A 262,220-nucleotide genomic window follows, 5' to 3' on the forward strand; every position below is an offset into this window, starting at 1 on the left:
CACCACATCCACTGGTTCTCCCTTATCTATTTTACCAGTTACATCCTCAAAAAATTCCAGTAGATTAGTCAAGCACGATTTACCTTTTGTAAAGCCATGTTGGCTTTGTCCGACCCGGTCACTTTTTTCCAAGTGCTCTGCTATTACATCTATATGTATAAAGCGGCTCTTCTGTCTGTCTGTCTGTCTGTCTGTCCGCCTGGTCTCTATGCGTTTGGAAGTTACAGAGCGTACCGACGCGCGTGTCGCCTCAAAAGAAAGCTTGCGATTCCGGACTGGTCATCGGCGGATTTACGTTTCGGCCGGACAAAAATCCCGCCCGCGGTATCCCAAAAACGTTCAGCGTTCCGCTCATTAGCATCTCATTAGCGACCGTGTGACGTCGAGGTCTTCCTACAGTTGAGTGTCGAGTGACTCGACGATTGACCAATCCTACGCTTCGGTGACCTGACCGGTGGGCCTTATCCTTCTGAACCGAGGTGAGTGGCCGCCATCTTGATTTTCCACAATTTTTTCCCCCACACTTTCTGTGTGTTAGGAACTAAGGTAAATATTTGAATTATGTGTTAGGGAATTAATAACAATTTATTTCAGTTTTATATTGTGTTTAGCAAACCCCACCCTCCTCCTCACCCTCGCGCAGGGGGGACTCGGGTGCTGGTCTCCAGGCCCGCTGCAGGCAGGCCTGAAGCTCCAAAAATTTCTCTATCTCTCTCTCTTCCCTCTCTCTCTCTCCTTCTCCTCTTCCCTCTCTCTCCTTCTCTTCCCTCTCTCTCATTCTCCTCTTCCCTTCTCTGTCTCTCTCTACTTCCCCCTCTCAGGTTTGACGGTGTCGGGGCCCGAAGTGAGCCGCTCTAACGGCTGCCAGCCCGCGGGGTTTCCCTGCCTACTCCCCGCGGGCCGCCTCGCGGTGCTGGCACTGACCGCGCATGCGCCGCCCGCCCGCGAGAGCCCGCTCTGGCTTTTTTTTTTTAAACGGCAACCACGCATGCGCACGGCCGTTGCGCAGCCGCCTTGACGCCGGCACGCATGCGCACGGCCCCCGTGACGCCAGCACACAGCCTCGGGAAATCGCGCGGGGGGAGAGACTCGGGAAATCGCGGGGGAGAGAGAGAGAGGGTGGGGGAGAAGAGGGAGGGGGAGGGGAGAGAGGGTGGGGGAGCGAGCGAGAGGGGGGAGGGCAGGGAGAGGGAGGGTGAGAGAGTAAAGCAGGGAGAGACGGGGAGGGAGAGAGAGGGTGAGGGAGGGAGAGCGTGAGGAGAGGGGGAGGGAGAGTAAAGCAGGGAGAGACGGGGGAGGGAGAGAGAGGGTGAGGGAGGGAAAGAGTGAAGGGGCGGGACAGGGAGGGAAAGAGTGAAGGGGTGGGAGAGCTTACCTTCTTCCTTCGCAGGCGTCCATCGGGCCACCTTCCCCCCCCCCCCGTCGCGCTCTCTTCCCCCGTCGCGCTCTCTTCCCCCCGTCGCGCTCTCTTCCCCCGTCGCGCTCTCTCTTCCCCCCCCGTCGCGCTCTCTCCTCTTCCCCCCCGTCGCGCTCTCTCTCTTCCCCCCCGTCGCGCTCTCTCTCTTCCCCCCGTCGCGCTCTCTCTCTTCCCCCCGTCGCGCTCTCTCTCTTCCCCCGTCGCGCTCTCTCTCTTCCCCCCGTCGCGCTCTCTCTCTTCCCCCCGTCGCGCTCTCTCTCTTCCCCCCGTCGCGCTCTCTCTCTTCCCCCCGTCGGCGCTCTCTCTCTTCCCCCCGTCGCGCTCTCTCTCTTCCCCCGTCGCGCTCTCTCTCTTCCCCCCGTCGCGCTCTCTCTCTTCCCCCGTCGCGCTCTCTCTCTTCCCCCCGTCGCGCTCTCTCTCTTCCCCCCGTCGCGCTCTCTCTCTTCCCCCCGTCGCGCTCTCTCTCTTCCCCCCGTCGCGCTCTCTTCCCCCGTCGCGCTCTCTCTCTTCCCCCCGTCGCGCTCTCTTCTCTTCCCCCCGTCGCGCTCTCTCTCTTCCCCCCCGTCGCGCTCTCTCTCTTCCCCCCGTTCGCGCTCTCTCTCTTCCCCCCGTCGCGCTCATCTCTCTTCCCCCCGTCGCGCTCTCTCTCCTCTTCCCCCCGTCGCGCTCTTCTCTCTTCCCCCCCCGTCGCGCTCTCTCTCTTCCCCCCGTCGCGCTCTCTCTCTTCCCCCCGTCGCGCTCTCTCTCTTCCCCCCGTCGCGCTCTCTCTCTTCCCCCCGTCGCGCTCTCTCTCTCAGCTCTCCCCCCCGTCGCGCTCTCTCTCTTCCCCCCGTCGCGCTCTCTCTCTTCCCCCCCGTCGCGCTCTCTCTCTTCCCCCCGTTCGCGCTCTCTCTCTTCCCCCCGGCCGCGCTCTCTCTCTTCCCCCGTCGCGCTCTCTCTCTTCCCCCCCGTCGCGCTCTCTCTCTTCCCCCCGTCGCGCTCTCTTCTCTTCCCCCCGTCGCGCTCTCTCTCTTCCCCCCGTCGCGCTCTCTCTCTTCCCCCCGTCGCGCTCTCTCTCTTCCCCCCGTCGCGCTCTCTCTCTTCCCCCCGTCCGCGCTCTCTCTCTTCCCCCCGTCGCGCTCTCTCTCTCTTCCCCCCCGTCGCGCTCTCATCTCTTCCCCCCGTCGCGCTCTTCCCCCCGTCGCCTCTTCCCCCCGTCGCGCTCTCTCTCTTCCCCGCCCGTCGCGCTCTCTCTCTTCCCCCCGTCGCGCTCTCTCTCTTCCCCCCGTCGCGCTCTCTCTCTTCCCCCCGTCGCGCTCTCTCTCTTCCCCCCGTCGCGCTCTCTCTCTCCCCCGTCGCGCTCTCTCTCTTCCCCCCGTCGCGCTCTCTCTCTTCCCCCCGTCGCGCTCTCTCTCTTCCCCCCGTCGCGCGCTCTCTCTTCCCCCGTCGCGCGCTCTCTCTTCCCCCCGTCGCGCTCTCTCTCTTCCCCACCGTCGCGCGCTCTCTCTTCCCCCCGTCGCGCGCTCTCTCTTCCCCCCCGTCGCGCTCTCTCTCTTCCCCCCGTCGCGCTCTCTCTCGTCCCCCCGTCGCGCTCTCTCTCTTCCCCCCGTCGCGCTCTCTCTCTTCCCCCCGTCGCGCTCTCTCTCTTCCCCCCGTCGCGCTTTCTCTCTTCCCCCCGTCGCGCTTCTCTCTTCCCCCCGTCGCGCTTTCTCTCTTACCCCCCGTCGCGCTTTCTCTCTTCCCCCCGTCGCGCTCTCTCTCTTCCCCCCGTCGCGCTCTCTCTTCCCCCCGTCGCGCTCTCTCTCTTCCCCCCGTCGCGCTCTCTCTCTTCCCCCCGTCGCGCTCTCTCTCTTCCCCCCGTCGCGCTCTCTCTCTTCCCCCCGTCGCGCTTCTCTCTCTTCCCCCCGTCGCGCTCTCTCTCTTCCCCCCGTCGCGCTCTCTCTCTTCCCCCCGTCGCGCTCTCTCTCTTCCCCCCGTCGCGCTCTCTCTCTTCCCCCCGTCGCGCTCTCTCTCTTCCCCCCGTCGCGCTCTCTCTCTTCCCCCCGTCGCGCTCTCTCTCTTCCCCCCGTCGCGCTCTCTCTCTTCCCCCCGTCGCGCTCTTCTCTCTTCCCCCGTCGCGCTCTTCTCTCTTCCCCCCCGTCGCGCTCTCTCTCTTCCCCCCGTCGCGCTCTCTCTCTTCCCCCCCGTCGCGCTCTCTCTCTTCCCCCCCGTCGCGCTCTCTCTCTTCCCCCCGTCGCGCCTCTCTCTCTTCCCCCCGTCGCGTTCTCTCTCTTCCCCCCGTCGCGTTCTCTCTCTTCCCCCCGTCGCGTTCTCTCTCTTCCCCCCGTCGCGCTCTCTTCTTCCCCCCGTCGCGCGCTCTCTCTTCCCCCGTCGCGCTCTCTCTCTTCCCCCCGTCGCGCTCTCTCTCTTCCCCCGTCGCGCTCTCTCTCTTCCCCCCCGTCGCGCTCTCTCTCTTCCCCCCCGTCGCGCTCTCTCTCTTCCCCCCCGTCGCGCTCTCCCTTCCCCCCCGTCGCGCTCTCCTCCCTTCCCCCCCGTCCGCTCTCCCTTCCCCCCGTCCGCTCTCCCTTCCCCCCCGTCGCGCTCTCCCTTCCCCCCGTCGCGCTCTCTCTTCCCCCGTCGCGCTCTCTCTTTCCCCCCGTCGCGCTCTCTCTTCCCCCGTCGCGCTCTCTCTTTCCCCCCCGTCGCTCTCTCTCTCTTCCCCCCCCGTCGCTCTCTCTCTCTTCCCCCCCGTCGCTCTCTCTCTCTTCCCCCCCCGTCGCTCTTTCTCTCTTCCCCCCCCGTCGCTCTTTCTCTCTTCCCCCCCCGTCGCTCTTTCTCTCTTCCCCCCCGTCGCTCTTTCTCTCTTCCCCCCCCGTCGCTCTCTCTCTCTTCCCCCCCGTCGCTCTCTCTCTCTTCCCCCCCCCGTCGCTCTCTCTCTTCCCCCCCCGTCGCTCTCCTCGTCTTCCCCCCCGTCGCTCTCTCTCTTCCCCCCGTCGCTCTCTTCTCTCTTCCCCCCCGTCGCTCTCTCTCTTCCCCCCCGTCGCTCTCTTCTCTTCCCCCCCGTCGCGCTCTCTCTTCCCCCCTCGTCGCGCTCTCTCTCCCCCCCCGTCGCGCTCTCTCTTCCCCCCCCGTCGCGCTCCTCTCTTCCCCCCCCGTCGCTCTCTCTCTTCCTTCCCCCCATTCGTCGCTCTCTCTCTTCCCCCCCCCGTCGCTCACTCTCCTTCCCCCCCCCGTCGCTCTCTCTCTTCCCCCCCCCCGTCGCTCTCTCTCTCCCCCCCCTCGCTCTTCCCCCCCCGTCGCGCTCTCTCTTCCCCCTGTCGCTCTCTATCTTCCCCCCCCGGTCGCTCTCTCTCTTCCCCCCCGTCGCTCTCTCTCTTCCCCCCGTCGCTCTCTCTCTTCCCCCCCGTCGCTCTCTTCTCTTCCCCCCCGTCGCTCTCTCTCTTCCCCCCGTCGCTCTCTCTCTTCCCCCCCCGTCGCTCTCTCTCTTCCCCCCCGTCGCTCTCTCTCTTCCCCCCCGTCGCTCTCTTCCCCCCCGTCGCTCTCTCTCTTCCCCCCCGTCGCTCTCTCTCTTCCCCCCCGTCGCTCTCTCTCTTTCCCCCCCCCCGTCGCTCTCTCTCTTCCCCCCAGTCGCTCTCTCTCTTCCCCCCCAGTCGCTCTCTCTCTTCCCCCCCAGTCGCTCTCTCTCTTCCCCCCAGTCGCTCTCTCTCTTCCCCCCCCAGTCGCCTCTCTCTCTTCCCCCCAGTCGCTCTCTCTCTCCCCCCAGTCGCTCTCTCGCATCCCCCCCAGTCGTTCTTTCGCTTCCCCCCCCCCCAGTCGTTCTCTCTCTTCCCCCCCCCAGTCGCTCCCTCTCTCTCTTCCAACAACATGCCCTCAAAAAAGCCTCTGCACCGCCCCCCCCACTTGCTCTCTCTCTCTCTCTTCCCCCCCCCCCACTTCGCTCTCTCTCTTCCAACAACATGCCTCGAAAAAGTCTCTCTCCCCCGTCTCTCTCTCTTTCTCTCCCCCATCTCTCTCTCTCTCCCCCAGTCTCCCTCTCTCTCTCTCCTTCGCTCAGTCTCTCTCACCCCCTCTCAGTCTCTCTCTCTCTCCCCCCTCAGTCTCTCTCTCTATCTCCCCAGTCTCTCCCTCTCTCTCCACATCTCTCTCGCTCTCTCCCCCTCAGTCGCTCTCTCTCTCTATCTCCCCATTCTCTCTCCCAGTCTACTCTATCTCACACTCCCAATCTCTCTCTCTCACACCCCAGTCCCTCTCTCTCACACTCCCAATCTCTCTCTCTCACACTCCCAATCTCTCTCTCAACACTCCAATCTCTCCCTCCTCACTCCAATCTCTCTCTCTCTATCTCCCCATTCTCTCTCTCCCCAGTCTCTCTCTCTCACACTCCCAATCTCTCTCTCACTCTCTACCTCCCCAGTCCCTCTCTCATCACACTCCCAATCTCTCTCTCTCTCACACTCCCAATCTCTCTCTCTCTCACTCCCAATCTCTCTCTCTCTCACACACCCAATCTCTCTCTCAACACTCCCCAATCTCTCTCTCTGACACTCCCAATCTCTCTCTCACATTCCCATCTCTCTCTCTCCTCACTCCAGTCTCTCTCTCTCTCACTCCCAATCTCTCTCTCTCACACCTCCCAGTCTCTCTCCTCTCACACTCCCAATCTCTCTCTCTCACACTCCCAATCTCTCTCTCTCACACTCCCAATCTCTCTCTCTCTCTCACACTCCCAATCTCTCTCTCTCTCACACTCCCAATCTCTCTCTCTCTCTCACTCCCAATCTCTCTCTCTCTCACACTCCCAATCTCTCTCTCTCTCTCTCACACTCCCAATCTCTCTCACACTCCCAATCTCTCTCTCTCACACTCCCAATCTCTCTCTCTCTCACACTCCCAATCTCTCTCTCTCACACTACCAATCTCTCTCTCTCTCACACTCCCAATCTCTCTCTCTCACACATTCCAATCTCTCTCTCTCACACTCCCAATCTCTCTCTCTCACACTCCCAATCTCTCTCTCTCTCACACTCCCAATCTCTCTCTCTCTCACTCCCAATATCTCTCTCTCACACTCCCAATCTCTCTCTCTCTCACACTCCCAATCTCTCTCTCACACTCCCAATCTCTCTCTCACTCCCAATCTCTCTCTCTCTCACTCCAATCTCTCTCACACTCCCAATCTCTCTCTCTCTCACTCCCAATCTCTCTCACACTCCCAATCTCTCTCTCTCACACTCCCAATCTCTCTCTCCTTCCCTCTCTCTCTCTCTCTCTCTCTCTCCTTCCCTCTCTCTCTCTCTGTCTCTCTCTTTCTCCTTCCCTCTCTTTCTCCTTCCCTCTCTCTCCTTCCGTCTCTCTCTCCTTCCATCTCTCTCTCTCTTTCCTTCCATCTCTCTCTCTCTCCTTCCCCTCTCTCTCTCTCTCTCCTTCCCCCTCTCTCTCTCTCTCTCTCCTTCCCTCCTCTCTCTCTCTCTCTCTCCTTCCCTCTCTCTCCTTCCCTCTCTCTCTCCTTCCCTCTCTCTCATTCCCCCTCTCTCTCTCTCCTTCCCTCTCTCTCTTCCCCCCAGTCGCTCCCTCTCTCTCTTCCAACAACAACATGCCCCTCGAGAAAGCCTCGGCACCGCCGGGCTCCCCCAGCTAGTCCTTTATAATGGACTCTAGCATTTTCCCCACTACCGATGTCAGGCTTACTGGTCTGTAATTCCCCATTTTCTCTCTACCACCCTTTTTGAACAGTGGGGTAACATTAGCTACCCTCCAATCCATGGGTACTGTTCCAGAGTCTATCGAATTTTGGAAGATGATCAGCAATACATCTATTATTTCTAGGGCCACTTCCTTAAGTACCCTAGGATGTAGATTATCAGGCCCTGGGGATTTATCGGCCCTCAATCCCATCAATTTCCCAAATACCATTTCCCTACAAATACTGATTTCTATCAGTTTCTCCCTGTCATTAGACCCTATGGCCTAGAAATTCAGTTTGGGGCGCCCAGCTCGCCTGGGCGCCAGAATTACCGCTGCGCGCGGAGCCACTTGCGCCAGCGGGATATTCAGTTTCAGCGCCCCAAGTGGAAGCCGGCCGCTAAACAAGGGTTTCGGCGTCCCGCTTGGGGCGCTGAAACTGAATATCGGCGTGCAATGTGCCGCAGTGCCACCCGCTGCGGCACGGCACGCTGCGGTACTGCAGGCCTTCCTCTCTCTCTTAAGGGGGAGGTGCCTGCAACAGCATGATCCCCGCTCGCGAGTGCCGGCAAATGAGCCCGGCACCAAGGAGAAGTGCCGGGCTCTCTGGAAACAGCCGGCAATGCCGCGGGGGGGGGGGGGGGCGGTGTGTAGGAGGCCGGGGACGGAGGTGCGGGCAGGCGGCCGCCGAAAAAGCGGCCGGCCGCACCTCCACCTTAACTCGCCCCACTACCGGCACAGGTAGGCCCCTGTGTACCGGTCGCTGTTTGCGGCCGGCGCGGGGGAGGCGGCAGCGACCAAATATGGCCAGCGGGGCACTGCGCACACCGATGACGTCATCGGTGGCGGCGCAGCGCTACTGGCTAACGCCGCCATTAGCGCCCCGCTAAATATCGCGGTAGGTTTGCACAGTGGCGCAAAAGCCCTCTTTGGGCGCAAACTGGTGGCGCAGGCCACTGAATTTCTAGGCCTATGTTCCCCGACATCTTTGGGAGGTTATTTGTGTCCTCCTTTGTGAAGACAGAACCAAAATATCTATTTAATTGGTCTGCCATTTCTTTGTTTCCCATTATAAATTCCCCTGATTCTGACTGCAAGGGACCTACGCTTGACTTCACCAACCTTTTTCTCTTCACATATCTATAAAAGCTATTACAGTCAGTTTTTATGTTCCCTGAAAGCTTACTCTCATATTCTATTTTCCCCCTCTTAATTAATCCCGTTGTCCTCTGTTGAATCCAAAACTGCTCCCAATCCTCAGGTTTACTGCTTTTTCTGGTCAATTTATATGTCCTCTCCTTGGATCTTATGCTATCCCTAATTCCCCTTGTTAGCCACGTTGAGTCACCTTTTTTGTTTTATTTTTATGCCAAATTGGGATGAACAAATTCTGTAGTTCATCCATGCGATCTTTGAATGTTTGCCATTGCCCATCCACCGTCAACCCTTTGAGTGTCATTCCCCAATCAATCCTACCCAACTCGCACCTCATACCATCGTAGTCCCCTTTATTTAAATTCAGGACCCTAGTCTCTGAATCAACTATTTCACTCTCCGTCTTAATGAAGAATTCTATCATATTATGATCGCTCTGACCTAAGGGGCCTCGCACAACAAGATTGCTAATTAATCCTTTCTCATTACCTAATACCCAGTCTAAGATGGCCTGCTCTCCAGTTGGTTCCTCGACATATTGGTCCAGGAAACGATCCCGTATACACTCCAGGAATTCCTCCTCCACAGTATTGTTACTAATTTGGTTAGCCCAATCTATATGTAGATTAAGATCACCCATGATGACTGCTGTGCCCTTATTGCACGCTTCTCTAATTTCCTGTTTAATGCCATCCCCAACCTCCGCATTACTGTTTGGAGGTCTATATACCACTCCCACTAACATTTTCTGCCTCTTGGTATTTTTCAGTTCTACCCATACAGATTCCACATCATCAGAGCTAATATCCTTCCTTTCAATTGTGTTAATCCCTTCTTTAACCAGCAATGCTACCCCACCTCCTTTTCCTTTTTGCCTATCTTTCCTGAATATTGAATACCCCTGGATATTGAGTTCCCAGCCTTGGCCACCCTGGAGCCATGTTTCCGTAATCCCAATCATATCATATTCGTTTACCTCTATTTGCGCAGCTAATTCATCCACCTTATTATGAATGCTCCTTGCATTAATACACAAAGCCTTCAGGCTTGTTTTTTTAACGCTCTTAGATCTTTCGGAGAGGCACTGTCGGAGAGGCAGTACTGAGGGAGTGCCGCACTGTCGGAGGGACAGTACTGAGGGAGCGCTGCACTGTTGGAGGGGCAGTACTGAGGGAGCGCCGCACAGTTGGAGGGGCAGTACTGAGGGAGCGCTGCACTGTCGGAGGGGCAGTACTGAGGGAGTGCTGCACTGTCGGAGGGGCAGTACTGAGGGAGCGCTGCACTGTCGGAGGGGCAGTACTGAGGGAGCGCTGCACTGTCGGAGGGGCAGCACTGAGAGAGTGCCGCACTGTCGAAGGGACAGTACTGAGAGAGTGCTGCACTGTCGGAGGGTCAGTACTGAGGGTGCTCCCTCAGTACTGACCCTTTGACAGTGCAGCGCTCCCTCTGTACCGCCCCTCCAACAGTGCAGTGCTCCCTCAGTATTCCACTGGGAGTGTCAGCCTGGATTTTTTGTGATCAAGTCTGTCGAGTGGGACTTGAACCCACAACCGTCTGACTCAGAGGCGAGGGCGAGAGAGAGAGAGAGAGTGCTGCCCACTGAGCCACGGCCGACACAAGAGACTCATTAAACTTAGACCGAAATGGATCGTTGTACCTGAATCCACAATTGTGCAAGCTCAGTACTCGCTGCACGAGGATACACACTAATGTTTAATTGTACAAATACAAGTTTCATGGTAGTTGGATTGTAAGAAACCTGATGTTTGCAGAGGGTTTTTCTGCCAGTCAAGGTATTAATCATTTATTTATGGGTGAGAGTTGCTGTCCAATCAGAAATGGGGGTGGCTGCGGGTGGGAGTGGGAGACCCACCCACCATTTTAAAGGAGCTGGAGCACTCTGCTCACGCTCTGCTCGCACTCTGCCACGACCTGGGTTACCCGCCTGCCTTGTCTCCGAGTCTCGCTGCCTGCAGGGATGAGCAGCCTGACTGAGCTGTGTTCCGGCCTCCCGCTGCACCCCCTGCCCCCCAACAGAGGGAGAGACAGCGGGGTGCCTCACGCTCCTGTCCGCACGCCTCATCTCACCCCGGAGGACGAGAAGGTATTTAACGGGGACATTCATCACGAAAGCGTTTGACGTGCTGCGGCTCGCCGGGAACGACTGCCTTGTGTCTGTATTTGGACTGTAACCGGTTAACTTTCATGGTTGAAAGAAAAAAGTTTGACTTTTTTTGGGGGACTGGAGTGGGAGGAAAACAGAGCCGAGGAGCTGTGTGTCCTCATGGTGTCAGTTTGTAAATTGCCCCGTCTGTTAAACCGAGGCCCCGTCTGCTCTCTCAGGTGGACATAAAAGATCCCACGGCTAGTATTTCGGAGAAGAGCAGGGGAGTTCTCCCCGGTGTCCTGGGCCAATTATTTATCCCTCAACCAACGTCACTGATGATCTGGTCATTTATGCCATTGCTGTTTGTGGGAGCTTGCTGTGCGCAAATTGGCTGCCGCGTTTCCTACATTACAACAGTGACTACACTTCAAAAAGTGCTTCATTGGCTGTGAAGTGCTTTGGGATGTCCTGAGGTGGTGAGAGGCGCTATAGAAATGCAAGACTTTCTTCCTTTCTGTACTCTACAGATTAGAACACTTGCAGGTGAAACTATTCCCTCTGGTGGGGGGAGTCAAGAACAAGGGGGCAGAACCTTAAAATTAGAGCCAGGCCGTTCAGGGGTGATGTCAGGAAGCACTTCTTCACACAAAGGGTGCTGGGAATCTGGAACTCTCTCCCCCAAAAAAGATGTCGAGGCTGGGGGTCAATTGGAGCTTTCAAGGCTGAGTTGGATAGATTTTTGTTTGGAACGGGTATTGAAGGATACGGAGGAAAGGCAGGTAAATGTTGAGATGCAGATCAGCCGTGGTCTAATTGAATGGTGGAATAGGCTCGAGGGGCTGAATGGCCTCCTCTTGTTCCTATCTTCCATCCTTGCTCTATGACGAGTTAACTGGTCGCAGGGGGGGTAGGTAGGTGGTCAGTAGGAGGTGCTACAATTTGCCTTCATGTCTCTGGGCTAGGGAAGGAGGTCAACCAGCCAGAGATCTTGTTGCTGGTCGCTAGCGAGTGACCGCTGCTAGATACCGTGTTGGGTGAGGACAGGAGTGGCCTTGGTCGCGATGCTCCCATGGTCAAATAGCCTGCCTATGTTGGGCGTCCACATGGAGCGTTGCCACTTGGGTGGAACATCCAAGCGCTGCGGCAATGACCGATCTGTATCCCACCGTGAGTTGGCACATTCAGCGGAGGAGAGTGTGGGGGCAGGGAGATTAGCTGGAAGCACAGAGCTCTAACGCTGTCCGATGTTGGAAGGCTTGTCTGTGTTGGGAAGAGCTTGCATAGTTTCACAATTTCTACTCTTTATCTTTCTCGATGTCTGAGAGTGTCTGCGAGTTTACAATTCTCTGTTACTATGACAACACATCAAATTTGACTAAACATTCACATGGAGATGTCTAACTGGTGTCTCCTGGTTGAAGGAATAAATCCCCTGTTAGCTATTCCGTCTGCAATCTCTATAGGCCCCCTTTCTAAAGGGGTAGCGTTAGAACTTTCTCGACCACACTTGGTAAATGCCCAGGCTGTGGTAATGAGCTGGTAAAGCTGAGGAAGGCTTCAGGTTCCACCCTGTTGTGTGCTGACTCAGGTGATCTCAACCCAGCACAGACGCGATGGGCCGAATGGCCTCCTTTGTGCCGTAAATTTCTATGAGTCTAACCCAACTGCCCCTCGTGCTCTACTCTGATGATCCTCCTCCCATGAAGTTTAGCCGTGGCTCAGTGGGTAGCAGGCTCTCGCCCCTAGGTCAGAAGGTTCAAGCCCCACTCCAGAGACTCGAGCCCCATAATCCAGGCCGACACTCCCAGTGCAGTACTGAGGGAGCGCCGCACTGTTGGAGGGGCAGTATTGAGGGAGCGCTGCACTGTCGGAGGGGCAGTACTGAGGGAGCGCTGCACTGTCGGAGGGGCAGTACTGAGGGAGTGCCGCACTGTCGGAGGGGCAGTACTGAGGGAGTGCTGCACTGTCGGAGGGGCAATACTGAGGGAGTGTCGCACTGTCGGAGGGGCAATACTGAGGGAGCACCGCACTGTCGGAGGGGCAGTACTGAGGGAGTGCTGCACTGTCGGAGGGGCAATACTGAGGGCGTGTCGCACTGTCGGAGGGGCAGTACTGAGGGAGCGCTGCACTGTCGGAGGGGCAGTACTGAGGGAGCACCGCACTGTTGGAGGGGCAGTACTGAGGGAGCGCTGCACTGTCGGAGGGGCAGTACTGAGGGAGCGCCGCACTGTCGGAGGGGCAGTACTGAGGGCGTGCCGTACTGTCGGAGGGGCAGTACTGAGGGAGCACCACACTGTCGGAGGGGCAGTACTGAGGGAGCACCGCACTGTCAGAGGGGCAGTACTGAGGGAGCGCCGCACTGTCGGAGGGGCAATACTGAGGGAGCGCCGCATTGTCGGAGGGGCAGTACTGAGGGAGTGCTGCACTGTCGGAGGGGCAGTACTGAGGGAGCACTGCACTGTTGGCGGGGCAGTACTGAGGAAGCGCCGCACTGTCGGAGGGGCAGTACTGAGGGAACGCTGCACTGTTGGAGGGGCAGTACTGAGGGAGTGCTGCACTGTCGGAGGGGCAGTACTAAGGGAGTGCTGCACTGTTGGAGGGGAAGTACTGAGGGAGCGCTGCACTGTCGGAGCTGCCGTCTTTCGGATGAGACGTTAATCCAAGGCCCCGTCTGCTCTCTCAGCTGGATTATAAAGATCCCATGACACTATTTTGAAGAAGAATGGGGGAGTTATTCCCCATGTCCTGTCCAATATTTATCACAAAAACCAATTCTCCGATTATTCATTTGTGGGATTTGCTGTGCTCAAATTAGCTGCCCCATTCCCAAATTACAACAGTGACTACACTACAAATAAAAAGCACTTCAGTGGCTGTAAAACACTTTGGGATGTCCTGAGGTCATGAAAGGCGCTGGAGAAATGCAAGTTGTTGAAGCTGGGGTTGTTCTTAGAGCAGAGAAGGTTAAGAGGAGATTTAATCGAGGTGTTCAAAATCATGAAGGGGTTTTGATGGAGTAAAGAAGGAGAAAGTGTTTCCAGTGGCAGGAGGGTCGGTAACCAGAGGACACAGATTGAAGATAATCGGCAAAAGAACCAGAGCGGAGATGAGAATATTTTTACGCAGCGAGTTGTTGTGATCTGGAATGTGCTGCCTGAAAGGGCGGTGGAAGCAGATTCAATAGTAACTTTCAAAAGGGAATTGGAGAAACACTGGAAGGGGAAACATTTACAGAGCTATGGGGAAAGAGCAGGGAGTGGGACTGATTGGAGAGCTCGACCAAAGAGCCGGCACAGGCACGATGGGCCGAATGGCCTCCTTCTGCGCTGTGTGATTCCATGATTCTATGATTCCAAGTCCTTTCTTTATGACTGAATCGGATGGTGATACTCAATGAATGGGCAACGAATAAATAAGGTCCACTTGGGTGAGGTTCCCCAGCAAGGAGTCGGTACCTTCAGGATTGGAGGACAGGGGGCGGTGGGGGGGAGGGGGATTGGTGACAGAGATTATGGGGAGTGGAAAAAAAAAGATGTCGACATCTCGGTAAAGCGGCATGTTTTTTTATCTGTTTGTCCTTGGGATGTGGGCATCGCATCTCCGATTTAAAATTAACAATTGACCGAGCATCAATTGCCATTTGCGGAAGAGAGTTCCAAACTTCTACCACCCTTTGTGTGTAGAAGTGTTTCCGAATTTCACTCCTGAAAGGTCTGGCTCTAATTTTTAGACTCTGCCCCCTAGTCCTAGACTCCCCAACCAGCAGAAATAGTTTCTCTCTATCTACCCTATCTGTTCCCCTTAATATCCTGAAAACTTCGATCAGATCACCCCTTAACCTTCTAAATTCCAGGGAATACAACCCTAGTTTGCGTAATGTCAGCGACGCCCACACCCCGAGCACGAATTAAATGCTAGGCGTCGACAAGCTTGGGTTTCAGAAACCTGAAGATCGAAGGAGGAAGAGAAGACTGAAGGGTTACGATGAACTGAGGAACTAAAAGACTAGAAAGGGGTTCAAGAAGTTCAAGGAAGCAATGAGAAAAATGGAATAGTTAGGGAGAGAGTTTAAAACAGCTTGAAACCACCTTGAGACACAAAAACATCCTTGTAGAACACTGAGAAATGAAGATGAGACTATAGCAGGAAATTCCTGCTCCTAATTACATAAGAACATAAGGATTAGGAGCAGGAGTCGGCCATTTGGCCCCTCGAGCCTGCTCCGTCATTCAATAAGATCATGGCTGATCATCGACCTCAGCTCCACTTCCCTGCACTATCCCCATATCCCTCGATTCCCTTAATATTCAAAAATCGATCGATCTCTGTCTTGAATATACTCAACGACTGAGCCTCCACAGCCCTCTGGGGCAGAGAATTCCAAAGATTCACCACCCTCTGAGTGAAGAAATGTCTCCCCATCTCAGTCCTAAATGGCCGACCCCTTATTCTGAGACTGTGACCCCTGGTTCTAGACTCCCCAGCCAGGGGAAACATCCTCCCTGCATCTACCCTGTCAAGCCCTGTAAGAATTTTGTATGTTTCAATGAGATCACCCCTCATTCTTCTAAACTCTAGAGAATATAGGCCTAGTCTACTCAATCTCTCCTCATAGGACAATCCCCCCATCCCAGGAACCAGTCTGGTGAACCTTCGTTGCACTCCCTCTATGGCAAGTATATCCTTCCTTAGATAAGGAGACCTAAACTGTACACAATACTCCAGGTGTGGTCTCACCAGGGCCCTATATAATTGCAGTAAGATGTCTTTACTCTTATACTCAAATCCTCTTGTAATAAAGGCCAACATATCATTTGCTTTCCTAATTGCTTGCTGTACCTGCATGTTAACTTTCAGTGATTCGTGTACAAGGACACCCAGGTCCCTCTGAACACCAACATTTCCCAATCTCACCATTTAAAAAATACTCTGCTTTTCTATTTTTCCTACCAAAGTGGATAACTTCATATTTCTCCACATTATATTTCATTTGCCATGTTTAATTCTTATGTTCTTAAATTAAACAGGATCTACCAAAAGTTATTTCAACTGTGACTAAGAAATTTGAGATTACTTTCAAGGAAGTTTTATGATATATATTTGATACCTTGAAATAGGTTTCAGGCTAACCCAAAAGAGATTTTTATTGCAATGTTGAATGTTATTGCAATTCAGGCTTGGAGTCCCTGCCTAGCAACCCTTTCCCATTCAGGATTTCAAGACAGATTACAGATGTTGGCAACGAGAGGCAAAATTTAACAGCCTGTGTGGTGACCAGAGTCTCTCGTAAAACGAATAGTGTAGAGGACTTGACAGGGTAAATGCTGAGAGGCTGTTTCCCCTGGCACTCCCGGCTGGCCTCCCACTCTCAATCCTCCGTCAACTTCAGCACATCCAAAACTCTGCTGCCCCGTGTCCTAACTCACACCCAGTCCTGTTCACCCATCACCCCCTGTGCTCACTGCCCCGTGTCCTAACTCACACCCAGTCCCGTTCACCCATCACCCCCTGTGCTCACTGCCCTGTGTCCTAACTCGCACCGAGTCCCGTTCACCCATCACCCCCTGTGCTCACTGCCCCGTGTCCTAACTCGCACCCAGTCCCGTTCACCCATCACCCCCTGTGCTCACTGCCCCGTGTCCTAACTCACACCCAGTCCCGTTCACCCATCACCCCCTGTGCTCACTGCCCCGTGTCCTAACTCGCACCGAGTCCCGTTCACCCATCACCCCCTGTGCTCACTGCCCCGTGTCCTAACTCACACCCAGTCCCGTTCACCCATCACCCCCTGTGCTCACTGCCCCGTGTCCTAACTCACACCCAGTCCCGTTCACCCATCACCCCCTGTGCTCACTGCCCCGTGTCCTAACTCACACCCAGTCCCGTTCACCCATCACCCCCTGTGCTCACTGCCCGTGTCCTAACTCACACCCAGTCCCGTTCACCCATCACCCCCTGTGCTCACTGCCCCGTGTCCTAACTCACACCCAGTCCCGTTCACCCATCACCCCCTGTGCTCACTGCCCCGTGTCCTAACTCACACCCAGTCCCGTTCACCCATCACCCCCTGTGCTCACTGCCCCGTGTCCTAACTCACACCCAGTCCCGTTCACCCATCACCCCCTGTGCTCACTGCCCCGTGTCCTAACTCACACCCAGTCCCGTTCACCGAACACCCCCTGTGCTCACTGCCCCGTGTCCTAACTCACACCCAGCCCCGTTCACCCATCACCCCCTGTGCTCACTGCCCCGTGTCCTAACTCACACCCAGCCCCGTTCACCCATCACTCCCTGTGCTCACTGCCCCGTGTCCTAACTCACACCCAGTCCCGTTCACCCATCACCCCCTGTGCACACTGCCCCGTGTCCTAACTCACACCCAGTCCCGTTCACCCATCACTCCCTGTGCTCGCTGACCGACATTGTCTCCCAGTTAAGGAATGCTTCGATTTTAAAATTCTCATCCTTGTGTTCAAATCCCTCCATGGCCCTCGCCCCTCCCTCTCTCTGTAAACTCCTCCAGGCCCACAACCCAGCGAAATTTCTGCTCCCCTCCAATTCTGGCCTCTTGCAAATCCCCGATTTTAATCACTGCAGCATTGGCGGCCGTGCCTTCAGCTGCTGGGGCCCCGAGCTCTGGAATTCCCTCCCTAAACCCTCTCCGCCTCTCTCTCCTCCTTTAAGACACTGCTTAAAACCCACTGTTATGTTCTTTAATAACTAGACATTATCAATATGAACAGCTAGCTTGAGCTAGTCACTTTATTCATGCCATGTGGACTTGTACAGCATCTATCTTGACTACTGCCTTGTGGGTAGCCTAGTGCATCGTGGGTAGCCCACTCTTATATACATATAGCTCCACCTAGTGTACCAGTCTGGAATGACAGGTTACTGATCATTACACACACCTCTGACCAAGCTTTTGGTCAACTGTCCTAATATCTCCTTGTGTGTCTTGGTGTCCAATTTTGTCTGATTTACGCTCCTGTGAAGCACCGTGGGATGTTTTACTACGTTAAAGGCGCTATATAAATACAAGTTGTTGTTGTTGTTGTTGTGGAGAGTCTAGAACCAGGGGTCACAGTCTCAGAATAAGGGGTCGGCCATTTAGGACTGAGATGAGGAGGAATTTCTTCACTCAGAGGGCGGTGAATCTTTGGAATTCTCTACCCCAGAGGGCTGTGGAGGCTCAGTCGTTGAGTATATTCAAGGCTGAGATCGATAGATTTTTGGACTCTCGGGGAATCGAGGGATATGGGGATCGGGCGGGAAAGTGGAGTTGAGGTTGATGATCAGCCATGATCTTATTGAATGGTGGAGCAGGCTCGAGGGGCCGAATGGCCGACTCCTGCTCCTAATTCTTATGTTCTGGTTCAACGCTGTCTCTTCTCCATGGTTCATTAGTGTATAAGGAGAGCAAGGTGATAGAAAGAGTACACATATAGACTCTTGGTCTACCTTGTTTTAAGGGAAAGGACTAATGTTAAACAGACATATAAACATGTTGGATTAAAGCAGTTTCCAGGTTCAGCGCTGGTAGCTTTCTGACTTGGCCGGCAAGAGCAGTGGGAAGACTTTCTGTCACAGAATTCAACATCCAATTCTGAATTTTATTTGGCTTCTGTTTAACCAAACCGCAGCGCAGTTTTAATTATTGGAAAAGTTATTTTTCAGACTCTCTTTTATCCCTGTCAGGGTCGCCAACTCTGGTCGGACATCTTTCTGGAGGTTTCACCTCATGACCTCTGGCCCCTGGACATCTCCTCCCCTCGGACACTGACCGTCCCCTGGACATCTCCTCCCCTCGGACGCTGACCGTCCCCTGGACATCTCCTCCCCTCGGACACTGACCGTCCCCTGGACATCTCCTCTCCTCGGACACTGACCGTCCCCTGGACATCTCCTCCCCTCGGACACTGACCGCCCCCTGGACATCTCCTCTCCTCGGACACTGACCGTCCCCTGGACATCTCCTCCCCTCGGACACTGACCGTCCCCTGGACATCTCCTCGGACACTGACCGTCCCCTGGACATCTCCTCCCCTTGGACACTGACCGTCCCCTGGACATCTCCTATCCTCGGACACTGACCGTCCCCTGGACATCTCCTCCCCTCGGACACTGACCGTCCCCTGGACATCTCCTCCCCTCGGACACTGACCGTCCCCTGGACATCTCCTCCCCTCGGACACTGACCGTCCCCTGGACATCTCCCCCTGGACATCTCCTCCCCTCGGACACTGACCGTCCACGGGACATCTCCTCCCCTCGGACACTGACCATCCCCTGGACATCTCCTCTTCGGACACTCCGGCCCCTGGACATCCCCTCCCCTCGGACACTGACCATCCCCTGGACATCTCCTCTCCTCGGACAATCCGTCCCCTGGACATCTCCTCCCCTCGGACACTGACCGTCCCCATGACATCTCCTCTCCTCGGACACTCTCCGTCCCCTGGACATCTCCTCTCCTCAGACACTGACCGTCCCCTGGACATCTCCTCCCCTCGGACACTCCGGCCCCTGGACATCTCCTCGCCTCGGACACTGACCGTCCCCTGGACATCTCCTCCCCTCGGTCACTGACCATCCCCTGGACATCTCCTCTCCTCGGACACTCCGTCCCCTGGACATCTCCTCCCCTCAGACACTGACCGTCCCCTGGACATCTCCTCCCCTTGGACACTCCGGCCCCTGGACATCTCCTCCCCTCGGACACTGGCCGTCCCCTGGACATCTCCTCCCCTCGGACACTCTCCGGCCCCTGGACATCTCCCCTCGGACACTGACCGTCCCCTGGACATCTCCTCCCCTCGGACACTCCGGCCCCTGGACATCTCCTCCCCTCGGACACTGGCCGTCCCCTGGACATCTCCTCCCCTCGGACACTGACCGTCCCCTGGACATCTCCTCCCCTCGGACACTGACCGTCCCCTGGACATCTCCTCCCTGCAGACACTGACCGTCCCCTGGACATCCCCTCCCCTCGGACACTGACCGTCCCCTGGACATCTCCCCTCGGACACTGACCATCACCTGGACATCTCCTCTCCTCGGACACTGACCGGCCCCTGGACATCTCCTCCCCTCGGACACTCCACCCCCTGGACATCTCCTCCCCTCAGACACTCCGGCCCCTGGACATCTCCTCCCCTCGGACACTCCATCCCCTGGACATCTCCTCCCCTCGGACACTCCGTCCCCTGGACATCGCCTTCCCTCGGACACTCTCCGGCCCCTGGACATCTCCTCCCCTCGGACACTGACCGTCCCCTGGACATCTCCTCTCCTCGGACACTGACCGTACCTTGGACATTACCTTTTTTCAATCAATAACTCACAGAATGATACAGCACAGAAGGAGGCCATTCGGCCCATCGTGCCTGTGCCGGCTCTTTGGTCGAGCCCTCCAATTAGTCCCACACCCCCTGCTCTTTCCCCAGAGCCCTGCATTTTCCCTTTTCAAGTATTTATCCAATTGTCTTTTGAAAGTTACTATTGAATCTGCTTCCACCACCCTTTCAGGCAGCGCGTTCCAGATCACAACAACTCGCTGCGTAAAATAAATTCTCCTCATCTCCCCTCTGGTTCTTTTGCCAATTATCTTCAATCTGTGTCCTCTGGTTACCGACCCTCCTGCCACTGGAAACAGTTTCTCCTTATTTACTCCATCAAAACCCCTCATGATTTTGAACACCTCAATTAAATCTCCCCTTAACCTTCTCTGCTCCAAGGAGAACAATCCCAGCTTCTCCAGTCTCTCCACATCACTGAAGTCTCTCATCCCTGGAACCATTCTAGTAAATCTCCTCCGCATCATCTCCAAGGCCTTGACATCTTTCCTAAAGTGCGGTGCCCAGAATTGGACACAATACTCCAGCTGGGGCCTCACCAGCGATTTATAAATGTTTAGCGCAACTTCCTTGGTTGTACTCTATGCCTCTATTACTGAAGCCAAGGATTTGCGTAGGAAGGCAAATGGTATGTTGGCCTTCATTGCAAGAGGATTTGAGTACAGGAGCAAGGATTTCTTACTACAGTTGTACAGGGCCTTGGTGAGACCACACCTGGAGTAGTGTGTGCAGTTTTGGTCTCCTTACCTAAGAAAGGATATATTTGCCATAGAGGGAGTGCAGCGAAGGTTCACCAGACTGATTCCTGGGATGGCAGGACTGTCGAATGAGGAGAGATTGGGTCGACTAGGCCTGTATTCGCTAGGGTTTAGAAGAATGAGAGGGGATCTCATTGGAACGTATAAAATTCTGACAGGGCTAGACAGACTGGATGCAGGGAGGATGTTTCCCCTGGCTGGGGGGGTCTAGAACGAGGGGTCACAGTCTCAGGATACGGGGTAGGACATTTAAGACTGAGATGAGGAGAAATTTCTTCACTCAGAGGGTGGTGAACCTGTGGAATTCTCTACCACAGAAGGCTGTGGAGGCCAAGTCACTGAATGTATTTAAGAAGGAGATAGATAGATTTCTAGACACAAAAGGCATCAAGGGGTATGGGGAGAGAGCGGGAATATGGTATTGAGATAGAGGATCAGCCAGGATCATATTGAATGGCGGAGCAGGCTCGAAGGGCCGACTCCTGCTCCTATTTATCTATGTTTCTATGATCTCAACCTGTCCTGCCACCTTCACAGATTGGAATACATTAAACCCCAGGTCTCTCTGTTCGTGCAACTCCTTTGAAATTGTACCCTTTAGTTTATATTGCCTCTCCTCATTCTTCCTACCAAAATGAATCACTTCACACTTTGCTGCGTTAAATTTCATCTGCCACGTGTCCGCCCATTTCACCAGCCTGTCTATGGCTTCCTGAAGTCTGTAACTATCCTCCTCACTGTTCACTACATTTCCGAGATTCATGCCATCTGCAAACTATGAAATGATGGCCTGTGCACCCAAGACCAGGTCATTAATATATATCAAACAGAGCAGTGGGCACAGCACCGACCCCTGGGGAACACCACTTCACACTCCCCCAGTCTGAAGAGCAGCCGTTCACCCCAACTCTCTGCTTCCTGTGAAAGCTGAGGAGCCCAAATATCTCTGTGGTGTATGTACCTTTAAGAGGAACTATGTTTTTTTGAAGCCCCTGTGTACTGTAGTACCGGTAGTGACCACTTGGGTATATAAGCCTGTATAGCATAGAAACATAGAAGATAGGAGCAGGAGTAGGCCATTCGGCCCTTCGAGCCTGCTCCGCCATTCAATGAGATCATGGCTGATCATCCAAATTCAGTACCCGGTCCCTGCCTTCTCCCCATATCCCTTGATCCCTTTAGCCTCAAGAAATATATCCAACTCTTTCTTGAATATACTTAATGAACTGGCCTCCACCGCCCTCTGTGGCAGAGAATTCCACAGGTTCACCACTCTCTGGGTGAAGAAATTCCTCCTCATTTCAGTCCTAAATGGCTTACCCCTTATCCTTAGACTATGACCCCTGGTTCTGGACTCCCCGGCCATCAGAAACATCCTTCCTGCATCTAGTCTGTCCAGGCCTGACAGAATTTTATAGGTTTCGATGAGATCCCCTCTCAATCTTCTAAACTCCAGTGAGTATAAGCCCAATCGATCCAATCTCTCCTCATACGTCATTCCTGCCATCCCAGGTATCAGCCTGGTGAATCTTCGCTGCACTCCTTCCATGGCAAGAACGTCCTTCCTCAGGTAAGGCGACCAAAACTGCACACAATACTCAAGGTGTGGTCTCACCAAGGCCCTGTACAACTGTAGCAAGACATCCTTGTTCTTGTACTCGAACCCTCTTGCTACGAAGGCCAACATACCATTTGCCTTCTTAACCACCTGCTGCACCTGCATGCTTACCTTCAGCGACTGGTGTACAAGAACACCCAGGTCTCTTTGCACTTCCCCTTCTCCCAAACTATTACCATTCAAATAATAATCTGCCTTCCTGTTTTTGCCACCAAAGTGGATAACCTCACATTTATCCACATTATACTGCATCTGCCATGTTTCTGCCCAATCACCCAACCTGTCCAAATCGTGCTGGAGTTTCACGACATCCTCCTCACAGCATACCCTCCCCCCCAGCTTTGTGTCGTCTGCAAATTTGGAGATAGCGTCTTGTATAGTTAGTTCACCTCCAGACTTTGTTCAGTAAACACTTGTTAAATCAACTCCTGGTTTCCGTGTCTTCATTAACACACGGATACAACAGTGGCGACGAGTTAGAAACGAACTTACCTGCAAGTCGGCAGCACCTCAAGGAGTTCGATCCCTCAGGCGAAGGTCGAAGAAGAAAAAAAAACTGTGGTTTCACCAGCTAAACGGGCTGGTGGCAGGTAGTGCACTGATCCTTCCTGGGCGGCGGGCTGGGGCTCAATTGGGTAGCTCTGCAGCGGGGCCGGGCAGCGAGTCTGAAGGCAGAAGCAAACAGAGACAGAGGGTGGAGCACTCAGGACACGGCCGGCGCTGCAAAGCAGGTCGGCGTTCGGACCAAGCAAAGGGTGGGGAAAGTCCCAGAGAGTCCGACGGGAACGATTCTCCAAGTGACGGAGAAACTGTTTAAAAATATATATGTAAATAAAAACCGCGGAGAACAGCGTTGGCAGCAGCGGCAGCGGCGGGAAAGCACGGGAGGCGCCATTTTTGATTTTCAGGGAAGAAGGGAAAGCACGGGAGGCGCCATTTTTGATTTTCAGGATGCCTAAGACTGGCAACATTACTGCTTTCGATAGTGATATAGAGGATTGGACCACATATGTGGAAAGAGTGGAGGTATATTGCAAGGCAAATGAAGTAGCGGATGATAAAAAGGCACCGGTACTTCTAAATCTGATGGGCGCAAGGACATACGGGCTGTTACGAAACTTGATCACTCCAGCCAAACCGATGGACAAGAATTTTAAGGAGATTGTTGATACCCTACAGGAGCACTTAAACCCAACACCGCTGCTGATAGCGGAACGATTCAAATTCTTCAGGAGGAATCAGCACAAGAATGAAAGTAACGCTGATTACCTCACCGAATTACGAAAGCTGTCAAAGCACTGCCAATTCGGGGCAGGACTGGCAGATTCTCTACGAGACAAATTCGTCTGTGGTCTCCTAAGCGAAGGAACACAGAAAAGACTACTTTCTGAGAAAGATTTGACACTGGACAAGGCTTTCAGTGTGGTTGTATCATACGAAGCAGCAGCAAGAGGAGCTGCAGAGATACAGCAAAAGCCACAGGACTTCGGCACCCATGAAATGACACAGGGTTTCGAGAGATGTTATCGCTGCGGCAGATCCACCCATGACCAGAGGGACTGCTGGTTCAAGGACAAAGCATGCAGGCAATGCGGAAAGATGGGACACATTGCACGTGTATGCCGACCTGGGAAAAAATCCGCTGACAGTAAAAAGGTCAATAAGGAAAAGTACAGGAAGGTACAAATGATGACTGACAGTAGCTCCGAAGACCAGAAGAGCGATAGCGACTCCGGAAACAAGAGACTAAGCTGTCTCAAATTACATAATGTAATTGCCAAAGAAGATTACCAGACCATTTGGGTTACCCTCACAATAGCGGGGTCCCCAGTTAAAATGGAGCTAGATACAGGATCAGCTCTGACCGTCATAAATCAACGGGATTACGAGCGGCTATTTCCGCATATACCTTTGAAAGACACATCCATTATCTTGAAGACATATACGGGGCAGAAAGTATACCCCAGAGGGAAAATAAGGGTGCCTGTTGTATACAACGGCAAGGAAATACAGAAGTTGTATTTATACGTTCTGCAAGATGGTGGTCCACCGTTGTTGGGACGTGAATGGATCAGAAAGATACGTTTGGACTGGCACTCCATTCAGGCACTGACGGTGACCAGTAAGAAAAAAAATGATGATGACGTCATACCTGGACGATTAAAAGAAATCTTGGCTAACGCCAAAGAAGTGTTTCAACAGGAACTAGGAACCCTGAAAGGCGCCACCGCCTCAATAAAAGTGGAAGATGCGGCAATTCCCAAGTTTTTTAAGGCAAGGCCGGTGCCATACGCAATTCGTCCAGCAGTCGAGGCAGAGCTGGAGAATTTGGAAAGAGCAGGCATGTTATCCAAGGTAGATTGGAGCGAGTGGGCAACACCCATTGTCCCCGTCATGAAGAAAACGTTGAATAATGATAAATCTGAAGAACAGAGAAAAATTCGCATCTGTGGGGACTTCAAGGTGACTGTAAACCCGGTCCTTCACACGGTACAGTATCCTCTTCCGAGGATAGAAGATATTTTCGCCTCACTATCCGGAGGGAAACGTTTCACCAAAATTGACTTGGCACAGGCATATCTACAGATGAAGGTTGAGGAGACCTCTAAAAAGTATCTCACGATAAACACACCCAAAGGCCTGTACCAGTACAATTGGCTGGTTTTCGGAGTAGCATCAGCTCCTGCTATCTGGCAAAGAGCTATGGAGCAAGTACTGCAAGGGATTCCGGGGACTCAATGCTACCTAGACGACATCCTTGTAACAGGAGAAAATGACAACGAGCACCTTGCCAATTTGGAGCAGGTGCTCACGAGGCTGAGAGAACGGGGCCTATGAGCAAATCGCCCCAGGTGCGAATTTTTCCAGAAACAAATATCATATTGTGGCCATGTCATTAACGAAGAAGGGTTGCATAAATCACCTGAAAAAATTGAAGCGGTCATAAAAACCCCAGCGCCTGAAAATGTCTCACAATTAAGGTCGTTCCTGGGATTAATAAATTACTATCATTAATTTTTACCAAACTTGTCAACGGTTCTGCACCCTCTTAACACACTGCTACAAACGGGAGTAATTTGGAAATGGAGCGAAGACTGTAAACGTGCCTTCCATAAATGCAAAGGCTTGATCACGTCCAAGGAAGTGTTGGCTCATTACAACCCATCACTGCCAATCAGACTGGCGTGCGATGCATCCCCTTACGGCGTGGGAGTGGTATTATCGCATAAATTCCCTGATGGCTCGGAGCGGCCGATAGCTTTTGCGTCACGCTCATTGAACTCAGCTCAGCGTAACTATGCCCAGATCGACAGGGAGGCACTCAGCCTGGTGTGGGGGGTGAAGAAATTCAACCATTACCTACACGGACAAAAATTTACCTTGTTGACTGACCATCAACCCCTCGTCTCCATATTCAACCCTAAAAAGGGCGTTCCCATTATGACAGCGCAAAGGCTACAGAGGTGGTCCCTTTTCCTAGGGGCACACCAATATGACATAGAATACAAAGGAACAAAACAGCATGGGAATGCTGACGGTTTATCGCGCCTACCGTTGCCAACAGTAGAAGAGGCACCTACAGTGGACCCAGTGGAGATGTTCCACTCGACCATACTGGAATGTCTACCAGTGACAAATTCTACCATTGAAAAGGAAACGAGAAATGACCCAACTCTCTCACGAGTCTACGATTTAACGGTGAAGGGATGGCCAGCACATGGCGAACCACTGTTGCCAGCATTCTCGCAAAGAAGAGAACAGCTGTCAGTGTGCCGAGGAACGTTGATGTGTGGATCCAGAGTGGTGATTCCACCCAAACTCCAGGATAAAGTGCTAAAGGAGCTTCATGAGGGGCATCTGGGTGGAGTGAAAATGAAGAATTTAGCCAGAGCGTTTGTGTGGTGGCCAGGTATCAATGGAGACATCGAAGAAATGACCAAGAGCTGTCTAGGATGCCAGAAGGTCCAAAACGCCCCACCACAAGCCCCTCTACATCCATGGGAGTGGCCCTCATCTCCCTGGCAAAGGGTACATATCGACTTTGCTGGTCCATTTATGGACTCAATGTTCTTAATCGCGGTTGATGCACACTCCAAGTGGCCGGAGGTAATAAAGATGTCTTCCACCACCGCGGAAAAAACATCACAGTATTAAGGACCATATTCGCCAGGAATGGGCTGCCTGAACAGATCTGTTCTGATAATGGACCGCAATTTGTATCCGAAGAATTCAGGAAGTTCTTAAAAAACAATGGGGTTAAGCACTACACTTCCGCCCCATACCATCCCGCCACCAATGGATTAGCTGAAAGGTTTGTCCAGACCTTCAAGAAGGCTATAAAGGCCATGAGTAATGAAGACATAAATCTACAACATAAGGTAGACAACTTCTTGTTTGCGTACAGGAATGCAACACATATGGTTACAAACCAAACCCCCGCCATGATGTTTTTTAATAGAAGACTAAGGTGCCGGCTGGATTTGATCAAGCCAAACATCAGAAGGGACGTAGAGAACCGGCAATTTCAAGGCATGAATGAAAGGCCAACTCGAACCTTCCAGATAGGTGAACAAGTTTTGGCCCGGGACTACCGTACCGAGATATGGCAGCCTGGAACTATTTGCACACGACTAGGACCGCTGATGTATACCGTGGACATTGGAGAAAGCATAATAAGGCGCCATGCTGACCAGATCATAGAGTCATCCGAAAAGGGACAACCTACACCACAACTCTATACGCCTAATGATGAAGCAGAGATACCCATAGTATCTACCTCCGATCCGGTGATACTGGAACCCGATGAACCCGACACTAGCATTCAAGCCGAATCGACCTTGCCAAAAGAACCTACTACGCCACCGAAACCTACTACACCACCGAGGCGTTATCCGGACCGAGTCAGGAAGCCTCCAGAGAGACTGAATTTGTAATTGATTAACTTCAGCAAATGTGTAGATTATTGTTCTTGTAAAAATGTTAATTAATGATTACTTAAAATATTATGTACTATTTATCTAAAAGGGGAGGAATTGTGGTGTATGTACCTTTAAGAGGAACTATGTTTTTTTTGAAGCCCCTGTGTACTGTAGTACCGGTAGTGACCACTCGGGTATATAAGCCTGTATAGCGTCTTGTGTTGTTAGTTCACCTCCAGACTTTCACAGAATCACAGAATCACAGAATCACAGAAACCCCACAGTGCAGATAGAGGCCATTTCGGCCCATCGAGCCTGCACCGACACATATCCCACCCTATCCCCGTAACCCCACGTATTTAATCCCCCTAACACTAAGGGTCAATTTATCATAGCCAATCATCCTAACCCGCACATCTTTGGACTGTGGGAGGAAACCGGAGCACCCGGAGGAAACCCATGCAAACACGGGGAGAATGTGCAAACTCCACACAGACAGTCACCCACCTTTGTTCAGTAAACACTTGTTAAATCAACTCCTGCTTTCCGTGTCTTCATTAACACATGGATACAACAATCTCAATCCCCTGATTGCGGGGAATCAGCCTCGCAGACCTGGTCTGAACGAGCTACAAGACCCCATCACTGTCACACGTTTATCGGGGGCTTCTCTTGAAACAGGGGAGGAGAGATGGACATGAATATATGAAAGGAGGGAAAGACAGACTTGCAGTTCTAAAGTGCCTTTCACCACCTCAGGACGTCCCAAAGCGCTTTACAGCCAATGAAGTACTTTTTGAAGTGTAGTCACTGTTGCGATGTAGGAAATGCAGTAGCCAATTTGCGCACAGCAAGCTCCCACAAACAGCAATGTGATAATGACCAGATAATCTGTTTGTAGTGATGTTGGTTGAGGGATAAATATTGGCCCCAGGACACCGGGGAGAACTCCCCTGCTCTTCTTCAAAATAGTCCCATGGGATCTTTTACAGAGGGCAGACGGGGCCTCAGTTTGACATCTCATTCGAAATACGGCCCCTCTGACAGTGCAGTGCTCCCTCAGTATTGCCCCTCCGACAGTGCAGCGCTTCCTCAGTATTGCCCCTACGACAGTGCAGCTCTCCCTCAGTACTGCCCCTCCGACAGTGCAGCGCTCCGTCAGTACTGCCCCTCCGACAGTGCAGCACTCCCTCAGTACTGCCCCTCCGACAGTGCAGCACTCCCTCAGTACTGCCCCTCCGACAGTGCAGCTCTCCCTCAGTACTGCCCCTCCGACAGTGCAGCGCTCCGTCAGTACTGCCCCTCCGACAGTGCAGCACTCCCTCAGTACTGCCCCTCCGACAGTGCGGCGCTCCCTCGGTACTTCCCCTCCGACAGTGCAGCACTCCCTCAGTACTGCCCCTCCGACAGTGCAGCGCTCTCTCAGTATTGCCCCTCCAACAGTGCGGCACTCCCTCAGTACTGCCCCTCTGACAGTGCAGCACTCCCTCAGCATTGCCCCTCCGATAGTGCAGCGCTCCCTCGGTACTGCCCCTCCGACAGTGCAGCGCTCCCTCGGTACTGCCCCTCCGACAGTGCAGCACTCCCTCAGTACTGCCCCTTCGACAGTGCAGCGCTCCCTCAGTACTGCCCCTCCGACATTGCTGCGCTCCTTCAGTACTGCCCTGCTGACAGTGCAGCGCTCCCTCAGTATTGCTCCTCCGACAGTGCAGCGCTCCCTCAGTATTGCCCCTCCGACAGTGCAGCGCTCCCTCAGTACTGACCCTCCGACAGTGCGGTGCTCCCTCAGTACTGCCCCTCCGACAGTGCAGCACTCCCTCAGTACTGCCCCTCCGACAATGCAGCGCTCCCTCAGTACTGCCCCTCCGACAGTGCAGCGCTCCCTCAGTACTGTCCCTCTGACAGTGCAGCGCTCCCTCAGTACTGCCCCTCTGACAGTGCGGCGCTCCCTCAGTACTGCCCCTCTGACAGTGCAGCACTCCCTCAGTACTGCCCCTCTGACAGTGCAGCACTCCCTCTGTACTGCCCCTCTGACAGTGCGGCACTCCCTCGGTACTGCACTAGACAGTCAGCCTAGATTGGTGTGCTTCTGTCTCTGGAGGGGAACTTGAACCCACAACCTCCTGACTCAAAGGCAAGAGAGAGAGTACTACCCACTGAGCCATGGCTGACACAGGCTCACATTGGTGGAGGTGTTTGTTTTTTAGGAGCATAATGCTTGAAAAATGGTCGCCCAAAGATGGAGTGGAGGGATCAGGGGACAAGGAATCATCTTGAGTCAGAGGCAACAGTCAGTGGATAGGAAATAACAACAGAAAATGCTGGAAAAACTCAGCAGGCCAGGCAACATCTGTGGAGAGAGAAATAGAGTCAACGTTTCGGGTCGAAACCCTTCGTCAGAACTGAGAGAAAAGGCAGGAAATGAAACAAAGGCCAGTTTGGGGGCTGGCAAATGGGGGAGGGGGTGAAAGAAGAGACATTAAGAGATATTCAAGGTGAGACGAGATGGTAATCGGACAGGTAAAGAGACAAACAATGGCTCTAGATGAAGTGTGAAATGCGCTGGCAGAGTGAGAGACATGATGTGGAGATGCCGGTGTTGGCCTGGGGTGGACAAATGTAGGAAGTCTCCGCAGCCTTCAACATGTCATCGACGACGACGAACACCTCGCTAAGGCCATCCCCACGCCTCCACTACTCGCCTTCAAATAGCCGCCTAACCTCAAACAGACCATCGTTCGCAGCAAATTACCCAGCTTTCAGGAGAACAGCGACCACGACACCACACAACCCTGCCACGGCAACCTCTGCAAGACATGCCAGATCATCAACACAGATACCATCATCACACGTGAGGACACCACCCACCAGGTACATGGTACATACTCATGTGACTCGGCCAACGTTGTCTACCTCATACGTTGCAGGAAAGGATGCCCCGGAGCATGGTACATCAGCGAGGCCATGCAGACACTGCGACAACGGATGAACGGACACCACACAACAATCGCCAGGCAGGAGTGTTCCCTCCCAGTCAGGGAACACTTCAGCAGTCAAGGACATTCAGCCTCCGATCTTCGGGTAAGCATTCTCCAAGGCGGCCTTCGAGACACACGACAACGCAAAATCGTCGAGCAGGAACTGATAGCCAAGTTCCGCACTCATGAGGACGGCCTCAACCGGGATCTTGGGTTCATGTCATGCTACATGTAACCCCACCTGACGTAGAGTCATCCAGACTCGAGTCGTCGTTGGCTTGTTCTCTCTGCACAGATGTGGCCGGACCTGCTGTGATTTCCAGCAAAGTTTTTTGGGTTTTTTTTGTTTTTCATACAGACCCCAGCATCTGCAACATTTGACCCCTTGTGACCCCACCTCATTGTTCTTTGATGTAATGTTTTCCTGACTGACCTGTTTGGACACCATTCATACCTTTGATTGCTGTGATTATCTCTCTGCCGAGGTGTGATAAAGGGCAGTTAGAAAGATTACCTTTAATCATCTGGCAGTTTTCTCTGACTATATATGCTGTGCCTGTATGCTTCTCTTCACTTCACCTGATGAAGGAGCAGCGCTCCGAAAGCTTGTGGTTTCAAATAAAGCTGTTGGACTATAACCTGGTGTAGAGTGAGAGACAGCTGCCATGTGGGAGAGAGAAAAAAAAGGTAAAGTCACAAACCAAAAGTGTGGATAAAAAATATAAAAATATAATAGGGGCCGAGGTTATGATCTGAAGTTGTTGAACTCGATATTGAGTCCGGAAGGCTGTAAAGTGCCCAATCGAAAGATGAGGTGCTGTTCCTCGAGCTTACGCTGAGCTTCCATGGAACAATGCAAGAGGCCGCGGAGCACGGTGAGGTCCGAGTGGGAGTGGAGTGGTGAATTAAAGTGACAGGCCACCGGAAGCTCGGGGTCACCCTTACGGACTGAACGGAGGTGTTCCGCAAAGCGGTCACCCAGTCTGCGTTTGGTCTCCCCAATGTAGAGGAGACCGCATCGTGAGCAGTGGATAGGCTTCTGAATGAAGACAAGTCATGTGGCAAGGGGAGAAAGTGGATCTGAGCTCCTGTGCTATTCAAGCCAGCGAAAGTGAGTGAGAACCTTCAGGGCTGGTGTGGGGAACATTAGCAATAAAAATAAAAATAAATGTATTTATTCCTGTGGCTGCCTGGCGGAGGCTAAATATGAACTTTCTGGTGAAAGTAATTGTTTTTTGATCTGATAGGTGGCCCTCAGAAATGCCTTGCGTTATCTGCCTGCGGACCTGCACAGCACCCTGGCCTCAGAATTCGCCAAGGAGCTCCGGGAGTTTGGTCACATCTACATGTACAGGTTCTGTCCACAGATTAACATGCGGTGAGTTGGTGAAATATCTCAGCACCTGTACCATGTCCCAAAAAATATTAATTTTTGCCATTCACTGCCCCCGCCACCACCACCATTGTTGGCCGTGCCTTCAGCTGCCTGGGCCCTCAGCTCTGGAATTCCCTCCCTAAACCTCTCCGCCTTTCCCTCCTAATTTAAGACGCTCCTTAAAACCGACCTCTTTGACCTGGCATTTGGTCACCTGTCCTAATATCTCCTTATGTGGCTCGGTGTAAAATTTTGTCTGATTTACGCTCCTGTGAAGCACCTTGGGACGTTTTATCCCCCCATTCTACATCTCAGCTACATTCTGCCCCTCGGTGACACCATCCGAAAACACAGCCTCAGTTTCCACATGTACGCTGACGACCCCCAGCTCTACCTCACCACCACTTCTCTCGACCCCTCCACTGTCTCTAAATTGTCAGACTGCTTGTCCGACATCCAGTACTGGATGAGCAGAAATTGCCTCCAATTAAATATTGGGAAGGTTGAAGCCATTGTCTTCGGTCCCTGCCACAAACTCAGTTCCCAAACCACCGACTCCATCCCTCTCCCGAGCCACCGACTCCATCCCTCTCCCGAGCCACCGACTCCATCCCTCTCCCTAGCCACCGACTCCATCCCTCTCCCGAGCCACCGACTCCATCCCTCTTCCGAGCCACCGACTCCATCCCTCTCCCGAGCCACCGACTCCATCCCTCTCCCTAGCCACCGACGCCATCCCTCTCCCGAGCCACCGACTCCATCCCTCTCCCGAGCCACCGACTCCATCCCTCTCCCGAGCCACCGACTCCATCCCTCTCCCGAGCCACCGACTCCATCCCTCTCCCGAGCCACCGACTCCATCCCTCTCCCTAGCCACCGACTCCATCCCTCTCCCTAGCCACCGACTCCATCCCTCTCCCTAGCCACCGACTCCATCCCTCTCCCTAGCCACCGACTCCATCCCTCTCCCCTACATCTATCTGAGGCTGAACCAGTCCGTTCGCAACCTCGGTGTCATATTTGACCCTGAGATGAGCTTCCGACCACATATCCACTCCATCACCAAGACCGACTACTTCCCTGCCTGTGTCACCTCCAGACTCGACTATTCCAACACACTCCTGGCCGACCTCCCATCTTCCACCCCCCGTAAACTTCAGCTCATCCGAAGCTCTGCTGCCCCGTGTCTTAACATAAGAACATAAGAACATAAGAAATAGGAGCAGGAGTAGGCCAATCGGCCCCTCGAGCCTGCTCCGCCATTCAATAAGATCATGGCTGATCTGATCCTAACCGCCAATCCACTATCACAGAACCATCTCCTGAATCTAACAGAATTAGACACACGAAATAGGAGCAGGATCAGGCTACACGGCCCCTGGGCCCGCTCCGCTACCCACAGGGCCATGACCGATCCGAACCTAGACTCATGTCCAAATTCCTGCCCGCTCCCCGTAACCCTTAATTCCCTTTACTTCTAGGAAACTGTCTATTTCTGTTTTAAATTTATGTAATGATGTAGCTTCTACAGCTTTTTGGGGCAGCATATTCCATGGACCTACCACCCTCTGAGTGAAGTAGTTCCTCCTCATCTCAGTTTTGAAAGAGCAGCCCCTTATTCTAAGACTATGCCCCCTAGTTCTAGTTTCACCCATCATCGGGAACATCCTCCCCGCATCCACCCGCTCCAACCCCTTCACAATCTTATATGTTTCAATAAGATCGCCTCTCATTCTTCTGAACTCCAATGAGTAGAGTCCCAATCTACTCAACCTCTCCTCATATGTCCATCCCCTCATCCCCGGGATTAACCGAGTGAACCTTCTTTGTACTGACTCGAGAGCAAGTATGCCTTTTCTTAAGTATGGACACCAAAACTGTATGCAGTATTCCAGGTGCGGTCTCACCAATACCTTGTACAACTGAAGCAATACCTCCCTATTTTTATATTCTATCCCCCTAGCAATGAAAGCCAACATTCCATTGGCCTTCTTAATCACTTGCTGCACCTGCATACTAACCTTTTGATTTTCGTGCACCAGGACCCCCAGATCCCTTTGTACTTCAGTACTTTCCAGTTTCTTGCCATTAAGATAATAACTTGCTCTACGATTTTTCCTGTCAAAGTGCATAACCTCACACTTTCCAGTATTGTATTCCATCTGCCAAATCCCTGCCCACTTACTTAGCCTGTCTATGTCCCCTTGCAGGTTTTTTATGTCCTCCTCACTCACTACTTTCCCTCCCATCTTAGTATCATCTGCAAACTTTGATATGTTACACTCGGTCCCCTCCTCCAAATCGTTAATATAGATTGTAAAGAGTTGGGGACCCAGCACTGACTCCTGTGGAACACCACTAGTTACTGATTGCCAGCCTGAGAATGAACCATTTATCCCAACTCTCTGCCTTCTGTTAGATAGCCAATCCTCTATCCATGCCAGAATATTACCCCCAATCCCGTGATTTTTTATCTTAAGCAATAATCTTTTGTGTGGCACCTTGTCAAATGCCTTTTGGAAGTCTAAATACACTACGTCCACTTGTTCCCCTTTATCCACCTCAAAGAACTCCAGCAAATTTGTCAAACATGACTTCCCCTTCATAAAACCATGCTGACTTTGTCCTATTAAATTATGATTATCCAAATGTCCTGTTACTGTCTCCTTAATAATGGACTCCAAAATTTTACCTACCACAGATGTTAGGCTAACCGGTCTATAGTTTCCAGCCTTCTGTCTACTGCCCTTTTTAAATAAGGGTGTTACATTAGCAGTTTTCCAGTCTGCCGGGACCTTTGCTGAGTCCAGGGAGTTTTGGAAAATTATTACTAATGCATCCACAATCCCTACCGCCACTTCCCTCAAGACCCTAGGATGTAAGCCATCAGGTCCAGGTGATTTATCCGCCTTGAGTCCCATTATTTTACCGAGTACCACTTCCTTAGTGATTTTGATTGTGTTTAGCTCCTCCCCCCCTATAGCCCCCTGTTTGTCCAGTGTTGGGATATTCTTAGTGTCCTCTACTGTAAAGACTGATACAAAATATTCATTCAGTGTTTTTGCCATCTCCATATTTCCCACCATTAATTTCCCGGTCTCATCCTCTAAGGGACCAACATTTACTTTAACCACCCTTTTCTTTTTATATAACTATAAAAACTCTTACTATCTGTTTTTATATTTTTTGCTAATTTACTTTCATAATCTACCTTCCCTTTCTTAATCAATCTTTTTGTTATTTTTTGCTGTCTTTTAAAGTTTTCCCAATCCTCTATCCTCCCACTAGATTTGGCTACCTTATATGTCCTTGTTTTTAGTCGAATACTATCCTTAATTTCTTTACTTAGCCACGGATGGCTGTCTTTTCTTTTACACCCTTTTCTTCTCAGTGGAATATATATTTTTTGGAAGTTGTATAATAACTCCTTAAATGTACACCACTGATCATGTATCGTCTTACCCTTTAATCTATTTTCCCAATCCACTCTACTCAATTCCGCTCTCATACCTTCATAGTCTCCTTTATTCAAGCTTAGCACGCTTGTTTGAGATCCAACCTTCTCACCCTCTAATTGAATATGGAATTCAACCATGTTATGGTCACTCATTCCAAGGGGATCCTTTACTAGGACATTTTTAATTAATCCTGTCTCGTTACACAGGACCAGATCTAAGGTTGCTTGCTCCCTGGTCGGTTCAGTTACATACTGCTCAAGAAACCCATCCCTAATACACTCAATGAACTCATCCTCAAGGCAGCCCTGCCCAATTTGATTTGTCCAATTAATATGATAGTTAAAATCCCCCATAATTATAGATGTTCCCTTATTACAAGCCTCAACTATTTCCTGATTGATACTCCGTCCAACAGAGTTGCAACTGTTCGGAGGCCTATAGACTACGCCCACTAGTGTTTTTTTCCCCTTATTATTCCTTATCTCCACCCAAACTGTTTCATTATCCTGATCTTTTGACCCAATATCATTTCTCTGTATTACAGTGATTCCTTCCTTTATTAACATAGCCACCCCACCTCCCCTTCCTTCCTGCCTGTCCTTCCTGATCGTTAAATAACCTGGTATGTTTAATTCCCAGGCATTGTCACCCTGCAGCCATGTTTCTGTAATGGCCACAAGATCATACCCATATGTAGTTATTTGTGCCATTAACTCGTCTATTTTGTTATGAATGCTACATGCATTCAGGTAAAGAACTTTCAAATATGTTTTGTGACACTTAGTTCCTGCTTTTGCCCTTTTTATTACTTTACCTTTTACTCCATACCTTCTGCCCCTTCCTGACACGCTCTGGTTTTTAATTTCCCCAGTGCTACCTAAGTCTATGACCTTCTCTGTTGTCATTTTTATTATTTGCTCTCTAGGAACCTCCCCCCCACTCGTTAGCTTAAAGCCCTCTCGACAGCCCTAGTTATATGATTCACCAGGACTCTAGTCACAGCACTGGCCAAGTGAAGCCCGTCCCAACGGAACAGCTCCCTCCTGCCCCAGTACTGGTGCCAGTGTCCCAGGAAGCAAAACCCATTTCTCCCATACCAGTCTTTGAGCCACGCATTTAACACTCTAATTTTATTTGTCCCAGCCAAATTCGCTCGTGGCTCAGGTAATAATCCAGAGATTATTACCCTGGAGGTTCTGTTTTTTAATTTGACCCCTAGCTGCTCATACTCCTTTAACAGAACTGTCTTCCTTGTCCTATCTACGTCGTTTGTACCAACATGGAGCATGACAACTGGATCCACCCCCTCCCACTGCAAGTTTCTTTCTAGCCCAGAGGAGATGTCCTTAACCCTGGCACCGGGTAGGCAACACAGCCTTCGGGACTCTCGCTCTCGGCTGCAGAGAACACTATCTATCCCCCTAATAATACTATCCCCTACCACTACAGCATTTCTATTAACTCCCCCCTCTTGAATGGCCCCCCGTTCCACGGTGCTGTGGCTAGGTTGCTCATCCTCCCTGCAGTCCCTGCTCCTGTCCCCACAGGGAGTAAGAACTTCGAACCTGTTGGACAAGAGCAAGGGTTGCAGCTTCTCCAACACTACCTCCTGGATCCCCGTACCTGCCTCACTTGTAGTCACACCGTCCTGTCCCTGACCATGGGCTACATCTGAATTAATTAACTTCATAGGTGTGACCACCTCCTGAAACACAGAGTCCAGATACTTCTCCCCCTCCCTGATGTGTCGCAGTGTCTGAAGCTCAGACTCCAGCTCGTCAACATGGAGCTGGAGTTCCTGTAGCAGCAGACACTTGTCACAGACGTAATCACCGTGAGCCTCAATGGGGTCCACCGGCTCCCACATCTCGCAACAGTAACACATCACCTGCTCCATTCTATGTAATTAATTAAATTTTTTATTGTTAGTTATGGACACCCTCTGCCCGATTTTAGATGCTAGTATCCCCTTTAATTAATTGGATTTAAATTAAATCAATCCCTCTAATTGCACCAGTTAAATGGTTTACCAACAGTCACTCTGCACCAGAAAGGCCTTATTAACTACAACCCACAGAGTTAAAGTTTGAAAAGAGCACCTAACACCCCACTTACCCTAACTCACACTTACCCAAACTCACAGCACTCTCTGCTGACTCGCACTCAGTGCTTGCTCGCACTAGCACTGGTCTTTTTATACTGTTTGTTTGTTTACAGCCAAATGAGTCACCCCTGCTGATTGGTTAGAAAACTGGTTTCCACTGCCTGCTCTGCCAATTTACTCCTACTGCAGTGTAACCTAGTTTTACTCTTCTTAAACCAACAGAATCCCAAATATTTAACTTTTCCCCCTTACTTAAACTGCTTAAGTAATCTTATTAAGAATGATTTAAAGAGAAAAAACAATTAAAGTACTCTCACACTTACCCAAGCTCTCAGCACTCTCTGCTGACCTCGCACTCGCACCCAGTCCCGTTCATTCATCACCCCCTGTGCTCACTGCCCCGTGTCCTAACTCACACTCAGTCCCGTTCACCCATCACCCCCTGTGCTCACTGCCCCGTGTCCTAACTCACACCCAGTCCCGTTCACCCATCACCCCCTGTGCTCACTGCCCCATGTCCTAACTCACACCCAGTCCCGTTCACCCCTCACCCCCTGTGCTCACTGCCCCATGTCCTAACTCACACCCAGTCTCGTTCACCCATCACCCCCTGTGCTCACTGCCCCGTATCCTAACTCACACCCAGTCCCGTTCACCCATCACCCACTGTGCTCACTGCCCCGTGTCCTAACTCACACCCAGTCCCGTTCACCCATCACCCCCTGTGCTCACTGCCCCATGTCCTAACTCACACCCAGTCTCGTTCACCCATCACCCCATGTGCTCACTGCCCTGTGTCCTAACTCACACCCAGTCCCGTTCACCCATCACCCCCTGTGCTCACTGCCCCGTGTCCTAACTCACACCCAGTCCCGTTCACCCATCACCCCCTGTGCTCACTGCCCCGTGTCCTAACTCACACCCAGTCCCGTTCACCCATCACCCCCTGTGCTCACTGCCCCGTGTCCTAACTCACACCCAGTCCCGTTCACCCATCACCCCCTGTGCTCACTGCCCCGTGTCCTAACTCACACCCAGTCCCGTTCACCCATCACCCCCTGTGCTCACTGCCCCGTGTCCTAACTCACACCCAGTCCTGTTCACCCATCACCCCCTGTGCTCACTGCCCCGTGTCCTAACTCACACCCAGTCCCGTTCACCCATCACCCCCTGTGCTCACTGCCTCGTGTCCTCACTCACACCCAGTCCCGTTCACCCACCACCCCCTGTGCTCACTGCCCTGTGTCCTAACTCACAGCCAGTCCCGTTCACCCATCACCCCCTTTGCTCACTGCCCCGTGTCTTAACTCACACCCAGTCCTGTTCACCCATCACCCCCTGTGCTCACTGCCCCGTGTCCTAACTCACACGCAGTCCCGTTCACCCATCACCCCCTGTGCTCACTGCCCTGTGTCCTAACTCACACCCAGTCCCGTTCACCCATCACCCCCTGTGCTCACTGTCCCGTGTCCTAACTCGCACCCAGTCCCGTTCACCCATCACCCCCTGTGCTCACTGCCCCGTGTCCTAACTCACACCCAGTCCCGTTCACCCATCACCCCCTGTGCTCACTGCCCCGTGTCCTAACTCACACCCAGTCCCGTTCACCCATCACCCCCTGTGCTCACTGCCCCGTGTCCTAACTCACACCCAGTCCTGTTCACCCATCACCCCCTGTGCTCACTGCCCCGTGTCCTAACTCACACCCAGTCCCGTTCACCCATCACCCCCTGTGCTCACTGCCTCGTGTCCTAACTCACACCCAGTCCCGTTCACCCATCACCCCCTGCGCTCACTGCCCTGTGTCCTAACTCACACCCAGTCCCGTTCACCCATCACCCCCTGTGCTCACTGCCCCGTGTCCTAACTCACACCCAGTCCCGTTCACCCATCACCCCCTGTGCTCACTGCCCCGTGTCCTAACTCACACCCAGTCCCGTTCACCCATCACCCCCTGTGCTCACTGCCCCGTGTCCTAACTCACACCCAGTCCCGTTCACCCATCACCCCCTGTGCTCACTGCCCCGTGTCCTAACTCACACCCAGTCCCGTTCACCCATCACCCCCTGTGCTCACTGCCCCGTGTCCTAACTCACACCCAGTCCCGTTCACCCATCACCCCCTGTGCTCACTGCCCCGTGTCCTAACTCACACGCAGTCCCGCTCACCCATCACCCCCCGTGCTCACTGCCCTGTGTCCTAACTCACACCCAGTCCCGTTCACCGATCACCCCCTGTGCTCACTGCCCCGTGTCCTAACTCGCACCCAGTCCCGTTCACCCATCACCCCCTGTGCTCACTGCCCCGTGTCCTAACTCGCACCCAGTCCCGTTCACCCATCACCCCCTGTGCTCACTGCCCCGTGTCCTAACTCACACCCAGTCCCGTTCACCCATCACCGCCTGTGCTCACTGCCCCGTGTCCTAACTCACACCCAGTCCCGTTCACCCATCACCCCCTGTGCTCACTGCCTCGTGTCCTCACTCACACCCAGTCCCGTTCACCCACCACCCCCTGTGCTCACTGCCCTGTGTCCTAACTCACAGCCAGTCCCGTTCACCCATCACCCCCTGTGCTCACTGCCCCGTGTCTTAACTCACACCCAGTCCTGTTCACCCATCACCCCCTGTGCTCACTGCCCCGTGTCCTAACTCACACGCAGTCCCGTTCACCCATCACCCCCTGTGCTCACTGCCCTGTGTCCTAACTCACACCCAGTCCCGTTCACCCATCACCCCCTGTGCTCACTGTCCCGTGTCCTAACTCGCACCCAGTCCCGTTCACCCATCACCCCCTGTGCTCACTGCCCCGTGTCCTAACTCACACCCAGTCCCGTTCACCCATCACCCCCTGTGCTCACTGCCCCGTGTCCTAACTCACACCCAGTCCCGTTCACCCATCACCCCCTGTGCTCACTGCCCCGTGTCCTAACTCACACCCAGTCCCGTTCACCCATCACCCCCTGTGCTCACTGCCCCGTGTCCTAACTCACACCCAGTCCCGTTCACCCATCACCCCCTGTGCTCACTGCCTCGTGTCCTAACTCAGACCCAGTCCCGTTCACCCATCACCCCCTGTGCTCACTGCCCTGTGTCCTAACTCACACCCAGTCCCGTTCACCCATCACCCCCTGTGCTCACTGCCCCGTGTCCTAACTCACACCCAGTCCCGTTCACCCATCACCCCCTGTGCTCACTGCCCCGTGTCCTAACTCACACCCAGTCCCGTTCACCCATCACCCCCTGTGCTCACTGCCCCGTGTCCTAACTCACACCCAGTCCCGTTCACCCATCACCCCCTGTGCTCACTGCCCCGTGTCCTAACTCACACCCAGTCCCGTTCACCCATCACCCCCTGTGCTCACTGCCCCGTGTCCTAACTCACACCCAGTCCCGTTCACCCATCACCCCCTGTGCTCACTGCCCCGTGTCCTAACTCACACGCCGTCCCGCTCACCCATCACCCCCCGTGCTCACTGCCCTGTGTCCTAACTCACACCCAGTCCCGTTCACCCATCACCCCCTGTGCTCACTGCCCCGTGTCCTAACTCACACCCAGTCCCGTTCACCCATCACCCCCTGTGCTCACTGCCCCGTGTCCTAACTCACGCCCAGTCCCGTTCACCCATCACCCCCTGTGCTCACTGCCCCGTGTCCTAACTCACACCCAGTCCCGTTCACCCATCACCCCCTGTGCTCACTGCCCCGTGTCCTAACTCACACCCAGTCCCGTTCACCCATCACCCCCTGTGCTCACTGCCCCGTGTCCTAACTCACACGCCATCCCGCTCACCCATCACCCCCCGTGCTCACTGCCCTGTGTCCTAACTCACACCCAGTCCCGTTCACCGATCACCCCCTGTGCTCACTGCCCCGTGTCCTAACTCGCACCCAGTCCCGTTCACCCATCACCCCCTGTGCTCACTGCCCCGTGTCCTAACTCGCACCCAGTCCCGTTCACCCATCACCCCCTGTGCTCACTGCCCCGTGTCCTAACTCACACCCAGTCCCGTTCACCCATCACCGCCTGTGCTCACTGCCCCGTGTCCTAACTCACACCCAGTCCCGTTCACCCATCACCCCCTGTGCTCACTGCCCCGTGTCCTAACTCACACCCAGTACCGTTCACCCATCACCCCCTGTGCTCACTGCCCCGTGTCCTAACTCACACCCAGTCCCGTTCACCCATCACCCCCTGTGCTCACTGCCCCGTGTCCTAACTCACACCCAGTCCCATTCACCCATCACCCCCTGTGCTCACTGACCTACCTTGGCTCCCGGTCCGGCAACGCCTCGATTTTAAAATTCTCATCCTGGTTTTCAAATCCCTCCATGGCCTCGCCCCTCCCTATCTCTGTAACCTCCTGCAGTTCCTCTAATTCTGGCTTCTTGACCATCCCTGATTTCCATCGCTCCACCATTGGCGGCCGTGCCTTCAGCTGCCTGGGCCCCGAGCTCTGGAATTCCCTCCCTAAACCTCTCCGCCTCTCTCTCCTCCTTTAAGACGCTCCTTAAAACCGACCTCTTTGAACAAGCTTTTGGTCACCTGTCCTAATATCTCCTTATGTCACTCGGTGTCAAATTTTGTCTGATTTACGCTCCTGCGAAGCGCCCTGGGACGTTTTACTACGTTAAAGGCACTGTATAAATGCAAGTTGTTGTTGTACACCAGCTCTGTGGTCTCTCTTCACGAGGTTGCCTACTGACTGCTCACTGGCTCTGAATTGGACGCAGTTGTGTGCTGTGGGCCCTTGCCCACGGGGTACTGGGTAGTGACAGCCCTTAGCTCAGCTTAGTTAGGATCCTTTCAGTCACCAGACAGACGAGAATCTCATCCCATTAGTCGGAGATGGATTTTGACCCTGGTTCCAGAGGTGAAAGGCCAGTGTCTAAATGGTTTTAATGTTTAAATGGGGTCATCTCTCTTAATGACTGAACATTTAAAGGCAATATTTCAGTTCGTGGGCCCTCTGACCAGAGAAAGCTGCGTGCTGTCACTGGGGGCGGGGTGAGGCTCTGCCATCAGCAGTGGAACTTTGAACCGTCCAAGGTGCAGGTGGGTAGAACAACACAACGTAATCACAGAATGATACAGCACAGGAGGAGGCTATTCGGCCCATCGTGCCTGTGCCGGCTCTTTGGTCGAGCTCTGCAATTAGTCCCACTCCCCCCTGCTCTTTCCCCGTAGCCCTGTAAATTTTCCCTTTCAAGTATTTATCCAATTTCCTTTTGAAAGTTACTATTGAATCTGCTTCCACCGCCCTTTCAGGCAGCGCATTCCAGATCACAACAACTCGCTGCGTAAAAACATTCTCCTCATCTCCCCTCCGGTTCTTTTGCTGATAATCTTCAATCTGTGTCCTCTGGTTACAGTTTCTCCCGATTTACTCCATCAAAACCCCTCATGATTTTGAACACCTCTATTAAATCTCCTCTTAACCTTCTCTGCCGTAGGGAGAACAACCCCAGCTTCTCCAGTCTCTCCACATGTGGTCTACCCACCCCCATTTATTGGCCAACCCAAATGAAGCAACTTCGGAGGAAGTTACAGGGTATAAATCCGTCTTGGCCAGTCATGTGCCAGCCCACAAATTCCCGGATTTATTGAATTCAGCATCACAACTTGCCCAGGTGGGGTTTGAACTTGTGACCCCTGGATTTATTGCACCAGTCCCAGAACCGTCACACTACTGTACCCAGCTCAGACACACTATATGGGCTTTCGAAATCTGTGATCCGGTGACTTTAGATATGGTGGATTAGGTGGGGAAGCGTATTTAGTTCAAAAAGTGTAAGTAGGTTAACTAGGGAGAAAAACCAGGTTCGACGTAATAACTTAAAAAAAATATTGCGGCTATTTTAGTTCAGTGTTAATATCCCAGTAATAAATCTTCTTGCTGATGTTGTGTATGTAACCTGTACCACCTTAAGAGACTACCTTAAGAGATGGACTACTTTCTCTTGGCTACTGTATATTGTAGTACCGGTGGTGACCACACCGGTATATAAACTCTGTGTAGTAATTTGCTAAGCAGTTCAGCCCTGACCTTCGATTAGTAAAGACCTGTTTTAGTTATTCTTGTTGTCTGTGTCCAGTGATTTATATTAAGCATATCTGGAACACTCAGACTCAACAGCTGATATTTGAGGTGATTTTAAAAAATTAATTCTCGAGATGTGGACGTCGCTGGCAAGGCCAGCATTTATTTCCCATCCCTAATTTCCCTTGAGAAGGTGGTGGTGAGCCGCCTTCTTGAACTGCTGCAGTCCGTGTGGTGAAGGTGCTCCCACAGTGCTGTCAGGGAGGGAGTTCCAGGATTTCGACCCAGCGACGATGAAGGAACGGCGATATACTTCCAAGTCAGGATGGTGTGTGACTTGGAGGTGGTGGTGTTCCCAGGCGCCTGCTGCCCTTGTCCTTCTAGGTGGAAGAGGTCGCGGGTTTGGGAGGTGCTGCCGAAGAAGCCTTGGCGAGTTGCTGCAGTGCATCTTGTAGATGGTACACACTGCAGCCACGGTACACCGGTGGTGGAGGGAGTGAATGGTACACACTGCAACCACGGTGTGCCGGTGGTGGAGGGAGTGAATGGTACACACTGCAGCCACGGTGCGCCGGTGGTGGAGGGAGTGAATGGTACACACTGCAGCCACGGTGCGCCGGTGGTGGAGGGAGTGAATGGTACACACTGCAACCACGGTGTGACTGAGCTGAAAACAAACAAAACCAGACGGCCCAGAGAGCCCGGAATATTCCTTGCTCTCGCGGGCAGAGTAAGGGTTCAGGTCCTGCAGGTGGTTTGTTCAGACACCGGGAACAGTTAGTGAGATATTTTATGATTGCTTCTTGCAGAGCTTACCCGATCAGCGAGTATCCTTGCAGAACGAAGGCAGCCGCAGCAATCATGCACATGATCATGAATAACCTGGATCCACGCGTAGCCCAGGTAAGCTCTCAACAGCCATCCCTTCAATGGACCGCCGTCTTTTGGATATCATGTGACAAAGCAGGTCCAAGATTCATGCGACCTCAGGGGGCTGCACGTGAAGTTTCAACCCAAGTTCCCTTTAATTTCCAGATATCTCACAGCAGTGGAACTTTGAACCGTCCAAGATGCAGGTGGGCCGAACAACACAATGTAATCATAGAATCATACAGCACAGAAGGAGGCCATTCGGCCCATCCTGCCTGTGCCGGCTCTTTGAAAGAGCTCTCCAATTAGTCCCACTCCCTGCTCTTTCCCCAGAGATCTGCAACTTTCACCGCCTCATCCCAAAGCACTTCACAGACAATGAAGTACTTTTTGAAGTGTAGTCACTGTTGTAATGTAGGAAATGCGGCAACCAATTTGCGCACAGCAAGCTCCCACAAACAGCAATGTGATAAATGACCAGTTAATCTGTTTTTTAGTGACGTTGATTGAGGGATAAATATTGGCCAGGACACCGGGGAGAACTCCCCTGCTCTTCTTCAAAATAGTGGGTGACATAAGGAAATCTACTGGGCACTTGGTCTGAGTATTAAACAAGTCTTTAATCAACTGTTTTACAACATGGAGATCTAGTTGTGTCCTTCACTAGTTCCTGTTAAAGAATGTCCTGAGCAAGCTGGGCCCGTGCCCGAGTATTTATGCTCTCCCTGGACAGCGCCACCAGCAGGCCACCCAGTATTATTACATAAGTCATTTCCACATGAATGAAAAGATTCATGTCAGTGGGCATGGGACCTTTTACGTCCACCTGAGAGGGCATCGGTTTAACATCTCAACTGAAAGATGGCACTTCCGACAGTGCAGCGCTCCCTCAGTACTGCCCCTCCGACAGTGCGGCGTTCCCTCAGTACTGCCCCTCCGACAGTGCAGCGCTCCCTCAGTACTGCCCCTCCGACAGTGCAGCGCTCCCTCAGTACTGCCCCTCCGACAGTGCAGCGCTCCCTCAGTACTGCCCCCCGGACAGTGCAGCGATCCCTCAGTACTGCCCCTCCGACAGTGCAGCGCTCCCTCAGTACTGCCCCTCCGACAGTGCGGCGCTCCCTCAGTACTGCCCCTCCGATAGTGCAGCGCTCCCTCAGTACTGCCCCTCCGACAGTGCAGCGCTCCCTCAGTACTGCCCCCCTGACAGTGCAGCGATCCCTCAGTACTCCCCCTCCGACAGTGCAGCGCTCCCTCAGTACTGCCCCTCCGACAGTGCAGCGCTCCCTCAGTACTGCCCCTCCGACAGTGCAGCGCTCCCTCAGTACTGCCCCTCCAACAGTGCAGCGCTCCCTCAGTACTGCCCCTCCGACAGTGCAGCGCTCCCTCAGTACTGCCCCCCTGACAGTGCAGCGATCCCTCAGTACTGCCCCTCTGACAGTGCAGCGCTCCCTCAGTACTGCCCCTCCGACAGTACAGCGCTCCCTCAGTACTGCCCCTCTGACAGTGCAGCGCTCCCTCAGTACTGCCCCCCTGACAGTGCAGCGATCCCTCAGTACTGCCCCTCTGACAGTGCAGTGCTCCCTCAGTACTGCCCCCCCGACAGTGCAGCGCTCCATCAGTACTGCATCTCCAACAGTGCAGTGCTCCCTCAGTACTGCCCCTCCGACAGTGCAGCGCTCCCTCAGTACTGCCCCTCCGACAGTGCAGCGCTCCCTCAGTACTGCCCCACCGACAGTGCGGCGCTCCCTCAGTACTGCCCCTCTGACAGTGCGGCGCTCCCTCAGTACTGCCCCTCCGACAGTGCAGCGCTCCCTCAGTACTGCCCCTCCAACAGTGCGGCGCTCCCTCAGTACTGCCCCTCTGACAGTGCGGCGCTCCCTCAGTACTGCCCCTCTGACAGTGCAGCACTCCCTCAGTACTGCCCCTCCGACAGTGCGGCGCTCCCTCAGTACTGCCCCTCCGACAGTGCAGCGCTCCCTCAGTACTGCCCCTATGACAGTGCGGCGCTCCCTCAGTACTGCCCCTCCGACAGTGCAGCGCTCCCTCAGTACTGCCCCTCCGACAGTGTGGCGCTCCCTCAGTACTGCCCCTATGACAGTGCGGCGCTCCCTCAGTACTGCCCCTCCGACAGTGCTGCGCTCCCTCAGCACTGGCACCAGGAGTGTGGGCCTGGATTTTGTGCCCATGTGTCTGGAGTTGGGTTTGAACCGATGACCTTGCCTGAAGTATTGCTCTCTCAGGTGGATGTACAAGATCACAGAACCCTTGGGTTAGGAGAACGGACAATCAGACAGGAAATGCGGGTGTGTCGATTTCAGAGCCAGAGTGTTTCTGGCTCCGCTGCTGATATGCACTATGGGGGCCTGTCCTGCAATACCTAGTGGCCAATCTTCATGTGTGAACAAAGGCTGGCTGTTTCACCATGGGAAGCATCACAGACAAGCCCAATCCTCTTCTCAGTTGTTGTCCAGTCACTCCAAGGGGTCACTGCGTCACGATCACGATCAGGGACCCTGACCGATTGTCCCCTCTCTCACTGAGGTCAAAGGTTGGGTCCAACTCCTACCCCTACTGAGATCAGCCGGCTCGTCACAGGCCAAGGTTCAATCCCCGGATTCCCATTCTCTGCCTGGTACATTCTGGAAGGCTTTGTCCCACGGGTTACTAGGAATTCTCGGTGACTTGTTTTAATATTTTTGTTTCAGTTTCCCCAGGAGCTTGTGACATACGGAGGGAATGGACAAGTCTTCAGTAACTGGGCCCAGGTAAATCAGCCAGTGGTCATCGGGAGTGTTCAATCACAGCCGGCAATTATACTGTCCATGTCATCCTGTGTCCTGTGTGTTGTCAGAATGATACCCGGACTCCGAGGGTTAAGTTACGAGGAGAGATTACACAAACTAGGGTCGTATTCCCTGGAATTTAGAAGGTTAAGGGGTGATCTGATCGAAGTTTTCATGATATTAAGGGGAACAGATAGGGGAGATAGAGAGAAACTATTTCCGCTGGTTGGGGATTCTAGGACTGGGGGCAGAGTCTAAAAATTAGAGCCAGACCTTTCAGGAGTGAAATTAGGAAACACTTCGACACACAGAGCTTGGTAGAAGTTTGGAACTCTCTTCCGCAAATGGCAATTGATGCTAGATCAATTGTTAATTTTATTTGCCATATGTAACCAGTACTAGTACAAGTACAATGGAATGCTTACTCCCCGTAGGGACACGTCAGCTATTCTTACAGCTAGATTAATTACTGATTTTAAATGAGAGATTGATAGCTTTCTGTTAACCAAAGGTATTAAGGGATATGGGCCAAAGGCGGGTTTATGGAGTTATGTCGCAGATCAGCCATGATCTCATTGAATGGCGGAGCAGGCTCGAGGGGCTGAATGGCCTCCTCCTGTTCCTGTGTTCCTGTCACCTGTGTATAGAACACTCCAGCCTGTGTGTTGTCTTGTCAAGAGATGTGATAGATAAGGGAGAGTCTATGGATGTTATTTATGTGGATTTCCAGAAGGCGTTCGATAAGGTTCCACATAAAAGACTATTAATAAAAATGGGAGCGCTTAGAATTGGAGGTAGCCGATTGACTGCCCTGTTCCTGGGACTAGGGACAGGGTCACTGGCAAGGCTTAGAAGCTAAGCAGAGCCAGGCCTGGTTAGTACCTGGAGGAGTGACCATCAGGGAAGACCAGGTGCAGAAGGTCACGGAAGGAGCCCCAAGGAGGGGCGGTTGGTGAGAAGGTCACGGAAGGACGAGTGGCTGGTGAGCAGGCCCGGGCGTTGGGCTGAAGATTGTCGGACAGGAGGAATGGTGGAAATAGAATGGTGGCGCGCACCGACACAGCGGCTTTGCTTCTCCCAGTCATGGGAGCTTGCAAGATCACATTTCGTTGTTCATGTACTTGTGCAATGACAATAAAGTTGAATTATTATTCTTATTGACGTTGGCAGGAATTGTTTGGGAGGTGGGAGAGAGAGAGTAGGGATAACGGGAATGTGCTCCGATTGGCAGGGTGTGACTTCGATCATGCTGGGGCCTCAGCATTTCGAATGAAGGCACGGCCGCCAATGGTGGGGCGACAAAAATCAGGGATGCTCAAGAGTCCAGTATTAGAGGAGCGCAGAGATCTCGGGGGGGTTTTGGGGCTGGAGGAGGTTACAGAGATAGGGAGGGGCGAGGTCCTGGACGGATTTCAAAACAAGGATGAGAATTTTAAAATCAAGGCGTTGCCGGACAGGGAGCCAATATAGGTCAGCGAGCACAGGGTGTGATGGGTGAACGGGACTGGGTGTGAGATAGGACACGGGGCAGTGAGCACAGGGGGTGATGGGTGAACGGGACTGGGTGTGAGTTAGGACACGGGGCAGTGAGCACAGGGAGTGATGGGTGAACGGGACTGGGTGTGAGTTAGGACCACGGGGCAGTGAGCACAGGGGGTGATGGGTGAACGGGACTGGGTGTGAGTTAGGACATGGGCAGCGAGCACAGTGGGTGATGGGTGGACGGGACAGGGTGTGAGTTAGGACACGGGGCAGTGAGCACAGGGGGTGGTGGGTGAACGGGACTGAGTGTGAGTTAGGACACAGGGCAGTGAGCACAGGGGGTGATGGGTGAACAGGACTGGGTGTGAGTTAGGACATGGGTCAGTGAGCACAGGGGGTGATGGGTGAACGGGACTTGGTGTGAGTTAGGACACGGGGCAGTGAGCACAGGGGGTGATGGGTGAACGGGACTGGGTGTGAGTTAGGACACGGGGCAGTGAGCACGGGGTGATGGGTGAAGGGGACTGGGTGTGAGTTAGGACACGGGGCAGTGAGCACAGGGGGCGATGGGTGAACGGGACTGGGTGTGAGTTAGGACACGGGGCAGTAAGCACAGGGGGTGATGGGTGAAGGGGACTGGGTGTGAGTTAGGACATGGGGCAGTGAGCACAGGGGGAGATGGGTGAACGGGACTGGGTGTGAGTTAGGACACGGGGCAGTGAGCACAGGGGTGATGGGTGAACGGGACTGGGTGAGTTAGGACGGGGCAGTGAGCACAGGGGGTGATGGGTGAACGGGACTGGGTGTGAGTTAGGACACGGGGCAGTGAGCACAGGGGGTGATGGGTGAATTGGACTGGGTGTGAGTTAGGACACAGGGCAGTGAGCACAGGGGGTGATGGGTGAACGGGACTGGGTGTGAGTTAGGACACGGGGCAGTGAGCACAGGGGGTGATGGGTGAACGGGACTGGGTGAGAGTTAGGACACGGGGCAGTGAGCACAGGGGGTGATGGGTGAACGGGACTGGGTGTGAGTTAGGACACGGGGCAGTGAGCACAGGGGGTGATGGGTGAACGGGACTGGGTGAGAGTTAGGACACGGGGCAGTGTGCACAGGGGGTGATGGGTGAACGGGACTTGGTGCGAGTTAGGACACGGGGCAGTGAACACAGGGGGTGATGGGTGAATGGGACTGGGTGTGAGTTAGGACACGGGGCAGTGAGCATAGGGGGTGATGGGTGAATGGGACTGGGTGTGAGTTAGCACATGGGGTAGTGAGCACAGGGGGCGATGGGTGAACGGGACTGGGTGTGAGTTAGGACATGGGGCAGTGAGCACAGGGGGCGATGGGTGAACGGGACTGGGTGTGAGTTAGGACACGGGGCAGTGAGCACAGGGGGCGATGGGTGAACGGGACTGGGTGTGAGTTAGGACACGGGGCAGTGAGCAAAGAGGGTGATGGGTGAACGGGACTGGGTGCGAGTTAGGACACGGGGCAGTGAGCACAGGGGGTGATGGGTGAATGGGACTGGGTGTGAGTTAGGACACGGGGCAGTGAGCACAGGGGTTGATGGGTGAACGGAACTGGGTGTGAGTTAGGACACGGGGCAGTGAGGACAGGGGGTGATGGGTGAACGGGGCTGGGTGTGAGTTGGGACACGGGGCAGTGAGCACAGGGGGTGATGGGTGAACGGGACTGGGTGTGAGTTAGGACACGGGGCAGTGAGCACAGGGGGTGATGTGTGAACGGGACTGGGTGTGAGTTAGGACACGGGGCAGTGAGCACAGGGGGTGATGGGTGAACGGGACTGGGTGTGAGTTAGGACACGGGGCAGTGAGCACAGTGGGTGATGGGTGAACGGGACTGGGTGTGAGTTAGGACACGGGGCTGTGAGCGTGATGGGTGAACGGGACTGGGTGTGAATTAGGACACGGGGCAGTGAGCACAGGGGGTCATGGGTGAACGAGACTGGCTGTGAGTTAAGACACGGGGCAGTGAGCACACGGGGTGATGGGTGAACGGGACTGGGTGTGAGTTAGGACACGGGGCAGTGAGCACAGGGGGTGATCGGTGAACGGGACTGGGTGTGAGTTAAGACACGGGGCAGTGAGCACAGGGGGTAATGGGTGAAAGGATTGGGTGTGAGTTAGGACACGGGGCAGGGAGATCAGGGGGTGATGGGTGAACGGGACTGGGTGTGAGTTAAGACAAGGGACCATGAGCACAGGGGGTGATGGGTGAACGGGACTGGGTGTGAGTTAGGACACGGGGCAGTGAGCACAGGGGGTGATGGGTGAACGGGACTGGGTGTGAGTTAGGACACGGGGCAGTGAGCACAGGGGGTGATGAGTGAACGGGACTGGGTGTGAGTTAGGACACGGGGCAGTGAGCACAGTGGGTGATGGGTGAACGGGACTGGGTGCGAGTTACGACACGGGGCAGTGAGCGCAGGGGGTGATGGGTGAACGGGACTGGGTGTGAGTTAGGACACGGGGCAGTGAGCACAGAGGGTGATGTGTGAACGGGACTGGGTGCGAGTTAGGACACGGGGCAGTGAGCACAGGGGGTGATGTGTGAACGGGACTGGGTGTGAGTTAGGACACGGGGCAGTGAGCACAGGGGGTGATGGGTGAACGGGACTGGGTGTGAGTTAGGACACGGGGCAGTGAGCACAGTGGGTGATGGGTGAACGGGACTGGGTGTGAGTTAGGACACGGGGCTGTGAGCGTGATGGGTGAACGGGACTGGGTGTGAATTAGGACACGGGGCAGTGAGCACAGGGGGTCATGGGTGAACGAGACTGGCTGTGAGTTAAGACACGGGGCAGTGAGCACACGGGGTGATGGGTGAACGGGACTGGGTGTGAGTTAGGACACGGGGCAGTGAGCACAGGGGGTGATCGGTGAACGGGACTGGGTGTGAGTTAAGACACGGGGCAGTGAGCACAGGGGGTAATGGGTGAAAGGATTGGGTGTGAGTTAGGACACGGGGCAGGGAGATCAGGGGGTGATGGGTGAACGGGACTGGGTGTGAGTTAAGACAAGGGACCATGAGCACAGGGGGTGATGGGTGAACGGGACTGGGTGTGAGTTAGGACACGGGGCAGTGAGCACAGGGGGTGATGGGTGAACGGGACTGGGTGTGAGTTAGGACACGGGGCAGTGAGCACAGGGGGTGATGAGTGAACGGGACTGGGTGTGAGTTAGGACACGGGGCAGTGAGCACAGTGGGTGATGGGTGAACGGGACTGGGTGCGAGTTACGACATGGGGCAGTGAGCGCAGTGGGTGATGGGTGAACGGGACTGGGTGTGAGTTAGGACACGGGGCAGTGAGCACAGAGGGTGATGTGTGAACGGGACTGGGTGCGAGTTAGGACACGGGGCAGTGAGCACAGGGGGTGATGGGTGAACGGGACTGGGTGTGAGTTAGGACACGGGGCAGTGAGCACAGGAGGTGATGGGTGAACGGGACTGGGTGCGAGTTAGGACACGGGGCAGTGAGCACAGCGGGTGATGGGTGAACGGGACTGGGTGTGAGTTAGGACATGGGGCAGTGAGCACAGTGGGTGATGGGAGAACGGGACTGGGTGTGAATTAGGACACGGGGCAGTGAGCACAGGGGGTGATGGGTGAATGAGACTAGCTGTGAGTTAAGACACGGGGCAGTGAGCACAGTGGGTGATGGGTGAGCGGGACTGCGTGTGAGTTAGGACACGGGACAGTGAGCACAGGGGGTGATGGGTGAACGGGACTGGGTGTGAGTTAGGACACGGGGCAGTGAGCACAGGGGGTGATCGGTGAACGGGACTGGGTGTGAGTTAAGACACGGGGCAGTGAGCACAGGGGGTGATGGGTGAACGGGACTGGGTGTGAGTTAGGACACGGGGCAGTGAGCACAGGGGGTGATGGTTGAACGGGACTGTGTGTGAGTTAGGACACGGGGCAGTGAGCACAGGGGGTGATGGGTGAAAGTGACTGGGTGTGATTTAGGACACGGGGCAGGGACCTCAGGGGGTGATGGGTGAACGGGACTGGGTGTGAGTTAGGACAAGGGACCATGAGCACAGGGGGTGATGGGTGAACGGGACTGGGTGTGATTTAGGACACGGGGCAGTGAGCACATGGGGTGATGGGTGAACGGGACTGGGTGTGAGTTAGGACACGGGGCAGTGAGCACAGGGGGTGATGGGTGAACGGGACTGGGTGTGAGTTAGGACACGGGGCAGTGAGCACGGGGTGATGGGTGAACGGGACTGGGTGTGAGTTAGGACACGGGGCAGTGAGCACAGGGGGTGATGGGTGAACGGGACTGGGTGCGCGTTTGGACACGGGGCAGTGAGCACAGGGGGTGATGGGTGAATGGGACTGGGTGTGAGTTAGGACACGGGCAGTGAGCACAGTAGGTGATGGTTGAACGGGACTGGGTGTGAGTTAGGACACGGGGCAGTGAGCACAGGGGGTGATGGGTGAACGGGACTGGGTGTGAGTTAGGACACGGGGCAGTGAGCACAGGGGCTGATGGGTGAACGGGACTGGGTGTGAGTTAGGACACGTGGCAGTGAGCACAGGGGGTGATGGGTGAACGGGACTGGGTGTGAGTTAGGACACGGGGCAGTGAGCACAAGGGGTGATGGGTGAACAGGACTGGGTACGAGTTAGGACATGGGGCAGTGAGCACAGGGAGTGATGGGTGAACGGGACTGGGTGTGAGTTAGGACACGGGGCAGTGAGCACAGGGGGTGCTGGGTGAACGGGACTGGGTGTGTGTTAGGACACGGGGCAGTGAGCACAGGGGGTGATGGGTGAACGGGACTGGGTGTGAGTTAGGACACGGGGCAGTGAGCACAGGGGGTGATGGGTGAACGGGACTGGGTGTGAGTTAGGACACGGGGCAGTGAGCACAGGGGGTGATGGGTGAACGGGACTGGGTGTGAGTTAGGACACGGGGCAGCAGAGTTTTGGATGAGCTGACGTTTACGGAGGGTGGAAGTTGGGAGGCCGGATGTGACACAGCGTGTGATTGGCTCTTAATCCCCTCTAAGCTCTAGCAAGCCAATCAGTTGCCGGGGCAACATTGGGTGGGCAAGAGGAGTGGCCACATCCTGAGAGCACGTTTCTTTTGAAGAATTGTTCCTTTAAGCCTGTGGAGCTGAATACTCCGTATCCTGCAGGTCGAAAACAGATCTTAAGATTTTCCTTTTCAACGTGTTTAATGCGGAATAGAAGCAAAATAAAACCTGAACGTCGGCAGCTGCAGAATGATTTCCAATCCTTATATATTCCAGGTGTTGTCTCAGGGTGCAGAAAAGATAAAACACGTAAATCAGTACTCGAAGGATTTCTTTGATGGAGTCAGGAGATGGATGCTTAATTGATAGGGATTTGAAACAGAGACTTGGCAGTGAGGATATGCCTGTCTGTGATTTGGCTACTAATATATTTTAGTTGGTTTGATTCCAAGCCGAATTTTTAAAAATAAACACCCACGAAGCAATGACGAATCATCGGATCGTAGACATTTACGGCACAGAAGGAGGCCATTCGGCCCATCGTGTCCGTGCTGGCCGACAAAGAGCTCTCCAGCCTAATCCCACTGTCCAGCTCTTGGTCCGTAGCCCTGTAGGTTACGGCACTTCAAGTGTATATCCAAGTACTTTTAAAATGTGATGAGGGTTTCTGCCTCTCCCACCCTTTCAGGCAGTGAGTTCCAGACCCCCCACCACCCTCTGCGGGAAAAAGGTTCTCCTCAACTCCCCTCTAATCCTCCGACCAATTACTTTAAATCTCTGCCCCCTGGTTATTGACCTCTCTGCTAAGGGAAATAGGTCCTTCCTATCCACTCTATCTAGGCCCCTTGTAATTTTATACACCCCAATTAAATCTCCCCTCAGCCTCCTCTGTTCCAAAGAAAACAACCCCAGCCTCTCCAATCTTTCCTCATCGCTAAAATTCTCCAGCCCAGGCAACATCCTCGTAAATCTCCTCTGCACCCTCTCTAGTGCAATCACATGATGGGATGAAGGTCCATTCTCTCTCTGCTCCCTGCAGAGCTCCGACATGCCATTAAAGTGGAGCAGGCTCACTCCCGAGCCTTGTGCACATTGGCCCATGGCACACAACTGCCCGCTTAATGTGACACCACAGCGACGGCTTCACTCAGAGTGCGGCTGGTTTCAAAGGAGAATTGACACATTGGTGTATTGGGTCGCTTTACTGAGCTTAGGGTTGGAGCACGTTGTTCTGGGAGGTCGAAGGAGCTTTACTCTGTATCTAACCCGTGCTGTACCTGCCCTGGGAGTGTTTGATGGGGGACAGTGTAGAGGGAGCTTTACTCTGTATCTAACCCGTGCTGTACCTGCCCTGGGAGTGTTTGATGGGACAATGTAGAGGGAGCTTTACTCTGTATCTAACCCGTACTGTACCTGCCCTGGGAGTGTTTGATGGGACAGTGTAGAGTGAGCTTTACTCTGTATCTAACCCGTGCTGTACCTGCCCTGGGAGTGTTTGATGGGACAGTGTAGAGGGAGCTTTACTCTGTATCTAACCCGTGCTGTACCTGCCCTGGGAGTGTTTGATGGGGGACAGTGTAGAGGGAGCTTTACTCCGTATCTAACCCGTGCTGTACCTGCCCTGGGAGTGTTTGATGGGACAGTGTAGAGGGAGCTTTACTCTCTATCTAACCCATGCTGTACCTGCCCTGGGAGTGTTTGATGGGACAGTGTAGAGGGAGCTTTACTCTCTATCTAACCCGTGCTGTACCTCCCCTGAGAGTGTTTGACGGGACAGTGTAGAGGGAGCTTTACTCTGCATCTAACCTGTGCTGTACCTGCCCTGGGAGTGTTTGATGGGGCAGTGTAGAGGGAGCTTTATACTGTATCTAACCCGTGCTGTACCTGCCCTGGGAGTGTTTGATGGGACAGTGTAGAGGGAGCTTTACTCTGTATCTAACCAGTGCTGTACCTCGCCTGAGAGTGTTTGACGGGACAGTGTAGAGGGAGCTTTACTCTGTATCTAACCCGTGCAGTACCTGCCCTGGGAGTGTTTGATGGGACAGTGTAGAGGGAGCTTTACTCTGCATCTAACCTGTGCTGTACCTGCCCTGGGAGTGTTTGATGGGACAGTGTAGCGGGAGCTTTACTCTGTATCTAACCCATGCTTTACCTGCCCTGGGAGTGTTTGATGGGACAGTGTAGAGGGAGCTTTACTCTGTATCTAACCCGTGCTGTACCTGCCCTGGGAGTGTTTGATGGGACAGTGTAGAGGTAGCTTTACTCTGTATCTAACCCGTACTGTACCTGCCCTGGGAGTGTTTGATGGGACAATGTAGAGGGAGCTTTACTCTGTATCTAACCCGTGCTGTACCTGCCCTGGGAGTGTTTGATGGGACAGTGTAGAGGGAGCTTTACACTGTATCTAACCCCGTGCTGTACCTGCCCTGCGAGTGTTTGATGGGGCAGTGTAGAGGGAGCTTTACTCTGTATCTAACCCGTGCTGTACCTGCCCTGGGAGTGTTTGACGGGACAGTGTAGAGGGAGCTTTACTCTGTATCTAACCCGTGCTGTACCTGCCCTGGGAGTGTTTGATGGGGACAGTGTAGAGGGAGCTTTACTCTGTATCTAATCCATGCTGTACCTGCCCTGGGAGTGTTTGATGGGACAGTGTAGAGGGAGCTTTACTCTGTATCTAACCCGTGCTGTATCTGCCCTGGGAGTGTTTGATGGGACAGTGTAGAGGGAGCTTTACTCTCTATCTAACCCATGCTGTACCTGCCCTGGGAGTGTTTGATGGGACAGTGTAGAGGGAGCTTTACTCTGTATCTAACCCGTGCTGTACCTGCCCTGGGAGTGTTTGATGGGACAGTGTAGAGGGAGCTTTACTCTGTATCTAACCCGTGCTGTACCTGCCCTGGGAGTGTTTGATGGGACAGTGTAGAGGGAGCTTTACTCTGTATCTAACCCGTGCTGTACCTGCCCTGGGAGTGTTTGATGGGACAGTGTAGAGGGAGCTTTACTCTGTATCTAACCCGTGCTGTACCTGCCCTGGGAGTGTTTGACGGGACAGTGTAGAGGGAGCTTTACTCTGTATCTAACCCGTGCTGTACCTGCCCTGGGAGTGTTTGATGGGACAGTGCAGAGGGAGCTTTACTCTGTATCTAACCCATGCTGTACCTGCCCTGGGAGTGTTTGATGGGACAGTGTAGAGGGAGATTTACTCTGTATCTAACCTGTGCTGTACCTGCCCTGGGAGTGTTTGATGGGACAGTGTAGAGGGAGCTTTACACTGTATCTAACCCCGTGCTGTACCTGCTGTGATGAAATATATGCCTTCATCAGCCCCTGTGTTTTACCTGCTTTGTATTGTGTGTACCGCCCCCCCTTTTCCCCTATTGTGTTTATTGGCTCCGCCCCTGTCTTTTGTCATATAAAGGTCTCAAGAGCTGTATGAGTCATTCTGCCAGACGAATCCGATGTGGAATGACGTGCAATGTTCTTAGCGATTAAAAGCCTTCAGTTGAATCCTTTAACTTCTTGTCCTTGAGTTATTGATGGCACATCAATTTTAATCACTAAAACACCAAGGTGGATCGACTCCTGAAACCAGAGCGCTTGGATCTGGACCCCCATGCCTCAGACGCAGCCACACAGTTCGGACACTGGTTCCAATGCTTCGAATTTTTCATCGAAACCTCAGCCACCGCCATAGCAGCCGCGACCGCCACCGGAGACGTGAAACTGGGAATCCTGCGAAACCGGGTGAGTCATCGGGTCTCCCCTCTCTTCCGAGATGCCACCAGCTACGAGGATGCCTGCACCATTCTGAAGGCCCACTACGTGCGGCCAATAAACGAGGTGTACACCAGGCATCTTCTGACTACTCGCACGCAGCGGCATGGTGAGTCACTAGAGGACTTCATGCTAAGCCTAAAAGTACTGGGCAGAGACTGTAACTGTAAGGCCATGTCTGCCATCATGTACACGGAGGAGCTGATCCGAGACTCCTTTATTGCAGGCCTCAGTTCAAATTACATTCGGCAGAAACTGTTTGAAAAGGAGGGACTGGACTTAAAACAGGCTTTGGGCATAGCGCGATCGTTGGATATGGCCCAGAGGAACTCTGAATCCTGTTCCTCAGGCCACGCGGCCCACTCCGCCTTGTGCGCGCCGTGGGGGCCGCCATCTTGGAAGCCATCTTCACCTCCCAGGTCTCAGGCCAGCCCAGCACCGTCGGAGCCCCAGCCCCCACCCAGGAGCCCCACTACTGCCGCGATGCATCGGGGCCCGAAATGCTACTTCTGCGGCCAGGACAAACACTCCAGGCATCTGTGCCCAGCGAAGGGCACCACCTGTTTTAAATGCGGGAAGAAAGGACATTTCAGCAAAGTCTGCAGAGGGAACCCCGCCTCCAACTCCGCCACCGCCGCGTGCGTGCTGTGGGGGCGGCCATCTTGGACGCCATCTTGTCCACCCTCATGGAGTCCACCATCTTGTCCCGACTACACGGACCCCCAGGACCCACTGGTGGCCTCAATCACAGTGGATCAATCCAGGCCGCATCCGTTGTCTAGATCGATGATGGACATAGAGGTAAACAGGAACAAGGTTAAATGCTTGATTGACTGCGGGAGCACCGAAAGCTTTATTCATCCTAGCCTGGTAAAACGACTTTCACTAACGATAGTCCCTACACAGGGCAAAATCGCCATGGCTGATAAGACTCATACCTCAAAAATTACAGGTTTCTGCACGGTTATGTTGTCGGTAAAAGGCACTGATTACAGAGATTTTAAACTGTTGATAATGCCAGATCTCTGTGTGAGCGTGATCTTGGGTCTGGACTTCCAGTGCCGCCACCAAAGTATCCCGCTTACCTACGGTGGGTCCCAGCCGCCCCTCACAGTGTGCGGTCTGGCTACCCTGAAGGTCATGCCGCCCTCTCTGTTCGCCAACCTCGCACCCAACTGTCGACCCATAGCGACCAAGAGTAGGCGGTACAGCTGGGAGGACAGACGGTTCATTGCGTCTGAAGTAGAAAGACTCAAGCGGGAAGGTATCATCGAATGCAGTACCAGCCCGTGGCGCGCCCAGGTAGTAGTAGTTAAGGGTAGCAAAAAGAAGCGGATGGTGATAGATTATAGCCAGACGGTTAATCTATACACCCAGCTAGACGCCTACCCTCTGCCCCGCATAGCGGATATGGTTAACCAAATTGCGCAATACCGGGTGTTTTCCACCATCGACCTAAAATCGGCATACCACCAGCTCCCCATTAAGCCGGAGGACCGTCCATACACCGCCTTCGAGGCGAACGGACGCCTCTACCACTTCCTCAGAGTCCCCTTTGGGGTAACGAATGGGGTCTCGGCCTTCCAGCGGGAGATGGACCGCATGGTCGATGAGAACCAGTTAACAGCCACCTATCCATACCTAGACAACGTCACCATCTGCGGCCACAACCAGCAAGACCACGACTCGAACCTCGCGAGATTTCTGAAAACCGCCCTCAGACTCAATCTCACCTACAACGAGGATAAGTGTGTCTTTAGCACCACGCGCCTCTGTATCCTGGGCTGTGTGGTGGAAAACGGGGAAATTGGTCCGGACCCCGACCAATTGCGTCCCCTACGGGAGCTACCCCTACCAAACACTCCCAAGGCCCTGAAAAGGTGCCGGGGCTTTTCTCCTATTACGCCCAATGGGTCCCCAATTATTCCGACAAGGCCCGTCCCCTCCTGAAATCAACGTCCTTCCTGCTCACGGCCGAGGCCCACGCCGCCTTCAACAGCATTAAACACGACATTGAGAAGGCCGCGCTGCGGGCAGTGGACGGAAACATCCCTTTCCAGGTCGAAAGCGATGCGTCCGACTTCGCTTTAGCAGCCACCCTCAACCAGGATGGGCGGCCCGTAGCCTTTTTCTCAAGAACCCTCCAAGGGCCTGAGATCAGGCACTCCTCGGTAGAGAAGGAGGCCCAGGCCATAGTGGAGGCAGTGCGGCACTGGAGGCACTACCTAGCCGGCAAACGCTTCACCTTGCTTACCGACCAGCGGTCGGTAGCCTTCATGTTTAACAACAAACAGAGGGGGAAGATCAAGAACGACAAAATTCTCAGGTGGCGGATCGAACTCTCCACGTTTGAGTACGACATAATATATAGGCCAGGGGCCCTCAACGAATCCCCCGACGCCCTATCACGAGGAATGTGTGCCAGCATCCAGGGGGACAGGCTATAGGGCCTCCACAATGGCCTCTGCCACCCGGGGGTCACCCGGCTATTTCACTTTGTAAAATCCCGTAACCTGCCCTATTCCATCGAGGAGGTCCGGTCTATGACCAGGGACTGCCGCACCTGTGCGGAATGCAAGCCCCGTTTTTACAGGCCCGACCGAGCCCACCTGATCAAAGCTACACGGCCATTCGAGCGCCTGAGCTTAGATTTCAAGGGACCACTCCCCTCCACCGACCGCAATATGTACTTTCTCAACATTGTGGACGAGTACTCCCGCTTCCCATTCGCCTACCCCTGCCCAGACATGACCAGTGCCACGGTCATCAAGTGCCTCAGCAGCCTGTTTTGCATGTTCGGCATGCCGAACTACATCCACACTGACAGGGGGGCGTCGTTCATGAGCGACGAACTGCACCAATACCTGCTGTCGAAGGGGATAGCCACGAGTCGGACCACTAGTTATAACCCCCGGGGTAATGGGCAAGTGGAGAGGGAGAACGCGACGGTGTGGAAGGCGGTCACCTTAGCACTAAGGTCTAAAGGCCTCCCTACCTCCCGTTGGCAAGAGGTCCTCCCAGACGTACTCCACTCGATAAGGTCGCTACTGTGTACTGCTACTAACGCCACTCCTCACGAGAAGATGTTTGTTTTTCCCCGCAAATCAACCCCGGGAGTGTCCCTACCTTCGTGGCTCTCCACCCCAGGGACAGTCCTATTACAGAAGCATGTGAGGGGCCACAAAATGGATCCCCTCGTGGAGGCAGTACACCTACTCCACGCAAACCCACAGTACGCGTACGTCAAGCACGCCGACGGGCGTGAGGACACCGTGTCCATAAAGGACCTCGCCTCGGCAGGAAGCGACGACGACCCATCCTCACCACCCCCAGAAGAACCTCCACCATCCCCAGAGGTATCCTCACCACCCCCAGAAGTACCTGCAACACCCCCAGCACATGGGTATGCCCAGGAGGGCACCACGGACTCCCGGTCGGAACCCAAGGTACTGTTGCGACGTTCAGGAAGGACTATCACACCCCTGGACAGACTAAATCTGTAGAAGGGGTGAATGTGATGAAATATATGCCTTCATCAGCCCCTGTGTTTTACCTGCATTGTATTGTGTGTACTGCCCGCCCTTTTCCCCGATTGTGTGTATTGGCTCCGCCCCTGTCTTTTGTCATATAAAGGTCTCAAGAGCTGTATGAGTCATTCTGCCAGACGAATCCGATGTGGAATGACGTGCAATGTTCTTAGCGATTAAAAGCCTTCAGTTGAATCCTTTAATTCCTTGTCTTTGAGTTATTGATGGCACATCACCTGCCCTGGGAGTGTTTGATGGGACAGTTTAGAGGGAGCTTTACTCTGTATCTAACCCCGTGCAGTACCTGCCCTGGGAGTGTTTGATCGGGCACTGCAGAGGGAGCTTTACTCTGTATCTAACCCGTGCTGTACCTGCCCTGCGAGTGTTTGATCGGGCAGTGCAGAGGGAGCTTTACTCTGTATCTAACCCATGCTGTACCTGCCCTGGTAGTGTTTGATGGGGACAGTGCAGAGGGAGCTTTACTCTGTATCTAACCTGTGCAGTACCTGCCCTGGGAGTGTTTGATGGGACAGTGTAGAGGGAGCTTTACTCTGTATCTAACCTGTGCTGTACCTGCCCTGGGAGTGTTTGATGGGACAGTGTAGAGGGAGCTTTACTCTGCATCTAACCTGTGCTGTACCTGCCCTGGGAGTGTTTGTTGGGACAGTGTAGCGGGAGCTTTACTCTGCATCTAACCCATGCTTTACCTGCCCTGGGAGTGTTTGATGGGACAGTGTAGAGGGAGCTTTACTCTGTATCTAACCCGTGCTGTACCTGCCCTGGGAGTGTTTGATGGGACAGTGTAGAGGGAGCTTTACTCTGTATCTAACCCGTGCTGTACCTGCTCTGGGAGTGTTTGATGGGACAGTGTAGAGGGAGCTTTACTCTGTATCTAACCCGTGCTATACCTGCCCTGGGAGTGTTTGATGGGGACAGTGTAGTGGGAGCTTTACTCTGTATCTAACCCATGTTGTACCTGCCCTGGGAGTGTTTGATGGGGACAGTGTAGAGGGAGCTTTACTCTGTATCTAACCCGTGCTGTCCCTGCCCTGAGAGTGTTTGACATCTCTATGAATGGTGGGCTTGGGGCTGGAATGTGGTTTGTTTTGAGGTATGGTACTTGGGTTAGATACAGAGGAATGACTGAAAATCACCGGTATCGTGAGTTTGCTGTTTTGCAAAACAGACTTCTGGGATATGCTAGTTGCAGGTGTATGGGAGATTTTACCGTTGAGAGTGAATTTAGGGGCAGCTTTGTGAGGCTGGCTCATGGTCAGTGAGCACGGGATTGAGAATTGAGACTGCCCGAACTCAGTTCGCTCAGGATCGTTACACCCAGTGTGTCGAGGAGACTCGCCTCCCGTCAAACTGCGCTGGAATCAAGCTCACATCTCATGTGAAAAGAAAGCAAAACTCGCATTTCTCCAGCGCCTTTCACAACCTCAAGACGTCCCGATGAAGTACTTTTTGAAGTGGAGTCACTGTAGTAATGTGGGAAACACAGCAGCCAATTTGTGCACAGCAAGCTCCCACAAACAGCAATGTGATAATGACCTGATCATCTGTTTTAGTGATGTTGATTGAGGGATAAATATTGGCCCCAGGACACCGGGGAGAACTCCCCTGCTCTTCTTCCAATAGTGTCCATGGGATAGTTTACGTCCACCTGACAGAGCAGATAGGGCCTCGGTTTAACGTCTCATCCGAAAGACGGCACCTCCGACAGCACAGCACTCCCTCAGTACTGCCCCTCCGACAGTGCGGCACTCCCTCAGTACTGCCCCTCCGACAGTGCAGCACTCCCTCAGTACTGCCCCTCCGACAGTGCAGCGCCCCCTCAGTACTGCCCCTCCGACAGTGCAGCACTCCCTCGGTACTGCCCCTCCGACAGTGTGGCGCTCCCTCAGTACTGCCCCTCCAACAGTGCAGCGCTCCCTCAGTACTGCCCCTCCGACAGTGCGGCACTCCCTCAGTACTGCCCCCTCCGACAGTGCGGCACTCCCTCAGTACAGCCCCTCCGACAGTGCAGCACTCCCTCAGTACTGCCCCTCCGACAGTGCGGCGCTCCCTCAGTACTGCCCCTCTGACAGTGCAGCGCTCCCTCAGTACTGCCCCTCCGACAGTGCAGTCTCCCTCAGTACTGCCCCTCCGACAGTGCGGCGCTCCCTCAGTACTGCCCCTCTGACAGTGCAGCGCTCCCTCAGTAATGCCCCTCCGACAGTGCAGTCTCCCTCAGTACTGCCCCTCCGACAGTGCGGCGCTCCCTCAGTACTGCCCCTCCGACAGTGCAGCACTCCCTCAGTACTGCCCCTCCGACAGTGCGGCACTCCCGTGGTACTGCCCCTCTGACAGTGCAGCGCTCCCTCAGTACTGCCCTCTGACAGTGTGGCGCTCCTTCAGTACTGCCCCTCCGACAGTGCGGCGCTCCCTCAGTACTGCCCCTCCAACAGTGCGGCGCTCCCTCAGTACTGCCGCTCTGACAGTGCAGCGCTCCCTCAGTACTGCCCCTCCGACAGTGCAGTCTCCCTCAGTACTGCCCCTCCGACAGTGCGGCGCTCCCTCAGTACTGCCCCTCCGACAGTGCGGCGCTCCCTCAGTACTGCCCCTCCGACAGTGCAGCACTCCCTCAGTACTGCCCCTCCGATAGTGCGGCACTCCCTTGGTACTGCCCCTCCGACAGTGCAGCGCTCCCTCAGTACTGCCCCTCCGACAGTGCGGCGCTCCCTCAGTACTGCCCCTCCGACAGTGCGGCGCTCCCTCAGTACTGCCCCTCCGACAGTGCGGTGCTCCCTCAGTACTGCCCCTCCGACAGTGCGGCGCTCCCTCAGTACTGCCCCTCCGACAGTGCGGTGCTCCCTCAGTACTGCCCCTCCGACAGTGCGGCGCTCCCTCAGTACTGCCCCTTCGACAGTGCGGCACTCCTTCAGTACTGCCCCTCCGACAGTGCGGCGCTCCCTCAGTACTGCCCCTCCGACAGTGCGGCGCTCCCTCAGTACTGCCCCTCCGACGGTGCGGCGCTCCCTCAGTACTGCCCCTCCGACAGTGCGGTGCTCCCTCAGTACTGCCCCTCCGACAGTGCGGCGCTCCCTCAGTACTGCCCCTCCGACAGTGCGGCGCTCCCTCAGTACTGCCCCTCCGACAGTGCGGTGCTCCCTCAGTACTGCACTGGAGTGCCAGCCTGGATTATGTGCTCAAGTCTCTGGAGTGGGACTAGAACCCACAACCTTCTGACTCAGAGACAGGGAGAGAGAGAGAGTGTCCCACTGAGCCACAGCTGAAACACTGTAAAGATACAGCGCTATGCCACTGTGACAAGCAGTGCCCCATCCGTGTATGTAATCAGTGATTTGTATTTGTGTGGTAGTCAATTCCTGGATTGTCCTCCTCTCTGACTCTTGGACTGAACATTTTCCTTTTGACCTTCCTGTTGGCAGTTCTGGCTGGCGATGCGCTACCTGTCGGAGATGACGGATGAACAGACGCTGGTGATGTACAGCGGACACCCGCAGGGCCTATTCCCGAGCCCCCCGAACGCACCACGAGTCGTCATCACAAACGGCATGGTAAGAGAAACGTCCCCTCGCGCTGCCCAGAGCTGTGCATGCTGCAGGATTCCTGCCTTTACCACATTTGTCGACAAAAAAAGCTTTTCATTCTTTGTGTTGTCCCCGACTTCCCTCCTTTTTGCTTTGCCGATTAATTCAAGCTGTGCTGCCGGACTTGCTGTTTGATGCTGTCCTTCATCAGCTGCCGGCACCTCCCAAACCCACTCCCTCCACCACCGGCGTACAATGGCTGCAGTGTGGACCATCTACAAGATGCACTGCAGCAACTCGCCAAGGCTTCTTCCACAGCACCTCCCAAACCCGCCACCTCTTCCAACTAGGAGGACAAGGGCAGCAGGCGCATGGGAACACCACCACCTCCAAGTTCCCCTCCAAGTCACACACCATCCTGACTTGGAAATATATCGGCCGATCCTTCATCGTCGCTGGGTCAAAATCCTGGAACTCCCTCCCTAACAGCACTGTGGGAGCACCTTCACCACACGGACTGCAGCGGTTCAAGAAGGCGGCTCACCACCACCTTCTCAAGGGCAATTAGGGATGGGCAATAAATGCCGGCCTTGCCAGTGACGCCCACATTCCCTTCTCTCTCTCTGTCTCTCTTTCTCTGATTGTGTTTCTCTCTCAGTCTCTCTTTCTCTCTGTGTCTCTCTGTCTCTTTGTATCTCCCACTATCTCTCTCTCTTTCTCACTCTCTTTCTCTCTCTGTCTCTCTCTATCTCTCTGATGCGCACTCTCTTGCTCTCTTCCCTCTTTCTTTCGCTCTCCTCCCCATCCTATATCATTCACACTATTTTTCTCCATCTCCCTCTTTTCAGTCTCTTTTCTCGTTCCCTCATCCTTTTCTTTCTCACCATTTCTTTCTATTTCTCTGTCTCTCTTCTCCCGTTTCCTCGCTCTCTACTCTTTTCTCTGTTTCCCTCGAACCTTCACTCTTCCTCTCTTTCTTCCATCTCTCTTTCTGCCTCTCCTCTCCTCGACCTCCCTCTCTCTCTTTTCTCCTGAAAGACTTGTACTCCAGGATGTACTAACACCTGTTTCGTGTATCTGACATTCTTCCCTCTGCTATTTCCCGTTTAAAATGATCGGGATAAAGTCGACACTGTAACAGTGCAGAGAGGAATTCTGAGGGTGTTGCAAAGCACTGGTACGCTATCGTATCTCCAGCATCATTTCCCATCTCTGCTTTGTTCCCAACAGTTACGGGTGGAGGATTTCTCAGTCCGTAGGTACGGTGCAGGAGCGAGCTGGTGCCCCTCTGACTGATTCTCTCTTCACCTCTGTTACATTCCAGGTTATCCCGAACTACTCCTCGAGGGATGAGTACGAGAAGATGTTTGCCATGGGAGTGACCATGTAAGAGATTCCTGTCCCGTGATCCTCAAACATGATTTCAAGTCAAATTAACAGAATGTTGAGATCAGTAGCCCTGGCAAATGATATGTAGTGTCAGCCATGGCTCAGTGGGTCGCTCTCTCTCTCGCCTCTGAGTCAGAAGGTCGTGGGTTCAAGTCCCACTCCAGAGACTTGAGCACAAAATCTAGGCTGACACTCCAGTGCAGTACCGTGAGAGCGCCGCACTGTCAGAGGGGCAGTACTGAGGGAGCACCGCACTGTCAGAGGGGCAGTACTGAGGGAGCGCTGCACTGTCGGAGGGGCAGTACTGAGGGAGCACCACACTGTCGGAGGGTCAGTACTGAGGGAGCGCAACACTGTAGGAGGGACAGTACTGAGGGAGCGCTGCACTGTCAGAGGGGCAGTACTGAGGGAGTGCTGCACTGTCGGAGGGGCAGTGCTGAAGGAGTGCTGCACTGTCAGAGGGGCAGTACTGAGGGAGCGCCGCACTGTCGGAGGGGCAGTACCGAGGGAGCGCTGCACTGTCAGAGGGGTAGTACTGAGGGAGCACCACACTGTCGGAGGGGCAGTACTGAGGGAGCGCTGCACTGTCAGAGGGGCAGTACTGAGGGAGTGCTGCACTGTCGGAGGGGCAGTACTGAAGGAGTGCTGCACTGTCGGAGGGGCAGTACTGAGGGAGCGCCGCACTGTCGGAGGGGCAGTACCGAGGGAGCGCTGCACTGTGGGAGGGGCAGTACTGAGGGAGTGCTGCACTGTCGGAGGGGCAGTACTGAGGGAGCGCTGCACTGTGGGAGGGGCAGTACTGAGGGAGCGCCGCACTGTCGGAGGGGCAGTACTGAGGGAGCGCCGCACTGTCGGAGGGGCAGTACTGAGGGAGCGCTGCACTGTCAGAGGGGTAGTACTGAGGGAGCACCACACTGTCGGAGGGGCAGTACTGAGGGAGCGCTGTATTGTCGGCGGTGCCGACTTTCGGATAAGATGTTAAACCGAGGCCCAGTCTGCTCTCTCAGGTGGATGTAAAAGATCCCACGGTCACTATTTCAAAGATGAGCAGGGAAGTTCTCCCCAGTGTCCGGGGCCAATATTTATCCCTTACTCAAAATCACTAAAACAGATTATCTGGTCATGATCACATTGTAGTTTGTGGGAGCTTGCTGTGCGCAAATTGGCTGCCGCGTTTTCTACATTACAACAGTGACCACACTTCAAAAAGTACCGAGGCTGTGAAAGGCAATAAATAAATTTCTTTCTTGAATGAAATCTGCACGTGTCACAGACAGATTATTGAGGAAACACGATCTCCTGTGTGACTTATAGTTTCTTTAGATATTAGGATCCAGGACATCTTGAAACAGTGTCAACTTCTTCAAAAAATGACTTCAAAGGTCTAATTTATTAACCTGGGTTAAAGGGATTGTACGTTGCGTTGCCCTTTGACTTGTGACCTTCTGCCGCTGCATGCTTTAAGAACGATCCTTGACCCATGTACGCTGCCCCTTTAATCAGAAGGACCGTAAATAATGCTTCAAGGATTGTCAGCCACACCTGGGGTTAGTGTAACAGGTGGAAGCATTTAAAGGAATTACTCATAACTGTCTTATCTATACAATAAAGTGCCTCATATTTAAAGTGAAATAAATCATTTTATTTATTTAATGCCAAGATATTGAGTTAAAAAGAAAGCATACAGCTTCTCTGATAGTTGAAAGAAAGACATAAAAAGAGAACGAGAGAGAAAGAAAGAGAGAGAGAGAAAGAGAGAAAGAGAGAAAGAAAGAGAGGAAGAAAGAATTGCATTTCTATAGCGCCTTTCATGACCACCGGACGTCCCAAAGCGCTTTCAGACAATGAAGTACTTTTGAAGTGTAGTCACTGTTGCAATGTAGGAAACGTGGCTGCCAATTTGTGCACAGCAAGCTCCCACAAACAGCAATGAGATAATGACCAGCTGATGTGTTCTTGGGTGTTGGTTGAGGGATAGATATTGGCCCCAGGACCCCGGGGAGGGTTGCAGTGCCTGTTGTGGTTCTGGGCTAGTTTACGGGCAGCAGTCGTCCTCCGATCCTAGCCCAAGTGTGAACCTTCATGTGTAGGTCCAGCCCGTGAGTGCCGGAAGGCTATTCCACGAGGAGGGCATCACAATCACACCCAATGCGGTCCTCGCCCGCGAACCGCACACTCACACTCAATCATTCACACACTCACACACTCACACTCGCACACTCACACACTCACACTCACATTTGCACTCACACACTCGCACATGCACACTCACACACTCGCACACTCGCACACTCACACACTCACACAATCACATGTGCACACTTGCACACTCACACATTCACACACTCGCACATTTGCACACTCACACTCACACACACACTTGCACACACACACACTCACACACTCGCACACTTGCACACTCACACACTTGCACACTCACTCACGCACTCACTCGCACACTGACACACACACTCTCACACTCACTCACACACTCACACTCACACTCGCACACACACTCGCACGTACTCACTCACACACTTGCACACTCACACTCACACACTCATGCACTCACTCACACACTCGTACACTCACATTCACACTCACACTCACACACTCATATTCACACTCACACACACATACACTCACACACTCGCATACACTCACACTCACACACACACTCATGCACTCACTCACACTCACGCACTCGCTCACTCACACACTCACTCGCACACTCACACACTTACACTCGCACACTCACACACTCGCACTCACTCGCACACTCACACTCACGCTCACACTTGCACACTCGCACATTCACACACGCGCACATTTGCACACTCACACTCACACACACACTTGCACACTCACACACACACTCATACACTCGCACACTTGCACACTCACACACTTGCACACTCACACATTCACTCACGCACTCACTCGCACACTCACACACACTCTCACACTCACTCACACACTCACACTCGCACACACACTCACACACTCACTCACACATTTGCACACTCACACACTCACGCACTTACACCACTCGCACACTCACTCACACATTTGCACACTCACACACTCATGCACTTACACACTCGCACACTCACATTCACACTCACACACTCACATTCACACTCACACACACACACACTCGCATACACTCACACTCACACACACACTCACTCACACTCACGCACTCGCTCACTCACACACTCACTCGCACACTCACACACTTACACTCGCACACTCACACACTCACTTGCACACTCACACACTCACTCGCACACTCACGCTCACTCGCACACTCACACACTCACGTGCACACTCACACACTCACACTCGCACAATCGCACATTCACACACTCACACATTCACACTTGCACACACACACTCACACTCGCACACTTGCACGTTCCAGCAGGAGTCACTGGGTAGCTGCCAGGAATGGGAATGATGGGCGATGACTCCCCTCCTTACACCAGACCTGGCGCCGATGGGCCAATATCAGCACAGACCTGGGGACAGACCTGGGACCGGTCTGGGCTGAGTGTCTTTGTATCACACCAGGCAGCACCCTCACCCCTTGAGCTATCGGCAGAGGCTCGTGCCCAAATTCTCAGGATGTAAACAGTTGAACTAATTTGAGATTTTGCTTGGTTCCTCAGGTACGGGCAGATGACCGCAGGAAGCTACTGCTACATTGGGCCACAGGGAATCGTTCACGGCACTGTGGTAACACTGCTGCTCTTTGTACTCTGTCCAATCAAAGAAGGCTAATGGCATGTTGTCCTTTATCTCCAGAGAGGCTGGAAAACAAAGGGGTGGAAGTTACGTTACGGTTGTACAGAAGGTTACTCAGACCCCCTCTGGAGTCACTGGGTTCAGTTCTGGGCCCGCCCCTCAGGAAGGATAGATCGGCCTCGGAGGGGGAGCAGCGCAGATTCACCGGAATGATACCGGGTTCAATTACAAGGCCAAGTTGGCTCGCAGTCCCTTGAGCTTAGAAACTTGAGGGTGGATCTGATCGAAGTGTTAAAAATGTTAAAAGGATTCGATAGGTTAGAGAGAGAGAAACTATTTCCTCTGGTGGGGGGAGTCCAGAACAAGGGGGCATCACCTTAAAATTAGAGCCAGGCCGTTCAGGGGTGATGTCAGGAAGCACTTCTTCACACAAAGGGTGGTGGGAATCTGGAACAGCTCCCTCTACACTGTCCCATCAAACACTCCCAGGGCAGGTACAGCACGGGTTAGATACAGAGTAAAGCTCCCTCTACACTGTCCCATCAAACACTCCCAGGGCAGGTACAGCACGGGTTAGATACAGAGTAAAGCTCCCTCTACACTGTCCCATCAAACACTCCCAGGGCAGGTACAGCACGGGTTAGATACAGAGTAAAGCTCCCTCTACACTGTCCCATCAAACACTCCCAGGGCAGGTACAGCACGGGTTAGATACAGAGTAAAGCTCCCTCTACACTGTCCCATCAAACACTCCCAGGGCAGGTACAGCACGGGTTAGATGCAGAGTAAAGCTCCCTCTACACTGTCTCATCAAACACTCCCAGGGCAGGTACAGCACGGGTTAGATACAGAGTAAAGCTCCCTCTACACTGTCCCATCAAACACTCCCATGGCAGGTACAGCACGGGTTAGATACAGAGTAAAGCTCCCTCTACACTGTCCCATCAAACACTCCCAGGGCAGGTACAGCACGGGTTAGATACAGAGTAAAGCTCCCTCTACACTGTCCATCAAACACTCCCAGGGCGGGTACAGCACGGGTTAGATACAAAGTAAAGCTCCCTCTACACTGTCCCATCAAACACTCCCAGGGCAGGTACAGCACGGGGTTAGATACAGAGTTAAGCTCCCTCTACAGTGTTCCATCAAACGCTCCCAGGGCAGGTACAGCACAGGTTAGATACAGAGTAAAGCTCCCTCTGCACTGTCCCATCAAACACTCCCAGAGCAGGTACAGCACGGTTTAGATACAGAGTAAAGCTCCCTCTACACTGTCCCATCAAACACTCCCAGGGCAGGTACAGCACGGGTTAGATACAGAGTAAAGCTCCCTCTACACTGTCCCATCAAACACTCCCAGGGCAGGTACAGCACAGGTTAGATACAGAGTAAAGCTCCCTCTACACTGTCCCATCAAACACTCCCAGGGCAGGTACAGCACGGTTTAGATACAGAGTAGAGCTCCAACTGTCGCACATAATAGTGCATCTCAACCTGAACCCCAATAATGGCCCTGAAATTAGGATCGGGAGCTTGCCGTGCAAGCCCCCGATGTGCACTCACCCTGCGCGCCGACATCTGAAGCCCGGGCCTGCTCGCATTTCCTGTCACAGGCCCGGTTCAGATGTCGGCGCGATGTGCTTACCTGATCCAGCGGCGTAGTTAGTGCGATGTGCCGGCTGGGATCAGGTGAGCACTGTGCAGCCAATCAGGGGAGGGGAAACTCATTCATGAGTTTGACAGTAAGAGCTGTCAAACTCATGAGAAGTATGGGCTGCCAAAACACTACTTTAACTTTAAATAAAATTTTTAAAAACATCCCACTGATTATATTAACTATAAATAAGTTTAAAAAAATGTTTTAAACAATTAATCAATTTTTTGAAAAAAATAAATTTTTAAAAAATAGGCTCTAAAACTAAACTTACCTTACTGTAAATTCTTTAAAAATAATAAACCTGTGGAAAAAAAATGTCTACATTGTACTAAAAGCCCACTTACCTGTAAAACTAAATACTTACGTCTGGTTTCTCCACGCGTAAAAACCGGAGGCCTTTATACACACGCAACTCTGGGGAAAAAAAGGCATTTCACTGCGCACGCGCTGCCTGTGCATTCGCGCGCGTTCTGCCTCTTAACCCCTTGGGTCAGAGGACAGGAAATGCCGGTTTTCAGCGCATGCGCTGTGCATGCTGAAAACCGGCAATTCCTCCGGGCACACGCGTGAGTACCAGATTCAGATTCAGATTCAGATTCAGATTCGATTTATTTGCCATATGTAACAAGTACAATGGAATGCTTGTTCCCCGTCGGGACGCGTCAGCTATACATACAGCGCCGTCCTTACTCACGCGTTGTGCCCGGAATTACTGGGCCATTAGGTGAGTGCCCCTATTGCACCCACCTATTTCCCTCACTTTCATTCTCTGAGTGCTTAATGTTGGCCAGTTTTGTTCCATGGATTCCTGGAGCCAGAAATTCGGTTGCACATATCCCAGACTCATTCCCCATAGGTCCTTTTATGTCAATCCTGTCGTCCTATTTTTCTGGGATCGATACAAATCCCAGTTCCCAGAGCTGAAATCCGTGATAGTTCCTCCACATAACTGCACGATGTCAACAGTCAGACCCTGACTCAAATAATTGAGATTAGTTGCTTTAATTTATTTAGTTATTGGAGACACATGTGGTTAAGTTGGTCACATCTGTTCATCTTTATTTTTGTGATCCATTCTCAGGATTTTTATACTGCACCATCAATAAGACAGGTTTTGCTGAATGTAGAGCCCCCACATGCTACACAATCACTTTGACTCAGACACTCCTGGTCCATCATGTCCATGGGCAGTTTCAATGACTCTTTGTCATCGGCCCATTGAGCACACGTGGACACCCACCGAGGGTCAAGCGAGAGGTTATAGAATATGCGCAGAAAAAGCACCGGAGACCCAGCTGTTTACGTTCTTCAAAAAGGGGCCGTATCAATATCTGATTGTGAATTGGGAGTGCAGGTTATAGAGAATGTTACAGATTGAGATGATCAATTTATAAAAAGAAAGACTTACATTTCTCCAGCGCCTTGCGCAACCTCAGGACATCCCAAAGCGCTTCACAGCCAATGAAATATTTTTGCAGTGTAGTCACTGTTGTAATGTAGGAAACGCAGCAGCCAATAGTCACACAGCAAGGTCCCACAAACAGCAATGTGATAATGACCAGATAACCTGTTTTAGTGATGTTTGGTTGAGGGATAAATGTTGTCTCCAGGACACCGGGGAGAACCCCCCCTGCTCTTCTTCCAATAGTGGCCGTGGGATCTTTTACGTCCACCTGAGAGAGCAGACGGGGCCTTGGTTTAACGTCTCATCCGAAAGACGGCACCTCTGACAGTGCAGCGCTCCCTCAGTACTGCCCCTCCGACAGTGCAGCGTTCCCTCAGTACTGCCACTCCGACAGTGCGGCGCTCCCTCAGTACTGCCCCTCCGACAGTGCAGCGCTCCCTCAGTACTGCACCTCCGACAGTGCAGCGCTCCCTCAGTACTGCCACTCCGACAGTGCGGCGCTCCCTCAGTACTGCCCCTCCAACAGTGCAGCGCTCCCTCAGTACTGCCACTCCGACAGTGCGGCGCTCCCTCAGTACTGCCCCTCCGACAGTGCGGCGCTCCCTCAGTACTGCCCCTCCGACAGTGCGGCGCTCCCTCAGTACTGCCCCTCCGACAGTGCAGCGCTCCCTCAGTACTGCCCCTCCGACAGTGCGGCGCTCCCTCAGTACTGCCCCTCCGGCAGTGCGGCGCTCCCTCAGTACTGCCCCTCCAACAGTGCGGCGCTCCCTCAGTACTGCCCCTCCGACAGTGCGGCGCTCCCTCAGTACTGCCCCTCCGACAGTGCAGCGCTCCCTCAGTACTGCCCCTCCGACAGTGCGGCGCTCCCTCAGTACTGCCCCTCCGACAGTGCAGCGCTCCCTCAGTACTGCCCCTCCGACAGTGCGGCGCTCCCTCAGTACTGCCCCTCCGACAGTGCGGTGCTCCCTCAGTACTGCCCCTCCGACAGTGCAGCGCTCCCTCAGTACTGCCCCTCTGACAGTGCGGCGCTCCCTCAGTACTGCCCCTCCGACAGTGCGGCGCTCCCTCAGTACTGCACTGGACTGTCAGCCTAGATTTTTGTGCTCAAGTCTCTGAACCCACAACCTTCTGACTCAGAGGCGAGAGAGTGACCCACTGAGCCAGGGCTGATTTATTGAACTCAGGTTTCAGCTAACCGTGGTGTGAGCTGAACTCGTGATCTGCCAGGTTACTAGTTCAGTACCAGAACCACTATCTTCCACTGCTTCATTTATTTATCCAACTTTCCCATGGTTTCTGATGTTCTGATAATTCTCAATCCCACCTTCCCATCATATCCCTCAATCCCTTCTCTCTTCAGAATCACATTGAATTACCTCTTAACCCCTTGTCTGCTTAACTGACCTTCCCTCACTAAAGAACTTCATTGGCTGTGAAGCACTTTGGGATGTCCTGAGGTCATGAAAGGCGCTATATAAATGCAAGTTCTTTCTTTACTGTGTGACCTACATGTCTCCGGCCTCACAAATTGTGGTTGACTCTTAGAGTAACAAGGGATGAGCAATAAATGTGGCCACATCCCAAGATCAGATTGAGTGGATTGAAGAGCTGGAGTCTGTTTCTGTTCCAGCTGACAGTGTTGAATGCTGGCCGGCTCTACCTGGGCTCAGACGACCTAAGCGGCAAAGTGTTTGTGACGTCAGGACTGGGCGGAATGAGCGGGGCGCAGGCCAAGGCAGCGGCCATCATCAGCTGTGTGGGAGTGATAGCAGAGGTGAGTCCATTCCCCGCGCTTTGTGTCACCATCATACCGCCTAAGCCTGGTCTGAGAAAGTGTCAATAAAACTGGGAGGGATGGGGAGACGAGAAGGTTTCTTTCCTATCCAGGAGTAACCTTCCCTCCATTGACCTTCCCTCCATTGACCTTCCCTCCATTGACCTTCCCTCCATTGACCTTCCCTCCAATGACCTTCCCTCCAATGACCCTTCATCACAAAGACAGAAGTGGGGCTGGTCGCTCAGGATTGCACTGTGTTCAGATCCATTCAAACTTCCTCAGATAATGAGATGGTCTGTACCCACATGCAGCAAGACCCGGACAACATCCAGACTTGGGCTGATAAGTGGCGAGTAACATTCATGCACACAAGTGCCAGGCAATCACCATTTCCAATAGAGAGAGCCTAACCACCGCCCCTTGACATTCAACGACATTACCACCATCAAATCCCCCACCATCAACATCCTGGGGGTCACCATTGACCAGAAACTTAACTGGACCAGTCACAGAGGCTGGGTATTCTGCAGCAAGTGACTCACATCCTGACTCACCAAAGCCTTTCCATCACAAAAAGCACAAGTAAAGAGTGTGATGGAATACTCTCCACTTGCCTGGATGATTGCAGCTCCAACAACACTCAAGAAGCTCGACACCACCCAGGACAAAGCAGCCTGCTTGATTGGCACCCCATCCACCACCTTAAATATTCACTCCCTCCACCACTGGTGCACCGTGGCTGCAGTGTGTACCATCTACAAGATGCACTGCAGCAACTCGCCAAGGCTTCTTCAGCAGCACCTCCCAAACCCGCGATCTCTACCACCTAGAAGGACGAGGGCAGCAGGCGCATGGGAACACCACCACCTCCAAGTTCCCCTCCAAGTCACACACCATCCTGACTTGGACATATATCGGCCGCCCACATCCCGTGAACAAATAACAGTAAATAATCAGAGTGTGAATCTCTGCAGATATGAGGGGCGGTGTTCACGTCTTTGGTTGTTGAGGGGAGAGGTGTTTGGCATCGGAGAGGAAAACCTTTGGCAAAGTTTGAGAATGTTCCTCTTTCAACCGAAGCAGAGCAAAGTTGTCCTTTTGGATCGGAAGATAAGAATTATTGAGCAACTTCTGGCATTGAGATACAAGCTGCCCATTCACTCCTGAAAAACCACCGGGACAAGACCGTACAAGAACGTTCTAAAAACTGTTTTGACTCGTCTCAAAAATCAACAACAAACACACAGATTCTTTCATTGTGGCCAACTCCCTTCTGCAGTGAGCGAGTGAGTGGAAGGGACAACACAGCACCCACCGTGTCTGGCCCGAGGCTGCCTCCTCTTACTGTCGGCAATGGGAGAAGCTTTCAGACCAAAGGACAGGCAGAGTAACAGCAAAACGTGATGCTTAGCAACACACCGGGTGGGAGAATTCCGGTTACTGTGGCGGGGGGGGGGGGGGGCGGCGGAGGGGGGGGACACTCCAGTCAGGGAAGATTCTAGAAACCACTGGATCTCCGAGGCAAGTGTCAACTGGAAATTCAAGTCGCTTCTGTTTAACTCTCAGACCCCCCTGGGTCGGCCATTTTGTTTCTTGCCATGGTTACGAGCTCCAATATTACAGTGATAAATCTATTCAACCATTGGGAATGGATTTATTGCTGGGTTCCTAGCACTGAGCTGCTGAAATATACTGGGGTGGTAATTTCTCGGGATGGGGAGTTCTCCCCGTCGATTGGACAGAAGCCATCTGGAGTCACTGTGTTCAGATCTGGGCCCCGCCCCTCGGGAAGGATAGATCGGCCTCGGAGGGGGAGCAGCGCAGATTCACCAGACTGATACCGGGACTAAAAGGGTTAAATTACGAGGCCAGGTTGCACAGACTGGGCTTGTATTCCCTCGAGTTTAGAAGATCAAGGGGTGATCTGATCTTTACAATAATAAGCGGATTCGATAGTGTAGATACGGAAAAACTATAGCCTCTGGTGGGGGGAGTCCAAAACAAGGGGAATAAAATTCGAGCCAGGCCGTTCAGGATCGAAATCAGGAAGTACTTTTTCACACAAAGGGGAGTGGGAATCTGGAACTCTCCCTTCCAGAAGGCTGTGGATGATGAGGGTCAATTGGAGCTTTCAAGATTGAGATCGACTGATTTACTTGCTTAAAAACTGATATATCTCTAACCTTTTCTCGTTCTGATGAAGGGTCATTGACCTGAAACGGTGACTCTGTTTCTCGCTCCGCGGATGCTGCCCGACCTGCTGAGTGTTTCCAGCGTTTGCTGTTTATATTTCAGATTTTCAGTATCCGCGGTGTTTTGCTTTCGATGGATTTTTGTTGGGCCAGAGTATCCAGGGATATGGAGCGAAGGCGGGTAAATGGGGTTGAGGTGCAGATCAGCCCTGATCTGATTGAATGGCGGAGCAGGCTGGAGGGGCCGAATGGCCGACTCCTGTTGCTGCAATCACCGTGACATTAGCGGAAAGCAGGTTTGTGCGCGTAACGGGGTTTCCGCCCCAGCTACAGGTGCAGGGGGTGCAGGGGGAGGGCGGTGGGGCGGTGGGAGGGGTGCGGTCGGGACACCTCAGGTGAATATTATCCTCGACTGTCTTAAATAAACTTAAATAACAACAAGAGGGCAGAATGTCTTATCCCCTGGGGGACGGGGTGCAGAGTTCCGGGGTGGTGGTGAGGGTGGGGGGAACCTGGATCCAACAGATTTCCGCCCTTATGAAGTTACGATGAAAATAAACCATTCCCTTATAGAATCATAGCATGGTAACAACACAGAATGAGGCCATTCGGCCCGTCGAGCCCGTGCCGGCTCTCTGCAAGAGCACCTCAGCTAGTCCCACTCCCCCGCCCTTTCCCCGTAGCCCTGCAAATTCTTTTCCTTCAGGTACTTATCCAACTCCCTTTTGAAAGCTGTGATTGAATCTGCCTCCACCACCCTTTCAGGCAGTGAATTCCAGATCCTAACCACTCGCTGCGTAAAAAGTTTTTCCTCATGTTGCCTTTGGTTCTTTTGCCGATCACCTTAAATCTGTGTCCTCTGGTTCTCGACCCTTCCGCCAATGGGAACAGTTTCTCTCTATCTACTCTGACTCGACCCCTCATGATTTTGAACACCTCTATCTAATCTCCTCTCAACCTTCTCTGCTCCAAGGAGAACAACCCCAGCTTCTCCAGTCTATCCACGTAACTGAAGTCCCTCATCCCTGGAGCCATTCTTGTAAATCTTTTCTGCACCCTCTCTAAGGCCTTCACATCCTTCCTAAAGTGCGGTGCCCAGAATTGGACACAATACTCCAGTTGAGGCCGAACCAGTGTTTTATAAAGGTTCATCATAACTTCCTTGCTTTTGTACTCTGCCTCTATTTATGAAGCCCAGGATCCCGTGTGCTTTTTAACCCCTTTCTCAACCTGCCCTGCCACCTTCAATGATTTGTGCACATATACCCCCAGGTCCCTCTGTTCGTGCACCCCCTTTAGGATTGTACCCTTTAGTTTATATTGCCTCTCCTCATTCTTTCTACCAAAATGTATCACTTTGCACTTTTCTATGTTAAATTTCATCTGCCACGTGTCTGCCCATTTCACCAGCCTGTCTATGTCTTCTTGAAGTCTATCACTATCCTCCTCACTGTTCACTATACTTCCAAGTTTTGTGTCATCTGCAAATTTTGAAATTGTGCCCTGTACACCCAAGTCTATGTCATTAATATATATCAAGAAAAGCAGTGGTCCCAGTACCGACCCCTGGGGAACACCACTGTATACCTTCCTCCAGTCCGAAAAACAACCGGGTGACCCGAGCTTCCGGTCGCCTGTCATTTCAATTCACCGCTCCATTCCCACTCAGACCTCACCGTCTGCGACCTCTTGCATTGTTCCACGGAAACTCAGCGTAAACTCGAGGAACAGCACCTCATCTTCCGATTAGGTACTTTACAGCCTTCCGGACTCAATATCGAGTTCAACAATTTCAGATCATAACCTCGGCCCCTATTACATTTTTATATATTTTATCCACACTTTTGGTTTGTTCCTTTTCCTTTCTCTCTCTCCCACACGGCAGCTGTCTCTCACTCTGCCAGCGCATTTCACACTTCATCTAGAGCCGTCCTTTGTCTGTTTCTTTACCTGTCCGATTACCATCTCGTCTCACCTTGAATATCTCTTAATGTCTCTTCACTGCCCACAGACCTTCCCTTTTGTTCTTTCATCACCTCCCCCATTTCCCAGCCCCCAAACTGACTTTTGTTTCATTTCCTGCCTTTTTTTCTCAGTTCTGTAGAAGGGTTTTGACCCGAAACGTTGACTCTATGGCCTAGAAATTCAGTTGCGTTTGCGGCCACTTATTGGCTATAAAGTGGTTTGCGCCTGAAGTTTTTTATCGCCCGAAATTCAGATGGACCCTAACATCGGCGTTAGCCGGTAGCGCCGCGCCGGCACTGATGACGTCATCGGTGTGCGCAGCGCCCCGGTTGCAATGCTATTCCGGCCCGATGGCCAAATTCAGTTGCGGTCGCCTCACCCGTGGCAGCCGCAAACAGCGTTTGTGAAACGGGGTCTTGCAGCTCCGAAAGGCCGGCGCATAAAGGTGGAGCGGCGGCCGGCCGCTTTCCCGGCGGCCGCCTGCCCGCACCTCCCTCCCCGGACTCCTGCACCACCCCCCCACGGCATTGATGTCTGAGTCCCGCGAGCCCGGCACTTCTCCGTGGTGCCGGGCTCATTTGCCGGGGGAATCCACCGGCGATCTGACGGCTGCAGGCAGCTCCTCCTTAAGAGAAGGAGGAGGCCTGCAGTACCCCAGCCTGCCGCACCGCATCGGGTGCCGCAGCGGGAGCTGGACGCCTGAAAGCGACATTCATCGCCCCTAGCGAGGCGGCCAAACCCTGCAATAGCGCCTGCCGCCGTCTTGGCCCGTCGCAACTGAATTTTAGGTGGGCGCTACGGGAATCCTGGCGAGCGCAAAATTTCGGGCGCAAAATACCTGGCGGGGCCATACCGAATTTCTAGGCCTATTTTTCTCTCCACGAATGTTGCCTGGCCTGCTGAGTTTTTCCAGCATTTTCTGTTGTTATTTCGTTCACCACTACTCTCTGTTTCCTGTCACTTAGCCAATTCCGTATCCATGCTGCCACTGTCCCTTTTATTCCATGGGCTTCAACTTTGCTGGCAAGCCTATTATGTGGCACTTTATCAAACGCCTTTTGGAAATCCATGTACACCACGTCAACCGCATTGCCCTCATCAACCCTCTCTGTTACCTCATCAAAAAATTCGATCACGTTAGTTAAACATGATTTGCCTTTAACAAATCTGTGTTGGCTTTCCTTAATTAATCTACACGTGTCCAAGTGACTATTAACTTTGTCCCTGATTATAATTTCTAAAAGCTTCCTCACTACCGAGGTTAAACTGACTGGCCTGTAGTTGCTGGGTTTATCTTTACACCCTTTTTTGAACAAGGGTGTAACATTTGCAATTCTCCAGTCCTCTGGTACCACCCCCATTTCTAAGGAGGATTGGAAGCTTACGGCCAGTACCTCCACAATTTCCTCCTTAACCTCCCTCAGCATCCTAGGATGCATCCTATCCAGTCCTGGTGACTGATCTACTTTAAGTACAGCCAGCCTTTCTAGTACCTCCTCTTTATCAAATTTTTATCCCATCCAGTATCTCAACTACCTCCTCTTTCACTATGACTTTGACAGCATCTTCCTCCTTGGTGAAGACAGATGCAAAGTACTCATTTAGTGCCTCAGCCACACCCTCTGCCTCCATGCATAGGTCTCCTTTTTGTCCCTAATCATAGAAACTAGGAGCAGGAGTAGGCCATTCGGCCCTTCGAGCCTGCTCTGCCATTCAACGAGATCATGGCTGATCATCCAAACCCTAGCACCTGGTCCCTACACCGACAGCCATCCCACCCAAGCCCTATCCCCGTAACCCCGTAACCCCACGTATTTAATCCCCCCTAACACTAAGGGCCAATTTTTTTTATTTTTTATCATGGCCAATCAACCTAACCCGCACATTTTTGGACTGTGGGAGGAAACCGGAGCACCCGGAGGAAACCCACGCAAACACAGGGAGAATGTGCAAACTCCACACAGACAGTCACCCGAGGCCGGATTTGAACCCGGGTCCCTGGCGCTGTGAGACAACAGTGCTAACCACTATGCCACCGTGTTGCCCACCCCTCCTCTTACTAACCATTACTATTTATATGCCTATAGAAGACTTTTGAATTCCCTTTTATGTTGGCTGCCAATCTATTCTCAGACTCTCTCTTTGCCCCTCTTATTATCTTTTTCACTTCCCCTCTGAACTTTTTATATTTAGCCTGGTTCTCACTTGTATTCTCAACCTGACATCTGTCATACGGGCTCTTTTTCTGCTTCATCTTACTCTCTATCTCTTTTGTCATCCAGGGAGCTCTGGCTTTAGTTGCTCTACCTTTCCCCCTCGTGGGAATGTACCTCGACTGTACCCGAACCATCTCCTCTTTAAAGGCAGCCCATTGTTCGATTACAGTTTTGCCTGCCAATCTTTGATTCCAATTTACCCGGGCCAGATCCGTTCTCAACCCACTGAAATTGACCTTCCTCCAGTTAAGTATTTTTACACTAGATTGCTCGCTGTCCTTTTCCATAGCTAATCTAAACCTTATGATACGATGATCACTGTTAGTGACCTCCTCAAAAAAATTCAACTGAATTAGTCAGCCAGGAAATACCTTTTAAGAAAGTCATACATTGAATTACACAGAATGTACAGCACAGGAAGAGCCCATTCGGCCCCACTGCTCCGTGCCAGTGTTTCTGCTCCACACCAGCCTCCTCCCACCCTCTTCATCTCACCCCATCACCGTATCCTTCTATTCCTTTCTCCCTCATGTGTTTATCCAGCTTCCCCTTAAATGTATCTCTGCTCTTCGCCTCAACCACTCCCTGTGGTAGCGAGTTCCGCATTCTCACCACTCTCTGGGTAAAGAAGTTTCTCCTGAATTCCCCATTGGATTTATTAGTGACTATCTTACATTGATGGCCCCTAGTTTTGATCCCGCCCAAAAACAAGCGCAGCACTAGGGGCCGTAAATATAGAGACTCTCTCTGATCAGCTCATATTGACGCCGTCACTTTATCTCCAATGACAGATTCTAGTCATTCAGCAGCAGCAGAACCGTCGCCAGCACCTGCCGGCCGTGAAAATGGGAGTGGAGGTTCTGGCCTGAAACTGTTGAACTCGATGTTGAGTCCGGAAGTCTGTAAAGTGCCTAATCGAAAGATGAGGTGCTGTTCCTCGAGCTTCCGTTCGATCAGGTACTTTACAACCTCCTGAACTCAACACCGAGTTCAACAGTTTCAGATCATAACCACCGCTCCCATTCTCCCAGACAGCAGGTGCTGGCGATCGTCCTGCTTTTGTCATTTACAGCTGCTCTGGACCCATCTTTAGTTTCTTTACTTGTCCCATTACCATCCCCATGTTCTTGCACCTTCATCCCTTTTGTCATTTAATCTCTCCTGCCCTCCATCCTATCACAGACCTTCCCTTTTGTTCTTTCCTCCCCTCCCCCCTCTCCCGGCCCCCACACTTGCTTAAAAACCTGTTCTATCTCCAGCTTTTCCAGTTCTGACGAAGGGTCATCAGCCTGAAATGTTAACTCGGTTTCTCTCTCCACAGATGCTGCCTGACCTGCTGAGTGTTTCCAGCATTTTCTGTTTTTATTTCAGGTTTGCAGTATCCGCAGTATTTGGCTGGTGTTTTAGAGGTTCCTAGTGTTCTAGCGCTTAAAGCACCGTAACAAGGGGTGGTTGAGTGATGTCAGTAACTGTAAAAATGCATCCGATCGGGGGGGTTTGTGGCAAATCCAACGGGCCCACGCGTGAGTACACCGTCCGTACTCACACGTTGGGACCGGAATTACTGGCCCACTATAATGCCCCGCCCGTTTAATGAGAACCATGGGGACCCAGAGAATCTATTTGATTGGGTGGAAGTAACCTGTCAAATTAACTCTTTCAATCAACCTTCTCTTGCCAGGTTGACGAGGTGGCTCTAAAGAAACGACACCAACAAGGCTGGTTAATGCAGATCACCAACAGCTTGGATCAGTGCATAGCCCAAATCAGGTACCACCCACCCTCGCCCCGTCTCCTTCAACCCCACCCACCCACCCTCTCCCCGTCTCCTTCAACCCCACCCACCCTCTCCCCGCATCCTCCAACCTCACCCACCCACCCTCTCCCCGTCTCCTTCAACCCCACCCACCCTCTCCCCGTCTCCTTCAACCCCACCCACCCACCCTCTCCCCGTATCCTTCAACCCCACCCACCCTCTCCCCGTCTCCTTCAACCCCACCCACCCTCTCCCCGTCTCCTTCAACCCCACCCACCCTCTCCCCGTCTCCTTCAACCCCACCCACCCTCTCCCCGTCTCCTTCAACCCCACCCACCCTCTCCCCGTATCCTCCAACCGCACCCACCCTCTCCCCGTCTCCTTCAACCCCACCCACCCTCTCCCCGTCTCCTTCAACCCCACCCACCCTCTCCCCGTCTCCTTCAACCCCACCCACCCACCCTCTCCCCGTATCCTTCAACCCCACCCACCCTCTCCCCGTCTCCTTCAACCCCACCCACCCTCTCCCCGTCTCCTTCAACCTCACCCACCCACCCTCTCCCCGTCTCCTTCAACCTCACCCACCCACCCTCTCCCCGTCTCCTTCAACCCCACCCACCCTCTCCCCGTCTCCTTCAACCCCACCCACCCTCTCCCCGTCTCCTTCAACCCCACCCACCCTCTCCCCGTCTCCTTCAACCCCACCCACCCACCCTCGCCCCGTCTCCTTCAACCCCACCCACCCACCCTCTCCCCGTATCCCCCAACCCCACCCACCCTCTCCCCGTCTCCTTCAACCCCACCCACCCTCTCCCCGTCTCCTTCAACCCCACCCACCCTCTCCCCGTCTCCTTCAACCCCACCCACCCTCTCCCCGTCTCCTTCAACCCCACCCACCCACCCTCGCCCCGTCTCCTTCAACCCCACCCACCCACCCTCTCCCCGTATCCCCCAACCCCACCCACCCTCTCCCCGTATCCTTCAACCCCACCCACCCTCGCCCCATATCCTTCAACCCCACCCACCCTCTCCCCGTATCCTTCAATCCCACCCACCCTCTCCCCGTCTCCTTCAACCCCACCCACCCTCTCCCCGTCTCCTTCAACCTCACCCACCCACCCTCTCCCCGTATCCCCCAACCCCACCCACCCACCCTCTCCCCGTATCCCCCAACCCCACCCACCCTCTCCCCGTCTCCTTCAACCCCACCCACCCTCTCCCCGTATCCTTCAACCCCACCCACCCTCTCCCCGTCTCCTTCAACCCCACCCACCCTCTCCCCGTCTCCTTCAACCCCACCCACACTCTCCCCGTCTCCTTCAACCCCACCCACCCTCGCCCCGTCTCCTTCAACCCCACCCACCCACCCTCTCCCCGTCTCCTTCAACCCCACCCACCCTCTCCCCGTCTCCTTCAACCCCACCCACCCTCTCCCCGTCTCCTTCAACCCCACCCACCCACCCTCTCCCCGTCTCCTTCAACCCCACCCACCCTCTCCCCGTCTCCTTCAACCCCACCCACCCTCTCCCCGTCTCCTTCAACCCCACCCACCCTCTCCCCGTATCCCCCAACCCCACCCACCCTCTCCCCGTCTCCTTCAACCTCACCCACCCTCTCCCCGTCTCCTTCAACCCCACCCACCCTCTCCCCGTCTCCTTCAACCCCACCCACCCTCTCCCCGTCTCCTTCAACCTCACCCACCCTCTCCCCGTCTCCTTCAACCCCACCCACCCTCTCCCCGTCTCCTTCAACCCCACCCACCCTCTCCCCGTATCCCCCAACCCCACCCACCCTCTCCCCGTCTCCTTCAACCCCACCCACCCTCTCCCCGTCTCCTTCAACCCCACCCACCCTCTCCCCGTCTCCTTCAACCCCACCCACCCTCTCCCCGTCTCCTTCAACCCCACCCACCCTCTCCCCGTCTCCTTCAACCCCACCCACCCACCCTCTCCCCGTCTCCTTCAACCCCACCCACCCTCTCCCCGTCTCCTTCAACCCCACCCACCCACCCTCTCCCCGTCTCCTTCAACCCCACCCACCCACCCTCTCCCCGTATCCTTCAACCTCACCCACCCACCCTCTCCCCGTCTCCTTCAACCCCACCCACCCACCCTCGCCCCGTATCCTTCAACCCCACCCACCCTCTCCCCGTCTCCTTCAACCCCACCCACCCTCTCCCCGTCTCCTTCAACCCCACCCACCCTCTCCCCGTATCCTTCAACCCCACCCACCCTCTCCCCGTATCCTTCAACCCCACCCACCCTCTCCCCGTATCCTCCAACCCCACCCACCCTCTCCCCGTATCCTTCAACCTCACCCACCCTCTCCCCGTATCCTCCAACCCCACCCACCCTCTCCCCGTATCCTTCAACCCCACCCACCCTCTCCCCGTCTCCTTCAACCCCACCCACCCACCCTCGCCCCATATCCTTCAACCCCACCCACCCTCTCCCCGTCTCCTTCAACCCCACCCACCCTCTCCCCGTCTCCTTCAACCCCACCCACCCTCTCCCCGTCTCCTTCAACCCCACCCACCCTCTCCCCGTCTCCTTCAACCCCACCCACACTCTCCCCGTCTCCTTCAACCCCACCCACCCTCGCCCCGTCTCCTTCAACCCCACCCACCCACCCTCTCCCCGTCTCCTTCAACCCCACCCACCCTCTCCCCGTCTCCTTCAACCCCACCCACCCTCTCCCCGTCTCCTTCAACCCCACCCACCCACCCTCTCCCCGTCTCCTTCAACCCCACCCACCCTCTCCCCGTCTCCTTCAACCCCACCCACCCTCTCCCCGTCTCCTTCAACCCCACCCACCCTCTCCCCGTATCCCCCAACCCCACCCACCCTCTCCCCGTCTCCTTCAACCTCACCCACCCTCTCCCCGTCTCCTTCAACCCCACCCACCCTCTCCCCGTCTCCTTCAACCCCACCCACCCTCTCCCCGTCTCCTTCAACCTCACCCACCCTCTCCCCGTCTCCTTCAACCCCACCCACCCTCTCCCCGTATCCTTCAACCCCACCCACCCTCTCCCCGTCTCCTTCAACCCCACCCACCCTCTCCCCGTCTCCTTCAACCCCACCCACCCTCTCCCCGTATCCCCCAACCCCACCCACCCTCTCCCCGTCTCCTTCAACCCCACCCACCCTCTCCCCGTCTCCTTCAACCCCACCCACCCTCTCCCCGTCTCCTTCAACCCCACCCACCCTCTCCCCGTCTCCTTCAACCCCACCCACCCTCTCCCCGTCTCCTTCAACCCCACCCACCCTCTCCCCGTCTCCTTCAACCCCACCCACCCTCTCCCCGTCTCCTTCAACCCCACCCACCCTCTCCCCGTCTCCTTCAACCCCACCCACCCTCTCCCCGTCTCCTTCAACCCCACCCACCCACCCTCTCCCCGTCTCCTTCAACCCCACCCACCCACCCTCTCCCCGTATCCTTCAACCTCACCCACCCACCCTCTCCCCGTCTCCTTCAACCCCACCCACCCACCCTCGCCCCGTATCCTTCAACCCCACCCACCCTCTCCCCGTCTCCTTCAACCCCACCCACCCTCTCCCCGTCTCCTTCAACCCCACCCACCCTCTCCCCGTATCCTTCAACCCCACCCACCCTCTCCCCGTATCCTTCAACCCCACCCACCCTCTCCCCGTATCCTCCAACCCCACCCACCCTCTCCCCGTATCCTTCAACCTCACCCACCCTCTCCCCGTATCCTCCAACCCCACCCACCCTCTCCCCGTATCCTTCAACCCCACCCACCCTCTCCCCGTCTCCTTCAACCCCACCCACCCACCCTCGCCCCATATCCTTCAACCCCACCCACCCTCTCCCCGTATCCTTCAACCCCACCCACCCTCTCCCCGTATCCTTCAACCCCACCCACCCACCCTCGCCCCATATCCTTCAACCCCACCCACCCTCTCCCCGTCTCCTTCAACCCCACCCACCCACCCTCGCCCCATATCCTTCAACCCCACCCACCCTCTCCCCGTATCCTTCAACCCCACCCACCCACCCACCCTCGCCCCATATCCTTCAACCCCACCCACCCTCTCCCCGTATCCTTCAACCCCACCCACCCTCTCCCCGTCTCCTTCAACCCCACCCACCCACCCTCTCCCCGTATCCTTCAACCCCACCCACCCTCTCCCCGTCTCCTTCAACCCCACCCACCCACCCACCCTCGCCCCATATCCTTCAACCCCACCCACCCTCTCCCCGTATCCTTCAACCCCACCCACCCTCTCCCCGTATCCTTCAACCCCACCCACCCTCTCCCCGTATCCTTCAACCCCACCCACCCACCCTCGCCCCATATCCTTCAACCTCACCCACCCTCTCCCCGTATCCTTCAACCTCACCCACCCTCTCCCCGTATCCTTCAACCCCACCCACCCTCGTCCCATATCCTTCAACCCCACCCACCCTCTCCCCGTATCCTTCAACCCCACCCACCCTCTCCCCGTATCCTTCAACCCCACCCACCCACCCTCGCCCCATATCCTTCAACCTCACCCACCCTCTCCCCGTATCCTTCAACCTCACCCACCCTCTCCCCGTATCCTTCAACCTCACCCACCCTCTCCCCGTATCCTTCAACCCCACCCACCCTCTCCCCGTATCCTTCAACCTCACCCACCCTCTCCCCGTATCCTTCAACCTCACCCACCCTCTCCCCGTATCCTCCAACCCCACCCACCCTCTCCCCGTATCCTTCAACCCCACCCACCCTCTCCCCGTATCCTTCAACCTCACCCACCCTCTCCCCGTATCCTCCAACCCCACCCACCCTCTCCCCGTATCCTTCAACCCCACCCACCCTCTCCCCGTATCCTTCAACCCCACCCACCCTCGCCCCGTATCCTTCAACCCCACCCACCCTCTCCCCGTATCCTTCAACCCCACCCACCCACCCTCTCCCCGTCTCCTTCAACCCCACCCACCCACCCTCTCCCCGTATCCTTCAACCCCACCCGCCCTCTCCCCGTATCCTTCAACCTCACCCACCCTCTCCCCGTCTCCTTCAACCTCACCCACCCTCTCCCCGTATCCTTCAACCCCACCCACCCTCTCCCCGTATCCTTCAACCTCACCCACCCTCTCCCCGTATCCTTCAACCCCACCCACCCACCCTCGCCCCATATCCTTCAACCTCACCCACCCTCTCCCCGTATCCTTCAACCCCACCCACCCTCTCCCCGTATCCTTCAACCCCACCCACCCTCTCCCCGTATCCTTCAACCCCACCCACCCTCGCCCCATATCCTTCACCCCCACCCACCCTCTCCCCGTATCCTTCAACCTCACCCACCCTCTCCCCGTATCCTTCAACCCCACCCACCCTCTCCCCGTATCCTTCAACCCCACCCACCCTCTCCCCGTATCCTTCAACCCCACCCACCCACCCTCTCCCCGTCTCCTTCAACCCCACCCACCCTCTCCCCGTCTCCTCCAACCCCACCCACCCTCTCCCCGTATCCTTCAACCCCACCCACCCTCTCCCCGTCTCCTTCAACCCCACCCACCCTCTCCCCATATCCTTCAACCCCACCCACCCTCTCCCCGTATACTTCAACCGCACCCACCCTCTCCCCATATCCTTCAACCCCACCCACCCTCTCCCCGTCTCCTTCAACCCCACTCACCCTCTCCCCGTATACTTCAACCGCACCCACCCTCTCCCCATATCCTTCAACCCCACCCGCCCTCTCCCCGTCTCCTTGAACCCCACCCACCCACCCTCTCCCCGTATCCTCCAACCCCACCCACCCGCCCTCTCCCCATATCCTCCAACCCCACCCACCCACCCTCTCCCCGTATCCCCCAACCCCACCCACCCACCCTCTCCCCGTATCCCCCAACCCCACCCACCCTCTCCCCGTATCCTTCAACCCCACCCACCCTCTCCAAATGGGCTTCAAACGGACGAACCAATACAGTTCACCAGATTTAGACCGGTGCAATATCGAGCGACTGGCAGCAAGGTGAGTCCTGGGGGAATGGGGGGGGGGGTGTGTTCGCGATCGCAGCGTCTGTGGGGGGGGGGGGATCATGGGGCTGCAGCTGCCTAGGTATTTTCTGTGGAGCCCAGATGTTCATTCTTGCCCCACAAGAATAATTTAAAACTGACCTTTTTGGGGCCAGTCATTCTGTGCCGACAGTTAAACGGGTCAGAGAGAGCGCGGCGCAGTCGGGGTCTTACATACGTCACGGGACGCTGCCCACTCAACGGAAGGCCCTTTTTAAAATGGCGGCAGTCGGAGCCTCGTCATTAACGGGTCAGTCGACTGACCGACCGACTCCATTTTGAGGCAGTTAGCGCCTCGTTATCGCCGATCATGCCAAGTTTAAGTTGACCCTCCCGTCCTTCGGTCCTACCCCACTCCGGCCATCTCTTGACCCCATTCACATTCCCTCCTTCAACGTCCTTCCGTGGAAACTTATTCCACACCTGGACTTCACTTCTTCTAAAAGAAAAGCTTTGCCTGAACTGTTCCCTTATTCCCACTCCGGAAACTTGAGCACAAAAATCTAGGCGGACACTCCAGTGCAGTACTGAGGGAGCGCCGCACTGTTGGAGGGGCAGTGATGAGGGAGGGCGGCACTGTCGGAGGGGCAGTACTGAGGGAGTGCTGCACTGTCGGAGGGGCAGTACTGAGGGAGCGCCGCACTGTTGGAGGGGCAGTGATGAGGGAGGGCGGCACTGTCGGAGGGGCAGTACTGAGGGAGTGCTGCACTGTCGGAGGGGCAGTACTGAGGGAGTGCTGCACTGTCGGAGGGGCAGTGATGAGGGAGCGCTGCACTGTCGGGGGGCAGTACTGAGGGAGTGCTGCACTGTCGGAGGGGCAGTGATGAGGGCGCGCTGCACTGTCGGAGGGGCAGTACTGAGGGAGAGCTGCACTGTCGGAGGGGCAGTACTGAGGGAACGCTGCACTGTCGTAGGGGCAGTACTGAGGGAGCGCTGCACTGTCGGAGGGGCAGTACTGAGGGAGTGCTGCATTGTCACGGGGCAGTGATAAGGGAGTGCTGCACTGTCGCAGGTGCAGTACTGAGGGAGTGCTGCACTGTCGGAGGGGCAGTACTGAGGGAGTGCTGTACTGTCGGAGGGGCAGTACTGAGGGAGCGCCGCACTGTCGGAGGGGCAATACTGAGGGAGCGCCGCACTGTCGGAGGGGCAGTACTGAGGGAGCACTGCACTGTCGGAGGGGCAGTACTGAGGGAGTGCTGCACTCTCGGAGGGGCAGTACTGAGGGAGCACTGCACTGTCGGAGGGGCAGTACTGAGGGAGTGCTGCACTGTCGGAGGGGTGGTACTGAGGGAGCGCCGCACTGTCGGAGGGGCAGTACTGAGGGAGCGCTGCACTGTCGGAGGGGCAGTACTGAGGGAGCGCTGCACTGTCGGAGGGGCAGTACTGAGGGAGCGCTGCACTGTCGGAGGGGCGGTACTGAGGGAGTGCTGCACTCTCGGAGGGGCAGTGCTGAGGGAGCGCCGCACTGTCGGAGGGGCAGTAGTAAGGAGCGCTGCAAACATGCTTTTCGATTTATTAAGCTGTCAACTACCCTCTCCAGTTTCTCCTAAAGCCCGAATCCCTCGCCCTGCACTCTGTTCCTCAGTGTTTTGAAATCAAGGCTCATAGAACCATAAAATCATAGAAATTTACCACACAGAAGGAGGCCATTCGGCCCATCGTGTCTGTGCTGGCCGACAAAGAGCTCTCCAGCCTAATCCCACTGTCCAGCTCTCGGTCCGTAGCCCTGTGGGTTACGACACTTCAAGTGCGTATCCAAGTACTTTTTAAATGTGATGAGGGTTTCTGCCTCTCCCACCCTTTCAGGCAGTGAGTTCCAGACCCCCACCACCCTCTGGGTGAACAAAGTTCTCCTCAACTCCCCTCGAATCCTCCGACCAATTACTTTAAATCTCTGCCCCCTGGTTATTGACCTCTCTGCTAAGGGAAATAGGTCCTTCCTACCCACTCTATCCAGGCCCCTCATAATTTTATACACCTCAATTAAATCTCCCCTCAGCCTCCTCTGTTCCAAAGAAAACAACCCCAGCCTCTCCAATCTTTCCTCATTGCTAAAATTCTCCAGCCCAGGCAACATCCTGGTAAATCTCCTCTGTACCCTCTCCAGTGCAATCACATCTTTCCTGTAATGTGGTGACCAGAACTGCACGCAGTATTCTAGCTGTGGCCTAACTAGTGTTTTATACAGTTCAAGCATAACCTCCCTGTTCTTATATTCTGTGCCTCGGCTAATAAAGGAAAGTATCCCGTATACCTTCTTAACCACCTCATTGGATAATCAACTCGATTTACTGGAATGGTCCCAGGGATGAGGGACTTCAGTGATGTGGAGAGACTGGAGAAGCTGGGATTGTTCTCCTTAGAGCAGAGAAGGTTAAGGGGAGATTTAATAGAGGTGTTCAAAATCATGAGGGGTTTTGATAGAGTAAATAAGGAGAAACTGTTTCCAGTGGCAGGAGGGTCGGTAACCAGAGGACACAGAGTGAAGGTAATCGGCAAAAGAACCAGAGGGGAGAGATTGTTTTACGCAGCGAGTTGTTGTGATCTGGAATGCGCTGCCTGAAAGGGCGGTGGAAACAGATTCAATAGTAATTTTCAAAAGGCAATTGGATAAATATTTGAAAAGGAAACAATTGCAGGGCTGTGGGGAAAGAGCAGGGGGGAGTGGGACTAATTGGAGAGCTCTTTCAAAGAGCCGGCACAGGCACGATGGGCCGAATGGCCTCCTTCTGTTCTGCATCATTCTGTGATTCTATGAATTGACCTTCCTCATCCATCATTATTGTATCATCTCCCACTCTAACTCATTACTTTCCCCAATCTCACACTGTGGATCTCCCCACTTCTCTCAGTCCTCCCCTTCCTTGGACAACCTGCACCCTTCACAACCCAAACTTGGCGTCACCTGACAGCGACATCGCTGTTTCTGTTGTCTTCTCAATCTCCTCAACTCTCAACGCTGCCCGGTGAGGTGGACCGGGGGACGTCTTGTGGTTGTGAAAGGTTCTATATAAATGCAAGTTCTGTCTTTCTTTGTTTGTTTGTTTCTTTATTTGTTTGTTTGTTTCTTTCTTTCCTTCTCTCTTTCTTTCTTTCTCTTTCTTTTGTTCCTTCTCTTTCTTTATTTTCTTTCTTTCTTTCTACCTGAACTTCTCTTGATGTGATAAAAGAGCAGTCAGAGGTCTGACAACAAGGCTATTTCTTGCACTAGTTTGAACGCTCTGACTCTGTGGCGTGTGCCGCGGCACTCCAGATGTGCAACTGGTTCTTATCAAAAGCTGCATCTGTATCTGCCATTGGGGTAACCGGATCCCACCACCCAGCCTTGGAGTGTCGCAGTGCCGACGGAACATCTGGATTAGATGCAGCGAACGGAAAACCTCCTTTAATGTTCAATGTGAAGGAAAAGCGGATCAGACAGATGGAATGTTTTTGTGAAACCTCAGCTTGCCGTTGCGTGTCGGTTGTGAAAGGAATCCCATAAGTTCCCCTTTGCATTAATCATTCCCAGTTGTACGAGGTACGATCCACAGTGTGAGGCCTCTTGTCTCCATTTCATTCTGGCTCAGCAAAGAAAAGACATTTGTGTCTCTCTTTTATCGCCCTGATGCTCTTGTTTTTTTTTCATTCTTGCTCTCTCTGTCTCTTTCTATCCAACTCTCTCTCGATCTCCTTGTTTCCTCATCCTTCTTTGTTTCATTTGCTGGTGTCTCGCGCCCTCTTTGTTTTGGCTGCTCTCTGAGGGTGAACTGAGTTTTCGCCAGAGTCTTCACTGGAGAAATCAAATCAAATCAAATCGGGCCTAGTGTAAACCAAGCAGCCCGCTCGCCACACAAACCAAATTCCCTCCCGCCTCTCTCTCATTCTGTCTGCTTCAATTCTCTCTATTCCAACGCACTCCTGGCCGTCCTCCCACCTTCCACAATCCGTAAACTTCAACTCATCCAAATCTCTGCTGCCCCATGTCCTAACTCACACCCAGTCCTGTTCACCCATCACCCCCTGTGCCCACTGCCCCGTGTCCTAACTCACGCCCAGTCCCGCTCACCCATCACCCCCTGTGCTCACTGCCCCATGTCCTAACTCACACCCAGTCCTGTTCACCCATCACCCCCTGTGCCCACTGCCCCGTGTCCTAACTCACACCCAGTCCCGCTCACCCATCACCCACTGTGCTCACTGCCCCGTGTCCTAACTCACACCCAGTCCCGTTCACCCATCACCCCCTGTGCACACTGCCCCGTGTCCTAACTCACACCCAGTCCCGTTCACCCATCACCCCCTGTGCTCACTGCCCCGTGTCCTAACTCACACCCAGTCCCGCTCACCCATCACCCCCTGTGCTCACTGCCCTGTGTCCTAACTCACACCCAGTCCCGTTCACCCATCACCCCCTGTGCTCACTGTCCCGTATCCTAACTCACACCCAGTCCCGTTCACCCATCACCCACTGTGATCACTGCCCCGTGTCCTAACTCACACCCAGCCCCGTTCAACCATCACCCCCTGTGCTCACTGCCCCGTGTCCTAACTCACACCCAGTCCCGTTCACCCATCAGCCCCCGTGCTCACTGCCCCGTGTCCTAACTCACACCAAGTCCCGTTCACACATCACCTCCTGTGCTCACTGCCCCGTGTCCTAACTCACACCCAGTCCCGTTCACCCATCACCCCCTGTGCTCACTGCCCCGTGTCCTAACTCACACCCAGTCCCATTCACCCATCACCCCCTGTGCTCACTGCCCCGTGTCCTAACTCACACCCAGTCCCGTTCACCCCTCACCCCCTGTGCTCACTGCCCCGTGTCCTAACTCACACCCAGTCCCGTTCACCCATCACCCACTGTGCACACTGTCCCGTGTCCTAACTCACACCCAATCCCGTTCACCCATCACCCACTGTGCTCACTGTCCCGTGTCCTAACTCACACCCAATCCCGTTCACCCATCACCCCCTGTGCTCACTGCCCCGTGTCCTAACTCGCACCCAGTCCCGTTCACCCATCGCCCCCTGTGCTCACTGCCCCGTGTCCTAACTCACACCCAGTCCCGTTCACCCATCACCCCCTGTGCTCACTGCCCCGTGTCCTAACTCGCACCCAGTCCCGTTCACCCATCGCCCCCTGTGCTCACTGCCCCGTGTCCTAACTCATGCCCAGTCGCGTTCACCCATCAGCCCCCGTGCTCGCTGCCCCGTGTCCTAACTCACGCCCAGTCCCGTTCACCCATCAACCCCTGTGCTCACTGCCCCGTGTCCTAACTCACACCCAGTCCCATTCACCCATCGCCTCCTGTGCTCACTGCCCCGTGTCCTAACTCACGCCCAGTCGCGTTCACCCATCAGCCCCCGTGCTCGCTGCCCCGTCTCCTAACTTACACCCAGTCCCATTCACACATCGCCCCCTGAGCTCACTGCCCCGTGTCCTAACTCACACCCAGTCCCGTTCACCCATCACCCCCTGTGCTCACTGCCCCGTGTCCTAACTCACACCCAGTCCCGTTCACCCATCACCCCCTGTGCTCACTGCCCCGTGTCCTAACTCACGCCCAGTCGCGTTCACCCATCAGCCCCCGTGCTCGCTGCCCCGTCTCCTAACTTACACCCAGTCCCGTTCACCCATCGCCCCCTGTGCTCACTGCCCCGTGTCCTAACTCACACCCAGTCCCGTTCACCCATCACACCCTGTGCTCACTGCCCCGTGTCCTAACTCACACCCAGTCCCGTTCACCCATCACCCCCTGTGCTCACTGCCCCGTGTCCTAACTCACACGCAGTCCTGTTCACCCATCACCCCCTGTGTTCACTGCCCCGTGTCCTAACTCACACCCAGCCCCATTCACCCATCACCCCCTGTGCTCACTGCCCCGTGTCCTAACTCACACCCAGTCCTGTTCACCCATCACCACCTGTGCTCACTGCCCCGTGTCCTAACTCACACCCAGTCCCGTTCACCCATCACCCCCTGTGCTCACTGCCCCGTGTCCTAACTCACACCCAGTCCCGTTCACCCATCACCCCCTGGGCTCACTGCCCCGTGTCCTAACTCACACCCAGTCCCGTTCACCCATCACCCACTGTACTCACTGTCCCGTGTCCTAACTCACACCCAGTCCCGTTCACCCATCACCCCCTGTGCTCACTGTCCCGTGTCCTAACTCACACCCAGTCCCATTCACCCATCACCCCCTGTGCTCACTGCCCCGTGTCCTAACTCACACCCAGTCCCGTTCACCCATCACCCCCTGGGCTCACTGCCCCGTGTCCTAACTCACACCCAGTCCCATTCACCCATCACCCCCTGTACTCACTGTCCCGTGTCCTAACTCACACCCAGTCCCGTTCACCCATCACCCCCTGTGCTCACTGTCCCGTGTCCTAACTCACACCCAGTCCCATTCACCCATCACCCCCTGTACTCACTGCCCCGTGTCCTAACTCACACCCAGTCCCGTTGACCCATCACCCACTGTGCTCACTGCCCCGTGTCCTAACTCACACCCAGTCCCGTTCACCCATCACCCCCTGTGCTCAGTGCCCCGTGTCCTAACTCACACCCAGTCCCGTTCACCCATCACCCCCTGTGCTCAGTGCCCCGTGTCCTAACTCACACCCAGTCCCGTTCACCCATCACCCACTGTGCTCACTGCCCCGTGTCCTAACTCACACTGAGTCCCGTTCACCCATCACCCCCTGTGCTCACTGCCCCGTGTCCTAACTCACACCCAGTCCCGTTCACCCATCACCCCCTGTGCTCACTGCCCCGTGTCCTAACTCACACCCAGTCCCGTTCACCCATCACCCCCTGTACTCACTGTCCCGTGTCCTAACTCACACCCAGTCCCGTTCACCCATCACCCCCTGTGCTCACTGTCCCGTGTCCTAACTCACACCCAGTCCCGTTCACCCATCACCCCCTGTGCTCACTGCCCCGTGTCCTAACTCACACCCAGTCCCGTTCACCCATCACCCCTGTGCTCACTGCCCCGTGTCCTAACTCACACCTAGTCCTGTTCACCCATCACCCCCTGTGCTCACTGCCCCGTGTCCTAACTCACACCCAGCCCCGTTCACCCATCACCCCCTGTGCTCACTGCCCCGTGTCCTAACTCACACCCAGTCCCGTTCACCCATCACCCCCTGTGCTCACTGACCTACATTGGCTCCCAGTCTGGCAATGCCTCGATTTTAAAATTCTCATCCTTGTTTTCCAATCCCTCCATGGCCTCGCCCCTCCCCATCTCTGTAATCTCCTCCAGCCCCACAGCCCCCCTGAGATCTCTGCACTCTTCCAATTCTGGCCTCCTGCACATCCCCGATTTTAATCACTCCGCCATTGGCGGCCGTGCCTTCAGCTGTCTAGACATTAAGCTCTGGAATTCCCTCCCTAAACCTCTCCGCCTCTCTTACCTCCTTTAAGACACTCCTTAAAACCTACCTCTTTGACCAAGCTTTTGGTCAGCTGCCCTAATATCTCCTTATGAGTCACGGTGTGAAATTTGTTTGATAATCGCTCCTGTGAAGCGCCTTGGGGCTGGAGGAGGTTACAGAGATAGGGAGGGGTGAGGCCATGCAGGGATTGTTGCGGGAGCCTTGTCGATGGCCTGGGAGTTTTAAAAGTTTAAACGGACGGGGATGGGGTTTGGGTTGCTGGATCCTGATATTTTAACCCCCGACCCTCTCCCGCATATCGGTGAGGGTTAAAATCGAGGCCAATGTCCCTCTCGAAACGTGCACCCTACATTACACATCTCTGATTGGTTGCTCTCTCTCATGGTATGGCCTTCTTACTAATCCCATCAGCTCAGTAAACAAGTTAAAAATGTAAACCCTTGAGCTAAACTCTGTTCTTTTGCTCAATTTCAGGGAGGCTCGGCAAAAGAAAACAGCCCTCAGTCTCGGTTACCATGGAAACGTGGTGGACCTTTGGTAGGTGATGGAGATTAGATCGCTAAGGCAGTGAGGCTTTCTGTTATTCGGTTCAGGGGCTGAGAACCAAGGATTTACAATGTTCACTTTTTAATTCATCTATTTTCCAGCCACTCCTTTTGAAAAATAAAGATCCCCTTTCTCCCTCCTTCGTGTCACCTTCTTCCCCATCTCAGAAGGCCTCCCAGTCTAGGCCGCACTGTGACAAGCAGTTTCTGAGGCCTGGGATTGGCCGAGGTGAGTGACCGCCAACCATATTCCTGGAGGCTTCACCACATGACCTCTCACCTCTAACCGCCCCGCCCGGCCAAACAGCATTTTATCCCATCTCCGATATTTTTATAACGAATAAGCAAAGGATATTTGGATTTTAAGGGAATCAAGGGATATGGGGATAGTACAGGAAAGTGGAGTTGAGATAGAAGAACAGCCATGATCTTATTGAATGGCGGAGCAGGCTCGAGGGGCCGTGTGGCGGAGCAGGCTCGAGGAGCCGTGTGGCGGAGCAGGCTCGAGGGGCCGTGTGGTGGAGCAGGCTCGAGGGGCCGTGTGGCGGAGCAGGCTCGAGGGGCCGAGTGGCAGAGCAGGCTCGAGGGGCCGAATGGCGGAGCAGGCTCGAGGGGCCGAATGGCGGAGCAGGCTCGAGGGGCCACGTGGCGGAGCAGGCTCGAGGGGCCGAATGGCAGAGCAGGCTCGAGGGGCCGAATGGCAGAGCAGGCTCGAGGGGCCGAATGGCGGAGCAGGCTCGAGGGGCCGAATGGCGGAGCAGGCTCGAGGGGCCGAATGGCCGACTCCTGCTCCTGTTTCTTATGTAAATGAATTGTTTTGAATGTCCCGATGATTTTTCTCCCGGGTTTCTGCTCGCCGCCGTGCCCTGGAGATTAATCTTCAATTTACCAGAATGGTTCCGGGGATGGGGGATCTTAGCTACAAGGACAGGTTGGAGAAGCTGGATTTGTTTTCATTAGAGCAAAGGAGGTTGAGGGGTGATTTGATCGAGGTGTACAAGATTATGATGGGTTTGGATAGGCTAGACGGGGAAAGGCTGTTCCCACTAGTTGATGGTACAAGGACTAGGGGACACAGATTTAAGGTTTTGGGCAAGAGATACAGGGGGGGATGTGAGGAAAAACTTTTTTACACAGTGAGTGGTGAGGACCTGGAACTCGCTGCCGACGGAAGTGGTGGAAGCGGAGACACTCAGGCCTAGGAATTGGGTTGAGGCGCCAAACTGGCGCCAAGCTCGCCTGGGCGCTGGAATTAGCGCAGCGTTCGAAGCTGTAGCGATCGTCAGAAATTCAGTTGAAGTGCCCCTAGAGGGACACGGGGCGAGGCTCGAGGCGCTCCACGTCCCTCTTAGGGCACTGAAACTGAATATCGCAGCACAACGTGCCGCAGCGCCACACGCTGCAGCACGGCACGCTGCGGTACTGCAGGCCTTCCTCCCACTGTTAAGGGGGAGGGGCCTGCAACAGCGCGAACCCCGATCGCGAGTGCCGGCAAAAGAGCCCAGCACCGAGGAGAAGTGCCGGGCTCTCGGGAAACAGCTGGCAATGCCGCGTGGGGTGGTCAGGAGGCCGGGGATGGAGGTGCTGGCAGGCGGCCGCCGAAAAAGCGGGCGCCCCGCACCTCCACCTTAACTTGCGCCTCTGCCGGCACAGTAAGGCCCCGTGAACCGGGCGCGGGTAGCGAACGGCGCTACAGCGGCGTTCCCTACCAAATATCGCGTCCGGGGCGCGAATGGGGCGCTGCGCACACCGATGACGTCATCGGTGGCGGCGCAGCGCAAATGGCTAACGCCACCATTAGCGCCCCTGCTGAATATCGCGGGAGGCGCAGCCAGTGGCGCTACAGCCACTGACTGCCTCTTTAGGTGCTAACAGGTGGCGCTACTCACCCAATTTCTCCCCCTCAATGTTTTCAAGGGGAGACTGGATAGGCACTTGAGGGAAATAAACTTGCAGGGCTACGGGGATAGAGTGGGGGAATGGGACTGACTGGATTGCTCTACAGAGAGCCGGCACGGACTCGATGGGCTGAATGGCCGCCTCCTATGACTCCTGAAAGACTCCAGGACATTCCTGGAGCGTTGGCAAACCCTCGACTCAGGGAACAAAATGCACTCCCAAGGAGAGAGTTCAGGGCATCTTTGCTCTGTGTCTCTGCCTGACTGCAGCAGCTGATTGTCTGTCCTAGGAACAGGAGGAGGCCATTCAGCCCCTCTCAATCCATTCAGCCCCTCTCAATCCATTCAGTTAGATCATGGCTGATCTGCACCTCGACTCCCTTTCATAGAATCATAGAATCTCACAGCACAGGAGGAGGCCATTCGGGCCATCGTGCCTGTGCCGGCTCTTTGAAAGAGCTCTCCAATTAATCCCACTCCCCCCTGCCCTTTCCCCAGAGCCCTGTGAATTTATCCAATTCCCTTTTGAAAGTTACTATTGAATCTGCTTCCACCGCCCTTTCAGGCAGCGCATTCCAGATCACAACAACTCGCTGCGTAAAAACATTCTCCTCATCTCCGCTCTGGTTCTTTTGCCAATTATCTTAAATCTGTGTCCTCTGGTTACCGACCCTCCTGCCACTGGAAACAGTTTCTCGTTATTTGTTCTATAAAAACCCCTCGTGATTGTGAACACCTCCATCAAATCTCCCCTTAACCTTCTCTGCTCTAAGGAGAACAATCCCAGCTTCTCCAGTCTCTCCACGTCACTGAAGTCCCTCATCCCTGGGACCATTCTGGTAAATCTCCTCCGCACCCTCTCCAAGGCCTTGACATCCTTCCTAAAGTGTGGTGCCCAGAATTGGACTCTAGCTGGGGCCTAACCAGTGATACGTATAGGTTTCTCAGAATACTTAATCCCAAGTAAAGGTGTTGCCAACCTTCCTGGATTTTCCTGGAGTCTCTCGGAATTAAAGATTAATCTCCGGCACACTCCTGCGAGCAGGGGAGTTCTCCCCGGTGTCCTGGACAATATTTATCCCTCAACCAACATCACTAAAAAACAGATTATCTGGTCATTTATCACATTGCTGTTTGTGGGATCTTGCTGGGCACAAAATGGCTGCCGCGTTTCCTACATTACAACAGAGACTACACTTCAAAAAGTACTTCATTGGCTGTAAAGCGCTTTGGGACGGCCTGAGGTCGTGAAAGACGCTGGAGAAATGCAAATTCTTTTTTTCTATTTAACTATCCTGGGTTAAGATATACAAAATGAAAGATCAAGGGAACCTACAAACACAGAGCCACAATAACAGACATGGTAACAGCGATGTGGGAAGATATTGAGGCTTTAGAGAGGGTACAGTGTGGATTCACCTGGATACTGCCTGGTGTGAGGAAATAAAAAGACAAAGGAAGGCTTGAAGAATTGGGGCTATATTCATTAGAACAATGCAGATCACAGGGTGATATGATAGAGGTCAATCATCACAGCCCCAGGACATCGCTGCAGGAGTTCCTCAGGGCAGTGTCCTAGGCCCAACCATCTTCAGCTGCTTCATCAATGACCTTCCCTCCATCATAAGGTCAGAAGTGGGGATGTTCGCTGATGACTGCACAGCTTTCAGCGCCATTCACAACTCCTCAGATAATGAAGCAGTCCATGCCCACATGCAACAAGACCTGGATGATATTCAGGCTTGGGCTGATAAGTGGCAGGTAACATTCGCGCCACACAAGTGCCAGGCAATGACTATTTCCAATAAGCAAGAGTCTAACCACCACCCCTTGACATTCAACGGCATTACCATCACTGAATCCCGCAGCAGCAACATCCTGGGGGTCACCATTGAACAGAAACTTAACTGGACCAGCCACATAAATACTGTGGCAACAAGAGCAGGTCAGAGGCTGGGAATTCTGCGGCGAGTGTCTCACCTCCTGACTCCCCAAAGCCTTTCCACCATCTACAAGGCACAAGTCAGGAGTGTGATGGAATACTCTCCACTTGCCTGGATGAGTGCAGCTCCAACAACACTCAAGAAGCTCAACACCATCCAGGACAAAGCAGCCCGCTTGATTGGCATGATGGGACAGGGTAGATAGAAGCAGACTGCTCCCAGTGGTCGAGGGGCCAGGAACGAGGGGCCACAGACACAAGATTAAATGTCAGAGATTTAGAACAGAGGGCAGGAGGAACCTCTTCACACAGAGAGTTGTGAGGTGGTGGGATTCACTCCAGAGTCAGTGGTGGAGACAGAAACTGTGTCAACATTGAAGCTTGGATTGGGGAGGGGGATGGAGGGAGAGGGGGATGGAGGGAGAGGGGGATGGAGGGAGATGGGAACAGGGCGGGTGAACGTGATTAGAACTATCTGCTCGTGTGAAGGGTAAAGGCCGACACGGACTCGATGGGCCGAATGGCCTGTCCCCGTGCTGTAACCTGTGTGTATTACAGATGAGAGCACATCTGTTGTGCAATTGAGGTTATAGGTCTGACAATCAACAGCCAAGGGCTTTGAGTTCAAGTGAATGGTACAGTTAGACTTTAACTTTAGAAACAGAGTAAATCACCACACACACACACACAACAGAAACTGCTGCATGACAGGGCAGGTAAACGTGATTAGAACTATTTGCTTGTGTGAAGAGTAAAGGCCGACATGGACTGGTTGGGCCGAATGGCCATTGTCTGTGTTGTAACTTGTATTTCTACAGTGTGCGTGTCAGGCAATGACAGATTCAACAAGTCAGTCACTATCAGTGCAATGTCTTTATTGTGAAGAGGGTAGGGCGAGATGGAATTCAAGAACTGGACATTGATTCTGCGAGGTGGGGACAAGGTGGGAGTCTGGTAGAAGTTGCTTGGCTGCAGCCAAGCTTTGGAGAAGATCGGAGCGAAGAGCCCATTGACCGACAGTCCCAGGCATCAGCGAGTCGGGGAGCTGCTGGGTAAAGGGATGAGAGGGAGGGCGGAAACAGGAGAGTAAGGAGAAGAGGCGGGGTCTCCCACATTGGTCCGAGAGATCCACAGCGCTTGGGAGATGGGATGGGAGAGCAGATGGTATCAATGCCTCTAACGTAAAACTATCTGAAACCCATAGGGAGAGGCTGGTGCAGGAGAATGAGCGGACTGGGGAACTACTGGTGGACCTGGGCTCAGATCAGACCTCGTGCCATAACCCATTCAGTGGCGGTTACTACCCGGCACAGCTCACCTTTGAGGCGGCCAATCAGATGATGCACACGGACCCGAATACGTTTCGCAAACTTGTACAGGAAAGGTAAGGACACCAGGAAGAGCAAGAGCAACGAGATCTACCCCATCACCCAGGGACAGGGCGAGTGTCCCATCACCCAGGGGACAGGGCGAGAGTCCCATCACCCGGGGACAGGGCGAGTGACCCATCACCCAGGGGACAGGGCGAGTGTCCCATCACCCGGGGACAGAGCGAGTGTCCCATCACCCAGGGGACAGGGTGAGTGACCCATCACCCGGGGGACAGGGTGAGTGTCCTATCACCCGGGGGACAGGGCGAGTGTCCCATCACCCAGGGGACAGGGCGAGTGTCCCATCACCCAGGGGACAGGGCGAGAGTCCCATCACCCAGGGGACAGGGCGAGTGTCCCAGCACCCAGGGGACAGGGCGAGTATCCCAGCACCCAGGGGGCAGGGCGAGTGTCCCATCACCCAGGGGACAGGGCGAGAGTCCCATCACCCGGGGGACAGGGCGAGTGACCCATCACCCGGGGGACAGGGCGAGTGACCCATCACCCGGGGGACAGGGCGAGTGACCCATCACCCGGGGGACAGGGCGAGTGACCCATCACCCGGGGGACAGGGCGAGTGACCCATCACCCGGGGGACAGGGCGAGTGTCCCATCACCCGGGGGACAGGGCGAGTGACCCATCACCCGGGGGACAGGGCGAGTGTCCCATCACCCAGGGGACAGGGCGAGTGTCCCATCACCCAGGGACAGGGCGAGTGTCCCATCACCCGGGGGACAGGGCGAGAGTCCCATCACCCAGGGACAGGGCGAGTGACCCATCACCCGGGGGACAGGGCGAGTGTCCCATCACCCAGGGACAGGGCGAGTGACCCATCACCCAGGGACAGGGCGAGTGACCCATCACCCGGGGGACAGGGCGAGTGACCCATCACCCGGGGGACAGGGCGAGTGACCCATCACCCGGGGGACAGGGCGAGTGACCCATCACCCGGGGGACAGGGCGAGTGACCCATCACCCGGGGGACAGGGCGAGGGTCCCATCACCCAGGGGACAGGGCGAGTGTCCCATCACCCGGGGGACAGGGCGAGTGTCCCATCACCCAGGGGACAGGGCGAGTGTCCCATCACCCGGGGGACAGGGCGAGTGTCCCATCACCCAGGGGACAGGGCGAGTGTCCCATCACCCGGGGGACAGGGCGAGTGTCCCATCACCCGGGGGACAGGGCGAGTGTCCCATCACCCGGGGGACAGGGCGAGTGTCCCATCACCCGGGGGACAGGGCGAGTGTCCCATCACCCGGGGGACAGGGCGAGTATCCCAGCACCCAGGGGACAGGGCGAGTGTCCCATCACCCAGGGGACAGGGCGAGTGACCCATCACCCATGGGACAGGGCGAGTGTCCCATCACCCAGGGGACAGGGCGAGTGTCCCATCACCCGGGGGACAGGGCGAGTGTCCCATCACCCAGGGGACAGGGCGAGTGTCCCATCACCCAGGGGACAGGGCGAGTGTCCCATCACACAGGGGACAGGGCGAGTGTCCCATCACCCGGGGGACAGGGCGAGTATCCCATCACCCGGGGGACAGGGCGAGTGTCCCATCACCCGGGGGACAGGGCGAGTGTCCCATCACCCGGGGGACAGGGCGAGTGTCCCATCACCCGGGGGACAGGGCGAGTATCCCAGCACCCAGGGGACAGGGCGAGTGTCCCATCACCCAGGGGACAGGGCGAGTGACCCATCACCCATGGGACAGGGCGAGTGTCCCATCACCCAGGGGACAGGGCGAGTGTCCCATCACCCGGGGGACAGGGCGAGTGTCCCATCACCCAGGGGACAGGGCGAGTGTCCCATCACCCAGGGGACAGGGCGAGTGTCCCATCACACAGGGGACAGGGCGAGTGTCCCATCACCCGGGGGACAGGGCGAGTATCCCAGCACCCAGGGGACAGGGCGAGTGTCCCATCACCCAGGGGACAGGGCGAGTGTCCCATTACCCAGGGGACAGGGCGAGTAGCCCATCACCCAGGGGACAGGGCGAGTGACCCATCACCCATGGGACAGGGCGAGTGTCCCATCACCCAGGGGACAGGGCGAGTGTCCCATCACCCGGGGGACAGGGCGAGTATCCCAGCACCCAGGGGACAGGGCGAGTGTCCCATCACCCAGGGGACAGGGCGAGTGACCCATCACCCATGGGACAGGGCGAGTGTCCCATCACCCAGGGGACAGGGCGAGTGTCCCATCACCCGGGGGACAGGGCGAGTGTCCCATCACCCATGGGACAGGGCGAGTGTCCCATCACCCAGGGGACAGGGCGAGTGTCCCATCACCCGGGGGACAGGGCGAGGGTCCCATCACCCATGGGACAGGGCGAGTGTCCCATCACCCAGGGGACAGGGCGAGTGTCCCATCACCCGGGGGACAGGGCGAGGGTCCCATCACCCAGGGGACAGGGCGAGTGTCCCATCACCCAGGGGACAGGGCGAGTGTCCCATCACCCAGGGACAGGGCGAGTGTCCCATCACCCGGGGGACAGGGCGAGTGTCCCATCACCCAGGGGACAGGGCGAGTGTCCCATCACCCGGGGGACAGGGCGAGTGTCCCATCACCCAGGGGACAGGGCGAGTGTCCCATCACCCAGGGGACAGGGCGAGTGTCCCATCACCCAGGGGACAGGGCGAGTGTCCCATCACCCAGGGGACAGGGCGAGTGTCCCATCACCCAGGGGACAGGGCGAGGGTCCCATCACCCGGGGGACAGGGCGAGTGTCCCATCACCCAGGGGACAGGGCGAGGGTCCCATCACCCGGGGGACAGGGCGAGTGTCCCATCACCCAGGAGACAGGGCGAGTGTCCCATCACCCAGGGGACAGGGCGAGAGTCCCATCACCCGGGGGACAGGGCGAGTGTCCCATCACCCAGGAGACAGGGCGAGTGTCCCATCACCCGGGGGACAGGGCGAGCGACCCATCACCCGGGGACAGGGCGAGTGTCCCATCACCCGGGGGACAGGGCGAGAGTCCCATCACCCAGGGGACAGGGCGAGTGTCCCATCACCTGGGGGACAGGGCGAGTGTCCCATCACCCAGGGGACAGGGCGAGTGTCCCAGCACCCAGGGGACAGGGCGAGTGTCCCATCACCCAGGGGACAGGGCGAGTGTCCCATCACCCAGGGGACAGGGCGAGTGTCCCAGCACCCAGGGGACAGGGCGAGTATCCCAGCACCCAGGGGACAGGGCGAGTGTCCCATCACGCCGGGGGACAGGGCGAGTGTCCCATCACCCAGGGGACAGGGCGAGTGTCCTATCACCCGGGGGACAGGGCGAGTGTCCCATCACCCAGGGACAGGGCGAGTGTCCCATCACCCAGGGACAGGGCGAGTGTCCCATTACCCAGGGGACAGGGCGAGTGTCCCATCACCCAGGGGACAGGGCGAGTGTCCCATCACCCGGGGGACAGGGCGAGTGTCCCATCACCCAGGGGACAGGGCGAGTGTCCCATCACCCAGGGGACAGGGCGAGTGTCCCATCACCCAGGGGACAGGGCGAGTGTCCCATCACCCAGGGGACAGGGCGAGTGTCCCATCACCCAGGGACAGGGCGAGTGTCCCATCACCCGGGGGACAGGGCGAGTGTCCCATCACCCGGGGGACAGGGCGAGTGTCCCATCACCCGGGGGACAGGGCGAGTGTCCCATTACCCAGGGGACAGGGCGAGTGTCCCATCACCCGGGGGACAGGGCGAGTGTCCCATCACCCAGGGGACAGGGCGAGTGTCCCATCACCCGGGGGACAGGGCGAGTGTCCCATCACCCAGGGGACAGGGCGAGTGTCCCATCACCCGGGGGACAGGGCGAGTGTCCCATCACCCAGGGGACAGGGCGAGTGTCCCATTACCCAGGGGACAGGGCGAGTGTCCCATCACCCAGGGACAGGGCGAGTGTCCCATTACCCAGGGGACAGGGCGAGTGTCCCATTACCCAGGGGACAGGGCGAGTGTCCCATCACCCAGGGACAGGGCGAGTAGCCCATCACCCAGGGGACAGGGCGAGTAGCCCATCACCCAGGGGACAGGGCGAGTGTCCCATTACCCAGGGGACAGGGCGAGTGTCCTATCACCCAGGGGACAGGGCGAGTAGCCCATCACCCAGGGGACAGGGCGAGAGTCCCATCACCCAGGGGACAGGGCGAGTGTCCCATCACCCGGGGGACAGGGCGAGTGTCCCATCACCCGGGGGACAGGGCGAGTGTCCCATCACCCAGGGGACAGGGCGAGTGACCCATCACCCAGGGGACAGGGCGAGTGTCCCATCACCCAGGGGACAGGGCGAGTGACCCATCACCCGGGGGACAGGGCGAGTGTCCCATCACCCAGGGGACAGGGCGAGTGTCCCATCACCCAGGGGAGAGGGCGAGTGTCCCATCACCCGGGGGACAGGGCGAGAGTCCCATCACCCAGGGGACAGGGCGAGTGTCCCATCACCCGGGGGACAGGGCGAGTGTCCCAGCACCCAGGGGACAGGGCGAGTGTCCCATCACCCAGGGGACAGGGCGAGTGTCCCATCACCCAGGGGACAGGGCGAGTGTCCCATCACCCGGGGGACAGGGCGAGTGTCCCATCACCCAGGGGACAGGGCGAGTGTCCCATCACCCAGGGGACAGGGCGAGTGTCCCATCACCCGGGGGACAGGGCGAGTGTCCCATCACCCAGGGGACAGGGCGAGTGTCCCATCACCCAGGGGACAGGGCGAGTGTCCCATCACCCGGGGGACAGGGCGAGTGTCCCATCACCCAGGGGACAGGGCGAGTGTCCCATCACCCATGGGACAGGGCGAGTGTCCCATCACCCAGGGGACAGGGCGAGTGACCCATCACCCATGGGACAGGGCGAGTGTCCCATCACCCAGGGGACAGGGCGAGTGTCCCATCACGCCGGGGGACAGGGCGAGAGTCCCATCACCCGGGGGACAGGGCGAGTGTCCCATCACCCAGGGGACAGGGCGAGTGTCCTATCACCCGGGGGACAGGGCGAGTGTGCCGTCACCCGGGGGACAGGGCGAGTGTCCCATCACCCAGGGGACAGGGCGAGTGTCCCGTCACCCAGAGGACAGGGCGAGAGTCCCATCACCCAGGGGACAGGGCGAGTGTCCCATCACCCAGAGGGACAGGGCGAGTGTCCCATCACCCAGGGGACAGGGCGAGTGTCCCATCACCCAGGGGACAGGGCGAGTGTCCCATCACCCAGGGGACAGGGCGAGTGTCCCATCACCCGGGGGACAGGGCGAGTGTCCCATCACCCAGGGGACAGGGCGAGTGTCCCATCACCCAGGGGACAGGGCGAGTGACCCATCACCCATGGGACAGGGCGAGTGTCCCATCACCCAGGGGACAGGGCGAGTGTCCCATCACGCCGGGGGACAGGGCGAGAGTCCCATCACCCGGGGGACAGGGCGAGTGTCCCATCACCCAGGGGACAGGGCGAGTGTCCTATCACCCGGGGGACAGGGCGAGTGTGCCGTCACCCGGGGGACAGGGCGAGTGTCCCATCACCCAGGGGACAGGGCGAGTGTCCCGTCACCCAGAGGACAGGGCGAGAGTCCCATCACCCAGGGGACAGGGCGAGTGTCCCATCACCCAGAGGGACAGGGCGAGTGTCCCATCACCCAGGGGAGAGGGCGAGTGTCCCATCACCCAGAGGGACAGGGCGAGTGTCCCATCACCCAGGGGACAGGGCGAATGTCCCATCACCCGGGGGACAGGGCGAGTGTCCCATCACCCAGGGGACAGGGCGAGTGTCCCATCACCCGGGGGACAGGGCGAGTGACCCATCACCCGGGGGACAGGGCGAGTGTCCCATCACCCAGGGGACAGGGTGAGTGTCCCATCACCAGGGACAGGGCGAGTGGAGGGAGTGCCTCCTCAGTATCTTTCGTGGTAGCAGATTAAATGGGTGGTTAGAGTCCATGATAGGGAGAGTATCCATGGGCTGTGGGAGTAGATTAAATGGGTGGGTAGAGTCTGTGACAGAGGAGAGTGTCCATGGGCTGTGGGAGGAGATTAAATGGGTGGGTAGAGTCTGTGATAGGGGAGAGTGTACATGGGCTGTGGGAGGAGATTAAATGGGTGGGTAGAGTCTGTGATAGGGGAGAGTGTCCATGGGCTGTGGGAGGAGATTTAATGGGTGGTTCGTGTCTGTGATAGGGGAGAGTGTCCATGGGCTGTGGGAGGAGATTAAATGGGTGGGTAGAGTCTGTGATAGGGGTGAGTGTCCATGGGCTGTGGGAGGAGATTAAATGGGTGGGTAGAGCCTGTGATAGGGGAGAGTGTCCATGGGCTGTGGGAGGAGATTAAATGGGTGGGTAGAGTCCATGATAGGGGATAGTGTCCATGGGCTGTGGGAGGAGATTAAATGGGTGGGTAGAGTCTGTGATAGGGGATAGTGTCCATGGGCTGTGGGAGGCAGTGATTTGATGGGTGGGTAGAGTCTGTGATAGGGGAGAGTGTACATGGGCTGTGGGAGGAGATTAAATGGGTGGGTCGAGTCTGTGATAGGGGAGAGTGTCCATGGGCTGTGGGAGGAGATTAAATGGGTGGGTCGAGTCTGTGATAGGGGAGAGTGTCCATGGGCTGTGGGAGGCAGTGATTTGATGGGCCGAATGGCTCTTTCCCCCATTCTTGCTCCTTTGGTGTGGATGAAGTTAACTCTCGGGGGACTCGCTGTTCACAGTTTATTTTTTAAACGCACTCCTATTCTTTTTCATAGCCTGAGGCGACAAGTGAGCGCTATCAACAAACTGTCGGAGAAGGGAATGTTTTTCTGGGATTACGGGAATGCCTTCCTACTCGAAGCTAAACGAGCAGGTGAGTGAAATGAAACTAGGAGCCACCTTCCAGGGTTTAGCGTCCAGTGTGTCGAGTAATTTATAACACACCTTTTAATTTGTTATTTATACTTGATTTTACTGTTTTACCAGTCACATACGGGGATACGGATCATCGGAACATAGGAACAGGAGGAGGCCATTCAGCCCCTCGAGTCTGTTCCGCCATTCAATGGGATCATGGCTGATTTTTTTAATTCATTAATGGAATATGGGCGTTGCTGGCATGTCCAGCATTTATTGCCCCTCACTAATTGCCCTTGAGAAGGTGGTGGTGAGCCGCCTTCTTGAACCGCTGCAGTCCGTGTGGTGAAGGTGCTCCCACAGTGTTGTTAGGGAGGGAGTTCCAGGATTTTGACCCAGCGACGATGAAGGATCGGCGATATATTTCCACGTCAGGATGGTGTGTGACTTGGAGGGGAACTTGGAGGTGGTGGTGTTCCCATGCGCCTGCTGCCCTTGTCCTTCTAGGTGGAAGAGGTGGCGGGTTTGGGAGGTGCTGCCGAAGAAGCCTTGGCGAGTTGCTGCAGTGCATCTTGTAGATGGTCCACACTGCAGCCATCAATTGCCGTTTGCGGAAGAGAGTTCCAAACTTCTACCACCCTTTGTGTGTCGAAGTGTTTCCTAATTTCACTCCTGAAAGGTCTGGCTCTAATTTTTAGACTCTGCCCCCTAGTCCTCGACTCCCCAACCAGCGGAAATAGTTTCTCTCTATCTACCCTATCTGTTCCCCTTAATATCCTGAAAACTTCGATGAGATCACCCCTTACCCTTCTAAATTCCAAGGAATACAACCCTAGTTTGTGTAATCTCTCCTCGTAACTTAACCCTTGGAGTCCGGGTATTATTCTGGTAAACCTGTGCTGCCCTCCCTCCAAGGCCAATATATCCTTCCTAAGGTGTGGTGCCCAGAACTGCTCCCAGTGCTCCAGGTGTGGTCTGACCAGGGCTCTGTACAGCTGATCAAAGATGAGAAAAGGTCATTAGCCCCTTTGAGTTTGGTCCTCTCAGACCTGAACTCTCTCGGCCGAGCATCCAGTAACACCATGTCCTTTAGTAGACTTTGACTGCCTATACTTGCCTGGCAGATTATTGGAAATATTTATCGCACTTTGATAAAAGATTCTATCCGAGGTCAGTTTTAAGTTTGTTCTTCGTTTACTTAAGTTTTAGTCCTCTGGTCCCACTGCCTGCACTGTCACTGCCTTCAGTGTCACTGCCTTCACTGTCACTGCCTGCACTGTCACTGCCTTCACTGTCACTGGCTGCACTGTCACTGGCTGCACTGTCACTGCCTGCACTGTCACTGCCTTCACTGTCACTGCCTGCACTGTCACTGGCTGCACTGTCACTGCCTTCACTGTCACTGCCTGCACTGTCACTGCCTGCACTGTCACTGCCTTCACTGTCACTGCCTGCACTGTCACTGCCTTCAGTGTCACTGCCTTCACTGTCACTGCCTTCACTGTCACTGCCTGCACTGTCACTGCCTTCACTGTCACTGCCTGCACTGTCACTGCCTGCACTGTCAATCCTTCACTGTCACTGCCTGCACTGTCACTGCCTTCACTGTCACTGCCTTCACTGTCACTGCCTTCACTGTCACTGGCTGCACTGTCACTGCCTGCACTGTTGGTGAAGGAATATCCTGGGGTCACTTGGTCTGTACCATTTATTCGCCTCACCCGCACACTCTGAGACTCCCTCCTTAAACCCCCCCGTACCCACCTTCTTCCCCAAATCACTCCCCTGCCCATCGCCCCCCCCGCACCCCCCGCCAACCCCCTCCCCCGCCAGACCCCCCCAAACCTGCAAACACCTGTCAAACACCTGCCCGGGATCTGTGAAGAAACACGGGATATTTTGACACGGCAGAGAGAGAGAAACTATTTCCTCTGGTGGGGGGAGTCCAGAACAAGGGGGCAGAACCTTAAAATTAGAGCCAGGCCGTTCAGGGGTGATGTCAGGAAGCACTTCTTCACACAAAGGGTGCTGGGAATCTGGAACTCTCTCCCCCAAAAATACTGTGGATTCGGGGGTCAATTGAAAACTTCAAAACTGCGATTGCTAGATTTTTGTTAGGTGAGGGTATCAAGGGCTACGGAACCAAGGCGGGATGGAGTTAAGATACAGATCAGCCAGGATCTAATTGAATGGTGGAACAGGCTCAAGGGGCTGAATGGCCTCCTCCTGTTCCTCTGCTTTGTGACAGTAACAACAAGGTGATCTTATTGGGATATTTCAGATCTTAAAAGAACCAGATAAAGGATCCCAGAGAGAGGTTCAATATTAACAACAACAACTTGTATTTTTATAGCGCCTTTAATGTAGTAAAACGTCCCAAGGTGCTTCACAGGAGTATTAGAAGACAAAAATTGACACCTAGTCACATAAGGAGATATTAGGACAGGTGTCCAGAGGCTTGCTCAAAGAAGTAGGTTTTAAGCAGAGTCTTAAAAGAGAAGAGAGAGGCGGAGAGGTTTAGGAAAGGAGTTTAGGGCCCAGGCAGCTGAAGGCATGGCCGCCAATGGTGGAGCGAAGGAAGAGGGGGATGAGGCCGGAGTTAGGCAGAGATCTCGGAGGTTTGTAGGGGCTGGTGGAGGGGTGAGGCCATGGAGGGATTTGAAAACAAGAATGATCATTTTAAAATTGAGGTGGTGCCGGACCGGGAGCTAATGTAGGTCAGCGAGCACAGGGGGTGATGGGTGAACGGGACTGGGTGTGAGTTAGGACACGGGGCAGTGAGCAAAGGGGGTGATGGGTGAACGGGACTGGGTGTGAGTTAGGACACGGGGCAGTGAGCACAGCGGGTGATGGGTGAGTGGGACTGGGTGTGAGTTAGGACACGGGGCAGTGAGCACAGGGGGTGATGGGTGAATGGGACTGGGTGTGAGTTAGGACACGGGGCAGTGAGCACAGGGGGTGATGGGTGAACGGGACTGGGTGTGAGTTAGGACACAGGGCAGTGAGCACAGGGGGTGATGGGTGAACGGGACTGGGTGTGAGTTAGGACACGGGGCAGTGAGCACAGGGGGTGATGGGTGAATGGGACGTGGTGTGAGTTAGGACACGGGGCAGTGAGCACAGCGGGTGATGGGTGAATGGGACTGGGTGTGAGTTAGGACACGGGGCAGTGAGCACAGGGGGCGATGGGTGAACGGGACTGGGTGTGAGTTAGGACACGGGGCAGTGAGCACAGGGGGCGATGGGTGAACGGGACTGGGTGAGAGTTAGGACATGGGGCAGTGAGCACAGGGGGTGATGGGTGAACGGGACTGGGTGCGAGTTAGGACACGGGGCAGTGAGCACAGGGGGTGATGGGTGAACGGGACTGGGTGTGAGTTAGGACACGGGGCAGTGAGCACAGGGGGTGATGGGTGAACGGGACTGGGTGTCAGTTAGGACACGGGGCAGTGAGCACAGGGGGTGATGGGTGAACGGGACTGGGTGTGAGTTAGGACACGGGGCAGTGAGCACAGGGGGTGATGGGTGAACGGGACTGGGTGTGAGTTAGGACACGGGGCAGTGAGCACAGTGGGTGATGGGTGAACGGGGCTGGGTGTGAGTTAGGACACGGGGCAGTGAGCACAGGGGGTGATGGGTGAACGGGACTGGGTGTGAGTTAGGACACGGGGCAGTGAGCACAGGGGGTGATGGGTGAACGGGACTGGGTGTGAGTTAGGACACGGGGCAGTGAGCACAGGGGGTGATGGGTGAACGGGGCTGGGTGTGAGTTAGGACATGGGGCAGTGAGCACAGGGGGCGATGGTTGAACGGGACTGGGTGTGAGTTAGGACACAGGGCAGTGAGCACAGGGGTTGATGGGTGAACGGGACTGGGTGTGAGTTAGGACACGGGGCAGTGAGCACGGGGTGTTGGGTGAACGGGACTGGGTGTGATTTAGGACACGGGGCAGTGAGCACAGGGGGTGATGGGTGAACGGGACTGGGTGTGAGTTAGGACACGGGGCAGTGAGCACAGGGGGTGATGGGTGAACGGGACTGGGTGTGAGTTAGGACACGGGGCAGTGAGCACAGGGGGTGATGGGTGAACGGGACTGGGTGTGAGTTAGGACACGGGGCAGTGAGCACAGGGGGTGATGGGTGAACGGGACTGGGTGTGAGTTAGGACACGGGGCAGTGAGCACAGGGGGTGATGGGTGAACGGGACTGGGTGTGAGTTAGGACACGGGGCAGTGAGCACAGGGGGTGATGGGTGAACGGGACTGGGTGTGAGTTAGGACACGGGGCAGTGAGCACAGGGGGTGATGGGTGAACGGGACTGGGTGTGAGTTAGGACGCGGAGCAGTGAGCACAGGGGGTGATGGGTGAACGGGACTGGGTGTGAGTTAGGACACGGGGCAGTGAGCACAGCGGGTGATGGGTGAGTGGGACTGGGTGTGAGTTAGGACACGGGGCAGTGAGCACAGGGGGTGATGTGTGAACGGGACTGGGTGTGAGTTAGGACACGGGGCAGTGAGCACAGGGGGTGATGGGTGAACGGGACTGGGTGTGAGTTAGGACACGGGGCAGTGAGCACAGCGGGTGATGGGTGAGTGGGACTGGGTGTGAGTTAGGACACGGGGCAGTGAGCACAGGGGGTGATGGGTGAATGGGACTGGGTGTGAGTTAGGACACGGGGCAGTGAGCACAGGGGGTGATGGGTGAACGGGACTGGGTGTGAGTTAGGACACGGGGCAGTGAGCACAGGGGGTGATGGGTGAACGGGACTGGGTGTGAGTTAGGACATGGGGCAGTGAGCACAGTGGGTGATGGGTGAACGGGACGTGGTGTGAGTTAGGACACGGGGCAGTGAGCACAGCGGGTGATGGGTGAGTGGGACTGGGTGTGAGTTAGGACACGGGGCAGTGAGCAAAGGGGGTGATGGGTGAACGGGACTGGGTGTGAGTTAGGACACGGGGCAGTGAGCACAGCGGGTGATGGGTGAGTGGGACTGGGTGTGAGTTAGGACACGGGGCAGTGAGCACAGGGGGTGATGGGTGAATGGGACTGGGTGTGAGTTAGGACACGGGGCAGTGAGCACAGGGGGTGATGGGTGAACGGGACTGGGTGTGAGTTAGGACACAGGGCAGTGAGCACAGGGGGTGATGGGTGAACGGGACTGGGTGTGAGTTAGGACACGGGGCAGTGAGCACAGGGGGTGATGGGTGAATGGGACGTGGTGTGAGTTAGGACACGGGGCAGTGAGCACAGCGGGTGATGGGTGAATGGGACTGGGTGTGAGTTAGGACACGGGGCAGTGAGCACAGGGGGCGATGGGTGAACGGGACTGGGTGTGAGTTAGGACACGGGGCAGTGAGCACAGGGGGCGATGGGTGAACAGGACTGGGTGAGAGTTAGGACACGGGGCAGTGAGCACAGGGGGTGATGGGTGAACGGGACTGGGTGCGAGTTAGGACACGGGGCAGTGAGCACAGGGGGTGATGGGTGAACGGGACTGGGTGCGAGTTAGGACACGGGGCAGTGAGCACAGGGGGTGATGGGTGAACGGGACTGGGTGTGAGTTAGGACACGGGGCAGTGAGCACAGGGGGTGATGGGTGAACGGGACTGGGTGCGAGTTAGGACACGGGGCAGTGAGCACAGGGGTTGATGGGTGAACGGGACTGGGTGTGAGTTAGGACACGGGGCAGTGAGCACGGGGTGTTGGGTGAACGGGACTGGGTGTGATTTAGGACACGGGGCAGTGAGCACAGGGGGTGATGGGTGTACGGGACTGGGTGTGAGTTAGGACACGGGGCAGTGAGCACAGGGGGTGATGGGTGAACGGGACTGGGTGTGAGTTAGGACACGGGGCAGTGAGCACAGGGGGTGATGGGTGAACGGGACTGGGTGTGAGTTAGGACACGGGGCAGTGAGCACAGGGGGTGATGGGTGAACGGGACTGGGTGTGAGTTAGGACACGGGGCAGTGAGCACAAGGGGTGATGGGTGAACGGGACTGGGTGTGAGTTAGGACACGGGGCAGTGAGCACAGGGGGTGATGGGTGAACGGGACTGGGTGCGAGTTAGGACACGGGGCAGTGAGCACAGGGGGTGATGGGTGAACGGGACTGGGTGTGAGATAGGACACGGGGCAGTGAGCACAGGGGGTGATGGGTGAACGGGAGTGGGTGTGAGTTAGGACACGGGGCAGTGAGCACAGGGGTGATGGGTGAACGGGACTGGGTGTGAGTTAGGACACGGGGCAGTGAGCACAGGGGGGTGATGGGTGAACTGGACGTGGTGAGAGTTAGGACACGGGGCAGTGAGCACAGCGGGTGATGGGTGAGTGGGACTGGGTGTGAGTTAGGACACGGGGCAGTGAGCACAGGGGGTGATGGGTGAACGGGACTGGGTGTGAGTTAGGACACGGGGCAGTGAGCACAGGGGGCGATGGGTGAACGGGACTGGGTGTGAGTTAGGACACGGGGCAGTGAGCACAGGGGGTGATGGGTGAACGGGACTGGGTGCGAGTTAGGACACGGGGCAGTGAGCACAGGGGGTGATGGGTGAACGGGACTGGGTGTGAGTTAGGACACGGGGCAGTGAGCACAGGGGGTGATGGGTGAACGGGACTGGGTGTGAGTTAGGACACGGGGCAGTGAGCACAGGGGGTGATGGGTGAACGGGACTGGGTGTGAGTTAGGACGCGGAGCAGTGAGCACAGGGGGTGATGTGTGAACGGGACTGGGTGTGAGTTAGGACACGGGGCAGTGAGCACAGGGGGTGATGGGTGAACGGGACTGGGTGTGAGTTAGGACACGGGGCAGTGAGCACAGCGGGTGATGGGTGAGTGGGACTGGGTATGAGTTAGGACACGGGGCAGTGAGCACAGGGGGTGATGGGTGAATGGGACTGGGTGTGAGTTAGGACACGGGGCAGTGAGCACAGGGGGTGATGGGTGAACGGGACTGGGTGTGAGTTAGGACACGGGGCAGTGAGCACAGGGGGTGATGGGTGAACGGGACTGGGTGTGAGTTAGGACATGGGGCAGTGAGCACAGTGGGTGATGGGTGAACGGGACGTGGTGTGAGTTAGGACACGGGGCAGTGAGCACAGCGGGTGATGGGTGAGTGGGACTGGGTGTGAGTTAGGACACGGGGCAGTGAGCACAGGGGGTGATGGGTGAACGGGACTGGGTGTGAGTTAGGACACGGGGCAGTGAGCACAGGGGGCGATGGGTGAACGGGACTGGGTGTGAGTTAGGACACGGGGCAGTGAGCACAGCGGGTGATGGGTGAGTGGGACTGGGTGTGAGTTAGGACACGGGGCAGTGAGCACAGCGGGTGATGGGTGAGTGGGACTGGGTGTGAGTTAGGACACGGGGCAGTGAGCACAGGGGGTGATGGGTGAACGGGACTGGGTGTGAGTTAGGACACGGGGCAGTGAGCACAGGGGGTGATGGGTGAACGGGACTGGGTGTGAGTTAGGACACAGGGCAGTGAGCACAGGGGGTGATGGGTGAACGGGACTGGGTGTGAGTTAGGACACGGGGCAGTGAGCACAGGGGGTGATGGGTGAACGGGACGTGGTGTGAGTTAGGACACGGGGCAGTGAGCACAGCGGGTGATGGGTGAGTGGGACTGGGTGTGAGTTAGGACACGGGGCAGTGAGCACAGGGGGTGATGGGTGAACGGGACTGGGTGTGAGTTAGGACACGGGGCAGTGAGCACAGGGGGCGATGGGTGAACGGGAGTGGGTGCGAGTTAGGACACGGGGCAGTGAGCACAGGGGGTGATGGGTGAACGGGACTGGGTGCGAGTTAGGACACGGGGCAGTGAGCACAGGGGGTGATGGGTGAACGGGACTGGGTGTGAGTTAGGACACGGGGCAGTGAGCACAGAGGGTGATGGGTGAACGGGACTGGGTGCGAGTTAGGACACGGGGCAGTGAGCACAGGGGGTGATGGGTGAACGGGACTGGGTGTGAGCTAGGACACGGGGCAGTGAGCACAGGGGGTGATGGGTGAACGGGACTGGGTGTGAGTTAGGACACGGGGCAGTGAGCACAGGGGGTGATGGGTGAACGGGACTGGGTGTGAGTTAGGACACGGGGCAGTGAGCACAGGGGGTGATGGGTGAACAGGACTGGGTGTGAGTTAGGACATGGGGCAGTGAGCACAGGGGTGATGGGTGAACGGGACTGGGTGTGAGTTAGGACACGGGGCAGTGAGCACAGTGGGTGATGGGTGAACGGGGCTGGGTGTGAGTTAGGACACGGGGCAGTGAGCACAGGGGGTGATGGGTGAACGGGACTGGGTGTGAGTTAGGACACGGGGCAGTGAGCACAGGGGGTGATGGGTGAACGGGACTGGGTGTGAGTTAGGACACGGGGCAGTGAGCACAGGGGGTGATGGGTGAACGGGGCTGGGTGTGAGTTAGGGCATGGGGCAGTGAGCACAGGGGGCGATGGGTGAATGGGACTGGGTGTGAGTTAGGACACGGGGCAGTGAGCACAGGGGGTGATGGGTGAACGGGACTGGGTGTGAGTTAGGACACGGGGCAGTGAGCACAGGGGGTGATGGGTGAACGGGGCTGGGTGTGAGTTAGGACATGGGGCAGTGAGCACAGGGGGCGATGGGTGAATGGGACTGGGTGTGAGTTAGGACACGGGGCAGTGAGCACAGGGGTTGATGGGTGAATGGGACTGGGTGTGAGTTAGGACACGGGGCAGTGAGCACAGGGGGTGATGGGTGAACGGGACTGGGTGTGATTTCGGACACGGGGCAGTGAGCACAGGGGGTGATGGGTGAACGGGACTGGGTGTGAGTTAGGACACGGGGCAGTGAGCACGGGGTGTTGGGTGAACGGGACTGGGTGTGATTTCGGACACGGGGCAGTGAGCACAGGGGGTGATGGGTGAACGGGACTGGGTGTGAGTTAGGACACGGGGCAGTGAGCACAGGGGGTGATGGGTGAACGGGACGTGGTGTGAGTTAGGACACGGGGCAGTGAGCACAGCGGGTGATGGGTGAGTGGGACTGGGTGTGAGTTAGGACACGGGGCAGTGAGCACAGGGGGCAATGGGTGAACGGGACTGGGCGTGAGTTAGGACAGGGGGCAGTGAGCACAGGGGGCGATGGGTGAACGGGACTGGGTGCGAGTTAGGACACGGGGCAGTGAGCACAGGGGGTGATGTGTGAATGGGACTGGGTGCGAGTTAGGACACGGGGCAGTGAGCACAGGGGGTGATGGGTGAACGGGACTGGGTGCGAGTTAGGACACGGGGCAGTGAGCACAGGGGGTGATGGGTGAACGGGACTGGGTGCGAGTTAGGACACGGGGCAGTGAGCACAGGGGGTGATGGGTGAACGGGACTGGGTGCGAGTTAGGACACGGGGCAGTGAGCACAGGGGGTGATGGGTGAACGGGACTGGGTGTGAGTTAGGACACGGGGCAGTGAGCACAGGGGGTGATGGGTGAACGGGACTGGGTGTGAGTTAGGACACGGGGCAGTGAGCACAGGGGGTGATGGGTGAACGGGACTGGGTGTGAGTTAGGACACGAGGCAGTGAGCACAGTGGGTGATGGTGAACGGGGCTGGGTGTGAGTTAGGACACGGGGCAGTGAGCACAGGGGGTGATGGGTGAACGGGACTGGGTGTGAGTTAGGACACGGGGCAGTGAGCACAGGGGGTGATGGGTGAACGGGACTGGGTGTGAGTTAGGACACGGGGCAGTGAGCACAGGGGGTGATGGGTGAACGGGACTGGGTGTGAGTTAGGACACGGGGCAGTGAGCACAGGGGGTGATGGGTGAACGGGACTGGGTGTGAGTTAGGACATGGGGCAGTGAGCACAGGGGTGATGGGTGAACGGGACTGGGTGTGAGTTAGGACACGGGGCAGTGAGCACAGTGGGTGATGGGTGAACGGGGCTGGGTGTGAGTTAGGACACGGGGCAGTGAGCACAGGGGGTGATGGGTGAACGGGACTGGGTGTGAGTTAGGACACGGGGCAGTGAGCACAGGGGGTGATGGGTGAACGGGACTGGGTGTGAGTTAGGACACGGGGCAGTGAGCACAGGGGGTGATGGGTGAACGGGGCTGGGTGTGAGTTAGGGCATGGGGCAGTGAGCACAGGGGGCGATGGGTGAATGGGACTGGGTGTGAGTTAGGACACGGGGCAGTGAGCACAGGGGGTGATGGGTGAACGGGACTGGGTGTGAGTTAGGACACGGGGCAGTGAGCACAGGGGGTGATGGGTGAACGGGGCTGGGTGTGAGTTAGGACATGGGGCAGTGAGCACAGGGGGCGATGGGTGAATGGGACTGGGTGTGAGTTAGGACACGGGGCAGTGAGCACAGGGGTTGATGGGTGAATGGGACTGGGTGTGAGTTAGGACACGGGGCAGTGAGCACAGGGGGTGATGGGTGAACGGGACTGGGTGTGATTTCGGACACGGGGCAGTGAGCACAGGGGGTGATGGGTGAACGGGACTGGGTGTGAGTTAGGACACGGGGCAGTGAGCACGGGGTGTTGGGTGAACGGGACTGGGTGTGATTTCGGACACGGGGCAGTGAGCACAGGGGGTGATGGGTGAACGGGACTGGGTGTGAGTTAGGACACGGGGCAGTGAGCACAGGGGGTGATGGGTGAACGGGACGTGGTGTGAGTTAGGACACGGGGCAGTGAGCACAGCGGGTGATGGGTGAGTGGGACTGGGTGTGAGTTAGGACACGGGGCAGTGAGCACAGGGGGCAATGGGTGAACGGGACTGGGCGTGAGTTAGGACAGGGGGCAGTGAGCACAGGGGGCGATGGGTGAACGGGACTGGGTGCGAGTTAGGACACGGGGCAGTGAGCACAGGGGGTGATGGGTGAATGGGACTGGGTGCGAGTTAGGACACGGGGCAGTGAGCACAGGGGGTGATGGGTGAACGGGACTGGGTGCGAGTTAGGACACGGGGCAGTGAGCACAGGGGGTGATGGGTGAACGGGACTGGGTGCGAGTTAGGACACGGGGCAGTGAGCACAGGGGGTGATGGGTGAACGGGACTGGGTGCGAGTTAGGACACGGGGCAGTGAGCACAGGGGGTGATGGGTGAACGGGACTGGGTGTGAGTTAGGACACGGGGCAGTGAGCACAGGGGGTGATGGGTGAACGGGACTGGGTGTGAGTTAGGACACGGGGCAGTGAGCACAGGGGGTGATGGGTGAACGGGACTGGGTGTGAGTTAGGACACGAGGCAGTGAGCACAGTGGGTGATGGTGAACGGGGCTGGGTGTGAGTTAGGACACGGGGCAGTGAGCACAGGGGGTGATGGGTGAACGGGACTGGGTGTGAGTTAGGACACGGGGCAGTGAGCACAGGGGGTGATGGGTGAACGGGACTGGGTGTGAGCTAGGACACGGGGCAGTGAGCACAGGGGGTGATGGGTGAACGGGGCTGGGTGTGAGTTAGGACACGGGGCAGTGAGCACAGGGGGCGATGGGTGAACGGGACTGGGTGTGAGTTAGGACACGGGGCAGTGAGCACAGGGGGTGATGGGTGAACGGGACTGGGTGTGAGTTAGGACACGGGGCCGTGAGCACAGGGGGTGATGGGTGAACGGGACTGGGTGTGAGTTAGGACACGGGGCAGTGAGCACAGGGGGTGATGGGTGAACGGGACTGGGTGTGAGTTAGGACATGGGGCAGTGAGCACAGGGGGTGATGGGTGAACGGGACTGGGTGTGAGTTAGGACACGGGGCAGTGAGCACGGGGTGATGTGTGAACGGGACTGGGTGTGAGTTAGGACACGGCGCAGTGAGCACAGGGGGTGCTGGGTGAACGGGACTGGTTGTGAGTTAGGACACAGGGCAGTGAGCACAGGGGGTGATGGGTGAACGGGACTGGGTGTGAGTTAGGACACGGGGCAGTGAGCACGGGGTGATGGGTGAACGGGACTGGGTGTGAGTTAGGACACGGGGCAGTGAGCACGGGGTGATGGGTGAACGGGACTGGGTGTGAGTTAGGACACGGGGCAGTGAGCACAGGGGGTGAGGGGTGAACGTGACTGGGTGTGAATTACGACACGGGGCAGTGAGCACAGGGGGTAATGGGTGAACGGGACTGGGTGTGAGTTAGGACACGGGGCAGCAGAGTTTCCTACATTACTATAGTGACTACACTTCAAAAAATTATTTAATTTGCTGAAAGTGCTTTGGGACACCCTGAAAGGTGCTATAGAAATGCAATTCTTTCTTTTTTTTTATAACTCCAGTATCCTGACTGCACATGTGTGTTAAACAGCTAATAAACTCAGGCCAGCCACTTTTAATCCAACAACACTGCCCGCTGCGGACAGGCCTCCACGTTTGGCGGTGAGGGGTTGGGTTCATGGAGACAGTCCGTCTATCCTGAGAAGGAATGAGTGTTCCAGTCTAACATTACAGACTTCTCACAATCTCACACTCGACTATGAACATGAGATCTATCGCCAATTCGAAAATGGCACACTTCCCCGGCCTGAGTTCAACTGGATGTGATGATGTTGTGTCTTGTGATAAATGTAATACATGTGTGTGCAGCGCAGTTACTGGCACAACACATTTCTTTATAAAAGAGTTCCCTTTCCAATTTCCGTTCTGCTCTGCTCAACGTGCTGGCACTGTAAAATTTCACAGAGGCCATCCAGCACCTCACCCCAACTCTCTGGCAGTGTAGAGGGAACTTTACTCTGTATCTAACCTGTGCTGTACCTGCCCGGGGAGTGTTTGATGGGACAGTGCAGAGGGAGCTTTACTCTGTATCTAACCCGTGCTGTACCTGCCCGGGAGTGTTTGATGGGACAGTGTAGAGGGAGCGTTACTCTGTATCTAACCCGTGCTGTACCTGCCCTGGGAGTGTTTGATGGGACAGTGCAGAAGGAGCTTTACTCTGTATCTAACCCGTGCTGTACCTGCCTTGGGAGTGTTTGATGGGACAGTGCAGAGGGAGCTTTACTCTGTTTCTAACCCGTGCTGTACCTGCCCTGGGAGTGTTTGATGGGACAGTGTAGAGGGAGCTTTACTCTGTATCTAACCCGTGCTGTACCTGCCCTGGGAGTGTTTGATGGGACAGTGTAGAGGGAGCTTTACTCTGTATCTAACCTCATGCTGTACCTGCCCTGGGAGTGTTTGATGGGACAGTGTAGAGGGAGCTTTACTCTGTACCTAACCCGTGCTGTACCTGCCCTGGGAGTGTTTGATGGGACAGTGTAGAGGGAGCTTTACTCTGTATCTAACCCGTGCTGTACCTGCCCGGGGAGTGTTTGATGGGACAGTGTAGAGGGAGCTTTACTCTGTATCTAACCCGTGCTGTACCTGCCCTGGGAGTGTTTGATGGGACAGTGTAGAGGGAGCTTTACTCTGTATCTAACCCATGCTGTACCTGCCCTGGGAGTGTTTGTAGGGACAGTGTAGAGGGAGCTTTACTCTGTATCTAACCCATGCTGTACCTGCCCTGGGAGTGTTTGTAGGGACAGTGTAGAGGGAGCTTTACTCTGTATCTAACCCATGCTGTACCTGCCCTGGGAGTGTTTGTAGGGACAGTGTAGAGGGAGCTTTACTCTGTATCTAACCCATGCTGTACCTGCCCTGGGAGTGTTTGATGGGACAGTGTAGAGGGAGCTTTACTCTGTATCTAACCCGTGCTGTACCTGCCCGGGGAGTTTTTAATGGGACAGTGTAGAGGGAGCTTTACTCTGTATTGGGTGCTTGAATGGGAATGTTTTTGATTCCCCAGCACTAACGCCTCTCACCTCAGCCACTCTTTGAATATAAAACTCAGAACTGTTTTTGTCTTAAATGCCTTTCAGGTGCTGATGTGGAGAAAGCAGGAGGAGGGAAGATGGAATTCAAGTTCCCCTCGTATGTCCAACATATAATGGGGTGAGTCGGGAGAGCAATGTAAGGTCGGTTTTTCAGATTGCACACACCTAGTCCAAATGTGGGCCTATGCTTCCTGCATTTAAAAAAAGTTTGTTCTCGTGATGTGGGCATCGCTGGCAAGGCCAGCATTTATTGCCCATCCCTAGTTGCCCGGAGAAGGTGGTGGTGAGCCGCCTTCTACTTGAACCGCTGGTAGTGGTTTGATACAAACTTTGTGTTTTGCTGGGCCACTTCAACAACAACAACAACTTGTATTTATATAGCGCCTTTAACGTAGTAAAACGCCCCAAGATGCTTCACAGGAACATATTAAGACAACATATTTGACACTGAGCCAGATAAGGATAAATTAGGGCAGGTGACCAAAAGCTTGGTCAGAGGTAGGTTTTAAGGAGCATCTTAAAGGAGGAAAGAGAGGTAGCGAGGCGGAGAGGTTTAGGCAGGGAATTCCGGAGCTTAGGGCCCAGGCAACAGAAGGCACAACCACCAATGGTGGAGCGATTATAATCAGGGATGCCCAAGAAGACAGAAACAAGGATGAGAATTTTGAAATCGAGGCGCTGCTTAACCGGGAGCCAATGTAGGTCAGCGAGCACAGGGGTGATGGGCGAACGGGGCTTGGTGCGAGTTAGGACACGGGCAGCCGAGTTTTGGATGACCTCAAGTTTACGTAGGGTGGAATGTGGGAGGCCAGCCAGGAGTGCGTTGGAATAGTCGAGTCTGGAGGTAACAAAGGCATGGATGAGGGTTTCAGCAGCGGATGAGCTGAGGCAAGGGTGGAGACGGGCGATGTTACGGAGGTGGAAATAGGCGGTCTTTGTTATGCTGTGGATATGTGGTTGGAAGCTCATTTCAGGGTCAAATATGACACTGTGGCAGAGACCACATAGGGACAATAACACAATTCACTATGTATAGCCAATGTTGTTATATGTACGTACTTGGTTGGGTTATCGGGGCAGGGTCCCTTTAAGAGCGTCGGTAGCGTGATGACGTCATGCGTCGGTAGCGTGATGACGTTATAGCCCTGCAACGAGGCTGAGACCCTCAGTCCTCATGGAGAGTGAATAAAGTAACACGCGTTTGGCCTTTGCTGCAACAAAAGTCTCAGAGCCTGTTGATTTCTAGCGACTCCAACAACACCAAGGTTGCGAACAGTGTGGTTCAGCCTCAGGCAGATGTTAGGGAGAGGGATGGAGTCGGTGGCTAGGGAACGGAGTTTGTGGCAGGGACTGAAAACAATGGCTTCGCTCTTCCCAATATTTAATTGGAGAAAATTTCTGCTCATCCAGAACTGGATGTCGGACAAGCAGTCTGACATTTTAGAGATCGTGGAGGGGTCGAGAGAAGTGGTGGTGAGGTAGAGCTGGGTGTCGTCAGCGTACATGTGGAAACTGATGCTGTGTTTTCAGATAATGTTACCAAGGGGCAACATGTAGATGAGAAATAGGAGGGGGCCAAGGATAGATCCTTGGGGGACACCAGAGGTAACAATGCTCGAGCGGGAAGAGAAGCCGTTGCAGGTGATTCTCTGGCTACGATTAGATAGGTAAGAATGGAACCAGGCGAGTGCAGTCCCACCCAGCTGGACGACGGTGGAGAGGTGTTGGAGGAGGATGGAGTGGTCAACTGTGTCAAAGGCTGCAGACAAGTCGAGAAGGACAAGGAGGGATAGTTTACCTTTGTCACAGTCACAAAGGATGTTATTTGTGACTTTGATGAGAGCTGTTTTGGTACTGTGGCAAGGGCGGAAACCTGATTGGAGAGATTCAAACATGGAATTGCGGGAAAGATGGGCACGGATTTGGGAGGCGACAACACGTTCAAGGACTTTGGAGAGGAAAGGGAGGTTGGAGATAGGGTGGTAATTTGCAAGGACGGAGGGATCAACAGTTGGTTTTTTAAGGAGAGGGGTGATGGTGGCAGATTTGAGGGAGATGGGGACAGTACCTGAGGAGAGAGAACCGTTAACAATGTCAGCTAACATGGGAGCCAGAAAAGGAAGTTGGGTGGTCAACAGTTTGGTGGGAATAGGGTCGAGGGAGCAGGAGGTGGGTCTCATGGACAAGATGAGCGGGGAGAGGTCATGAGGGGAGATCGGTGAGAAACTGGAGAAAGATGCGAGTTCAGGGCTAGGGCAGGGGGGAACCTTAGAGGATGTTTGGCCCAGTGGGCTAGGGGAAGGAAGGGAAAGTAGCAGAGGCAGCTGAATGGATGGTCTCAATCTTCGAGACAAAGAAGTCCATGAGCTCCTCACACTTGTTGTCGGAGGTGAGGGTGGAGGAGACAGGGGAGAGGGGTTTAAGAAGACGGTTAGCAGTAGAGAATAGGAGCCGGGGTTTATCTTTGCATTCCAGAATGATTCTGGAATAGTGAGCAATTTTGGCAGACGAGGGCAGGACTCAATAATGCTTTATGTGGTCCAGCCAGATCTGGTGGTGAATGGCTAAACCAGTTGTCTGCCAATTCCGTTCGAGTCTGCATCCCTGGGACTTAAGGGAGTGAAGATGAAGGCCGTACCAGGGGGAACAGCCAGGGTGAGAGAGAGAGTAATTGTTTTAATAGGAACTAGGGCATCAAAGGTGGTGGTGAGGGTGTGGTTGAGCAGATCAGTAGCTGCAGAAATGTCGTGGTGAATGGAGGGCCAGAGGCTGGATAATTGGGATTTCATAAGTGCAGTTGTAAGAGAGTTGGGAGAGAGTTTTTTCCAGGGGCGGACACAGAAGGAATTAGGGATGGTGGTGGGGGTGGGTGGAAGGGGGATGTGGGTGGAGAGCGATACGAGGAAGTGGTCAGAGATGGTCTTATCTGCGATTGACTCGATGGGAGTAGCGAGGCCATGAGAGATGGCAAGCTCGAGGGGGTGGCCGTGAATATGGGTTGGGGAGTTTACATGGAGGGAGAGATTAAGGGAGGGTAGGAGGCGAGTGAACTCAGAGGAGAGAGAGCGTGATGAATTGAGATGGAGGTTGAAATCACCGAGGATGAGAAGTCGTTCGGTGCAGAGGCTGAGGGAGGAGAGCAGTGAAGATATCTCAGTAATAAAACTTTTATGGTGCTTGGGTGGGCGGTAGAGAACAAGAATTTTAAATGAGAGGTGAGGGGGGTGGAATAAGCTGAGATGCTCAAAGTGCCGGAGGAGTAGGGGGACAGACCAAGGGGTGATTTGGTGATGAGAGTCACACCGTCACCACGGCGGTCTGAGCGGGGCAAGTGCTGGAAGGTATAGCCAGGTGGGGAGGCTTCATTTAAGGGTAAGGTGTCATCACCCCTCAACCTAGTTTCCGTCAGGGCCATGATGTCGATGCAATCATCCACGATAAGCTCATGGATGGCAAAGGGCCTTGTTCACAAGTGAACGGACATTCTGGAGGGAGATGCAGAGAGGGTCGGTGATGGCTGCCCCAGTGTCATTGTCCACAGGGTCAGTGCTGGGGGGGTGGGGGGGATGAGTTGGATGGGGAGGAGATTGGCAAGAATTGCCCCCAGTGGACGCACTGGGTGGGAAGGTCGTCGAGAGAGTAGGATGGGACAGTTGGGGTTGCTGCTCGTAAGGCGGCAGTGACGAGCGCCTCGATGAGCCCTTCGTACGATGCCAAGAGAGGCACCGAGGGAAGCTGTGGGCTTATCGAAGAGGGAGTCGAGCCTGGGACAGTGGCAGGAGAGGAGGAAGGTCGAAGAGTAATGAAGGATTGGGGTAGGGATTTGGGAGGGCGGAGTATCCGAGAGAGGGGAGATGGAAGGCGACATGACAGGAGAGAGCGGTCAGGGAGGGATAGAGAGAAAAGGAAAATAGGGGGAAAAAGTGGAATGGCTCGGGTCCGGAACAGCAGCCACAGTGCGCACGCGAATGGACACGGGAAAAGCACAAGTTACATAAGCCTGTTTAAATGTAATAATTAATGGAATACATATTTCCTGGTAGCAGGGAATAGGTAGGAGACAATAGCAGGGAGACCAGGGTCAAAGTCAGAGGTCCCATGAAAGGACAAGCCGACGTGAGCAGGATGGGGCCGGTACGGAGCATCGACGGACCGCTGTCCAAAGCAGGCGAGTGAAGTCCAGAAGCTATCGGAAGGGTGGAGAGTTCGAGGGTGGAGGTTGTTGCCGTGGGAATGAGAGTCGGGAGCGATGCAGAAAGCTGATGGCGAAATTGACGCAAGTTGGAGGTCACTGTAGATGAAAGCGGCGGAGAAAAAGTAAAACCATAATCCGGTGACCAGCAGAGCTGAAAAACCAGTAGAACCAGTTCAGCAGAGACACGGCCGGAAGTTAAGAGCCACCTACGTTGGTGTGGGACTGGAGTCACATATAGGCCCAGACCGGGTAAGGACGGCAGGTTTCCTTCCCTGAAGGGACATCAGTGAATCAGTTGAGTTTTTACACCAATCCGACAGTTTCATGGTCATTTTTACTGTTTCCAGCTGCTTCACTCTGTATCTAACCCGTGCTGTACCTGCCCTGGGAGTGTTTGATGGGACAGTGTAGAGGGAGCTTTACTCTGTATCTAACCTGTGCTGTACCTGCCCTGGGAGTATTAGATGGGGCAGTGTAGAGGGAGCTTTACTCTGTATCTAATCCGTGCTGTACCTGCCCTGGGAGTGTTTGATGGGACAGTGTAGAGGGAGCTTTACTCTGTACCTAACCCGGGCTGTACCTGCCCTGGGAGTGTTTGATCGGACAGTGTACAGGGAGCTTTACTCTGTATCTAACCTGTGCTGTACCTGCCCTGGGAGTATTAGATGGGACAGTGTAGAGGGAGCTTTACTCTGTATCTAACCCGTGCTGTACCTGCCCTGGGAGTGTTTGATGGGACAGTGTAGAGGGAGCTTTACACTGTATCTAACCTGTGCTGTACCTGCCCTGGGAGTGTTTGATGGGACAGTGTAGAGGGAGTATTACTCTGTATCTAACCTGTGCTGTACCTGCCCTGGTAGTTTTTGATGGGACAGTGTAGAGGGAGCTTTACTCTGTATCTAACCCGTGCTGTACCTGCCCTGGGAGTGTTTGATGGGACAGTGTAGAGGGAGCTTTACTCTGTATCTAACCCGTGCTGTACCTGCCCTGGGAGTGTTTGATGGGACAGTGTAGAGGGAGCATTACTCTGTATCTAACCCGTGCAGTACCTGCCCTGGGAGTGTTTGATGGGACAGTGTGGAGGGAGCTTTACCCTGTATCTAACCCGTGCTGTACCTGCCCTGGGATTGTTTGATGGGACAGTGTGGAGGGAGCTTTACCCTGTATCTAACCCGTGCTGTAGCTGCCCTGGGAGTGTTTGATGGGACGGTGTAGAGGGAGCTTTACTCTGTATCTAACCCGTGCTGTACCTGCCCTGGGAGTGTTTGATGGGACAGTGTAGAGGGAGCTTTACTCTGTATCTAACCCGTGCTGTACCTGCCCTGGGAGTGTTTGATGGGACAGTGTAGAGGGAGCTTTACTCTGTATCTAACCCGTGCTGTACCTGCCCTGGGAGTGTTTGATGGGACAGTGCAGAGGGAGCATTACTCTGTATCTAACCCATGCAGTACCTGCCCTGGGAGTGTTTGATGGGACAGTGTAGAGGGAGCTTTACCCTGTATCTAACCCGTGCTGTACCTACCCTGGGAGTGTTTGATGGGACAGTGTGGAGGGAGCTTTACCCTGTATCTAACCTGTGCTGTACCTGCCCTGGGAGTGTTTGATGGGACATTGTAGAGGGAGCTTTACTCTGTATCTAACCCGGGCTGTACCTGCCCTGGGAGTGTTTGATCGGACAGTGTAGAGGGAGCTTTACTCTGTACCTAACCCGGGCTGTACCTGCCCTGGGAGTGTTTGATCGGACAGTGTAGAGGGAGCTTTACTCTGTATCTAACCTGTGCTGTACCTGCCCTGGGAGTATTTGATGGGACAGTGTAGAGGCAGCTTTACTCTGTATCTAACCCGTGCTGTACCTGCCCTGGGAGTGTTTGATGGGACAGTGTAGAGGGAGCTTTACTCTGTATCTAACCCATACTGTACCTGCCCTGGGAGTGTTTGATGGGACAGTGTAGAGGGAGCTTTACTCTGTATCTAACCCGTACTGTACCTGCCCTGGGAGTGTTTGATGGGACAGTGTAGAGGGAGCTTTACTCTGTATCTAACCCGTGCTGTACCTGCCCTGGGAGTGTTTGATGGGACAGTGTAGAGGGAGCTTTACTCTGTATCTAACCCGTACTGTACCTGCCCTGGGAGTGTTTGATGGGACAGTGTAGAGGGAGCTTTACTCTGTATCTAACCCCGTGATGTACCTGCCCTGGGAGTGTTTGATGGGACAGTGTAGAGGGAGTATTACTCTGTATCTAACCTGTGCTGTACCTGCCCTGGTAGTTTTTGATGGGACAGTGTAGAGGGAGCTTTACTCTGTATCTAACCCGTGCTGTACCTGCCCTGGGAGTGTTTGATGGGACAGTATAGAGGGAGCTTTACTCTGTATCTAACCCATGCTGTACCTGCCCTGGGAGTGTTTGATGGGACAGTGTAGAGGGAGCATTACTCTGTATCTAACCCGTGCAGTACCTGCCCTGGGAGTGTTTGATGGGACAGTGTGGAGGGAGCTTTACCCTGTATCTAACCCGTGCTGTACCTGCCCTGGGATTGTTTGATGGGACAGTGTGGAGGGAGCTTTACCCTGTATCTAACCCGTGCTGTAGCTGCCCTGGGAGTGTTTGATGGGACGGTGTAGAGGGAGCTTTACTCTGTATCTAACCCGTGCTGTACCTGCCCTGGGAGTGTTTGATGGGACAGTGTAGAGGGAGCTTTACTCTGTATCTAACCCGTGCTGTACCTGCCCTGGGAGTGTTTGATGGGACAGTGTAGAGGGAGCTTTACTCTGTATCTAACCCGTGCTGTACCTGCCCTGGGAGTGTTTGATGGGACAGTGTAGTGGGAGCATTACTCTGTATCTAACCCATGCAGTACCTGCCCTGGGAGTGTTTGATGGGACAGTGTAGAGGGAGCTTTACCCTGTATCTAACCCGTGCTGTACCTACCCTGGGAGTGTTTGATGGGACAGTGTGGAGGGAGCTTTACCCTGTATCTAACCTGTGCTGTACCTGCCCTGGGAGTGTTTGATGGGACAGTGTAGAGGGCGCTTTACTCTGTATCTAACCCGGGCTGTACCTGCCCTGGGAGTGTTTGATCGGACAGTGTAGAGGGAGCTTTACTCTGTACCTAACCCGGGCTGTACCTGCCCTGGGAGTGTTTGATCGGACAGTGTAGAGGGAGCTTTACTCTGTATCTAACCTGTGCTGTACCTGCCCTGGGAGTATTTGATGGGACAGTGTAGAGGCAGCTTTACTCTGTGATATGCCTATCAATTAGTCCAATAAAAGGCGACGAGTTAAGAACGTAACTGAAGGTTTTTATTGGCTAAATAACAGAGCCCACCCTCGTGGGTGATCCGATCCAACAGGGAGGAATACTAGCCAGTCAGCTACCTTTATACCTGGGCAGGTAATGGGCGGAGTCGGAGGTGGTCAGCCCAGGTATAACAGTGCGACAAGAGGCGACCTCGTGTAGTGATGTGACAGTGAGAACAGTGAGAACAATATACAGTGATAACTATAACAGTGGTTTACCACATTCACCCCTTGTTTAGATTAGAGTCCGGCGGGGTGAAGTGTATTACCAGCTCTGGTATGTCAGTCTGTCCGGAGGCTTCGTTAGCCTCTCCGATCGTCGCAGCGGCGGTGTTACATTATCCGATGTTAAAGCTGGTGTCTGCGTAGTCGGCAAAGGCTCGTGGGGTTCCGGCATGCCGTCTACCTCGGCTGGACTCGGGGGGTTGGGAGGGGGGGGGTGAGGGTGCGAGGTCTCGTAAGGAGACAGTGTCCTCCCGTCCGTCTGGGTAAGCCACATAGGCGTACTGGGGGTTGGCGTGCAGGAGGTTCACCTTCTCGACCAGGGGGTCCGTTTTATGGGCCCTCACGTGCTTTCGCAGCAAGACGGGTCCCGGAGAGGTCAGCCAGGTTGGTAGGGTGGTTCCCGTAGTCGACTTCCTGGGGAAGACAAACATTCGAGCATGGGGGGTGGTGTTAATGGCAGTGCAAAGTAGTGACCGGATGGAGTGCAGCGCAATCGGGAGGACCTCTTGCCAGCGGGAGGTTGGGAGGCCCTTAGACTTTAAGGCTAAGAGGGTGGCCTTCCATACCGTCGCGTTCTCTCTTTCCACCTGGCCGTTCCCTCGGGGGTTGTAGCTATGCTGTACCTGCCCTGGGAGTGTTTGATGGGACAGTGTAGAGGGAGCTTTACTCTGTATCTAACCCATACTGTAGCTGCCCTGGGAGTGTTTGATGGGACAGTGTAGAGGGAGCTTTACTCTGTATCTAACCCGTACTGTACCTGCCCTGGGAGTGTTTGATGGGACAGTGTAGAGGGAGCTTTACTCTGTATCTAACCCGTGCTGTACCTGCCCTGGGAGTGTTTGATGGGACAGTGTAGAGGGAGCTTTACTCTGTATCTAACCCGTGCTGTACCTGCCCTGGGAGTGTTTGATGGGACAGTGTAGAGGGAGCTTTACTCTGTATCTAACCCGTGCTGTACCTGCCCTGGGAGTGTTTGATGGGACAGTGCAGAGGGAGCATTACTCTGTATCTAACCCATGCAGTACCTGCCCTGGGAGTGTTTGATGGGACAGTGTAGAGGGAGCTTTACCCTGTATCTAACCCGTGCTGTACCTACCCTGGGAGTGTTTGATGGGACAGTGTGGAGGGAGCTTTACCCTGTATCTAACCTGTGCTGTACCTGCCCTGGGAGTGTTTGATGGGACATTGTAGAGGGAGCTTTACTCTGTATCTAACCCGGGCTGTACCTGCCCTGGGAGTGTTTGATCGGACAGTGTAGAGGGAGCTTTACTCTGTACCTAACCCGGGCTGTACCTGCCCTGGGAGTGTTTGATCGGACAGTGTAGAGGGAGCTTTACTCTGTATCTAACCTGTGCTGTACCTGCCCTGGGAGTATTTGATGGGACAGTGTAGAGGCAGCTTTACTCTGTATCTAACCCGTGCTGTACCTGCCCTGGGAGTGTTTGATGGGACAGTGTAGAGGGAGCTTTACTCTGTATCTAACCCATACTGTACCTGCCCTGGGAGTGTTTGATGGGACAGTGTAGAGGGAGCTTTACTCTGTATCTAACCCGTACTGTACCTGCCCTGGGAGTGTTTGATGGGACAGTGTAGAGGGAGCTTTACTCTGTATCTAACCCGTGCTGTACCTGCCCTGGGAGTGTTTGATGGGACAGTGTAGAGGGAGCTTTACTCTGTATCTAACCCGTACTGTACCTGCCCTGGGAGTGTTTGATGGGACAGTGTAGAGGGAGCTTTACTCTGTATCTAACCCCGTGATGTACCTGCCCTGGGAGTGTTTGATGGGACAGTGTAGAGGGAGTATTACTCTGTATCTAACCTGTGCTGTACCTGCCCTGGTAGTTTTTGATGGGACAGTGTAGAGGGAGCTTTACTCTGTATCTAACCCGTGCTGTACCTGCCCTGGGAGTGTTTGATGGGACAGTATAGAGGGAGCTTTACTCTGTATCTAACCCATGCTGTACCTGCCCTGGGAGTGTTTGATGGGACAGTGTAGAGGGAGCATTACTCTGTATCTAACCCGTGCAGTACCTGCCCTGGGAGTGTTTGATGGGACAGTGTGGAGGGAGCTTTACCCTGTATCTAACCCGTGCTGTACCTGCCCTGGGATTGTTTGATGGGACAGTGTGGAGGGAGCTTTACCCTGTATCTAACCCGTGCTGTAGCTGCCCTGGGAGTGTTTGATGGGACGGTGTAGAGGGAGCTTTACTCTGTATCTAACCCGTGCTGTACCTGCCCTGGGAGTGTTTGATGGGACAGTGTAGAGGGAGCTTTACTCTGTATCTAACCCGTGCTGTACCTGCCCTGGGAGTGTTTGATGGGACAGTGTAGAGGGAGCTTTACTCTGTATCTAACCCGTGCTGTACCTGCCCTGGGAGTGTTTGATGGGACAGTGTAGTGGGAGCATTACTCTGTATCTAACCCATGCAGTACCTGCCCTGGGAGTGTTTGATGGGACAGTGTAGAGGGAGCTTTACCCTGTATCTAACCCGTGCTGTACCTACCCTGGGAGTGTTTGATGGGACAGTGTGGAGGGAGCTTTACCCTGTATCTAACCTGTGCTGTACCTGCCCTGGGAGTGTTTGATGGGACAGTGTAGAGGGCGCTTTACTCTGTATCTAACCCGGGCTGTACCTGCCCTGGGAGTGTTTGATCGGACAGTGTAGAGGGAGCTTTACTCTGTACCTAACCCGGGCTGTACCTGCCCTGGGAGTGTTTGATCGGACAGTGTAGAGGGAGCTTTACTCTGTATCTAACCTGTGCTGTACCTGCCCTGGGAGTATTTGATGGGACAGTGTAGAGGCAGCTTTACTCTGTGATATGCCTATCAATTAGTCCAATAAAAGGCGACGAGTTAAGAACGTAACTGAAGGTTTTTATTGGCTAAATAACAGAGCCCACCCTCGTGGGTGATCCGATCCAACAGGGAGGAATACTAGCCAGTCAGCTACCTTTATACCTGGGCAGGTAATGGGCGGAGTCGGAGGTGGTCAGCCCAGGTATAACAGTGCGACAAGAGGCGACCTCGTGTAGTGATGTGACAGTGAGAACAGTGAGAACAATATACAGTGATAACTATAACAGTGGTTTACCACATTCACCCCTTGTTTAGATTAGAGTCCGGCGGGGTGAAGTGTATTACCAGCTCTGGTATGTCAGTCTGTCCGGAGGCTTCGTTAGCCTCTCCGATCGTCGCAGCGGCGGTGTTACATTATCCGATGTTAAAGCTGGTGTCTGCGTAGTCGGCAAAGGCTCGTGGGGTTCCGGCATGCCGTCTACCTCGGCTGGACTCGGGGGGTTGGGAGGGGGGGGTGAGGGTGCGAGGTCTCGTAAGGAGACAGTGTCCTCCCGTCCGTCTGGGTAAGCCACATAGGCGTACTGGGGGTTGGCGTGCAGGAGGTTCACCTTCTCGACCAGGGGGTCCGTTTTATGGGCCCTCACGTGCTTTCGCAGCAAGACGGGTCCCGGAGAGGTCAGCCAGGTTGGTAGGGTGGTTCCCGTAGTCGACTTCCTGGGGAAGACAAACATTCGAGCATGGGGGGTGGTGTTAATGGCAGTGCAAAGTAGTGACCGGATGGAGTGCAGCGCAATCGGGAGGACCTCTTGCCAGCGGGAGGTTGGGAGGCCCTTAGACTTTAAGGCTAAGAGGGTGGCCTTCCATACCGTCGCGTTCTCTCTTTCCACCTGGCCGTTCCCTCGGGGGTTGTAGCTATGCTGTACCTGCCCTGGGAGTGTTTGATGGGACAGTGTAGAGGGAGCATTACTCTGTATCTAACCCGTGCAGTACCTGCCCTGGGAGTGTTTGATGGGACAGTGTGGAGGGAGCTTTACTCTGTATCTAACCCCGTGATGTACCTGCCCTGGGAGTGTTTGATGGGACAGTGTAGAGGGAGCTTTACTCTGTATCTAACCCGTTCTGTACCTGTCCTGTGAGTGTTTGATGGGACAGTGCAGAGGGAGCTTTACTCTGTATCTAACCCGTGCTGTACCTGCCCTGGGGTTTTTTTGATGGGACTGTGTAGAGGGAGCTTTATTCTGTATCTAACCCGTGATGTACCTGCCCTGGGTGTGTTTGAGCATACTGAAGCTCAGTCTTCCCCCACCACCGTGGAACCACAAGCGAGCCGTTCACAAGAGGAGCGCACACACCAGACACGACCACCCCAGCCCAACACACACGCTATGAGTCCAGGCGAAAGCCACCAGACAGTAAACACAAACAAGGCTGACATCGTAATACTCATAGACTCAAATGGGAAATTTCTATGGGAGAAAAAGCTCTTCCCTAGAAGTAAAGTAGAAAAGATCTGGTGCCCAACAACAGACAGAGCCATGGAATGGCTGACCAATAACAGATTAGGCTCCCCCCAACACATAATAATACACACGGGCACAAATGACCTAAAAGCCCAGCAGAAAGAGGTAGCAACATCGCTCAGAGCAGTGATTAGGAAGGCAAGCAATACATTTCCAAACACTAGAATCACGGTTTCCACAATATTGCCGAGAACAGACTTTAACAGCAACACAATTCATGAGATAAATGCCAGCATAGCAAGAGACTGTGAATCAAAGCACAACGTGCACCTAGCCCAACACCCCACCCTCGATGAGGAATGTCTTTACGACCATGTCCACATCCACAGGAAACGAATATCGATCTTTGCTAAAGCCCTGAAGGACGTCGCTTTTAACCGGGTCCATACCCAGACCCCAAGAGGACCCCCCCCCCGACCACCAGAGATCAGCGGGGTACATACCACTACAGAGACCACCACCACACCAACCGGGACCAGAGAGGATCCCCATGCACAACAACAATACCAGACCTGCACCACTCCTGTCCCACAGGGGAACAGGACCGCTCCCAGCCAGACAGAGGGAGAGATGCACAGGACGTACGCAATACCTCAGACAGAGACAATCCATTAAGAGACAATAAGCAGACGTGCAGCAGCATCTACTTCCACCTTATGGATCAGAAAATGAAAAAAATCAAGGACTAATTAATAGAAAGAACTGTAACCAAGTAGTATTAACATTTATAGACAACTGAGATGATCTTTTTTTCCCACATTTAGACACGACAAACACATATCATTCTTTAACATATCATAGTAAAAGATCAAACTTAACATGAAATCCTTATATATTTCGACCTGGAATATCCAAGGTCTACGCTCTTCGGTGCTCGACGTGAAGAGTAGGACCCCAGAGTTCATAGATGAAACTAAAGATATAGATATTATCATTTTACAGGAAACTTGGTATAAAGGAAAAGGACACACTGGCCGTCCCCAAGGGTACACAGAGCTGGTGGTCCCCTCCAATAAATTACCAGGAGTAACCCAAGGCAGAGACTCCGGAGGCATACTGATTTGGTTTAAAACAGAGCTTAAGAATTACATCAAATTTATAAAAAAGGGCGAAAACCACATGTGGCTCAAAATTGAGAGGGAGATTATCTCTAACACCCAAGATGTTTTCATTTGCGCACTCTATATCCCCCCAATGGAATCCCCGTACTTTAAGGAGGACACCTTCTCCAACATTGAGGGGGAAATTATCCAATACCAGGCCCTGGGGAACGTGTTGATCTGTGGTGACCTCAATTCAAGAACTGGAGAAGAACCAGACTTCACCAATAATCAGGGAAACAATTACATATTCGGGAATAACCACTTCGATATCCCTTCCCTTCCATACAGGCATAACTGCGACAAGCAGACAAATACCAACGGAAAACATCTCCTGCAGCTCTGTCGAAGCCTGGGTCTGTACATTGTCAATGGTAGATTCATAGGAGACCTCCTAGGAAGATCGACCTACTGCTCACCTCTTGGCTGCAGCACCGTAGACTGTATGATTACGGACTTGGACCCATCCTCTTTCAGAGCATTCACAGTCAAACCACAAACAACACTGTCAGATCACAGTCAAATTACTATGTATCTTAAAAAGACAGAAACAAGCAACATAGAAACACAACCCAGTAAACTGTACAACACCAAAAAATCGTACAGATGGGCCAAAAACGACACGGAAAAATACCAGAAAGCAATTAGCAATGAATCAACTCAAGCTCTCTTGGACACCTTTCTGGATAACATATACACTCACAATAAAGAAGGCGTAAACCGGGCAGTGAATAACCAAAACAATATTTTTGATAATTTGGCAACAAGGTCAAACTTGAAAGCTCGCAAGAACAAACCCAAAACAAAAAACTATGAAAAATGGTTTGACCCAGATTGCCATAACATGAGGAAAAAACTTAGAAAAATATCAAACCAAAAACACAGACATCCAGAAAACGAGGAATTACGCCTTACTTATTGTCAGACACTAACACAATACAGAAACACACTCAGAACCAAAAAAGAGCAATATATTAAGAATACACTCAGCTCCATTGAGGAATCCATTGATTCCAATTGTTTCTGGGACAACTGGAATACATTACACAAAAAACAACACGACGAATTGGCCATTCAAAATGGAGACACATGGGAAAACCACTTTGAAAAATTATACCAGAAAAACACACTAAGGCCAGAGCAATACCAAATATGCAAAAAACTGGAAAAGCTAGAAATGGCCATAAAAGATAACCAAAACCCGCTAGACTCCATAATAACAGAAAAAGAACTTTTTGAAAAACTCAAGGACCTGCAACCAGGAAAAGCTTGCGGGGCAGACGGCATACTGAGCGAGATGATTAAACACACAGACGATAAAATGAAACTGGCGATCCTAAAACTCTTCAACTTGGTTCTGAGTGTCGGTTACTTCCCTGATATCTGGAACAAAGGACTCATAATGCCCATATACAAAAGTGGGGACAAAGTCGACCCAAATAACTATCGAGGCATCTGTGTAAACAGTAACCTGGGGAAGGTATTCTGTAGCATCATAAACAAAAGACTTATAAACTTCCTTGAGGAGCACAATGTCTTGAGTAAAAGCCAAATTGGATTCCTGCCAAACTATAGAACATCAGATCATATCTTTACCCTACAGACCCTAGTTGACAAACACGTTCATCAAAACAAAAGCAAAATCTACGCATGCTTTATAGATTTCCAGAAGGCTTTCGACTCCATCTGGCATGACGGTTTATTCCTGAAACTTATCGAAAGCGGGGTAGGGGGAAAAACATATGATGTAATTAAATCAATGTATACAAACAACAAATGTGCAGTTAAAATTGGAGACAAACAAACAAAATACTTCCCACAGGGGCGGGGGGTGATGCAGGGCTCGCCAATCTCACTGACACTCTTTAATATTTACATAAATGAATTGGCAAAACTACTTGAACAATCTACAGCACCCGGCCTCACCCTATATGAATCCAAGGTTAAATTCCTCCTCTATGCAGACGACCTGGTTCTGCTGTCACCAACTAAGGAGGGTCTACAGCAGAACCTGGATCTGCTGGAATCATACTGCCAGACTTGGGCCATGGCAATAAATCCCCAAAAAACCAAAGTCCTTGTGTTCCAGCAAAGATCCAGACATCAGGGACCCAAAATAAATTTCACACTAGGAACAACCAAAATTGAACAAACCACTAACTACACATACTTGGGCTTATAAATCAGTTCTACGGGAAATTTCAAACTGGCTGTGAATGAACTGAAAGAGAAAGCAAGAAGGGCTTTCTATGCCATCAAAAAATCAATCCAAATAGAAATCCCAATGAGCATTTGGCTCAAAATTTTCAAATCAGTAATTGAACCAATTGTACTCTATGGCAGTGAGGCGTGGGGACCGCTAACACAACAAGAATTTGCAAAATGGGACAAACACCCAATTGAGATCCTACATGCAGAATTCTGTAAAAGTATACTCCGGACTCAAAGGAAAACCGTAAACAATGCATGCAGGGCAGAACTAGGCCAATATCCATAAATAATCACTATCCAAAAAAGAGCCACCAAATTTTGGAAACACCTAGAAATGAGCAACCCGCAATGCTATCACTACGAAGTCCTGAAATGCCAAGAGAGGACCATAAAGAAGAATACCCTCAGTCAACTAGTCCTGGGACTCAGTGAAGTAACTACTAACACTACTAACAATAACCAGCCCCAGGACAGTGACAGTGTAACACAAAGAATTCGACCCAACACAATCGTCGCTAAGCAAAAGGAAAAATATCTGTCATATTGGGCAGAAGCAACAAAAACCCAAAGCAAACTCAATTGCTACTTGGCCCTAAACAGACAATACAACATGGCTGATTACCTGACCATGGTAAAGGATAGCAAACTGAGAAAAACTTTGACAATGTACAGACTTAGTGAACATAGCCTGGCGATCGAAAAAGGTAGACACAGACAGACCCGGCTACCAAGAGAGGACAGAATATGCTCTCACTGCAGCCAGGGAGTGGTGGAGACAGAGATGCACTTCCTCACAGCTTGTAGAAAATATCAGGGCATAAGGGAGAATTTCTACCCAAAATTCACAAAAATATGCCCGGAATTCAGAAATTTGAATGACGACCAAAAACTCCCATACCTACTAGGGGAAGAGAGAAATTGCATAACACTAGCGGCACACTATGTTACAGCTTGCCATAAACAGAGGGACAACCAGTAAATATAAGAAAAGAGTATATATAAATTATATGAAAGTATATATTTATACACTCAGGGATATCTCTGTTTATACACTGTATGGATAGATCTGTATTTTTGTGAACAAACATGAATGTTTTCTGATGCTTTGGCAACATAAGATGTAACTTGTCATGCCAATAAAGCGACTTGAATTGAATTGAATTGAATTGACAGTGTAGAGGGATCTTTACTCTGTATCGAACCCCGTGCTGTACCTGCCCTGGGAGTGTTTGATGGGACAGTGTAGAGGGAACTTTTAATCTGTATCTAACCCGTGCTGTACCTGCCCTGGGAGTGTTTGATGGGGACAGTGTAGAGGGAGCTTTTCTCTGTACCTAACCCGTGCTGTACCTGCCCTGGGAGTGTTTGATGGGACAGTGTAGAGGGAGCTTTACTCTGCATCTAACCCGTGCTGTACCTGCCCTGGGAGTGTTTGATGGGACAGTGTAGAGGGAGCTTTACTCTGTTTCTAACCCGTGCTGTACCTGCCCTGGGAGTGCTTGATGGGACAGTGTAGAGGGAGCTTTACTCTGTATCTAACCCGTGCTGTACCTGCCCTGGGAGTGCTTGATGGGACAGTGTAGAGGGAGCTTTACTCTGTATCTAACCCGTGCTGTACCTGCCCAGGGAGTGTTTGATGGGACAGTGTAGAGGGAGCTTTACTCTGTATCTAACCTGTGCTGTACCTGCCCTGGGGGTTTTTGATGGGACTGTGTAGAGGGAGCTTTATTCTGTATCGAACCCATGCTGTACCTGCCCTGGGAGTGTTTAATGGGACAGCGTAGAGGGAGCTTTACTCTGTACCTAACCCGTACTGTACCTGCCTTGGGAGTGTTTCATGGGCCAGTGTAGAGGGAGCTTTACTCTGTATCTAACCCCGTGCTGTACCTGCCCTGGGAGTGTATGATAGGACAGTGTAGAGGGAGCTTTACTCTGTACCTAACCCGTGCTGTACCTGCCCTGGGAGTGTTTGATGGCACAGTGTAGAGGGAGCTTTACTCTGTACCTAACCCGTGCTGTACCTGCCCTGGGAGTGTTTGATGGGACAGTGTAGAGGGAGCTTTACTCTCTATCTAACCCGTGCTGTACCTGCCCTGGGAGTGTTTGATGGGACAGTGTAGAGGGAGCTTTACTCTCTATCTAACCCGTGCTGTACCTGCCCTGGGAGTGTTTGATGGGACAGTGTAGAGGGAGCTTTACTCTGTATCTAACCTGTGCTGTACCTGCCCTGGGAGTGTTTGATGGGACAGTGTAGAGGGAGCTTTACTCTGTATCTAACCCGTGCTGTACCTGCCCTGGGAGTGTTTGATGGGGACAGTGTAGAGGGAGCTTTACTCTGTACCTAACCCGTGCTGTACCTGCCCTGGGAGTGTTTGATGGGACAGTGTAGAGGGAGCTTTACTCTGTACCTAACCCGTTCTGTACCTGCCCTGGGAGTGTTTGATGGCACAGTGTAGAGGGGGCTTTACTCTGTACCTAACCCGTGCTGTACGTGCCCTGGGAGTGTTTGATGGGACAATGTAGAGGGAGCTTTACTCTGTATCTAACCCATGCTGTACCTGCCCTGGGAGTGTTTGATGGGACAGTGTAGAGGGAGCTTTACTCTGTATCTAACCCATGCTGTACCTGCCCTGGGAGTGTTTGATGGGACAGTGTAGAGGGAGCTTTACTCTGTATCTCACCCGTGCTGTACCTGCCCAGGGAGTGTTTGATGGGACAGTGTAGAGGGAGCTTTACTCTGTATCTAACCCGTGCTGTACCTGCCCTGGGGGTTTTTGATGGGACTGTGTAGAGGGAGCTTTATTCTGTATCGAACCCATGCTGTACCTGCCCTGGGAGTGTTAATGGGACAGCGTAGAGGGAGCTTTACTCTGTATCTAACCCGTACTGTACCTGCCTTGGGAGTGTTTCATGGGCCAGTGTAGAGGGAGCTTTACTCTGTATCTAACCCCGTGCTGTACCTGCCCTGGGAGTGTATGATGGGACAGTGTAGAGGGAGCTTTACTCTGTACCTAACCCGTGCTGTACCTGCCCTGGGAGTGTTTGATGGCACAGTGTAGAGGGAGCTTTACTCTGTACCTAACCCATGCTGTACCTGCCCTGGGAGTGTTTGATGGGACAATGTAGAAGGAGCTTTACTCTGTGTCTAACCCGTGCTGTACCTGCCCTGGGAGTTTTTGATGGGACAGTGTAGAGGGAGCTTTAATCTCTATCTAACCCGTGCTGTACCTGCCCTGGGAGTGTTTGATGGGACAGTGTAGAGGGAGCTTTACTCTGTATCTAACCCGTGCTGTACCTGCCCTGGGAGTGTTTGATGGGACAGTGTAGAGGGAGCTTTACTCTGTATCTAACCCGTGCTGTACCTGCCCTGGGAGTGTTTGATGGGCAGTGTAGAGGGAGCTTTACTCTGTATCTAACCCGTGCTGTACCTGCCCTGGGAGTGTTTGATGGGGACAGTGTAGAGGGAGCTTTACTCTGTACCTAACCCGTGCTGTACCTGCCCTGGGAGTGTTTGATGGGACAGTGTAGAGGGAGCTTTACTCTGTACCTAACCCGTTCTGTACCTGCCCTGGGAGTGTTTGACGGCACAGTGTAGAGGGGGCTTTACTCTGTACCTAACCCATGCTGTACCTGCCCTGGGAGTGTTTGATGGGACAATGTAGAGGGAGCTTTACTCTGTATCTAACCCATGCTGTACCTGCCCTGGGAGTGTTTGATGGGACAGTGTAGAGGGAGCTTTACTCTGTATCTAACCCATGCTGTACCTGCCCTGGGAGTGTTTAATGGGACAGCGTAGAGGGAGCTTTACTCTGTATCTAACCCGTTCTGTACCTGCCCTGGGAGTGTGTGATGGGACAGTGTAGAGGGAGCTTTACTCTGTATCTAACCCGTGATGTACCTGCCCTGGGTGTGTTTGATGGGACAGTGTAGAGGGAGCTTTACTCTGTATCTAACCCGTTCTGTACCTGCCCTGGGAGTGTTTGATGGGACAGTGTAGAGGGAGCTTTACTCTGTATCTAACCCGTGATGTACCTGCCCTGGGTGTGTTTGATGGGACAGTGTAGAGAGAGCTTTACTCTGTATCTAACCCCGTGCTGTACCTGCCCTGGGTGTGTTTGATGGGACAGTTTAGAGGGAGCTTTACTCTGTACCTAACCCGTGCTGTACCTGCCCTGGGAGTGTTTGATGGGACAGTGTAGAGGGAGCTTTACTCTGTATCTAACCCGTGCTGTACCTGCCCTGGGAGTGTTTGATGGGACAGTGTAGAGGGAGCTTCACTCTGTATCTAACCCGTGCTGTACCTGCCCTGGGAGTGTTTGATGCTGTCACTGGGTTCCAATATTGTTCCATTGTCCAGCATTAACAAACTCCTCCTAATAAGTGAAAGAAAAACAAGTTTAGCTCTCCAATTAATGGAATTTAAACATTTATTAATTGATCTGAATTGGCAGCAACCTCCTTATCGAAAGACCCAGGTGATGGACCGAGTCTCACAGTGCAGCCTGTCATAAACTGAAAGGAATGGCTGCAAGGACTATGCAAATAGGGATATAGTGACTTCATGTTCCAAGCTTGGGTTTCTCAATCCTGTAGATTGTAGGAAGACTGAGGGAGGCAAGGAGTTCCAGAGCTTTGAGGCTCTAAGAAAGAATGAGGGAGCAGGAGTGGGTGAGAATGAAGGGTGGCGAAGTCTGTGTCGGATGGAAGGTTGAGAGTTTGGGGAGGAACAAGACAGGATAATTGGCAGGACAACATTTTGAAAAGCGTCTCAGACCCATAGAGTCAACAGTTTGCTGTACATCTGCGGTAATTCATCAACAAAATGAACGTCTCAGATATGTGACCCAGTCATGCAAGGTCATTGTTGGAATGTGGTGACGGAAGTGAAGAATTGCCAAGGAATTGTTTGTCTGCATGTTTTCTTTTTAAAACTGTGCCCTTTTTTATCGGCTAAGATTTTAACATATACGACAAAGAGAAAGAAAGACTTGCATTTCTGTAGCGCCTTTCACCACCTCAGGACGTCCCAAAGCACTTTACAGCCAATGAAGTACTTTCGAAGTGCAGTCACTTTAGGTATGTGGGGAAGGCGGAGAATGAGAATGAAAGAATGAGAGAGAGGACAGTGCAGATTCCCCAGGGTCTGTCTCCAGGTGCACAGGATTGACGTCTGTTTGTTTCGCCCATATACAAACAGTGACTGCACTTTCAAAGGTATTTCATGGACAGTGAGGTGGTTTGGGGTGTTCTGAGAATGTGAAGTGTTGTTATATAAATGCACATTTTTTCTTTCTTTCTCTCTTTTATTCTGTCTTTCAATAAAACACTCTCCAGTTACAGAGAAATATGTGACAGAGTTACGCTAGGTGGAAGCTTTATCATTTTTAGAAATATCAATCACCTGGGCTTGTTCTCCTTAGCATAGAGAAGGTTAAGGGGAGATTTAATCGAGGTGTTCAAAATCATGAGGGGTTTTGATGGAGTAAATAAGGAGAAACTGTTTCCAGTGGCAGGAGGGTCGGTAACCAGAGGACACAGAGTGAAGGTGATTGGCAAAAGAACCAGAGGGGAGATGAGGAGAATGTTTTTACGCAGCGAGTTGTTGTGATCTGGAACGCGCTGCCTGAAAGGGCGGTGAAAGCAGATTCAATAGAAACTTTCAAAAGGGAATTGGATAAATACTAGAAGGGAAAAATGTGCAGGTCTGTGGGGAAAGAGCAGGGGGGAGTGGGACTAATTGGAGAGCTCGTTCAAAGAGCCGGCACAGGAACAATGGGCCGAATGGCCTCCTCCTGTGCTGTATCATTCCATGGTTATAGTTTGTGAGATTTCTTTTGAACTGTTGAACTGGCCAAATGGACCTGAATGATCACTCCTGGTGAAGTGCGTTCCTTTATATTCAGGAGTGATAAATGTTTGAGATAATCAGCCAGGCAGAAGGAAGCAAGATAATCAAAATGCTGCTGGATACTAGAATGGAATAGTGGTGATGAGAAGGATGAACTTTGATGGGCCAAATAGTTTTGTCTCATTCTTGAATTTCTTAAGTTCCGTTCAGATTGTTCTGGAACCTATTAATAGGCATGTGTGCGTTAGCATGTAATATATATTGGAGAAGGATGGTTTGTTTTGATTCTCAGTTCGATGGCTCGTGCCCAAGGCGAGCATTTCTTAACTATGTCAAAACATACTCCCACGCTTGGAATAGTAGAGAATTTGTCACAGTTTGTCTGAGAATCCGTCTGTTAATCTTTGGTTTGGTTTAAAGCTTGTGGCAAAATGTGGCAAAAACAGCGTGAAGCAACAGAAGGATTTGCAACTGATTAACAGCCTGACAGGGTGGTCATAGAACGGTTACAGCACAGAAGGCGGCCATTCGGCCCGTCGAGCCCGTGCCGGCTCTCTGCAAGCGCACTTCAGCCAGTCCCACTCCCCCGCCCTTTCCCCGTAGCCCTACAAATGTTTTTCCTTCAGGTACTTATTCGATTCCCTTTTGAAAGCCGTGATTGAATCTGCCTCCACCACCCTTTCAGGCAGCGCATTCCAGATCCTAACCACTCGCTGCGAAAAAAAGTTTTTCCTCATGTTATTTTTTAAGAACCTAAGAATTAGAAGTAGGAATAGACCATACAGTCCTTCGAGCCTGCTCCGCCATTCAATGCAACATGTCCGCATGCAACAAGACCTGGACGACGTTCAGGCTTGGGCTGATAAGTGGCAGGTAACATTCGCGCAACAGAAGTGCCAGGCAATGACTATCACCAACAAGCAAGAGTCTAAACACCACCCCTTGACATTCAATGGCATTACCATCACCAAATCCCCCACCATCACCATTGACCAGAAACTTAACTGGACTAGCCACATAAATACTGTGGCAACAAGAGCAGGTCAGAGGCTGGGTATTCTGCGGCGAGTGTCTCACCTTCTGACTCCTCAAAGCCTTTCCACCATCTACAAGGCACAAGTCAGGAGTGTGATGGAATACTCTCCACTTGCCTGGATGAGTGCAGCTCCAACAACACTCAAGAAGCTCGACACCATCCAGGACAAAGCAGCCCGTTTGATTGGCACCCAATCCACCAACTTAAACATTCACTCCCTCCACCACCGGCACACCATGTCTGCAGTGTGTACCATCTATAAGATGCACTGCAGCAACTCGCCAAGGCTTCTTCGGCAGCACCTCCCAAACCCGCGACCTCTTCCACCTAGAAGGACAAGGGCAGCAGGTGCATGGGACCAACACCACCTCCGAGTTCCCCTCCAAGTCACACACCATCCTGACTTAGAAGTATATCGCCGATCCTTCATCGTCGCTGGGTCAAAATCCTGGAACTCCCTCCCTAACAGCACTGTGGGAGCACCTTCACCACACGGACTGCAGCGGTTCAAGAAGGCGGCTCACCACCACCTTCTCAAGGGCAATTAGGGATGGGCAATAAATGCTGGCCTTGCCAGCGACGCCCACATCCCATAAAAACGAATTAAAATAAAATAAGATCATGGCTGATCTTCGACCTCAACTCCACTTTCCCACCCGATCCCCATATCCCTTGATTCTCTTAGTATCTTCGCACTCTTCCCCTTTGAGATCAGTGTGCAGTGGAAGGATTCGCGGGTTAATAAATATTCTGACAGGCCGCAATGTGAATGTTCCTTCCATGGCCATGACCACCTTTATCCCAGCGGATAGGGGGGTTAGTCATATACTGGGGGGGGGGGGCGATGCAGGGGGGGTTTATGGGCTCCCACAACCAACACGATGAGAGGGGGGCCACTCACACCCAGCGGACGAGGGTATCCCGCTGGATGTCAACCCGGAATTCCGAGCTGTGGCTCCGGTCTCCACTGGCCTGGAGTGGGGTTCGCACCCGGCTCCTCCTGGGGACTCCGAGGCGGGAATGGCTACCAATAGACCTTGAAAAAGGGGCCTGGTCTTTCCTCTTTAGCGACCTTTTCTTTGACCTCTGATCTCTTACTTGTTGTGTTGACGTGGCTACAAGGCAAGCCTGCTTTTCAGCTGCGGCCGCACTGTTTGCAGAGACGGTGACACGTCGAGAGCAATGTTCCGCTTAATGTTTTTTTGGGGTGTGCGGCCCCTTTAACAGGCTGCGCAGCCCCTTTAATAGGCTGCGCGGCCCCTTTACCCGGCTGCGTGGCCCCTTTAACAGGCTGCGCGGCCCCTTTATCAGGCTGCGCAGCCCCTTTAACAGGCTGTGCGGCCCCTTTAACAGGCTGCGCGGCCCCTTTAACAGGCTGCGCTGCCCATTCAAAGTTTTGCGCAGGCGCGCTTTTTCCATTTAAAAGCCGGTGAGCCAGCCGTGTGGGAGCTCTGAAGCATCGTGTGGCCGCGCGGCTTAACAGGAACATTGGTCGAAAGTTGTCCAGATTTTAAACAAGCCCACAGCGAGAATGGAGACTCCCCTACCGCACCAGTTTGACATTTTCATTTCCCATCCCAACCGTCTCAGAATGAAAGAAAGAAGGACCTTGCATTTATGATAAGGTATTACACAGGAGGTGCCTGAGGATTGGAAAGTGGCAAAATGTGACACCATTGTTCAAGAAAGGGTGTAAGGACAATCCTAGTAACTACAGGCCGGGCAGTTTAACATCAGTGGTGGGTTAAGTTTTAGAAACAATAATCAAGGAAAAAATTAGCGGGAACTTGGAGAGATGTTTAAGCTGAATTTTGCAGGAGGCGTGGCCAGTGCCACGCCCGGGCGCTAGTTGCTTTGTGCCCCGTTAACGCCCTCTTAGGGCACTAACGGGAGGCGCAAAGCAACCCAATTTTTCCCACTATGACTCTATGAGATGATCCCAGAATCTATCAGAGATTCACCAGAATGATACCGGGGCTGATAGGGTTAAATTACGAGGACAGGCTGCACAGACTGGGCTTGTATTCCCTCGAGTTTAGAAGATTAGGGGGTGATCTAATTGAGATGATTAAAGAGTTTGATCGGGTAGAGAGACGGAAACTATTTCCTCTGGTGAGGGGGAGTCCAGAACAAGGAGACACAATCTTAAAATTAGAGCCAGGCCGTTCAGGGGTGATGTCAGGAAGCAGTTCTTCACACAAAGGGTGGTGGAAATCTGGAACTCTCTCCCCCGAAAGGCTTTGGACTCTGGGGGTCAATTGGAGCTTTTGAGGCTGAGATCGAGAGATTTTTGCTGGGCCGGGGTATCAAGGGATTCGGAGCAAAGGCGGGTAAATGGAGTTGAGGTGCGGATCAGCCACGATCTGCTCGAATGGCGTTAACAGGCTCGAGGGGCCGAATGGCCTCCTCCTGTTTCCGATGTTCCCTCTGGGATGTCGGGCACCTTCCAAGTTGACACCGAAGAACCCACCAGTGTCCTCGAAGAGGCTGACGGTTTAACGAAGGTTCTGTTTCTGCTCTGCAGGGATATTTTCTCCCTGGGGTTCGGGCCGTTCCGCTGGGTTTGTACCTCGGCCGACCCCACTGACCTCGCTGAGACAGACGCCATCGCAACCTCGGTGCTGGAGGATATAATGAGCGAAAAAGGTAACAGAAACCCAGCTTGTTTCCAATACTTTGTGCTCCCATTTTATTCTTTCCTTTCTCAGCCTCTCCTCTCTTTCCGCACTCGGCTCACCGCCGGGGCTCCATTGCCCCAGAATTTTCCTGCAGCTTAATCACGGCCAAAACTAAAGCCCCCACAACTGCCTCTGATATTGATGCCACCAATCTCCCTGGCTGCCGCCTCAATTGGAGTCACATAAAGAAAGACTTGCATTTCTATAGTGCCCACACAAGAGATTAGCGTGCAAAATTAAGGCACATGGGATTGGGGGCAAGGTATTGACTTGGATAGAGAACTGGTTGGCGGACAGAAAGCAAAGAGTTGGAATAAACGGGTCGTTTTCCGAGTGGCAGGCAGTGACTAGTGGGGTACCGCAAGGATCGGTCCTAGGACCCCAGCTGTTCACAATATATATTAATGATCTGGACGAGGGAATTGGATGTAATATCTCCAAATTTGCAGACGACACAAAGCTGGGCGGGAGGGTAAGCTGTGAGGAGGATGTCAGGAAAGTCCAGTACGATTTGGACAGGTTGGGTGATTGGGCAGAAACATGGCAAATGCACTATAATGTGGATAAATGTGAGGTTATCCACTTTGGTGGCAAAAACAGGAAGGCAGATTATTATTTGAATGGCAATAGATTGGGAGAAGGGGAAGTGCAAAGAGACCTGGGTGTCCTTGTGCACCAGTCGCTGAAGGTAAGCATGCAGGTGCAGCAGGCGGTTAAGAAGGCAAATGGTATGTTGGCCTTCGTAGCAAGAGGGTTCGAGTACAGGAACAAGGATGTCTTGCTGCAGTTGTACAGGGCCTTGGTGAGACCGCACCTTGAGTATTGTGTGCAGTTTTGGTCACCTTACCTGAGGAAGGACGTTCTTGCCATGGAGGGAGTGCAGCGAAGATTCACCAGGCTGATACCTGGGATGGCAGGAATGACGTATGAGGAGAGATTGTGTCGATTGGGCTTATACTCACTGGGGTTTAGAAGATTGAGAGGGGATCTCATCGAAACCTATAAAATTCTGTCAGGTCTGGACAGACTAGATGCAGGAAGGATGTTTCTGATGGCCGGGGAGTCCAGAACCAGGGGTCATAGTCTAAGGATAAGGGGTAAGCCATTTAGGACTGAAATGAGGAGGAATTTCTTCACCCAGAGAGTGGTGAACCTGTGGAATTCTCTGCCACAGAGGGAGGTGGAGGCCAATTCATTAAATATATTCAAGAAAGAGTTGGATCTATTTCTTGAGGCTAAAGGGATCAAGGGATATGGGGAAAAGGCAGGGACAGGGGACTGAATTTGGATGATCAGCCATGATCACATTGAATGGCGGAGCAGGCTCGAAGGGCCGAATGGCCTACTCCTGCTCCTATCTTCTATGTTTCTATGTTTCACCACCTCAGGACATCGCAAAGTGCTTCACAGCCAATTAAGTACTTTTTGAAGTGTGGTCACTGTTGTAATGTAGGAAACGCGGCAGCTAATTTACACACAGCAAGCTCACACAAACAGCAACGTGATAATGACCAGATCATCTATTTTTAGTGATGTTGATTGAGGGATAAATTTTGGCCCAGGACACTGGGGAGAACTCCCCTGCTCTTCTTCAAAATAGTGTCATGGGAACTTTTACTTCCACCTGAGAGAGCAGACGGGGTCTCGGTTTAACACCTCATCCGAAAGACAGCATCACCGACAGTGCAGCGCTCCCTCAGTACTGCCCCTCCGACTGTGCGGCACTCCCTCAGTACTGCCCCTCCGACTGTGCAGCGCTCCCCCAGTACTGCCCCTCCGACTGTGCAGCGCTCCCCCAGTACTGCCCCTCCGACTGTGCGGCACTCCCCCAGTACTGCCCCTCCAACAGTGCAGCGCTCCCTCAGTACTGACCCTCCGACAGCGCGGCGCTCCCTCAGTACTGACCCTCCGACAGTGCAGCGCTCGCTCAGTACTGCCCCTCTGACAGTGTGGCACTCCCTCAGTACTGCCCCTCTGACAGTGTAGCACTCCCTCAGTACTGCCCCTCCGACAGTGCCGCGCTCCCTCAGTACTGCCCCTCCGACAGTGCAGCGCTCCCTCAGTACTGCCCCTCCGACAGTGCGGCGCTCCCTCAGTACTGACCCTCCAACAGTGCAGCGCTCCCTCAGTACTGCCCCTCTGACAGTGCAGCGCTCCCTCAGTACAACCCCTCCGACAGTGCAGTGCTCCCTCAGTACTGACCCTCCGACAGCGCGGCGCTCCCTCAGTACTGACCCTCCGACAGTGCAGCGCTCGCTGAGTACTGCCCCTCCGACAGTGCGGCGCTCCCTCAGTACTGACCCTCCGACAGTGCAGCGCTCGCTGAGTACTGCCCCTCCGACTGTGCAGCGCTCCCTCAGTACCGCCCCTCCGACAGTGCGGCGCTCCCTCAGTACAACCCCTCCGACAGTGCAGTGCTCCCTCAGTACTGCCCCTCCGACAGTGCAGCACTCCCTCAGTACTGCCCCTCTGACAGTGCGGCACTCCCTCAGTACTGCCCCTCCAACAGTGCGGCACTCCCTCAGTACTGCCCCTCCGACAGCGCGGCGCTCCCTCAGTCCTGCCCCTCCGACAGTGCAGCGCTCCCTCAGTATTGACCCTCCGACAGTGCAGCGCTCCCTCAGTACTGACCTTCCGACAGTGCAGCGCTCCCTCAGTACTGCCCCCTGACAGTGCAACGCTCCCTCAGTACTGGCCCTCCGACAGTGCAGCACTCCCTCAGTACCGCCCCTCCGACAGTGCAGCACTCCCTCAGTACCGCCCCTCCGACAGTGCAGCGCTCCCTCAGTACTGACCCTCCGACAGTGCAGCACTCCCTCAGTACCGCCCCTCCGACAGTGCAGCGCTCCCTCAGTACTGACCCTCCGACAGTGCAGCACTCCCTCAGTACCGCCCCTCCAACATTGCAGCACTCCCTCAGTACCGCCCCTCCGACAGTGCGGCGCTCCCTCAGTACTGACCCTCCGACAGTGCGGTGCTCCCTCAGTACTGACCCTCCGACTGTGCGGCGCTCCCTCAGTACTGACCCTCTGACAGTGCGGCGCTCCCTCAGTACTGACCCTCCGACTGTGCGGCGCTCCCTCAGTACTGACCCTCTGACAGTGCGGTGCTCCCTCAGTACTGACCCTCCGACTGTGCGGCGCTCCCTCAGTACTGACCCTCCGACAGTGCGGCAGTCCCTCAGTACTGCCCCTCTGACTGTGCGGCGCTCCCTCAGTACTGCCTCCTGACAGTGAGGCGCTCCCTCAGTACTGGCCCTCCGACAGTGCGGCACTCCCTCAGTACTGGCCCTCCGACTGTGCGGCGCTCCCTCAGTACTGCACAGGGTGTGTCAGCCTGGATTTTAGTCTCTGGAGTGGGACTTGAACCGAGGTGTCACGCGACCTCAGTTTCCTCCCCACATTCGCTTCTTTCCGCTCCCCTGCAACGCACCTCTTCCCCTTCGCTCTTATCTGGTCACTCATCTCAATGCTGTTTGTGGGATCCTGCTGTGCGCAAATTGGCTGCAGCATTGGGCCTACATACCACTGGAGGCCGGATTTCCAAAATTATTCATTGGCTGTGAAGCGCTTTGGGACGTCCTGAGGATGTGAAAGGCGCTGGAGAAATGTGAATCCTTTTGATTTCTGTGTGGGAGGAAGGAATGATCGTGCCCTGGGCTCTGTAGTGGGCCGAAGTCCTTCTATCTGCTGGGTTTGGGCAACAACCGGAAGGAGCTGATGTCACAGCCGTTCTTCTTCCTCTTGCTAGTCTCGCAGGCCGGTAGTGACAGTTATCTATCGGGCACTGGCTCGGTTTGGCAGCTGGGTCTGGACCCAGGAGAGCATCTGGCCTCAGTAAATGAGCTGGGTACAGATGGGTTCAGGTGGGCTCCTGCCCAGGCACTTGGGATGGCCAACCCTCCAGGATTGGCCTGGAGACTCCAGGAATCGAGGATTAATCTCCCAGGGCACTGCTGCCAGCCAAAGCCCGGCTTGTTACTTCAGAAGTAAGGTCTCAGAATAAAGGGTCGGCCATTTAGGACTGAGATGAGGAGGAATTTCTTCTCTCAGAGGGTCGTGACTCTTTGGAATTCTTTACCCCAGAGGGCTGTGGAGGCGGAGTCACTGAATATATTCAAGGCGGAGATAGACAGATATTTGAGCAACAGGGGAGTTGAGGGTTATGGGGAGCGGGCAGGAAAGTGGAGTTAAGGCCAAAATCGGATCAGCCATGATCTCATTGAATGGAGCAGGCTCGAGGGCTGAATGGCCTCCTTCTGTGCTGCTGTGTCATTCTATGATTCTATGACCCATTCAAGAGACATGTTTGATGACCCGTGTGGGGGGGAGGTCGGGGCTTTTGCAGGATGGTCCATCTCAGACAGGCCGAGTATCACCTGTATCAAACTTGCAATTCCGCGGAGAATAGCCGGTGGGGGTGGGATGGGGGCGGGGGGGGGGAGCGCGGCGAGGTACTCCAGGGTCCGCAGACCTTACGGAGAAAGGAGAAAACCGCAGAAGCGAAAAAGAAAGATATATAGAAAACAAGCTCGGCTGCAACCTGCTTGTGAGATTTATGACAGTTTTAGTAATTGTAAGAAACTGTCGGATTCTTTTATTGGCAACTTAATACATTTCCACATGCCTCGTGCTTGTAAAACTATTCCAATGTCAAAAGGTTGGCTTTAAATGCTGAAAGGTTACAAGTGAACGCCAATTGCTTCTAATCAGATTCAGGCTTTGCAGTCGGCCTACATTCCAATCCCTCATGTCCTGCCAAGTAAAATAGAAAAGTTAATAATCAAGCAGGCTCGTTAATCCGCTCTCCGCCGGCCACAGCCCACTCACAGCGAGACACCATGTGTCACCGCTCTATGAAGCCTCAATGATTCCCCTGACGTAAGGGAGACGACAAGATTTTTGGCTCAGGTCGGTTTTAGTTTCTGGGCAACAGATCCAGACGTTAACACCAGCGAACAATCAAGTGACAAGATCGATAGATTTCACACAACTGAAGACAACTGAAGACAACTCAACCCCAATCATCCCAATCAGCACCCCGATCGCCCCAATCACTCCAATCAATCCAATCACCCCATCACTCCAATCACCCCAATCACTCCAATCGCCCCGATTGCCCCGATCACCCCAATCACTCCAATCATCATCCCAATCACCCCAATCACTCCAATCACCCCAATCACTCCAATCATCATCCCAATCACCCCAATCACTCCAATCACCCCAATCACTCCAATCATCATCCCAATCACCCCAATCATCATCCCAATCACTCCAATCACTCCAATCACCCCAATCACCCCAATCATCATCCCAATCACCCCAATCACCCCAATCACTCCAATCACCCCAATCACCCCAATCATCATCCCAATCACCCCAATCACTCCAATCACTCCAATCACTCCGATCACTCCGATCACCCCGATCACTCCGATCGCCCCGATCGCTCCGATCACCCCAATCATTCCAATCACCCCAATCACCCCAATCAACCCAATCACTCCAATCACCCCAATCACTCCAATCACCCCAGTCACCCCAATCACCCCAATCACCCCAATCACCCCAATCAGCCCAATCACTCCAATCACCCCAATCACCTCAATCACCCCAATCACTCCAATCACCCCAATCACCCCAATCACTCCAATCACCCCAATCACTCCAATCACCCCAATCACTCCAATCACCCCAATCACTCCAATCACTCCAATCACTCCAATCACCCCAATTACCCCAATCACTCCAATCACTCCAATCACCCCAATCAGCCCAATCGCCCCAATTGCCCCAATCGCTCCAATCGCCCCAATCACTCCAATCACCCCAATCACCCCAATCACTCCAATCACTCCAATCACTCCAATCACCCCAATCACCCCAATCGCCGAATCAGCCCAATCAGCCCAGACATGTTGAGCTGTATTTTTTTCTTTTTTAAATTCCCGAAGAGGCGAGTTGAAGGGAGAAGGCCACTAAGGGCAGCAGGGCAGACGAGGTCAATCATGTAACAGTGATGAGGTGACCCCAACATTGGCTTTCAAAAGGCTGTCGATTTTTTTAATTCATTCTCAGGTTGTCGGCATCATTGGCAAGGCCAGCATTTATTACCCAAACACTGCCTCATCAAACACTCCCAGGGCAGGTACAGCACGGGTTAGATACAGAGTAAAGCTCCCTCTGCACTGTCCCATCAAACACTCCCAGGGCAGGTACAGCACGGGTTAGATACAGAGTAAAGCTCCCTCTACACTGTCCCATCAAACACTCCCAGGGCAGGTACAGCACGGGTTAGATACAGAGTAAAGCTCCCTCTACACTGTCCCATCAAACACTCCCAGGGCAGGTACAGCACGGGTTAGATACAGAGTAAAGCTCCCTCTGCACTGTCCCATCAAACATTCCCAGGGCAGGTACAACATGGGTTAGATACAGAGTAAAGCTCCCTCTACACTGTCCCATCAAACACTCCCAGGGCAGGTACAGCAGGGGTTAGATACAGAGTAAAGCTCCCTCTACACTGTCCCATCAAACACTCCCAGGGCAGGTACAGCACGGGTTAGGTACAGAGTAAAGCTCCCTCTACACTGTCCCATCAAACACTCCCAGGGCAGGTACAGCACGGGTTAGATACAGAGTAAAGCTCCCTCTACACTCTCCCATCAAACACTCCCAGGGCAGGTACAGCACGGGTTAGATACAGAGTAAATCTCCCTCTACACTGTCCCATCAAACACTCCCAGGGCAGGTGTAGCACGGGTTAGATACAGGGTAAAGCTCCCTCTACACTGTCCCATCAAACACTCCCAGGGCAGGTACAGCACGGGTTAGATACAGAGTAAAGCTCCCTCTACACTGTCCCATCTGTAGTGTATGTGCCCGTCTACCTTTAAGAGAACTATTGTATGTAACCGTCCACCTTTAAGAGAACTACTTTAGGTGTTGCACTACTTTGTTGGCTTCTGTATACTGTAATACTGACGGTGACCACACCGGTATATAAGTGCTGTGTCAGGATTTATTGGGCAGATTCGCCCTGACCTTCGAATAGTAAAGTCCTGTTTTAAGTTACTCTGGTAGTCTGTGTATTAATTAACTAAACAACCCACAGACTTTACAGTGGCGACGAGTCCGATCGTACCCTGCGGCAACAATACTTCCGAAGCAGTTAATGAGCGTCGAGAAGAGGCAACCGCCCTCGTTATTCTGCTGGGAGAAAACTCGAGTCTGCAGGGCTGGAAAGGAGGAAGAATTCAGAGACAAAGGCCTAGAAATTGGGTTTTGGCTTAGCCAGGGCTTTAGCGCCGGAAGTTAGTGCCGGCGCTAAGTCCCCTGCGCGCGCCAAAAATTCAGTGGCGCCGCGCCCAAACGGCTGCCGGCGCTACTGAAGGGTCTTTGCGGCGGTACATCGGCGCTAACTGCCGTTTCGCGCCGCAATTCCGGCGCTGCGGCACCCGATGCGGTGCGGCAGGCTGGGGACGTGCAGGCCTCCTCCTCCCGTTAAGGAGGAGCTGCCTGCACCCGGCCGCGGCCCGCGCAAATCAGCTTAAAAATGAGCCCGGCACCTCGGACAAGTGCCGGGCTTGCATCTGTTCCGGGGGGGGTGGGGGGAGAAGTCCGGGGAGGGAGCTGCGGGCAGGCGGCCGGCGGGAAAGTGGCCGGCCGCCGCGGGGCCTTTAATGCGCCGGCGCAAACTGGAGTAAAGCACCTCTGCCAGAACGTTGCTTGCGGCTGCCACGGGCGAGGCGGCCGCAACTCAATTTCGGAGTTCGGGCGGGTTACCACGGCAACCGGGACGCTGCGCACACCGATGACGTCATCGGTGCCGGCGCAGCGCTACCGGTGCAACGCCGATTTAGGGCCCCAGGGAATTTTTAAACTGGCCATAACTCTGGCGCTAGTCCCTCTAGCGCCTCAAAAGCGGCGCGAAGGCTAGTGAATTTCTAGGCCAAAGACTTCCATCAGCAACAGGCACTGACTGTCCCTTCTGCCACGGTGAGGAGTGAGCCGATCAGCACGAGAAGCAAGCCGGCCACGGTAACTGTGAGTAAGGGAAAAGTAAAAAGAATAACCGGAGGATAAGGACGGTGCACTCGACCACGGTCGAGGGGGAAAGGAGCCGGACAGAAGTCGGGCCCAGAGGCGCTGAGACTGGGGCAGCGTGGAGCAAGGAAGCCGCGGTACAGACAGGCTGGGGACGCAACGGCGTCGTGAGACAGCTAGACCGCGACCGGCGAAAAAGGCCGGGCAGCGACCGAAGCCACGAAGCGCTGCGACCGGGAACGTAGGCGCGGGAAGAGATAAACTCAGCCGCAGCCGGGGAGGGAAGCACCGGACTGCGAGAGGGCTGGGAGGCGCGATTGGGAGCCGAGCGAGCGGGAGAGGCAGAGCCGACCAAGGGAGACTGAGCGAGAGCCAGTCCAGCGGCTGAAACTGTTCACCGTCAACGGGGTGTACCCAGCGCCGGTAGAGCCGAGCGAGCGGGAGAGAGACAGAGCCCGAGCAAGGGGAACTGAGCGAGAGCCAGCCCAGCGGCTGAAACTGTTCGCCGTCAACGGGGTGTACCCAGCGCCGGTTGCCCTGCCGAGAAAAGGGAAAGCACTGAAGCCGACGCGCAGGCTGTGAACCTGAAAGCCAGCGGCCGTCGCCCGTGGGGAAAGTGTACCCCTCCCGCCAGGGGAAGAAACGCGGGAAGCCGCCATTAGGCGGAGAAGAAGACAGAAGCGGGGAACCGCCATTGAAGTGGGCGGGGAGAGAAGATAAGCGCGGGAAACCGCCATTTTTCGCGGGAACCGCTATCTTGAAAAAAAAAGAAAATTTAAAGAAATAATCCGTGGTGTTATCAGGAAGAGAGGAAGATGCCTAAGCGTGGTAACATCAACGATTTTAATTCCGAGGTAGAAGACTGGGCCACGTATGTGGAACGCATTGAGATCTATGGTGAGGCCAATAAAATAGAAGAAGATGACAAAGCTATAACCTTGCTAAACTCGATGGGCGCGAAGACATACGGGCTCTTGAAGCATCTACTAACACCAGCTAAACCGGCGGATCAGACTTTCGATGATATTGTGGCTGTTCTGAAGGATCACTTGAACCCCACACCGTTGATGTTGGCGGAACGATTCAAATTCTATGCGAGAACGCAAAGGAAAGACGAAAGCAACGCAGAATACTTGGTCGAACTGCGTAGACTAGCGAAACACTGCCAGTTTGGAGGGAATCTGACAGAGGCATTGCGAGACAAGTTCGTGTGCGGGTTGTCAAAGGAAGGAACGCAAAAGCGACTACTCGAAGAGAACGACCTTACACTTGACAAGGCTGTCCTTATTGCTGCATCGAACGAAGCCGCAGCGAAAGGAACGGCGGAAATGCAGCTAAAGGCAGCGGCACTCAGTGTGCAGCAAATTACTTCGGGTACAACGAAATGCTATCGTTGTGGGAAGACAACACACGACCAGAACCAATGCTGGTTTAAAAACCAGGAATGTAGGAAATGTGGCAGGCTCGGTCACATAGCTAAGGTATGCCGGTCAGGAAAGAAGACCAACAGTAATGAGTCACCACAAAAGAGGTACAGGAAGGTACATGAGGTGACTAGGAAGAGTCCAGATGAACAGAATTCGGACTCAGACTCCAACAGCAAGGCACTGGGTAGTCTGAGGAGTCATAATGTGAGTAAAGAAGCTGACCGACAAGCTATCTGGATCACACTACAGATTGCAAAAGTCCAAGTGAAAATGGAAGTGGACACCGGATCGGCGTTGACGGTCATGAATAAGCATGATTATAAAAAGTTATTCAAGCATATTCCCCTACGGGATACGGAACTAGTATTGCAGACATACACGGGGCACAAAGTATACCCCATCGGAAAGATAGAAGTCAAGGTGAGATACAAGGACAAAGATCACCAAAGGATGGACCTGTATGTGTTGCCTGAGGGAGGTCCACCACTTCTGGGACGGGAGTGGATCAGGAAAATAAAGATAGACTGGCATTCACTAAACACCATGACGGTAGATTCCGGAAAGGAAGATGTCAAACCTGAACGGTTGTCCAGAATATTGGACGAAGCTAAAGAGGTATTCCAGCAAGGACTGGGAACACTGCGAGGAATTAAAGCAAAGGTTAAGATTGCAGAACATGCAAGCCCAAAATTTTTCAAAGCCAGATCGGTACCTTACGCGATACGACCTGCTGTGGAGGCAGAACTGGAAGAACTTGAACGATCAGGGGTACTGTCAAAAGTGGACTGGAGTGAGTGGGCCACGCCCATTGTTCCCGTCATGAAGTCTTCACCAAGTAACAAGCCAGGGGGACCGGGGAAGGTCCGCATCTGCGGAGACTTCAACATCACAGTGAATCCGGTGCTTCACACGGTACAATACCCGCTTCCGCGGATTGAAGACATCTTTGCTTCGTTGGCTGGAGGGAAACACTTCACCAAGATAGACCTGGCACAGGCATACTTACAAATGGAAGTCGAGGAAGAGTCGCGTCAGTACCTCACCATCAACACACACAGAGGCTTGTATCGTTATAATAGACTGGTTTTTGGGGTAGCTTCGGCTCCAGCAATTTGGCAGAGGGCCATGGAGCAGGTATTACAAGGAATTCCAAGCATGCAGTGTTACTTAGACGATATCCTGATTACGGGACAAGACGAGGAAGAACACCTCACAAATTTGAAACTGGTGCTCACTAGGTTGAAGGAATATGGCCTTCGAGTTAATCGCAAGAAATGTGAGTTCTTCCAAAAACGGATCTCGTACTGCGGTCATGTCATTGACCGAGAGGGGCTGCACAAGTCACCTGACAAGATAGAAGCTGTCGTGAAGGCCCCCGCTCCGGAAAACGTATCACAGTTAAGATCATTCTTGGGGTTGATTAATTATTATCACAAGTTTCTGCCGAATCTATCCACGGTGCTGCATCCGCTGAACGCTCTGTTGCGGAAAGAAGTACCATGGAAGTGGAGTGAGGAATATAAAAAGGCCTTTCACAGAAGCAAGGCGTTGATTACCTCTGAAGAAGTGTTGGCTCATTTCAACCCAACGTTACCTCTTCGTCTAGCTTGTGATGCTTCCCCCTATGGAATTGGAGCAGTACTTTCACACAAGTTACCAAATGGCTCGGAAAGGCCAGTGGCATTCGCGTCCCGATCATTGACCTCCGCGGAGCGAAATTATGCTCAAATAGATAGGGAGGCCCTCAGCCTTGTGTGGGGCGTAAAGAAATTCAATCATTACCTGCAGGGCAAGAAGTTCACATTACTGACAGACCACCAGCCGTTGGTGTCCATATTCAACCCTAACAAGGCCATTTCCACCATGACAGCGCAAAGGTTACAGAGGTGGTCCGTGTTACTTGGGGCACACCAATATGACATCGAATACAAAAGGTCCAAACAGCATGGAAATGCTGATGGGTTATCGCGCTTGCCATTGCCGATAGTAGAAGAAGCGACTACAGTGGACCCGGTAGAGATGTTCCACTCATCCATAGTGGAATGTCTACCAGTAACAAATTCGATGATCGAAAACGAAACAAGAAATGACCCGACTCTCTCACGAGTCTATGATTTAACGGTGGAGGGATGGCCAGCACAGGGCGAACCAACGCTGCCAGCATTTTCGCAGAGAAAAGAACAGCTGTCAGTGTGTCGAGGAACCCTGATGTGTGGATCTAGAGTGGTGATTCCACCCAAACTTCAACAGAAGGTGTTAAAGGAGCTGCACGAGGGACATCTGGGTGGAGTGAAAATGAAGAACCTAGCAAGAGCGTTTGTGTGGTGGCCAGGCATTGATGGGGACATCGAAGAAATCACTAAGAGCTGTCTAGGATGCCAGAAGGTCCAAAACGCGCCACCACAGGCTTCTCTGCATCCATGGGAGAGGCCCTCATCTCCTTGGCAAAGGGTACACATCGACTTTGCTGGTCCATTTATGGACTCAATGTTTCTAATAGCGGTGGATGCACACTCCAAGTGGCCGGAGGTAATAAAGATGTCCACCACCACCACGGAAAAAACCATCACAGTGTTAAGGACCATGTTTGCTAGGAATGGGCTGCCGGAACAGATCTGTTCTGATAATGGACCGCAATTTGTGTCCGAAGAATTCAAGAAATTCTTAAAGAGCAATGGGGTTAAGCACTACACGTCAGCCCCATACCATCCCGCCTCCAATGGATTGGCTGAAAGGTTTGTCCAGACCTTCAAGAAGGCCATAAAGGCCATGGGTAATGAAGCCATTAACTTACAACATAAGGTGGATAGCTTCTTGTTGGCGTACAGGAATGCAACACATGCGGTCACAAATCAAACTCCCGCCATGATGTTTTTTAATAGACGACTAAGATGCCGGCTGGATTTGCTTAAGCCAAACGTCAGAAGGGACGTAGAGAACCGGCAATTCCAGGGCATGAATGAAAGGCCAACTAGATCTTTTCAGATAGGTCAACAAGTTTTGGCCCGGGACTACCGTACCGAGAAATGGCAGCCTGGAACTATTGGAAAAAGGCTAGGGCCGTTGATGTATACGGTGGACATTGGGGACAGTATAATAAGGCGCCATGTTGACCAGATCATAGGGTCAGCCACAAATGGCCAACCTACTCCACCACCTTACACGGTTAATGTTGAGACAGAGATACCCAGAACACCTACCTCCGATCTGGTAATACTGGAATCAGATGAACCTGACACTGTCCTTCAAGCTGAATCGACCTTGCCAGAAGCACCTACTACCCCGCCGGGAGTTACGACACCACCGAGGCGTTATCCGGACAGAGTCCGGAAACCTCCAGAGAGACTGAATCTGTGAACTGTCTTGCATAAAGTTGTATATATGTTATAATGTATGTTTAATGGGGAATCAGTATGTTGTAAGCTAAAAAGGGAGGATTGTAGTGTATGTGCCCGTCTACCTTTAAGAGAACTATTGTATGTAACCGTCCACCTTTAAGAGAACTACTTTAGGTGTTGCACTACTTTGTTGGCTTCTGTATACTGTAATACCGACGGTGACCACACCGGTATATAAGTGCTGTGTCAGGATTTATTGGGCAGATTCGCCCTGACCTTCGAATAGTAAAGTCCTGTTTTAAGTTACTCTGGTAGTCTGTGTATTAATTAACTAAACAACCCACAGACTTTACACCATCAAACACTCCCAGGGCAGGTACAGCACGGGTTAGATACAGAGTAAAGCTCCCTCTACACTGTCCCATCAAACACCCCCAGGGCAGGTACATCACGGGTTAGATACAGAGTAAAGCTCCCTCTACACTGTCCCATCAAACACTTTCAGGGCAGGTACATCACGGGTTAGATACAGAGTAAAGCTCCCTCTAAACTGTCCCATCAAACACTCCCAGGGCCGGTACAGCACGGGCTAGATCCAGAGTAAAGCTCCCTCTACACTCTCCCATCAAACACTCCCAGGGCAGGTACAGCACGGGGTTAGATACAGAGTAAAGCTCCCTCTACACTGTCCCATCAAACACTCCCAGGGCAGGTACAGCACGGATTAGATACAGAGTAAAGCTCCCTCTACACTGTCCCATCAAACACTCCCAGAGCAGGCTTCCTCTATATCTGGGATGTCCACACTGCCATTAATTTCCTCCTGGGACAGAGGGATATTGGACGGTACAGATGTCTCCTCCAGTTTGTGTGGATTTCATTGTAACACTTAATGCCTCTGTTCTATTTCCCAGAGACCAGCAGCTTTGTGAAGCAGCAATACTCCGACAACATCCGCTGGATTAGACAGGCCGCAAAACACAACATGGTTCGTACAGCCTCTCGTCCTTTCCCTCTCCTCTCCGGAGGATGGAGATCAGTCCCATGGAAACCAGACTCCCCCACCCCACCCCGGGGTGTCACCCGAGTGCCATTGCCCGTGTGTAACCACGGGCATTTAAATTCAGGGGGGGAATCCCAGCCCAGCCCAAGCAAGAGGTGCTGGATGACGATCGGGAGCAGGGAGCTTGGCTGTCGTGTCTTCTTCAAGGTGGAGTCAAGCTGGAGAGTCCCGGCTCTGACCTTGGTTGAGATGAGCTAACACAGCACGGACCCGGCATCTTCTGGTCTGGGCGGGTTGGTGCTGCACTGGGTACTGCTTGGTGGTGGGGGGAGCCCCGTGAAGAGGGGTTTAGAAGTCCCTGCAACTCCCTTATCTTTACACGCTGCACACAATGCAGCCCGATGGCAGTGAATGCACAGCGAAGGAGCTCGCTACTCCTGACTCAATGGGGCTGAAATTCACAGCATTTCCTTGGACCGGGTTGAAATTTCCTGCCTCGGTTTTTCAGGTGGTTGGATCTCAAGCTCGGATTCTGTACTCAGACCAGAAGGGACGAATGGCGATAGCGGTTGCGATAAACCGGGCTGTTGCTGCAGGCACGATCAAGGTAATATTGTTTACATTTGAAAAAATTATAGAATGTTACAGCACAGAAAGAGGCCATTTGGCCCATCGTGCCTTTGGTCGAGCTCTCCAATTAGCCCCACTCTCCTACCCTCTCCCCAGAGCCCTGCAAATATTTCCTTTTCAAGTATTTCTCCGATTCCCCTTTTGAAAGTTATTATTGAATCTGCTTCCACCGCCCTGTCAGAGCGCATTGCAGATCACAACAACTCACTGCGTAAAATAAATTCTCCTCATCTCCCCTCTGGTTCTTTTGCCAATTACCTTCAATCTGTGTCCTCTGGTTACCGACCCTCCTGCCACTGGAAACAGTTTCAGAATTATTTACTCTATCAAAACCCTTCATGATTTTGAACACCTCTATTAAATCTCCCCTTAACCTTCTCTGCTCTAAGGAGAACAATCCCAGTTTCTCCAGTCTCTTCACGCAACAGAAGTCCCTCATCCCCTGGTAAATTGAGATTGTTTTGTTGCTGTAACTGTTTACTAGTCACTAATATATTGGAACATAGGAATTACTGGACAATGAAAGACCCAGGTCCGTCTCGTTCACCTTCTACCATCCTGGTAGTCGCACGATACGACGATAATAGAGTTGTTGACCAATCACAGCGATCAATCTCAATCAGTGAGTCTCCAACAGACCCAGACACGAAGTGAGGAAAACCCCCAGTGGTGGAGAGCTTTGGGAACTAGAAGTCCAAAGTCACGAGGTCCCTGACCTGAAACGTTAACTCTGTTTCCCTCTCCACGGATGCTGCCTGGCCTGCTGAGTTTTTCCAGCATTTTCTGTTGTTAGTCCAAAGTCACCTGTTCCTCCCGAGCTCGCTACACTCACCACACGTCATGTGTCCAATTACTCACACAAATCTTAGGAACAGGATATTAATAAGATTTTGGTGACATTGTTTCTGCAGTGTCCTTATCCCTTCCTCTGTGTGTGCATGGATATTTCAGTTAGTGATGGTCCCTCATTTTGAGGCCAGGGTTAGAATTACACAGAATGTACAGCACAGAAAGAGGCCATTCGGCCCCACTGCTCCGTGCCGGTGTTTCTGCTCCACACCAGCCTCCTCCCACCCCTCTTCATCTCACCCTATCACCATATCCTTCTATTCCTTTGTCCCTCGTGTTTATCCAGCTTCCCCTTAAATGTATCTCTGCGATTCACCTCAACCACTCCCTGTGGGAGCGAGTTCCACATTCTCACCACTCTCTGGGTAAAGAAGTTTCTCCTGAATTTCAAGAAAGGAGGGAGAAAAAAAACAGGGAACTACAGGCCAGTTAGCCTGACATCGGTCATCGGGAAAATGCTGGAATCCATTGTTAAGGAAGTGGTATCAGGGCACTTAGAAAATCATAACATGATTAGACAGAGTCAACATGGTTTTATGAAAGGGAAATCGTGTTTGACAAACTTATTAGAGTTTTTTAAGGATGTAACTAGCAGGGTAGATAAAGGGGAACCAGTGGATGTAGTATATTTGGATTTCCAAAAGGCATTCGATAAGGTGCCACATAAAAGGTTGCTACACAAGATTAGCGCTCATGGGGTTGGGGGTAATATAGTAGCATGGATAGAGGATTGGTTAACGGACAGAAAACAGAGAGTAGGGATAAACGGATCTTTTTCAGGTTGGCAGGCTGTAACTAGTGGGGTGCCGCAAGGATCAGTGTTGGGGCCTCAGCTATTTACAATCTATATTAATGACCTAGATGAAGGGACCGAGTGTAATGTATCCAAGTTTGCTGATGATACAAAGCTCGGTGGGACAGTAAGCTGTGAGGAGAACACAGAGTCTGCAAAGGGATATAGATAGACTGAGTGGGCAGTAAGGTGGCAGATGGAGTATAATGTGGGGAAATGTGAGGTTATTCACTTTGGTAGGAAGAATAGAAAAACAGAATATTTCTTAAATGGTGAGAAACTTTCAAATGTTGGTGTTCAGAGAGATTTGGGTGTCCTCGTGCAAGAAACACAGAAAGGTAGCATGCAGGTACAGCAAGCAATAAGGAAGGCAAATGGCATGTTGCCCTTTATTGCAAGGGGGTTGGAGTATAAGAGTAAGGAAGTCTTGCTCCAATTGTACAGGGCCTTGGTGAGACCACACCTGGAGTACTGGGCACAGTTCTGGTCTCCTTATCTGAGGAAGGATATACTTGCCTTGGAGGCGGTGCTACGAAGGTTCACTGGATTGATTCCTGGGATGAGCGGGCTGTCCTATGAGGAGAGATTGTGTAGAATGGGCCGATACTCTCTGGAGTTTTGAAGAATGAGAGGCGATCTCATTGAAACATAAAAGATTCTGAGGGGGATTGACAGGGTAAATGCTGAGAGGTTGTTTCCCCCTGGCTGGAGAGTCTAGAACTAGGGGGCATAGTCTCAGGATAAGGGGTCGGCCATTTAAGACTGAGATGAGGAGGAATTTCTTCACCCAGCGAGTGGTGAACCTGTGGAATTCTCTACCACAGAAGGCAGTAGAGGCCAATTCATTAAATATATTCAAGAAGGAGTTAGATATATTTCTTAAGGCTAAAAGGATCAAGGGATATGGGGAGAAAGCAGGGACAGGGTACTGAATTTGGATGATCAGCCAAGATCTTATTGAATGGCGGAGCAGGCTCGAGGGGCCGTATGGCCTACTTTGGCTCTTATTTCTTATATTCTTATGTTCTTATGAATTCCCTATTGGATTTATTAGTGACGATCTTGTAAAGTCTGTGTGTTCTAGTTGTAATTAATAACACACAGGCTACAAGATTAAAGTTCAACAGGTCTTTACTGGTTGGAGGTCAGGACTATCTGAAATACATCTTACTACACAGTGCTTATATACCGGTGGTCACCACTGGTATTACGTATACAGCAGCCAGAGAAAGTAGTACATCTCTTAAGGTGGAACAGGCTTAAGTTCTCTTAAGGTGGAACAGGTTACATACACCACAATCCTCCCTTTTTAGCTTAATAGTCATATCCCCATTTAACATAACATCATAACATATATACATATATAACTTCAGGTATAAACAGTTCAAAGGTTCAGTCTCTCAGGAGGCCTTCTGATTCGGTCTGGATAACGCCTTTCAGTGGTCTCTGATTCTTGTTGCTGAGGTGACTCTGCTTGTTGGTTCCCTATGTATTGGACGTCATCATCAGGTACAGTCCCTGCCGAGGTAGATGCTTCAGGTTCATTAACGTCTTCCACAGTTGTCTCTGTCGCAACCATGGGTTCGACTCTTGCTCTTGATTCTACCAGTTGATCCACATGACGCCTTATCACATTGTTACCAATATCTACTGTGTACATCAGAGGTCCTTGTCTGGCCCGAATTGTTCCGGGCTGCCATTTTTCGTTTCCATAGCCCCTTGCCAACACTGGTTGACCTACTTCGAAACTTCGAGTGGACTTGTTATTAATATGCCGGAACTGTTTGTTTTCCACTTCCCTCTGCACATTTGGTTTTAACAAGTCCAACCTGGACCACAACCTCCTGTTATAAAACATCATGGCAGGACTTTGGTTAGTCACTGCATGAGCGGCGTTTCGATACGCCATTAGGAAATTGTCCACCTTGTGCTGTAGCGGAATCTGATCATCGTTCATGGCCTTTATTGCCTTTTTGAATGTTTGGACAAATCTCTCGGCCAACCCGTTTGTCGCCGGGTGATATGGGGCAGAGGTATAATGTTTCACCCCATTCTTCTTTAAGAATTTTTGGAATTCTTCCGACACGAACTGTGGTCCATTGTCCGAACAGATCTGTTCTGGCAATCCGTTCCTTGTGAATATTGTTCTTAACACCGCAATTGTCTTTTCTGAAGTAGTGGTATTCATCTTGATCACTTCTGGCCATTTGGAATGTGCGTCCACCACAATTAGGAACATGGAGTCCATGAATGGACCAGCAAAGTCAACATGTATGCGTTGCCATGGGGCTGAAGGCCATTCCCATGGGTGTAGTGGTGCGATCGGAGGTGCATTTTGCACTTTTTGGCACCCAGCGCAGCTTTTCGTCAACTCCTCTATCTGTTGGTCAATACCCGGCCACCATACATAAGCCCTAGCAAGACTTTTCATCTTAACTCCCCCCAGATGACCTTCATGCAGTTCTTTTAGAACTCTTTCCCTTAACTTGGGAGGAATAATCACTCTTGTCCCGTACATCAAAGTACCATGGCAGACGGACAGCTGGTCTCGCCTTGCCGAGAATGCCGGTAACAGAGGATCACCACGTGTTGGCCATCCTTTCACTGTCACCTCGTAGACTCTGGACAGTGTCGGGTCGTTCCTGGTTTCTCTTTCAATACTTGCATTGGTGACTGGTAAACACTCGATGATGGTCGAATGAAATAACTCAACAGGGTCAACTTTCGTCGTTTCTTCTTCTTCAGGTAGTGGCAGGCGCGACAGCCCATCAGCATTGCCATGCTGCTTCGTACCTTTGAATTCTATTTGATATTGATGTGCCCCTAGGAAAAGGGACCATCTCTGGAGACGCTGTGCTGTCATCACTGAAACACCCTTCTTAGGGTTAAAAATGGATACCAACGGCTGATGGTCTGTCAGAAGTGTGAATTTTTGGCCCTGCAGGTAATGATTAAACTTCTTCACTCCCCATACAAGGCTGAGAGCCTCCCTATCGATCTGCGCATAGTTGCGCTCAGCGGAGGTCAATGATCTGGATGCAAACGCGACTGGCCTTTCCGTGCCATTTGGCAACTTGTGTGAGAGTACTGCCCCAATACCATATGGAGAAGCATCACAAGCCAACCGAATAGGCAGTGTCGGGTTGAAGTGAGCCAACACTTCCTCTGAGGTGATCAATTCTTTGCTTTTGCAAAATGCCTTCTTACAGTTTTCGCTCCATTCCCATGGTACCCCCTTCTGTAAAAGAGCGTTTAGCGGGTGCAGTACCGTGGATAGATTTGGTAGAAATTTATGGTAATAGTTAATCAATCCTAGAAACGACCTCAACTGAGAGACATTATCCGGAGCGGGAGCCTTTACAACTGCCTCTATCTTGTCAGGAGACTTATGAAGCCCCTCCCGGTCAATGACATGACCACAGTACGAGATCCGCTTCTGGAAGAACTCGCATTTCTGCCGATTAACTCTAAGTCCATACTCTTTCAGTCTGTTGAGCACCAGTTCCAAGTTTGCGAGGTGTTCTTCATCACCATCACCTGTAATCAGAATATCGTCCAGGTAACATTGTGTGCCTGGAATTCCCTGTAATACCTGCTCCATGGCCCTCTGCCAAATTGCTGGAGCCGATGCCACTCCAAAAACCAGTCTATTGTACCGGTACAAACCTCGATGCGTGTTGATCGTGAGGTATTGGCGTGACTCTTCTTCAACCTCCATCTGCAAGTACGCCTGCGCCAGGTCTATCTTGGTGAAGTGTTTCCCTCCAGACAATGAAGCAAAAATATCCTCAATCCGCGGAAGCGGATACGGCACCGTGTGAAGCACCGGATTAACGGTGATTTTGAAATCTCCACAGATGCGAACCTTCCCTGGTTCTCCTGGCTTGTTGCTCGAAGAACGTTTCATAACGGGAACAATGGGCGTAGCCCACTCACTCCAATCTACCTTAGACAGTACACCTGAACATTCTAGCGCTTCCAGTTCCGCTTCTACAGTAGGTCGTATTGCATAGGGTACAGGTCTGGCTTTAAAAAATTTTGGTTGTACATGTTCATCAATCTTGATGTTTGCCGTAATTCCTCTCAGTGTTCCCAGTCCCTGCTGGAACACCTCTTTAGCATCATCCAATATTCTGGACAATCGTTTAGGTTTGACATCTGTTTCCCCGGAATCTACCGTTAGTGCCTTCAAGGAGTGCCAGTCCATATTCATTTTCCTAATCCACTCCCGTCCCAGTAGTGGTGGACCTCCTTCAGGTAGCACATATAAGTCCATTACTTGGCTTTCTTTGCCCCTGTGGACCACTTTTACCTCTATCTTTCCGACGGGGTACACTCTTTGCCCCGTGTAGGTTTTCAATATAATCTCCGTATCCCGTAGGGGAATATGTTAGAATAACCTTTTGTAATCTTTCTTATTCATGACCGTCAATGCCGATCCAGTGTCCAATTCCATTTTTACTTGGACTCCTGCTATCTGAAGGGTGACCCAAATTGTCTGGAGATCTGCATCCTTACCAACGTTGTGTACTCTTAAGCTACCCAGTTCATTACTGCTAGCGTCTGAATCTGACTTCTGTTCGGTCGAACTGTTCTTTGTCACCTTGTGTACCTTTATGTATTTTCCTTGCGGTGACTTTTTGTTGCTGGTCTTCTTTCCTGACCGGCATACTTTAGCTATGTGGCCAAGCCTGCCACACGTTCTGCATTCTTGGTTTTTAAACCAACACTGGTTCTGATCGTGCGTTGTCTTTCCGCAACGATAACATTTTACAGTACTCAAACCCAATTTATTTGTACTGAGTTCCGGTGACCATAGCTGCATTACTGCCGTGCCTCTCGCTGCGGCTTCGTGTGCTGCTGCCATAGTGACCGCTTTCTCAAGCGTCAGCTCATTCTCCTCGAGCAATCGCTTTTGTGTATCTTCTTTTAATAAACCACACACAAATTTATCTCATAGCGCCTCTGTCAATCTCGTTCCGAATTGACAGTACTTTGCTAGCTTACGCAATTCCATTAAATATTCAGCATTGCTTTCATCCTTCAGCTGCCTTCTGCTGTAAAATTTAAATCGTTCCGCTAGCATCAGCGGCGTGGGGTTTAGGTGATTTTTCAGGACAGTAACAATCTCCTCGAACGTCTTATCTGCCGGTTCATCTGGTAATACAAGGTCTTTCAATTGCCCGTATGTCTTCGCACCCATTAAGTTTAATAATGTTAGTGCTTTCTCTGCATCTGGGATTTTATTTGCTTTACAATAATTTTGTATGCGTTCTACATACATGGCCCAATCTTCGATGTCGCTATCAAAGGTATTAATGTTCCCATGTTTAGGCATCGTTGCAATTTAATTTCTTTTTATTTTTATCCAAGATGGCGGCTTCCGCGCTCTTTTCTTCGTCCTCTGCCTACAAAATGGCGGTTTTCCCGCGCTTGGCGGTCTTCACCCTTCCCCCGACGCTGTCTCCGCTTCACCGCGGCTCTCGCGCCTTCAGTTGCCCCCAGACGCTGCACCTTTTTAGCCCGAATGCGGCCCGGCCCTTATCACCAGCCGCGATCGATGTCCCCGCGCTGCGCCTTTCGGCCCGAATGCAGCCCAGCCCTTATCTCTGGTCGCGATCGATCTCACCGCCCTTATTCCTCCGTCTTCCCTCCCCGTCTGTACAGCCAACGTGGCCGATTTTCTGGACGCGTCGCTGCCCGGCTTACCCACTACCGAGGTAGAAAGAAGATAGCTGACAGCCGCTGATGGAGGCTTCGAGTTCAGGGTGTCTTCTGCACTCTGGTTTCTCGATGTCTGCCGCGCGACGTGTCTTCCAGCAGGGTGATGAGGGTGGAAACCTCTCTTCGACGTCCGTTCAGTGGACGAAGCCGCCGTGGATATAACTGCCGCAGGGTAAGAATCTGACTCGTCGCCACTGTAAAGTCTGTGTGTTCTAGTTGTAATTAATAACACACAGGCTACAAGATTAAAGTTCAACAGGTTTTTACTGGTTGGAGGTCAGGACTATCTGAAATACATCTTACTACACAGTGCTTATATACCGGTGGTCACCACCGGTATTACGTATACAGCAGCCAGAGAAAGTAGTACATCTCTGAAGGTGGAACAGGCTTAAGTTCTCTTAAGGTGGAACAGGTTACATACACCACAGATCTTATATTGATGGCGCCTAGTTCTGGTCTCCCCCACAAGTGGAAACATCTTCTCTACGTCTACCCGATCAAACCCTTTCATAATTTTGAAGAGCTCTACCAGGTCACCTCTCAGTCTTCTCTTTTCAAGAGAAAAGAGCCCCAGCCTGTTCAGTCTTTCCTGATAGTTATAACCTCCCAGTTCTGGTATCATTCAGAATATGCAAGTTTTGTAACATCCCCCCTTCCCTCACATCCCTTCTTTCTCCCACCCTCTTCCCCTTCCCTTCCCTCTTGTCTCTTCCCCTCCTCTCCCCTCTCCTCCACTCACCTCTCCTCATATCCCATCCCCTACCCTCCCATCCTTTCCTCTCCCTTCCCCGCCCTGCCCCTCCTCTCCAAGTTCAGGTAAAGTCCTCCACCTTTGAATGATCTGCCGACAGTCACTGAGTTACATTTTCCACAACATAATCTCATTCCTGTTTAGTAGAATCTCTTTTCAACTCAACAGGCTCCTGTGGTGATTAGCCGAGACCATCATGATGTCAGTGGCACGGACAGCCCGTACAGGGAAACCTCGAATGTTTACGATGGATCAGCATTTTGTGCAGGTTAGTGTCACTCGCTGAATGCGACCCTTAATGAATCATCAGTGTACACAGGAAGAGGAGGGGGCCATTCAGCGCCTCGAGCCTGTTCTGCCATTCAATTAGATCATGACTGATCTGTATCTTAACTCCAGCTACCTGCCTTGGTTCAATAATGCAATTTGCACTGCAGCAACTCGCCAAGGCTTCTTCGGTAGCACCTCCCAAACCCGTGACCTCTTCCACCTAGAAGGACAAGGGCAGCAGGCGCATGGGAACACCACCACCTCCAAGTTCCCCTCCAAGTCACACACCATCCTGACTTGGAAGTATGTTGCCGATCCTTCATCGTCGTTGGGTCAAAATCCTGGAACTCCCTCCCTAACAGCACTGTGGGAGCACCTTCACCACATGGACTGCAGCGGTTCAAGAAGGTGGCTCACCACCACCTTCTCGAGGGCAACTAGGGATGGGCAATAAATGCTGGCCTTGCCAGCGACGCCCACATCTCATGAACAAATAAAAAAAATTTTTAAATGCTTAATGCCCTTACCCAACAAAAATCTGTCAATCTCAGTTTTGAAATTTTCAGTTGACCTAGATTCATAGAACCTTGCGGCACAGAAGGCCATTCCAATTTAGTCCCACTCCCCAGCTTTCGCCCCAGAACCCTGCAAATCAGTCCTCTTCAAGTACATGTCCAATTGCCTTTTGCAAGTTCCTGTGGAATCTGCTCCACCGCCCTCTCAGTTAGTGCGTTCCAAATCATAACAACCCTCTGAGTGAAGAAATTTCTCCTCATTTCACCTCTTGTTCTTTTACCAATTATTTTAAATCTGTGTCCTTTGATTACCGACCCTCCTGCCAGTGGAAACAGTTTCTCCTTATTTACTCTGTCTAAACCCCTTATAATTTTGAACACCTGTATTAGATCTCCCCTTAAACTTCTCTGTTCTAAGGAGAACAACCCCAGCATCTCCAGACTTTCCACATAACTGAAGTCCCTCATCCCTGGTATCATCCCGGTAAATCTGCTCTGCACCCTGTTCAGGGGCTTGACATCCTTCCTAGGTCTGATGTTCAGCTCATCTTATTTCCCCCTCCAATTCCCTCCTATACTCACCTGAAGGCGCTGACTCTTGCTGAAGTACTGTCCCACGGGCAGCGGCAAACCTCCATGACCTCACCCAAACTGCTGCCGTCATACCCGAGTCCAGCCACTGCGGCCATTCCAGCATGGGGGGGGGGAGCAACCTGGGTCAAGCCAGCTCTCGTCCGAACCCGACATCCATGGACTTGTCAGTAGAAGTCATTTGATCGTGACCAAGAATTGGAAACCTGGCTGATTTTTCTCCTTGTCTGGCCCAGAGATACTGAGAGCAAATGTAATAACCAACCGAATTTTTCCCCTTAACATCAGCAAGGTTGACACCAACAGACCAGCGATCAAACCTTTCTGGCCAGCGTGTCTCAGTGCCACACCACACAGGTCGCTGGGGATCCCGATCCCTGGTACAGCGGCCGTCTTAATTTTGGCAGAATTTCACTCAATCAGGAGTTGGTTGCCTTAAATATTGCTGATTGGAAGATTGATGAATCGTTGATGGTAGCCACTTATGTTAGAATAAACATTTTGCTCAACTTCCTGCAACACTGATTGAGGGAAACATTGATCTAAGCAAGATGCGATTTCCACTGACCTGAATATCAGAGTACACCACTTTCAGGAACAGGAAACGAGCCTTAACTCCATCTACCCAACCACATGTCCTCGTCTTCCCCCAAATCCCCAACCCCATCCACCCACCTTCTTCCTGTATCCCCCAACCCCACCCACCCTCCTTCTCCCCAATCCCCCAACCCCACCCACCCACCTTCTCCCCAATCCCCCAACCCCACCCACCCACCTTCTCCCCAATCCCCCAACCCCACCCACCCACCTTCTCCCCAATCCCCCAACCCCACCCACCCACCTTCTCAGAGGTGGGTACTGCTCCATTTTCTGGCCGCTGGGTGTGTTAGACTCTGAATCCTCGCCCAGCCATGTAACCGCAGTGGGAAGGACAAACCTGCCGGTGGCGTGGGCCTTTAAAAGGCCACAGATTACAACAGCGAGCGTGTTGCACATGTCAAGGCCTCGCTGTGCTTGATTTTGCTGTCTTGGCCCATTAGCATGGCCCCAGGAACAGCCTTGGCTCAGGGACTTGTGCCGGGAGCTGTGGGCACGAACAGGAGCGCAGCTGCCGGTCTCTCAGGCCTTGGGGGGGTCTTCTGGAAGCTGGAGCGTGACAGGTGGAAGGTCCAAATATCCTGCTGGGGTGGGCGGAAGTGAAAATCTCAGTGCAGTGGGCGTCTTCTACTGAGACCCTCATCCCTGCCTTTGTCACCTCCAGACTCGACTATTCCAACACTCTCCTGGGCGGCCTCTCACCTTCCACCCGCCGTAAACCTCAGCTCATCCAAAACTCTGCTACCCCGTGTCCTAACTCACACCCAGTCCCGTTCACCCATCACCCCTGTGCTCACTGCCCCGTGTCCTAACTCACATCCAGTCCCGTTCACCCATCACCCCCTGTGCTCACTGCCCCGTGTCCTAACTCACACCCAGTCCCGTTCACCCATCACCCCCTGTGCTCACTGCCCCGTGTCCTAACTCACACCCAGTCCCGTTCACCCATCACCCCTGTGCTCACTGCCCCGTGTCCTAACTCACACCCAGTCCCGTTCACCCATCACCCCCTGTGCTCACTGCCCCGTGTCCTAACTCACACCAAGTCCCGTTCACCCATCACCCCTGTGCTCACTGCCCCATGTCCTAACTCACACCCAGTCCCGTTCACCCATCACCCCCTGTGCTCACTGCCCCGTGTCCTAACTCGCACCCAGTCCCGTTCACCCATCACCCCCTGTGCTCACTGCACCGTGTCCTAACTCACACCCAGTCCCGTTCACCCATCACCCCCTGTGCTCACTGCCCCGTGTCCTAACTTACACCCAGTCCCGTTCACCCATCACCCCCTGTGCTCACTGCCCCGTGTCCTAACTCACACCCAGTCCCGTTCACCCATCACCCGCTGTACTCACTGCCCCGTGTCCTAACTCACACACAGTCCCGTTCACCCATCACCCCCTGTGCTCACTGCCCCGTGTCCTAACTCACACCCAGTCCCGTTCACCCATCACCCCCTGTGCTCACTGCCCCGTGTCCTAACTCACACCCAGTCCCGTTCACCCCTCACTCCCTGTGCTCACTGCCCCGTGTCCTAACTCACACCCAGTCCCGTTCACCCATCACCCCCTGTGCTCACTGCCCCGTGTCCTAACTCACACCCAGTCCCGTTCACCCATCACCCCCTGTGCTCACTGCCCCGTGTCCTAACTCACACCCAGTCCTGTTCACCCATCACCCCCTGTGCTCACTGCCCCGTGTCCTAACTCACACCTAGTCCCGTTCACCCATCACCCCGTGCTCACTGCCCCGTGTCCTAACTCACACCCAGTCCCGTTCACCCATCACCCCCTGTGCTCACTGCCCCGTGTCCTAACTCACACCCAGTCCCATTAACCCATCACCCCCTGTGCTCACTGCCCCGTGTCCTAACTCACACCCAGTCCCGTTCACCCATCACCCCCTGTGCTCACTGCCCCGTGTCCAAAGTCACACCCAGTCCCGTTCAGACATCACCCCCTATGCTCACTGCCCCGTGTCCTAACTCACACCCAGTCCCGTTCACCCATCACCCCCTGTGCTCACTGCCCCGTGTCCTAACTCACACCCAGTCCCGTTCACCCCTCACTCCCTGTGCTCACTGCCCCGTGTCCTAACTCACACCCAGTCCTGTTCACCCATCACCCCTTGTGCTCAAAGCCCTGTGTCCTAACTCACACCCAGTCCCGTTCACCCATCACCCCCTGTGCTCACTGCCCCGTGTCCTAACTCGCACCCGGTCCCGTTCACCCATCACCCCCTGTGCTCACTGCCCCGTGTCCTAACTCACACCCTGTCCCGTTCACCCATCACCCCGTGTGCTCACTGCCCTGTGTCCTAACTCACACCCTGTCCCGTTCACCCATCACACCCTGTGCTCACTGCCCCGTGTCCTAACTCACACCCAGTCCCGTTCACCCATCACCCCCTGTGCTCACTGCACCGTGTCCTAAATCACACCCAGTCCCGTTCACCCATCACCCCCTGTGCTCACTGCCCCGTGTCCTAACTCACACCCAGTCCCGTTCACCCATCACCCCCTGTGCTCACTGCCCCGTATCCTAACTCACACCCAGTCCCGTTCACCCATCACCCCCTGTGCTCACTGCCCCATGTCCTAACTCAGAGCCAGTTCCGTTCACCCATCACTCCCTGTGCTCACTGCCCCGTGTCCTAACTCACACCGAGTCCCATTCACCCATCACCCCCTGTGCTCACTGCCCCGTGTCCTAACTCACACCCAGTCCCGTTCACCCATCACCCCCTGTACTCACTGCCCCGTGTCCTAACTCACACCCAGTCCCGTTCACCCATCACCCCCTGTGCTCACTGCCCCGTGTCCTAACTCTCACCCAGTCCCGTTCACCCATCACCCCCTGTGCTCACTGCCCCGTGTCCTAACTTACACCCAGCCCTGTTCACCCATCACCCCCTGTGCTCACTGCCCCGTGTCCTAACTCTCACCCAGTCCCGTTCACCCATCACCCCTGTGCTCACTGCCCCGTGTCCTAACTCACACCCAGTCCCGTTCACCCATCATCCCCTGTGCTCACTGCCCCGTGTCCTAACTCGCAGCCAGTCCCGTTCACCCATCACCCCCTGTGCTCACTGCCCCGTGTCCTAACTCACACCCAGACCCGTTCACCCATCACCCGCTGTACTCACTGCCCCGTGACCTAACTCACACACAGTCCCGTTCACCCATCACCCCCTGTGCTCACTGCCCCGTATCCTAACTCACACCCAGTCCCGTTCACCCATCACCCCCTGTGCTCACTGCCCCGTGTCCTAACTCACACCCAGTCCCGTTCACCCATCACCCCCTGTGCTCACTGCGCCGTGTCCTAACTCACACCCAGTCCCGTTCACCCATCACCCCCTGTGCTCACTGCCCCGTGTCCGAACTCACACCCAGTCCCGTTCACTGATCACCCACTGTGATCACTGCCCCGTGTCCTAACTCACACCCAGTCCCGTTCACCCATCACCCCCTGTGCTCACTGCCCCGTGTCCTAACTCACACCCAGTCCCGTTCACCCCTCACTCCCTGTGCTCACTGCCCCGTGTCCTAACTCACACCCAGTCCCGTTCACCCATCACCCCCTGTGCTCACTGCCCCGTGTCCTAACTCACACCCAGCCCTGTTCACTCATCACCCCCTGTGCTCACTGCCCCGTGTCCTAACTCACACCAAGTCCCGTTCACCCATCACCCCCTGTGCTCACTGTCCCATGTCCTAACTCACACCCAGTCCCGTTCACCCATCACCACCTGTGCTCATTGCCCCGTGTCCTAACTCACACCCAGTCCCGTTCACCCATCACCCCGTGCTCACTGCCCCGTGTCCTAACTCGCACCCAGTCCCGTTCACCCATCACCCCCTGTGCTCACTGCCCTGTGTCCTAACTCACACCCAGTCCCGTTAACCCATCACCCCCTGTGCTCACTGCCCCGTGTCCTAACTCACACCCAGTCCCGTTCACCCATCACCCCCTGTGCTCACTGCCCCGTGTCCAAACTCACACCCAGTCCCGTTCGCCCATCACCCCCTATGCTCACTGCCCCGTGTCCTAACTCACACCCAGTCCCGTTCACCCATCACCCCCTGTGCTCACTGCCCCGTGTCCTAACTCACACCCAGTCCCGTTCACCCCTCACTCCCTGTGCTCACTGCCCCGTGTCCTAACTCACACCCAGTCCTGTTCACCTATCACCCCCTCTGCTCACTGCCCCGTGTACTAACACACACCCAGTCCCATTCACCCATCACCCCCTGTGCTCACTGCCCCGTGTCCTAACTCACACCCAGTCCCGTTCACCCATCACCCCCTGTGCTCACTGCCCCGTGTCCTAACTCGCACCCGGTCCCGTTCACCCATCACCCCCTGTGCTCACTGCCTCGTGTCCTAACTCACATCCAGTCCCGTTCACCCATCACCCCGTGTGCTCACTGCCCTGTGTCCTAACTCACACCCTGTCCCGTTCACCCATCACCCCCTGTGCTCACTGCCCTGTGTCCTAACTCACACCCAGACCCGTTCGCCCATCACCCCCTGTGCTCACTGCCCCGTGTCCTAACTCACACCCAGTCCCGTTCACCCATCACCCCCTGTGCTCACTGCCCCATGTCCTAACTCAGAGCCAGTTCCGTTCACCCATCACTCCCTGTGCTCACTGCCCCGTGTCCCAACTCACACCGAGTCCCATTCACCCATCACCCCCTGTGCTCACTGCCCCGTGTCCTAACTCACACCCAGTCCCGTTCACCCATCACCCGCTGTACTCACTGCCCCGTGTCCTAACTCACACCCAGTCCCGTTCACCCATCACCCCCTGTGCTCACTGCCCCGTGTCCTAACTCACACCCAGTCCCGTTCACCCATCACCCCCTGTGCTCACTGCCCCGTGTCCTAACTCACACCCAGTCCCGTTCACCCATCACTCCCTGTGCTCACTGCCCCGTCTCCTAACTCACACCCAGTCCTGTTCACCCATCACCCCCTGTGCTCACTGCCCCGTGTCCTAACTCACACCCAGTCCCATTCACCCATCACCCCCTGTGCTCACATCACCGTGCCCTAACTCACACCCAGTCCCGTTCACCCATCACCCCCTGTGCTCACTGCCCCATGTCCTAACTCACACCCAGTCCCGTTCACCCATCACCCACTATGCTCACTGCCCCGTGTCCTAACTCACACCCAGTCCCGTTCACCCATCACCCCCTGTGCTCACTGCCCCATGTCTGAACTCACACCCAGTCCCGTTCACCCATCACCCCTGTGCTCACTGCCCCGTGTCCTAACTCGCACCCAGTGCCGTTCACCCATCACCCCCTGTGCTCACTGCCCCGTGTCCTAACTCACACCCAGTCCCGTTCACCCATCACCGCCTGTGCTCACTGCCCCGTGTCCTAACTCACACCCAGTCCCATTCACGCATCACCCCCTGTGCTCACTGCCCCGTGTCCTAACTCACACCCAGTCCCGTTCACCCATCACCCCCTGTGCTCACTGCCCCGTGTCCTAACTCACACCCAGTCCCGTTCATCCATCACCGCCTGTGCTCACTGCCCCGTGTCCTAACTCACACCCAGTCCCGTTCACCCATCACCCCCTGTGCTCACTGCCCCGTGTCCTAACTCACACCCAGTCCCGTTCACCCATCACCCCCTGTGCTCACTGCCCCGTGTCCAAAGTCACACCCAGTCCCGTTCAGACATCACCCCCTATGCTCACTGCCCCGTGTCCTAACTCACACCCAGTCCCGTTCACCCATCACCCCCTGTGCTCACTGCCCCGTGTCCTAACTCACACCCAGTCCCGTTCACCCCTCACTCCCTGTGCTCACTGCCCCGTGTCCTAACTCACACCCAGTCCCGTTCCCCCCCGCTGTGCTCACTGCCCCGTGTCCTAACTCACACCTAGTCCCGTTCACCCATCACCCACTATGCTCACTGCCCCGTGTCCTAACTCACACCCAGTCCCGTTCACCAATCACCCCTGTGCTCACTGCCCGTGTCCTAACTCACACCCAGTCCCGTTCACCCATCACCCCTGTGCTCACTGCCCCGTGTCCTAACTCACACCCAGTCCCGTTCACCCATCACCCCCTGTGCTCACTGCCCCGTGTCCTAACTCGCACCCAGTCCCGTTCACCCATCACCCCCTGTGCTCACTGCCCCGTGTCCTAACTCACACCCAGACCCGTTCGCCCATCACCCCCTGTGCTCACTGCCCCGTGTCCTAACTCACACCCAGTCCCGTTCACCCATCACCCCGTGTGCTCACTGCCCTGTGTCCTAACTCACACCCTGTCCCGTTCACCCATCACCCCCTGTGCTCACTGCCCCGTGTCCTAACTCACACCCAGTCCCGTTCACCCATCACCCCCTGTGCTCACTGCCCCGTGTCCTAACTCACCCCGAGTCCCGTTCACCTGTCGCCCCCTGTGCTCATTGCCCCGTGTCCAAACTCACACCCAGTCCCGTTCACCCATCACCCCCTGTGCTCACTGCCCCGTGTCCTAACTCAAACCCAGTCCCGTTCACCCATCACCCACTGTGCTCACTGCCCCGTGTCCGAACTCACACCCAGTCCCGTTCACCCATCACCCCCTGTGCTCACTGCCCCGTGTCCTAACTCACACCCAGTCCCGTTCACCCATCACCCACTGTGCTCACTGCCCCGTGTCCTAACTCACACCCAGTCCCGTTCACCCATCACCCCGTGTGCTCACTGCCCTGTGTCCTAACTCACACCCTGTCCCGTTCACCCATCACCCCCTGTGCTCACTGCCCCGTGTCCTAACTCACACCCAGACCCGTTCCCCCATCACCCCCTGTGCTCACTGCCCCGTGTCCTAACTCACACCCAGACCCGTTCGCCCATCACCCCCTGTGCTCACTGCCCCGTGTCCTAACTCACACCCAGTCCCGTTCACCCATCACCCCCTGTGCTCACTGCCCCATGTCCTAACTCAGAGCCAGTTCCGTTCACCCATCACTCCCTGTGCTCACTGCCCCGTGTCCTAACTCACACCGAGTCCCATTCACCCATCACCCCCTGTGCTCACTGCCCCGTGTCCTAACTCACACCCAGTCCCGTTCACCCATCACCCCCTGTGCTCACTGCCCCGTGTCCTAACTCACACCCAGTCCCGTTCACCCATCACCCCCTGTGCTCACTGCCCCGTGTCCTAACTCGCACCCAGACCCGTTCACCCATCACCCCCTGTGCTCACTGCCCCGTGTCCTAACTCACACCCTGTCCCGTTCACCCATCACCCCCTGTGCTCACTGCCCCGTGTCCTAACTCACACCCAGTCCCGTTCACCCATCACCCCCTGTGCTCACTGCCCCGTGTCCTAACTCAGAGCCAGTTCCGTTCACCCATCACCCCCTGTGCTCACTGCCCCGTGTCCGAACTCACACCGAGGCCCATTCACCCATCACCCCCTGTGCTGACTGCCCCGTGTCCTAACTCACACACAGTCCCGTTTACCCATCACCCCCTGTACTCACTGCCCCGTGTCCTAACTCACACCCAGTAACGTTCACCCATCACCCCCTGTGCTCACTGCCCCGTGTCCTAACTCACACCCAGTCCCGTTCACCCATCAGCCCCTGTGCTCACTGCCCCGTGTCCTAACTCACACCCAGTCCCGTTCACCCATCACCCCCTGTCCTCGCTGCCCGTGTCCTAACTCACACCCAGTCCCGTTCACCCATCACCCCCTGTGCTCACTGCCCCGTGTCCTAACTCACACCCAGTCCCGCTCACCCATCACCCCCTGTGCTCACTGCCCCGTGTCCTAACTCGCACCCAGACCCGTTCACCCATCAGCCCCTGTGCTCACTGCCCCGTCTCCTAAAGCACACACAGTCCCGTTCACCCATCACCCCCTGTGCTCACTGCCCCATGTCCTAACTCACACCCAATCCTGTTCACCCATCACCCCCTGTGCTCACTGCCCCGTGTCCTAACTCACACCCAGTCCCGTTCACCCATCACCACTGTGCTCATTGCCCCGTGTCCAAACTCACACCCAGTCCCGTTCACCCATCACCCCCTGTGCTCACTGCCCCGTGTCCTAACTCAAACCCAGTCCCGTTCACCCATCACCCACTGTGCTCACTGCCCCGTGTCCTAACTCACACCCAGTCCCGTTCACCCATCACCCCCTGTGCTCACTGCCCCGTGTCCTAACACACACCCAGTCCCGTTCACCCATCACCCACTGTGCTCACTGCCCCGTGTCCTAACTCACACCCAGTCCCGTTCACCCATCACCCCGTGTGCTCACTGCCCTGTGTCCTAACTCACACCCTGTCCCGTTCACCCATCACCCCCTGTGCTCACTGCCCCGTGTCCTAACTCACACCCAGACCCGTTCCCCCATCACCCCCTGTGCTCACTGCCCCGTGTCCTAACTCAGAGCCAGTTCCGTTCACCCATCACCCCCTGTGCTCACTGCCACGTGTCCTAACTCACACCCAGTCCCGTTCACCCATCACCCCCTGTGCTCACTGCCCCATGCCCTAACTCAGAGCCAGTTCCGTTCACCCATCACTCCCTGCGCTCACTGCCCCGTGTCCTAACTCACACCGAGTCCCATTCACCCATCACCCCCTGTGATCACTGCCCCGTGTCCTAACTCACACCCAGTCCCGTTCACCCATCACCCCCTGTGCTCACTGCCCCGTGTCCTAACTCACACCCAGTCCCGCTCACCCATCACCCCCTGTGCTCACTGCCCCGTGTCCTAACTCGCACCCAGACCCGTTCACCCATCAGCCCCTGTGCTCACTGCCCCGTCTCCTAAAGCACACACAGTCCCGTTCACCCATCACCCCCTGTGCTCACTGCCCCATGTCCTAACTCACACCCAATCCTGTTCACCCATCACCCCCTGTGCTCACTGCCCCGTGTCCTAACTCACACCCAGTCCCGTTCACCCATCACCTCCCGTGCTCACTGCCCCGTGTCCTAACTCACACCCAGTCCCGTTCACCCATCACCCCCTGTGCTCACTGCCCCGTGTCCTAACTCACACCCAGTCCCGTTCACCCATCAGCCCCTGTGCTCACTGCCCCCTGTCCTAACTCACACTCAGTCCCGTTCACCCATCACCCCCTGTGCTCACTGCCCCGTGTCCGAACTCACACCCCGTCCCGTTCACCCATCACCCCCTGTGCTCACTGCCCCGTGTCCTAACTCACACCCAGTCCCGTTCACCCATCACCCCCTGTGCTCACTGCCCCGTGTCCTAACTCACACCCAGTCCCGTTCACCCAACCCCCCCTGTGCTCACTGCCCCGTGTCCTAACTCACACCCAGTCCCGTTCACCCATCACCCCCTATGCTCACTGCCCCGTGTCCTAACTCACACCCAGTCCCGTTCACCAATCACCCCTGTGCTCACTGCCCGTGTCCTAACTCACACCCAGTCCCGTTCACCCATCACCCCTGTGCTCACTGCCCCGTGTCCTAACTCACACCCAGTCCCGTTCACCCATCACCCCCTGTGCTCACTGCCCCGTGTCCTAACTCGCACCCAGTCCCGTTCACCCATCACCCCCTGTGCTCACTGCCCCGTGTCCTAACTCACACCCAAACCCGTTCACCCATCACCCCTGTGCTCACTGCCCCGTGTCCTAACTCGCACCCAATCCCGTTCACCCATCACCCCCTGTGCTCACTGCCCCGTGTCCTAACTCACACCCAGTCCCGTTCACCCATCACCCCCTGTGCTCACTGCCCCGTGTCCTAACTCACACCCAGTCCCGTTCACCCATCACCCCCTGTGCTCACTGCCCCGTGTCCTAACTCACACCCAGTCCCGTTCATCCATCACCCCCTGTGCTCACTGCCCTGTGTCCTAACTCACACACAGTCCCGTTCACCCATCACCCCCTGTGCTCACTGCCCCGTGTCCTAACTCACACCCAGTCCCGTTCGCCCATCACCCACTGTGCTCACTGCCCCGTGTCCTAAGTCACACCCAGTCCCGTTCACTCATAATCCCCTGTGCTCACTGCCCCATGTCCTAACTCAGAGCCAGTTCCATTCACCCATCACTCCCTGTGCTCACTGCCCCGTGTCCTAGCTCACACCGAGTCCCGTTCACCCATCACCCCCTGTGCTCACTGCCCCGTGTCCTAACTCACAGCCAGTCCCGTTCACCCATCACCCCCTGTAGTCACTGCCCCATGTCCTAACTCACACCCAGTCCCGTTCACCCATCACCCCCTGTGCTCACTGCCCCGTGTCCGAACTCACACCCAGTCCCGTTCACCCATCACCCCCTGTGCTCACTGCCCCGTGTCCTAACTCACACCCAGTCCCGTTCACCCATCATCCCCTGTGCTCACTGCCCCGTGTCCTAACTCACACCCAGTCCCGTTCACCCATCAGCCCCTGTGCTCACTGCCCCGTGTCCTAACTCACACCCAGTCCCGTTCACCCATCACCCCCTGTCCTCGCTGCCCGTGTCCTAACTCACACCCAGTCCCGTTCACCCATCACCCCCTGTGCTCACTGCCCCGTGTCCTAACTCACACCCAGTCCCGCTCACCCATCACCCCCTGTGCTCACTGCCCCGTGTCCTAACTCGCACCCAGACCCGTTCACCCATCAGCCCCTGTGCTCACTGCCCCGTCTCCTAAAGCACACACAGTCCCGTTCACCCATCACCCCCTGTGCTCACTGCCCCATGTCCTAACTCACACCGAGTCCTGTTCACCCATCACCCCCTGTGCTCACTGCCCCGTGTCCTAACTCACACCCAGTCCCGTTCACCCATCACCTCCCGTGCTCACTGCCCCGTGTCCTAACTCACACCCAGTCCCGTTCACCCATCACCCCCTGTGCTCACTGCCCCGTGTCCTAACTCACACCCAGTCCCGTTCACCCATCAGCCCCTGTGCTCACTGCCCCCTGTCCTAACTCACACTCAGTCCCGTTCACCCATCACCCCCTGTGCTCACTGCCCCGTGTCCTAACTCACACCCAGTCCCGTTCACCCATCACCCCCTGTGCTCACTGCCCCGTGTCCTAACTCACACCCAGTCCCGTTCACCCAACCCCCGCTGTGCTCACTGCCCCGTGTCCTAACTCACACCTAGTCCCGTTCACCCATCACCCCCTATGCTCACTGCCCCGTGTCGTAACTCACACCCAGTCCCGTTCACCAATCACCCCTGTGCTCACTGCCCGTGTCCTAACTCACACCCAGTCCCGTTCACCCATCACCCCTGTGCTCACTGCCCCGTGTCCTAACTCACACCCAGTCCCGTTCACCCATCACCCCCTGTGCTCACTGCCCCGTGTCCTAACTCGCACCCAGTCCCGTTCACCCATCACCCCCTGTGCTCACTGCCCCGTGTCCTAACTCACACCCAAACCCGTTCACCCATCACCCCTGTGCTCACTGCCCCGTGTCCTAACTCACACCCAGTCCCGTTCACCCATCACCCCCTGTGCTCACTGCCCCGTGTCCTAACTCACACCCAGTCCCGTTCACCCATCACCCCCTGTGCTCACTGCCCCGTGTCCTAACTCACGCCCAGTCCCGTTCACCCATCACCCCCTGTGCTCACTGCCCCGTGTCCTAACTCACACCCAGTCCCGTTCACCCCTCACTCCCTGTGCTCACTGCCCCGTGTCCTAACTCACACCCAGTCCCGTTCACCCATCACCCCCTGTGCTCACTGCCCCGTGTCCTAACTCTCACCCAGTCCCGTTCACCCATCACCCCCTATGCTCACTTCCCCGTGTCCTAACTCACGCCCAGTCCCGTTCCCCCCTCACTCCCTGTGCTCACTGCCCCGTGTCCTAACTCACACCCAGTCCTGTTCACCCATCACCCCCTGTGCTCACTGCCCCGTGTCCTAACTCACACCCAGTCCCGTTCACCCATCACCCCCTGTGCTCACTGCCCCATGTCCTAACTCACACCCAGTCCCGTTCACCCATCACCCACTGTGCTCACTGCCCCATGTCCTAACTCACACCCAGTCCCGTTCACCCATCACCCATTGTGCTCACTGCCCCGTGTCCGAACTCACACCCAGTCCCGTTCACCCATCACCCCCGTGCTCACTGCCCCGTGTCCTAACTCGCACCCAGTCCCGTTCACCCATCACCCCCTGTGCTCACTGCCCCGTGTCCTAACTCACACCCAGTCCCGTTCACCCCATCACCGCCTGTGCTCACTGCCCCGTGTCCTAACTCACACCCAGTCCCATTCACCCATCACCCCCTGTGCTCACTGCCCCGTGTCCTAACTCACACCCAGTCCCGTTCACCCATCACCCCCTGTGCTCACTGCCCCGTGTCCTAACTCACACCCAGTCCCGTTCACCCATCACCCCCTGTGCTCACTGCCCCGTGTCCTAACACACACCCAGTCCCGTTCACCCATCACCCCCTGTGCTCACTGCTCCGTGTCCTAACTCACACCAGTCCCGTTCACCCATCACCCCCTGTGCTCACTGCCCCGTGTCCTAACTCACACCCAGTCCCGTTCACCCATCACCCCCTGTGCTCACTGCCCCGTGTCCTAACTCACACCCAGTCCCGTTCACCCATCACCCACTGTGCTCACTGCCCCGTGTCCTAACTCACACCCAGTCCCGTTCACCCATCACCCCCCTGTGCTCACTGCCCCGTGTCCTAACTCGCACCCAGTCCCGTTCACCCATCACCCCCTGTGCTCACTGCCCCGTGTCCTAACTCGCACCCAGTCCCGTTCACCCATCACCCCCTGTGCTCACTGCCCCGTGTCCTAACTCACACCCAGTCCCGTTCACCCATCACCCCCTGTGCTCACTGCCCCGTGTCCTAACTCACACCCAGTCCCGTTCACCCATCACCCCCTGTGCTCACTGCCCCGTGTCCTAACTCACACCCAGTCCCGTTCACCCATCGCCCCCTGTGCTCACTGCCCCGTGTCCTAACTCACACCCAGTCCCGATCACCCATCACCCCCTGTGCTCACTGCCCCGTGTCCTAACTCACCCCGAGTCCCGTTCACCTATCGCCCCCTGTGCTCACTGCCCCGTGTCCTAACTCACACCCAGTCCCGTTCACCCATCACCCCCTGTGCTCACTGCCCCGTGTCCTAACTCACACCCAGTCCCATTCACCCATCACCCCTGTGCTCATTGCCCCGTGTCCTAACTCACACCCAGTCCCGTTCACCCATCACCCCCTGTGCTCACTGCCCCGTGTCCTAACTCACACCCAGTCCCGTTCACCCATCACCTCCCGTGCTCACTGCCCCGTGTCCTAACTCACACCCAGTCCCGTTCACCCATCACCCCCTGTGCTCACTGCCCCGTGTCCTAACTCACACCCAGTCCCGTTCACCCATCAGCCCCTGTGCTCACTGCCCCCTGTCCTAACTCACACTCAGTCCCGTTCACCCATCACCCCCTGTGCTCACTGCCCCGTGTCCTAACTCACACCCCGTCCCGTTCACCCATCACCCCCTGTGCTCACTGCCCCGTGTCCTAACTCACACCCAGTCCCGTTCACCCATCACCCCCTGTGCTCACTGCCCCGTGTCCTAACTCACACCCAGTCCCGTTCACCCAACCCCCGCTGTGCTCACTGCCCCGTGTCCTAACTCACACCTAGTCCCGTTCACCCATCACCCCCTATGCTCACTGCCCCGTGTCCTAACTCACACCCAGTCCCGTTCACCAATCACCCCTGTGCTCACTGCCCGTGTCCTAACTCACACCCAGTCCCGTTCACCCATCACCCCTGTGCTCACTGCCCCGTGTCCTAACTCACACCCAGTCCCGTTCACCCATCACCCCCTGTGCTCACTGCCCCGTGTCCTAACTCGCACCCAGTCCCGTTCACCCATCACCCCCTGTGCTCACTGCCCCGTGTCCTAACTCACACCCAAACCCGTTCACCCATCACCCCTGTGCTCACTGCCCCGTGTCCTAACTCACACCCAGTCCCGTTCACCCATCACCCCCTGTGCTCACTGCCCCGTGTCCTAACTCACACCCAGTCCCGTTCACCCATCACCCCCTGTGCTCACTGCCCCGTGTCCTAACTCACGCCCAGTCCCGTTCACCCATCACCCCCTGTGCTCACTGCCCCGTGTGCTAACTCACACCCAGTCCCGTTCACCCCTCACTCCCTGTGCTCACTGCCCCGTGTCCTAACTCACACCCAGTCCCGTTCACCCATCACCCCCTGTGCTCACTGCCCCGTGTCCTAACTCTCACCCAGTCCCGTTCACCCATCACCCCCTATGCTCACTTCCCCGTGTCCTAACTCACGCCCAGTCCCGTTCCCCCCTCACTCCCTGTGCTCACTGCCCCGTGTCCTAACTCACACCCAGTCCTGTTCACCCATCACCCCCTGTGCTCACTGCCCCGTGTCCTAACTCACACCCAGTCCCGTTCACCCATCACCCCCTGTGCTCACTGCCCCATGTCCTAACTCACACCCAGTCCCGTTCACCCATCACCCACTGTGCTCACTGCCCCATGTCCTAACTCACACCCAGTCCCGTTCACCCATCACCCACTGTGCTCACTGCCCCGTGTCCGAACTCACACCCAGTCCCGTTCACCCATCACCCCCGTGCTCACTGCCCCGTGTCCTAACTCGCACCCAGTCCCGTTCACCCATCACCCCCTGTGCTCACTGTCCCGTGTCCTAACTCACACCCAGTCCCGTTCACCCATCACCGCCTGTGCTCACTGCCCCGTGTCCTAACTCACACCCAGTCCCATTCACCCATCACCCCCTGTGCTCACTGCCCCGTGTCCTAACTCACACCCAGTCCCGTTCACCCATCACCCCCTGTGCTCACTGCCCCGTGTCCTAACTCACACCCAGTCCCGTTCACCCATCACCCCCTGTGCTCACTGCCCCGTGTCCTAACACACACCCAGTCCCGTTCACCCATCACCCCCTGTGCTCACTGCTCCGTGTCCTAACTCACACCAGTCCCGTTCACCCATCACCCCCTGTGCTCACTGCCCCGTGTCCTAACTCACACCCAGTCCCGTTCACCCATCACCCCCTGTGCTCACTGCCCCGTGTCCTAACTCACACCCAGTCCCGTTCACCCATCACCCACTGTGCTCACTGCCCCGTGTCCTAACTCACACCCAGTCCCGTTCACCCATCACCCCCTGTGCTCACTGCCCCGTGTCCTAACTCGCACCCAGTCCCGTTCACCCATCACCCCCTGTGCTCACTGGCCCGTGTCCTAACTCGCACCCAGTCCCGTTCACCCATCACCCCCTGTGCTCACTGCCCCGTGTCCTAACTCACACCCAGTCCCGTTCACCCATCACCCCCTGTGCTCACTGCCCCGTGTCCTAACTCACACCCAGTCCCGTTCACCCATCACCCCCTGTGCTCACTGCCCCGTGTCCTAACTCACACCCAGTCCCGTTCACCCATCGCCCCCTGTGCTCACTGCCCCGTGTCCTAACTCACACCCAGTCCCGATCACCCATCACCCCCTGTGCTCACTGCCCCGTGTCCTAACTCACCCCGAGTCCCGTTCACCTATCGCCCCCTGTGCTCACTGCCCCGTGTCCTAACTCACACCCAGTCCCGTTCACCCATCACCCCCTGTGCTCACTGCCCCGTGTCCTAACTCACACCCAGTCCCATTCACCCATCACCCCTGTGCTCATTGCCCCGTGTCCTAACTCACACCCAGTCCCGTTCACCCATCACCCCCTGTGCTTACTGCCCCGTGTCCTAACTCACACCCAGTCCCGTTCACCCATCACCCACTGTGCTCACTGCCCCGTGTCCTAACTCACACCCAGTCCCGTTCACCCATCACCCCCTGTGCTCACTGCCCCGTGTCCTAACTCACGCCCATTCCCGTTCACCCCTCACTCCCTGTGCTCACTGCCCCGTGTCCTAACTCACACCCAGTCCTGTTCACCCATCACCCCCTGTGCTCACTGCCCCGTGTCCTAACTCACACCCAGTCCCATTCACCCATCACCCCCTGTGCTCACAGCACCGTGTCCTAACTCACACCCAGTCCCGTTCACCCATCACCCCATGTGCTCACTGCCCCATGTCCTAACTCACACCCAGTCCCGTTCACCCATCACCCCCTGTGCTCACTGCCCCATGTCTGAACTCACACCCAGTCCCGTTCACCCATCACCACTGTGCTCACTGCCCCGTGTCCTAACTCGCACCCAGTCCCTTTCACCCATCACCCGCTGTGCTCACTGCCCCGTGTCCTAACTCACACCAAGTCCCATTCACCCATCACCCCCTGTGCTCACTGCCCCGTGTCCTAACTCACACCCAGTCCCGTTAACCCATCACCCCCTGTGCTCACTGCCCCATGTCCTAACTCACACCCAGGCCCGTTCACCCATCACCCCCTGTGCTCACTGCCCCGTGTCCTAACTCACACCCTGTCCCGTTCACCCATCACTCCTGTGCTCACTGCCCCGTGTCCTAACTCACGGTCAGTCCCGTTCACCCATCACCACCTGTGCTCACTGCCCCGTGTCCTAACTCACACCCAGTCCCATTCACCCATCACCCCCTATGCTCACTGCCCCGTGTCCTAACTCACACCCAGTCCCGTTCACCCATCACCCCCTGTGCTCACTGCCCCGTGTCCTAACTCACACTCAGTCCCGTTCACCCATCACCCCCTGTGCTCACTGCCCCGTGTCCTAACTCACACGCAGTCCCGTTCACCCATCACCGCCTGTGCTCACTGCCCCGTGTCCTAACTCACACCCAGTCCCGTTCACCCATCACCCCCCGTGCTCACTGCCCCGTGTCCTAACTCACACCCAGTCCCGTTCACCCATCACCCCCTGTGCTCACTGCCCCGTGTCCTAACTCAGACCCAGTCCCGTTCACCCATCACCCCCTGTGCTCACTGCCCCGTGTCCTAACTCACACCCAGTCCCGTTCACCCATCACCCCCTGTGCTCACTGCCCGTGTCCTAACTCACACCCAGCCCTGTTCACCCATCACCCCCTGTGCTCACTGCCCCGTGTCCTAACTCACACCCAGTCCCGTTCACCCATCACCCCCTGTGCTCACTGCCCGTGTCCTAACTCACACCCAGTCCCGTTCACCCATCACCCCCTGTGCTCACTGCCCCGTGTCCTAACTCACACCCAGTCCCGTTCACCCATCACCCCCTGTGCTCACTGCCCGTGTCCTAACTCACACCCAGCCCCGTTCACCCATCACCCCCTGTGCTCACTGCCCCGTGTCCTAACTCACACCCAGTCCCGTTCACCCATCACCCCCTGTGCTCACTGCCCATGTCCTAACTCACACCCAGTCCCGTTCACCCATCACCCCCTGTGCTCACTGCCCCGTGTCCTAACTCACACCCAGCCCCGTTCACCCATCACCCCCTGTGCTCACTGCCCCGTGTCCTAACTCACACCCAGTCCCATTCACCCATCACCCCCTGTGCTCACTGCCCGTGTCCTAACTCACACCCAGTCCCGTTCACCCATCACCCCCTGTGCTCACTGCCCCGTGTCCTAACTCGCACCCAGTCCCGTTCACCCATCACCCTCCGTGCTCACTGCCCCGTGTCCTAACTCACACCCAGTCCCTTTCACCCATCACCCCCTGTGCTCACTGCCCGTGTCCTATCTCACACCCAGTCCCGTTCTCCCATCACCCCCCGTGCTCACAGCCCCGTGTCCTAACTCACACCCAGTCCCGTTCACCCATCACCCCCTGTGCTGTCTGACCTACATTGGCTCCCGGTCCGGCAATGTCTCAATTTAAAAATTCTCATCCTTGTTTTCAAATCCCTCGCCCCTCACTATCTCCGTAACCTCCTCCAGCCCCACAACCCTCCGAGATCTCTGCGATCCTCCAATTCTGGCCTCTTGCCCATCCCCGATTATAAATCGCTCCACCATTGGCGGCCGTGCCTTCAGCTGCCTGGGCCCTAAGCTCTGGAATTCCCTCCCTAAACCTCTCCGCCACTCTCTCCTCCTTTAAGACACTCCTTAAAACTTCCCTCTTTGTCCAAGCCTGTCCTAATATCTCCTTATGTTGCTCGGTGACACACGTGGATTGATTTACGCTCCTGTGAAGCACCTTGGGCTTTTTTTGTTATGTTAAAGGCGCTTTGTAAAGCAAGTTGTTGTTGCTCCTCTTCAGCTCGCTGCTGGACCTCCCTGAGAACCCCCCCCAGCCACCCAATTTGAGGAGGGTCCAAGCTCCACTGACGCCTGTCCGGACTGCCCCATGGACTTGTGTGGAAATCTGGGCCTGTGTTCAACAGGAGAACACTCCGTCCCATGGGAGGACAGGGAGATGTCGGAGTGGCGTTTGCTAACCAGAAGCCAAAGATGAGCCGTAATGCACAGCTTAACTAACGACGGCCGTATCTCCCTCTCTTTTCTCAGACATGGCGGTACAGAACTTTGTCGGTGATTCTTTCCGAGGAGCGACTTGGGTGGCTTTGCACAACGGCGGAGGTGTGGGATGGTGAGTGACATAAGAAAACTACTGGGCACTTGGTCAGTGTATTAAACAAGGCTTTAATCGACTGTTTCACAACATGGAAGTCTCGTTATCCTTCACTAGTTCCTGTTTACAAAATGTCCCTGAACAAGCTGGGCCTGTGCCCGAGTATTTATACTCTCCCTGGACAGCGCCACCAGCAGGCCGCCCAGTATATTTCATCAGTAATTTCCACATGAATGGCATGATTTATGACAGTGAGTGTGCAACCGTGTCTTGGAACGATTGCTCCGCTGCCTTCAGGCGTGAACCCTTGGCAAGGTGGCAGCGATCCCCACCTCGGAGGCGGGAGGGGACAGGTTCCAGCCCCGCCGAGTGGAGACTGCAATAGAATCGCACAGCACAGAAGGAGGCCATTCGGCCCATCGTGCCTGTGCCGACTCTTTGACAGAGCTCTCCAATTAGCCCCACTCCCCTGATCTGGTTGAGGAGGGGTGGTTTATCACGGTCACAGTCACAGAGGGTGTCATTTGTGACTTTGATAAGGGCCGTTTCAGTGCTGTGGCAGGGGTGGAAAACCGATTGGAGGGATTCAAACATTGAGTAACGGGAAAGATGAGCACGGATTTGGGAGGCGACAGTACGTTCAAGGACTAATTTAACCCTTTCAGCCCCCGGTGTCATTCTGGTGAATCTGCGCTGTTCCCCCCCCGAGGCCGATATATCCTTCCTGAGGGGCGGGGCCCTGAACTGAACCCAGTGACTCCAGAGGGGGTCTGACCAGAGCTCTGAACAACTGAAGCATCGCTTCCAGCCCTTAGAATGGGGAAATCAATGGAATAATAATCAGGCGGGTTCTATAAAGGGCCCTGAAAGATTACCTCTCATACGGTGAAGATGTGGATGCAGATCTACCCCCAGGTATCCAGCATCTGTTCAACACTTGGGTTCTGCCACTGAAAGTCCCAGTGACATCAGATACTGTTGAAATCTTTTTAATATCCTCTTGTAATAGTCCATAAATGTTATTTCACTTGTGGCTTCAATTACGTTAACTCTCAACAGCAGTGAATATTTCTATCGTGAAGATTTAATTCAATTCCCAGTGTAACTGCAATCTGTGGGTCGAGTGCGGCGGAGCTCAGATTGCAGCACGCCCCTTACCGCATCTCCTCCGCATTTACTTTCATTGTTAAACAAAGCTAAGGGAAAGAGCCAAGGCCCCGACACCTGACGCCAGCCATGGCTGCGAAGATTGGAGTCAAAGGCAAGCTAAATCGAGGATTAGTGCTTCGTTGGTGCTAAGCGTGGGTTTTAATGCCTGTGGACTTTTGAGGAAAGGAAGATCGAGGAGAAAGATAGACTCGCGTTTCTCCAGCACCTGTCATGACCACCGGACGTCCCAAAGCGCTTCACAGCCAATGAAGTACTTTTTGAAGTGTAGTCGCTGATGCAATGTAGGAGGAATTTCTTCACCCAGAGAGTGGTGAACCTGTGGAATTCTCTACCACACAAGGCAGTTGAGGCCAATTCATTAAATATATTCAAGAAGGAGTTAGATATATTTCTTAAGGCTAAAGGGATCAAGGGATATGGGGAGAAGGCAGGGACAGGGTACTGAGTTTGGATGATCAGCCAGGATCTCATTGAATGGCGGAGCAGGCTCGAAAGGCCGAGTGGCCGACTCCTGCTCCTATCTTCTATGTTTCTATGAAATGCGGCAGCCAAGTTGCGCACAGCAAGCTCCCACAAACAGCAATGTGATAATGGCCAGATAATCTGTTTTTAGTGATGTTAGTTGAGGGCTGAATATTGGCCCCAGGACACCGGGGAGAACTCCCCTGCTCTTCTTTGAAATAGTGGCCCTGGGATCTTTTACGTCCACCTGAGAGGGCAGACGGGACGTCGGTTTAATGCCTCGTCCAAAAGACGGCACCTCCGACAGTGTGGCGCCCCCTCAGTTTGATGGGGCAATGTAGAAGGAGCTGGCCACTGATTTGTGATGTTTCTCATTGGTGCACAGGGGAGAAGTGATAAACGGTGGGTTTGGGCTGGTCCTCGATGGTTCAAAGGATGCCGAGGAGCGAGCGAAGATGATGCTAAACTGGGATGTCTCCAATGGGGTGAGTGACAGATTTTTTCCACTTGCTTCCCTTGTCCCTTTTACTGAAACAGGTTGGATTAATTCCGCAAATATTTGTACATGTGTTAAAATCATAGAACGATACAGTGCAGAAGGAGGCCATTCAGCCCATCCTGCCTGTGCCGGCTCTTTGAAAGAGTGATTCAATTAGTCCCACTCCCCCTGCTCGTTCCTCATATTCCTGCAAGTTTCTCCTTTTCAAGTATTTCTCCAATTCCCTTTTGAAAGTTACTATTGAATCTGCTTCCACCGCCCTTTCAGGCAGCGCATTCCAGATCACAACAACTCACTGCGTAAAAACATTCTCCTCATCTCCCCTCTGGTTCTTTTGGCAATTCTCTTCAATCTGTGTCCTCTGGTTACCGACCCTCCTGTCACTGGAAACAGTTTCTCCTTATTTACTCTATCCAAATACCTCAAAATTAAATCTCCCCTTAACCTTCTCTGATTTAAGGAGAACAATCCCAGTTTCTCCAAATAACTGAAGTCCCTCATCCCTGGGGCCATTCTGGTCAATCTCCTCTGCACCCTTTCCAAGGCCTCGACATCCTTCCTAAAATGCGGTGCCCTGAATTGGACACAATACTCCACCAATAACACGCTACATTGGGGGATTGGGTGGTGCAGTAGGTTAGACACCGACCTTTTGTTTCTGGGACATGGGATACTCTCCAGCCCAAGGTAATGGTTGGAATGTTTCCAACATTTGCTGGCTGCAAGGATCAGAGGTCCTCATCCAGTTCCTGACGGGCATGGCAGAGAAATGCCACGAATCCAGGACTGATTGACACTCGCACGGCCTCAGGACGTCCCAAAGAGCTTCACAGCCAATGAAGTACTTTTTGGAGTGTAGTCACTGTTGTAATGTAGGAAACACAGCAGGCAATCTGTGCACAGCAAGATCCCACAGACAGCAGTTAAATAATGACCAGATCATCTGTTTTGGGTGATGTTGGTTGAGGGATAAATATTGGCCCCAGGACACCGGTGATAACTCCCCTGCTCTTCTTCGAAATAGTGGCCGTGGGATATTTTACATCCACCTGAGAGGGCAGACGGGGCTGAGGTTGTGAAAGGAGCTATAGAAATGCAAGTTCTTTCTTTCTTTGTGTTACAGGTAGCCCGTCGCTGCTGGTCTGGCAGTCACAAGGCCTATGAGACAATTTGCAGAACGATGAGGGAACACAGCGCCCTGAGGGTAACGCTCCCTCACAGTGTCAAGGATGAAGGGATCCTGGACAAAGCACTGCAAAAATAGAGAGCAGGACCTCCGCACAAACTGACCGGCCACCTCCCCTCCCAGTCATAACTAAACAAGCTCCGGGCGCGGTTAAGATAAACGTTAATTAATTGAAGTCAAAAGCCCGCAACAATCTGAGAATAAACAAGAAAGACATTGTTCGTAACAGCTCCTGTTATCATCTTCTTTGCCTCCATTTGCCTCTCTCTAAGGTTTCATTTCTCACAGGGCGCAGAGTAATTGTAGTGCTCTGTGGAATAGTTCATTCCTAATGACCTGTGTGGCAGACGCTACACTAGATTGATTCCTGGGATGAGAGGGTTGTCCTATGAGGAGAGATTGTGTAGAATGGGCCGATACTCTGGAGTTTAGAAGAATGAGAGGTGATCTCATTGAAACATACAAGATTCTGAGGGGGATTGACAGGGTAGATGCTGAGAGGTTGTTTCCCCCTGGCTGGAGAGTCTAGAACTAGGGGGGCACAGTCTCAGGATAAGGGGTCGGCCATTTAAGACTGTGATGAGGAGGAATTTCTTCACTCAGAGGGCGGTGAATCTTTGGAATTCTCTACCCCAGAGGGCTGTGGAGGCTCAGTCGTTGAGTATATTCAAGGCTGAGGTCGATAGATTTTTGGACTCTAGGGGAATCAAGGGATATGGGGATCGGGCGGGAAAGTGGAGTTGAGGTTGAAGATCAGCCATGATCTTATTGAATGGCGGAGCAGGCTCGAGGGGCCGAATGGCCGACTCCTCCTAATTCTTATGTTCTTAAATGGTGTTGAATGGTGACTGCACGGCACTGCCGGTGTTGTTGTTGTTCGACCTGTACGAGTCTGCCTTGTTTCAATGTTTTACACCACACACACCTCATGCTGACTGTTTCCCATCAGTGAGATGGATGTCTTGGTGATGGGGTGTTTAAATGTGCATCACATACACCGAGACCCTCGGGGGGGGGGGGGGGGGCGGGGATCGGACCCAGCTCTGGTTCGAAAGGTAACTAATGGCTTTGTCTGTTAACAAATTGCTCTGCGATATTTTCAACATCTGTTTCGACCCAGGAAGCATTTGTTTCGCGTTAGGATTTGACTCAAGCTGATCGTATGTTTCATGCGCCTACGTCAGGGTGAGAGAAATTTGAAAGAGCTAGCGCTCATTGAAACTTATAAAATCTAATTGAAACGTATAAAATTCTAACAGGACTGGACAGACTAGATGCAGGAAGGATGTTCCCGATCGTCGGGGAGTCCAGAACCAGGGGTCACAGTCTAAGGATAAGGGGTAAGCCATTTAGGACAGAGATGAGGAGGAATTTCTTCACCCAGGGAGTGGTGAACCTGTGGAATTCTCGACCACAGAAGGCAGTTGAGGTCAATTCATTAAATATATTCAAGAAGGAGTTGGATACATTTCTTAAGGCTAAAGGGATCAAGGGATATGGGGAGAAGGCAGGGACAGGGTACTGAATTTGGATGATCAGCCATGATCTCATTGAATGGCGGAGCAGGCTCGAGGGGCCGAATGGCCTACTCCTGCTCCTATCTTCTATGTTTCTATGTTTCCACAGTCGTCACTTTTAACCCGCTCTTCTGAGCAAGGGGGGCTCGAGCAAACCCACCTGAAAACGGCAGGGTCCTTCTTTAAATATGTAGATTAGGGGTCCATTGGGACATCAGGCCCGACTCCTGTTTTAACCAACGGGACTGAGTGAGGAAACCGTCACGGTTTTACCACCAGGGTCACGCACGCCGCGAAGAGGAGCCCAAAGAAAGAAAGAGATAGACTTGCATTTATATAGCGCCTTTCACAACCTCAGCACGTCCCAAAGCGCTTTCACAGCCAATGCAGCACTTTCGGAGTGTAGTCGCTGTTGTAATGTAGGAAACAATTTATTTTCATTCATTCTCGGGTTGTGGGCGTCGCTGGCAAGGTCGGTGCTTATTGCCCAGCCTGAGCTGCCCAGAGAAGGTGGTGGTGGGCCTTCTGTAGCAGTTTGATACAACTGAGTGTCTGACTCGGCCACTTCAGAGGGCAGTTAAGAGCCACCTACGTTGGTGTGGGTCTGGAGTCACCTATAGGCCGAGACCGGGTGAGGACGGCAGGTTTCCTTCCCTGAAGGGCATTAGTGAATCAGTTGGGTTTTTACGACAATCCGACAGGGTGTCCCTGGATTCAGAAGGGGACAATGAATCAGCTGGGATTCCCACTCCTGATCACTATCTCGGATCCAACCCCCTGGGGCCCTTCCCCAAGGGAAGTGTGAGCATTGGCTGGGGGTGGGATAAAGGTCAGCTGAGATGCCTTCCACAGTGGAGTAGCCACTTATGGACGAGGTGTCGTGAGGGAGGAGGGGGTCTACTGTGAACCCCCTCAGGAGCAGGCTCATGGGGACAAATGGTCCAACTCTTCATCTCTCTCTCCGAACAACTTGAAGGTTTGTTGAATCTATTTTGACCCCCGGGGGTCTGTCCTGCCCTGCCTCATGCTCCAGCTGCATCTGTCCTGTGCAAGATTGTCAGGTTTGTGTCTGTCTGTCTGGGCTCAGACACGTTGGGCTGGATTTTGTCAATGGAGACGTGATGGAGGCGGGACTCCCACTTTTGGGGTTGTAGTCCCGCCTCCATCGAGTTGCGACCAACCCACGCGATTTTCCCTTGATTGACCTTGTTAAGCCCGCCCAGCGGGCTCAGCAGGCCAATTAAGGGCCACCCGGCAATAGGTGACGTCACAGGTTAACATTTCATCTGCCAAGAGCTTTTGACAGATGAAATATCAGCGTTAGACAGCTCTGTGAAGCTGTCAAACACTGACAATCTGACTTCTAACTTGAGTCCTTCTCCACAGACTCAGTTAGAAATCTCTCCAGAACAGAAAGCAGAATGCTGCAACTTTTGACAGCTCGCGGCCATTCTGCTTTCTGTGCCGGTGAGATGAGGGACTCCCGAAACCTGAAGGAAGGAAGGCTGTAAAGGTAAGTAAAACTTCTTTAAACACTTTATACACACCAAACACACTTACCTCTGCACTCATGCACCCATCACTCACCTGAACACCGGACATCTCGACCCCTTCAAGTCCTTCAGCCTGACGGTCCGCCTCGCTAACTTGGCGTGGTTTGGAGCTGTCGGGAATCCCACACTTCAGCAATAAAAATAGGGATTAGGCCAAAAACTACCTGTTAACAGGCAGTTAATTGGCACTAATCCCCTTCCCGCCTCGGGGAGGCGGCTCCCAGCACAGGTCGGGTATCCGCCTCCTTTGAAACGGGCATGGAGGTGGGTTGGGGGCGGGATGGGTTCGTGCCCCCCGATTTCGAGATTTTAACCCCCCACTCCCGCCTCCAATCCCGCCGCCATGGCCCAATGAAAATCCTGCCCGCTGTGTGTCGTGAGCAGTGTCTCGAGATTTCGAGATATTGTTCTCGATTTATTGCAGTAGGAATTTCTGTGTTATTTCTGTTATAGACTGATTGCGAAAAAAGCATCTTTCTCAGTGACAGTAATTCGGATATCGAGTACTGTCTTTTAGAACAAATACATAAGCAAAATACTGCGGATACTGGAAATCTGAAATAAAAACAGAACATGCTGGAAATACTCAGCAGGCCAGGCAGCATCTGTGGAGCGAGAAACAGAGTCAATGTTTCAGGTCGAGGACCCTTCATCAGAACTGGAAAAAGTTGGAGATGGAACAGGTTTTTAAGCAAGTGTAGGGGCAGGGAGAGGGGGGAGGGGAGGAAAGAACAAAAGGGAAGGTCTGTGATAGGGTGGAAGGCAGGAGAGATTCAGAGACCAAAGGGATGATGGTGCAAAGCAAAAGGAGATGGTAATGGACAAGGAAAGAAACAAAAGATGGGTCTAGATGAAGTGTAAATGGCACTGGCAGAATGAAAGACAGCTGCCACGTGAGAGAGAAAGAAAATGGGAAAAAAAGATAGGGGCAGTGTGTTAGTGTTTACAGGGGGTCCCTGGGAGTGTGTTAGTGTTTACAGGGGGTCCCCAGGAGTGTGTTAGTGTTTACAGGGAGGTCCCCGGGAGTGTGTCAGTATTTACAGGGGGTCCCCGGGAGTGTGTCAGTATTTACAGGGGGTCCCCGGGAGTGTGTCAGTATTTACAGGGGGTCCCCGGGAGTGTGTCAGTGTTTACAAGGGGTCTCCGGGAGTGTGTCAGTATTTACAGGGGGTCCCCGGGAGTGTGTCAGTATTTACATGGGGTCCCCGGGAGTGTGTCAGTATTTACAGGGGATCCCCGGTGTAATGTCCGTGTGTAATTGAGACACAGACTGCAGGAGTTGGTTATAACAGTTGTTTACTGAATGAAGACAAAACTGGAACTACTATGCAAAGTTACTACACAGGCTTATATACAGGGGTGGTCACTACTGGTACTGCAGTATACAGGGGCTGCAGAATATCGTTCCTTCTTCAAAGTACATACACTACAATTCCTCCCCTTTTAGCTAAACAGTACATAACATTCGATTAATAATTAAATAACATATTTACAATTACAGTTGCTATATACATTAGCTGAAGTTAAGCAATTATAAATTCAGTCTTTGAGGAGGCTTCCTGATTCTGTCCGGATAACGCCTCTTTGGGGTATCAGGTTCTTCTGGCAAAGTTGATTCGGGATCAACGTCGTTGTTTGGTTCGTCTGCTTCCAATATCACCGATTCTGAGGTAGATGCAATTGGTACTTCGGTTTCATCGCCAGGTGTATAGGATCGTGGTGTAGATTTGACGTTTTCCAGTGACTCTAGAATCTGGTCAGCATGGTGTCTTACAATGCTCTCTCCAACGTCCACGGTATACATTAGAGGTCCTTGCCGTGTGCAGATCATTCCTGGCTGCCATTTCTCTGTGCGGTAGTCCCGGGCCAAAACTGGTTGACCTATCTTGAAACTCCTGGTTGGCCTTTCATTCATATTCTGAAACTGCCTGTTCTCCACATCTCTTCTGATGTTTGGCTTAACCAAATCCAAGCGGCAACTTAGTCTTCGATTGAAGAACATCATGGCTGGAGTTTGGTTGGTAACCGCATGTGTCGCATTCCGGTAGGCAAACAAGAAGTTATCCACCTTGTGTTGTAGGGGTATGTCTTCATTACACATTGCCTTGATTGCCTTCTTGAATGTTTGAACGAACCTCTCAGCCAATCCATTGGTGGCTGGATGATATGGGGCGGATGTGTAATGCTTAACACCATTGTTCTTTAAGAACCTCCGGAACTCTTCAGACACAAACTGTGGTCCATTGTCGGAGCAAATCTGTTCAGGCAGCCCATTTCTGGCAAATATGGTTCGTAAGACTGTGATAGTTTTTTCTGTGGTGGTTGAGGACATTTTTATTACCTCTGGCCACTTTGAATGTGCATCCACCACAATTAAAAACATCGAGTCCATAAATGGACCAGCAAAATCAATGTGTACCCTTTGCCATGGGGATGAGGGCCACTCCCATGGATGTAGAGGGGCTTGTGGTGGGGCGTTTTGGACCTTCTGGCATCCTGTACAGCTCTTGGTCATCTCTTCGATTTCTCTATCGATTCCTGGCCACCACACAAACGCTCTGGCTAAGTTCTTCATTTTTACCCCTCCCAGATGACCCTCATGAAGCTCATTGAGCACTCTATCCTTCAATTTGGGTGGAATTACTACTCTGGATCCACACATCAAGGTTCCTCGGCACACTGACAGCTGTTCTCTTCTCGGCGAGAATGCTGGCAACAGTGGTTCGCCATGTGCTGGCCATCCCTTCACCGTTAAATCATAGACCCTGGAGAGTGTCGGGTCATTTCGTGTTTCCTTTTCTATGTTTGCATTCGTCACAGGTAGACATTCGACTATGGTCGAGTGGAATATCTCCACAGGATCCACTGCAGGTGCTTCTTCCACCGTCGGCAACGGTAGGCGCGACAATCCATCAGCATTCCCATGCTGTTTCGTTCCTTTGTACTCGATGTCATGTTGGTGTGCCCCTAGGAAAAGGGACCACCTCTGTAGCCGTTGTGCTGTCATTATCGGGACGCCCTTCTTAGGGTTGAAAATGGAGACAAGAGGTTGATGATTAGTTAGGAGAGTAAATTTCTGTCCGTGCAGGTAGTGATTGAACTTCTTTACCCCCCACACCAGGCTGAGGGCCTCTCTGTCAATCTGGGCGTAGTTACGCTCGGCTGCAGTTAACGAGCGTGGCGCAAAAGCTATCGGCCTCTCTGAACCATCAAGGGATTTATGTGACAGTACTGCTCCAACGCCGAAGGGAGACGCATCACACGCCAGTGGACAAATTCGGCAAAAACTTATGGTAGTAATTCACCAATCCGAGGAATGACCTCAGTTGCGACACATTTTCAGGTGCTGGAGCCTTAACTACAGCTTCAATTTTGTCAGGGGACTTATGTAACCCCTCTTCATCAATCACGTGGCCACAATACGATATTTGTTTCTTAAAAACTCGCACTTGGGGCGATTGGCTCGTAGCCCATGTTCTCTTAGTCTAGTGAGCACCTGCTCTAGGTTGGCAAGGTGTTCACTGTCATTTTCACCTGTCACTAGGATGTCGTCCAAGTAACACTGAGTCCCCGGAATCCCTTGCAGGACTTGTTCCATCACTCTTTGCCATATAGCCGGAGCTGATGCTACTCCGAATACCAGTCGATTATACTGGTAAAGACCTTTGTGAGTGTTTATCGTGAGATATTTCCTAGAGGATTCTTCAACCTCCATCTGCAAATATGCTTGCGCTAGGTCAATTTTTGTAAAACGTTTCCTTCCAGATAGTGAGGCGAAAATATCTTCTATCCTACTGTGTGAAGGACTGGGTTCACAGTCACCTTGAAGACCCCACAGATGCGAACCTTCCTTGGCTCCTCAGACTTATTGTTTAACGTTTTCTTCATGACAGGAATGATGGGTGTTGCCCACTCGCTCCAGTCTACCTTAGATAACACGCCTGCATTCTTCAGATTCTCCAGCTCTGCCTCGACGGCTGGGCGAATTGCATACGGTACCGGTCTTGCTTTGAAAAACTTGGGAATTGCATTCTCTTCTATTTTTATCGAGGCGGTTACGCCTTTAAGAGTTCCCAGTCCTTGTTGAAATGCCTCTTTAGCGTTAGCTAAGATTTTTGACAATCGTCCAGGTGTGACGTCGTCATCCTTTTTACCAGCCACAGATGGTGCCTGAATGGAGTGCCAGTCTAAACTTATCTTTCTGATCCATTCACGTCCCAATAACGGTGGTCCACCATCTTGCAGTATGTACAGATACAATTTCTGTATTTCCTTGCCGTTGTATTCGACAGGCACCCTTATTTTCCCTCTGGGGTATACTTTCTGCCCCGTATATGTCTTCAAGACAATGGATGTGTCTTTCAAGGGTATGTGTGAGAATAGCCGCTCGTAGTCTCGTCGATTCATGACGGTCAGGGCTGATCCTGTATCCAATTCCATTTTGACTTGGGACCCTGCTATCGTGAGGGTGACCCAAATGGCTCGGTGATCCTCTTTTGCGATTACGTTGTGTAGTTTGAGACAGCTTAGTCTCTTCACAGAATCACAGAATCACAGAAACCCCACAGTGCAGATAGAGGCCATTTCGGCCCATCGAGCCTGCACCGACACATATCCCACCCTATCCCCGTAACCCCACGTATTTAATCCCCCTAACACTAAGGGTCAATTTATCATAGCCAATCAACCTAACCCGCACATCTTTGGACTGTGGGAGGAAACCGGAGCACCCGGAGGAAACCCACGCAAACACGGGGAGAATGTGCAAACTCCACACAGACAGTCACCCGAGGCCGGATTCGAACCCGGGTCCCTGGCGCTGTGAGGCAACAGTGCTAACCACTATGCCACCGTGCTGCCCTTGTTCCCGGATTCACTATCGCTCTTCTGGTCTTCGGAACTACTGTCCGTCATCTTTTGTACTTTCCTGTACTGTTCCTTAGTAGTCCTTTTGTTGTCGTTAGTCTTCTTCCCGGACCTGCAAACTCGTGCAATGTGTCCCATCTTTCCGCATTGCCTGCATGTTTTGTCCTTGGACCAGCAGTCCTTCTGGTCATGGGTTGTTCTGCCGCAGCGATAACATTTTTCAAATCCCCGTGTCATTTCATGGGTGCCGTATTCCTGTGGCTTTTGCTGTATTTCCACAGCTCCCCTTGCTGCTGCTTCGTACGATACTGCCACGCTGAAAGCCTTATCTAACGTCAGCTCTTTCTCTGAGAGTAACCTCTTCTGGGTTCCTTCACTCAGGAGGCCACAGACAAATTTGTCCCGTAGGGTATCTGCCAGTCCTGCTCCGAACTGGCAGTGCTTTGATAGCTTGCGTAGTTCCGTAAGGTAATCAGCATTGCTCTCATCTTTATGCTGATTTCTCTTGTGGAATTTAAATATTTCTGCAATCAGCAGCGGTGTAGGGTTTAGGTGTTCCTGTAGGATATCAACAATTTCGTTAAAACTCTTCGCCATCAGTTTGACTGGAGTGATCAGGTTCCGCAATAGGCCGTACGTTCTTGCGCCCATTAAGTTTAGTAGTACCGATGCCTTTTTCTCATCGGCTTCTTCATTTGCCTTGCAATATACTTCGACTCTTTCCACATACGTGGTCCAGTCTTCTATTGCATTATCGAAGGCAGTGATATTGCCAGTCTTCGGCATCTTGGAGATCTAAGATGGCGCCTCCCACGCATTGCCTTCTTCCCCGATTGAACAAAATGGCACCTCCCACGCTTTGCCTTCTTCCCCGCTGGATTAAGATGGCGCCTCCCGCACTTTCTGTCTTTTCCGCTGCTGCCAGCGCTGTTGCTGGCGTTTTTATGCCTTGATGGCGACGCCCTATGGTCTTCGCGCGCTTCCTCCCGCGCGACTGCCAACGCCGCTCTCCGCGGTCCCCGTGGCAAACTGCAGCGCCTCGCGGCTTTCTGCGCTTCCAATTTCTTTTTCTTTTATTTTAATTACTGTTCCTGTCGTCAGAGCAGACCCAATGGGACACTTCCCTCCCTCTTCTCGGGTCTGTACACTGCCCGGCTTCGTAGCACCGGCCGCGCCCTGTGTGCTCCACCCTCTCTCTCTCTCTCCTCTTCCCGACAACGCTGCTCAGCCCCGTTGAAAAGCCACCCGATCGAGCTCTAGCCTGCCGCAGCCCAGGAAGGATCAGTGTACTACCTGCCACCAGCCCGATTAGCTGGGACACCATAGACTGGATAACCAAGCCCAGCTCTCGACAGCCTCTCCTGCAAATCTTCGAATTCGTTGAATCAGAGGGCGGTTGCCCACGGTCGACGCCCGTTTCTTCTGTTTGTTTTTTTTTCTTTTTGGATTTCTTCCTTCTGGCTTCGACCTCTAATAACTTCGCTTCAGGGATGGATCCCCGTGAGGTGGTGCAGAACTGTAGGTAAGTTCGGATCTGTTCGTCGCCAATGTAATGTCCATGTGTAATTGAGACACGGACTGCAGAAGTTGGTTATAACAGTTGTTTACTGAATGGAGACAAAACTGGAACTACTATACAAAGTTACTACACAGGCTTATATACAGGGGTGGTCACTACTGGTACTGCAGTATACAGGGGCTGCAGAATATAGTTCCTTCTTCAAGGTACATACACTACACCCGGGAGTGTGTCTGTAATTACAGGGGTATCCATGGGAGTGTGTCAGTGTTTACAGGGGGTCCCTGGGAGTGTGTCAGTGTTTACAGGGGGTCCCCGGGCATGTGTCAGTATTTATAGGGAGTCCCCGGGAGTGTGTCAGTATTTACAAGGGGTTCCCGGGTGTGTGTCAGTATTTGCAGGGGGTCCCCAGAAGTGTGTTAGTATTTACAGGGAGTCCCCGGGGGTGTGTCAGTATTTACAGAGGGTCCCCGGGAGTGTGTCAGCATTTGCAGGGCGTCCCCGGGAGTGTGTCAGTATTTACAGAGGGTCCCCGGGAGTGTGTCAGTATTTACAGGGAGTCCCCGGGAGTGTGTCAGTATTTACAGGGAGTCCCCGGGAGTGTGTCAGTATTTGCAGGGGGTCCCCGGGAGTGTGTCAGTATTTGCAGGGAGTCCCCGGGAGTGTGTCAGTATTTACAGGGAGTCCCCGGGAGTGTGTCAGTATTTGCAGGGGGTCCCAGGAGTGTGTCAGTATTTGCAGGGAGTCCCCGGGAGTGTGTCAGTATTTACAGGGGGTCCCTGGGAGTGTGTCAGTATTTACAGGGGGTCCCTGGGAGTGTGTCAGTATTTACAGGGGATCCCCGGGCGTGTATCAGTATTTACAGGGGCTCCCCAGGAGTGTGTCAGTGTTTACAGGGGGTCCCTGGGAGTGTGTCAGTATTTACAGGGGTCACCGGGAGTGTGTCAGTATTTACAGGGGGTCCCCGGGAGTGTGTCAGTATTTACAGGGGGGCCCTTGGGGAGTGTGTCAGTATTTACAGGGGGTCCCTGGGAGTGTGTCAGTATTTACAGGGGGTCCCCAGGAGTGTGTCAGTATTTACAGGAGGTCCCCGGGAGTGTGTCAGTATTTACAGGGGGCCCTTGGGGAGTGTGTCAGTATTTACAGGGGGTCCCTGGGGTGTGACAGTATTTACAGGGAGTCCCCGGGAGTGTGTCAGTATTTGCAGGGGGTCCCCGGGAGTGTGTCAGTATTTACAGGGGTTCCCCGGGAGTGTGTCAGTATTTACACAGGGTCCCCGGGAGTGTGTCAGTATTTACAGGGGGTCCCCGGGAGTGTGTCAGTATTTACAGGGGGTCCCCAGGAGTGTGTCAGTATTTACAGGGGGTCCCCGGGAGTGTGTCAGTATTTACAGGAGGTCCCCGGGAGTGTGTCAGTATTTACAGGGGGTTCCCCGGGAGTGGGTCAGTATTTACAGGGGATCCCGGGAGTGTGTTAGTATTTACAGGGGGTCCCGGGAGTGTGTCAGTATTTACAGGGGGTCCCCGGGAGTGTGTCAGTATTTACAGGGGGTCCCCGGGAGTGTGTCAGTATTTACAGGGGGTTCCCCGGGAGTGGGTCAGTATTTACAGGGGATCCCGGGAGTGTGTTAGTATTTACAGGGGGTCCCGGGAGTGTGTCAGTATTTACAGGGGGTCCCCGGGAGTGTGTCATTATTTACAGGGTGTCCCTGGGAGTCTCTCAGTATTTACAGGGGGTCCCGGGAGTGTGTTAGTATTTACAGGGGGTCCCAGGAGTGTGTCAGTATTTACAGGGGGACCCCGGGAGTGTGTCAGTATTTACAGGGGGTCCCCGGGAGTGTGTCAGTATTTACAGGGGGTTCCCCAGCAGTGTCAGTATTTACAGGGGATCCCGGGAGTGTGTCAGTATTTACAGGGGGTCCCGGGAGTGTGTCAGTATTTACGGGGGGTCCCGGGAGTGTGTCAGTATTTACAGGGGATCCCGGGAGTGTGTCAGTATTTACAGGGGGTCCCGGGAGTGTGTCAGTATTTACAGGGGGTTCCCCAGCAGTGTCAGTATTTACAGGGGATCCCGGGAGTGTGTCAATATTTACAGGGGGTCCCAGGAGTGTCAGTAGTTACGGGGTCTCCGTACTCCGGGACTGTCTGGAGCGGGGCTCGAGCCCCTCACATTCTGACTCCAAGGCGGGGAATCGTACCACTAAAAAGAAAGAACTTGTATTTACAGAGCACCGTAGCATCAGCCTGGATTTTTGTGCTCAAGTCTCTGGAGTGGGACTTGAATCTACAACCTTCTGAGCCAGAGGCGAGAGAGAGAGAACTGCCCACTGAGCCACGGCTGACACTTAAGGGACTGATTTTTTAAAATTGCAGTTTATTGATTACACAGAATTGTCAGTCCATGCGGCAGCTGAGGCACAAGGTGGGAACAAAGGAAATGAACACTGCGAAGATGAAGAGGGGTGGGAGGAGGCTCGTGTGGAGCATTAACACCGGCACGGACCAGGTGGGCCGAATGGCCTGTTTCTGTGCTGTAAAACTCTATGTAAACACAGCGGAAGGAAGACACAACAGACTCAATGGGGTCCGGCGAAATCCTGAGCGGTGTTTTAAAACGTGACCTGCCGTTGCATTGGCACTGACAGACTGATTTCCCGAACATGCATTCCTGGGACGGGGACTCTCACCCACTGGGAGTGCACGGCGGGGAAATGACAGCCGTACTCCTCACAACGATCCACATTTGCAAATTTGGCCCTTCGTTGTGCAAAGTGAATGCTCTGCTGCCACTTGCTGGTGAACTACGAGCAGCTATTCCATGTCCTCGCCCCCTCCCTATCTCTCTAACCTCCTCCAGCCCCAGAACCCTCCCAGATCTCTGCGCTCCTCCAATTCTGGCCTCTTGAGCATCCCTGATTTTAATCGCTCCACCATTGGCGGCCGTGTCTTCAGCTCCCTGGGCCCCAAGCTCTGGAATTCCCTCCCTAAACCTCTCCGCCTCTCTCTCCTACTTTTAGACACTTCTTAAAACCTACCTCTTTGCCCAAGCTTTTGGTCACCTGCCCTAATATCTCCTTATGTGGCTCGGTGTCAAATTTTGTTTGATAATCGCTCCTGTGAAGCGCCTTGGGACGTTTTACTATGTTAAAGGCGCCATATAAATGCAAGTTGTTGTTGTTTAATTGTTAAGTGAGTGTAACGCGCATGGTCTGCACACACTTACTTAGCCTGCATTTACACTACAGCTACAGTGTCAGTGCAAAGGGTCGCACTTTCGCACCAATGCCGAGAAGCTGTTGTGTAAATGCAGCCTCGAATTCAATTATCCTCATTCGAAGATCTGTTCAAAGCGGAATATTCAGCAGAGACACTGTTGGGGCGGGGGGGGGTGGGTGGGGGTGGGAGGGGCGGGTGCGGTAGTAGCATTGCCGACTCTGGTCGGACTTATTCCTGGAAGTTCCATCACTTGACCTCCCGCCTGTAACTGACCCGCCCCCACCCTCCCGCCATTGACCGCCTGACACCGAATCTACAGCACAGAAACAGGCCATTCGGCCCCTCTGCTCTATGCCGGTGTTTCTGCTCCACACCAGCCTCCTCCCACCCTCTTCATCTCACCCTATCACCATATCCTTCTATTCCTTTCTCCCTCATGTGTTTATCCAGCTTCCCCTTAAATGTATGTCCAGAACCAGGGGTCACAGTCTAAGTGTAGTGGCGCTTCTATGGCTCTTACACTAAGGATAAGGGATAACCCATTTAGGACAGAAACAAGGAGGAATTTCTTCACCCAGAGAGTGGTGAACCTGTGGAATTCTCTACCACAGAAGGCAGTTGAGGCCAATTCATTAAATATATTCAAGAAGGAGTTGGATATATTTCTTAAGGCTAAAGGGATCAAGGGATATGGGGAGACTGAATTTGGATGATCAGCCATGATCTCATTGAATGGCGGAACAGGCTCGAGGGGCCGAATGGCCGACTCCTGCTCCTATCTTCTATGTTTCTATCTCTGCTCTTCGCCTCAACCACTCCCTGTGGTAGCGAGTTCCACATTCTTAACACTCTCTGGGTAAAGAAGTTTCTCCTGAATTCCCTATTGGATTTATTAGTGACTTACATTGATGGCCCCTAGTTCTGGTCTCCCTCACAAGTGGAAACCTCTTCTCTATCTCTACCCTATCGAACCCCCTTCACAATCTTATAGACCTCGATCAGGTCACCCCTCAGCCTTCTCTTTTCTAAAGAGCCCCAGCCTGTTCAATCTGTCCTGACGGGTAGAACCTCTCAGTTCTGGTATCATCCTCGTAAGTGTTGTTTTGCACCTTCTCCAGTGCCTCTATCGAGATCGTCCTCTCTGTGGGGCCTTTTGGTTCTTGCGCTGTTTTCGGAGATTATTACCAAGGAAACCAATCCGAATCCCCCTCAATATCCATCCCACGTTTTCATTCCTGCACGATTCCAGCAGGTGTGTCCGATTCCCTCGGCAGCTGGAATCCAGTCCCGGTTTGTACGTCTGTGCCATGTGTGATATATTTACCAATGGACCTGAGCCAGATCGTCCAGACGGGATACAGTCCGGGCTTTCCTCCATGCCCTTTCAGTTGCGATGAAGGATAGGTCGAAGCTATCTTATTCGATAACCGCCTTGCTCCCGCCTCCATCCCGTTTAACCCTAACACCACAACCAAGACTACCTCCATCACACTGCCCAGCTCCTGCTCACTGCCCCGTGTCCTAACTCACACCCAGTCCCGTTCACCCATCACCCCCTGTGCTCACTGCCCCGTGTCCTAACTCACACCCAGTCCCGTTCACCCATCACCCCCTGTGCACACTGCCCCGTGTCCTAACTCACACCCAGTCCCATTCACCCAGCACCCCCTGTGCTCACTGCCCCGTGTCCTAACTCACACCCAGTCCCGTTCACCCATCACCCCCTGTGCTCACTGCCCCGTGTCCTAACTCACACCCAGTCCCGTTCACCCATCGCCCCGTGCTCACTGCCCCGTGTCCTAACTCACACCCAGTCCCGTTCACCCATCACCCCCTGTGCTCACTGCCCCGTGTCCTAACTCACACCCTGTCCCGTTCACCCATCACCCCCTGTGCTCACTGCCCCGTGTCCTAACTCACACCCAGTCCCGTTCACCCATCACCCCCTGTGCCCACTGCCCCGTGTCCTAACTCACACCCAGTCCCGTTCACCCATCACCCCCTGTGCTCACTGCCCCGTGTCCTAACTCACACCCAGTCCCGTTCACCCATCACCCCCTGTGCTCACTGCCCCGTGTCCTAACTCACACCCAGTCCCGTTCACCCATCACCCCCTGTGCTCACTGCCCCGTGTCCTAACTCACACCCAGTCCCGTTCACCCAGCACCCCCTGTGCTCACTGCCCCGTGTCCTAACTCGCACCCAGTCCCGTTCACCCATCACCCCCTGTGCTCACTGCCCCGTGTCCTAACTCACACCCAGTCCCGTTCACCCATCACCCCCTCTGCTCACTGCCCCGTGTCCTAACTCACACCCAGTCCCGTTCACCCATCACCCCCTGTGCTCACTGCCCCGTGTCCTAACTCACACCCAGTCCCGTTCACCCATCACCTCCTGTGCTCACTGCCCCGTGTCCTAACTCACACCCAGTCCCGTTCACTCATCACCCCCTGTGCTCACTGCCCCGTGTCCTAACTCACACCCAGTCCCGTTCACCCATCACCCCCTGTGCTCACTGCCCCGTGTCCTAACTCACACCCAGTCCCGTTCACCCATCACCTCCTGTGCTCACTGCCCCGTGTCCTAACTCACACCCAGTCCCGTTCACTCATCACCCCCTGTGCTCATTGCCCCGTGTCCTAACTCGAACCCAGTCCCGTTCACCCATCACCCCGTGTGCTCGCTGACCTACATTGGCTCCCGGTCCGGCAACGCCTCGATTTTAAAATTCTCATCCTCGTGTTCAAATCCCTCCATGGCCTCGCCCCATCCAATCTCTGGCCGTACAACCCTCTGAGATCTCTGAGTTCCTCCAATTCTGGTCTCTTGAGCATCCCCGATTTTAATTGCTCCACCATTGGTGGCCGTGCCTTCAGCTGCCTGGGCCCCGAGCTCTGGAATTCCCTCCCTAAACCTCTCTGCCTCTCTCTCCTCCTTTAAGACGCTCCTTAAAACCTACCTGATTGACCAAACTTTTGGTCACCTGTCCTAATATCTCCTTATGTGGCTCGGTGTCAAATTTTGATTAATAACATACTTATGAAACGCCTTGGGATGTTTTGCTGCATTAAAGGCACTACATAAATGCAAGTTGTTGTTGTAGCCCACTCTGGAGACTTGGGCACATATTCTAGGCTGACTCTCCAGTGCAGTACCAAGGGAGTGCAGCACTGTCAGAGGTGGAAAGAAAGAACTTGCCTTTCACAACCTCAGGACGTCCCAAAGCACTTTGCAGTCAATGCAGTACTTTTGTGAAGTGTAGTCACTGTAGTAATGTAAGGAAACGTGGCAGCCAATTTGCGCACAGCAAGATCCCACAAACAGCGATGTGATAATGACCGGATCCTGACCTACAGACCCAGTGCAAGTTTTCCTCACTGCCCTGTGTTAACCCCCGCCCCATCCCAATCTGCAGTTAGGAAAATCCAGCTCACATCCTTCACTAGTTGAGGTTCTCCACTCTCCCAGTGATTCTGCACCCAATCCTCAGTTTGCAAGATCCAGCCCCAAAGTTTATTCAAGGCCTTCTGGTTTTCCAGTACCCCCAGCTCTCTCACAACTTGAGCCGTCTCGAGGAAATACCCTCTGTGCCTTTTCATTCCGCGCGGAGGGGTTTCCTGTACGGGCTGCTCCTGCACACTCTCCACTTTGCCATCTTCGTCTGCCGTCCGGACACGCCTTGGCATGGCGTCTTGCCGACCGGCGGAGGCGGAGGTCCCCAATGGAGGGCTCTCTACGCGGGAGTCCTCCCTTGTTCCATCGGGGACTTGGCCTGGAGGGTGTTGCACGGAGCGGTCCCGTGCAATATGGTTTTAAATAGGTTCATGGACTCCCAGGCCGCCTGTATTTTCTGCGGCCTGGAGGAGTCTGTGTTTCACGTATATATGGAGTGTGAGAGGTTGCAGCCCCTCTTTCACTACTTGAAGGGGCTGCTCCTCGATTTTTGGTTGCACTTCAGTCCCACGCTCTTGATCTACGGTCACCCGGTGCGGAGGGGAGCGGGCAGGTTGGAGGACCTCCTTGTAGGCCTGCTCCTGGGCCTGGCTAAAAAAGCCATCAATTGGTCCAGGCAGCGGGCGGTCGAGGGGGTCGTCCAGCCAGATTGCCTGCCTCTCTTCCGCGGCCAAGTTCGCGCTCGGGTGGCCCTGGAGATGGAGCACGCGGTGCCCGCCGGCACGCTTGAGTATTTCCGCGACCGGTGGGCGCCGCGGGGACTGGAGTGCATCATCAACCCGGCCAACACAATTTTAATTTGATTTGTTTAAGTTTCAGTTGAAGTTTGTTAAATTTACAGTCAAAATTGTTTAAGCATCAACCAAAAACAAGGACCCCCAGCTTTCTCCCGCCTTCCAATGGGTCGGCTCCTGATTTGCTGCAGCTATTATCATCCAGCCCAGATGGTCCCCTTATTGTCCACAATTAACTCCTAATGGCCAATTAGGATGGCACCTGTCCACAATGAAGCCCTGGGCCAATGGCCAACTACACTGGACCTAAGCGAGATCAGAGTATCTTCCAAATGGTAAGAAGCTAAGAATGGTGGAGGTGCTGAGAGCTTTAGGGGTCTAAGTACAGAAATCACTGAAAGCTAGTGGACAGGTATAAAAAATAATGGAATGTTAGCCTTTAACTCAAGGGGGTGGACGTTGTGTTGCTGTTATATAAAGCTCTGGTTACCCCCCTCCCCTCCCCTCCCCTCCTGAGCACCGCCCCTCAGGAAGGATATATTGAGGGGGAGCAGCCCAGATTTAGCAGACTGACACCTGGATTAAAAGGGTTAAATTATGAGGACAGATTGCATAGACTGGGCTTGTATTTCCTTGAGTTTAGAAGATTAAGTGATGATCTAATTGAGTTGATGGTGTCGATAGAGAGAAACTATTTCCTCTGGTGGGGGGGGAGTCCAGAACAAGGGGGCAGAACCTTAAAATTAGAGCCAGGCCGTTCAGGGGTGATGTCAGGAAGCACTTCATACAAAGGGTGGTGGAAATCTGGAACTCTCTCTCTCCCCCTGGCCCCCCCCCCCCAAAAATCTGTTGCAGTTGGGGGTCAATTGGAAATTTCAAAACTGAGATTGATAGATTTTTATTAGCTAAGACTATAAGGGATATGGAGCAAAAGTGTGTAACTGGAATGAGGCATTCAGGAGAAACTTCTTTCCCCAGAGAGTGGTGAGAATGTGGAACTCGCTACCACAGGGAGTGGTTGAGGCGAATCACAGAGATACATTTAAGGGGAAGTTGGATAAACACACGAGGGAGCAAGGAATAGAGTTAGATAAGGAAAGACAGGAGCATAAATGTTGGCATAGACTGGATGGGCTGAATGGTCTGTTTCTGTGCTGTTAATTTGATGCAAAATGGACTTGAGGTACAGATCAGCCATGATCTCCTTGAACGGTGGAACAGGCTCAAAGGGCTGAATGGCCTCCTCCTGTTCCTATGTTGGTGGAAGAAGATTCAATAACTTTCAAAAGGGAATGAGATAAATACTTCAAGGGGGGAAAGAATTGTTAGGTTACAGGTAAAGGCAGGATGAATGGGACTAACTGGATAGCTTTTTCAAAGAGATATATGTTGAAGACTCAGAGCGATAGATTTTTGAACTCTAGGGGAATCGAGGGATATGGGGCTAGGGCAGGAAAGTGGAGTTGAGGTAGAAGGCCAGCCATGATCTTATTGAATGGCGGAGCAGGCTCGAGGAGCTGTATGGCCGACTCTTGCTCCTAATGCTTGTGCAAGAGCAGGTGCAGGCTCCTGGGGCTTCCTTGTACGCTGTATGATTCTATGCAAGGGGCTCGAGGGACCAAATGGCTTCCTTGTATGATCCTATGTGTCCTGACCAATATTTATCCCTCAACCAACATCCCTTATAAACAGATTAACTGGTTATTATCTCATTGCTGCCTGCAAATTACCTTCCTCGCCTCCTACATTACAACAGTGACTACACGTCAAAAAAAAAAGTACTTCATTGTTTGTAAACGCGCTTTGGGGCGTCTGGTGACTGAACGGTGCGATAGAAATGCAATGCGGGGGAGTGGGACAAACTGAAGTGCTGTTGCAGAGAGCTGGCTCGAGGGACCGAATGGCGGCCTCCCGTGCTGTAACCATTCTATGATTCTATAGCGCCTTTCATCACCTTAGGTTGTCCCAAAGCACTTAGAAACATAGAAGATAGGAGTCGGCCATTCGGCTCCTCGAGCCTGCTCCGCCATTCAATGCAATCATGGCTGATCATCCAAATTCAGTACCCGGTCCCTGCTTTCTCCCCATACCCCTTGATCCCTTTAGCCTTAAGAAATATATCCAACTCCTTCTTGAATATATTTAATGTATTGGCCTCTACTGCCTTCTGTGGTAGAGAATTCCACAGGTTCACCACTCTCTGGGAGAAGAAATTCCTCCTCATCTCTGTCCTAAATGGCTTACCCCTTATCCTTAGACTGTGACCCCTGGTTCTGGACTCCCCCGCCATTGGGAACATCCTTCCTGTATCTAGTCTGTTTAGTCCTGTTTGAATTTTATAAGTTTCAATGAGATCCCCTCTCATTCTTCTAAACTCCAGTGAGTACAAGCCCAATCGACAGAATCTCTCCTCATACGTCATTCCTGCCATCCCAGGTATCAGCCTGGTGAATCTTCGCTGAACTCCCTCCATGGCAAGAACGTCCTTCCTCAGATAAGGCGACCACTTTACTGCCAATGAAGTACTTTTGAAGTGTAGTCACTGTTGTAATGTAGGAAACGCAGCAGCAAAATTGCGCACAGCAAGCTCCCACAAACAGCAATGTGATAATGACCAGATAATCTGTTTTTAGTGATGTTGGTTGAGGGATAAATATTGGTCTCAGCTGGAGTATTGTGTTCAAAGCTGGGTGGGCGTGTGTGTTGTGAGGAGGATTCAATAGTTAGGGGAACAGATGGCTGTTTCTGGGGCTACAGATAGCTGTTTCTGGGGCTGCAGATGTGATTGCAGGATGGTATGTTGCCCCTCTGGTGCCAGGGTTGAGGATGTCACTGAGCGGCTGCAGAACATTGAGGGGGGGAGGGTGATCAGCCAGAGGTGGTTGTCCATACCTGTATCAATGACAGTGGAATGCACATCCTGTGCCATGTGGGAACTCCAGGACGCTTCCCGTGTCCTGGACAACCATGTGTAGAAAGAAGGATGAGGTCCTGCAGGCAGATTTTGGGAGCTAAGAAAGAGATTAAAAAGCAGGACCTCAAAGGTAGGAATCTCTGGATTACTCCCGGTGCCATGCGCTAGTGAGTATAGAAATAGGAGGATAGAGCAGATAAGTGCGTGGCTGGAGAGATGGTGCAGGAGGGAGGACTTCAGATTCCTGAGGCATTGGGACTGGTTCTGGGGGAGGTGGGACCTGTACAGGCCGGACGGGTTGCACCTCAACAGGGCCGGAACCAATCCTCGCGGGGATGTTTTTTTCCTAGTGCTGTTTGGGAGGGTTTAAACTAATTTGGCATGGGGATGGGCACCAGGATGTAGCATTAGAAAGGAGAAACAAGGTGCACAAAGGAGTGGGAGATACAGATAGCACTAGAGTCTGAAATAGTACGGTATTAAGTGGGTCAGACTAAGAAAATACAAGAAGGTCTAAGACAGGTTTACAGGGCATGTATGTGAATGCACGAAGCGTAGTAAATAAGGTTGGTGAGCTGCAGGTGCAAATAGCCACATGGGAATATGATGTTGTGGCAATAACGGAGACCTGGCTCAAAAAAGGGCAGGATTGGGTTTTAAATATTCCTGGATATAAGGTGTTCAGGAAAGATAGGGAGGGAAAGAAAGGAGGTGGGGTGGCAGTATTGGTCAAGGAGAATGTTACAGTGCGGGAGAGAGAGGATGTCCTGGAGGGGTCAATAACAGAATCTATTTGGGTGGAGTTAAGAAATAATAGAGATGCCATTACACTATTAGGTGTATTCTATAGACCACCAAATAGTGGGAAAGATATAGAGGAGCAAATTTGTAGGGAAATTACAGCGAGTTGCAAGAACTATAGAGTAGTAATAATGGGGGACTTCAATTATCCTAATATAGACTGGGAGAGTAATACTGTAAAGGGCAGAGAGGGGGACGGATTCTGAAGTGTGATCAGGAGAACTTTCTTGATCAGTATGTTTCCAGCCCAACGAGGGAGGAGGCATTGCTGGATCTGGTTCTGGGGAATGAGGTGGGTCAAGTGGAGCAAGTGTCAGTAGGGGAACATTTAGGGAACAGTCCTGGCTGACTAATCCAGTTGAATTTTTTTGAGGAGGTCACTAACAGTGATCACAGTATCATAAGGTTTAGATTAGCTATGGAAAAGGACAGGGAGCAATCCAGAGTAAAAATACTTAATTGGAGGAAGGCCAATTTCAGTGGGTTGAGAACGACCCTGGCCCGGGTAAATTGGAATCAAAGATTGGCAGGCAAAACTGTAATCGAACAATGGGCTGCCTTTTAAAGAGGAGATGGTTCGGGTACAGTCGAGGTACATTCCCACGAGGAGGAAAGGTAGGGCAACCAAAGCCAGAGCTCCCTGGACGACGAAAGAGATAGAGAGTAAGATAAAGCAGAAAAAAGGGTCTTGGGACAGACTTCCAGTTGAGAATATAGGCTGAATACAGAAAGTTCAGAGGGGAAGTGAGAAAGGACATGAGGCGCAAAGAGGGAATCTAAGAATAGATCAATGTAAGAAGTCACACAACACCAGGTTATAGTCCAACAGCTTTATTTGAAATCACAAGCTTTCGGAGCGCTGCTCCTTCGTCAGTTTGTCCACCCCAGTCCAACTCCGGCATCTCCACACCATAAGAATAGATCGGCAGCTAACATATAAGGGAATCCAAAAGTAAAATAGTATACGGGTAGTAAGAGGAGGGGTGGGGCTGATTAGAGACCAAAAAGGAGATATAATCATGGAGGCAGAGGGCATGGTTGAGGTACTAAATGAGTACTTTGCATCTGTCTTTATCAAGTTTGAAGGTCGAGGGCTGGAGAGACAGTTTGAAGGATGAGAGCTGGAGAGACAGTTTGAAGGATGAGAGCTGGAGAGGCAGTTTGAAGGTCGAGAGCTGGAGAGACAGTTTGAAGGTCGAGAGCTGGAGAGACAGTTTGAAGGTCGAGAGCTGGAGAGACAGTTTGAAGGTCGAGAGCTGGAGAGACAGTTGGAAGGATGAGAGCTGGAGAGACAGTTTGAAGGATGAGAGCTGGAGAGACAGTTTGAAGGATGAGAGCTGGAGAGACCGTTTGAAGGATGAGAGCTGGAGAGACAGTTTGAAGGATGAGAGCTGGAGAGACAGTTTGAAGGTCGAGAGCTGGAGAGACAGTTTGAAGGATGAGAGCTGGAGAGACAGTTTGAAGGTCGAGAGCTGGAGTGACAGTTTGAAGGACTAGAGCTGGAGCGGAACCCGGTTACCAGGACGCCAAGTTGGACAGCCAGGGGTAATGTGCAGGCCAGGTGTGTGGAAGAAACCGAGGTGAAACATCGAGAAAAACTGAGAGGAAACATTGAGAGAGAGAGAGGGGAAACATCAAGAGAGACCAAGATGGAAACATCGAGAAAGACTGAGGGGGCACTTTATTTATTTAATTTTATTCATTTATTAATTAATTAATTAAATTTATTTAATTATAAGTTGCGAGTTCCTCACGATGCTCTCCCAGTGCGGCCACCCTGTAACCAGAGATTATTCTAGAAGCCTGGGTAGAAATATCAATGTAATTACTGTAGAAATTACTTTTTTTACATTATTGCTTGTTCATTTATGTGCTGTCTTTTTATGTCTTTATTTTATGTCTGCTTTATTTATATTTAAAGTATGTATGCGTGTATATGTCGGTATGTGTTTTTTTGTGATGGCGCCGATGAAGATGGCTGCCATCCTTGCGAGCTCCGTGCGTACCAGGCAGCTCAGTGTTCTTGCTGCTTGGTGCTCTCGGCTCATCAAGAAAAAAGCATTTCACTGACGAGATTACACTTCTTGTATTTAGTTATGTGACCAATAAAATTGAAATTGAAATTGAAATTGAAAGATGCTGCCAAAGTCATAGTGAAAGAGGAGGTTGTGGAGATACTGGATGGGATAAAAATTGATAGAGGAGGCATTAGAAAGGCTGTCTGTGCTTAAGGTAGATAAGTCACCAGGACTGGATGGGATGCATCCTAGGATACTAAGGGAATTGAGGTGGAAATTGTGGAGGTACTGGCCATAATCTTCCAATTCTCCTTAGATACAGGGTTGGTGCCAGAGGACTGGAGAATTGCAAATGTTTACACCATTGTTCAAAAAGGGTGTACAGATGAACCCAGCAACTACAGGCCAGTCAGTTTAACCTCGGTAGTGGGGAAGCTTTTAGAAACTAAATGTTGTCCTGGATTAAACAGTCACTTGGAAAAGTGTGGATTAATTAAGGCAAATCGTGTTTAACTAACTTGATTGGGTTTTTTGATGAGGTAACAAAGTCGATGAGGGTAATGAGGTTGATGTGGTGTACATGGATTTCCAAAAGGCGTTCGACAAAGTGCCACATAATAGGCTTGCCAGCAAGTTGAAGCCCATGGAATAAAAGGGACAGTGGCAGCATGGATACAGAATTGGCTAAGTGACAGGAAACAGAGAGTAGTGGTGAACGGTTGTTTTTCAGACTGGAGGAAGGTACACAGTGGTGTTCCCCAGGGGTCGGTACTAGGACCGTTGCTTTTCTTGAAATATATTAATGACTTGGATGTGGGTGTACAGGGCACTATTTCAACATTTGCAGAAGTATAGTGAACAGTGAGGAGGATAGTGATAGATTTCAACAGGATATAGATAGGCTGGTGAAATGGGCGGAAACGTGGCAGATGAAATTTAATGCAGAAAAGTGCGAAGTGAAACATTTTGGTAGGAATATTGAGGAGAGGCAATATAAACTAAAGGGTACAATCCTAAAGAGGTGCATGAACTGAGAGACCCGGGGGTATATGTGCACAAATCGTTGAAGGTGGCAGGGCAGGTTGAGAAAACGATTAAAAAAGCAAAAGGGATCCTGGGCTTCATAAATAGAGGTATAGAGTACAAAAGCAAGGAAGTTATGATGAACCTTTATAAAACACTGGTTCGGCCCCAACTGGAGTATTGTGTCCAATTCTGGGCACTGCACTTTAGGAAGGATGTGAAGGCCTTAGAGAGGGTGCAGAAAAGATTTACAAGAATGGTTCCAGGGATGAGCGACTTCAGATACGTGGATAGACTGGAGAAGCTGGGGTTGTTCTCCTTGGAGCAGAGAAGGTTGAGAGGAGATTTGATCGAGGTGTTCAAAATCATGAGGGGTCTGGACAGAGTAGATAGAGAGAAACTGTTCCCATTGGTGGAAGGGTCGAGAACCAGAGGACACAGATTTAAGGTGATTGGCAGAAGAACCAAAGCTGACATGAGGGAAAACTTTTTTACGCAGCGAGTGATTAGGATCTGGAATGCACTGCCTGAAAGGGTGGTGGAGGCAGATTCAATCACGGCTTTCAAAAGGGAGTTGGATAAATATCTGAAGGAAATTTTTTTGCAGGGTTGTGGGAAAAGGGACTAGCTGAAGTGCTCTTGCAGAGAGCCGGCACGGGCGCGACAGGCCAAATGGCCTCTTCCCGTGCTGTAATGATTTTATGATTCTATAGAGGTGTTCAAAATTATAGGGGAGAAAATTGCACGGCTATGAGGAAAGTGTAAGGGGGGGGTGTGACTAATTGTATAGCTCTTTCAAAGAGCTGGCACGGGCCCGACAGACTGAATGGCCTCCTCCTGTGGTTATCTGTGCTGTAACCATTCTATGATTCTAAGCCATCTTTTGTCTCTTTACCTGTCCTATTACCATCTCGTCTCGCCTTGAATATCTCTTAATGTCTCTTCACCTCCCAGACCTTCCCTTTTGTTCTTTCATCCCCTCCCCCATTTCCCAGCCCCCAAACTGGCCTTTTAATCTGTTTCATTTCCTGCCTTTTTTTTCTCAGTTCTGAAGAAGGGTTTTCGACCTGAAACGTTGACTCTCTTTCTCTCTCAACGGATGTTGCCTGGCCTGCTGAGGTTTTCCAGCATTTTCTGTTGTTATTTCGATGATTCTAAGTCTTTCTTTATGTAAGAGGCTCCTGATCCTGCTGGGATCCAGTCTGGGTTTTGACCCTTGGTGCTCCGGGTGGGGGATCCAGTCTGGGTTTTGATTCCCCCCAGCACTCTGGCTCCAGTCCAGGTTCTGTTCCGCCAGTGCTCCTGCTCCAGTCCGGGTTTTGTTCCCCCAGGGCTCCGGCTCCGGGCCGATGATCCAGTCCGGGTTTTGTTCCCCCAGCGCTCTGGCTCGATGATCCAGTCCGGGTTTCATGGCTCCAGTCCGGGTTTTGTTCCCCCAGGGCTCCGGCCCCGGGCCGATGATCCAGTCCGGGTTTTTTTTCCCCAGCGCTCCGGCCCGATGATCCAGTCCGGGTTTTGTTCCCCAGCGCTCCGGCTCGATGATCCAGTCCGGGTTTTGTTCCCTCAGCGCGCCGGCCCCCTGATCCAGTCCGGGCTCCGGGCCGGGTTTTGCGGGGATCCCGGGGATGGAAAGCCAGGGGCCGCGGCCTAGCCCGGCCCGGAGCCTGAGCTTGGAGCAGAGCCGGGGCCCGGAGCAGCAGCGCCCCCCGCACTCTCCCTCACACGCGGCGGGCGAGCCGCCCGCCCAATATTCGCTGGTGCTGGGCGGAGCCACCGCCGAGGCGCGGCCCGAGATTTTCGTCCTGTTCAACCTGGCAGAGCCGGGGCCGGAGCTGGAGCGGCGCCGGGCCTCGGCCTCTCCTGCCCCGCCGGCCCCGCCGCCTCAGGAGGCCGCCGGCAAGATTTTTTACCTTAGCCAGGCCCGGCCGGGGCCTCCGTTTGCCGAGGCGGAGGCCGAGTACCCGGGCCTGCTGCTGGAGAACCCGCCGGGGGCCGGGGCTGGGACCAGGGCCGGAAACCTGATCGTCCAGCTGGAGAACGGCCTGCTGATCGTGGCCGAGGAGGAGGCCGCCGAGCCGGGCCTGGGCCTGGAGTGCGGAGCCGGGCCGGCCGCCGGCGCCCCTGAGGCGGGCCGGCCGCTACTCGAGGCCGGGGATGCGCTAGGCCCGGCGGTTCTTCCTCCGCCGCCGCCCTTCCCCTGCCCGGAGCTGGGCTGCCGCCAGGCCTTCGACAAGAAGCGGGGGCTCCGGCTCCACCTGCTGTCCCACGGCCAGCGGCCCTTCCGCTGCACGGCGGCCGGCTGCGAGTGGGCCTTCGCCACGGCCTACAAGCTGAAGCGGCACCTGCTGTCGCACGGCAAGCTGCGGCCCTTCGGCTGCCCGGCCGAGCGCTGCGACAAGCGCTTCACCACCGTCTACAACCTGCGGGCCCACATGAAGGCCCACGCCCGCCAGCCCGCCCTCGCCTGCGACCTGTGCTCGCAGCCCTTCGCCACCGCCCTCTCGCTCAGCACCCACCGGCGGGCCCACTGCCAGCCCCAGCGGCCCTTCCACTGCGACTTCCCCGGTGAGCCGCGCACCCGAGGCCCGGAGAGAGGGAGGGAGGGTGGGTGAAGGGGCTAGCAGCGACTCGACGGGCCGAGCGGCTTCCTTCTCTGGGACTGTAATTGGGACAGCACAGGGCACGACGGGTCGAGCGGCCTCCTCCTGTGGGACTGTAATTGGGACAGCACAGGGCACGACAGGCCGAGCGGCCTCCTCCTGTGGGACTGTAATTGGGACAGCACAGGGCACGACAGGCCGAGCGGCCTCCTCCTGTGGGACTGTAATTGGGACAGCACAGGGCACGACGGGCCAAGCGGCCTCCTGTGGGACTATAATTGGGACAGCACAGGGCACGACGGGCCGAGCGGCCACCTCCTGTGCGACTATAATTGGGACAGCACAGGGCACGACGGGCCGAGCGGCCCCCTCCTGTGGGACTGTAATTGGGACAGCACAGGGCATGACGGGCCGAGCGGCCGCCTCCTGAGGGACTATAATTGGGACAGCACAGGGCACGACGGGCCAAGCGGCCGCCTCCTGAGCGACTATAATTGGGACAGCACAGGGCACGACGGGCCGAGCGGCCGCCTTCTGTGCGACTATAATTGGGACAGCACAAGGCACGACGGGCCGAGTGGCCCACTCCTGTGGGACTGTAATTGGGACAGCACAGGGCACGACGGGCTGAGCGGCCTCCTGTGGGGCTATAATTGGGACAGCACAGGGCAAGACGGGCCGAGCGGCCGCCTCCTGAGGGACTATAATTGGGACAGCACAGGGCACGACGGGCCAAGCGGCCGCCTCCTGAGCGACTATAATTGGGACAGCACAGGGCACGACGGGCCGAGCGGCCGCCTTCTGTGCGACTATAATTGGGACAGCACAAGGCACGACGGGCCGAGTGGCCCACTCCTGTGGGACTGTAATTGGGACAGCACAGGGCACGACGGGCTGAGCGGCCTCCTGTGGGGCTATAATTGGGACAGCACAGGGCAAGACGGGCCGAGCGGCCCACTCCTGTGGGACTGTAATTGGGACAGCACAGGGCACGACGGGCTGAGCGGCCTCCTGTGGGGCTATAATTGGGACAGCACAGGGCAAGACGGGCCGAGCGGCCGCCTCCTGTGGGACTGTAATTGGGACAGCACAGGGCATGACGGGCCGAGCGGCCGCCTCCTGAAGGACTATAATTGGGACAGCACAGGGCACGACAGGCCGAGCGGCCTCCTCCTGTGGGACTGTAATTGGGACAGCACAGGGCACGACGGGCCGAGCGGCCTCCTCCTGTGGGACTGTAATTGGGACAGCACAGGGTACGACAGGCCAAGCGGCCTCCTCCTGTGGGACTGTAATTGGGACAGCACAGGGCACGACGGGCCGAGCGGCCTCCTGTGGGACTATAATTGGGACAGCACAGGGCACGACGGGCCGAGCGGCTGCCTCCTGTGCGACTATAATTGGGACAGCACAGGGCACGACGGGCCGAGCGGCCCCCTCCTGTGGGACTGTAATTGGGACAGCACAGGGCATGACGGGCCGAGCGGCCGCCTCCTGAGGGACTATATTTGGGACAACACAGGGCACGACGGGCCGAGCAGCCGCCTTCTGTGCGACTATAATTTGGGAAGGCACGATGGGCCGAGCGGCCCACTCCTGTGGGACTGTAATTGGGACAGCACAGGGCACGACGGGCCGAGCGGCCGCCTCCTGTGGGACTATAATTGGGACAGCACAGGGCACGACAGGCCGACCGGCCTCCTTCTGTGGGACTATAATTGGGACAGCACAGGGCACAACAGGCCGAGCGGCCGCCTCCTGTGGGACTGTAATTGGGACAGCATAAGGCACGATGGGCCGAGCGGCCTCCTCCTGTGGGACTATAATTGGGACAGCACAGGGCACGACGGGCCGAGCGGCTTCCTTCTGTGGGACTATAATTGGGACAGCACAGGGCACGACGGGCCGAGCGGCCGCCTCCTGTGGGACTATAATTGGGACAGCACAGGACACGATGGGCCGAGCGGCCGCCTCCTGTGGGACTATAATTGGGACAGCACAGGGCATGACGGGCCGAGCGGCCTCCTTCTGTGTTAAGGGGGGGCGCTGGGGGAAAGGGCTAGCAGCGACTCAACGGGCTGAGTGTCTAGTCACTTGTAATGTGGGACTAAAATTGGGACAGTACAGGGCATGATGGGCCGAGCGGCGTCCTTCTGTGTTGGCGGGGGCGGGCCAGGGGTGTGGACTCGGAGGGTTAAATTACCAGGAGAGATTACAGAAACTTGGGTTGCATTCTCTGGATTTTAGAAAGAGAGAAAGACTTGCATTTCTGTAGCGCCTTCCCCGTTGAGCCTTGCACCCTCAGCCCGGGGGGGAGGCCAGGGAGAAAGAGAGAGAGGGTGGGAGGGGGGCTGGAGGGGCTAGCAGCGACTTGACGGGCCGAGCTGCCACCACCTGTGGGACTATAATTGGGACAGCACAGGGCACGATGGGCCGAGTGGCTTCCTTCTGTGCTGAGGGGGGGGCGTGCTGGGGGAAGGGGCTAGCAGCGACTCGATGGGCCGAGCGGCCGTCTTCTGTGCTGAGGCGGGTTAGCGGGCAAAACCGGGGCTGTGGAGTCCAGGGGTTAAATTACTAGGAGAGATTACACAAACTAGGGTTGTATTTCCCTAGAATTTAGAAGATAAAGAAAGTCTTGCATTTCTACAGCGCCTTTCACGACCACCGGACATCTCAAAGCGCTTTACAACTAATGAAGTACTTCTGGAGTGTAGTCACTGTTGTAATGTGGAAAATAAGGGGTGATCTGATCGAAGTTTTCAAGATAATAAGGCGAACTGATAGAGGAGGGTTGGGGGGAGTGGGACTAAATGGGACAGCAGAGAGCTAACGCAGGCACGACAGGCCGAATGGCCTCCTGTGCTGTATAATTTTATTATTGCACAGAAAGAGGCCATTCATTCCGTCATGTCCATGCCGGTGTAAAAAGAGCTATAGACTTGCATTTATATAGGACCTTTCACCAAAACCCACTTTCCAGCACATACACGAGGGGCTAGGAGGATTAGAGGGGGAAAGCTGGGGTTGTGGGGCTAAAATTGGGCTAGTACAGACACGACCGGCTGAGTGGCCTCCTACTGTGCCGTAAGATTCTAGTATTGCATAGCCTTTACAGCACAGAAACCAGGCATTCGGTCCATTGTGTCTGCACCAGCCCAAAAAGAGGTATAGATTTGCATTTATATAGCACCTTTCACCAAATCCCACTTTCCAGCACAGACACAAGGGGCCGAATGGCCTCCTTTTGGGCTGTGAGATTCTATGATTATAAAGTTTTTGGTGGGCTCAATTCTTATCCCCGTGTTCAATCTTTCACGCACGCATACAGGAAGCCCCTTCGCTTATTAACTCCAGTGCAGTACTGAGGGAGTGCTGCACTGTCAGAGGGGCAGTACTGAGGGAGCGCTGCACTGTCGGAGGGGCAGTACTGAGGGAGCGCCGCACTGTCGGAGGGGCAGTACTGAGGGAGCACCGCACTGTCGGAGGGGCAGTACTCAGGGAGTGCCGTACTGTCGGAAGGGCAGTACTGAGGGAGCACCGCACTGTCGGAGGGGCAGTACTGAGGGAGCGCCGCACTGTCGGAGGGGCAGTACTGAGGGAGCGCCGCAGTGTCGGAGGGGCAGTACTGAGGGAGCGCCGCAGTGTCGGAGGGGCAGTACTGAGGGAGCGCCGCAGTGTCGGAGGGGCAGTACTGAGGGAGCGGCGCACTGTCGGAGGGGCAGTACTGAGGGAGCGCCGCAGTGTCGGAGGGGCAGTACTGAGGGAGTGCCGCAGTGTCGGAGGGGCAGTACTGAGGGAGCACAGCACTGTCGGAGGGGCAGTACTGAGGGAGTTTCGGAGGGGCAGTACTGAGGGAGCGCCGCACTGTCGGAGGGGCAGTACTGAGGGAGTGCCGCACTGTCGGAGGGGCAGTACTGAGGGAGTGCCGCACTGTCGGAGGGGCAGTACTGAGGGAGCGCTGCACTGTCGGAGGGGCAGTAGTGAGGGCGTGCCGCACTGTCGGAGGGGCAGTACTGAGGGAGCGCCTTTAACATAATAAAAACGTCCCAATGCGCTTCACAGGAGTATAAATCAGACTAAAATTTGACACTGAGGCACGTAAGGAGATATTAGGACTGGTGAGCCAAAGCTGGGTCAAAGATGTTGGTTTTAAGGAGGATTGAGAGGTTTAGGGAGGGAATTCCAGAGCTTAGGGCCCAGACAGCTGAAGGCACGGCCACCGGCGGTGGAGCGATTAAAACCGGGGAGGCGTAAGAGGCCAGAATTGGAAGAATGCAGAGATCTCTGGACAGGGCGGGGTGAGGGCCATAGGTGGGATTGGACACGGGGATAAGAATTTTAAAATCGAGGCATTGCCGGACCGGGAGCTGATGCGTATCAGCGAACACGGGTGATGAGTGAACGTGACACGGTGCGAGTTAGGATAAGGGCATTAGAGTTTTGAATGATTGCAACATGTCAGCTGTTGGCACTTACCATAGATGTTTACGGCGCAGAAGGAGGCCATTCGGCCTAATCCCACTTTCCAGCTCTTGGTCCGTAGCCCTGTAGGTTACGGCACTTCAAGCGCATATCGAAGCACTTTTTAAATGTGATGAGGGTTTCTGCCTCGACCACCCTTTCAGGCAGTGAGTTCCAGACCCCCACCACCCTCTGGGTGAAAAAAGTTCTCCTCAACTCCCCTCTAATCCTCCGACCAATTGACCTCTGCTAAGAGAAATAAGTCCTTCCTATCTACGCCCCTCATAATTTTATACACCTCAATTAAATCTCCCCTCAGCCTCCTCTGTTCCAAATAAAACAAGCCCAGCCTCTCCAATCTTTCCTCATCGCTAAAATTCTCCAGTTCTGGCAACTTTCTCGTAAATCTCCTCTGTACCCTCTCTAATGCAATCACATCCTTCCTGTTCCCTTGGAGCTTCCCAAAAATAAAGCAATTGGACATGTAATTGAAGAGGATTCATTTACAGGGTTATGGGGGAAAAGCTGGGGTGTGGGACTAAATTGGACAGCAAAGAGCTGGCAGAGGCTCAACGGGCCGAATGGCCTCCTGTGCTGTAAGATTCTAGTATTACACAGCCTTTACAGCACAGAAACGGCATTCGGTCCAACTGGTCCATGCTGGTGTTTATGATTCACATGAGCCTCCTCTCCTACTTAATCTCACCCTATCCGCATATCCTTCTGTTCCTTTCTCCCTCCTGTACTTATCTCGCTTCCCCTTAAATGCATCTCTGCTATTCGCCTCAATTGCTCCTTATGGTACCAATTCCACATTCTCACCACTTCCTGGGCTGATAAAGCTGTTAAAAACTATGGTTTATAAATAGGGACATAGCGTACAAAAACAAAGAAGTTATGGTGAACAGTTATAACACTGGTTAGGTGGAGTATTGTGTTCAATTCTGGGCACCACAAGGCCTTGGAGAGGGTGCGGAGGAGATTTACTACAATGGTACCAGGGATGAGGGACTTCAGTTTTGCGGAGAGACTGGAGAAGCCAGGATTGTTCTCCTTAGAGCAGAGAAGGTTAAGGAGAGATTTAATAGAGGTGTTCAAAATCATGAAGGGTTTTCATATAGAACAAATAAGGAGAAACTTTCCAGTGGCAGGAGGGTCAGGAACCAGAGGACACAGATTTAAGGTGATTGGATAAATAACTGGAGGAGAGGTGAGAATTCTTTTTACACAGCGAGTTGTTGTGATCTGGAACGCGCTGCCCGAAAGGGCGGTGGAAGCAGATTCAATAGTAACTTTCAAAAGGGAATTGGATAAATTTTCAGGGCTATGGGGAAAGAGCAGGGGAGTGGGACTAGTTGGGTAGCTCTTTCAAAGAGCCGGCACAGGCAAGATGGTCCGAATGGCCTCCTGTACTGTGATTCTTTCATTCAAAATTTTTGGTGGGAGGAAGCCTTTCGAGCCCACACGCACTCTCTATCCACTTATGAACAACTTGCATTTACATAGAGCCTTTAACATATTAAATCATCCCAAGGCACTTAGTGAGAGTGTAAATCAGACCAAAATTTGACACGAGCCACGTTGAGATATTAGGACAGGCGACCAAAAGCTTGGTCAAAGTGGGGGTTTAGGAGCGTCTTAAAGGAGGAGAGAGACTCACCTCACTGCGGTGCTCCAGATATGAGGCTGCCCATGGATGGTGCTATGGGAGTTCCCACGCAGACACACGTGTGTAGAATTTTTATTGCAGTTCGGAGGGCACACACACAGAACTTCAGATGGGCACTTTTTTTGATGCACAGTATTATAAATGTAGACCTACAGATCATGGGGAGGGGGTGGAAAAGATGGCTCGTGTGTTTTCTAAAGGTGGTAAAACTCCTCCTCTGTTGCAGGTTGCGAGAAGACGTTCATTACCATCAGTGCCCTTGGGTCTCACAACCGTTCCCATTTCCGAGATCAGGAGTACTTCACCTGCTCTTTCCCAGGCTGCGACAAGCGTTACGACAAAGCCTGCCGCTTGAAGATTCACCTGAGGAGCCACACTGGTACGGTTATAACTGATGGAGCAGTCTCGTTCCGCTATGACATATAATTTCAGCTATCACAATATATATTAATGATCTGGACGAGGGAACTAGATGTAATATCTCCAAGTTTGCAGACGACACAAAGCTGGGTGGGCATGTGTGCTGTGAGGAGGATGCCGAGAAACTCCAGTATGATTTGGACAGGTTGGGTGATTGGGCAGATGCAGTATAATGTGGATAAATGTGAGGTTATCCACTTTGGTGGCAAAAACAGGAAGGCAGATTATTATCTGAATGGCAATAGATTGGGAGAAGGGGAAGTGCAATGAGACTTGGGTGTCCTTGTGTACCAGTCGCTGAAAGTAAGCATGCAGGTGCAGCAGGCGGTTAAGAAGGCAAATGGTATGTTGGCCTTCGTAGCGAGAGGGTTCTAGTACAGGAACAAGGATGTCTTGCTGCAGTTGTACAGGGCTTTGGTGAGACCACACCTTGAGTATTGTGTGCAGTTTTGGTCGCCTTATCTGAGGAAGGATGTTCTTGCCATGAAGGGAGTGCAGCGAAGATTCACCAGGCTGATACCTGGGATGGCAGGAATGACGTATGAGGAGAGATTGGGTCGATTGGGCTTGTACTCGCTGGAGTTTAGAAGAATGAGAGGGGATCTCATTGAAACTTATAAAATTCTAACAGGACTGGACAGACTAGATGCAGGAAGGATGTTCCCGATGGCTGGGGAGTCCAGAACCAGGGGTCACAGTCTAAGGATAAGGGGTAAGCCATTTAGGATTGAGATGAGGAGGAATTTCTTCACCCAGAGAGTGGTGAACCTGTGGAATTCTCTACCACAGAAGGCAGTTGAGGCCAATTCATTAAATATAGTCAAGAAGGAGTTGGATATATTTCTTAAGGGTAAAGTGATCAAGGGGTATGGGGAGAAGGCAGGGACAGGGTACTGAATTTGGATGATCAGCCATGATCTCATTGAATGGCGGAGCAGGCTCGAGGGGCCGAATGGCCGACTCCTGCTCCTATCTTCTATGTTTCTATTTCCACAATTCACCAAAGCTCATAAAAGGATAACACACTGGGTAACGCCGCCAGGACTGGGGAATTTTAGCGATGAGGAAAGATTGGATAGGTTGGAGTTTTCTTTGAAATATAGGAGGCTGAGGGGAGACTTAACTGAAGTGTATAAAATTGAGGGGCCTGGATAGAGTGGATAGGAAGGACCTATTTCCCTTAGCAGAGAGGTCAATAACCAGGGGGCAGAGATTTAAAGCAATTGGAGGAAGGATTAGAGGGGAGTTGAGGAGAGCTTTTTTTCACCCAGAGGGTGGTTGGGGGTCTGGGACTCACTGCCTGAAAGGGTGGTCGAGGCAGAAACCCTCATCACATTTAAAAAGTACTTGGATATACGCTTGAAGTGCCGTAACCCACAGGGCTACGGACCAAGAGCTGGAAAGTAGGGTTAGGCTGGAGAGCTCTTTTTGGGCCGGCACAGACACGATGGGCCGAATGGCTGCCTCCTGTGCCATAAACGTCTATGATTCTATAATTGTTGGTGGCAGGAATGTTTAAAACTGGCTGATCAGCTATAAGTCTCAGTGCCTGTACTGGAGACGCTGTCTCCTGTCAAAACAACTCTTGCTTTCGGAAACACAAAGCTCTGGAACCTGTGCCCTTGTGTGGACACTAACGTCACTTTTAGAAAAGCCAAATACTGCGGATACTGGGAATCTGAAATAAAAACAGAAAATGCTGGAAATACTCAGCAGGTCAAGCAGCATCTACGGAGAGAGAAACAGTTAACATTTCAGGTCAATGACCCTTCGTCAGAACTGGAAAAAGTTAACGACGTAACAGGTTTTAAGCAAGTACCGGGGGGGGGGGGGGGAGGCAAGAACAAAAGGGAAGGCAGGAGAGATTAAATGAGAAATAGGGGATGGTAATGGGATAAGTAAAGAAACAAAAGATGAGTCTAGAGGAGGTGTAAATGGGAATGGCAGAATCAACGATTGCCGTCTGAAAAAATGGGGGCGTTGGTGATGATTTGAAATTGTTTTAATACCACTTTTAGACTTTTGTTAGATTTGAACGGTCTTGTCCTGCTGCAGTCTGATGGGTGCTCCTGTTACCCTACTGCAGGTCAGTGCAATAGTCATTGGCAGACACACACTGCACACAGTTCCTAACTATTATCGGTTTGAGGCATTTAATGCTGTGCGAATATTTTCCCAGTGTCATGTCTCCATCAGGCGCAGCGTGTTGTGTTTTAGTTTGCCTGTAAGATTTCAACTGCAGTAAATGTCAGCGCCGATTTTTAAAAGGACAATCTTTCTTGTGCAGGTGAAAGGCCTTTTATCTGTGACTTCGATGGCTGTGGCTGGTCATTCACCTGCATGTCCAAGTTACTACGACACAAAAGGTAAAAAGCAAAAAGGCCAAAATCAACCTTAGTTTTCGTAGGGGTTTGTGCATGGTTACATCAGGGCGGGTGTGAAAAGCTCAACTTCGCCCATTGAAATTTAATGCAGTGGAGTCACTGTTGTAATGTAGGAAATGCGGCAGCCAATTTGTGCACAGCAAGCTCCCACAGACAGCAATGTGATAATGACCAGAGAATCTGTTTTAATGCTGTTGATTTGAAGGATAAATATTGGCCCAGCAGACTGGGGAGAACTCCCCTGCTCTTCGAAATAGTGGCCATCTTTTACATCCACCTGAGAGAGCAGACGGGGGGGCCTCGATTTAACGTCTCATCCAAAAGATGGCACCTCCGACAGTGCAGCGCTTCCTCAGTACTGCCCCTCCAACAGTGCAGCACTCCCTCAGTACTGCCCCTCCGACAGTGCGGCGCTCCCTCAGTACTGCCCCTCCGACAGTGCGGCGCTCCCTCAGTACTGCCCCTCCGACAGTGCGGCGCTCCCTCAGTACTGCCCCTCCGACAGTGCGGCGCTCCCTCAGTACTGCCCCTCCGACAGTGCGGCGCTCCCTCAGTACTGCCCCTCCGACAGTGCGGCGCTCCCTCAGTACTGCCCCTCCGACAGTGCGGCGCTCCCTCAGTACTGCCCCTCCGACAGTGCGGCGCTCCCTCAGTACTGCCCCTCCGACAGTGCGGCGCTCCCTCAGTACTGCCCCTCCGACAGTGCGGCGCTCCCTCAGTACCGCCCCTCCGACAGTGCGGCGCTCCCTCAGTACCGCCCCTCCGACAGTGCGGCGCTCCCTCAGTACCGCCCCTCCGACAGTGCGGCGCTCCCTCAGTACTGCCCCTCCGACAGTGCGGCGCTCCCTCAGTACTGCCCCTCCGACAGTGCGGCGCTCCCTCAGTACTGCCCCTCCGACAGTGCGGCGCTCCCTCAGTACTGCCCCTCCGACAGTGCGGCGCTCCCTCAGTACTGCCCCTCCGACAGTGCGGCGCTCCCTCAGTACTGCCCCTCCGACAGTGCGGCGCTCCCTCAGTACTGCCCCTCCGACAGTGCGGCGCTCCCTCAGTACTGCCCCTCCGACAGTGCGGCGCTCCCTCAGTACTGCCCCTCCGACAGTGCGGCGCTCCCTCAGTACTGCCCCTCCGACAGTGCGGCGCTCCCTCAGTACTGCCCCTCCGACAGTGCGGCGCTCCCTCAGTACTGCCCCTCCGACAGTGCGGCGCTCCCTCAGTACTGCCCCTCCGACAGTGCGGCGCTCCCTCAGTACTGCCCCTCCGACAGTGCGGCGCTCCCTCAGTACTGCCCCTCCGACAGTGCGGCGCTCCCTCAGTACTGCCCCTCCGACAGTGCGGCGCTCCCTCAGTACTGCCCCTCCGACAGTGCGGCGCTCCCTCAGTACTGCCCCTCCGACAGTGCGGCGCTCCCTCAGTACTGCCCCTCCGACAGTGCGGCGCTCCCTCAGTACTGCCCCTCCGACAGTGCGGCGCTCCCTCAGTACTGCCCCTCCGACAGTGCGGCGCTCCCTCAGTACTGCCCCTCCGACAGTGCGGCGCTCCCTCAGTACTGCCCCTCCGACAGTGCGGCGCTCCCTCAGTACTGCCCCTCCGACAGTGCGGCGCTCCCTCAGTACTGCCCCTCCGACAGTGCGGCGCTCCCTCAGTACTGCCCCTCCGACAGTGCGGCGCTCCCTCAGCACTGCACTGGAGTGTCAGCCTAGATTTCTTGCTCAAGTCTCTGGAGTGAGACTTGAACCCACGACCTTCTGACTCTAGAATGCTACCTGCTGAGCCACGGCTGACGCATGATGGGCCAAAAGGCCCCCTGCTGTGCTTTAAACATCTCATTTCATTACCAGGATCTCAAAACTGTGAAACTCAACACCTCAGTACTTCACCTAGCTCTTAAAATAAATAGGACAAAGTTTCTAGTGCAATCGTTTCACAATCTGAAGCCGCAACACTCCGGGTTCTGAAGTTTGTGTCTTTCCGTAGGACCCATGAAGATGACCGGAGGTTCGTCTGTCCTGTGGATGGCTGTGGAAAATCGTTCACAAGGGCGGAGCACCTGAAGGGGCATAGCATCACTCACCTTGGCACCAGGCCGTTTGTTTGTCCTGTTGAAGGTATGTCTGAGCTGCGCTGTGTGGATACAGGAGGCGTACTTGGTCAAAGTTACTTGAAGTTAGAAGAGCACTGTGTGCTCGGTAGGCCAAAGAGAAAGTCTCACCAGTCATATTGGTGTAGAGGCCAGACTTTAAGCAGGCGTGTGATGGCATTCCCTCTACTTGCCTGGATGGGTGCAGCTGTTGAGGGATAAATACTGACCAGGACACAAGAACATAAGCAATAGGAGCAGGAGTTGGCCATACGGCCCCTCGAACCTGCTCTGCTATTCAGGAAGATCATGGCTGATCATCGACCTCAACCCCACTTTCCTCCCGTATCCCTTGATTCCTCGAGTCCAAAAATCTATCGATCTCGGCCTTGAATATACTCACCGACCGAGTATCCACAGCCCTCTGGGGCAGAGAATTCCAAAGATTCACAACCCTCTGAGTGAAGAAATTCCTCCTCATCTCAGTCTTGAAAGGCTGGCCCCTTACCATCTCTCCTCATAGGACAGCCCTCTCATCCCAGGAATCAATCTAGTGAACCTTCGTTGCACCGCCTCCAAGGCAAGTATATCCTTCCTTAGATAAGGAGACCAGAACTGTGCACAGTACTCCAGGTGCGGTCTCACCAAGGCCCTGTACAATTGGAGCAAGACTTCCTTACTCTTATACTCCAACCCCCTTGCAATAAAGGCCAACATATCATTTGCCTTCCTTATTGCTTGCTGTACCTGCAGGCTAACTCTGTTTCTTGTACTAGGACACCCAAATCTCTCTGAACACCAACATTTGAAAGTTTCTCACCATTTAAAAAATACTCTGTTTTTCTATTCTTCCTACCAAAGTGAATAACCTCACATTTCCCCACATTATACTCCCTTTGCAGGCTCTATGCGTCCTCCTCGCATCTTGCCACCTAGCTTTGTATCATCAGCAAACTTGGATACATCGTACTCGGTCCCTTCATCTAGGTCATTAATATAGATCATAAATAGCTGAGGCCCAAGCACTGATCCTTGTGGCACCCCACTAGTTACAGCCTGCCAATCTGAAAATGACCCGTTTAACCCGACTCTCTGCTTTTTGTCTGTTAACCAATCCTTTATCCATGCTAATACCTTAACTCCAACTCCATGTGCCCTTATCTTGCTTAACCTTTTATGTGGCACCTTATCGAATGCCTTTTGGAAATCCGAATATACTACATCCACTGGTTCCCCTTTATCTACTCTGCTAGTTACATCCTCAAAAAACTAATAAATTTGTCAAACACGATTTACCCTGTCATAAAACCATGTTGACTCTGCCTAATCATATTATGATTTTCTCAGTGCCCTGTTACCACTTCCTTAGTAATGGATTCCAGCATTTTCCTGACGACTGATGTCAGGCTAACTGGCCTGTCGTTCCCTGTTTTCTCTCCCATCTTTCTTGAATAGCGGGGTTAGATTTGCTAGCTTACAATCTGCTGGGACCTGTCCTGAATCTGGTGAATTTTGGAAGATCACAACCAATGTATCCACTATCTCTTCAGCCACCTCTTTTAGAACCCTAGGATGTAGGCCGTCAGGTCCAGGCGATTTGTTGACTTTTAGTCCCATTAGTTTCTCGAGTACATTTTCTCCACTGATATTAATTACTTTCAATTCCTCGTTCACATTAGCCCCTTGGTTCCCCACTATTCTCGGTATACTTTGTGTTTTCTACTGTAAGGACAGATACAAAATATTTGTTTAAAGTCTCAGCCATTTCCTTGTTCCCCAATATAATTTCTCCTGTCTCAGCCTCTAAGAGACCAGTGCTTACTTTTGCTACTCGCTTCCTTTTCACATACATGTAGAAGCTCTTAAAATATGTTTTTTTATTTCTTGCTATTGATAGAACAGAATCATAGAATGGTTACAGCACAGAAAGAGGCCATTCGGCCCGTCAAGCCTGTGCCGGCTCTCTGCAAGAGCACTTCAGCTAGTCCCACTCCCCCGCCCTTTCCCCGTAGACCTGCAATTTTTTTTCCTTCAGGTACTTATCCAATTCCCTTTTGAAAGCCACGATTGAATCTGCCTCCACCACCCTCTCAGGCAGTGCATTCCAGATCCTAACCACTCGCTGCATAAAAAGTTTTTCCTCATGTCGTCTTTGGTTCTTTTGCCAATCACCTTAAAATCTGTCCCCTCTGGTTCACAACCCTTCTGCCAATGGGAACAGTTTCTCTCTATCTACTCTGTCCAGACCCTTCATGATTTTGAACACCTAACATAAGAACATAAGAAGTAGGAGCAGGAGTAGGCCATACGGCCCCTCGGGCCTGCTCCGCCAGACAACAGGATCATGGCTGATCTGAATCTAGACTCACGTCCACTTCCCTGCCCGCTCCCCGTAACCCCTAATTCCCTTATCAGCTAGGAAACTGTCTATCTATGTTTTAAATTTATTTAATGTCGCAGCTTCCACAGCTCTCTGAGGTAGCAAATTCCATAGATTTACTACCCTCTGAGTGAAGAAGTTTCTCCTCATCTCAGTTTTGAAAGGGCAGCCCCTTATTCTAAGATTATGCCCCCCTAGTTCTAGTCTCACCCATCAGTGGAAACATCCTCCCCGCATCCACCCGATCAAGCCCCCTCACAATCTTATATGTTTCGATAAGATCGCCCCTCATTCTTCTGAATTCCAATGAGTAGAGGCCCAACCTACTCAACCTTTCCTCATAAGTCAACCCCCTCATCTCCGGAATCAACCGAGTGAACCTTCTCTGAACTGCCTCGAGAGCAAGTATATCTTTTCTTAAATATGGAAACCAAAACTGCACGCAGTATTCCAGGTGTGGCCTCACCAATACCCTGTATAACTGAAGCAAGACTTCTCTGCTTTTATACTCCATCCCCCTTGCAATAAAAGCCAAGATTCCATTGGCCTTCCTGATCACCTGCTGTACCTGCATACTAACCTTCTGTGTTTCATGCGCCAGGACCCCCAGATCCCTTTGTACTGTAGCACTTTGCAGTTTTTCTCCATTTAGACAATAACTTGCTCTTTGATTTTTTTCTGCCAAAGTGCATAACCTCACTTTCCAACATTATATTCCATCTGCCAAATTTCTGCCCACTCACTTAGCCTATCTATGTCCTTTTGCAGGTTTTTTATGTCCTCCTCACTCACTGCTTTCCCTCCCATCTTTGTATCGTCAACAAACTTGGATACGTTGCACTCGGTCCCTTCCTCCAAATCGTTAATATAAGATTGTAAAGAGTTGGGGTCTCAGCACTGACCCCTGCGGAACACCACTAGTCACTGATTGCCAACCCGAGAATGAACCATTTATCCCAACTCTCTGTTTTCTGTTAGATAGCCAATCTTCCACCCATGCCAGTATATTACCCCCAATCCCGTGATTTTTTATCTTGTGCAGTAATCTTTTGTGTGGCGCCTTGTCAAATGCCTTTTGGAAGTCCAAATACACCACATCCACTGGTTCCCCTTTATCCACCCTGTTTGTTACGTCCTCAAAGAATTTGAGCAAATTTGTCAAACATGACTTCCCCTTCATAAAACCATGCTGACTCTGTCCGATTAAATTATGCTTATCCAAATGTCCTGTTACTGCTTCCTTAAAAATGGACTCCAACATTTTACCAACCACAGATGTTAGGCTAACTGGTCTATAGTTTCCAGCCTTTTGTCTACTTCCCTTTTTAAATAAAGGCGTTACATTAGCAGTTTTCCAATCTGCTGGGACCTTTCCTGAATCCAGGGAGTTTTGGAAAATTACCACTAATGCATCCACAATCCCTACCGCTACTTCTCTCGAGACCCTAGGATGTAAGCCATCAGGTCCAGGGGATTTATCCGCCTTTAGTCCCATTATCTTACCGAGTACCACCTCCTTAGTGATTTTAATCGTGTTTAGCTCCTCCACCCCCCCCCCCCCCCATTGCCCCCTGTTTGTCCAGTGTTGGGATATTTTTAGTGTCCTCTACTGTAAAGACTGATACAAAATATTTGTTCAGTGTTTTTGCCATCTCCATGTTCCCCACCACTAATTTCCCAGTCTCGTCCTCTAAGGGACCAACATTCACTTTAGCCGCCCTTTTTCTTTTTATATAACTGTAGAAACTCTTGCTATTTGTTTTTATATTTTTTGCTAGTTTACTTTCATAATCTATCTTCCCTTTCTTAATTAATCTTTTAGTTATTCTTTGCTGGCTTTTAAATGCTTCCCAATCTTCTATCCTCCCACTAGATTTGGCTACTTTATATGCCCTTGTTTTCAGTCGGATACTATCCTTTATTACTTTACTTAGCCACGGATGGCTGTCTTTTCTTTTACGCCCCTTTTTCCTCAGTGGAATATATTTTTCTTGAAAGTTGTGAAATATCTCCTTGAATGTACACCACTGCTCATGTACCGTCTTACACTTTAATCTATTTTCCCAGTCCACTTTAGTCAACTCTGCTCTCATACCTTCATAGTCACCTTTATTTAAGCTTAGTACGCTGGTTTGAGATCCAACTCTCTCACCCTCCAACTGAATTTGGAATTCAACCATGTTATGGTCACTCATTCCAAGGGGATCCTTTACTAGGACATTTTTTTATCAATCCTGTCTCATTACACAGGACAAGATCTAAGATTGCCTGCCCCCTGGTTGGTTCAGTAACATACTGCTCAAGTAACCCGTCCCTAATGCACTCTATGAACTCTTCCTTAAGGCTGCCCTGCCCAATTTGATTTGTCCAGTCAATATGAAAGTTAAAATCCCCCATGATTATAGCTGTTCCCTTATTACAATCCCCAACTATTTCCTGATTTATACTCCGACCAACAGAGTTGCAACTGTTAGGAGGCCTATAGACTACGCCCACTAGTGACTTTTTCCCTTTATTATTCCTTATCTCCACCCAAACTGTTTCACTATCCTGCTCCTTTGACCCAATATCATTTCTCACTATTGCAGTGATTCCATCCTTTATTAACATAGCCACCCCACCTCCCTTTCCTTCCTGTCTGTCCTTCCTAATTGTCAAATACCCCTGGATGTTTAGTTCCCAGTCATGGTCACCTCGCAGCCATGTTTCTGTAATGGCCGCCAGATCATACCCATGTGTAGTTATTTGTACCGTCAACTCGTCTATTTTGTTACGAATGCTGCGTGCATTCAGATAAAGAACTTTTAAATATGTTTTGTGACAATTTATTCCTGCTTTTACCCCCTTTACTACTTTACCTTTATCTTTATACATTCTGTCCCTTCCTGACACGCTCTGGTTTTTAATTCCCCCACTGCTACCTTGTTCTATTGCCTTCTCCGCTGACATTTTTATTTTTTGCTCTCTTGAAACCTCCCCCCCACTAATTAGTTTAAAGCCCTCTCTACAGCCCTAGTTATTCGATTCGCCAGGATTCTAGTCCCAGCACTGGCCAAGTGAAGTCCATCCCAACGGAACAGCTCTCTCCTGTCCCAGTACTGGTGCCAGTGTCCCAAGAAGCAAAACCCATTTCTCCCACACCAGTCTTTGAGCCACACATTTAACTCTCTGATTTTATTTACCCTAGCCAAATTTGCTTGTGGCTCGGGTAGTAATCCGGAGATTATTACCCTAGTGGTTCTGTTTTTTAATTTGGCCCCTAGCTGCTCATACTCCCTCAGCAGAACCTCTTTCCTTGTCCTATCTATGTCGTTGGTACCAACATGGACCACAACAACTGGATCCTCCCCCTCCCACTCCAAGTTTCTCTCCAGCCCAGAGGAGATGTCCTTAACCCTGGCACCGGGCAGGCAACACAGCCTTCGGGACTCTCGCTCTCGGCTGCAAAGAACCCTATCTATCCCCCTAATAATACTATCCCCTACCACTACAAGATTTCTTTTTACTCCCCCCTCTTGAATGGCCCCCTGTTCCACGGTGCTGTGGCCAGGTTGCTCATCCTCCCCACAGGGAGTAAGAGCCTCGAACCTGTTGGACAAGAGCAAGGGCTGCGGCTCCTCCAACACTACCTCCTGGATCCCCGTACCTGCCTCACTCATAGTCACACCCTCCTGTCCCTGACCACGGACTACATCTGAATTAGTTAGTCTACTTGGTGTGACTACTTCCTGGAACACAGAGTCCAGGTAACTCTCCCCCTCCCTGATGTGTCGCAGTGTTTGAAGCTCGGACTCCAGCTCATCAACACGGAGCCGGAGTTCCTCGAGCAGCCAACACTTACTGCAAATGTGATCACTGTGAACATCAGTGGTGTCCACCAGCTCCCACATATTGCAGCAGTAACACATCACCTGCTCTCCCATTCTATGTAATTAATTAAATTTATTATTATTGTTTTTAAATGATATATTTAAGGGCCCTGGTTTACAAACTGTCCCGCTACACCACAGAGACCTTAAAACTTTAACTCTGTGGTTTATAGTTTTTTTTAAAAAAGAGAGAGAAATACTCCCAACCAATCACTTACCTGCTTCGTGGTGACGTCACACCTCGATTACTTTTTACTTCTCTCCCTCTGAGATTGGAGATTAGTGAAACCTACCCGCGCCTCGGGCTTACCTTTTATAGGTCGCGGCCGCTCTGAGGCCTACCCGCGCTCGGGCTTACCTTTTATAGGCCGCTGCCGCTCAGACTGCTCCCGCCGCTCTGAGGCCTACCCGTGCCTCGGGCTCACCTTTTATAGGTCGCTACCGCTCGGACTGCTCCCGCCGCCGCTCTGAGGCCTACCTGCACTCGGGCTTACCTTTTATAGGTCGCTGCCGCTCTGAGGCCTACCCGCGCTCGGGCTTACCTTTTATAGGTCGCTGCCGCTCGGATTGCTCCCGCCGCCGCCGCTCTGAGGCCTACCCGCGCCTCGGGCTCACCTTTTATAGGTCGCTGCCGCTGTATCAAATCTCCTCTCAACCTTCTCTGCTCCAAGGAGAACAACCCCAGCTTCTCCAGCATATCCACGTTACTGAAGTCCCTCATCCCTGGAACCATTCTTGTACACCTTTTCTGCACCCTCTCTAAGGCCTTCACATCCTTCCTAAAGTGCGGTGCCCAGAATTGGACACAGTATTCCAGTTGAGGCTGAACCAGTGTTTTATAGAGGTTCATCATAACTTCCTTGTTTTTGTACTCTATGCCTCTCTTATCCTGTATGCTTTTTTTAACCGCTTTCTCCACCTGCTCTGCCACCTTCAGTGATTTGTGCACATATACCTCCAGGTCTCTCTGTTCCTGCACCCCCTTTAGAGTTGTACCCTTAGTTTATATTGCCTCTCTGCATTCTTCCTCCCAAAATGTTTCACTTCGCACTTTTCTGCGTTAAATTTCATCTGCCACGTGTCCGCCCATTCCACCAGCCTGATTATATCCTGTTGAAGTCTATCATTATCCTCCTCACTGTTCACTATACTTCCAAGTTTTGTCATCTGCAGATTTTGAAATTGTGCCCTGTACACCCAAGTCTAAGTCATTAATATATATCAAGAAAAGCAGTGGTCCTAGTACCGACCCCTGGGGAACACCTTCCTCCAGTCTGAAAAACAACCGTTTGCCACTAGTTTACTCATTCTATTTTCTCCCTTTTTATCCATTTTTTGGTCATCCTTTGCTGGTTTCTAAAGCTCCCCCAATCCTCAGGCTTACTACTTTTTTTAAAATTAGTTTATGGGATGTGGGCGTTGCTGGCAAGGCCAGCATTTATTGCCCATCCCTAATTGCCCCTGAGAAGGTGGTGGTGAGCTGTCTTCTTGAACCGCTGCAGTCCGTGTGGTGAAGGTACTCCCACAGTGCTGTTAGGGAGGGAGTTGCAGGATTTTGACCCAACGGCGATGAAGGATCGACGATATACTTCTAAGTCAGGATGGTGTGTGACTTGGAGGTGGTGGTGTTCCCATGCGCCTGCTGCCCTTGTGCTAGGTGGAAGAGGTGGCGGGTTTGGGAGGTGCTGCCGAAGAAGCCTACTACCATTCTTTGCAAAATTATAAGCCTCTTTTAATCTAATGCTATCCTTAACTTCTTTCGTTAGCCTTGGGTGGATCACTTTACCCGTGGCGCTTTTATTTCTCAGCGGAATGTATGTTTGTTGAGAATTTTGGAATATTTGTTTAAATGATTGCCACTGCTTATCTACTGTCATACCTTTTTAGTATAATTTCCCAATCCACCTTTGCCAAAACTCCCCTCATACCAATGTAATTGGCTTTGTTTAAGTTTAAGACTCTAGTGTCAGGCTTAAGAATGTCACTTTCAAACTCAATGTGAAATTCTATCATATTATGATCACTCTTCCCTAGAGGGTCCTTTACTATAAAATTACTAATTAACCCTGTCTCATTACACAAAACAAGATCTAAAATAGCCTGTTCCCTGGTTGGTTCCATGACGTATTGTTCCAGGAAACTCTCGAATACATTCCATGAACCCGTCCTCCAGACTACCATTGCCAATTTGACTTGCCCAATCTATATGCAGATTAAAGTCCCCCACAATTATTGTATTACCTTTGTTACAAACTCCTATTATTTCTTGATTAATACTCTGTACAATGGTATAGCTACTGTTAGAGGGCCTATAAACTATTCCCACCACTGTTTTCTGCCCATTGTTATTTCTTATCTCTTCTCTTAGGCAGTCCCTCAGAACCGAGGTTGACTTGCTTCCACACTAAAAGTGACCCATACTGATTCTGCTTTCTGATCTTCTGAACCAAGATCCTTTCTCACTACTGTCCTTATGTCATCCTTAATTATCAGGGGTACCCGCCCTCCTGTTCCAGTCTGCCTGTCTTTTCGATACGTCAAGTACAGGAAACTTTCGATTTACCGGCATCTAAATAACCGGAAATCTCGGTTAACCGGCAAAATTCAGGAGTAGGTTCATACTTAATATTACTTGCCTTCCTCCATCTGTTGCTGTGCAAGGGTGTGGCTGCAGCTGTTGCTAAGCTACAGAGACGCTTGTAACTTGTGGCCATTGTTCTGAACCTGTTGCTAAGCAACAGGGTTTGTTGCTTTATACGGAGCTCTCAGCTCTCGTATCTTTTACTATAGCGCTCGGTGATCTGGAATTTTTGATGAACCGGTCCCGTCGGTGCTGGATAAAAAAAAGTTTCCTGTACCCTGGAATATTTAGTTCCCAACCCTGGTCACCTTGCAACCATATCTCTGTAATGGCTATTAGATCATACCCATTTATCACTTTGTGCCACTAATTCGTCTATCTTGTTACGTATGCTTCATGCATTCAATGAAAGAGACTTTAGTTTTAACCTTTTACCATTACTCCCTGCGTTCATCTTATTCGCTGATGCACTTTAACCATTAAAGTTTCCATCCCTTCCTGTCTCACACTGCTTATTGCTACCCAAATCGCTACACTGCTCCCTTGCCTTGACTTTTCTCTTTGGATTTCTAAATTTCCCCTCATCTGACCGCCCCACCCCTCCCCTCCCTCAGTCCTGCCCCTCCGACAGTGCGGCGCTCCCTCAGTCCTGCCCCTCCGACAGTGCGGCGCTCCCTCAGTCCTGCCCCTCCGACAGTGCGGCGCTCCCTCAGTCCTGCCCCTCCGACAGTGCGGCGCTCCCTCAGTCCTGCCCCTCCGACAGTGCGGCGCTCCCTCAGTCCTGCCCCTCCGACAGTGCGGCGCTCCCTCAGTCCTGCCCCTCCGACAGTGCGGCGCTCCCTCAGTCCTGCCCCTGCGATAGTGCGGCGCTCCCTCAGTCCTGCCCCTCCGACAGTGCGGCGCTCCCTCAGTCCTGCCCCTCCGACAGTGCGGCGCTCCCTCAGTACTGCCCCTCCGACAGTGCGGCGCTCCCTCAGTCCTGCCCCTCCGACAGTGCGGCGCTCCCTCAGTACTGCCCCTCCGACAGTGCGGCGCTCCCTCAGTACTGCCCCTCTGACAGTGCGGCGCTCCCTCAGTCCTGCCCCTCCGACAGTGCGGCGCTCCCTCAGTCCTGCCCCTCCGACAGTGCGGCGCTCCCTCAGTCCTGCCCCTCCGACAGTGCGGCGCTCCCTCAGTCCTGCCCCTCCGACAGTGCGGCGCTCCCTCAGTCCTGCCCCTCCGACAGTGCGGCGCTCCCTCAGTCCTGCCCCTCCGACAGTGCGGCGCTCCCTCAGTCCTGCCCCTCCGACAGTGCGGCGCTCCCTCAGTACTGCCCCTCCGACAGTGCGGCGCTCCCTCAGTACTGTCCCTGCGACAGTGCGGCGCTCCCTCAGTCCTGCACTGGGAGTGTCTGCCTGGATTGTGGGCTCAAGTGGCTGGAGTGGAACTCAGACCCACAACCTTCTGACTGGGGTGTAAAGTGCCATGTCTAGCACCTAATGCCTGACATGTTTGCCTAAGTACCAATTACTGGACTTCAAAGTAATTGATTGTGAAACGCTGGCACTTGTTAAGGTGATATATAAATACAGGTTCTCCCCCCCCCCCCCCCCCCCCCCCCCAAATTCCCCACTTTATTTTAGTTGTTTGAGGTTCAAGTCGTAGCTGTTTCCAATTATTGGGTCACACGGTGGTACAGTAATGTCCCCATCTCTTCCCTGCCCACCCCCACCATAATATTTTAGAAATAATACTGTAAATGCTAATCACTAGTCAAATAACAAAAATGATCTAGAATCACTGGAGAACAGATTTACAAGGATGATACCAGCACTGTGTGGGTATATAACTATAAGGAAAGAGTGAACAGGCTGGGACTCTCCTCCGGACAAGAGAAGGCCGAGTTGTGACCTGATGACTTGTTTACAATTTTGAAGCGATTCGATTGGGTAGACATGTGGAAGATGTTTCCTACTGTGAGGCAGACCATTTAGGGTGTTTTGTTCAGGAAGTAAATTTCTTTACATAATGAAGTTTCCCCCATGTGCTCAGGTTGCGAAGCTCGATTCTCGGCACGTAGCAGCCTGTACATCCACTCCAAGAAACATCTGGAAGATGCGGACAAGGTGAAAACACGCTGCCCCCTCTCCAACTGCAGCAAGCTCTTCAACTCGAAGCACAGCATCAAGGCTCACATGATGAAGCAGCACAATATCAGCCCCGGTACGGTCACCTCTACTTGGCAAACTTCTACTTTTAACCGCAGTGATATTCTCTGGGCAGTGGGGGAACTCCAGGAACTCGACCTCTCCACTGGCATGTTCCAACAGGCATCCTAACACTAAACGGCACTCAGCTGATTTTCAGGTCCTGCAGATGATGGGGCCCCCGCCCTCGCCCCCCTCGTTCTCCCCGAGGGGGCCCCCCGCCCCCCCCTCATTCTCCCCGAGGGGGGCCCCCCCCCCCCCCCCGTTCTCCCCGACGGGGCCCCCGCCCCCCCTCGTTCTCCCCGAGCTATGGCAGCAAAGCCGTCTTCCCTGAGAAAAGGGTCCAGAAGTGACGTTTTTGTGGTTGCACGGAAAGTTTGCACCCCCTGTGCTCACCGACCTATATAGGCTCCCGGTCCGGCAACTCCGTTTTAAAATTCTCATCCTTGTGTTCAAATCCCTCCATGGCCTCATCCCTCGCTATCTCTCTAACCTCCTCCAGCCCCACAACCCTCGAGATCTCTGCGCTCCTCTAATGCTGGCCCCTTGAGCATCCCCGATTTTAATCGCCCCACCATTGGCGGCCCTGCCTTCAGCCTGTGGGCTCTAAGCTCTGGAATTCCCTCCCTGAACCTCTCCGCCTTACTTTCCTCCTTTATGTTGCCCTTTAAAACCTAGCTCTTTAACCAAGCTTTTGATCACCTGCCTGATCATCGCTCCTGTGAAGCGCCTTGGGACGTTTTACTACTTTAAAGGTGCTATATAAATGTAAGTTGTTGTCATCACTAGCTGGACTTAATTAAGACACACGCGCCTGATACCTGGAAATGTCTTCGCTCAGTGTTCATTCCTTAAAGACCCACACCGTGCTGTACTTGCTACATCCACCAACAGGTAGCCTTTAGCAGACTAATCAAGCACTAGAATTACCGCAAGGTAGTTAGAGTCTGAACTCCGATTGAGACTAGGGGATAAGTAGGTTACAGTAATGGGAACCATTTAAAACGGTGTTCAATAGAGTGCAGGAAAAATATATTCTGCCAAAAGGAAAGAACAAACTCAACAATAATGAGACTCCATGGATGAATAAAGCCATAAGGGAACAATTGAGGGTAAGGAAAGAGGCATACGTTAAGTACATAGACAGCAGGGGAGTACATGATAAGAGAGAATATGAAAAGATTAGGAGTGAAGTCAAAAAACCAATTAGGGAGGTAAAGAGGAACTATGAAATTAAATTATCAAGGAACATAAAACAAAATAGTAAAATATTTTATAGGCACATCAATAAAAAATGGAAAGTTGGGATGGGAATAGGGCCATTAAGGGATTGTCCGGATAATACCACAGGTAACGATAGAGAGATGGCAGAAATATTAAATCATTATTTTGCTTCAGTATTTACCAGGGAGATAGAACAGGTGGACATGACATTGGATGATGAGATAAGCGCATTTAAAATAAAAAAGGGGATATAGTAAATAAACTAATCAAATGCGGAGGATAAAATCCCTGGTCCGGATGGATTGCATCCATGCATTTTAAAAGAATCTAGGGAAGAGATGGCAGAGGCATTACTATGCATATTTAATAATTCGTTAGAAAAAGGTGTAGTGCCAGAGGACTGGCGGATAGTTAACGTAATACCGATATTTAAGAAGGGGGATAGAACATGTCCAGGGAACTAGAGACCACTCAGCTTAACATCAGTGGCAGGAAAAATAATGGAATCCCTACTAAAGGAGAAAATAGAAGAACATCTAGAAACCAAAAATATAATAATGAATAGTCAGCACTGATTTCAAAAGGGAAAGTCTTGCTTGACCAACCTCATTGAATTTTTTGAAGAGGTAACAGAGAGAGTGGACAAGGGTAATGCAGTAGATGTAATTTATCTAGATTTTCAAAAGGCCTCTGATAAGGTACCACATAATAGACTGATGAACAAGGTCAGAGAATGCGGAGTCAGGGGACAAGTGGCAGAATGGATTGCTGGCTGGCTTCAGGACAGAAAGCAGAGAGTAGGAGTAAAGGGTAGCTATTCACAGTGGCAGAAGGTGGGCAGTGGTGTTCCACAAGGATCAGTGCTGGGGCCACTGCTGTTCACAATTTACATTAACGATTTAGACTTTGGAATCAAAAACACAATTTCTAAATTTGCGGATGACACCAAATTGGGGGGATAGTCAATACTGAGGAGGACTGCAACAAATTACAGGAGGACATTAATAAACTTGCAGAACGGGCATATAATCGGCAAATGAAGTTCAACACAGATAAATGAGTTATTACATTTTGGTAGGAAGAATAGGGAGGTCACTTATCACTTGGAGGGTGCGAGTCTCGGTGGGGTAGAGGAACAAAGGGATCTCAGAGTACAAATACACAAATCACTGGAGAGGGTGCAGAGAAGATTTACAAGGATGATCCCAGAAATGCGAGGGTGCACCTATCAGGAAAGGATGAACAGGCTGGGTCTCTTTTCTCTTGAAAAGAGAAGGCTGAGGGGTGACCGAATAGAGGTCTTTAAAATTATGAAAGGTTTTGATAGAGTGGATAGAGAGAGAATGTTTCCACTTGTGGGGAAGAGCAAAACTAGAGGCCATCAATATAAGATAGTCACCAAGAAATCCAATAGGGAATTCAGGAGAAACTTCTTTACCCAGAGAGTGGTGAGAATGTGGAACTCGCTCCCACAGGGAGTGGTTGAAGCGAATAGTATAGATGCATTTAAGGGGAGGCTGGACAAGCACATGAGGGAGAAGGGAATAGAGGGTTACGCTGATAGAGTTAGATGAGGAAAGACGGGAGGAGGCTCGTGTGGAGCATAAACGCCGGCATGGCCTGTTTCTGTGCCGTATATCCTATGTAAACACAAGGATTGTTTTATTATTGCATGGAGCCTCCCTGTATGTTTTGAATTTGGGGTTTGATATTTTAATTTGCAGTCTTTGTATAGCCATGCCTTTTCTCTCTCTCCACTGCCTTGGAGAGGGTGCAGAGGAGATTTACTAGATTAACTCCAGGGACCAGGGACTTCAGTTACATGGACAGAGACTGGAGAAGCTGGGGTTGTTCTCCTTAGAGCAGAGAAGGTTAAGGGGAGATTTAATAGAGTTGCTCAAAATTCTGAGGGGTTTTGATGGAGTAAATCAGGAGAAAGTGTTTCCAGTGGCAGGAGGGTCGGTAACCAGAGGACACAGATTGAAGATAATTGACAAAAGAACCAGAGGGGAGATGAGGAGAATTGTTTTACGCAGCGAGTTGTGATCTGGAACGCGCTGCCTGAAAGGGCGGTGGAAGCAGATTCAATAGTAACTTTCAAAAGGCAATTGGATAAATACTTGAAAAGGAGAAATTTGCAGGGCTCTGGGGAAAGAGCCGGGGGGAGTGGGACTGATTGGAGAGCTCGACCAAAGAGCCAGCACAGGCACGATGGGCCGAATGGCCTCTGCGTGCTGTGATTTTAAGTATAATTGGCAGGGACTGCTGTGAATTGATGGATTTATTGACTCTGTTTCAGATCTGTTCTCCCAGTTGGAGATGACGGGTTCCTTGACCCCAAGCAGCGAGCTGACTAGTCCGAGCCAGGGCGACCTCAGCAACGTGGACATTGCCTCGCTCTTCACCGCCGTTCCTGTCAATCCGGTCGGCATCTCGCCGGACATGTCGCTCGTGAGCTCGGGAATCCTGACCATTGATGCTGCCTCTGTGGGATCCACGCTGGGGGGGGCGGTCTCCATTAACAGCAACGCCATGGCGCAGCCCGCGGACCCTCTGATTGTAGCTGCCACGGACATGTCGCACGCCATAGATGGTGCTCTGGGCCTCGCCGCCGGCGTCTTGCAACAGAGCACTTTGAATCTGGAGGGCGTGCAGGCGGTCAATGCGGAAGCGATGGGCACCCTGAGCTCCTTGTCGATGCGAGCCGCGAGCGGCTGTCAGGAGCTGCAGAGCCTGCCCTCCAGCGGAGCCCTGACCCCTTCCAGCAGCCTGGGAGGCAGCCACGTCCCAGAGCTGCTGACCCCAACTAAGATGGAGCAGTACGTGGTGAGCGTGTCCGATGTGATGAGCCAGCAGGAGGGGAGCAAGGTGGTCACTCAGTTTGTCTTCTCCAGTTTAAACCCCCCGACTGGTACCTTCAGTGCACAGAAAGAGCTGGAGTTAAACATGGTGTCCGGCTGCTCCTTTCTGGTAGGTATCTTGAGGCATTGCAGACTTGCGATCCTTTAGAATGTTTTTAAAAAAAAATTATTCGTTCCTGGGATGTGGGCGTCGCTGGCAAGGCCAGCATTTATTGCCCATCCCTAGTTGCCCTTGAGAAGGTGGTGGTGAGCCGCCTTCTTGAACCGCTGCAGTCCGTGTGGTGAAGGTGCTCCCACAGCGCTGTTAGGGAGGGAGTTCCAGGATTTTGACCCAGCGACGATGAAGGATCGGCCGATATACATCTAAGTCAGGATGGTGTGTGACTTGGAGGGGAACCTTTGGAGGTGGTGGTGTTCCCATGCGCCTGCTGCCCTTGTCCTTCTAGGTGGTGGAGGTGGCGGGTTTGGGAGGTGCTGTTATTCAGCATGATATTTGTCTTTGCTGGATTTGAGCGTTGTTGTCTGTGTCTGTCACTGTGTTACTAATTAATAAAATGTTATCTAGGAAAGCGGGGGATCGGCGAGGACTGATTACAGGGCTATACAGCTTGCTAAGAAGAGGAAACAGAAAGGAGTTGGGGGCAACCCAGGTAGGGGCTGCTCTTTCACAGCTGGCTGCGAGGGAGGGGGGCGAAGCTTTCTCTGGCTCTAGTTTAATATCCTGCTATTGACCGAGACTGTTTACAGCAGTGACGCTGCAGCTTTTTATTGTTACCATTTCTCCTCCTTTCTCTCTTGTCGTCTCCCCATGTCACACACCCATTGCCTGTTAACCGGCTGTGAGCTGAGCCGAGTATCGCCTTTAGAAAGAAAGACTTACATTTCTATAGCGCCTTTCACAACCTCGGAGGTCCCAAAATCCTTTACAGCCATTTAAGTACCTTTGAAGTGTAGTCCCTGTTATAATGTAAGGAAACGTGGCAGCCAATTTGTACACGGCAAGCTCCCACAAACAGCAATGAGATAATGACATTTAGTGATGTTGGTTGAGGGATAAATATTGGCCATAGGACACCGGGGAGAACTCCCCTGCTCTTCTTCAAAATAGTGGCCGTGGGATCTTTTACATCCACCTGAGAGCAGATGGGCCTCGGTTTAACTTCTCATCCGAAAGACAGCATCTCTGACAGTGCAGCACTCCCGCAGTACTGGGAGTGTCGGCCTGGATTTGAACCCATGCCCTTCTGACTCGAGAGAGTGCTACCCACTGATCCACGGCCGACATGTTGTCCTCTATCCTCTTGTGGAAATGCCCTGGCCATCATAAACCCGCTGGGTGGGGAGTCGCAAGTGGGAGAACGGCCTACCGTACTGTGACAAGTGTGCAAGATCCCTGACACTCATTCCATTTCCCTTTCTCTTCCCCGCGCCCCCCCCCCCCCCCAGTTTTCCCTTCTCTGCTCCCTAGGTGCGAACTCATGGTTTTTTTTTTCTCCCCTGTCTTAAGAGAGTTCCAACTGTGCCGGCCAACGGAAGAAAGCCAACAGAGGACAGTCCACAACGTCGGCCTCTGTGAGCCAGAACAGTCGGTTCGGGAGTGTTATAATGCCTGCTGGTGGCCTGTCTATCCGCGACCCGACTACGGGGGCGCACTACGTCCAGACCCAGCTGTTGCAGGTAGGCTTTCCCGCTCGCTGAAAGCATGAGGTGTGGCAAAGGGCAACAGACTCACGGTGCCTCGCCTCGGTCCAAAGGTGTATTCTCAGCGATGTCCACAAAAGGCTTTTGTCTGACCCCAAACACGACTGCTGTAGGTTGCTTTAAAAAATAACATTTCCCACTGGCAGTAGGAACAGGAGGAGGCCATTCTGTTCCGCCATTTTATTAGATCAGGGCTGATCTGTATCTCAACCCCATTTGCCCGCTTTTGCTCCTTATCACTTGATACCCTTACCCAACGAAAATCTATCAATCTCAGTCGTGAGCATTTCAATTAACTCCCAGCATCCAGTCTTTTGGGGAAGAGAGTTCCAGATTTCCACTACCCTTTGTGTGAAGAAGTGCTTCTCGATTTCACTCCTGAACGGCCGGGCTCTAGTTCTAAGATTGTGCCCCTTTGTTCTAGATTCCCCCACCAGAGGAAATAGTTTTATCTGAATCTGCCCCATCAAATCCCGTTATCATTTAAAAACTCAATCTGCTGAACTCGAGGGAATACAAGCCTGGTTTACACAACCTGTCCTCGTAATCTAACCCTTTTAGCCCCGGTATCATTCTGTTGAATCTGCTCCCCCCAAGGCCAATCTATCCTTCCTGAGGGGCGGTGCCCAGACCCAGTGACTCCAGAGGGGGTCTGACCAGAGCTCTGAACAACTGAAGCATCACTGCCTCCCCAACCTGCTTGAGATAAAGGCCAAAATTCCATTAGCCTTTCTGAATACTTTTTGTACCTGTGCCCTAGCTTTTAGTGATCGGTGTATCTGGACACCTAAATCCCCTTTCTCCTCCACAGATCTTGGCTTCTCATTCAGAAAATGTTCCGATTTGTCTTTCTTAGATTCAAAGTGGATGACCTCGTACTTCCCCCACATTCAACTTTCACAGTTTTGCCCACTCGCTTATTCTGTCTGTCAGTAGCTGCCTGTGTGGACTTTCTTAATATGCGATCTTGGCTATTAAGCGTGAAAGGTTATTCATTTGTGGGGTGGGGAGTATTGTAGCCATGCCGAACCCTTCCCATACACAACATCCAACTGTGGGCACATCTAGGCAGGACTGCTGGCAGTCTGGAGTGAGAACTCTGCCCCCTCTATCTCGGGAGGCTGAGGACAATTGTACTCCGTTACTACTCTCCTGAGATCAGTTAACTTGACATAGATTAGGATCCCTCTTTCCCAGATTATTTTTCTTTCCCTGAAGGTCCAGCTGTTGCATCACTCCCGATTTTTGCAGGTGCTTTAGTGCTTGGTCCCCACACCTTCCAGTTAAGGGCTGCAACTTGTTCTTCGCCATCTTCATGGCTTCCTGTGACTGCCCCCGTGTTAAGGCAGGGACCTGGCCCCTGCTGCTGTGTGTCTGACTGTCCACGGATGCTCTTTCTGTTCTGTACTGCAGCTGGGTCACGGTTTACAGCTTGTGAAGGCTGGACAGCTAATTCACGGATTGGCTGACCGGCCTTTTGAAGCTGTCTCCTCCACTGAGGGTCCTGCTCTCCTCCTGCAGGGGCTCATCCGCCACAAGCTGTTGGCATGTTCTGGAGGCGGGCTGGTTACTCAAACCCCTGCCTGGTACTCTGGGTGATGAGTCACGGGCAGCCCCGTCTACTGTCCTTAGATTTCAGGTTTTAACACCTGACCGGACACATTCTTCACCACGATAAAGATCTAATTGTAAGGATTTGCTGTCCTCCTGCAGTTCTGCCCTTCACCTTTTCAAGCACTGGCAATCTGCACGCTAGTGTTAGTGGCCTAGTGTTAATTTACCCATCTTGCCGTTACAAATAATATGGCAATTTTTGTGGGGTCACAATTTTCTTGTGTTTTAATTCTCCCAGCCATGCATTTGAGTAATTCTTCCCTCTATTTAAACTTTGATGACCTGTGAAGTTTGCTGCACAGTTTATGCATTCCTGCAGATTGGATGGAAGCTGGACTGAGGGGGTCCAAAGGGGTGGTGGTGATGGCCGGTAGAGGTGACCGTGGAGCTGATTGGGGACTGTGTTTGACGAAGTGGACGTTGGAGATGGGGCAGCAAATTTGAGACATTGAGGCAGTTGAAGATTTTTTTGAGGGGGTGATGATGGCAGTTGTGAAGGAGAGGGGAACATTGCTTGCACATGTGAATTGTTAGTGAGCACTGGGCCAAGCAAAGGCAGGTGGGTGGTGATGCGCTATCAACGTCCTCTCGGGGTAGGGATGGCACCGGCATGTCGTCAGTTCGTGGTAGACACCCCGGTGGTGCGTGGTGGTGGGTGGAGGTAGTGGATGGTGATCGATGGTGTTTCGGGTGGTACCTGAGGGTGCGAGGTCTCAAATTGAGACTGTGTCCTCCCGCCCGTCAGGATACGCCACGTAGGCGTACTGTGGGTTGGCATGGAGGAGGTGAACCTTTTCGACCAGGGGGTCCGTCTTATGGCTCCTCGCGTGTTTCCTGAGCAGGACGGGTCCCGGAGACGTCAGCCATGGCGGTAGTGATGTCCCTGAGGTGGATTTCCTGGGGAAGACGAACATCTTCTCGTGAGGGGTGGCATTTGTGGCAGTACAGAGCAGTGATCGTATGGAGTGGAGCGCATCGGGGAGGACATCTTGCCAGCGGGAGATTGGGAGGCCCTTGGATTTTAGGGCGAGCATGGCGGTCTTCCACACCGTTGCGTTCTCCCTCTCTACCTGTCCGTTACCCCGGGGGTTGTAGCTGGTAGTCCTGCTCGTGGCTATGCCCTTCTCGAGCAGGTACTGGCGCAGCTCGTCGCTCATGAACGACGAGCCCCTGTCGCTGTGGATGTAATTGGGGAAGCCAAATATGGCGAACAGGTCGTGGAGGCACCTGATGACTGTGGCGCTGGTCATGTCCGGGCAGGGGATGGCGAAGGGGAAATGGGAGTACTCGTCAATAATATTGAGGAAGTACGTGTTGCGGTCAGAGGAGGGAAGGGGCCCCTTGAAATCGACGCTGAGACGTTCGAAGGGGCGGGTGGCTTTAATCAGGTGTGCCCTGTCTGGCCTATAAAAATGCGGTTTGCATTCGGCGCAGACCTGGCAGTTCCTGGTCATGGTCCTGACCTCCTCGATGGAGTAAGGCAGGTTGCGAGCTTTAATAAAGTGGAAGAACCTGGTGACCCCCGGGTGGCAGAGATCATTGTGGAGGGTCCGTAGCCTATCGACTTGTGCGTTGGCACATGTCCCACGGGATAGGGCGTCTGGGGGCTCATTAAGTTTCCCGGGCCGGTATAAGATATCGTAGTTGTAGGTGGATAACTCGATCCTCCACCGCAATATCTTATCATTTTTGATTTTCCCCCTTTGTCTGTTGTTAAACATAAATGCTACTGACCGTTGGTCAGTGAGCAGGGTGAAACGTTTACCGGCCAGGTAATGTCTCCAGTGCCGTACAGCCTCCACTATCGCCTGGGCCTCCTTCTCGACTGAGGAGTGTCGAATTTCGGGGCCCTGGAGGGTCCGTGAAAAGAAGGCCACGGGTCTCCCCGCCTGGCTAAGGGTTGCGGCTAGGGCGAAGTCGGATGCATCGCTCTCCACTTGGAAAGGGATGGACTCATCCACTGCGTGCATTGTGGCCTTCGCAATGTCCTCTTTTATGAGGGTGAAGGCCGCACGGGCCTCTGCCGTCAGGGGGAAGGAGGTTGACTTGATGAGGGGCCGGGCTTTGTCCGCATAGTTGGGCACCCACTGGGCGTAGTAAGAGAAGAACCCTAGGCATTTCTTCAGGGCTTTTAGGCAGTGCGGGGGGGGGGGGTAGTTCCAGGAGGGGGCGCATTCGGTCGGGGTTGGGGCCGATGACTCCGTTTTCCACCACGCAGCCAAGAATAGCGAGGCGCGCGGTGCGGAACATACATTTTTCTCTGTTGTATGTCAGATTCAGCCGTTGGGCCGTACGGAGGAATTTTTCTAGGTTGGCGTCGTGGTCCTGCCGGTCATGGCCGCAGATGGTGACGTTGTCTAGATAGGGGAAGGTGGCCTGCAGCGCGTTCTGGTCAACCATCCGGTCCATCTCCCTTTGGAAGACCGAGACCCCGTTGGTGACGCCGAAGGGGACTCGGAGGAAGTGGTAGAGGCGACCGTCAGCCTCGAAGGCCGTGTACTGGCGGTCCTCAGGCCTGATGGGGAGCTGGTGGTATGCCGACTTCAGATCAATCGTCGAGAATACCCGGTATTGTGCTATCTGGTTGACCATGTCAGATATGCGGGGAAGTGGGTATGCGTCTAATTGCGTGTATCGATTGATCGTCTGGCTGTAATCAATAACCAGGCGCTGTTTTTCGCCGGTCTTTACTACCACCACTTGGGCTCGCCATGGGCTGGTGCTGTCCTCGATAATCCCTTCCCTCAGGAGTCTTTGTACTTCTGATTTAATAAAGCTCCTATCCCCGGCACTGTACCGCCTGCTTTTAGTAGCAATTGGCTTGCAGTCTTTGGCGAGGTTAGCGAACAACGGGGGGGGGGGGGGGGGGGGGGGGTTTGACCTTCAGGGTGGACAGGCTGCATACTTTGCGCGGCGCCGTGTTTAAATTCTGCTGGCTACAGACTGTAAGTGGGGGCAGGGGCCCGCCATATGCCATCGTGACGCTCTCCAGATGGCACTGGAAGTCTAATCCTAGCAGTACGGGAGCGCAGAGCTGTGGCAGGACGAGGAATTTAAACTCTCTGTACTCCACGCAGTTCACTGTCAGAGTCGCTACACAGTAGCCACCGACGTCCGCCGTATGGGACATTGAGGCCATAAAGACCTGGTGGCGTGTGCGCATAACCGATAGGGAGTAGCGTCGCACCGTGTCGGGGTGGATGAAGCTCTCCGTGCTTCCGCAGTCGAAAAGGCAATTTGTGGCATGGCCATTTACCTTTACATTCATCATGGACCTGGCTAGTTGATGGGGCCTAGATTGGTCCAGGGTGATGGAGGCCATCGTCGAGGTCGGTGGGTCGCTGTAGTATTCGCCCGCGCCGAGGGCCTGGTCCCGAGATGGTGTCCAAGATGGCGGCTCCCCCTCGGCTGGTGGTGTCCAAAATGGCGGCCCGCACGGCTCACACGTGGTTGGTGGGGTCCAAAATGGCGGCCTGTACGGTTCACATGCGGCGCTGCTGGAATTGGGGGTCGATTTCGCCTTGCACACTCTCGCGTAGTGGCCTTTCTTGCCGCATTTGGAGCAGGTCGCGTCCTTTGCTGGGCATTGCTGTCTGGGGTGCTTGGCCTGGCCGCAGAAGTAGCATTTCTGGCCTCTGGTCATTGCAGCTGTAGTTGGGCTGCTGGCGGCTTGTGGCCTTACCGGGTCCCAAGATGGCTGCTCCCGTGGCATCCACGTGGCCATCCGGTCAGGGGGGTAGGCGTCCATGTTCTGGAGGGCCACGTCTAACGAGTTAGCGAGGGCCACCGTCTTCTGCAGGTCGAGCCCCCTCTGTTCCAGCAGCCTCTGCCGAGTATAGTTGGACCTGATGCCGGCTACGTAGGCGTCTCGGATCAGGTCTTCCGTGCATTCCTTGGCCGTCACCGCTTTGCAATTACAGTCCCGGCCGAGGACTCTCAGTGCCAGTAAATATTCAGCGCCTGATTCTCCGGGGCGCTGTTTTCGGGTAGCCAGGAGGTGTCTGGCGTAGACCTTGTTAACAGGCCTCACGTATTGTTCCTTTAGCGTTGCGATGGCGGCCGCGTAAGTAGTGGCGTCTCGGATGATCGAGTAGACTCGGTGGCTCACCCGTGAGTTCAAGACAAGCCGTTTCGCGTCATCTGTAGTGACAGTAGTGCTGGAGGCCTCCAGGAAGGCTTCGAAACAGCTCAGCCAGTGTTCAAAGTTATTGGCTGCATCTGCTGCTTGAGGATCCAGGTCTAAACGTTCCGGCTTCAAGATTTGCTCCATGTTGAAAATTAGTCAATAAAATTGATGCGCTATCAACAATACCAAAGACTACGAGATGGACTTAAATGAAGTAGGCTTTTATTGACTAAGAACTAGAGCATGCCTCTGCTAGTGAATCCATCCTAAGAGCTCCCGGGGGAAGGGTGGTGAGTCACCTTTATACCCAGGCTTAGGGGTGGAGCCAGGGGCTGAGACATGCCCGGACTTGTACAGGGTTAACAGTGGTTTACCACACAGGCATGTACAGGTTAACAGTGGTTTACCACAGGTGGTCAGGAGGGATTTGAGGGAACAGGAGGTGGATCTCATCAAAGGGTTAAGTGCGATGAGGGTTGATGGGGGAGATGGAGAAGTTACTGATTAGCATGGGGTAGGACTGAGGGCAGGAGGCCTAGGCAGTGGGTGGGGCAGATGAAAATATCTATGGGCTTTCGAGGTGATGGTGGTTCGGAAGAGGATTGGAAGAGTCAGTTTGAGACCTGTAGTTTGTGACTGACCTCCTGGGAGAATTTGGCCACAGAGAGGGGAAGAGGTGGTGTCACTTGAGATGGTCCACCAGTGATGCCCAGCTCAGTCATGTGCCAGGTGTGCTCCAGTCCGAGACCCTCAAGACACGAGACTGAAGAAAAACCCCAACCTTCAGAGTTGACTAAATAAAATATCGGGGTGTGTGTCTCAGATTCTGGTAGCACCAGTCTTGGAATCATAGAATGGTTACAACACAGAAGGAGGCCATTCGGCCCGTCGAGCCCGTGCCGGCTCTCTGCAAGAGCACTTCAGCTAGTCCCACTCCCCCGCCCTTTCCCCGTAGCCCTGCAAATTTTTTTCCTTCAGATACTTATCCAATTCCCTTTTGAAAGCCACGATTGAATCTGCCTCCACCACCCTTTCAGGCAGTGCATTCCAGATCCTGACCACTCGCTGCGTAATTTTATTTTCCTTATGTCGCCTTTGGTTCTTCTGCCAATCACCTTAAATCTGTGTCCTTGGTTCTCGACCCTTCCGCCAATGGGAACAGTTTCTCTCTACTCTGTCTAGACTCTTCATGATTTTGAACACCTCGATCAAATCTCCTCTCCACCTTCTCTGCTCTAAGGCGAACAACCCCAGCTTCTCCAGGCTATCCAAGTACAGGAAACTTTCGTTTAACCGGAGGTTAAATGTCCGGAAAGCTCTATCTACCGGCCAAATTCAGAGCCGTTTCCTATAAGTTTTTTTACTTCTCGTTGCTTTTTTTTTCCAGTCAGGCTGTGCAAGGTCTAGCTGAAGCTGTTGCTTAGCTACAGAGACGCTTTTAAGCTGCAGCCGACTGTTTTGAAGCTGTTGCTAAGCAACAGGGTTTGTTGATTCACATGGAGCTCAAAAGCTCCGTATGTTTTAACATTAGCGCTGGTTTCTGCGGCAGTTTTGATGGTACGGCACCAGCTCGGTCCCGTCAGTGCCGGATACCAGAAAGTTTCCTGTAACTGAAGTCCCGCATTCCTGGAATAATTTTTGTAAATCTTTTCTGCACTCTCTAAGGCCTTCACATCCTTCCTAAAGAACATAAGAAATAAGAGCAGGAGTAAGCCCTTCGGCCCCTTGAGCCTGCTCCGCCATTTAATAATATCATGGCTAATCTTCCTCAACTCCACTTTCCTGCACTATCCCCATATCCCTCGATTCCCCTAATATCCAAAAATCGATCGATCTCTGTCTTGAATATACTCAACGACTGAGCCCCCACAGCCCTCTGGGGTAGAGAATTCCAAAGATTCACCACCCTCTGAGTGAAAGAATTTCTCCTCATCTCAGTCCTAAATGGCCGACCCCTTATTCTGAGACTGACCCCTGGTTCTAGACTCCCCAGCCAGGGGAAACATCCTCCCTGCATCTACCCTGTCGAGCCCTGTAAGAATTTTGTATGTTTCAATGAGATCGCCTCTCATTCTTCTAAACTCCAGAGAATATAGGCCTAGTCTACTCAATCTCTCCTCAGGACAATCCCCCCATCCCAGGAACCAGTCCAGTGAACCTTCGCTGCACTCCCTCTATGGCAAGTATATCCTTCCTTAGGTAAGGAGACCTAAACTGTACACAATACTCCAGGCGTGGTCTCACCAGGGCCCTATATAATTGCAGTAAGATGTCTTTACTCTTATACTCAAATTATCTTGTAATAAAGGCCAACATACCATTTGCTTTCCTAATTGCTTGCTGTACCTGCATGTTAACTTTCAGTGATTCGTGTACAAGGACACCCAGGTCCCTCTGAACACCAACATTTCCCAATCTCTCACCATTTATAAAATACTTCACATTTCTCCACATTATATTCCATTTGCCATGTTCTTGCCCACTCACTTAGCTTGTCTATATCCCCTTGAAGCCTCCTTGCATCCTCCTCACAACTTACATTCCCACCCAGCTTTGTATCAGCAGCAAACTTAGATGATACAAAGTCCCCTCATCCAAATCATTGATACAGATTATGAATAGCTGAGGTCCAAGCACTGATCCTTGCGGTACCCCAGTAGTTACAGCCTGCCAACCTGAAAATGACCCGTTTATTCCTACTCTCTGTTTTCTGTCCGTTAACCAATCCTTAATCCATGCTAGTATATTACCCCCAATCCCATGAGCCCTAATTTTATTTAATAACCTCTTGTGTGGCACCTTATCGAATGCCTCTTCATCTATTCTGCTAGTTACAACCTCAAAAAACGAACAGATCCGTCAAGCTCGATTTCCCTTTCATAAATCTGTGACTCCGCCCAATCCTATTATTATTTTCTATGTGGTTCTCCATTATTTCTAGGAAGTTTTTTGCGTCGTCTTCGTGAAGACACACAGTATTTGTTTAATTTCTCTGCCATTTCCTTATTTCCCATTATAATTTCTCCTGTCACAGTCTGTAAGGGACCCAATATATTTTCACTAATCTTTTCCTTTTTACATCCCTATAGAAGCTTTTACAATCTGTTTTTATGTCTCTCGCTAGTTTACTCTCATATTCTATTTTCCCTATCTTTATCAATTTCTTGGTCCTCCTTTGCTGAATTCTAAAATCCTCCCAATCCTCAGGCTTTTGGCAACATTATAAGCCTCTTCCTTTGATCTAATATTATCTTTAACTTCTCTTGTTAGCCACGGTTGGACTAGTATCCTTCCCACTAGTTGGTGACCTAATAGAAAACACCTATTATTGTAATGGCACCTCTTGTTTCTTAAATCTAACCAAATAGATTCTGTCCTTGACCCCCTCCAGGACATCCCCTCTCTCCACCCCACCTCCTTTCTTTCCTTCTCTCTCTTTCCTGAACACCTTATATCCAGGAATATTTAAAACCCAATCCTGCCCTTTTTTGAGCCAGGTCTCCGTTATCGCCACAACATCATATTCCCATGTGGCTTTTGCGCCTGCAGCTCACCAACTTTATTTACCACGCTTCGTGCGTTTACACACATGCCCTGTAAACCTATCTTGGACCTTCTTGTATTTAGTCTGACCCTACCTAATACTGTACTGTTTCTTACTCTAGTGCTACCCGTCTCCCAATCTTTTGTGCACCTTGTTTCTCCTTTCTACAGCTACATCCTGGTGCCCATCCCTCTGCCAAATTAGTTTAAACCCCAACAGCACTAGCAAACCACTGCCGCCCCCCCCCCCCCCCCCCCCCCCACTGCGAGGACATTGGTTCCGGTCCTGTTGAGGTGCAACCTGTACAAGTCCCACCTTCCCCAGAACCGGTCCCAGGAATCTAAATCCTCCCTCCTGCACCATCTTTCCAGCCACGCATTCACCTGCTCTATCCTATTTCTATACTCACTAGCTGGTGGCACCGGGAGTAATCAGGAGATTCCTACCTTTTGAGGTCCTGTTTTTTAATTTCTTTCCTAGCTCCCTGAAATCTGCCTGCAGGACCCTCCTCCCTCTTTCTCCCTATGTTGTTGATACCGATATGGGCTATGCCATCGGGCTGTTCACCCTCCCCCCTTAGAATGTCCTGCAGCCGCTCAGTGACGGAAATAAACTCAAGTCTTAAAAAAACAATCACCAGCTATTCACCACCAGCTATTCACCAATCAGCTCCTTCCCTTGTGCTGACGACACTTTAGGGTTGAGGAGAACGTTTTTCACCCAGAGGGTGGTGGGTGTCTGGAACTCACTGCCTGAAAGGGTGGTAGAGGCAGAAACCCTCATCACATTTAAAAAGTACTTGGATATGCACCTGAAGTGCCGTAACCTACAGGGCTACGGACCAAGAGCTGGACAGTGGGATTAGGGTGGAGAGCTTTTTTTTGACCAGCACAGACATGATGGGCCGAATGGCCTCGTGTGCTGTAAATGTCTATGATTCTATAGTTGCTGTTGTCTTCCGTATCCTTTTATTCGATAGATGGGACACGAATTTGAACGGAGGATGGGCAAATCTCGTGCCGGGGTCCGGAAAGTTCTACCGACCATGATCCGGACATGTAGGGTCGTGGAGGCAGAAACCGTGCGATCATTTCCAAAGCAGTTGGCTGCTGTGGTGGGGACTGTAGGGTTTGTTTTTGATGATTGGGCTGAGTGGTTTCCATCTTCTGATTTACTTTATTAAAACATTTCTTTTCAGGATGACCCGTCGGGAGATGGGGAACTGGCCTTCCAGCTCACTGCGCAGTCTTCTACGTCCCAATCGCAGCTCACCGTCGATCTTCCCGTCAACATCCTACAGGTACCACCCTGGAGAGATGTTGTTTCATAAGCCCTTCTCTGGGGTTGTTCTCCTTTAGAGCAGAGAAGGTTAAGGGGAGATTTAATAGAGTTGTTCAAAATTATGAGGGGTTTTGATGGAGTAAATCAGGAGAAACTGTTTCCAGTGGCAGGAGGGTCGGTAACCAGAGGACACAGAGTGAAGGTAATTGGCAAAAGAACCGGAGGGGACATTTTATTTAGACAATGAGTTGCTGTGACCTGGAATGCGCTGCCTTAAAGGACGGTGGAAGCAGATTCAATAGTGACTTTCAAAAGGGAAATTGGATAAATACTTGATGAGGAAAATTTTATGATTTTAAAGACCTCTATCAGCTCACCCCTCAGCCTTCTCCTTTCTAGAGCAGAGAGCCCCAGCCTGTTCAATATAAGGTGCTGTATAAATGTACGTCTTTAGGTGTGGTGATAAGAGATTAGCGTGCAAAATTAAGGCACATGGGATTGGGGGCAAGGTATTGACTTGGATAGAGAACTGGTTGGCAGATAGAAAGCAAAGAGTTGGAATAAACGGGTCGTTTTCCAAGTGGCAGGCAGTGACTAGTGGGGTACCGCAAGGATCGGTCCTAGGACCCCAGCTGTTCACAATATATATTAATGATCTGGACGAGGGAATTGGATGTAATATCTCTAAATTTGCAGACGATACAAAGCTGGGTGGGAGGATGTCGTGAAACTCCAGTACGATTTGGACAGATTGGGTGATTGGGCAGAAACATGGCAAATGCACTATAATGTGGATAAATGTGAGGTTATCCACTTTGGTGGCAAAAACAGGAAGGCAGACTATTATTTGAATGGCAATAGATTGGGAGAAGGGGAAGTGCAAAGAGACCTGGGTGTTCTTGTGCACCAGTCGCTGAAGGTAAGCATGCAGGTGCAGCAGGCGGTTAAGAAGGCAAATGGTATGTTGGCCTTTGTAGCAAGAGGGTTCAAGTACGGGAACAAGGATGTCTTGCTGCAGTTGTACAGGGCCTTGGTGAGACCGCACCTTGAGTATTGTGTGCAGTTTTGGTCACCTTAGCTGAGGAAGGACGTTCTTGCCATGGAAGGAGTGCAGCGAAGATTCACCAGGCTGATACCTGGGATGGCAGGAATGACGTATGAGGAGAGATTGTGTCGATTGGGCTTATATTCACTGGAGTTTAGAAGATTGAGAGGGGATCTCATTGAAACCTATAAAATTCTGTCAGGCCTGGACAGACTAGATACAGGAAGGATGTTTCCGATGGTCGGGGAGGCCAGAACCAGGGGTCATAGTCTAAGGATAAGGGGTAAGCCATTTAGGACTGAAATGAGGAGGAATTTCTTCACCCAGAGAGTGGTGAACCTGTGGAATTCTCTGCCACAGAGGGCGGTGGAGGCCAATTCATTAAATATATTCAAGAAGGAGTTGGATATATTTCTTAAGGCTAAAGGGATCAAGGGATATTGGGAGAAGGCAGGGACAGGGTACTGAATTTGGATGATCAGCCATGATCTCATTGAATGGCGGAGCAGGCTCGAGGGGCCGAATGGCCTACTCCTGCTCCTATCTTCTATGTTTCTATGTGATAGTGTAAGTAACTGATGCTTCATTTGGTCCTTACAGGAGCCTCATCCGTCGGCTGATGATGACAGCACAAGCAATTCCCAGTTTACAGGGAGCACTATAAACCTTCAGGACTTGGAGTAGCATGGATAGAAAACCGGACAACGGGATTCGGCTCCCGCCGATGAAACTTGCACTTTCCACGGAGCCAGGCCCAGCACAGAAACCGGGGAGGTTCGGACTGTGGATCTGGAACGGGTTGAGCGGCCCGATGTTGGAATCACTAAATCTGACATGATGGGTTTAACTGTGCTACTGAAAAGTATGATTTCCTCAAGAACACGGGCTGCGATTCCGCCCCCAGAGTCGTGGGGAGGGGGGAGGACTTAACCGTGAGCCTCGAAGTTTAGGCTGCTGGAATTAGCAGCACTGGGAATGGCTGCTACTGGAGGAACATGAGAAACCTGGCACGCAGTGTGACTCGAGGTTTAAGCTTCCAGTTTTGCAGTGGCATCTTCGGGGGGAAAGGCTCCAGTTTTAAGGTTAATACGAGGGCTGTGGAATTGGAATTCTTTCTCCCCTCGGAGAGTGCTGTCAATTGTTTTGGCTGTTCACCTAAAGTGTTTTCTCTCCTTTTTCAAAACACGGGTGTGTTTTTAAACGTGTGCAGCTGTCGAGGTAACGAGGAATCTGCTGAGCCTCCTCCGATTACTTGGAGCCCAGTGTGGGATTCTAGAAATGGGGCAAAAAGTCGCTGAGCTTAATGTCTGCTTCTCGAGCTCGCTGATGGTCAGCAATGCACCTTAACTGGCCTCCCAGGGTCGGTTAGCGTGGGATTGGACGAACGACTGCAGCTTGGCTCGCGAGCCACTTTGGGCGAGGGAGTCTGGGGAGCAGGTCGAAAGTCTGTCTCGTCATCCTCCACTCTTCGGGCCCTCTCTCGGGGGAAAGCAAACCTTTTGCCGACGCCTCAGTCATCGCAAAGTTCGCCTTCTTAATGAAGGTTTAAATATGTATATTTAAAAAAAAGTTTTATATTGTACAGTATGTATATTTATTTATTCTTTTGTACATTTCTAATGTGAGGGGATTTTGAGTGAGCAGAAATGGTTGAATTTGCACACATTCCTACTGCCTTTGCATAAATTACACACCGCGGGGTGGGGGTGGGCGGTGAAATTTTGGTGAGTTTTTTTTTAAAAGTATTGTACATTTACTGACCATTAAATCTCGGCGAGAATGGAAATGGCCTCTGACAACTTTTAATTTTCACAATTAAACTGTTGGGGGAGGGAGGGGAACACACAGCCACCTCTAGCTTGTTAAACAGGTTCCTACACCATGCGCAACTGCACGCGCTGAAACTTGTCAAATCAATGGCCTGGTTAATGCTTCCGATTCTGAAAGTTAACAAAAGTTGCTGTCGTTTGTTTGTGTGCGTTAAGGGTTGAAGCAGCATGACCCGAGCTCATGCGAGGCGGTGGATTTATATTAAAATATAAAAGGAAGTTTGGCATTCGTCTCCAGTTATTGACTTTTCCTTGGCACTGAGAATTTAAATTCATTGCTGAGGTCGGCCATTTAGGAGGAATTTCTTCACTCAGAGGGCGGTGAATCTTTGGAATTCTCTGCCCCAGAGGGCTGTGGAGGCTCAGTCATTGAGTATATTCAAGGCTGAGATCGATAGATTTTTCATTATTAAGGGAAGGTGGAGTTGAGGTCAAAGATCACCCATGATCTTACTGAAATAGAAGGCTTGAAGGGCCGAATGGCCTGCTCATGGAATCAACGGCACAGGAGGCCATTCGGCCCATGCCGGCTCTGTGCAAGGGCACTTCATTAGTCCCACTTCCCTGTCCTTTCCCCGGAGCCCTGCAAATATTTTTCCTTCTGGTACTTATCCAACTCCCTTTTGAAAGCCATGATTGAATCTGCCTCCACCGCCCTGTGGCAGTGCATTCCGGATCATAACCACTCGGGGTGTGTAAAAATCTTTTTCCTCATGTCGCCTTTGGTTCTTCTGTCAATCGCCTTAAACCTGTCCTCTGGTTCTCAACCCTTCCGCTAATGGGAACAGTTTCTCTCTTACGTACTCTGTCCAAACCCCTCACAATTTTGAACACTTCCTGCTCCTATTCTTTATTTAAAAAGCTGGTATCAGTAAAAGTGACTGAAACTGTTGCAAAAAACCCGACTGGGTCACTAATGTTTTTAGTAATGAGTCAGCCTTTGTTAATCTAATGGTAAGGGAACATTTATCTAAGTGATCATATCAAATTCAATGTTTGGTTTGAAAAGGAGACACAGTTACCACTGTTCCCGTCTGGCGGTCCCGCACAGGCCGCTTGCCGGCTTTTAAAAGGCAAAAACCGCACATGTGCAACAATTTGAATGGGCCGCACACCCAAAAAAAGTTAGTGGGAACATTGACAGTTACTAAGATTCTAGATTTTGGTACGGCTAACTTTAACCGGATGAGACAGAGACTGATACCAGCAAACTGGTTGAAACTGTTACTGGGTAAAACTACAAATAACGGTGGGAGATGTTTGAAAAATAATTTAGCTTAATACAGGACCAATGTATACCTCTAAGGGGGAACGAGCTCTACTTCCAAATGAAATAGCCACGGGCAACAAGAGGTGAGAGATAACAAAACTAAAGGAAATATGTACAAAAGTCCAAAGGACTGGGAGAGATACAAAGGAAGACAAAAAATGAAACTTGAGGGATATCAAGATTAATAGTTTTTACAATTGTATTTGAAGGAACGGGCTAGTCAAGAGTAATGTGGGCCCTTTGAAAACGGGGATAATACTGCAAATGAAAATAAGGAAATGGCAGACTTGTTGAATAATTACGGTCAGTCTTCACTGCAGAGGAAGAGGATAATGTACCAGACATTCCCGGGAAACTAATGATGAATCAAGGACTGGAACTCACGAACGTAAGAAATAGGAGTAGGCCAATCGGCCCCTCGAGCCTGCTCCGCCATTCAATAAGATCATGGTTGGGCTGATCTGATCCTAACCGCCAATCTAACAGAATTAGACACACGAAATAGGAGCAG

General features: G+C 53.2%; 2 protein-coding genes across 4 annotated transcripts; both read left to right on the forward strand.

The window, feature by feature from the left end:
* Positions 1-10,112: 10,112 nt before the first annotated feature.
* Positions 10,113-193,200, forward strand: uroc1 (urocanate hydratase 1). 2 transcript variants are annotated; one of them, XM_086002151.1, is made up of 20 exons: positions 10,113-10,316; positions 31,196-31,326; positions 43,735-43,828; positions 46,501-46,560; positions 63,805-63,933; positions 65,231-65,292; positions 68,967-69,033; positions 73,735-73,878; positions 81,936-82,024; positions 95,902-95,964; positions 101,017-101,196; positions 107,906-108,003; positions 121,799-121,871; positions 146,509-146,630; positions 160,390-160,463; positions 160,987-161,085; positions 169,397-169,496; positions 189,594-189,675; positions 191,675-191,774; positions 192,912-193,200. In XM_086002151.1, exons 1-20 carry the CDS (start codon positions 10,191-10,193, stop codon positions 193,050-193,052), a joined length of 2,034 nt encoding a protein of 677 aa, XP_085858277.1. In that variant the 5' UTR covers positions 10,113-10,190; the 3' UTR covers positions 193,053-193,200. The 2 variants fall into 2 exon arrangements, with proteins under 2 accessions (XP_085858277.1, XP_085858278.1); XM_086002152.1 differs by lacking the exon at positions 95,902-95,964.
* Positions 193,201-218,197: 24,997 nt separating this feature from the next.
* On the forward strand, positions 218,198-260,658 carry LOC147111352 (zinc finger protein ZXDC). 2 transcript variants are annotated; one of them, XM_086002153.1, is made up of 10 exons: positions 218,198-219,152; positions 225,544-225,696; positions 228,025-228,103; positions 230,096-230,226; positions 241,060-241,230; positions 244,738-245,408; positions 245,865-245,949; positions 246,807-246,976; positions 257,483-257,584; positions 259,211-260,658. In XM_086002153.1, the coding sequence occupies exons 1-10, from the start codon at positions 218,213-218,215 to the stop codon at positions 259,292-259,294; spliced, it is 2,586 nt and encodes an 861-aa protein (XP_085858279.1). In that variant the 5' UTR covers positions 218,198-218,212; the 3' UTR covers positions 259,295-260,658. The 2 variants fall into 2 exon arrangements, 1 of the variants encoding a protein (XP_085858279.1); XR_015080087.1 differs by lacking the exons at positions 257,483-257,584; positions 259,211-260,658 and having other exon boundaries at positions 245,870-245,949; positions 246,807-246,933.
* Positions 260,659-262,220: the final 1,562 nt, after the last annotated feature.

The sequence above is a fragment of the Somniosus microcephalus genome, chromosome 11, assembly GCF_052327205.1.
Source record: "Somniosus microcephalus isolate GS21.2 chromosome 11, FLI_Smic_1.0, whole genome shotgun sequence".
Classification (NCBI taxonomy): Eukaryota; Metazoa; Chordata; class Chondrichthyes; order Squaliformes; family Somniosidae; genus Somniosus; species Somniosus microcephalus.

Bases quoted from the DNA above. Each gene is read 5' to 3' on its own strand.
- LOC147111352 (XM_086002153.1), top strand. From the start codon at position 218,213: ATGGAAAGCCAGGGGCCGCGGCCTAGCCCGGCCCGGAGCCTGAGCTTG. The intron at 228,104-230,095 runs GTAAAAAGCAAA...GTCTTTCCGTAG, and splicing joins AAGTTACTACGACACAAAAG to GACCCATGAAGATGACCGGA. The intron at 245,409-245,864 runs GTAGGTATCTTG...AATGTTATCTAG, and splicing joins TGTCCGGCTGCTCCTTTCTG to GAAAGCGGGGGATCGGCGAG.
- uroc1 (XM_086002151.1), top strand. From the start codon at position 10,191: ATGAGCAGCCTGACTGAGCTGTGTTCCGGCCTCCCGCTGCACCCCCTG. The intron at 69,034-73,734 runs GTAACACTGCTG...TTTCTGTTCCAG, and splicing joins GAATCGTTCACGGCACTGTG to CTGACAGTGTTGAATGCTGG. The intron at 73,879-81,935 runs GTGAGTCCATTC...TTCTCTTGCCAG, and splicing joins GTGTGGGAGTGATAGCAGAG to GTTGACGAGGTGGCTCTAAA.